At 37.0% G+C, this 247,990-nt stretch overlaps 1 protein-coding gene and 1 long non-coding RNA gene across 4 annotated transcripts; both read right to left on the reverse strand.

Moving 5' to 3' along the window:
• Positions 1-111,004: 111,004 nt before the first annotated feature.
• Positions 111,005-224,705, reverse strand: LOC149917506 (uncharacterized). The gene is made up of 3 exons (XR_016467503.1): positions 224,498-224,705; positions 114,525-114,583; positions 111,005-111,438 (listed from the first exon to the last, which is right to left on the reverse strand). It is a non-coding gene; the product is annotated as an uncharacterized LOC149917506 (long non-coding RNA).
• Positions 224,706-232,049: 7,344 nt separating this feature from the next.
• ARL4A (ARF like GTPase 4A) lies at positions 232,050-236,212 on the reverse strand. 3 transcript variants are annotated; one of them, XM_031590047.2, is made up of 2 exons: positions 236,083-236,212; positions 232,050-235,349 (listed from the first exon to the last, which is right to left on the reverse strand). In XM_031590047.2, the coding sequence occupies exon 2, from the start codon at positions 235,269-235,271 to the stop codon at positions 234,669-234,671; it is 603 nt and encodes a 200-aa protein (XP_031445907.1). In that variant the 5' UTR covers positions 235,272-235,349; positions 236,083-236,212; the 3' UTR covers positions 232,050-234,668. The 3 variants fall into 3 exon arrangements, with proteins under 3 accessions (XP_031445907.1, XP_089998864.1, XP_031445906.1); XM_090142738.1 differs by lacking the exon at positions 236,083-236,212 and adding an exon at positions 235,649-235,791; XM_031590046.2 differs by lacking the exon at positions 236,083-236,212 and adding an exon at positions 235,588-235,788 and having other exon boundaries at positions 232,052-235,349.
• Positions 236,213-247,990: the final 11,778 nt, after the last annotated feature.

Consider the following 247,990-nt stretch of genomic DNA (forward strand, 5'->3'; position numbering starts at 1 on the left):
TCACACACCATTCCATGCACCCAGTATGCTTCATAGCACAGAGAGCACACACCTTAGAAATGTATAACAGTCATTGCTGTTTACACACAGACAGCAGGAAAAGTTGTTATCCCCCCCTCTTTCTCCTCATTTCTCTTCTGAATGAGGATTTCTTTGTTTTCTAATGTCATGAAGAAAACACAGCTATGTGCAGTGTCCGAAAAGCACCATTCCGGCCCAAAAAGTATTGTACTGATAGCTGATCATGACAAAATGCTTTCCAGCACAATGGAACAAATATACTCACTTGAGAAATAGAGCATAGGCAGTAGCACTGCAGATATCTCCCTTACAATTTCTCCATTTGCCACTACTGTAGATTGAAGAAATTGTCTCCAGGGTCCAAAGAATTTCCAACTCTCAGCACATTAATTCTCTGATGGAATTATGGTAACTGCTACAGTTTATTATGCAGTTATCTAATTAAGCATGTACCTTTGGAGAAAAAAAAAAAGACCTTACATTTAGCTCAAATTAAAAAATAAAAATAAAAATAAAAAATCAAATGAATACAAGGCACCAAATGGTTTCCCAACATCTTTTCTTCAAATGAGGATAATACTATAGAAGACATATAAGTCATTCCAAAATGAGATCTGTAATTGAAACATGAATATAATGTTATCCACTGTCATTTTCATTTAATTATTTTTTCCTCTGTTTCAATAACAGTGACTTACTTGTTGAAACAACTGCGATTATCTGCATGAATTTACTCCATTTGCATTACTCTCCTTGACACAGAAAGGGTCAGTACCATGTACTGTCCTGCCAGCAACTGTTCAATATATAAGATGCTTTCTGATGTGAGAATATCAGTTTATCTGTTCCTAATATATTTTCCTTACAAAAAAAGCATGTACATTTGTACTTCTTTTTAGTAAGATATATTACTTTTTTCTCAGTATAAATACAACAATCTTGTTAAGGAAATTACATAGCCAAGAAACATCACTTTATTAAAATCTAAAAAAAAATGCAATGGAGGACAGATCACCTTATGATCTGTCTCTCTCACATTTTAAGCCTTCTTATCTCTGGTAACTTGAATTCTTGTATTTCAGCAAAATTTGCACATCCATCTTAATGTCTGTCTAACTCATGCTATGCTACAGAAATCAATATCAGTCTAGTAAGACTGAATATAAAGTTACTTAGGAACAAGCACAGAAATAATCTTTATATTTTAGGCAATAAAGCACACGCATAATATTTCTCCTTTCGTTTCAGCTCTGCAGATACATTCTGAGACACCTTTTGATTCTTAAAAGGTGAGAGATACATTTGGATTCATAGTCTCTCAGTCAACAGAAATATAAGATGACAATATGCTGAAGTAGTATTTCACTTTCCGATCTTAGACACAATCACAAGTAAAAAATGTAGTCACAGATGTCCCAATATGCTATTTTGTCAAGAAAAAATAAAAATCTTAGAACAATTCTTGTCAATTATGACATTCAAAAAAAAAAAAAATCTGTGGGTAGACCTAATCTGTTTTCTCAGTAGTTTCTACTCCCAAGAAGTATTTTTAAATACAGAAAAGTATCTCAGAGGATTGTGCAGGAGACCTCATCTTCCTTGTTTTTATATGCAAAATGCATAATGAAAAGCTGGAAAATTTTAAACTCATTTGCACAGCAGATGTTGTGTAAAATATGTAACTTATACATACATCCCCACCCAGAATTATTTATGTGTATTGATTCTTACAGTTGAAGAAATGAGAAATGTATCAACCTGAGTTTCTGAGGTTGAGGTGGCAAAAATCAATCCACTAATTTGTAAAGATAACACAAACCAGTACTATAGATGCATCTCTAAATACTCTGAATGGCAAGACAGAAGTTTGAATATTGAGAAATCATATAGAAAAGACAGTTTTCTATGGAGCCTGCTTAAGAATAAAATTCTAACCCACCTGCTTTATACTTACTTTCTTTGTATGCTATGAGAATGATCTGACTTTTTTCCCTGTTTCTTGGATGTGATGGATCAAGGCCACTGAAGTTGAAGTCCCTTCCCATAACTGCCAGTTAAAAAAATCTCAGCACAGTGCTCTGTTATCCTTGCATTCAGGTTACACATGTACCTTCAGTGGGGTTTGTTTTGTGAGATAGGGCCTTTGTTGCTACAGTAGCAGGATGCACTCAAGTAAGCACTGAGTGGAAGCTGCACATTTCTGAAAGGTAGAGAAAAGTGAGGGCCAGTTGTGGTGGAACAAATTCATCCAGGGTTCAAATTTCTACACTGGCAGACTGAAGAAAGTAGTATGTTATGCAGTTATAGAGCAACCTGTTATCCTGTTATTCGAGAATGAGGAGATGTACCAAGATCCATGTGAAAAAAAAAAAAATGCAAGGTTGTTCTGTACCCACAATTATACATATATAGCCATATAAATAATTACAATTGCTTTGTGATTTCATCCCAGCAAACAGATAAACACCAAACAGCTGCTCACTCATTTTCCTTACACTGGGATAAGGGAGAGAATTGGAAAGGCAAAATTACAAGAATTCATACATTGAGATGGCAACATTTTACCAGAAAACAGTAGCTATGTGAGTAAGCTGAGCAAAACATGGAATTCATACACCACACAAAATGTGTTCTTGGGAATACAAACTCCAATGCTCCCAAAGTTCCTCCTCTTCCTCTTTCTTCGCTCCAGCTTTTATCACTGAACATGATACCATGTGTTACACAGTCTGGGTCAGCTGTCCTGGTTGTGTCTCCTCCCAGTTTCCTGTACACCTCCAGTTTATCGCTGGTAGGGCAGTGTGAGAAGCAGAAATATCTGTGGCTCTGTCTAAACATTGCTTAGCAGCAACAGAGTAAGTTACCTTTATTTTCACCACAAACTCAAACCATACCATGATTTAAACCTCTACAAAGAATGTTACCTCTATACAAACCAAAAAACAGGACTGTTGTAATTCAAATATTGCTACTATTTAAAAGATTACTGGGATCATGAGTTGAGAGGAGGATTTTGATTTTCTAAAAAATCATCTTTTTCCTCTCCAACTTAAGAACAATTTCTATATGAAGTAGTCATATAGAATAGAATCTAAATAGAATAGACCTAAATAGAAAAGAATTACAAACCTTTTTTTTTTTTTTTTTTCCAGAACACTCTTTACACATAGTAACTGTGACTACACAGCATATATTAAATAGTAATAAATTCATGAATGGAGAAACAAATTTATCTTTCTCTTCACATTCAAAAAATAAAGTTAATCAGTTGAAGACATACTACTCCAGTCATATTAAAACAACTGTGAACATTTTTGCCCCATAATCCTTCCTAAGAGCTGTAGCTAATACATTGTAAAATGCTGTCTGCTGAGACTTTGTTCTGACAATGTTCATGACCTTCCAGAAGGAAATAAACAGTCAGATATTTTTAAACTCCATTAAAGCTATGCAGTATGTAGTTTGCAAAGAAACATGGCAACACATGATTAAAACTTAGCAAGTAAATCACAGGACAGAACAGTTAAGAGACACAATGGATGTTTAAAGTCATTACGAGTTTGCAGTGAATTACAACTCAGGGCTGTAAATAGGAGAATCAGTCCTACCACTCCACTCATATTGCTTACACTGATAACAACACTGAACAGCAAAAGCCAATGAATATTGATCAGAGAAATGATCCTGAAATTGAGGTATTTCTCCTCTTGTACAGACTCTGAGAAAATACGGCTCTTAAATGTAAGTGTGTTTCCTCAATAAACAATTAGGAATACTATATCTTAGGTCAATTAAATCATGCCATCATGCAAGATGAGAATGGCTGGACGACCAGAGGGTTACAATCAGTTCCATGCTAAGCAGTGATGCTTTGAATTAAATGCTTTCACCTCCACGTGGTGCTAAGCAACACTTCATGATCAAAAACAAATAAATAATTAATACAGACACAAAGAGGACATTTAGGTAATACAGCTTTTTTCTGAGTTGCCCTACAAAGTCACAGATTTGTAACATTTTGATCTCATTTAGAAACTAAGTCATGACTATGTTTAAGGGGAAACCATGTGAGTAGAAATATCCCAGTGAGATATTTATAGATCTCTACACATAAAATTAGCTGTGAATAGGTGGACAATGACAAATTTTATTCTCCACTAAATTATTTCTATAAGAAGTTCCTGAAAAGCCATGAGTTTGTCAGGGGTTATCATTTTTTGCTTGATTCCATAGGATGGTAAAAGCAGTGGTCTTTTTGTTACCAATTATGTGGTTTATAACAGAGTAAAAACATTTCCTGAGATGCTGAGACTTACTGACTGCATAGAAAGCAATGTAATTTCTTTATTTTTTGAATGTAAAATGTAATCCTATGAAGTATGAAAAAAGAAAAAAAAGGTCATATCTATCCATTCTTCCGGTTTAATGCTTTCCCAGTTGAAATCTTCATGAAGCATAATGTGCCTCACATGAAAAATGTTTCTTATTGAAAATAATGCAACAAAAAGAAGTGCAAGCTAAATTGAGACCAAAACAAAAAAACAATCATCCCCTTTACCTCCCTAGCCCCACCCCCACCCCCCCAGCCCCCCCAAAAAAACTCACTGCATTTGCAGTCTATTGATATTGATTTTCCAATTAAAAATATGTGACAGTGTTTAGCACGTAGTATTCTTGAGGCATGACTGCTGGGTAGAAAGGAGTTTTCTACAGCTGCCAAGGTTGTTGAATATACTCACTGATCTCACTGAAATCTGATTTACATTTTGCTGAAGAGTTGTTGTTCAACCCTACTATACACAATCATTTTAACAGGTTCAGGGAGAGCAGCAGCAGCATGCAGCTAAAATGGCCCTTTAAGAAAGGATCAAAATCTTAGCTCTGCTTTAACTTATTTTGAAACCACATAAAAACATCTTACACTCTCAGACAGTCTTTTCAAGTATTAGGAAATACAAACAAGTCCTTCTACAGCTGCTTGAAGCTAGTTATGCTTCATTACAATCATACAATTCTTCTATTTATTTTTTTGTTTGTACCTCTTTAGTGAGCTGTCTCCAAGTACTTTAGAAATCAAACCTGTAAATGTCTCTTATTCTAAAATAAACAGCACACAGTATGCCACAAATGACATTTTGCAAGCTCCAGGAGGGAGTAAAGTAGCACTGGCACACAGTTTCCTCTTCCTGTCTAAATGTCATTACACTGTTTGATGTAGTAACAGAAATCACTTAGCCAGTTGGACAGCACAGCAGGTCACTTTAGAAATGAATTTAAAATGTTTTAGAAAAAAAATGTTTCACACTCGCATAAAATAAAAATAAAAAATAAAAAGAGCAAAACAGTCCCTAATGGTTCCTAATAGTTTACTTACTCAGCATTTCATTTGCCAAGATTATTGTCTATGTACATAATAAACTTAATTGCATGCTGCAACAGCCTTGTTTATTGATTCAAATGCATGAACTCATTACATATTTATTTTGGTGTTCTCAGGCTTTTTGTCCACATCCTGTACAGACTCCAAACATATTAAGTAATATCATGTACATACTTCATGCAGTATATACAAAGGTCGTGCCAAAATTATTGCCCCTTTTTTCCACCTGAGGAGGAAAAACTCTGGGTGCTATTTTATTCTCAGGGCCACCCAGCTGGAAAACAGCTTTGCAGAAGAGGATCTGAGGATTCTGATGGACAGAGTTGAATTTGAGCATGCAGTGTGCATTCACTGCAAAGTATGCTAACAGTATTCATAACTGCATAAGGAGCAGTGTTGCCAGCAGGCTGAAGGAAGTGATCCTTCCCCACTATTTAGTACTGGTGAGGCCACACCTGGACTACTGGATCCAGTTCCAGAACCTCCAGTACAAGAGAAATATGGACATACTGGGGAGAGTCCAGTGAAGGGCCATGAAGATGATGACGAGATTGGAGCACCTTTTCTATATGAAAAGGCTGAGAGAGCTGGGACTATTGAGCCTAGGGAAGGGAAGGTCAGGGAAGATCTCAGAATATATAAATATCTGAAGTAGGAGTGCAAAGAGGACACAGCCACGCTCTTTTCAGTGGTGCCCAGTAGTGCCCACAACTGAAAAGAAGCAATTGACACAAACTGGCACACAGGACTGAACACAAAAGAACTGCTTGTGAGTTATCTCCAGAATGACAATCTATACAGACATACTAAGACAAGTATGTCCCTATTTGAATTTCCTGTGGTGAGAAGCAGAGCTCACTAGTTGTACTTGGAAAGCAACATTACAGTGCTAAAGTCATCATATTGCTTTTGTCACTAGGGCTAGTATTTCTGTGTGATTTAGAGAAAGATTTAGAAGGTTGGTTTTTTTTGTTGCTTTTTCTTTTAGGGGGAGTGCACAACACATTTTAAATTATAGTTTTCTGTTTCCAGTACTTCAGCTTAAAAATACTGTAACATCTATACATTGTAATATCTGGTAAGAAATGTTTTATGCACTATAGTTCCAAAGTGCTTAGGATCTTCAGATATTTTTATACAACTCACGTAAGTACCTTTGGCACATTCTGAATTAATAATCTTTTGAAGAATCTGAAATATCTGATATCTATTATATCTCATCTAATTTTGTAACAGCTCAATACATTTTTTCTATAACATCATGTAATCATATTGTCAAGTTGTTTCAGGGAAATAAGTTTGTATATTGGTTTTCCAACTAAATGTATGTTGTGCTTACCTAAAACATTTTTAAAATCAAAGAAATATCAATCACATTTCTTAGAATAAACATTTTGGTAAGAATTTGGACTCAGAATAGACTGCAGTAGGCCACTGGGGTATTGTGGATTTTGAAATATGTACAGTGACAGATGACAGCATAAAGTCATCTACAAGCTTTAGTTCGTTTTTATTAAATAGTTATGTTTTATTATCCGGAACCACACATGACTGAAGGCTTTTCCCTTTTCAGTCAGAAGCTGGAATTAAGATTTTAGCTTTAAAAAAATGTCATTGTTCAAACATATTTATCAATCGACTTGCTTATTGCCTACTTGAAAAACAGTGGAATTATTGAAGATAATGTTCTACCTATGAGGATTTCTCTTCTCTTTAATATCAGATTATATTATCATCACAATTGAAGAGTAGTTACGTTTTTCAACACTCTATTTAACATCAGTTAGTGATACAGAGGCAGCACACCCATAAAACTCATCAGAATTTCTGACTAAGGAAATGTTAATTCCTTTTTTTTTTTTTTTTTTTTTTAATGTCTTTGGTGTACAGTTTTCTAAAGCATTAGCCAATATTCATAAGCTTAGGAGAGGAGACTGATATGTGAATGAATCTGGAAGAAACTTGTATATATTGCAATAGATAATTCTACAACAGCACTAAAAAGCAAGTCTGCATGCATCTGGTCTGCATGTCAGGTACTACTGTAGAATTACACATGCTTTAGTTGTGGTTGTGGGTTTTTTGTTTTTTTTTTTGAAGACAGCAAAGATTCAAAAATTCCTGCCATCACATGAGTGAGCAAATGACGGATGAAGTATAAAGGGCTTTGATCAAGTGCTGATAATATGAGATTAGAAATGGTATGTGAAGTCAGCTGGTTCCTGACAGATTTTTTTTTTTGTTGCTAATACAGCAAAAAGAACAGGAGAAAGATAAGTTACTTATAAGAAAGTCACATATAGTTTTCTAAAAGTATCTTAGAACTACATTTGAAGATTTAATCTGTTATTCTATGTATTTATTATAAAGCATGAACTACATTTGCATGTCAGGAGCTGGCCTGCTTGCTCTATTCTCAGAATATAGTGCTCAGATCATCTTCCGGTGGTGCTGGTTACTTTTATTAAAAGTGCTCTTTCATGAGTAGAGCAACACAGAGCTCTTTCTTGTTGGCCATCTCCAACAGAGCCTATTTAGACATGAAAACCATGAAGCTAAGTCTAAGTGAAGACAGGAAATGAGAATAAATCATTATTACACACTTTAAATGCACTTTAGATCTACCACATTTAGATCTACAGATCTAAAATGAACCAAAAAAAAAAAAAAAAATTCCAACTATCACAACCACAGATAGAACTTCACACAACTGAGAATCATTCCAAGTTCATTCCAAATTTATACCATTAATAACACCAACTTTACTCTCCCAAATTTTCACTTTTATACTTGTATTGGATGCTGTTCGGCTTTTGTTTTGTATGAATGATGCTCATTTTTTATCCTTTGTATTTGTTTTTTTTGGTCTGATTATTACACAAGAATATTCCCAAGGGAATCTTTCATTTAAATGATTAGAGACATCTTGCTTTTTATGCTAAGGTTGGCATTTTTTAAGGCTATAAGTTACATATCATCTTAATACTAATTTTAAAGGCAACATTTGCCAAAATACTTTCAGCTTTGCTAATTTTACTGCAAAAGCAGAACAGTCTTCTCAAATTACTGAAGATCTGTCACCTGGGAAACAGACTAAAATGCTATTGTAACACTTTCTACTGTGTAACTAATGCAGCAAAAAATATGTTTATTTAATAATCAAAAAGGCCCAGACAAAATATAGCAAGCATCGGGACCACAGATTTTTGCCTGACTACTCTGTAGTAATTACAATCCATCCTTCCATTAACAAGTGAAAAATAGAATTCAGAAATAAACTGACCCACATTACGCATTTTAGAGGATTTTCACTTCTCTTACCATGTAGCATATATGAAGATGAAGTAGATAGAGAAAAGCAATGGGAAGAGTAGAACTGCTACAGTTACATCCACATGTTGAAAATTTTCCCTTGCTGAGAACAAGTATTTATCAACTACTTAAACAAAAAACTTGTGATTCTGCTTTTTACCATCCCTCTTTTTCATTGAGTCACATTCTAAATATGGAGTACCTTTTTGACAAGCATCTTACACAAAACATTGCTAGAAACCCCTGACATTACTGTCCTTTACCTAATGAAATTTCAGCAGTAAGCTTTCTGATAGCAGTTTCTTCCACTAAATTACAATTCTTGTTCTTATAACAAGGGAAACACTGAAATTTCCTTTGCCACCTCTTTATTCACTGATGCTCAGAATTTCAACTGAAGAGAAAAATAGAAAACTGAGATGAACTTTTCTTTTATATATAAATTTCTCCAAAAGTGATGCTTCCTATTTATTCCATGAAAACCACATGCAAAGAGCACAATTACACTATTTGATAGAGCAAATTCTCAGTTGCAAAACAATATTTTTCAACATAACCACCATCACTATGTATTTTCACCAGCAATGAATGAGAGCCTGCATGCCACACTTATAAAATCCACACAAGCGGAGGTGACCCACAGTTGCTGTCACCACTGCCAAATGCACTGTCTCACTGTGATCACATTCACTGTTTTGTCTCCATTAACATTCAGCAAGAATCAGTGAATGTCAGTAAATGCAAATTTTTTTTCATGGAGGAATTCAATTTCACAGCATTGCTTCATATATTTAATATTCATGTCAGACGTCATTCTGTCAGACCCCCTCTGCTGTCATTGTTACATAGCAACAAAATGTAACAGGATATTGGCTGGAAGTTTCAACTTCTACAGCCATACCACCAGTACCTGCCTCTGATGTCATGCAACAATAAAAAAAATAGGAGGTCTTACTTTTGAGAGCAGTCCTTATGCCAAGTGATGAAAAGAGTACTTGATCTAAAATTGTGCTTCTGGCTTCCTGCACTTCCTGTTCTTTCCTTTTACTTGCCCTGCAATTTGTAAATAAAATTTTCAATATGCAAAAATAGACATTCAAACAAAGTCAAGAATGAAAAAAAAAAAACAGTAAGCATTTTATAATTACATATATTATAGCCACAGGCTAACAGTTTGGAGATGGGCTTGAAGTTAAATAAATTTTTATATAAAATCCTCAGCAATGTGACACTAAACACAGAATTACTCCTGATTTCTCAGTTATTTGACAGTTTTCCAAATGATCCCAGCCTCAGAAACTCAGTTCAGAGCCAGGAAGTAGCTTGTCAATCTGCAAGAGTCAAAAGGACTATATAATAAACTAAACTCACTTCCTTGTTGTCAAGAAAGTTTGCTATGGAGATGATTGGTGAAAAAGTACAGATTGGTATCATTATGAGTTGGTAGCAAGAAATTTCATGTGTTTTTGAATACAGTTATATGACTTAGACTAACTTGCTAGATTTTGAATGTAAATAAATAACTAAATAAAACAGAAGTGAGAAAATAGATTATTGAGATTCCTCTTACAAGACCTTTAGACCTTTTTGGATGTTTTCATTGCCCTGGAAATCCAGAGGCAGTATCTGCAGCATAAACAAATATACTGAATAAATAGAGTACAGAATGTTGAAAACCTCACTTTTGGTTACAGCTCTACAACACCAATAGCTGCAATTATTAAGTGATTATTAAGTATAAACTCTGGCACAGCTTCATTTTTTTAATGTGCTTTAAACCCAGTAATTAGATTCCTCAATCTAAAATTCTCTAAATGTTGCAAATCTTCAGCAGAAAGCTGAACCCACTAAGATCAATGCTTTATAAGAAACCATATTAATTTATGCTAATTTCTATTTGAATTAAGTTAAAGCATTTAGTAGCCTTATTTTATAATGCCATTATATTTCCTTCCTGCTAAAACAATGTAATTCTAGCCAGACACTAGTAGCGGGACGTGATTCTTTTATCACCAATAATACTAAGATATCGCTTCCCCTGTACTTCATTAATTGCCAAGATGAAAACAATATCCTTTTAACTTGTACAAAATAATTGCCTTTGAGAATCCTAAACTGACTAGAATATGGTAGCCATGGCTTCACCACATTCTCTCCCACTAAGAGGGAATTGTTTTGTAATCTAGTACAGTTTGGGCCTCAAGTCCATATTTAATTATTAGTATGATATAGTCATTTTTCAGACATGGTAGATAAAACTGTTGATTATCTCACATTTAGGTTGTCAAAGAAGGGTCTCCATTGAATACATGATTGCCATGGAGATCCATTTCAACTGAAAAACAGAAAAATGTGCAATTGCGCTTTAATTACAAGAATTCAAAATAAAGGCACATTGTAATTCCATTAACTTCAGCCTGAAGGTGAATGATGAGTACCAACATACAGCTAAATTATCAATGTTGCATATAAGTATCTCAGTATCTGATGTTTAAATACGTTAATGATACAGAAATACTATTGCACAACAGATGCTATACTATGAATTCATGTAAAAATCAAAACAAATTAAAACTACACAAATTCACATCTGTTCGTTGAGGGAAAAAATGGGGATAATTGTTTTATTTGTAAATAAAAAAGAAATCCTATATTTAAGAGGCTGAAAGTGCTATGTGAATTATTTAAGGTTTTCACTATAGATTAGCTAAATCTGACATTGTAAATGCAAAGATAGCTTAATTTTTATGCAATTTATAACAACAAATTTATTTTTTCTGCTTCCATATCCCTTTTAAACATTGTGAAGACAATACTAGTTACTACATTTTGATTTTAAAACCAACACGTTTTACAGCTCAGAATAATAATATATGCTTTTATCAGCAAAATGGAATTACTGAAGTGGAATATGGCAGACTCTATGCCTCACAGGAAAGACTACACAACAGGAACTCTGCTTTTACAAAGCATTCAGGTGCACATTCTCAACTCCCCACTAACTTCTAGGACACGAACACACATTTAACTGCTTTGTTGCATAATGATAGTTTAGTCAAATGCTTGAAATAAAGCATGTGTTTATGGACCACACACAATATGAGTTGTGATTTATCTTAAGATGTTGGAATGTAAACTATGGGAATTAAGAAGAAATTCAGTGATTTGTGCATCTGATGACAAGGCAGAAAATAGCAACTTGGCCAACTGTTGCAGTGTAAATTGTTCCAACTCGTGAATCCAAGCAATTAAGGTACCTGCATGCTTCTTAGCTTGGACTGAAATTCCCCGGGTGGCTGAAACTGTTCCTGCACATGCTGTGCAAATTACTAATGTGTGAACAGGCTAACAGGCTGACAGCAGTCTTTTACTTAGTACTTACTGAATCCAGGAACTGAAGAATACTGAACTCTTCCCACTAGAAGTCCTCCAAAGATTTGCATTCATACTGAATACAACTGCAAAGGACTGTTCTATGAGACTGCTGTTTAAAAGGTTGTAAGCATTGATGTAAAAGGTTATTCTTCTATGTATTTAAAGGAACTGTATTACAATCTTGCAATTAGTTAGATTGCTCTGGAAATTTGTCCAAGCTTTCAGACTTTTTGAGGGTGAGGGTCCTCAGATACTCAGTCTTTGGGTACTGACAGGCCTTCAGCATATGAAGAGTAAGATTCAGTTGTGTCAGTACAGAGGAATGCCTAAGTACATGCTTAAATAGAAACAAACAGTTCTTCAGGAGCCTGAAAGCGTCCAAATCAGGAGCTAAGTGGCAGTGAACTGAGGTTTCAGAGCTCCTTTGAAGATAAGTGGAAATACAAGAATATATAACAGCAAATCCATTCCCCACAACTAAATGTAAGTATTTACCTTTAGCAGATATCAAAATTTCTGCTCTGACACTTTGCAAATAATAAGTGCTCTTGTTGATTCCCATTCACATCCAGTGGGTCTTGCAGTTGTTTGACTGCTATTCTCTGATGTCATTGGCCCATGATATCAGAGGCATATGTTGGTGCTACAGCAAAAGAGACTGAATTGAATTTAGAAAATACAGTCATGCTAAGACTTAGATCAACTTTCAAATTGGTGACCTGTTAATATATGGATATAAGGTCAGCTGGTTAAACCTAATCAAAATATTTTCAAGGCTTTTTGGAAGAAGAGTTACAATCTCACATAAGCCAATTTCCTGAAATAACAAATACCCTGCAGTTAGAGATATAGCAAGAACATTCAGCTGCTTAATCCAAGAAATTCCTACCAAGCTATCTTTTTCATACCATTAATATTCCCCACAAAATGCGTGCTTTCATTTTTTTTTTACTCCTCACTAGACATAATTACATTACCACAAGGAAACAGTGAGTATTCAAATTAAAAGCATGCATAGAATAAAAGCATAGCCTAAATGAAATATTCTACTGGAGTTCAGAACTCCTAAAAACTCTAACAAAACTCAATTGTTTATTGTTCCTGGTCACTCAAGGATAGCTCCTAAAATATACTCAATAAGCTGATTAGCACATTCATTATATCCTGTGTTCCAAAACTTTGTGTCCTAGTTCACAAAGTGATATTTACATTTTGGCACAGCTTCACAGAGGAATGTAGAAGCTGTGGTTAGATGCATCTATGTTTTATGATCCTGGAAGCACAGCATCATCCATAGTTTTCATCTGACACCCTGAATAATCTGCAGCAAGGGGCACCATGGAACAGGCTGCAAATTTGTCAACCTGCTCAAGGATTCAGCAGCAAGTTCTGCGGATGATCTGACACCTTTCTTTTTGAATTCTTAAGCTTTTAATGTTGTTACCCTGGCACACCCACCCATCCAGCCTGGTTGAGAATGACTACTTATGCTGTGTAAGAAGAAAAAATTAGCACACACATTTTCAGGTCTATTTCCTTATGTTCTTATTGGAAAAAAAAAAAAAAAAGTGATTATAACTGTCTGTGCACGCTTCAATAGGTGTACTATGAACATATTATCAAATCATCCCTTTTTCCATTTTTAGCTAAAATAAATGGATAAATACCTCATCTGTGAACTCTGCAGCCAAAAGGCTTTCTTAATCTTCCAACTTTCTAGGCAAGTTCTAGACTCACTCTATCTAATATTGGAAAAATAATAATTTTATTCACTCTCCTCTGGCAAGCATTCCTCTAGCACTGAAATCTGTAATTGTTCCAGATTTCTAAGACTGCAGTGTTGCAATGCTGAGAGCTGTAACAACTCCAGGACTTGTACAGAGACTTAAAGGAATCTGCTGGCAAAACAGGAGAGTGTAAGTACAATCACAAAATAGAAACTTATATCTCCCCTGTCTGTCATGATAGCTATAAGTGTGGAAATCTGCATGATGCAAGGAAATCTGAGGGAAAAAAAAAAATTGTGAAATCTAGAACATTCAGTCTATTTCAGTGGATAATTTTTGGGTTTCTATTGCAATCATAAGACCTTGAAAGTTTGTAGTAACGCCCCCACACTATTTTCTTCTTAAATAAACAGAAACAGTTGCACATTTAATATTTTGACTTGGACTTCAGTCTAATCTTGAGCCAAATACATCAATGGTGTAGTTTCACTCCATTTAATGAGGCCAAATCTCAGATGGCCTTTTGTAATTCTTTCCTGACAAGACCTTTTGTAGTCTAAACTGTGCTGCAATATTTATAGTTATTGCTGCAAGTGCAGAATCAAAATTATGGTATTCAGTTAAAAGCTAGGGGCTTTTGGTTGAATTATCAAATGTCGTTGTTTCAAACATAATTGTTTGAATATGACTCAGTGTTCTATTCAAGCAGTAACTAAAGACATGGAATACTGAGGAATCACTTCAGTGAGCTGATATTAAACTTGCCGTTAAGGAAACAGAAAATTATATTACAATTATTTTATTATTTGTAGTGCTAGAAAAGAATTTTGTTGAATGTTCTTTGTAGTTTCACATTTCCAATTCTTATGTTTTGTTTTCATAAAAATATGCCTTTGTATTATTGTCTAAGATCTGATCCATTCTCTGTACCTATACAGATGGAAGATTCAGCCACCGAAATTACTCCACACAAATCAAACCCAATTGCCGTAAGAAACCAAGTACAAGCAAAGAAAAATCTTAAAAGCTCCTATATATTGCTGGTGGCTAATACTGCCATCCAATTAGTCAAGCTTAAACTGTTGTAAAAAGGATAAAAGAAATAGGTCAAGCTAACCAAACAATAAGAAAACCATTAGGAAATGCACTTAGCCCACCTGCCTCCTTGGTCAGCCAACTCTATTAACAGCTAATCAAAGGATTAAAAATAGCGCAAGAATGGAGTTTTAAATAGAGTCCCTTCAGATCTCCTGTCTTCAAATCACAACTCACAGATGTGAACATTCATCCTTGTCTTTTGGGGTCTAGAGCAGAAAACAGACTATTTTCTGAAAAGCAATTAACATTGGGCAGGGCTTTTTCTTAAAAAGCTCCAGCCAATGACAGTGAACCAATTTCAACAATTATGAGCTATTAGTAGGGCATCAGCCATGGAATAAGCCAACTATACATTGCTATACCTAGAATAAATTCACTTTCCCTAACACAAAAGAAAAGGAAAAAGGAGTAAGCGATAACAGAACATAGGAACACTCACCTAGCGTAAGAAAATACTAGCTATCCAATGTAATCCACTGTCTCTAGTGATCCAGTGTAAAAGAACCATAATAAAACAGCTATTTTCTTGTGAATTTGAAGACTTTTGTATCAGAAGGAATACATAAAAATGTTTACATACAGTCATATATCCATGTGAAACTAACTGCTATTTATTTACTCTCATAAATGCTGCTATCTGCTCGCGAATGGTGGAGCACTAGAAATTATCCTGTTATTACAGAACAAATCTCTGTAAAAATACAGCAAAAAAAATCTTCTGATACTATAAAAGCCTAGCTAGAGCTCTATCACTTCCAAATCTGCTACTTATCTGTGTTAACAGGATAATTCAAATCCCTTTTTAAGAAATAGGTAGTGGTTAAAATCTGCATCTATTTGCAATGTGAAACATGTTCATGGATGAAAACTTTAAACAAGTGCTTAAAAAGAGTGTTTGGTGCTACAAAGACACAGTATTTTGTTGCAAAGCAGCTTCAAGAATACCAACATATTCTGCAAGATTTATGCATAATACACAAAAATATCCATGGAGAACATTTTTCATTTCATTTAATTCATTGAGAAGTCTGCAATCTGTTCTCATCCATTTCATGGTCTGCAGTTGATACTGTAGAGATTCTAAGCCTGTTAGTAATGTAAAATTATATGAACATAGAGATAAATCATTTTCACCTTTGAAATAAAAGACTTGCATTACAAGCTAGTTTTTGATCTAAGGAGAAACTGAAATGGTGAACTGTAACTATTCCACATATGGAAATTAGCAATGTAGTAGGCTAGTGGTTTTGTATCCAGACTGTCACAGCAACTAAGCTGCTTCCATCTTGTCTATACCATAGTTAGCTTTGAGTCTAGAAGACAAATCATTAAAAACCAACACAAAATCAAATGAAAAAATAAGAAGTTATTAGAAAAGATAACAAAGCAAAGCATCTTGCTACAATGCAAAATCTGTGTTGTATAAACATCTTGCAAAATGCAGCTCTGATCTCCATTTCAAAAAGTTGCACAGAAGGCAATATGGCAGCAGCAGCAGAATGAGGAATATCTAACCATATTAGAGATCTTCAGCATGGAAAAACAACAAACCTCTCGTTATCTATGTCCTTCTATGACTTGTCTTTAAAAACTTTGTTTGGTGTCTATTCATAACTATTGGCCAAACTGAATCTTTGTTTGGCATGCTCTGCTCATTCTTACAGTGCAGCTGACACTACTCTGATGACTACTCATGCTATCTTCCCAAATCTTCTTCTCAAGCAAGTTCTGCATCTTGCATTAGTTCTCTTTGCTGAGACATCTGCAGCCTAGTTTAGACAGCTCTTGTATACCCATCTTGCAGCAGGTTGATCCATACAGTGGAAGTGATTAGTCTCTAGTGCTGAAAATCCTAGCTTAGTTTGACAACTGTTCTTCCAGGGGATATGACACCATGAGTATCCTGGCATAGACCAGCCAAGACAAGTTATTGCATTGCTGCCAATTTCCATACTCAGTAATTTCTAAAATAAGGGTCTTTGTTGCAATTCTTAATATTTGGCCTTGTTTAATATTCTGAAAGTCAACAAGAAAGTATTAATAATGGTCTCCCCCGGGGTCAGAAACTGGTGAAAATTGCTCAGCTAGGTATAATTCCTTCCCTATATTTCATGAGCCAAATCTTTCCAATAGGCATCAAAGCCCAATGCCATCCATGGGGAATTAAATTAGTTGGCAACAGCTCAGGGTCCATAATTCTCAAGAAGTGTTCAGAATTCAGCATGGGTGAATATAGCAACTGTTATATTAAATATCAATTAAATTAATCTTCTCTTATTAAATCTTGGAGATTTGTCTTTGCAATAAACTGCAATCAAAGACTACAAAACAGGCAGAGCTGTAACAGCAAAATTCCCCAATCACTTTTCTTGCTTCCCGCCCACCCATCACACAGATTGCAACTATTTTTCAGAAAAGCTGTAGAAAGAACTAAATTGCTTAGGCAGGCTTTGCGTAGTAAATGTAAAAGGAAAAAAAATAAATCTGTGTTTCACTGCTTAGACACTCTAAAAGCTCTTTGAAATTGCAAACACTCATTAACTTTCAACATAACAAAAACTTGAAAAACACAGTAGTTGTTTTAACACTATCTCCAATATTCTTCTCTGATTCCAGAGGACAACACAGGAAGGAAAGAGCATTTGTTTTTTTCATTAGTGGGGGATGCAGCTGTGACCACTGGAGTGATACAAGGGCTAGCAGTGCTTCTCAGCTGTGTAATTGTATGCACTCTATGGAGTATTTACCTACTTTCCATCTGCTGTTCTTTTTTTTTTTTTTTTTTTCTTTTTTTCTTTTTTTTTTTTTTACAGAAGAAGAAAAAAGGACCTTTCTAATATCAATCCCTATTATACTTCATAAGTAAATGAGCCAAATTGCACATTTGGTGGTTCTACAAAAAGAGAGAATTGAGGTCAAGGAAATCAGTAAGGACAATATCAAAACGTGACACAAACCTCCAGGCTACCAGACAATTATCTAAGGTCTAATCCTGACAATGCTGAGTGCAGTGGCTCTTTCCTCTGGGTAGACACACTCAGCTAGAGCCCTTCTGTTCAGAGTCACTGAGGGTCAAACTGCTGCTTTCAGAAAATGCCGTGATTCTAGGAAGCCACTGATCTCAGCATTGTCAAAGATGTAGACTTCACTATTGGAAAAAAAAGAAGTCCAAACTAGAATCTTTCCTCCAATTTTACCTCACTTACGACAAAGCTTATGGTTGCTGGAGGGAACTACAAAGATGAAAAACAGAAAGATAGTGTCTAGACTGTCTTCACAGTGGCTCCTCTGTGGAGGTTACCAAAAATGCACATAGACAACATACAGGAAATATGACAATGGCAGCTATTTGTATATTTGTACTGCGTGAGTCCTGAATGTACAGTCCAGACACTGGTGTAAACCAACAAATAATATGAGGGTAACTGGATGGGGACAAGCTACTTTCTGTCTTTGAGTTAGCAAGGTCATCGTCCTTGAGTCTCAGATGATGGAGTTCACAGTACAAAATTTCAGCCCCTATCTGCAAATCAGCCCCTGAACTTCTGTCCCTTTCCATCCCAGTCCAAACTGTTCGGACAGGAGGGTGGCTGCCTGGCATGCTGTATGAAAGAGAATGAGGGAGAAGCTGGAATGTAGCACTGATGCTGTGGGACATCAGAGTCATTAGGGTAATTCCTCGATTCAGCCTTGTACTTTGGCCTCTCTCCTATGAGTATGACATACTCCCATATGCTACTGCCCTAGGCAGATACTTCAAAGATTTGTAAAATTTGTTAGCAGCATTCTCCCCCAGAGCCTATTCTATATCTGCTGCCATTATTGGCCTTGCACTCCCCATGCAGCTTGACACACTGCAGACAGCAGCCATGAGTATTAGATACTTCTACTTTACTCAGAGAATTGGTAAATTGTTTTTTTTTTTTTAACAATTTAATGCAGCATTTAATCTACTATGAAGACCTGACCAGTGGAGAGTGGTCACAAATGAGGACTGGTAAAACATTAACTTTCTCTGTAAATGATGTAAGTGGCAGAAAGCAGTCTGGAGTTAAAGAAAGTAAGCACATAGGTCTCTCTGGCTGGACAGCCTTTCCACTTGAATTTTCATATTTATATCTATGCGCAATTGCTTTTTTATTAATAAGGAGGCTGAAAAGTACTTGACTTTGCTACCTGGCACAAACAAATTTAGGCATTAAAGGTGATTGAACTATTTTGCAGTAAGACAGTGTACCCACACAATTGCAATAGGATATTTGAATATGTGGTTTTTTGCTTTATTTCATTCTTTCTCAAAATGAAAACAAAGACAACTATGTGAAAATGATCAGCTAAAATGATACACTGAAAATTAGAATTCCTGCTTGTTTATTTTGTATTATGCACAAACATTGCTTCATATTAAATATCCTAACAGACATTTTAATGTAAGTTGTGAGTATCTTTATCAACATGAGCATGTTATATTCACAAAAGTGAAATGGAAACCAGTTAGTTTTGTCCTCTCTATACTTCTTAGGTTTATCTTACTTGTGTGATTTTTGTTTTTAAAATTAAAGCTCAGACACTTATTTGCTCTCATTGGCTACCAGTGATCTGCAGTGGATTCATTAATTGCAACATTTCTTAAAATAATTAAACATCAGCAAAGGTAAAATTAACCCAAGCATTTTTCAAGGAAAATAAGCTCCTACTTTTGAAAAGATCCTATCAGGGCACATAAGTTCCAACATATAATACAAGTTTCGGAGAGTGAAGCCACAAAGTATGTCCTTATAATATTATGATTATTTGCCATGGAGATCATGGCATTTAAGAAAACTGCTTATGTCATTGAACAATAAAAAAAAAGTGAGAAAAACTGCACTTATCACCAATAAGTAGTACTTTTTTTATGCAAGCAGTACTAAAATCATAATGACAAGAGACTACATGGTATTATAAGATAATTATACCTATATTATTATCTATATCCTCTCTAGGTAATCTATATGCTATCAGCAATCCCTTAAATTCTACATTCACAACATAATGGATGCTCAAAAAGCTTTGTAAAATTGGAACTGAAAAATTGGGATAACTTTGGATTATTTTTTTAAGTGCTGATCTGCTGTATAAGGAGATGCACAGTCCTCAAAATTTCTGACAATGGAAAAGAAGAATTTCTTATCATGCTTGCAGTTGTTTTTTTGGAAATGTGCTAGTGAAGTACACAGTGATACATATCTGTGTCTGGAAAATATATTTGTCTGATACCAAATTATCACTGCAAGTATTAATGTTAAAAAAACTCACGTAAACACTGATGAATATGAAAGCTTTTTCACTTTGCTTCTATACATGTAGAAGAGTAGAAATTCAGTCAGAAACATTAGTTAGTTTCTAATCATAGAATTACTCAGGTTGGAAGGGACCTCAAGGATCATCAAGTCCAACCGCAGCCTAACCATAGTACCCTAACTCTAACAACCCTCTGCTAAATCATATCTCCGAGCACCACATCCAAACGGCTCTTAAACACATTCAGGGATGGTGACTCAACCACCTCCCTGGGGAGCCTATTCCAGTGTTTAACCACCCTTTCTGTAAAGAAGTGTTTCCTAATGTCCAACCTAAACTTATCTTGGCGCAACTTGAGGCCATTTCCCCTCGTCTTGTCACCTGTCACCAGTGAGAAGAGACCTACCCCATTCTCACTGTAAGCACCTTTCAGGTACTGGAAGAGAGTAATAAGGTCTCCCCTCAGCCGCCTCTTCCCCATACTAAACAGCCCAGCTCCCTCAGCCTCTCCTCATACGGCTGATTTTGCAAGCCCTTCACAAGCCTTGTTGCCCTTCTCTGGACCTGCTCCAGTACCTCCACGTCCTTTTTGTACTGAGGTGCCCAAAACTGAACACAATACTCAAGGTGAAGCCTCACCAATGGGGCAGGATGACTTCCCTAGTCCTGCTCACCACACCATTCCTGATACAAGCCAGGATGCCATTGGACTTCTTGGCCAACTGGGCACACTGCTGGTTCATGTTCAGCTGACTGTCCATCACTACACCAAGGTCCCTTTCCATCAGGCAGCTTTCCAGCCACTCCTCCCCAAGCCTGAAGGGTTGCTTGGGGTTGTTGTGACCAAAATGCAGGACCCGACACTTGGCCCTATTGAAACTCATGTCTTTAACTTTGGCCCATTGATCCAGTCTGTCCAGGTACCTTTGCAGTGCCCTTCTCCCCTCTGGCAGATCAACACTCCCTCCCAGCTTGGTGTCATTTGCAAACTTACTGAAGGTGCACTCAATCCCCTCATTAAGATCATCAATGAAGACGTTAAACAGAAGCAGCCCCAGTACTGAGCCTTGGGGTACACCGCTCACGAGCAGCCGCCAGCTAGATTCTACTCCATTGACCACAACTCTTTGGGCCTAGCCATCCAGCCAGCGCTTCATCCAGCAGAGTGTACAGCCATCCAGACCATGGGGAGCCAGCTTCTCCACGAGAATGCTGTCATTCTAATAATTAAATGATAGCACTGTCGCAGCTCTCTGATGCACCATCTTTTGTTCATAAGTGCACAACGTACTTCTGTTGAGAGAGATGATAGATCTAATAGCTCGTTTACATTTTTAAAGTATTTCCCAAGGGGCAAAGCTTCTGGTAGAGACAGAGCAAGGCAGCCAGCAGAACTCCATTTGCGAGATCTAATGCCTTCTGTTTCTCAGATACTTAGTCAAACATACTACTGCTATAATTATGAGGAATTATATTATAATTATGAGGAATTCTAATCTAATTCTAATCATAAAAACTATGCTTACTTGCTCAAGTCAGCTTGATGCCTTGAGAAGCAGACATAAAGGCTAGCATTAGGCTTGCCTCCTCACGTCCCCATCAACACTAAAAGGAGAGATTTCAAGGAGAGATTTCACCAGAGTTCAAACCTATGCTTCATTGCTCCCTGAAGGAATCTTCTTCTCTTCAATGACTATAGAGAGAAACAAAGAAAATAAAGTTGTCTAAAATATGAACAGTCTAGCTTCTATCTTTCCTTAACCAGACACGTTTCTTAAAGTAGAACACTACTTGTATTATTTGAAAATCCATTATCTATTATCAAATTCATGGTTAATAAAAGATGTAGCAATAGCCAGTAAAATTTAAGGAAGAGTACATTATTTTCATGATTAATTGCATGCATATCCCTAAATTAGTTCATCACCAGAAAGGCAGCTTATATTTAATAAGCAAGTCATCTGTTAATACCACAATTTATCTCTGAAAAATCCTTCTAAGTGCAACTGAAACTGACAAATACGAAAAGGCAAAGCGAAGTTCATATTATCATTATGTTTAATCCAACATCATATAAGGGGGTTAAGTGCTATTAGCATAAAATGTAAGGTATTGGCAGACCACGGTTTCTCATTTAGATGAGTCATTTTGAGGTCTGCAAGGATATTTTCCTCTCTCAAATATCCCAGTGAGATCTTACTAACTCAATTCTAAACTTAATTTTACATGCATAGTTTCAATTATAGTTAAATGCCAATATCTATTATATAGAAGCTCTTTTAGTGCCTGATCAGTGTCTGAGAACAAGGAAGTATCTTTATTAGAAGATTTGACTAACAAGAATAAATGAAAATTTGCTATAATTTTTTAATGAAAAAGTATCTCTTGAAAATATCTTTATTAATTATTTCTAGAAACATCAACAATCATAAATAGTGTCAAAAAATATAATTTTGAACATATTTATACTGCACAGCAGAAAAAGGGTGGAACAGAAATCCAAGAAACAGCGTAGCTAACAAAGATGAGTCACATAAACATATTGACTTAAGGTGAATAAAATGATCAACTCTAATCTGTTCTATGATTGATATGCCATCCTCTGAACAGTTCTGCTGCAGAAGAGGTATTATTAAACAGTCATAAGCAAGAGTGATATCGGTGATTCAGGGATCACATAGGAGAATATCACTTTTGCATCCTGCTGATACTCAAAAATAGAGACAGTTAAAAGGGAGAACCCATTTTTCAAGGTAAAACTAATAAAAAAACAACTCATAGAAATATCAAATCAAATGATATTTGAAGGAAAATGTATATAGAAAAATAATTGCTTTCAGATTTTTTTGTTGCTTTTTTTTCCCCCCCTCTATATTTTCCATTTTTCCCATGACATTTTAAGCTGAAAATGGGGAAAAACAACAACAACAAAAACCAGAATAAAATTTGGTTCTAAGTTTCAGTTAAAACTATATATATATATTTAATGAAAGGATCTGGATATTTTCAAACAGCTTCTAACTGTTTCTCTTCTATCATTGTGTATTCTGAGCATGTATTTTGCATTTAAAAGGAATAAGTGAGAAAAACTTGACAGTATGCTCCTGGGTTTAAATTCTGTGGTTTTCACACTAATAACAATTATCCTACTTTGAATGAAACCAAATTCAGGTCTACTGGTCTATCTGTTAAAAAGTAAACAAACAAATACAATAAATAGTCTTATCACAGTTCTCCATCTTGGCTGCATCCACACAGAAAACTGAGTGTACATTCTAAATATTCTACAGCCTGTGCTGTTTTTTTTACTGAGTCTTTACTGCCTGTGGAGTAATTGGAGAAAATGAACAGGGGACTTCATGAAGATTAATATCTTTTATGTCTTCTCATTGCTATTCTGGCCTCTGTTCACATGTAATACATTTCTTTGAGGATGCAAAGGAATCAAATATGACAATATGAAAGATTTCACTGAATGGCTGACTTATTTGAAAGATCATAGAATCATAGAATTACAAGGTTGGAAACGACCTATAAGATCATCTTCACATTACCACTGCTACCACAAGCTACTAGACCATATCTCGCAGCTCCTCGTCCAGACGCCTCTTGAACACTGCCAGGGATGGCGATTCCACCACCTCCCCGGGCAGCCATTCCAGTGCCTGACCACTCTCTGAGAACATGTCCACCATGCTATGTACATTTGTAATGAGAAGAGTTCTGTGTGAACTCTCATTCAGTGCCATGCAAGCTTTGTCTCCTTAGGTATATCAAAGCGGTAACAAGAAAGAAAATAAGCAGACTGTTTTATTATGGAAACATGTTAACACTACGAATCACAGGTTCTACCAGTGCTTTTGTAATATTTTGCATTTGCTTATTTTTAAAAACAAATTAAAATATGTTTAATGCAAAGTTTTAATTGAAGGTATTAGATTTTTTCCTCTAGACTGAGTGGAAAACTCTTAGGAGAGGGGCAGAGATTAGAAAGCATTTAGCAGAAGTCAATGCATTGTAATTCCTTATCCTGCTTGAGATCAGGACAAAACAGTCCGACATTCAGAAGGGGACAGAGAACAAATTTAAACAAAATAGAGGACATTACCTCTCAAGATTTCCTTTTACTGGAGCAAATCAGAATGAACCAAGTTGAAAAATGTAAGACAGAAACACCAGTAAAATCAGGACTGTCAAAACATTTAAAGATTCCTTCTGCTGTTGGAATTATTTGAGTTTTTGTACCTTTTGTAAAGTTGGCTTGTCTAAATTTGAAAAGAGCAAACTAGCAGCAGAAGAGTTAATGTAAAGCAATAAATAATAAATAGTAATAAAGATCATAGAAGGAGAATCACTCGTAAAAAGGAGCATGAAACTATCTCAAAAAGCTTATTTTTCCCTTTTTTTTTTTTTTTTAAAAAGCAGCTTACAGTAACATTCTTGGGACTTATTACTGAGAAATACCATAGTAATTTATTTTTAACAGTAACAGTCTGTAAAGGAATGAATAGGAAGAGATTCATTCCTTGAAAATGTAACTGACATGATTTTTCTTTTATTTGAGAGTCCTGAATATTTGATCTAGAGTCTAAGAAGTTATCTGTCCCAATATCCCGTCCACATCTATTTGTGTCCTCATCTAAGTATGCCTGAGAGGCATTTGATATATGCTCATCCATACAGCCTTAGCTGTGCCACTTACCCATAAACCATTTCAGTGCCTCTGAGAAGATCCTTTTACTGTCATTGTAGCTCCTATGGTTCGTCTGCATTATCCATCCTGGGACTGGAATCTAAAGTCAGTCCGTACTGGGGTGCTCTATACTGCCATTTCACCTAGGCTGTCTACAAATATGTCCTGAGACTCAAAGATTTGCCCAGCCCTGCAGCTTCATCCACACTGCAGCAATCAAGCCACTCTTAAAATGCTCCACACATGATTCACTGCTAAGGCATTACAGACAATTTCAGAAATTTACCAATGGTGTTTTACAGGGGTACAATTGCATTAGCATAAGTTTAATCACTGGGACATAAAAGACTGCTTACGAATCACATTACTACTTCTCTGTAGAATATTACTAGATATTCTGTACTTAATTTTCAGCAACAGTATATAACATACCTAATAGGTAAGGATAGTTATTGCCTCCCTAGTAGAAGGATCAAACTTTCAGATAGCACATACAAAGAAAGATATTACTTCCTTCAGCAGACGGACATGTCAGTCAAGGCTAAAATTTTCTTTGGGAAGGAAAATAAATAGAGGAAAGGTTACAAGTGCTGAATGAGTCACAGTCGAAGGTATTCTGCATAGGTAGAGCCTCCTAAAAGTTCTCATGTATTTTTTAAGAGTGTGTGGTGGAAAGAATGCACAGAATCACTCTCAAAGTTATAAATCCACACACAGAAATTCCTGATAAAAGTGTTTAAACACACTTGCTTGAGAAAGCTAGAACTGCTATCATGAATAATTTGATAAATAAGACTTCAAGAGTTCTTTGTTTTCCTCCGTGAGACAGCACACATTTTCTTTAGCACCTTGTGAAGAGTAACTATAAATACTAAAAAAAAAAAATATTGTTTTTATCAAATCCATTAAGCCTGAGCACACATTCCTAGGGAGTTATTGATTATCTCTTAGCCTATCTTTCAAAGCCGGTCATTACATTTTCTACTCTGGAAATCTAAACCACTTCACATGTTGGACTGATTCACATTTTTGAGAACCCTGCAGTCAATTAGAACCAGTTAACATGAATGGGCTTATAAGGAAAAAAGAAACCACCACCAACAAAAAAAAAGATCATGTGGTTCAAAGTCTAATCCTATTGCTGAAGCTTCCTCACAGGAAAGATCTATTCTTACCATCTTAGCAAAATACTATTGATAAAACATTTATTTTTAAATAAAAGGCATAAAAAGAAATTGCTTTGCTGGCCCACTGAGGCTTAAAGCCTGAGGAATCAATATTCCTATATTTTATGTTCATTATAGCTCAATAGTTGTTCTTCCTTTATCTGAAATCCATTTTGAAAGCTTTTTGAATTATCAACCCTGAGAAACAGGGTTCCAACTTCTGATACCAGGCAAGGAACCTGGTTTCCTCCAGATTTAATATAATATTGATTTACAAGACATTACAAAACAGACTCCAATTAAAAGAGTCAAAATTCTCTAATATACTACCTAGTACAACTTCAAAAAATCACAATTATAAAATATCTTAAATGGAGTTTATTTATGAACAGTCGGATGACTTTGTCTCAGACTAAAAATGCAGACGAAAGCATTTTGTTTCCATTTAGACTGCTTTGAAGCAGTTTGTGATGACTGTGGCATCTACATAGGTACCATGGCTCAGTTTAAAACTCATTTTAAGCATATGGATATGTCTCATTGTGCTTTCACATGATCCACACAATAATCTTGCTACCATAAACCTATAGTATGCTCAGTTTAGACCCTTAACCTCACTCCAAGAATATTTTGCTAACAGTCTGAGGCCATTGATTTCAATAACAGTATGGATACAGAAACACAATATTAAAAAAAAAAATCTACACATTGTGCTGGCTGTGTCCTAAAAAAAAAAAAAAAAAAAAAAAAGTAGCAATGGAGAACTGTTAGTCACACCTATTAGTTCATATTTGTCACCAACCTTCACTATCATATTAGATATAAAAAATGTTTTAAATCACAGGAAAAAAAAAAAAGCAAAACAAAACAACCAACACATATAATATTTAAAAACACGGTCCCTTGATTGAAAATCACTTTCTTTCATTATTCAATCAGAAAGATTCTCAGGGATCACACAATACGTTTCTTTATCCAACAAAGCTTACTCTCAAAGGAGAAAGAACTGGGCACTTCTCAGTTCCAGAATTTTCAGAGAGCCTATTATCCCAGCATGAAATCTGTAGAGCACATAGAAAATAAAAGAGCAAGAGCTTTTCAAAATTCTACATTTCTACTTTTGAAAAATAGCAACATTACAATTCCAGTTTTCAGTTCTTCTTATCCAAATTTATATAAAGCATCAATTCATGAAGGTTACAGTAGCTTCAGAACGAGGCTTCATTGTAACTTATCTATAGGACTTGACTGAATTTTTTTTTTTTTTTTTTTTTTTTTTTTACTTAAACAGTATGAGAAGTTTTCAGATTTGTTCAAGGGGTTTTTCTTCTTGGACACCACAGCAAGATTATAGAATTCACAGAATGCCTTGGGTTGGAAAGGACCTTAAAGATCATTTATTTCCAACACCCTTCCATGGGCAGGGTTACCACACACTAGATCAGGTTGCCTAAGGCCTTGTCTATTCTGGCTTTGAATATTTCCACTTCACATTTAAAAGTGAGTGTTTAATCTATCAGAGACCCCATAGCTATAATTGCAAGACCTAGCCTAACAAGATACTCAAAGAGTTACCTTGAGTTTTTATGTTGGCAGATTGTACCACCTGAGCACATATAGTCTCATGATCACTGTTAAAAATATCAGTTTTTATTTAGATATATTATTATACTTTCACTATGAGAGAGAACTGGTCTCATTACATATCTAGCTAGGTGGCAAGTTGGATCACCAGGGCTCTCTCAATTCCTGAGCCTCAGCTAGTATCTTGCTTTCACATCACACTGGCCTGTCTCAACAAGATTTCCTCCATAACAATGCTCAGGCACAGCTGGGATACCTTATGTTAAAGGCAACCCCCAGAAATCAATATATAAAAGGAAACACCAAATTTTGGCTTCTCTCTGCGTAATCCTCCAACAGTATTCCAGTAGGATTTAATACCTTAAATATTTCCATATGCCTGCATGCCACACCCCATGATATATTTCATGCATTCTGAGCTTCACACAGTTCTCATGTTACTTCATGATATTAACACTTTCAAATGACTCCCTCCACCCAAATGCACACATAATAATAATTTTGTCTTGGGCAGAAGCCAGGGAGAAATACAAGGAATATATAATGAAGAATTATCTCTGTTTTATTAGAAGTACAAAAACAGTGACAAAAACGGTGCAGGATTCAGATATTGGGTAATTATTTACTTCATTACAATATAGAAAGTATGGCTACAACAGAATGACAGATATAGATCAACCAGATTATTTCGTGTATATATGCACTTGGGAGGTTAACCACGGGTTAGAAAAGGGAATATAATAAATGGGTTTTGGAACAATTTTAAGAATTATTGAAAAGTCTTTCCATGACTATTTAAAGAGTAGTCTTCGTTGTTTTTTTTCTTTTTTTTTCTTTTTTTTTTCCTGGCATAGATTGAACTTTATTATTAGAGATAGAAAATGGTCTCTAAATATTTTTTTAAAATCATTTTGTTGTGAAGTACAGCATGCAGAACATGATATTCAGGAATGCTTTTGCCCTGATGGGATATCACAGATGTAGGACTATGTACAGCTGCATGCTCTTTATGCTAAGGAATTTAAAATAGCTCAGCAACCTTTCAGAATACACATTGTGGTATGCTGCAGAATAACCAAGGCCTCGCATACAGTTGTGGAAAAGAGATCAAATCCAAAGTATGGTGCTTATATTGGTAAGCATACCAGAATTCAGTTGTATTAAAACATATGGCTCTTACTTAACAGCATGAGAACAGTGACATGTCATGACACCCTCCTTGTAAAGCTTTAGCCAGTGATTATGAACATATTTGTATCAGCTAACATTGTCTAAAGGACTATAGCTCATTTAGCTCCTAAACAAAAATCTCTGCTGACACCATATTTGACACCACTTCCGATAGTAGTTACAGATTTAAACTATGAAAGGCACATAATGAGTGAAGGCCCCAGCTGTGTATGCAAGCTGACAGGCAGAATATCTCTTTTCATGAGATCTGTTTGGAATATCTACTGGTTTTCACAGTAGTGGTCATATCATTTTTGTCAAGTAGAAATTCTTGGGAAAAGCCAGAGAAAAAGTGAGACCTGATTCCACAATAACAGTTTTGTTTCTCTCTCTGACAGAGATGACAAATCTCAGCTTCGCAGATATTAGGTCAGTGCTTCATATTTTATGCTCTTTCACAATGATCTCTCATCGCGTTCTCAAACCTCCTGTGATGTTCTTTCTGTAAGTCCTTTTTTGCAGCTACTATGTAATTCACTATGTAAAATCAGGAGATATTGTCACAGCTTTGCCAACTGAAGACAACTGTACAGTTCCTGAAAAAAAATAAATTTAAAAAAATAAAAAAAATAAAGTTAAGAACAATATAGATCAAGAACATCTCTGAAAGCACACACGTTTATGGTGTAGCAGCACTGTCACCTATGAACTCCATTTTGCATTTTTTGGATCTCAGGGCAGACCTTGTCACTTCCAGCAGGTTTGACTCAAAACCTTTGTCCTACGCATGCTCAGGCCATGAGTTTACAAAGCTCATCCATCTGTGGCATGCCATGGGTTTATACTGGTTTCATTTGGAGTTCAGAATGTGGAGAAGCAAAACATTTGACACTTTGTAGTCCCAAGCATTTAGACAACATTATGGCATAGTAATATTTTGATAAAAACAAACTAACTGAAAGCATCAAATCATCCTTCTTGAAACATATGCTATGAGTATATATTTTGTATTATGTCCTTGGTCTGTAAGATCAAACACAAAGTGCTAAAGGAAGGGATAAGGGAAGTCTCAGATAAAATTAATACACTATTGGGGAAAGAAAAAAAACAGCTTAAAAAAATCTACATTGTTATTATTATATGTAATTCATAATTTTAAAGAAAATATCATTTTTGAGGCTGTACTGGATATTACAAGAGAATTTTTATGCTAAACTAGTAACATTCGATTAATTTAACACACATTTAAGAGAAAGGCATTCAAATAATTGAGTGGATAAAAAACTGAGCAATCTGCCACCCAAATTCCACTGCAGTTATTTATAAACTATACCACTGATACAAGTACTTCAAAACTTTACGATCAGTATCACCAAATTTCCAACAGACTAAAACCAAATCAAAATAAACATCTTTTTCAGAAAAACTGACTGCTGAATTCAAGCGTACCATATCAAACAAAAATAAATTTCATAAGCAAATTTTGCCTTTAAACTTGAGGTTTCTTAACTACAAAATAAGCCAATAGTTACCATTTGTGTGTTCATTTTTTTATATCAGAAATTTAGACCCTGAACTAGCTTTGCATGGCTCTCTACCTGTTAAAAATGTAATTAATTAATATACAGTGATATTACCTGACTCCGTCATGAGGATGTCTGAATAATCCATTTCACCAGCCAAGGTGACTTTGCTGGCAGCTTCTCTATGAAGACAGGCGGTACCTATTTGCTCCCAAGGCCTGCCTCTCTCCTCAAAGTTTTGTGTCTGCAAGCATTTTAGACTCCTCTCTAACTCAAGTTTTTGTGCTAAGGTTACGTTAAAAAATCTCTGCTATTTTCACACACACCACATTTTTTAACGACCTCTCCAGCACTTTGTCAGTGAGTGCTACTGGAATCTCTCAAAGCACTTATCCGGAGGCTGACTGGGGTGAACACGAATGCTTAACCTGTACAATCTATATATTATTGGATCATGTTAACTGGAGTACTGAGATACTCCTGTAGCAATATCATCACAAGATTAGCTACAACACTATGACTAAAAGCATACCAGAAGTAATTTTTCATGTTTTAACCTGTCATGAAACTACTTAGTAGGAAACTGAATAGCCCACAAAGCTTAGCACCCTTTCAGAATGTCAGCTGCTTGTGGCCACAGCAATATATCCTTTTGCAGGAGGTAATACCTTCCAGGCACTACTCTTTCTCACCCTTTAATACAGTTTCAAATCCACTTTGATATATTTTCTACGTATGCCATACTCCCCAAGCCTTGAAAGGACGTGAATGTTATTTTCTAAATTGAAAATGGAAAGAAGATTTGGAATTGCTTTAATTTACTTTGTTTAAGATCACACAGTTGGACATGCAAAACAAAACAAAAAAAGCATGCGGTGGATATATCATCACGTCTTCCTATCTACAAGCACTAAACATTCATCATTAAATAAAGACGGAAGTTTATCAACAATCAGTTTTTTGTTCTCACTCTCTGAGTAGATGAATATGATCCCAGCTACAATGAAAGAATTGTGTTGTTATGTGTTGTTTCTTTGTATTCTTAATTACAAGTAGTGCTTCTCTACAGCATCCAAGATCTTTGCAGACTGACAGTTCCCATTTAAATCTAGGAAAATTGCTTTTTTCTTTCCTCAGCTTTTCTGTTAGGGCTGTCATTGAAAAATCCAGTCTATCTTCTTATTACAATCACTTTGAGAAATCCAGTCACTTCACGTAGAATTTCCCTATGCTATCTTTAAAACATTACAACTAGAAAACAAGAAAAGATTAGTAGCTTCCTCTCATGTAAAACTTGTAAAACACTGATGCTATAGAATCTCAGGAAAAAAATGACAGGATTAAAGTTGATTGAACAGAAGTTAGATTGTATTGGTAAGTTAATACAACCACGACATGCTAAGATGCTGAAAGGTCATTGCTTACGTGATTAAATTTTAAGAAAAGCCTTTGCCATGTTTACAACTCATAGTTACGGTCTCCCAAACAATTCCCAGGTGGTGTCTTCAGATAATGTTTCCAAAAAGCCACAGAGATGAAACCATGCAATTTTGACGGACTTCCTCTGGCAAAATCCACGGGCATTGTGCCAACAGGGTCACACCTGCACACTCACGTCTACCCTCATGCAACATATGAGGCATGGGACTGTGATATATAAAAACATCTTTCTGAGATCACTTATTTTTCAACACAGCTGCGCTCAGAGAATGAGAACCAAGATGTCTTACACAGGAAAGAGGTATGTTTAGTACCACCAAAGAGATCTAGGCAAGATGAGAGAAAAATCTGACTCTGACTGAATCATCCCACTGGGAAATATGCAAATCCTGTCCGGTAGTGAATACCTCAGCCTTCTTCTTAGCTGTTGTAGCCAGTTCTCCTTTCTCATATTTAGGAGGAAGTACTGAGCTGAGCAGATATCCGATTGATCACTGGCCCATTCTTGCCAGGTACTTAGAGGGATAAGAGGATACACACTTGGCCTTATACTTAATTAAAAAATTATATGTATATTTATATGTATATTTTTTATATTTTTATATAACTTCTATATGTACAAAGCTTGCAAAAGTCATTACAACTGTTGACCAAAGAGAGATGTTTAAGGCAGAATGTGTCAGAATGGCAACTATAAGAGACGCAGACGAGAAAAGCTTTGGTTTTACACACTTGTGTGTCTAGGAAATTATTGTGTAAAATTGTATCTCACTAGAGTCTGGAGGGAGAAAATGGATGTCATTGTGAAGAATAGTAGAGTACATAAGAGAGACAGAAAAAGAACTGTGGCAAACTGGTAAAAGTCAGTGAGATTTTAAGTGCTGGAGGGAAGGGGCTGTGGATATCTGCTAGAAGGAGATTAGCAGTGTGCAATACAGACAATGAAATTAGAGACAGACAAAACCAATGAAGTTCTTAGACAAGCAGACTGATTTTCAAATGCTGTGAAGGTGACAATGGCTGAAGAGAATCAGGTTCTATTCTGAGGCATTTCCTAGCCCATGAGTCATCACTTCTGTTAATGAAGACGACTCATTACTGTACTGTCTATTGTCCTCAGAGATGTCCCAACAAAATTCTACCTGCTGTAAACTTGTCAGCTCCAAAGCTGTCACCTACTCAGCTGTAATAGTCCACGAAAGCAAGGTTACAGAGGTGGAAATCATCACCTCTGTGTTGATGGCCTTGTAGAATATGATATTTTGGTATTGGATGTCTGGTGCCTACTCACATGGACAGGGACATTGAACTCCAAGAAAGGGTTTAGAAATATCTGTATTTCACAGTGTAGCCACTCTCTCAAGCTTCAACATTAATTATCCGCGTCCTGTCAGTGACTTGAGCTGAAAAGTCTACTGGCCACCAAAACCTTCTCTGTATAGCTCACTGTGAGAACCAGGTACATGACCAACACGATGACCTGATCTATATACGAAGACTAACTGCTCTTCTAGCTTCAGTATGAAAGAAAATTGTCCACACCATGATACTGAGAAGATATTAAAATCATCTTATATGAGAAGCAGAATTTCAGGTGCTCAGGCATCCTGAAGATCACTGATAGCTGCTACAAACAATATGTATTGACATTTGTTATACAAAGACTGTTGATCTGAAAGCGCTGGGAACAGGTATTTTTCTTATACACTTAAAGGCACAGCAGTATTTTGTTCTTTAATCAGATAATTTCACCTCAAGAAGAGAAGGCTCCAGGGAGATGTGATAATGGCCTTTCATTATCTAAAGGGGGGCTAAAAAGAAGGGGACAGACTCTTTAACAGGGTTTGCTGTGACAGGGCAAGGGGAAATGGTTTCAAACAAAAAGAGTAGTTATATTGTCTGTAAGGAAGAACTCTTTTACAATAAGGAGGCACTGGAAAAGGTTGCCTAAAGAGAGGGTGGATGCTCCATCCTTGGAGACATTCAATGACAGACTGGAAGGGGCTCTGAACAACCTAATCTAGCAGTGAATGTCTTTGATCATTGCAGGGTAACGGTACTTAATGATCTTTAAGGATCCATTCCAATTCACATGATTCTACAATTCTGTAAAGGTAAATGGCACACATGACAGCCAGACAAATAGGTGATTAGGCACAAAAACATATTCTCTTCCATGAACTTTGCTAGCAACCTTCTGTTGGTACAAGCACACACTTGAAAATTTACTACTGTAGATGTGGTCTAATACATACCATCTGCCTTCTGCAACAGTGAGCACCCTGGCATGTTTGCTTTACTAGTACAATCATAGTCAGAGTGTTCGAGTGTCTACTCCATCTTTGCAGTATAAATTCAATGAAAAACAGAAAGAGGTGTAGTGGTATAGAAAGAATGATGGACTTGAGACGCCATCCCAATGGAAGATATTGACTGAATCAGGGCAGTCTTTTTAATCTATTAGTCTTTTTAGTCTCCTTTAGAGTACATGGTCTGTTAAAGCTGTGAGCAAAATTATGATCTCTGTACACTTTCAAGTACAGGAGCCCTTACTTTGAGGGACAACATGGCCAGTCTTCTGAAACACTTCACATTGTGTATGTCAGAAAAGAAAGCAGCCAAGACATCAAAAACCTAATGGAAGACTTAATTGGTGCAGACACAATGAAACAGAGCTGTCTATACCATTGAGGGAGTGTCTATCCACAATGCTTAGTTACACACAGTGGGTCTGAACCACCCCATAAACACATACAGTGAACGTTTTTACAAAATGCAACACACAGAGAACTGATTAACTAAATTAAAAGTTTAATATAAACATTTTCCAACTTCTGAGTTCTGCAGCAATCTTATCAGTCTTTTGATCATGTGTTCTCCCTTGTCTTTTCTGCAATGGTTAATAACTGCAAAGCAATCCAATTCCCTTACAATCATATTTCCAAATAGATCTCAAAGGGCTCAAATTCTTTTAATTGTGTGTATTGTTAAGTGCAGCAGCCATCTTTATTTTTTTTTATGCCACAGGGCATAAAAAGGGCAGATGGCCTTTTTCCAAATCACCCCATAGGTACTGAAAAAAGCACGGAGACGTTCCTCACATGCTGAGTAAAGTAAGGATTAGCATGCAGAGTACAACTTTGCATCTTATTTTTCACAGTGAAGGGATCTACTCTTTCTTTATAGGATCCCATCAGTTTTTTTTATGAGAAGTTTACGCTATTATCCACATCTGATTTTTGATCTAGGTTAAAAATTTTTACTGGAATGTTACATACATATCAGTAGTGTTATTTATACCATTAGGTCCACACTTGTCCAGGGCAAGAGAGGAACAGCAAGCAAGGATGGAAAGATCAGTCTAGAAAATATTCATCAACAGAAAGTTATCTATGGCCTTACACAGGACAAAGTTGGAATAAGAGGTCAATTAAGTGATAATTTATCCCAACAAAAGATAAATCCCCACTGAGACTGCAAAAATATTGTGTTTCTGCAAACCATATCTGAGACTTCCAAGTATATCAAATGCTTTTCTTTGTATAAAACAAAATAGTTTTATCACCTTCTCTATCAGTACATAGTCTAGTTATTTCCAGTAATAGGAATTGAGCTACCTATGCTAAACGTTGAATGAGACATCAATATCTTTCCGTGATTCCTAGCTTTCATGGGAGATGAATGGCAGATTTCCACATAGCACACCAGACTTTAGACTGTAATATTGTTATGTATTCTCCTGAGCTCAGAACTGACTTGAATGGAATTTTGAGATACATAAAAGCATGAAGTCATGTGGTATGTGACAATCCAGGTTAATGATCTTTATAACAATCCATCCACTGGTCTTTACTTTCTGGACTGAGATTCAGAGAAGCAAGAAGGGCACATTAACGAGGGTTAAATAGCTTATCCAAACAAAAAAGAGTGGAGCTGGAGGCCAGCAAAATATTGATAAAATCATCCTAGATTCACTGATTTGCTAACAAAGCAGTTTCTAAGTGAGTCTTTCTAAACTGTTTTTATTGAAATGTGTTTAAAAAAAAATGCACAAAATTACAATGCACTAAAACTTTTAAATGTATTTCTATTCTAAGTAGAGTACAAAATGTTTTCTGAAACTATTTTCTTCAGTTCATCTACTATTAGACACCAACTGATTAAAATTACATGATGTTTCCCCCTACTAACTAAACCAATAAAAAACAGAAAAGATACTAACAATTGTTATCATTTATTCTTTACAACTCAAATGATTAGAGAAATTTTTAACCTTTTTTCTGTTAAAGATCCAATATAAATCATTCCTTAGTAACCTTTTACAGACCTCTTCTTTGAAGGCATCTACCAACCAAAGGCAGAAAACCAGGGTATTAGAAAAGAGGAAAAAGCATGTAAAAGCAATACCATAACTGAAGACATCATCCAGTTCAAAAAGCAGAGCATGGAATGTGAAGAGCTCAAAGCACTGAGGTAAAATAGGAATAGGCTTTCAAGCTCTGATTAGACTGTCAAAGTGTTTTTATATATACATGAGAGACGTGAGTAGCTGAATTGAGGACTCAATGTGCCATTAAAGAAACAGTGTATCAGAATGTAGATTTGGCCAGTGGTATTAAGGAAACACAGGTCTAGGGAAAAATCAACCATTTTCAATAGACCAAGTATAAAAACTGATAATTGGTCCTACATCAAGTCCACTATACAATATAAAATATAAATAAAGTTAGTTTAAACAAGTAAATAATAAATACTCAAGTGATAGCCCTTAATTTGGCATTTGCCCTGCTCTTCTTCTTACTTGCAGTAAATATAGGGAGGATTTTTTTGGATAAATTTTCAAATGTTGAATGGGACTTATTTAATGCCCAAATAACCCTTGTGCACTGCAGCGCTCGTCACGGAACAGCAGAATCATAGAATTGCATTCCCTGATCTCATAGAGAAGGCAAGGGGATACTCCAAGTTCAAAGTCACACAGTTAACACCACTATGTCTGGCTGTATCTATTTACTTTCCAAAATATACTTCCAAAGAAGAAAATTTCTGCATTGCCAAAAAAATTGAAGTCTGATAAAGTCTGAGCATGTTACAAACAACCAGAATGTTATGAAGAACACCAATAATGACTTCCCCCTCAGAAGTCTTCTGCGAAGTCAGAGAATAATTTAAAAAATCTGATGGAAAATTCCTATACCAAACGTATACCTTGTTCCACTGCAGAGGATCCCTTCAGATCCTCTGCAGATTTTAAAGTTCACCTTCAGTCCAGAAAATTAAAGGCCTACAGTTAAAAAATTCTCTTCCTATTAAAATAATACATTAATTCATTGTTTCCCAGACAGGATAATCTAACATTTACCAAATGGTAAAGATAGTAATAAAGTACAGAGCATATATTATTACATTTCCTAACTTACAATGCTTAAGCATCATGTAACCCATGTGATAGAGCATCTGATCTAACTTGGACTCCAACAGCAAGAATCCACAGATGAGTTTAGAGTTCAAAGAGTTCATTTTATCAGGCGGCAATTCAAGGCATATAACCATATTAATGTATCACTGAACATATTCCAACATATACTCTTTCTTTGGCGCTATATTATCTCAGAAAAAGCTTCACAGGAACACAGCCTGCTGATCAAAGCTTGACTTTGTCCAGCCCAGTTTCAAGTTTGCTAAAAGAAAAACAAGACTATTCATACACACACGTGTACACATTTTCTCAAGCTGTTATTATATACATTTTAATAGTTAATAAAGTCACTGATTTCTAATCACTGGCATTTCTCATATATGTAAAGTGTTTCTCAGGGGAAATAACTCAGGTAGTATTTTTATACAAGCCTCTCCAAGGAAATGGTATTTCATAGTTTTTCAACAATTTTTTTTTATCCAGAAACATTGCTAGTTTTAATTAATAATAATGAAAAAGGATAAAATTCTTGCCCAAAGGAGAAAGTAATTTACAGTTAATGGTCTATAAAATAGTATTGGTGATTTTCTTACAAGTCCCTGAGGTAATATATTTCAACAATATTTGTGGTTATCTATTTTTTTTTTTTATTAGTGTATTTTTTTTATGATTCTTCAGAGCACTGAAATCATTTAACAATTGTTTATCTCACATGTGCTGTTCATATATATATATATATATATACACACACACACGTATGAAATTCTGCATGTTTGTGTGGTTAAATGTTTTAAAGCTTTACAAAACTGTTGTCAGGTTTGTTAGAGTTAATTTTTTAGATACAAACAGAGATCGTGGACAAGACAACTAACAACAGTTACTGGCTACTGAGGGATTTCTTCCTCAAATATAATTAAAATTACTGATGACACATTAATTTAACATGTTTCCATATCTTTCAGAGTTTCCTCTACTCCATATCCTCATTGGTGTGGCGCTGCTCATTTATCTTGATATTTCTCATGGATTATGATGCATTTCAGAGCTCCATAATGGAGTGGATGCATTCCATGCTGAAGTAGGCAATTGCCTGGGCTGGGTGAGGGGTAGCCCTGACAGGGAGAAACTGCATGATGCCATTGTGCTCCACATGGCAACAGCATTCTGATGTCACAAGGGCAGAGCCATGAAGCCCCCCATATGTATGAAACCTGCCATTACAGAGTGGAGAGACCCAGGAGCTGCTAGAACAGGATGGGCAAGCAGAAGAACATGGTATTTTCAGCCTTGTAGTTTTGGGTTAATGAAATGCATTTGCTGCCTGCTAGCAAATGAGAAATTTTTGTGTTTTCTTGACTAATTAAAAGAAGGTTAACCAGCCCTTTTCACCAGTATTCTCATCCCAACATTTTTCAGAAGATAACAGCCACAAAAAGTAGTTTGCATATGACTATGAGTAGCAGTGTGGGGAATGCTGAGAGTAGTTCAAAGCTCTGCTGAGTCCCAGGGTCTTGCTAAGTTGCTAAAGTTGGTGCGTAGCTCACTGGTTTAAAAATAGGGTAAAGTAGGCAGTAATTCACATTTGATTTAGCATTCCATATCATGACAATCACAAGGCAAAAAAATAATCTTGAAGAACTTCAATGCAACATTCAGTGAAAAACTGCTATAAAGACGCTGATTAATGGAAGACTTAAACTCACTTCAGAAAGTAACCAAGCCCTTCTGCATTTCCAGCCCTTGCCTCCCTTCCTGTGCTGTTTCCACAACACTTCATGACAATCATTTTACTTATTATTTTCCTGCTTTTAAAGAATTTGTAATCCTTATGAAATGTACACACACCTCTTTTTTTTTTTCCACTTTTTATCATAATGATGGCAGACAGACAATCCCACTTCAAATCTTAAATCAATAATTAATGAATAGGACCAATTCCACAGCCTGAGACTAGAAAGAAATGAGTGATTTGATACCTCCAGGAGGTGTATCAGCATGATTTGTTTGCTGGATCATAGTGGTATCTAAAAATTTAAAAAATGAAGTCAGCAGGGATCCTATATTAAAGTTGTTCTGTGTGCACATACGTATACACACACACACAAAAATTCACAAGACAGAAGTGGAAATCTTTACTTTTTAATTGTCAGAGCATTGATTATTCTAGTATGCTGAATAATTTGAGTTAATTGGCTTATTAGTTTTGCTTAGGGATTTGAAGGAAGGTGAGATATTAATACTTCATATAGCTAAAGTCCAACATTGATTAAATAGGACAATTCACCTCTTTCCAATACATCCTTTCCCCTCAACACTTGGAAATTACCAAGTTTCTGTTGCTGCTACATGGGTTGTAGACAAAACAAGTCATTAAAGGGACTCATTCATGTACAGAGACCATTACAGGTACAAAGACCATTCTCTTTTCCTTTTTTTGTATTAGGTTGTGTTAGTTTAGTTCACGTATTTTGATATTATGCAAATTTATAATTAGACATGATTACAGAGGAACGGGGTTTTTCTGACAAGATATTTTGTCTTCTCATTTTCTGATTTTCCTTAAAGTTTCTCTTATTTTTGTTAAAAGTTAGTTTGAGCTCCCTTACTGCTTGCTGCAAACTTAAAACAATGGTAAGATAAAATATGTAAGTAGGCCTAAAAGGAAGGTCTTTTCAGAATTAAAAATGATATAGCTAGGGATGTGAAGGGTTGCAGTATTTTATAACCATATACCTCCAAACTTTTCTTAAATGGTCATGAGACCATTGAACCATGTTTTGTATTGCAGTGATGGAAAAAAATGATACAACAATGATCTAACTTTTTAGTAGACTTACTTGACCCCCAGTGTCATAACTAGCAGAAGCTTGTTAACCTGCCTTCTAGTCTGTGCTCCCTTGGATGATGAACCTTGATGCTGCAAAGCAAACTGAATCCCTTATTTTTCAAAATAGTTCATCAACATCTATTTGTTGGCCAACGTGTAAAACTTTCCTCTTTAATCCTCATGATAGTATCTGGCTCCAAAAGTTTTATTTGCTTCATCAAAAAAAAAAAAAAAAAAGGGGTGATGTTTGGAAGACATTCAGCATTGTTGCAGTGCAGAAAGGATATAAAATTACTTCTAGTAAATGTGATTTAAGATATTCCCCCCAAAATATAAGGACATATCACTAAGGCTTGAAGAGAGAGAATAAAGATTGTTCAGGATGAAGGGTCAGGCAAAGGCTAAGTAATGGAAATGCTACTGCTTGTGCTTGATAACAAACAGTGGAGATTTCTGGCATATTCACAAACCCTTCCAAGGATTGCTAGAAATGTTTGCTTTGCAGGAACATTTTCTACAATCTTAACTGCTCAAAAGACAGTTTTTCTTTCCTAGAATGTTCTAAAAATGTTGTTGACATTACTAAAGGGCAGTATAGGCATATAAGGGTATAATAACGAGGAGAATTGCTATCTGCACCATCAGAATTTGGTGTCAGATTCACTTAGGATCATCACATCTTTTATGTTTTCCCCAGAAGCCTAATGCATGTATCAGAATGCAAATGAGTTTTCAGGTATCAGCAAGTCTCATCATGACTATCCTGTCACCTTGGACAACAAGAGTGGAGCAAGGAAATTTTCAGAACTTGCTTTTTATTTTTTAAACTACATATTTCAGTGTTGTATTGCAAAATAAAAGCTACATCATGATGACTGAACACATGAAAATATTAATAATTGACAGACTTAACTAAATTTGCAGATAGCCTAAGCAGGAAAATCAGACAGAGCCAGACAGTGACGAAGATTCTAGAACTGAAGCTTTCTGTTACTTAAAGTTATCAAAAGCTCGTTTTTTAGTGATTTCTTAATCTAATTATTATTGAATATATATGTCTACAAAGTATTTCTTTCAAGAAGAGCTAGAGAAGCTGGTAGGCTACTTCCTATCTTTCAAATAATAATAGCCTTCTCATGTTTCTTTGTCCTGTTTTTTTGTTTGTTTGTTTGTTTTTTGGTTTTTTTTTGTTGGAATTGTTGCTTAAGTCTACATTTTGTGCAAAAACAGTGAAGGAAGCATTTCCATGCTGCATTGCGCAAATCTGAGATTGCTATTTCCTGTCAGAAAGCAGGGAAGTCCCAGCCTTGAGTAGGTGATTATATCACTTGTCAAAGGACTTCATACAAAATAAAGTCGGATTTCATTTTTCACAATGCTGGATTCAAGCCAGGAGTTTAATAGTAGAGCTAACTCTCTTGACTTTCTCATTACTGCTGGGCTGTTCTCAGGCATATCTCTCTTGGATTTGACCAAAATTACATCTTTAATCTGAGACATTCCGGCAGACACAGAAACCAACACTTTTACATGGAAATATTCAAGTTACAACTGGAACTGTTTTTTGGGTTTTTTTTTTTGGCAAAACTATTCATAATACAACGCGATCAGCATAGGACCAGATGCAAGAACATAAAATATCTCATTTCATAGAAGTTATTTGTTCTTTCCTTTATCTGTTATCCCCAAAGCACAGCACATCTTCCATCTGCTCCAGCCACTAGCACAAAAACAGCACCAACACATTTTATTTAGTCTTTTCCAGCCTTTTGAAATAAGCTGTAGTAACCTATAAAACGTGAGAAGTCCAGACTTCACTCTGTCTTCTCTTACAGACATCTCATTACAGCATTGAGCAGCACACAGTCCAGCAGTGATCAGAAATGCATTTCTCCCTTGATCCGTCTTTCAAGCCTTACTTTCATGTTTGACATCAGACACTCCACCCTGAGTCTGATATCTACAGCTCATTGCAACACTCAGACAATCTTCCTCCTAGCACAGCTGATTTCCCTTTTTTCATTTCCTCCTTCACTTTTTCATCTACCCACAGCTCTGACTGGCATCTCTATGGCACTACATCACACCATTAGGCTTCTCCCACCTTTGCTATGACTTGTGCCAAGCAGACAGGAATCAGGATGCTTGTGCATGCTCTGACAACTCTTTGTCTTATGTCTGGCTTTTATGCAATAATATTTCTCTCCACCTTTTTCACAACTTTATTTATTTTATCTGATATATTTTAGTCACAGGAGTGACTGGACTGCACAAGAACAGCACACAGTTGATGCCTGGCTAACTCTGAACTACTAATACTCTAAAGCAATGCAACTTTATTCAGTAGTACAATTAATTTATGATTTTTGAGAATTCTACACTGTTTTTGCATGTTAGTTGAAGTTGCAAAGTAAAAAGATCTTGGAAATTCCTGGTAATTGTGTAATGCCATGTATACACTGAATACTCAGATAGCCTGTTTGAATTCAGCTTGTTAAAAATCTTAGTCAAGTAATGTTGTATAGAAAAAGCCAGTGAATCTTTTGACATTCATAAATGATCTAAGGACAGTCTATTCAGAAAGATCCCTACAAAAGAAAAACATTTATAATTTACTTTACAGGTAGAAGGTACATCACAATTTAAAAGCCAAATGCACAGGGAAGAAACAGGTATTATTTCCAGAGTATTCATGTTAAGAAAGAGTGGATTCTCTCCAAAGACTTAATCCTAAACCAATCTAAGAAAAGCCAGTACACTTCAAGTCAATGAACTATTTTACTATAAATTTTCTCATTAGATGAGAAAGAATACAATTTCAAAACTGTTTATAACTGAAAAGAATAGTTTTCCTGAAGAATAAAGAGAATAGGATTGAATAGGATTTTTGTTTTGTTGGGTTTTTTTGGTGTTTTTTATTTATTTATTTTTATTATTATTATTATTATTATTATTATTATTTTTAATAACTCAAGCCTATGAAGTCTTGAACACTGAAGACTTGGCTTTCCTCAAGTAAGCACATCTGTATAATGATTACAAGGCAAAAAAAGAATCTACTCTGTTGCTTTGAATACTAAAATAAACACTACAAATGATCTGTGATGTGATACTGAACAGTTAGAGTCTGAAACTGATACTGGCTTAGTATCACGCCTGTCATTCTGCACTATTTGTTGTGAAAAGAGAACCCTTATTTCATTTTATACCTGCAGCTCCATCTCTCATTGGTTCTCTTTAGATCAGCATGACAAAACTGATCACCCTTCAAATTTTCTTAGTTCTTTCCAAGATTACAAGTTTTTAAAATGCATAAAGAAGTAAACAGGTAAATAAGTAAACAGGAAAATCACATAATCTCAGATAATGCAAGAGCTGAAGGCACATTGTATTAGTACTGGTAAACATTATATCACAAGAACTCTTTTCTGTGTGCTGTTCTTCCTTTCTCTTCTCCCACATCCTCATATAACCAGACTCTCAATTAGAATCCAATGGCCCTGGTAAAGGGATGCTACCTAAAGATACGGCCACATACTCTGAAATACCACAAAATATTACACAAATTCAAGATATTCATGACTTATGCATTCTTGTTTGAATTCCTCTTATGACATCATTTCTCTTCAAATCTACAGCTCTTCAACACAATGTTTTGCCTCACACTTTAAACATGATAATTTAACATTTCAGCATGTATTCAGGGTGCAATGCAGGGGACTTTGTACTTCACTAGTTACCGTATCACATTAAAGCCTGGTTGGATAAGGAGAAAACAAGGCCCAGTGTGGTCAACTAAACCTTAGGTGCTAGGGAGTAAAATAATCTGATTATAAGAAAATGTTCCCATTTTAAAAAGAATTATTGCTGTAACGATTTTAGGGCTTCGGGGGAGGGGGGCTTGTTTCAGAAAATTGTAATGCAATTTGAAGAAATCAAATGAGTTAAAGTGCCAGATATGTTTTCGCCCTCAGCAGTTTCTTACTAATTTAAGTCTACTTCCTTCATGAAGAAAAGCCATAATATTTCAAAGACATGGGAACTGCCGCAATACTCATTCAAGGCACTTCAGTACAGAGCTTCTGAACATTATATAAACCAAGATGAAATTCCCTGCCTGAGGTTACAGCAAATTCCTCGCTCAACAGACATGTTTGAGGTACAACTTGTGTTTATATTAGAAAAAGAAAAAAATCATGCAGATTTGTCCTGAGCCAAGATATCATTCTGAAAATCCTCTTCTCTCTGGTATGTAGACTTACATTCTTATAAGATTCAGTTTGTTATAATGTTCTGATGAGAGATCCAGCTTAGAAAGCTAAAGAAATTAAATGCACTTGGTTTTCTGAATATTTAAATTTTCTCCAGCGAAAATGTTACTCTGGTATAGTTTGAGGTTTGGAGTTATTTAGCAAAGATTTTTAAGTTTCATCATAGCTACAAAAAGGACATCATACATCCAGAAATTCTTTACATGACTACTAGCAATGTGAAAATCAACTTCACAGGTCTTGCACTTAGCCCTGGAGGAGAGAGCTAAGTACACTTTGCAATAGGAAACAGTACTGTTTTGCAGTGAATCACTCTGGATTCTAGATCAAGATTTCAAACAGCACTTAATTCAGATGAAGGAGAAAAAGGATTTCTTTTTAGGAAGTAGAACAAAAATATCCAGAAAACCATCAGAAATAGATAGGCCTAAGCTAGCAGCTGTTTCAAAGTGATGGGTCTAGTGAGTTTGGGCTACCCTTGCCAAAACCCAGCAAAAAATCTCTGCAGTAAATTGTTAGCCAGCTCCACAAAGTAACAGCCATTCACTTACTGTGATCAAAGATCAGAGAAGAAAATGTTCTGAGGACACTGAACTTACTGAGAGCCCACAGTAGCTCCAGACTTCCCTGAATTCTACCACTGACTCACTGTTTAGTAGACCATCAGGTAACAGCTCTCCAGAAATCATGGCTAAGTGGTAAAGGTCTACACAGGCAAAGTTCTCCAGCACTTACAGGGGATACACCTTTTAGGTATTTCCTCTCTCTAGAAATATAATCTATAGCAATATTGTCTCCAGATAGGATTATAGAGCCCATAATGGCAGATCACAAAACTCTTAAGTTTCACCTCGACTACGAAAATCACTGCTTCTTATTTACTTCGTCATTTTGGAGAGCGTTCCCCCTACTGACCAAATAGCATCAATGGAACAGCAACAAGCAAACAAAATTAAGCAAAGTTTACATACTTGTGATTTAGCCTTGCGATGTACTGTTCAGCTATACCTCGCTGCCAAGACTGGATTCACTTTACCAGTTAACATTTTATTCTGTAAAGCACACTGCACAATTAACAAATTACAGTTAGAAGAGTGGCATGGTTAGGATGGTATTTTACAGGTTTATAGTTAGAAAGATTATCGTGGCAGAAAGAAACAATCAAAAATGAAATGCTCACCCAAGTCCTAGGCTCACAGTAGAAAACTCCAAAAAGAGGGATCTCCAGAAAGAAATCCTTCCCTACTGACGGCCAGTCCTTACATGGGATCTAGGAGAGGTGCAGCCAGGCTCCACCTCTTCCGATCACACAGCTGAATTGCCTTCACCTGTGCTCCCATGGCTGATTCAGTCCTTGCCTCAAGTGATCAATCAGTAGTTCAGGCCATTACTCAAGAGCTCCCAAACACAAACTTATCCTTTATAGGAAGAGAATTCATTTCTTTGACAGGAATGTAGTGTTGTGGACTCTTTCTAAGCAGCAAACGAATTCATAAAAATACTGGTATCATAAGCATGAAATTGTAATGAGCCAGATATATAGGAGGCAGATGGTGTTAGTCAAATAACTTTGGACGTAAATTATGACATAACCTTTACAGCAACATGTTAGTTCCTACTAGCTCTTTCCCAGAGTACTATTGCAACTTCTAATTTTTTGGAATTCTAACTGTTACGTGCCTCTCCTTTCCAACTGGATGCTGTTTGAGGGAGCACAAAAAACACAGCAGGGAACATGCTCCTCATTCAACAGTATAAGCAATTTGGTTACAAAACAGTAAGTACTTTGGCTTGTTCACTATAGTAGCAGGTGTAGTCTTTCAACACTAAATTAGGCATTGCATTGCATTAATGCATATTGTATTGCTTAATATTAATTATTTAGTCTATGTTCCTCCTATTAACTATTGTCCATATTTATCCTCTACTGGTCTGTCTGACTGTCTAATTAATGGAGATTAAATTAATTGTTTAGTATATACTATTTCCCCCTAAACCTACAATTGTGCAAAAAGCTAAATGTTTTGTTACTTTACAATGAAACAGATTTCCAGAGAAAATATCAAGAATAATGCAACTTATTTTTTAATTAAAGAGAAGAAAATACTATCCTTGATTAATAGTAGTATAGTATAGTATAAAATTAAATAAAAATAGTTAATAATAATCCTATTCATCAGTAGAATTTCATCAAATTGTCTTTTAAAGGAGAAAAAGATCATTACATGCCATGTTAAGAGATGTCAAGAAACTTGCCTAGTAAAGATGTCAAGAAGCTTCACCTAGTAGCTATTGCGCAATATAAGAACAGTGTTCATCTCCCTAACAAAGAAGTCAAAAGGCCTGACCATTAAGTAATGCTGCTTTTGTTCTACACTAACAAATTTGATTTTGTTACAGCTCCAGTCACAACAAATTTTCTTGTCCTATCACTATCTGCCCCTGAAAAAAGTTTCCCTCCTAATTATAAGCTCCCCTAAAGTACTGGAATGCCACACTGAGGTTTCCTCAGAGCCTCCTCTTCTCCAGACCAAACAAGACCAGCTCCCTTAACCTTTTTTCATAGGAGGGGTGCTCCAGCCCTCTGATTATCTTGTGTCCCTCCTCTTGACCCACTGTAATTGCTTGTGCCTTTCCTGGGGAAGCGGGGGGCTGAGGGGTAGAGGCCAGGTCTGGATGCAGTAACTCTAGATACTGCATAGATACAGACAAAGATACCATCACCTCCCTCTCCCTGCTGGTCACTCCTCTATGGATGCAGCCCAGGATACAGTTGGCTTTTGGGGCTGCAAGAGCACACTGCTGGATCGTGTCCAGCTTTCTATCCACCAGGACTTACAAGTAATTCTCTGCAGGGCTACTCGATGAGTTCTTACTAATGGAATTAAATAAGAGTTTGACTGAACATAAGCAGTTCTCCCATACAGAGGTAAATGCATTAAAGTTTCTAGATTTAAAATTTAAATGTTGAAAATTTAAATTCTGCTTATTTGGTCATGGCAATATACATCATGAACTATGTTTAATATTTCTTGAAAACTTCCAAAACTGAAACCTCCTGGGTGAGGGAAGGAAATGCCACTAGGCAAGGGTATAATTCTTGTAAGTGTTTAAAATGATAAGGTTGCTTTACAGACCTTAAGATTGAAAGTAAACAAAATATTCTAAAGAGGTTAAATAACCAAAAAAGCTTCTCAGACTGCGGATATAATGTGCACAGCACTGTTTTCATTACCTCCAAGTTGGCCAACAATAATATTGTTTTTTCTGTTAAGGCAGCATCATAAAGGAATCAAATTTGATGATTTGGGATGTTACTGTGCAGGCACAAAGGATACCCACAGAGGAAGATCAGGAAACATAACTAGGATACTAATGTAAAGAAGAACATGCCAGAGGTTTTATATAAATAAATATAGTAGAAGAAATAAAACATCTCTTGAAAGACAACATAAGAGTATCAGATTTAGTAAACAACTGCACCAGTCAGACAACAATTCCAGGAAAGCATGGCTCAAACTGTATTTCCTATTATGCAAGAACAGGTGCAATTATAAATAAACAGAGCTTTTCCCCACAGCGATTTAAAAGTTTGTTTTTCTATCACAAAACCAAAGAAAGAACACATGCAGTTTCTTTGAAAGTCATGAGTGTAAGACCTCACAGACACAAATTTCACTACGATTTCTCAAAAACATATTAGGCCACGAGCATTTTTCTGCAGCTTTTATCCGTAGCAATGTCCTGTGTACAGAGTTTTCTTAATAACGAACTATATTCATCATTCTTGTCCTTTTTTTGGAGATATTTTTTGCTTTTCTGTTTTTCACGAGTCCAAATTCTCCCCCTTTAATGAACCCTCAACTCAGACTGAAATAGATGAAGAAATGTGAATACTTTTGCAGATGGAATCTGAAGATATTTGTAGAGATTGATGATGAAAGAACCCAATGTATCTCAAAGTATATATCTAGGAGAGATGCAGTTAAATACCAAGGATGCTGAACAGGGGCTTAACAAAAAAAAGGGAATTTATGTCTAGAAGGAAACTGTGTAATGTTTGAATTGTCCTTTTCCATCCTGCAAGATAAAACAAGGCAGCCTACTACTGGAAAAAACAAACAAAACTGTCTTTAATTTACTCCTGGACCAAAAAGCTACTACAAAGCAAAAGATACATAGAATCATCATCATAGAATGGGCTGGGTTGAAAAGGACCACAATGATCATCTGGCTCCAACACCCCTGCTATGTGCCATAGTAAGTTTCTGTAGTAGCTTAACACCTGTGACTTTTTTGGCACTTAGCTTTTCATCCAGCCTAGAGGCAAGAAAATCTCATTGATTTCTCTGATCTCTCCATTGATAGCTGACTATCATAGAACCATTTGTACTGGAAGGGACCTTTAAAGGTCATCTAGTCTAACTCCCCAGCAGAACAGGGGCTTCTACAACTAGATCAGACGCTCAGAGCCTCGTCCAGCCTGGCCTTGAACATCGCCAGGGTTGGGGCATTCACTACCCTGTGAGCATCCAGTCCTCTGAGCATCCAGTGCTTCACTACTCTCATCATGAAAAGCTTTTTCATATATCCAATCTAGATCTCCTCTCTTTTAGTTTTAAACCAACTTCTCCCTGTCCTATTACCACAGACCCTGTTAAAAAGTCTGTCCCTGTCCTTCTTATTGCCCACTTTAGATATTGAAAGGCCCCTATCAGGACACTCTGTAGCACAGTTGAGGCTGTCTTTTCTGAGTTCTTATACATTCGTGGAGTATTTGTGAAGTACGTTCTACACCAAAACAGTTGTGTTGATTTTTATAAATAAGGTTATTTGATCAGATAAATAGGTAATCACTAAACATAAAGTAATGAATTGGACTGTTGAACACCTCCTCTTTTTTGCCCAGTGCTACAGGCTAATGTGGGATGTATAAAATGGTATTGCTGTTTACAAGTACATGGCATCAAGTCAGACAGTAACAAAAACAAATGCTGACCGTTTCTCTTGAACTGCTTGAGTTCTTTTCAGTGTACAACTCCATTAATTTTTCTTTTTTTTTTTCTTTTTTTTCTTTTTCCCAATAATAAAATGTAATGGAATAAATCAACAAAGAAACTGAAAAGAATAAATTAATATGCATAGACAAATAGAATGCTGACCAAATAACAGGAACTGATATTCCTTGATTTTGATGTGAACCTCTATTTCAGTATGTGATCCATCGTTTCATTATGAAAACAGAGAACAACAAACAAACTCAGACTCTTCTCCCTCCAATTGATCATTTGGCTTGCTGGTCAAATCTGTTTATAGAACAAGACTTTGCCCTATATCTTAGTTGCTTATTTTTATTGAAATTTTCAAAAGTATGAGGATATGAAAAAACATTTTTTAAAAGAACCAGGTCTAACATCTTTTTATTCAAGTAAATATTGAACATTCCTAAATAAATATTAAACATTCCTAAGAATAGCCCTCTAAATCTGGAATACATTCAAGAACAGTTACTTAACAGGCTGAAGAACAAATAACTCTAAATTTTGAAGAAAAAATAAGTGACAGATTTGATCTTAATCATATGGTAATTAATTCTTTTGGACTTTTTGGTTTAAAGGTTTTCTTGTGAAGAAAGAAATGAAGGTATTGAAGAAGCTAGTTATAAACGCTGCTACTGACTAAAAGATCTGAGCATACAACTGAATACATTCCAACCCTGTCCTTTACACAAATAAAGGAAATCAAATATAAAAACATGTCAGTGTACAACTGTATGTTCCTTCTAGAAAACAATGTATATTTTTTAAACAACAACAACAAAAAAGTTTAGCATGTTTTAGATTTTTCTGTTCCCCAAACAGCCATCTGTATCTTTTCCAGCCTACTCTTTGATGTTCAAAAATGTTGAGTCTAAATTGTGTCTACTGAATACAATGCATGTGTTAGCACAAATCAACATACAAGCCTGTACAAGTCTAATAACATCTCACCCAATAAACACGTGTTTAAGATGAAGAGTCCTTCCAACCAAAGAGCTGAAATAGATAGTATTAAGATCACTCATCCTCCATATGGGAGACCTGAATTCCAGACACAGGTAAGCTGAAATATCAGAATAAAAATACAAAAAATTTCCCCTCCTCTTTAGTCAGCATAATGACTACTCATCAGTTCATGCTACTCTTCCAGTGTTTATTAAATCAAGTGGAGGAGTTGGGAGAGCTTAAATCAGACTACATAAGCTGAGGGTTTTTTTCATCATGTTCCAAAACAGTATGTGGGTTTTTCCAATCTACTGAAGGAAAGAGGGGTCTACCCTGCAACCCTGCAACAGCACTTTTTTTTTCCTTTTTTTTTTTTTTTTTTTTTTACAAACTAACTCTTGGATTTACTTTACTAGGTTAATTACTATACTGATGCATATGTCAATAGATTTAAGTGATCTGAGAAACTACATTTTCCCTATAGAAACTGAGACATTTTAAACTCCAGCAGAATTCTTTTTCCAAAATTCCAATTCATAGAATCTAATGAAATATATTCGAAAGCAAATGTTTTATGCAAGAGTGGTGTATCATGTTCCATTCGTATATATTAAATTGTATAAAACTCTAGCAAAACTAGTACCACTTCTACATTTAAATTCACAAAATCCAAAGTAAATTTGTGATATTGCTCAGGTAAAATGTTAATTATTTTCATATGGCTCTGAGGTAGAAAGAACACACTGTATGCTCAAAACATTAATCACAGTAATCATAAACTATAAAATCATATTCATTATAAAAATCTCCATTATGTAAATATAAATCTGCATTATGAGGACATATATGTATGGGATCATAATATGTATACAGATCTGCATGTGTGTAGAGAGAGGGAGATTATATAAATCAGCCAAGTTTTATTACAAGAAATTAAGTTTAAAAAAACAGGCAAACTTTAGCAAATGGGGGAAACTGAGAAAACAGTCAATCCCTTTTCTTGTTTGTATTAGACTGAATAAGTTTTATTTAGGTGACCACAAGCTATTTCATGGGTCTGCCTCATTCATTGTGCAGGTGAGGTGAATTGTGTTTAGTTGTGTGCCTATCTCAAATTTTGTTTACATGTTGTGCAACCTTAATTTATAGCCAAGAATTCAAACATTCATTGAAGCTGAAGTTAGTTATTTTTGTATTAAGCTTTTGCTTTTAAGATACATCACAAGAAAGGTAAAGAGACATTATGCCCATAAACATAATAATAACAACAAAAAAGTTATTATTGGCAACTGAGTGCAAATCTAGTACTTAATATAATTCAAGAATCCCACTTTGACAATTCTGATTTTTCAAAGAATATGTTTTGTGATCTGTATATATATATACAACATAATTCTGAAAATTAACTAAGTTAAAATTTAAGTCTCTGCTTAAGCAAAGAAGCATAATTCCTCAACCAATTATTTATTTCAAAGACAATTGGCCAAAAGTCTGTTAGCAACTCGAAGTTAGTGAATAACAACTTTTTCCTCCCTGAATTTATAAAGCAAGAAAGCACATTTTAAGCCTCAAATGTGCCTATTCTTTAATTGAATAAAAGAGCTTTTTGCAGTGGAAAATGAAAAAAAAAAAAAAAAAAAAAAGATGCTTTGAATGTGGGAACCACACTACTCTAAATATGGGCATCAGTGCTGTTCATAATGATCCAAGTATTCTTTGGATTAAGAGTTAGAGCAGTTAAGACTACATTTACGATAATCCACTGAGAACATCTGGGTTTCCCACTGGCACAAGAAATAAATGCAGATTACAGATCTGCAAAATCTTCCCCAAGATCACAGGCTTGGGGAACAAAGCATCAATTCATATTATACATAGGTGAAAGGCATCCCTGGAAATGGTCACAGACACAAGAAGCAAGTGTGTAGAAAGAAATGGCTGTAGGCTTTTTAAACTGTTTTCTACCCTAGTCATAGGAAAGTGAAGTATAAAAAAAATAGTTTGGACTGCTATGATGTATAACAGGAAATGCTGGCAAGACACAGGTCTTTTTTGGGAGTAAATGCTATTTAAGGTTTGCATCAGAATACTGCTCTGAGCACTGCATTCCAGGTAGCTGTTTCACCTAAAAATTAATCTATTAATACTATTACTTTTTCTATTTCTTTTCAAAATTCATCCCCAGTCTTTCATGATTTCAGGGTCATAGATGCCTACATGAATAAACAAAGGTAACTTCACTTTTAAAGAAAATTACTTTCAAGTCAAGAAAAGATAAATTGGTAAGATGAATAAGGAAATACAAAATAATGTAGATGGATGTTTCCTTTGAAAACAAAGGGGCCAAGCCAAGGTGAATTGAGAATTTGAGATGAATACATCTTTTGAATGCTGTAAAAATCTCTATTAGCACAACTTATTTATATTTTTTTGCAAACATAATTCACATCAAAATTGCACTATTTTTTAAAATCCTAATCCTAACCTTCTCTTTTTTTACTTTTTTAAGATGGGATAGACTTCCTTTCCACCCCTGCAAAGACCCTTTCCTTCATGTTCTCTAAACTTTCTATGCAAACAGTACTTCAGCTATTTCATGATTTTGCAATGAAATTAAAAACTACTACAGTATTTTAGACTTTGCAATATTGCTTTTGAAAACTCATAATACTGCTTTTCCAATAGCTCCAGTGTTATTTTATCATTTCTACATTCTTGCAGTTCATTTTAACATTGCAAACATGACGTAGTATACAAGACCTCTACATACTCACTTTTTTAGTAAGAAATGTTTTTATCTTTAGCATCACATCATAGAAAATTTAATGAAACCATTCGTGTCTAGAATATAAATACTTTTCATAAGGTAGACTCTTCCTAAGTTAATTGCTTTGAAAGACTTTTTCATTTTTGGTTGTTTTGTTTGTTTGTTTGTTTGTTTGTTTGTTTTGCTTTGATCCTTTAAAACAAAGACAGATAGCTGAATAGAGTTGCTTATAAATTCATGCCATTCTGCAATCATGCTGTGCTGCATTTCAAGCATCTCACCTATCATTTGAGAAATAATGGATAGCACTACCTCTAAGATGCACATAATAAGTGTTATCAATTTCATGCATGTAAGAATAGCGAAATTAAGAAAACCGAACTTCTGGGAGAAGTTAATTCAAATATAATCAAAAAATTGGTATTGTCTGCAGACTTCTTAGTTTTAGCAGTCTAATGGTTTTCCAGTAGTTTAAGCCTAAATCAAGAAATTTTCAATATTTGGTTGGTAGATTTTTATTGATCACTTCAGCTTGACTAACTAACTGGATAACTTAGAGTGTTAGCAAGTAACAACATAAAAATAAAGTTCTTCATTAGACTGCACTATCTGTTTCTAGCAAACAACTAAGGCAGGATTATTTGTTCAATGCAGATTATGTTCATTCTTTTAGAGGCTCTCAAATCTTTTTATCTTCAAATATTTTTTCATACAGCAATCACTTATGTTGGAATCTATTCAGAGACTGTCTGACTCCAAATTCCTTGATTCAATACTCTATGACTATTACATGCACTATATGCAGGATCAACTCACTTTATTCATCAGAGTACAGCAAAGAAAGGAGATATATTATATTTGAATCCCAAGAGAATGAAGTGCTTGGTTGCTATTTGTCATTCTTGACTCAGCTGCAAAGAATATTATTTCTAGTATATGGAGGTAATAGATGCATATTTGACATTCTGTGACATAATAACACCGGACTTGCAAAGAATAACAAAACAAACAGCAAAACAAGACAGGAAGAAAGACAGACAGATAGAATGACAAAGACAGGCAGAAAGACAGTGGTTTGCAGGGCACACACATACAGAGAAATAAAAAAAGAGCTAAATTTCAAATCCATCTTTACATAGAGAAGAGTATAAAAAGATATGGAGACAGGAAAGAGAAATTTACATAAAAACAACAATTTTTCTTTTCCTTTCTCTTCAATATGTAATTCTACAGAAGAGTAGCAGAAATTAATGTGAAGTTATGAGCCACTTGTAAACACTGGAGGATAGTAAACTTCAGGAGCAGTCAACAAAATGAAATGATTATTTACATTGTATATTCTTTATCTCAGAATTAAATTCTAGGTAGGTGTATAGGTAGAAGAAGTGTGTTTTGTTCCTACAAGTACAGAAAGAAAACAGGGTCCGTACTGTTGTATTTGGGACTCTGAACAGTAAGTACAATTTAATCAGAACAGACTCGGCTCATTACACAGTCCACACCAAAAAAAAAAAAAAAAAAAAAAAAAGAAGGAAAGTCAACTGCAGGTCACAGTAACATTGGATAAGAAATGGCAATCTAAAATAATATCCAGTGAAACTGAATAGCTATTTTCTAGTGAATGTTACTAAAATTTATTTTACCTTATTGTGCAAAGGAAACTGTCTTAATGCCCCAAACATTTCACTTTTGAAATTGGATTAGGAAGATAGAGAATCAGAGGAAGAAAACCTTTCCTTAATATTTTCCCAAGAGGATGAAAAAAAAAGAAAAAAAGAGTAGTAGAGGTCACATTTCTCTTGCAAATGACACAGTCACTAATCAGCACATATAAAAACACATGAAGTAGCCACTTCCTTCACATAGTCATTTTCAGTCATATGTTTTCTTCAAAATAATTAAAAAAAAACAACTCATGGAGTTTCTGCCATCTCCAAATAAACCTCTAAGCTACTTTACTGAGGCTGCCATATGCGGCCTTTGAACTTTGAGAGTAAATGTTAGGCCACATCCACAGGAAAATATAAAACAACATATATCTAAAAAAAATCAAATCTGTCTTTGGTGTAGTATGCCTCAAGAACAGGAGATAGAGACGTTCAAGAAATTGCAACAGGTAGCATGTAAATAAAAAGGAAAATGTAGCATGAAAGGGATGCCAAATATGACAGGAAAAAAAAAAAATGGAGAGAAGCATGGAAAACAATAAGACAACTAAAATCATGGTAAACAGTGGTGAGAGAAATTTAATAAAAAAGATATATTCTCCTCCTTTGTTGGGGAAAATAACAATAGAATGGTCGTTCTTCAGAATCCTTTCATGAAATAAACAGAATTTTTCAATATAGCATATACAGAAATTTAAATCTAAATAATTATATTTAAACCTGGGACATAAAGCAAAAGGAACTGGCACAGAAATTAGACAAAGAAATTGAGTTGGAAAAGGTAATTATTTGTTATTACTACATTTCCCCTTTACATGCAATGGCTTTGGAGAATATTTCATAGCTGTTTTTTCTGAAGGAGGGAAATGGCCTGCTAAGTGAATGTTTACTTCGGAATATATTTAATCAACCCACCCACCAGTACAGAGATAACACCTAACACCTAAATATCTAAAAGATAAGTACAAAAAATCATAACAACTGTATTGCATAAACTGAAGAAACAAGGATCATAACCATCTGGATGAGGTGATTACAGAATGAATCAGACAGTTGAACCAGAGACCAAGCTTTCCAGTTGAAGGATACCAAAGGTGGGACTCACTATAATGAGATCTGAATCAACTTTGAATATATTGAGAATTGAAATCAGATCTTAGATCTTCAAGAGATCTTTTCTTATACTCATACATAATAAGGCAAAAAGAGTAAAACATACATCCTAGTTCCAAATTCTAATCATAACTCAAAGGAAAAGACATCATGAGATCACTATTTAGAATGATGTTAGCTTTACATAGGTTTAAAGGTTTTAAAAACTATCTATTCTAAACCAAAGTAGTATAGGCAACAGAGACTGGCCAAACATAATCAACACGACTGGATGCATCACTTTTCTGTGCCCTAATTCTTGATTAGGATAAGGTCTGTATTTCTGTTGTCACACCTTTTATGCTGTTTCCACAAGGTATATATACTCAAGAGTGGGCAATGAAAGAGAAAGATAACATACTCTGACAAAATCACCTATTTAGACAAACAGGAGATCAGGAGCCCAGGCCACTTCAGAGTGACATCTGTCTGTGTTTAGACTCTGCAACTGATTCCAGTTAGTAATTTAGACCATCTTAAGACAAAGCGCTCTCTGCAGGTTGCTCCAACTATGACAAAGTTAGTTTTTGTGAGTAACTTGACCAAATTTCTAATATTTTGCTACGTAAAATTTGATAGAGTTTATTTAGATTTAAGAAGAGACTGACTTCTTTCAAGAAGAGTTTAAATTAGTACCTGTAGTTCTATTAGTTGTTTGATCTCTAAATGCCTATAATACATAAATGGGCACCATCCTCCAAAAGTCTATAGATGGAAACAATTTCCTAACTCAACTATATCTATTTGGATCTATCAGCACAGGGAATTCATTTCTATTCTATCTTTATATGGAATGTAATACAAGGAACAGGGTACATCCATTATAGATAGAAACAATGTTTCTGTTACAGTGTTACAGACTAAGCATGCTCCATTCTTAACACAGGCAATGCAAGTTGTTAATTACTGTGCCTAATCTCACAGACTTTCTCAATGGAGACCAGGATTTATATCATCCTCACTCTCAAAAGATGGCACTTAATCCAGGTTATAAAGCACTTCAGATGCAGGATTAAGGACATTAAAATGAATGAGAAAAATAAAGCCTTATCACCCAATGATCCATGGTGCAACAAAATTGCTCATCCAGTGGTGACTGCCTCTGCCAAACAGAAGACAAGCATCCTCTGTTTAAATACATGAGTTCATTTCCCAGTCTCTCAAACCCTCTCTTACTTTAGGCTGTTCAGGAGGGAAAATCTTTTAGAGTAAATTCAAATCTTGTCCTCTCTCATGAGTTAAAAGGAATACAGTAACATAATCATAAATCATAGAATGATTTGGGATGGAAGGGTCCTTGAAATTACTGAGTTGCAACCTTCCTGCTATTGGTGGGGATGGCACCCCCACTAGGTGAAGCTGCCAAAAGCCCCATCCAACCTGGCCTTTAACACATCCAGGGTTGGAACACCATTATTATGGGTTACCTATTGAAGTTCCACCCATATGGTAAAGAATTTCTAATTCTAAGTTTAAATTTATCCTCATTTAGTTTTAAGCCATACCACTTGTCCTATCAGGACATTCTCTGATAAAGACTCCCTCTCCAATTTCTTGTATGATCCCTTAGGGACTGGATGATTTCTGTAAGATTGCCACAACTTGAAGAGGAATCCTCCCTCCTATTTTCACCCCTCCCCTCCTTGCAAGGAATACCAGCACACATCAGGCCACAACCATCAGAAAGGGAGAACGAAGAATAAATTCACAATGTTGCAGGACTGCATAAAGGTTGCTGAAGACAATCATGTATATCAAATATGTCCTCAGAAAAGCTGCAGAGGTACCAAAACTTTAGTGGAATGTGTAATTACTTACTATTCTACTTTCTACTGCAATTTCCTCTATATTTTTGCGGTATATACAATACATCTTTTCAGAGACACTATGGTACATGACTCCCAAAGACGTTACTGTTAGAATACAGCTGCTTGTACACCCTAGACCAGAATGCAACTAGCAGAAGTTGTTCAAAATCCTATGGCAGAGAGCCATTTTGTAAAAAACTAACAATCAGGTGGATAGCACTTTGGGAGCTAGGAAAAAAATTGTACAGTAAGAGAATTCTAGGCTTCTTAGAATACTTATAATTACTGAATGAGCTCTCATTTGCTGTTTGGGCTTTTCAATCTGGAGTTGATAATGGGCATATTCTTGCAACAAAGAACTATCGTTATCAGAAACAAATGCTGTTAAACACAGACACTTTTGTATTCCACCCTCTGTGGATGTTGGTAGCTTAAAACATGAGATCTTTGAAGATGACACAGTGAATTTTTGCCCCATTAAGGCTGCACTCTAGTGCAAAAGAAGAAAAAGAATTGTTGTTCTTATGTACAACCTTGCCATTACATTTGGTATCCATTCTATACAGGTTTTTAGGATTTCCAAGTTGCAATATAGTAATAAATCAGACACTGTGGAGTCTAATGTCTAAAGGAGATACTCAAACAGTACTTTAAGCTTCTGAAATTGACAAAAGTTCAAGGACTTTAATCGACTCCATCCCATAACACCAACATTCAGATTCCATATAACACAGGCTTCTTAATTTAACTGTTTAATGAGATCAATAAAAAGAAGATTTGATATAGCTGATATCAGAGAAACAACATATTTGATCAGAAAAAGTACTTAATAGAAAACATGACAGTGGGCAACAGAAATTGCTTTCAACTCTTAAGTATGTGGAGAACAAAATAAATGTGTGACAAATAACAAAAAGCAAAATAGAAAATTGCTTGCAATTTTCTTTAAGACAAAAAATAGACATGAGAACACAAGCCACTTCTGAGCTGCATTTAACAAAACACAAACTACTTTGTGTTTTTACAGCAAAATAAGGGAGAGAGAGGAGAGGAAGAAAGAAAGATAATAATGTAAACATATATTTTAGCCAAATATTTTTTCTGGAAAGGCAAAAGCTGACAACTTTGTTAGCAGCTCCCTCTCACTGTGAAAATTAAGAAAAAAAAAAAATAGAACCAAGTGTATTTACTCTCAGTCCCCTTTTCTCTATGTCTGTACTTTTATTAGGCAGAGCTAGTACTTAACCTTCAGAAGTTGCTGTGAACTTATTTGTTAAGCGAGAGAGCTGAATTGTAGATAATCTTTTTGATCTTACTGCCAAGGGTTCAGAATCACTCTGTTAAGCATGTATATGTGGAGGAAAAAAAGAAATAATTGTTTTCCAGAGATTACTCTAAGAAGAAGTACTGAGAATATCTTGGAAAAAAGGGAAGTCACATTAGAAAACATTGCTTGGGATGAGGGATGGAAAAGATCCTGAACATAAACCTTAAGAAAATATTTCTAATAGCTTAAGTTCTTGGGCTTTTCTTTTTCTTTTTTTTTTTTTTTTTTTTTTTTTTTTTTTTAAAGCAGCAGGACTTTGAACTTTCTCACATACATAAGCCACCAAAATATTTTCTTTGAGGAGGCCCAGGTATTTTTGAAAAATAAGAAAGGGGATGACTTTGGATTATTTTAGCTTTGGTTATTTTTCCCTTTACATAGCTACAAATTAGTCTTCTTTCAGAAGACAGCACTGACATTTTTTTTTTTCTTCTTTCTTTTTTGCTTTTCAACTGCAGAAAATGTTTTCATCAAAAAAAAAAAAAAAAAAGATAATAGATAAAGAAACAAGTATATATTTGCCACTGACAATACATTTCGAGAAGACATATACTTCACTTACTTTATATTTTTAAACACTAAAATATTCTAGCAGGATTTGAATAATGAAAGAGTCAATGTAGTGGAATTAAATGTACTTACTTAGAAATGTCCATTACTTTGTTTCCATATAAAGATGACTGGACCTCAGTATTTTTCAGCTTGGTGAGTCAATTCAAAGTATTACATATGTTTGTTCTATTGTTTAGCAACACACTCAAAAATAAGCCAACATTTCAGGTATTTTTATGCACATAAGGTCAAGGAAATTCCCACAGAGTAGTACTAATGTCACAGTGGTGATGTTCTAAAGGGAGCTTTGTTGATAAAAATCTGGCAGTAACCTTCAAAGAAAAGTCCAGGTTTTTTAAATAGAATTCAACCTTCTGGCTATAGCTGAAACAGATCTGATTTCATCAAGTAATCATTGGGTAGATGAGCAAATATAATTTTTAACATTTCTGAAGTGATGTTCTGCTTTCTGAAAAAGCACAAGCTCTCAAATCTGTGAAGTATCTTACCAAAAAGAGATTGTCAGAGATTCTGTATGTTTTCTCATGCAATACTCTTCTAAGCACTATTTTTCCCTGTGTTTTTCTCTAGACACTTTTCAGAAAGTGTATTTCTGGCAAATGTGAAATTTATTTTTGATTGACCTAAGGGAAAGTCATTCACTTAGATACAGTTATGAGTGAGTATTATATACACAGAAATCTATTCCTTCGGTTTCTCTATCTCAGGCTAGAATTACTTTATTAAAGTATAACATCAGCAAAATAAATATATATATTAATAAAAGGAATTGCAATAAAACAAAACCCAAATCTTCTACTACTTTTTTCCTCTCCTTCTTCTCCCAGTATATTAAAATAAGTGTTTAGCAGGTTTAAAAACTATTCTTTACTCTTTGACTTCTTTTGTCTACTTAGTGGAATACTAGAATGGTGATCAACTTCACTTGGAATGGTAATCCATACACACAAGTTCACCCACCCAAAATGCATGTGATATGCATGTAGTGCAAAACAATCAATAAATTTCTTCCCTCTATATATAACAGAAGGAAAAATATTATCTTCAGGGACTGTGCAAATATTTCTGTCTCCTTAAGTTGTTCTGTATAAAATCCCAGACTCAGAATGATAGTCCAACTATCATTGCTCTTCCACGCACAAATCAGATGCAACATGGATTTGCACATTGCCTTGTTTACCAGCTTTCCCATAAGATTCTTTCTGACATTTTTTTATTGTGAGTTTCTTGTTTCTTTGAAGCCCTTCTTCCTCCTTCACTAACAACTTCCTCTTGGGTGAGAAGACTCCCTGCCTGTACGTAATGCTATTGCTACAGATTCTGACGAATCTGAACTATAACATTCTTAGCAGATTGCATTCATTTAAAAGAATAGACTCTCATGACAAGGAACTTAATGACTCACTAAAGAAATATATATTCCCCATGTTTGCTCTCAACATTATTGTTATAAGCAGTACCAGGAAAATAACATAGGATCCACTCTAGAAAACAGAATTCCAATATTCTCTGTCAGGGTTCTGACAGATGACTCAAACAAAAACAAACAAACAAAAAACCGTAAGACACAAATTAATTTCATATAGAGATCAACATCCTATCATTGCTTTCACCCTTATTATGAGTTTGAACTACTGGAATGCAAAAGAATATATTCTCCACAACCAAAGAACAAAGTGTTTACTACTGAACTATGAAACAAGAGGCAATAGAAACATAAGACAATATTTGGCACTATTCTTTTTCAAAAAATACTTCCGTCAGTATTCTGACAACATCATAAGAAATATTTTTAAAATGGATCACAAAAAAAGTCTTGAGGAATTACAGATGCTAATTCCTGATATAAGAAAAGTGAAAACATAAGCAGAAAAATAGTAAAAATTAACTTTCATTTGGGGTGCAACATAATTCAACCTCACGTTCAGGAACATTGAAATGTGTTCAGGAACACTGAAGTTTCATTCTTTGGTGACAGTTCAGAAGCTATTATTTTCATTCAGGAGACAATATACTGAGAAAAGAATATAGCCTTTGAATAGCACGTTTGTAAATAAATGGATAGAAAATAACATATTTAATATAAACAATTTGCACTATTTTTCTGGTAAGTCATCTATACTGGCACATCCTACCACGTAAGAAAAAAAGCTGTTAATTATTCCACTATATTAATGCAAAGATATTCTATGTATGTGTTTATTTCTGCTTATAGTATATATTTGGTAGCAGTGAGAGAGCAATCAGGCTGGCCTAGATCCAGATTTTTGACAGATCACAGAATCACTGATCACAGAATCACAGAATATGTGATTTTCATGTTTTGTTGTAAGCTGTTCAAAAATTAGTTTCCTTAATCATAAGACTGGTAGCTACCTGCCCTCATGTCTTTTGTAGTTTAAGCCATGCCACATGATCTTCAACTTAAAAAAAAAAAAATAGTTGCATATGTAATATTAACCCTGGATATTTTCCTTATTGCTTTTTCCACTTTTTGACCCAGCATTTATTAATTTGATAATGGTAAAAGGCACTACTTTCATCATGATATCTCATGAATCACTCACTATTACCATAACAGTACACTACCATTCAGTCCAAGGCTTTTGTGTTCATTGTAAGTAAATAATGTTAATTACTGAAAATCTGCCAACTCCAAGCCAAGCATGCCATGTTATTGTATATTTTGTTATAAATTGTGATATTAGACAATGCTCAGCATGTTTATCTGTGCTTTGGATTTCTTGAGGAGGAAAAGGGAGGATTTCATTACTTTACCAAAATGAACCATAAGGGACCATCGTTACAGTTAAGCTCATAATAAAAGATTTTGCTGTACCAGTTTGAATTGGAATAATTTCTTAAGTTTCACTCCACTCAGTTTATAGCCTTAATATTGAAATGAGTTACTTTTCAGGTACTGGCAGGTTAGCTCCCAGGCTATTTTTTAATATATCTGGCAAAAATAATCATAGAATCACCAAGGTTGGAAAAGATGTTACCACCCTTGCTCTATGCAATCAGAACTGTTCCTTTTTTTTAGAGAAAAAAAGTATTGCACTCTTTGAATACCAGTGCAATACTTAGCATAGCAAATCAATGAGTTCATTTTCCTTAATGAGTTGTTTCAGGCTGGTTTCTCTAAACACTACTCATTGTTACAGAAATTATGACTGCCCGCTTAAATAAATAAAACCAACTGCCTAAATAAAACCAACTAAGTAGGTTTAGAAACAACTGTTGAAGATGAATGGCACATGGAATTTCAATCTCTGAACATGCTTTGCACCTAGAAAATCATGTTTGCTATTACATTCATACACTCACTTTCTGAACGATGATGCCTGCTCAGAGTTAAACTCATACGGAGTAAACGACAGAGACACACCAACAATGAAGATGTCTTTTAACACGAATTCCATGGTTACTAAACAAGATCTCCTCATATTACTGACCTTCTACTTTTGTGGTAGATTTCTTTCACATTTAGTCATACAAACGTGAACTTATCTTCCTGAGATTCATCTATAAACAATCAAGGGAAAAAGAAAAAAGAAAAAAAAAAGCAGATATATGGCCTGAGCAATCTAATCAGCTTTAGATGCCTATCCCAGGATATGATGAGCCACCAATTGAAAGTGTACACGTCTCTCTTAATTGAAAGAGGAGACCAGGTGGTGTACATTCTACATTCAGTCTGGTGACTAAATTCAGTCACTTGATCTGAATACAAGAACTGTTATTCATAGAGGTGCTCATGGAAATGAAGTGAGAAATGATCTTTCCTAATTCTTTTAAATGTCAATACTGTCAAGATTTCAATTTACTGAATATACTGATCATGTCAAAAATAGGTAGAAAAGAAAAAGGGAAAGTTAAATCATAAGATCAATTATAAAAGTAGGGTATAATGATTTGCACATAGAAGTTGATGATTCTTATCAAAAAAACCTGGTTTTTTGGCTGCTTGCTGATCATGTGGCAGGAGTTGAAGCTATTGATTCACACATGCTGCCAGTATTGTGTCAAGTCGTCCTACTGTAATAAGGCCACATCTGCATGCATGTGCATTCATGTGCATCTGTGTGTTGGCAAGAGCACGTGTATGTATGTTTATTATGTATGCTTTCTTTTATATTATTGGAAACTGTTCATATACAACAACATTCTCTTCTTCATTTGGGTTATACAACTGTTAGATTAATTTACTATTTAACATAGCAGGTTGTATTTCTGACACGGTGATATATGAACACTCAAAGTGAAAGACTACTTTCAGTCTTTTCTACTTTGCAAAACAAAGGAACTTAAAAAGAGTTTTATTATTTCTTTTTGATTAGTCTGTTTTGTTCCATGTAAAGTATCCTCACCATGTGGACAGGTGAGAAATAGAAACAGAAACAGAAATCACACTGTTCAATTTCTGCAACCCTTTTTGAGGCTTGATTTGGGATTTCTTTTTGTGGTAATTGGTATGGTGATTTGTCCAATTTCTCTGTCAGCTATACTTGTAACAACAATTAACACAGCAGGAAATATGGTAAGTCAATGGTAATGGTACAGTTCAGAATGAACTGTAAGGGACAATCATTACAGTTAAGCTCATAATAAAAGATTTTTTTTCTATCGCTCAAGCAATTATTTCAAGGCACCAACACTCTGTTGATTAGAGGGAATAATGACTCCCAGTAACTGTGCAAGTTTCTAAAATCTGGCACTGAAAAAGAAAGTGGGAGAAACATATTTCTAATATTTTCTCAAACAGTAAGTGGTTAATGAAAACAAAAATCCAAAACCAGTATTTGTCAGAATGTAAAAATGCTTGAGAGATGGAAAGTATATTACCTCCTGTTTAGTGCCTTTCTCACCCTGGGGAACTTTACAAGCAGCAGCTATGGAGAGATCAATGTTTGTCTCAATTGATGGTCTGTATTCATAGGAATGGCTTTTCTTACTGATATGTTATCTCATGTGGCAACATGAGATAAAAAACGTTTTTAGAAGAAAAAAGATCTTAATGAGAGATAAACTCTAAATGAGAGAAGACTGGGAGACTAACACCACAATGCTAAAGTGATCCCTAATAGCTCCTTTGATCTTTCTCTATTAAACAGTTTTTTGTGCACGAACAAAGACAATGGAAGGAGAATGGATTATTCCTTAAACACAAGTAAAGCAAAATAATCACATCAAAATACTTCATACATTGCAGAGTATGAGAGAGATGCTTTGACTGAAATAACACCACAGAGCCACTTGTTCATCTTCAATTTACAAACTAAATTTCCCTATTCTCATTTTTTCGTGCTTATAAAAATGTATGTCTACTTGCACTTATGCAAAACTATTGTATAGTCTTCTACATAGCAGTACTGGAACAACACAGGCATACACAGTATCTTCACCTAATACTATCTTCAGAATATGTTGCCCTAGAAAATAAATGTTTTTCACATATATTAAAGCACATATGGAATGTCCCTTTCTGTCTCTACAACAAATTTCATAAGCCTTATGCACTTACACACTTATACAGCACATAGCCTCAGATGCTTGTCTCAGCAGATGTTAAACAGAGAACCAACACTTGAAGGAAGCAGAAGGGGACCTGGAGCCTGCACAGAGGCATAGATGAATGGAGCTTGAAAGTGATATGAGGCATAAACTAAGCTGCTCAGTGCCACTCTCCATGTATAAAGTTAGATAAATGTTCATGATGAGTAATCTTCGGATGAATATTTTTTCTCCAATTGGCACTGTGCATCCCTTATCTGTATAATTGGTCTCTGCAGTATACTCTGATGATGCCTAAAACACAGAAATCCTACTGAGATTGATTAAATTTCTATTCATAGAAGGGGTAAGGAATGAGCAAAAGGAATTCTCAGGGTAATTAATAGTCTTAAAAATCAAGTTCAAGGAAGATGAATTTACCCTGTGCAACTGAGCAGAAGATGTCTTTTAGGCTTTATACAACTCACAGAAAGCCAAAGACTGCTCTGGGCTTTTATTCCTTGTTGTTGCCTTTTAAAGAAACACTGAATCAATTGAATTAAGAGCCAGACCACAGCTTGGTACACTGTCCAGCAAAGAGCAAGCATAGTCTGTGTTCATATACAGATGCACCGAAGTATGAAAATTGCAAATTGAGTGGGAGTCTCAAATCTAATGTATAGCTATGCACTTAGTCTGAAGTGCTCTTGGCAGAAAAGAATCAGGACACAACACTTATATAACACCAAAATACTTGCTCTTTGTTTTGTCTCTCGGTGGTGATGAAGAAGCACAATCAAATTTGCTGTAGTGCAAAGTATACTCATCCATTCAGAATTATTCCCATCTGTTTTCATTTGTATGCTTTCCAGGATCGAGTATATTTGCCCAACATATGACAGAAGTATTAGGGAATGGTTGTACAGGTTATCACCACCTCCCAGGGCAGACTGCTTCAGTGCCTGACCACTTTTTCGGAGAAGAAGATTTTCCTAACATCCAACTTGAATCTCCCCTAGCACAGCTTGAGGCCATTCCCTCTAGTTCTATCACTAGTTACATGGAAGAAGAGGCTGACTCCCACCTCACTACAACCTCCCTTCGGGTAGTTGTAGAGAGCAATAAGCTCACCCCTGAGCCTCCTCCTTTCCTGATTGAACAATCCCAACTCTCTCAGACACTCCATATAGAGCTTGTGTCCCAGACCCCTCACCAGCTTTGTTGCTTTTCTCTAAACACACTTGAGGGCCCCAATGTTTCATTGTCTCAGTGTGATATTCCAGCATATCACAATCTCTGCTGCTCATCCTCTAACTCCCTACCATAATCATAATTTTAAAATGAAGGACTCAGGAATCGTATAACAAAAAAATATCTCCATGAGGCTACATGGACTTAACAAAATACAGAGTAGATCACTTCCATCCTCCACAGTCTGGAATATTAAGAAATATTTGAGGAGATATTTCAAGTTTCAGGTCACAGAATCACAGAATTGTTGAGGTTGGTATCTCTGGAGATAATCTAAACCCAAACTCCCTGCTCAAACAAGGTAACCTAGAGAATAATGCCTAGAATTGCGTCCAGATGTCTTTTGAATATCTCCAGGGATGGAGATCCCACAACTCTCTGAGCAGCCTGTTCCAGTCACCCTCACAGCAAAGAATTGAGAGACAGTGTTTCTCACTCACTGTTGCATGCCTTGGCTGATGTATATCCAGCAGCATTAACTGGGGATACAAAAGGTGATTGTAACTTCCATTAGTATGAAATTCCCATCCTGCACGGAGAGTGCACTGTCATTAGTTTTAATGATTTATTCAACACATTTAAGAATATATTTGGTCATGGCAGCTAGTCAAACTCTGGGGGTTCAATCCTCAACTTCAGTAATGCAATTTATGTACTCCCAGATGATGAAAAATCAGTTTAAAAGCTTAATATAACAATAAATTATATAACCAGATTTAGCCATTTGCTATGCTCTAAGAAATGTCCCAACAACAATCAATACAATACATTATAACAGAAATGCTTCAAAAAGCACAAGACCCAACCCACTGGCATATGCCATATTTTAAAATCCAGCCAGTAGAGACTGGGAAGATTACAAACACAGCTTGATCTGGTGCCAAAATTAAAGCTCAGATTTAGAAATCAGGGGAAACCAGGGGGTTCTGGGTTCTTTTTCTTTCTGGACTATCACACTGGGTGAGCTTAACTGTTTTTGCAATTCATTAGGCAAAATACAGGTGTTTCAGCTCCCCATGCGATTCACAGACTGATCAGGAGTGTTTGGAAGGCAAAGTCAGCTCACTGAGACGAATGGTGAGAGCAAAAAGTATCAAGAACTCCTACCCATCCGCTCAATATATCTATGTTTCAGTCTCTTTACTGGGGAAACTGTGATTTTTTTTTTTTTTTAATCATGTAAAGAAACTGAATGAAGCTAAAATAATGTTCAGAAAACTCTGAATACTACTAATTACATTCAGACTTAACCTATGGAGAAGGTCTGACGGAGGAGAAAAAAACATGCCTGTCATGGTCCTAAATGTGAAAAGCTTTGTATCATTAGCTGTAGAGCAAGAAAGGGACAAATTGAGTCATTTTTTACCACTTCATGTCACTACCAACAACAGAACTGTTCCAAGCCATGTCCCCAGTAATGAAAACACCTAGGACTTTTCATACAATTTCCACCCTACATAATCACCTAGATAACAACTGGGTTTTTAAAAGTGCTCTGTCCCTACTAACATACATGTGTAACTCACAACCAAGGATGATTAAATAGGTAATGGAGCAAGGCATAGTGTGACATTGTACTGAAAGATGAGACAGCAAAGACAAGTATTCAAAGATTAGTTCTAGCTGGTGATAGATTAATCAAGTCCCACTATGCAGAACAGTGTTCGTGTTACTTTAAATATTCTGCATATCTCCCATAAATCTTTTGTGCAAAACCCTTCTATGCATATATAGAAATGAATCATATCACATTATTGGTGGCCATGCATTATTTGCTGAGCATACCATGTTTTAAATTGCAAAATCCATTTTTATTTTCTTTTTCATTTGTCACCTTCCCACTGGATGGATGGTTTCCTGGAGCTTATTCTGTTGCATGTCTGACTATATCAAGCCTACCTTTAATAAATTAGTATAAAAAAATGGGTATAAATTATTACATTTACATAAGGTCAGTGAACAAGAATAGGATACAGAAAGCCTAGTTGTCGTGGGTCTTTTGCTACAAACCTATCAAATGTTTCTTGTTAAGAATATGCATGCACAAAGTAAGAAAGGGGAAATAACTCAATTTTTAGTGCTCAGATAATTTTCAAATAATTTCATGAATATTTGGTTAAACAATCTTGATATGAATACGTCCTGAGTTCTCTGCCTTCTCATAACATGGCAACCATACTGCATAGCCATTCTGTCTCCTGCTGCAAGTCAGCCACTTAGAGATTAGGTATTAATGGGTTTTATCTCTGAGGAACTCTCTGCTTTAATTCTGAATTACCATGTCATTCTAATCAGTGTACACATCTGTTATTAAAGCATTAGAACTGATTGTTAGAAGCACAGCATAAGGCCTTATGTCACTTATGTGTTTGGTAGAAAGTAGAAAAGAAGGAATTACTCATAAAACCTGTATAAAGTAGAAAGGATGAGCATCATTTGCTGGACTAAAATGTTCAAGAAAATCTGTAAATATTTAAAATTGTTGCAAAGGAAAGGGATTAACAGAGTACCACTCTTCGGTTTTTACTTGCAACATCTAGTATTATTTCCAGTAAGCATGAAAGGCAAAATGTTATTTATTGATTAAGGTCTCTTATACATTATTGAAGCTTAACATGAGAGCACAAGAAATTCTTCCTTGATCGGGAATAAAGCATTGACCTGATTTCAGCCCGATCAATTGCTTCTTATACTCCAGAAGAACTTGATGGTTCTCAGCCTCATTTCTCTGGAAGATCTCCAAACCACAGACAAACCCAGCCTTTGACCTGAAGAGAGAAAATTATTAGAAAATTTAAGATGAAATCAAATATACTGCAACTGAACAAATCAAGTATAAACAGTGAGAATTTAGGAAGCAGAAAACACTTGGGTTCATAGAATAACTAGGTACTCATTTAATACATAGTCCTTAATAAGATGAATTTTTGTTTTATTTTTCTAGTTTATAAAAATAATAAGAAATAAATCTGGTAGTTTTCTTCAGTATTTCATTTTATGCCATGCCTTGGAAGCCCAAATGGAACGGCAAAGGGGAACACAGAGGCCAGCCAGAAGTTAGTGCTTGTTGCAAAAAACAAGAACCATCCTATCAGACTGATGTCCAGTCTGCCTCAGACAATGTTGTGTTAAATACACAAAAGTTTAAGAAAGCAAACTGTGGACACCTGTAAAATCAATAGTCTCCAAGAAAGCATCAGTAGCCTTGTCATCCCTTAAGACATATTGCAGGATAATCAGTTGTTAATTTTATTTTGAAATTATTTAGCACTAATTGGAAAAAATCAGCCTGCAAACCTAATTCTGCTATTTTAAATTTTACATTCTTCCAGTAGTAGTCTTGAAACATGCTTTGAACTGCTATGGTTGTCACCTTTCATGCAAGGACCTGTTGCACATTTTATGGCAGAGGGAAAACACAAACAAGAAATTTCACATATTTCTAAGACCTTTTGAAAGTAAATTGTTGCTTTCAATCATCCTCTAGGTCATCTCCTAGTCTCTGCCCTTTCTACTGTTGTAACGTGTAATATTTATTATATTTACATGACAGCTTTGTTTAGATAATATACAACATATAAAAACATAATACAAGAGCATTACTATAAAGACCAGCAACATGTATCTGCACATACACAATGCAAACAGATTTAGAGTCCAGGCAGATCTCTCTTTCTCCCAATGCTGACTATTATGCTCACTCAATAGGGAAGAGATAGGGGAGTGACTTCTAGTGCAAGCAATTCCAGAGACTTCCAGGCCCATGACTTCCCTGGGCTGGGCTCATTTCATGCAGTTCACAATCCATGTTTGACAGGACTGCATAGTGCTGAATTTAAACTTACGCTGCTTATTTGGAAGTAGGCAATCTGAATAAAATGTAATTACTCTTTATCGGAAGTGAACTCTCTCAATTCTCTCTTCACAGTTGCAATTTCTGCTGCTCTACACACCTCCACAGATGGTGACTCCATCATTTCCCTGGGCAACCTGTTCCAATATCTATTCACTCTTTCAGAGAATAAATTTTTCACTGTATCCAACATAAACATCTCCCAGCACAACTTTGAGTCCATTCCCTCTAATCCTATCATGGTTACCTGGGAGAAGAAGCCAACCCCCACCTCGCAACAATCTTTTTTCAGGTTGTTGGAGAGAGATGTGAGGTCTCCCCTGAGCCTCCTCTTCTCCAGACTAAACAGTCAAAGCTCCCTCAGCTGCTCCTCATAAAGCTTTTTCTCTAGATCCCTCATCAATTTTGTTCCTCTTCTCTGGACAAATACCAAATACCTTGATGTCTTGTAGTGATGGGCCCAAAGCTGAAAACTGTACTCAAGGTGCAGCTTCACCAAATCTGAAACAGCTGGATGAACATCTGTGAGAATCCTTCTTTGTTTTTTGGCTCAAAGCTTGCTTTTTGAGGTATTTTTTGTGATAAGACTCCAGAAGATGAGAGATGGGTGTTGCTGTGTGGTAATCAACATAACTGTGGGGACAATTTTACATTTGAAAACATTTCTTTGGAGTTGTTTACCTTCGGAAGAGAGTGCTCAGGAGTGTTTACTGGCAGAAGATCTGGCCTGTGACTAAATAGCTCCAACTTGGTATGGGAAAATTGGGGAATTATACCATCGTGTCCTGTGAAAAACAGGATGCAGATGGGCATCCCTGCTCCCTCTTATCTGCTGGCAAGGCCCGGAAGGTGGGAACAAAGGAGCTTCTGCTGAGATCCCAGAGCCAGAAGCTGCCACTCCAAGGAGATCTGACTCAACAAATTTGGATGTGAGCTGTCACTCCAAAGACAGCTGACTCGACCACCTTGAAAGCATTGAAAAGGGGGCATCATCACCATGGTCACCGTTGCTGTCGTTATCATCATCATCAACAGAACAACAGTGCCTGACGACCCACCACTACTAAAGATCAATGACTGAACTACAAACCAGCTGGATACATGGTGGTGACTATCTCCCTCATGCTTCCTAGAAAGACTCCTTGCTTCTTCTTTCCTATCTTTTCTATCGCCCTCCTTCCCTTCCCCATTACCCTGGTTCATAATAGCGTCTGTCCTCCCCTTCCCCATCTCCCTAATTGAGATCTGTAATAAACTGGTCGGACCAACATTTGAACTGTTGTTTCTTAATCTCACGCTGGGTATACAGATGTTAAAAGAACCTCCTCTCCCACCTATAAATTGGAGCAAGACAACATCTCCTTGCTGCCACTGGCTGCACTATTTCTGATGCAAGACAGGATGCCTTTGGCCTTCTTGGCCACATGAGCACGCTGATGGCTTATGTTCAGCCAAATGTCAACCAACACATCCAGATCCTTTTCCTCTCTGCTTTGCAGACACTTTGTCCCAGGCCTGAAGTAATGCAAGGGGTTATTGAGGCCAAAATGCAGCACCCAGATCTTGATCTTGCTGAACTTCAAGCCATTGTCCACAGCCTATTTATCCAACCTGTCCAGATCCCTCTGTAGGATTTTCCTACCCTTAAACAGATTGAGTCTTCCTGCCAACTTGGTGTCATCTGCAAACTTACTGAGGGTGCACTCAATATCCTCATCCAGGTCATCAATAATGATATTGAACAAGATGGGCTCCAATACTGACCCCTGGGGAAGACCACTTGTGACCGGTTACCAGCTGGATTTAACTCCATTCACCATCACTCTCTGGGCCCAGCCATCCAGCCAGATTTTTACCCAAAAGAGTGCATCTGTCCATGCCGTGGGCTGCCAGCTTCTCCAAGAGAATACTGTAGGAGACAGTGTGAAAGGCTTTGCTGAAGTCTAAGAAGAGACTATGTGAACAGCCTTTCCCTCACCCACCAGGATCACTCAATCATAGAAGGAGATCAGACTGGTAAAGCAGGACCTTTCATGCTTGCTGGGCCTGGATGTCCCACACCCGCCATGTGGTGGCACTCAGGATAGTCTGTTCTATAACCTTCTCTGGCACAGAGGTCAGGCTGACAGACTGGTTCCCCAGATTCTCCTTACGACCTTTCTTGTAGATGGGTGTCACGCTAGCTAGTCTCCAGTCATCTGGGACCTCTCCAATTGACCAGAATTGCTGATGGATGCTAACTTATTGAATGTATATTGGATTGTGACAAGCAAAAAGGAAATATTTTTTTAAAATTCAAATTATAACCTGGGTTAAATTCTGCACATCTGGAATCTCTCCGATACTCTCACTAAAGAAAGTAAACACTTAAAGACATTTTAAAAAGGTAATTCCAAATTCTAATGTGCATTAAGTTAAAATATGGGTCCCATTACTGATATTACTAGATGCTATTTGCTATTAACAGCAAACTAACAAATAGTATGCCTGATCAATTAATGTCTTATTGATGTCTGAGCTACACTAGATAATACCCAAACTTTACACAATAGCTATTAAAAGAATTTGTACCACAGTAATGAAGTTAGATTTATAATCTTATTAATGAATGAAAATGTTCTATTCTATATTTTATTTGATATGTTCTGAATAAGAGGCAGTTTTTATTTACTGTATCTAGAGTCAGGCCACAGCAATACCATCATATTATCTCTCTTGAGCAGACAGAACTTCAAGCATAAATTACTCCTAAAACTGTAGAAAACATGCTATATGCAAAACAAACATTTTATAAATAATTCACCACCTTTGGCCTCATGAGGTTTGATAACATTCAGGGACTCAGTGTGAAAGAATAAGAGAACCAGGATAGCTCAAGATCTCCAGCCTGAATGAATTAATCACAACCAGGCCCACCATGGTCCTAGTTCGCAGGATGATGTTCCAGTCTGGCTTCAGCTGTTCCCATCTCCAGGGAGGTACCCAATGTCTGGGGCTGATGCTGCTTTGCTGTCCTTAGCCTGCTGATGGGAAGCAGGCTCATTGTGAGGCCCTGCACTAGTAGCCCCAGGGAACACCCACACCCCTGGCTCACACTGCACTTTTGACACCAAGTCCCTGGAAATCTTCACTGAGCTAAGGTCTCTTCTTCCTCTCCGCCATGCCTCACTCTCTCAGGAGACATCTTCTAATCTTTCATCATGTACCTAAGCTTGTATGCACATATGGCCAAGTAAAGTTACTTAAGTCAATCTTACTTCATAGTGCTTACCAATATTGCACATTCAAAGATGCACTATGGTATATTATGGGAATATTTTGGTATGGTATATATGGGAATATAGTTTCAACCAAACACCCGTATGAAATTAAATGAAAGGAGAAGTTATAAGCTTGTAGAGGTAGAGCTCCATGGGATGATTGTAAGGGGAGTTCTAGGAGGAATAAAGAAGATACTGATGCATGTTTCATACCAGATACCAGCTGGCAGAGAGCAGCATAAAATTTGAGTCAAGGAGAAAAGAAGAGAAAAGCTGTATGGATTAAATTATAATTAAACTCTTTGTCCTTTTCTCCACTGGTGCAATTAACTTACCTCAAACATAAATCATTTCCAGCCAAGCAGAGGCTGGAAACTTCACGGAAAGCCCCGGGACAACTGAGCCACAGATGTGGAATGGCAGCTCACAGAAATAACTCTGTTTTCTGGGGTTATTTTTAGTCTTGCAATCCAAAAGAGAAAATGTTTATAGTTTGAAACAGCTGATATTCCAGCTGCATTTGCACTCAATATCACATCTATCTTCATCACTATTAAAGCAGGTAATATGTTTCCAGATATAGTCCAGGATGTAGAACTCTAGAAAACAAAAGCAGTTCTAAGACCTTTTAAAAAATGATCTCTTATAATCACATTCTTTCAAGTAAATGTACTACTTCAAATTCATTCAGGTTTGAAAATCTCTGAATAAAAATCGAAGTCCAAAAACTTGTTCCATAACAAGACTTATTCAAAGATCTTTCTTTAAATAAGTAATTATTCAAAACACCATATGATATTTACAGCATATTTTCATTTTTCTATTCATTCTTCTAAATATGACTCAGAGCAAAGGAAGTATCATAAAGATGTATTTAAGTTTTACCACATCTTAATAACAGTTTTAAGAACAATATAAACCTTCTTTTTACACCAGTAATATAACTTTATTCATCTGGGGAAAAAACTGCTCACTATATCTTACAACAACCATTCATATGAATAATATCTGAGCTGTACATATCTCTTCAGGAGAGAACCATTTAGAAATAAATTTGGACCTTTGGAACCCAGTCAGAAAGAGTTAAGAATGAATCACCTGAAAACCAGATCAGAATGGCAGACGCAAAAAATGGCAGCACTGACTTATTGACCTATTGGTAGTGCCATAGGGGATTAAGAAAATTTGCCATGTGGAAGCAAGAAAAGTGTTTCAAAGTATTAGAAAACTGACAATAGCTGTTTTCAGTAGTTCAACTGCACAGCTTTTATTTGTCTGTGAAGTGTGTGAAAAGTACCAAGGCTTAGCTAGACAACAATACTGAAAACTTGGTTATAGTTCATTGCAGCAGTAATTGAAGTCATTAAAAAAAATCAACTTTGTGTGGCAAGGGCTTTTGTAATAAGCATGCATTAAACCATTATATGGATCATTTGAGGTGTTTTCCTGGTCACAGTATTAAAACAACCGATAAGTCATGATTCAAGGCCCTAGCTTTTCTTTTTTTTCTTTTTTCCTTTTTTCCTTTTTTTTTTTTAAGGAAAACAAAACATTACAATATATATTTTTTACTTTATTTAGAACTGTCTGGCCTCATTGCTGGCAAAGGACTGTGACCCAACATCTCTACAGACCTTTCTGAAAATGTGTCTTAATAGCTTCAGAGATTACATTCATTTAATAGGGGAGAGTAGTAATATAAATTAGACTTCTCCACCAGTTGCATGGCAAGCAAAAATGTAAGCAAGCCCCACCTGAAGGAACACAAATACCAGCAGAGGCAGCATCAATGAAATATAACAAACAATCCAGCTGCTGAGAGTCCCAAGGATGTATTCATCAGTTTTCATATCTAAGAAAATGTAGGAATTCTACCTACTTTTCCACTGAAGTCATGAAGTCTTCTTGTCGTTATTTCATGTACTTTCGGACACTAAAGAGACATTGGCCCAAATTCTTCCCTACATATGTAACCTCCTCAGCAAGAATTGTGTAGCTGTCTGTGAGAGTAAAAATGAGTTTATTTTCATAAAATTTGAGAAATTATTACTAAACCAATTTTTCTGTGACTTTACAGTACTGACAAACAGATGCTTAACTGTTATACAAGTTATTAATTAGTTCTTGGAAAGACAGCATCTAGTATTTCACTGACTAATCAAGAACTACCTACAAGTATAGCACTGGGAATTGATTAACCAGGATCATCCTGAAGGTGATTTATTTCAGATTTGGAGAGGGAGGAAGAGGCAACAAAAGCAGGGTCTTGCTGAACCCTATGAAGAGGAAAAAAGCTGTATGTAGGAAAATGAATGAAGGGAACAGCCCTGTTCCATCCCTAAAATAGAGGCTGCAAGTTCAAACAGATCATGGTCAGAGTCTGGATCTCAGCAATAGAAAACATGTAAAGGAATTTGAAGCTGAATGCAGATTCTGTTATGAACTGGGAGAGCTTTGCTATCTGTTTTTACCGTACATTCAGCAATGATGTGTTAGGGGGGAATTTACTGCAATTTATTATTAGACTTAAATTAAATTCAAAGAATCATTGCTATCTATTCAATGCAAAGGGCAATCCAAAATATTTTGGGATGTTCGTACCACAGGAATTTCTTCAAAACATTTCTCCTTTCCTAGTTACTAAGGCTAATATTATCTTCATAGGAATATCAAAGCCCCAAATCCAATCTCTCCTATAAGTGTCTCTGTTAGAGGCAGTTGTTTCAAATACCAACATACCGATATATTTCTCCTTTACTGGGCTGGAAAAAGAAAGAGGCTATGAGAGGATAAGCTATAAGCTCAAAATATAAATTAGATATCCTCTTTTCATTCTCACATTACACATCATTCATCTAAATATCTTTCTTTTTAATTCAACCCTCTGTATCCTCTCCATGATTATTTTAAAAATTGGAAATAGAAATGTTTGGAATTGCATTTGCCCACTCAAATTCAGTGTATAAGAGCTTGATAAAGCAATAAATTAAAAAAGTTTAGTCCAATGAATTGTTTCTGAAATTTCACTTCGATTTTAACCTGTTCTTTAACATGTGACTGTTTTTAATAATGCTAAACTTTCTCCTAACAAGAAATCAGCTTTCTCTTCCTGGGCAAAACAATAACAAATAAAACATCAACTTAGAGAATTCTAACCAATAAATAAATTAATTAAGTGCATATTTTTTTCCAGTGTGAGTATATTTGTGTTAAGTTAGCATTAGTTAGATCACATTACATTAATCAGATTCTATTGAGCTTTTAAAATGCTCAGAAACTACAGAATGATGTAGTCTGGAAGCAAATGAAAATTGTCAGAGGTACAAATAGTGCCAGGTTTTGTGGCTATATCTCCTATGCCTCTCCACTGTTAGTCTGTTTGCCAAGTGTGTCAGAGGAGAATGGAGCATATCAGAGCTAGGAAACAATGCATGCACTGCAATTTACAGCAGCCCAGAAACAGCCTTAGAGTAGGGCATGGACCACTGCTGGAAAATAAATATCCAAAATGAAACCTATAGCAGGAGTTCAGACAGTCTTTTTTGTTTCTTTTAATTAATGTAACCCAGTGCAAAGCCCAATACACTTCTCAGACTACCTGTTAAATTTTGATCGCAGGGATAGTGCAAGACTGAAGAACTGTTAAAATATAGAATATAAAGCTAAGATAAATATAAAATTGTCTATGGAAAACTAAAATTAAGAAAATTCAGCTATTTTATTTTTGTTTTGTCTGAATTATCCTATATATTTTTTTGAGTAAGAACTAGTCCATTACAGATCCATGAATTTGAAAGGCACTAAAAATGCTTGATCTGAACTTCTTTTCAGTAATCCCTTGGCTTTCACATCTTTGCCTTACATCTGCAATTTCCAAATCATTATTCTATTGCCAAGCTATTGTATGCATTTCAGGATGCCAGCCAAATTCTAATAATGGCATCATTAAGAGAGAGCTCTTGCAATGGCAAATTCTGTATTACTTTCCTTATTTTGCCAATCAGTGATGTCAGTAATATCCTGTTCTTTAGGAACCCTAATTAAATTCTTTCATTGAAATAATCAACATTTGTGTTTCCAACCACTTTACAAGTACAGTAATTCTTTGTCTGCCAGCTGTGAGAATTTCCTATCCTACCCTCTCACATTAGCAAACTGAAAGGGGAAAAGTTCATTCCACACTTACATAATGAATTCATAATTGAAGTAGGTAACAGACACATTTTGCTTATAATTCTAAGGCCTAAACCACAAGCTAAGACAGCTTGGAATGAACTAAACTCAAATAAATAATTTAATAAATACATTCTTCATAACATGTTCAGAAGCCGCTGTACTTTAAGTAATAGATTAAACAGCTAATCCACTCACTGATGCAGGAAGAAAAATATTAGTCTTCAGTTGGATCTGAATCAGAAAAAACTAGAGAACAGTGTACTTTAATTAAAGTCATTTGCAGAAAGTTAGCATATGAGCAGGACTCTACTCCATGATTTTTAAAATATGTAATCATCCATAAACCATGCTAGCAAAGAAATTTGAAAAACTACCAGCAAGATAAACTTCAGAAGAAGTTTGCTGCACACTTCTGCTCCTCTTACTGCTAACATCATGCTACATACAATCCTGAACCTAGAACCAGTAAACATTTCTTCTGCAATGCAGAACATAATGTCTTAGCTTCAGGCTGAATCTACTGCCAAGGAGAGAGAGTGCCCCACAGTAGAAGCCTGAAGAAAAATTCTGCCTAAGAGGAAAGAAAGCTGCTGAAAAATACTGTATAGTATAGTATATATAGCTGCTAAAAAATACCCTCGTGAGTGGGGTCCACCTGAGACATGGGAGATTTAGGTGTGAACAGCTTCACAACGGGGTTCATGCCTGAATTCAGAACTGTCTAACTTTTCCACATGCTGTCTTGGAGTACAAAAGGACAATTTTTTCTGTTGTTGTACTTCAGAAATAAATGACCAGTGCTCTTCTTAAGGAGGATGATACAGTTTGTTTCTGTTTCCTCTGAAGATATTAGATGAGCTGAATGTCTCAGGTGGTAGAACACATAGTAGCTGGATTTCAGGGGTATAATAGAAAATAAATATTTCATTTTAGGAAGAGATAAGATAATACCTTACAGCAACTATACAAGCTGGATCAGGAAGATTTAAGATACAAGCTAAGAGTGACCAGAGCCAAACATTTTATCCAGGTTTTAGACCTAAGTGACAGATGGCTAATATTCTTCACAATAACAAGGGAAGGAAGGCACAGACTTCAGAAAATTGTTAAGCTTTCTCTAAGCTGATGTCTGGACATTCGCAAGTAGATGACAGATGTGTATAACAGGATTTTACGTTGAACAGGAGACACATAGAGTCAGAAGGAAAAAAAAAAAAGTACTTCTAGGTGTGTACAGTACTGAAATATAACAGTCTAAGCATCAATGCTATTGTATATCTGTGATGTTTTGCGCCCCTCCAAATCAGTCTGCTCATTCTCTGCTCAGAACTGGTTGGTAGAAGGGAACTATGGCCATAGGTGCTCTTGGGGAGGAGAAGATTTTGGATTTTTGTTGGATAAAAAGATTCTACGCCCCTTGTTGAAGTGACGAACTATAGGAGTCATTTAGTGCTTCTAGCACAAGCATGACTGTAAGACTCAGCCCATGGAGACAATACTGACTAAGGATCACAACGGGAAATATAACCCCAAATTGTGGTTTCCCCCACACTTGCTTTTTGCTCAAAATATGTTTTCAAATGGAGTTAGAATGCTTTTTTGATAACAGCAGGCAGAAAGATTCAGATGATGTTTTCTATCACTGGCACAAATAGAGCCATGAGTTTGGGGGAAAAAAAAAGAAAAAAAAAAAGATAAAATGACAGAAGATCCAGGCACACAGGCTCACTGGCACAAATAACCTCAGGAGAAAAGGACTAAAACTTTCATTAAAAGAATTCAACCAAGATAATTATTGAATTCCACCAACCTCAGTTGCTATTTAAAAAAAAAAAAAAAAAAAAAGACTACTCTCTTAGGAGCAGAAAAAGGCATTCAAGAAGTGATTGCATATTAAATATTTAAAAAGTAATATATGAAAAGCCAACAGAGATGTAAAAATAGCTTTTTTTGTTTTAATATGTTGAAGACACACTGTTTAACTTAATGTTCAGAGTTATCAGTAGCAATTTTTATCAAATAGAAGTACTGTTTTAGAGTGAGAAAAAAGGGAAAAAAGGGAATAAGAAAAGAAGATTTGGTGCTAAACCAAACTTAACTATTTGTTACTATCAGCGGTGATCTGAAAATAAAAAGAAATACAGATGAAGATATTCACTGGATGTTATCAGAGCAGAAGGCAAGAGACTAACAAGCCATCAAATATTATTTAGTTCAAGTGTAGAGTCTCTATCGATGGAGCGTTAATTAATTAACACTAAGCACAGACATTTATTGGATTACATTCAAACTTGGGATGAAAAAAACATTGTTCAGATTGAGCAAGTCAGCTGTGAAGGCCTGGGAAGGCTGTTTTACTAATAAAAGGAACAAAAGAGAATTTTTCCTTTTATAGTAGATTTTTTTTCCATTAAAATAATCATTTCACTTTATAGTCAACTAATAGAAAGCCTGAAGAATATTCATATATCTTATTAGTTACTATAGTAGAAAACACAGAGTTCAGATGTTATTTTCTTCCTTTCCATATCATTCTGTCTATATATGTATCCTTCATCTTTTATCTGACAGCTGTTTCTATCTAAACTTTCAACATACATTGCTTTCAACAGTGTTGTTAGAAATAAAAGGAGTTACTAAATGATAACAGCACTTATTTTTCAGTGAGCACTGGAAAAGACAGATCTCCTTGACAAGCTTAGAAACCACATGAGAAAGAGAGACATTTTTTATTTCATGATTAGATTGTTTTTCTTTACTTGGCATTTCTTGTCCTAATTGCGCAGAACCCATCTGTGAACAGAGATGATGAGTTTTGGATGCAGCCTGATAAATGTCTCCTCCAGTACAGTCCTTGTTGGTGTTCTATGCCAAAGAGACATAGTAATGAAGACAGCTATTGTTTCTGGGGGTAAAGGAAATAATTTATTTAAGATATGATAATTCTTTGTTATTAATTATATTACTAATATGCTCCGATTGAGTTTATTTAATTTAAACCAGTTGACTAACTCCTTCAATAATATATTGCTCTCTGTATACGCTTCACACAAACAAAAGCATAGGACATATTACAAAAATCAACTAAGAATCATTTATGAACTCTTAGAGAATTACCAATTTCTCACTCCAAACAGAAGAATCCAAACTGAACACAAGAATGCCATCACTCATTCAACAGAATTTGCAACACATGACACAGAAACCTAAGTCTCAACTGTGGAACCATGACAAGTGGAAGGGCCAATTCCTATCAGAGATGTAATTACTAATCCTATATTACAAAATAACTGAGCAAGTAGATGAGTGAAAACCATATGTGATGTGTGTCGTAGTTTAGCTTTCCTAACTACATACTTAGCACTTAGAAAAATCTCTCTGTGTCAGAAAGACAGAAAAATGTATCAAAAAATATAAGTATATTTGCCACACTTTGAAAATAATGGACAGATTGACCCAAGAGAGATCAAAATATTGCCACAAATACATCATAAAAATAATTTGATAAGTTTTGCTTTTTTACTTTAATTTACAAAGGAATAAGATTTTTGTTTGTTTGTTTGTTCTAGGACTATTACAAGCTGAAAGGCATTTTATAAGGAATTAATCAAATCTTTTCACATTTGTAATTGGAGCTGTCTATGTTGGACTCAGAGACAATGTGCAAAATTGATGTACCAAAGCTGAGAATCTAGGAATCTTATTGCTGGCATGCATAACAAGAAATATAAATTTAAATTTGTTCTCCATATTTTAAAGTAGCTAAAATTTGCTACTCCATAAGTTGCACTAGCACGTAAGAGTTCATCAAAAATGCAGAAACATTCAGAACTTTGTGTATTTGTGGAAAAACAATTTAGTGTTCCCCTGCTATTAGCTGTTCTAAATCCTCTAGGTTACAAGTATTAGAATAGACCAGAAAAAAGGAGGAAACAACTTCAACTATTTCTTCAGATTCTAGCTAACTTGGAAAATTAGAATCAGAGATTTAGAATGAGAATTTTTTTTTAATCAGGAAACTTTTTTTTTTTTTTTTCCTGGTTATCCTCTATCGTCTGGGAAATTACCTATGCAGAAATTTTATCTTAACATCTCCATGTCATGCTTTTATGAGCTGATAGTGAAAATTCCACAAACTCTTCTTTGAGCCATTAAATCAACACATTATTTTTCTGAGACAGATTTGATAATACTTCATACTACATCTGAGGGTTTCTCTCTAGTCAAACATGCTCTACTTTAATTAAAGGTGTGATTTCAACTCCAAGACAAGAGATGTGATAAGTTTTCTTTTATAATTCAATTCACACTTCACAGACATTTTTAAAGTCATATTCATCTGAGGTTAAATCAACACATGCCAAGATTGAACTGAGAGCAACCTCTAGATGGACTAATTCAAATCATTTTTGACCAATATGAAGTTACACTGGTAAAACTTCACTATAATTTTTTTACATTGACAGGGAGGGTAAGCAAAATATATATATATAAAACTAAATGAAAGGAGATAAATGCCTTTTAAATGACAGAGTCAACTGTGGAAATCTGTGTTTTTAAAAGGGATGATGTGAAAAAGGTAGCATAGAAAAGCATAACAGCATTGTCTAAACAGCATAACAAAGATTTTCAGCTTGTACCATCTGAACCTTATTTCACAATTCCATGAACAAGCTTTCACTGTTCTATCTTTTATTCTACCAACTGTATCAAGGATTAAACAGTTGAATCCACCTACTCTCCAGTATTGCAAAGTTTTCATAGATGAGATGCATAACTAGGCTTTGATTTGCAGTTTCTAATTAGCAGCAGAAGCAACATTCAACAGGTCATAGTAAGGAAGTACCAGATTTAAGGAGACAATCATTTAAATTACTCCTCCATATTTTCAAATCCTAAAATTATAACTACATAAGAAAATGATATTAACATATTGTAGGCAAATCATGCAAAAACATATGGTTGTATACTATCTATGATACAAATGAAGTTTTTTAAAAAAAAAAAAGTTTTAAAAAAATGAAGTTTAAAAATTCTTGTTTGAAAATGCAAACATGAAAATCACTCTGAAAACTCTACTAATGTATATGTAAGTTCTTCAAATATATTGATCTACAAAATATAGTGGATGCAGAAGGAGTTATAGGATGGGAGAAGAAATTATCATAATTTATACTGAAAGATCACAGTATTAAATAAATGGAAGGTCTTTTGAGACATTATAACTGTGTACACACTGTCAGCATGAGAATTTCTTAAAACTCCCCTACCAAATGAAGGAGTCATGGTTCCAGCCTGAGATAAGCTGCTGTGCTGAAGAATTGGGATGGAGGTAATTTCAACTCCTAAAGAGATTTGTTCTAATCTTCAGTTGCTGGAGATGGGTCAAATCCTTATTTACAAAGTTTTGTGAGGTTTTTTTTTAACCCATTTTTGCTTTTGTTCTCTACAATAAAATTCAGTTCCTCCTTGAACTTTGCTAAATCCATCAATTCAAGAACTCATCACTCACAGAGCAACAGTATCATGTATGAAACAGTGTTTCACTTTGTGTCATAAAAAGGGATAAAATAGGCAAACTACTCAACTACTCAGTTTACTCGGAGCTAGGTTTTAAAACTGCCTTCAGACTGACGTGTTTCTCCTTGTGCCATTTCTTCTCACCTGTCTCACCTCTCCATAGACTTTCAGTATCCTTTCTGAGACTGAGAAAGAATTAACAATATCATAGCTGAGACCAGATCATTGATTTATTGCTATAGAAGCGCTACAATGTTTTCCATACTAGTCCCCATGCTAATCTTCATTAGCATAACATCTTGTTTCCATTTTGTACAACTGTTGTTCATTAAGCCAGACTTCAACTAGCTATATTCCAAAACAGTTATGTCCATTTGTTGAGTTAATGCAGGTGATTTGAAACCCTGTATGAGGATTTATGTAATATCTCTGGAGGAGTTTAAAGAGATCTTTGCTCCCATCTACATCAGCAGAGTATAAATACTGCTTTCAGATCTCCTACAAGTCATTAGTAACAAGCCAAACATGTTATCTAGAAAATACTGCAAAACTGAAGAATGCTTAAGATAATGGATTTACTAGTTCTGAAATAATGCCTTGATCTACCTCCTGGGACACAAGTGTACGAGCCTTTTCTTAGTTCATCCTGAAATGAAGACTCATTAGGAACAAAAATAGGCACCTCTTGTCTTGATGAGGAGAAAAAATTTCAGCTATGCTAGAGAAGGTAGGCAGCTGGAACTTGACATACCACAGGCATCAAAGTCCCAGGTGTCATCTCACTTCAGTCTGTTAGCTCTGTAGGAAATGTTCTCTGGATCCTATTGTGTTCTTAATTCATTCAGGTAACAAACCTGTATTTACTCTTTTAGAAAAAGCTCTTATTTATAGAGCTCAGACTAAAGGCTGAAATTGTTATACTCTGATAGATGAGATATAAATCCTTCCCGTTGTCCCCTGCAATACTGCACAGTACCTATAGCACAGTTTTAACCCACACAAGTTAGCATTACCCTAGCTGGCCCAGATATCTGCAGTAGTGTTACTATTAGCAAGAGAAGAGCTCAGGCCCACTCTGCAGCCAGAAAAAACACTTCAGAAAGCTGTGAATATATTCTTAGGAGTACCTAATACAACTAGGCCTACAGTAAATTTGAAATAATTCCTTACAATATGTTTAAAATAAACACATTCATCTTGAAGTTAAAAAAATAAAAATAAAAAATCCATTCACCTTACAGAGCTGCCTTGGCAGTACCACTCAGGTTGAAAGCTCAGCTGATTCAGATTTGGCTGGAATTAGCTGCATTTAGATTCTGTTATAAGTGACTTAATTGTATTAATCAAAGTTTTCCATCCTTTACCTACTTTCATGCAGTTGACATCACATTGTGTTCACACTTCTTACAGTCAAGCTGACGTCTGAAATACTTGGAGGCAGAAAGGTTGGCCGGTTTGCCCCTGAGAGATAGACATCGTGTTCATTAGAAGAAGAAACACTATGCTCTTATGCATAGCTTACTTTTTGATTGCAATTTGGAGCCTGTGCTGCATTGAGAAACCTGTAGAAAAGCATGTTTTCCCACTGTTATAAGTCCCTTTGCAGGCATTCATTTTACTTTCATCTGCTCTTATCATCACCAGTACTGACATCCAAAGTAGGAAGCAGAAAATGTACAATATAAATAAATAAATAAATAAATAAAAATAAAAGTGATGTCCTGACCTGGCCAGGTGAGGCTATGCCTATAATGATGAGCTTCAACTGTTGTCTTTTCATGAGCTGTTTCATGAGCAACTGAATTGCTGAGAACTCTGTTCAGAATAATGACCCATTTCTTCATAACACCATGACATGAAAGTTCAGTTCTCCCTGTACTGTCTCAGGTAAGATGTAACAAAAAGAGAAATAAATAGAAGATGGTGTAACCAAATAACCTTGTAATGCAGTATTACCATTGTCAGCAATAGGTTGTAAGCTTTGTACAGAATTGCAAGGCCACAGGACTGACTCTCAGTAGGCCTCCTCTGAATCGTTCTTGACCAGCCTCGATCTTTGTTTTACTTTATTTAGCTGCTGCAATTTTCACAATTGAGCAATTTTCTGCTGCTAATTTGTTTGATAACTGTATATTACAACTTCATATACGTTTACACAAAAACAGCAATAAGCAGTTATGCTATGAGTGAGGTATCTGTGACTTTGACATGATGATGCAGCACAGAGAAATACAGGGCTGGTACAACAGCAGAGGCACTGAGTAGTGAAGACAGGGTGCAGGAACAGGCCACAAGAAGAAGATGATGGAGGAAAGGGACACAGGCTGGCACTGGGGATCCCACAGTTATAAGCCATTCACTTGTGAAACTTCAAAGTCAGCTGAAGCAATGGAGACCTTGAGCTGAGCAGAACCGGTTGTATGAGTAAGAAAGAGAACAAAGAATTAATAACTTATTTTAAAGTCACTATATACAGCAAATTCAAGCATATAATAGAAATGCACACCAGTGAAGATATCGCAAAGGTGTAAACATTTGTTAGAAAATGTATGAAAAGACCGCTGTTGATCAGAGATACCCAGCATATAATTTCCTGTATTCTTCATCATAGAAGAGCAATTCTTCCTCTTCCCAGTTTCAATGTACTGCATAATTTAGTGTTCTTCTCCTAATCGGTAACTGTCTCAGGAAAAATAATATAATAAATGACTGATAACACAGCAGAACAACTGATGACAGAAAAAAACATTTAAGGAAAGTGATGTAGAGAATCAAATTTATTAAATATTTATCTGAGACATAAAAAATAAAACCTGCATTTTAGTTTTTATGCTCAACAGACATAGAATTAATTTACAAATAAAATAAGTCCCTCCATGTAATTATTGCTACATAGTAACCCAGATACCTTTAATTCTTTTGGGATTCATTCAAACTATCTCTGATATCAAGTAGTGAAGGGGCACAGATTCAATAGAAGTTAGAAAGATTGAGAGTGTGTAAGTAAGGCATAGAGGACAAATAAAATGTTTACAAACTTGTTAAGATACAGAATTCAAGATTTTGGAGAAACTAAGAAAAATATTTTTATTCTGTAATTAAATTAAATGGTCTATACATGAAAATCATATGTTATATTTGTTCTCAGCTGTATATCAGGTTTGGTAAAATGTTGGATGTTAGCCTAACATAAGGTACTCTGTATCACAGACTGAGAAAATTGGTTGTTTTTCTTCCTGATCTTTTCTCTGGGCTGGCTACGTCTCACTTTGAAGGTTATTTGTTTTTCCAGATATAACATTTCTACAGCTGCCATTTGAGCATCAGACATTTGGGTGTTCAGACATTCCAGTGCTATTCCTTGGGTGGGGCACAAGAGAGTGGAAACAGTGATTGGGAACTGAAGTTTCTGAGGTCAGATTTGACAGTACAGAGAAGCAGGAAGCTTGCTTCCACTGATTGCTACTTGACTTCATTGTAAGAATAATTACAAGGCCACACACACAACATTTTCCTGGCATTTCATTCAGCATGCCATAATCTTTTTCTAATTACTGTTGAACATTTTTGCCTTTGAATGGCAGACTACTCGTTGCTGACAAGCAAACATCTGTAAAGCAAAACTTTCTGTAAACCAATGGTCTCATTTCATAACAACTCAAAGGCAAGCACTTAATTAAGCATTTAGGATCCTGTAGTGTTATGTGTGTACTTGAGATACCAGTTCAGGAAAGATTTCCTAACTTGTTTAGACAGTCAAGATACCTTAACTATCTAAAGTTTCAAACTTTTATAGTACATCAGTTGAGAAAATAATGGTCTTCCAACAGGGTAAGAGTAAGCTTGATTGCCTGTCATTTTACAGGTGTCTGGTTTTAGTCTCAGTGCTTGGCCAAACACTTTGGGGGATGACATTACTACCATTTTTCTGCAGTTTGTGTTGGTCTTCTTTCAGCTGCCACCTCCCTGCATTTTCTGTTTTGCTATTTATAATGGAGCAATAATGTAATTTGCATTGGGTATTAGAATAAAGCCAGTTTTGTACCCAAACGACATTAAAAAATTCCCAAATCTTGAGATAAAATTGCCATCTTCCCTTGGTTCACAACTTCAAATTTGCAGAGGTACTGAATCCATCCCCAGCTGTTTACAGAACTAGCAACAAGGTCAGTGAAGGTTCTGTAAATAAAAAAGAAGTCAGAATATGCTATTTAGTTCTCTGAGTTTCATTTCCAGAACCCTGCCTTCCCTCCATAAGGAGCAATTTGAATAAGTGCTTTCTCTGTAGGCTGTCTTCAATAGCCTTGTCAGGAAGCAAAAAAAACAAAACAAACAAATGGAACAAACAATACACTGAGAAATAATAGCTAATAAACAGGGAAGTGCAGCAATCTAATCTGATTGTATTTTCTATTTTAATACACTAGGGACCAAATCTAGGAGTTATGTGAATTGGTTAAGATTGAAATTCATCCTACTTCTTGTCAAATATCTCTCAGTGAATCAAAGAGGCAATTGAAAAAAAAAAAAAAAAAAAAAGAATGAGAGAAAGAAAAAATCCAGTGGAATATTCACCTACCAACAACAGACATAGCAAAGTTCCTGTCTTCAGCTAGAGGGATTTTCTATATGCAACATTCTAAAACACTAACAAACAAACACAAAAAGCCTATGTATACATACATATATATGTGTGTGACTCTGTTTATGCATACACACACACTTACATGATGATACATGTTATCATTTAAAGATTTTTCTTTACTGTCCCCAGGCACTGGAATACATTATACAGGCAACATGTGTGTGGTCCATAAAGAAATGAATGAAGCTGAACCAGCCGACTCTTTTATCAATACACATAAGTTTTATGGAGGAAAACAGGAGAACTAAGGTGTACTCCACATTCTTTCCAGCCTCCACTTAAACTATCCACACATAATGTCATCAGCTGGTGTATCATAATTGGATTTAGATACTGAAGCTTTACTCATCAGGCTGTCCAAATGGAAAATAACTTCAAATTCTCAGAACTTAGCCAAATCAATGGTATTAAGAATTTTCTTTCTTTACTTCTGCTTCCATATTTTGTAACAACAAATTTATTTCAACAGAGGGGCAGAAGAAGATAGCAGAGAGAAAGTGGTACATGCTGCCACTATGGACTCCTTTTGGTGTATGCATGTCATGATCATTTCTGTGTTCAGCTTCTTGTCAGTGCAGTTCTGTTGCATATCATATCTGCTTTGCTTTCCTTCTCTAATCTCTCTCTTGTCAATACTGTGTAATGATCATTTTTATCTCGTTCCTAACTCCCTAATAATAAAACAAGGCATTCAAGCAAAAACCACCTGGCCTCCTACCATCTTTAGTTCTAATGGCTGTTGGCAATTCCTTTCTTGGTGAAATCTTGGCAGACATTGAATAAGTTTAGTATCACTCGTGAATAAAATGTTTCAGTTTTTCTTCCTACATGTCTGTCCTGCTGTCCTGAGAAGAAAAATGAATACAGTTTCAGTTACAGATGAGATAATAGTAATTTATTTTGCCCCATTTGATTTCTGCTTTTTTTTTTTTTTTTTTTTTTTCCCTTTTCATGTTGATAGCATCAGGTGAGATCAGTCCTCCAAGCAGAAATCAGAATCCTCTCAATACTGGGCATGCTTCAACATTCTGCTACAATACATTGTTCTGTCATTGGATTACCTTTGACTTTGGAGGAAAACAGTCCATCATGAAATGACCTGTACTTCTGCAAATTCAGCTAGTTTTTACAGCAACAAGTTAGATAATAACATGAAAAACAAGATAATTTATTTATGTAGGAATAAAAAATACCTGTCAAAATTTATCTATATAAAAGCATCACATTTTTCCTTCTTTACTTCATGATAACACTTCCAATATTACATTAATGTTCTCAGACTACTCTAACAGTACTGGGAACATTTCCACTCATAAAAAAAAAAAATAAATAAATAATAAAAAAAAATAAAAAAAAAAAGTTTTTATATCTCTACAATAACTTCTGGAGCCAAGCATATTGCACATCAACAGAATACAGCCTGCTCTTAACAAAACTAGTTCTAATAGAGGGGGGAAACCTGGGCCCAGATTCAACATACTGTTGTTTTTGTTTTCGTAATTCTTCCATGGTAACCAGTCCAAAATCCATTCTTATTACATTACTAAATTTTATTAGTAGGCATTCTTGCTGAATCATTAGTGAAATATTGCACTAAATTGCCAGTCTTTACAACAAAAATTTCTAACAATAATGCATCATCTCTCTGACTGTTTTATGAATGTTCTTTTGCTCTCTCACAGACCCAGCTTGAGGCAGGAAATATTGATTGGTATTAATGAGAGGAGTGTGATAGGCATATAGGTCTTTCTCTGTAGTGCCCTTTTTAAATTTCAGAATACAAATTGCCAGCCAGACAATTGAATAGCATACATTCATTTGATGGCTTCTAATTATTTTTGCAAGTATCACTGGAAGTAGTCAAGCATAATAATTGCACTGAATGCTAAAGCGTAGTCACTTTTGACTTAAAATTGAATGAAGATCTGGAAGAGGAAGACAGAGAAGGGTCAAATTACTTTCCTGTAACTTTTTTTTTTTTTTTTTTTTTTTAAGTTTTATTTAAGATTTCAGACAGCAAAGATGCCTGAATCCAAAGAATATTTCTAACAACAGCTTTATTGAACTCACCGAACTAGTTATTGTAAAACAAAAACATTATTGACTTTTCTGTAAACGTGTAATCTGCTGTATAGTATTCTCTTGTTACCTTTATTTCAGTCTTCCTATATCTGGGTGTTTCTCAAAAACCTTTTTCATCCATAGTTACAAGTGAGAAAAATTTCTGAAATCTAAAGGGTAAAACATAGTATATTGGCCATTAAATCAGAATTTTCAGACCTAAGCAATATCACATATATCCATATTCAGGTATAAAATTGGCTTAAATTTTGACAATGTTGAACATCCATGACTCCTACTTACATAAGAAAGAATGTCAAAAAAAATCATGCTACTTTTACCAAGATGCTGTATGTCACTGGACTTATTCAAAGCATCTATACAACAGAGGTATGAAATTTGTTACACTTAAACCATCAGGTGTTAAAACTGCATTCTCAAACTGCTGAAGATGACAGAAAACTACAGCTGTAATCCCTTGTACAGAATGTCCCCCACAGGCTGGGTGTAAGGGAGACCACCCTGCTCTCGTTGATTACTCTTTATCATAATATTTATCAAAATTAGACATTGGAAAACAAGGGTAATCTCTGCCACCACTCTTATGTTCTTTTCCTACCTGAGTCTAAATAAAATCCTTGCTGGATGCCTATGACAAGTTTTCTTCCCAACCTTATTAACTCACTTCTGTTTTATTCAAGAAGTAGTAATTCCATTTTAAAAGACATTTCCAAAGCTTAACAGAGAAAATCATACTCTGTCCTACAGACTTCTTAGAAAGAAGTTGAGAAATATCTCCTCCTTTTGTGTACAGTCAGAAAGACACCCCATTCCAATAGCTGAAGAGAAGTTTTCAGTGCTATTGAAGCCTACAGAAGTCTTACAGAAGTTTAGTTGCATTCTTTCATATGACATATTGGTTTTGTTTTTCTTTGTAATTAGGGTACAATGGAAAATTTTCAGGACTGAATGGTCCAGAGTTTGCAAATCCACTTGAAATATTTTTGTTAAAAAATAGATATTGTTGATTATTAGTAGAGAAGTTCAAACTATGAAGACACATCATAGTTGCAGGGACACTAACTAAACAGCGTTTTGGAATCTTCATTATCTGAAGTATATAAAATTCTCTAGGATGGGAAAATAAAAACACAAAAAGTACCTTTCCTTTCAAATTCAACTTACAAACTTAAAAGATAATCCTTCTGTGTTCATATTAAGAAAACAAGTGAATTCCAATCTAATATATCCATTAGAACTTTCATTACTGAACTGTTCCATGAAAGGCGCTCTGACCCTCTATGCATTTATTAGAATCATAGAATAACCAAGGTTGGAGAAGACCTCTAACATCATCAAGTCCAACTGTCCACCCATCACCACTAGTTCTCGCTAAATCATATCCCTCAGCACAATGTCTAAATGTTCCTTGAACACCTCCAGAGTCAGTGACTCCACCACCTCCATAGGCAGCCCATTGCAGAGCCTGATCACTCTTTTGGAAAAGTAGTATTTCCTAATGTCCAACCAGAATCTCCCCTGGCACAATTTGAGGCCATTCCCTCTAGTTCTATCACTAGTTACAAAAGAGAAGAGACCAACTGCCAGTGCATTACAACCTCCCTTCAGGTAGTTACAGATAGCAATAAGGCCTCCTCTCCATTCATTTGGATAAGTAATCATCTCTGAGCACTGCATCACACTGCAGACAAACCTGTATGCAGGCTCTTGTTCATTGCTAATGAAAATACATGGCTAATGGTAGCTAATGGTGGTGACTGTTCTGAAAAAATAGTGTTTGGAAGCTGAGAATTTGTCTATTAAATAGTGTTATTGAGCTCTTTGTAACTGTTGTAGTTTCCATGGTAATAAATAGGAGGCATTATTTAGCAGTAACCTATGTATTTTCATAATGTTACACAGACATATCCCTATGAATTTGCTAACCATCCAGATAGAAAAAATCATCTACTGCCAAAAATAATAATAAACCTGTCTTCATGCTTCAAAATTTCCAAGGCAGAGAATGTAATGATAAACTTCTTAAAAGGATTTTGTCTTTAATTCTGTGGAAGAAGCAGCCTGCTGTTTTAATGAATAACCATTAAATGGCTGCTGTGCTAGTGGATATTGATTTCAGCGGGGGCTACTTGTCACTTAGGTTGACATTTAATATCTGTTAAAGGGATTCTCCTGCTGAGTGACTTAAGCACAAGCATTACATTAGGACTACAGCCAAGGGTGTTGGCTGTAATATGCCTATTATATATATTATATATATATATATATATATATATATATATTATATATATAATTGTCTAAATGCTTCTTGAACACCTCCAGGGACAGCAACTCCTCCATAGGCAGTCCGTTCCAGCTCCTGATCACTCTCTTGGAGAAGTATTTCCTAACATCCAACTTGAATCTCCCCTGGCGCAACTTGAGGCCATTCCCCTTAGACCTATCACTAGTTATTTGGAAGAAGAGGCCAACTCCCATCTCACCACAACCTCCCTTCAGGTAGCTATAGAAAGCGATAAGGTTTCCCCTTAGCCTGCTCTTCTCCTGACTGGATAATACCAATTCACTCATTCCAGCTGCTCATAGATCCTGTTCTCCAGACTCCTCACCAGCAGTTCCAATTATTGCAGCATATTGTACCACAAAATAAAAAAGATCAAAGACTTCTCTGAAATAAGCCATGTTTATAATCATTTTTCCTAGTTTTTATAAGAGGATGGATATAAGCCTCATAGATTGAAGTTAAATAACTGAACTATGACTTATGATTATTCAGAGTGAAAAATTCAACATTCTTTTTCATTTCTTTTCAGAAAAAGATCAGATGACTACCAGAGCTGTGAACCTTATATTTACTGAATACTGCAATAGGATTTGTCTTGGGGTTACTGTTTGCTTGCTCTTCATTTTGCTCCCTAATAATGCCTCTCTTCCCCCAGGGGAGTGCCTGGGCTAGGTGGAATGCTCTGATAAGGTGCTAGGAAATTCCACAGTTCTAGTCTGCTCAAGGCAGTGTAGACTGCAAGCTGGGTTGAGTAGGAGATTTGCAGCAAAGACTTGGGAACTGAATACTATACATGGCCTCAGAGAAGACTTAGAAAACAGATGTTGCTGCTACACAGAAAGCTGTTGAGTTGGCTGAACAGAAGGACATTCCTGAAATGTTCTGCTGTTCATAAGCTCTAGCAATGTTCCTTCCTCTTGAACTACTTTGAAATTTCAAATTTGGAAGGTTTTATTTCCTGATTTTTTGGGTTTTGTTTTTGTTTGTTTTTGTTTGGTTGGTTTTTTTTACTTAAGATGTCTTTTAGTCTTAAAAGTCTCCTAGGAGTATAACTGTGGTGTGAAGATCTAAGCAGATCTATCTTAAAGCTATGGTCACCTAGAAGGCCTGGTTAGAATTATATTTAGTAACTGTCTACTCACTTTAACCATATCTGATTCAATACCTTCTATTATCTGCATTTTCCAATGCATGTCTTAGATATGTCATGCTTGACAACTAATTTACAGCTGAGGCTTCAAACTAAGTGGCAGGCTGCTTACTAGTTAACTGTTGCTATTCTGAGACTAAGCTCCTGCAAGGATTTAGCGTAGGGCCTCAGAAAAAAATTGCAGTTAAGACCTTTTTTATTTTGTTTCCTTCTGTATAAGCATCAACATAACATTCCTAAAGCTATGTTTTTCATTATGGTGCACTTGTGCAAAATTTGTATTTAGATCATATTCATGTTAGCACAAGATGAGTATCATTTGACTGACTTTGCACTGACATGAACGATGACAAAATAGCAGGCAATGACAAATCAGTTCTATAAATAGATTTCCAAGGAATCTTTTGTATATAAAATTAATTAAAGAAAGAAAGAAGGAAAGGAAAGAAGAAAGGAAGGAAGGAAGGAAGGAAGGAAGAAAGAAAGTTTTGTAACTTTTTCCTTCTTTTATTACCACAGTTTTCTAACTAGACCTCTTCTGTAAACTCCCCCTTACCACTGAAGTCCTTGCCAGAAATCTGCACAAGTCCTGTGATCACCATATAATGTAATCTCCAGCTATTTGCATCTCAACAGATGAATGAGAACAGAAACAATCCCTTTTATATAGAAACATATAAATAAGATTTGTTTTCTGTCAATATATTAGAGGTGAACTTCTGGAAATTTTGTAATAAAATATAGCCAGAAAGTCTGTTTTTTGTTTAGAACAAGTAAAACATCTAAAAGCCCTGAGGAATACTGCAGATGAAAGGGTAAATTCCATCTCTGGGACATGCTGTTTCTGATATTAACTTCATTTCATTACAGCAGTTGAGGAAATTATTAAGTAGTTTGACATAAATATATATTACTGAGTTAAAACAGTAAATCAGAGCAAAATACTTTTTAAAATAGTATATTAAAAATATCATGTCCTAAGTTGAACTGAATTGATGATGACCGTGACATCTTTTAGTATAACTCCATTGAAACAAACACAGAGTGAGCTTGTTTTGTTTTGTTTTCCTATTATTCTATGTATTTCACAGCTTGAAATCATCACTACTACCCTGACAGTCTGATCTCTTACCAAAGATAAGCACATAGAGCCTCATGTCAGCATTAAATTTAGTTGAAGTTCATTGTATCCATTAGGAAAAAAAAAAAAAGAACAGCAACAACAACAACAAACCACTGATGCACACATAGATTGTGCAATAATGGAAAATCCATGTCAGCACTAAGTCATTCAGAAGATTTCTTACATAAACTTTTTAAAATTGAGCCATTATTACATTTGTCTAACTAGCTTCAGGGCAGATCTTGCTGCTCAGCTTTATTTATTTATCACTAGATTAAAATATGAAGAGCTATCTAAATCCAGGGATATTACTCTGGGATAACACTCCTCAAGTCACTATTTAAATACATTTTGGGGAAAAAAAATAACAATAATAATCGATCTCGTAAATATCTCAAAACAGATATGAATCATCAAATTATAACTTTGGATCATCTTTACTGTTCTTTCAAAACTACCCTCTGATTTGAAGGAAAGTGTATTTCTATACATGAATGTAAGACTTGGTAAACTTTAATGTGTGAGGCCAGACTCTGTCCTGAGCAAGGTCATCTTCAGTTATATTTCCATGGGTTAAAACAAACAAACAAGCAAACAAACAAACAAAACAAAACAAAACAAACAAAAAACAGATGGACATCATGCTATGAACTGGCCACAAATTTGGTGCAGCTTGCTCATGTTCATATTGTTTCTTTGTCCTTTTCTCCCATTCCCTTCCTTGTTTTCTTTTTGTTCTTTTATATAGAGGGAATTTTTAAATTACTTTTATTTAACAGCATGTATGGAAAAGGATATATTTTTCATTCATATATCATAAATACGAGGTAGGCAGAAACAAAAGATAATTTCTTAGGCACCTCAGCAGACCATTAAACAAGAAATGAAATGTTTATCAAAATCCTCGGTGAACAAGCCTGCTGAAACATGTAGTTAGTCTGTATCTTCTAGTGACTCTAAAGTAACAGTCACTGTATGTATTGTGTTATTGAATATCCCAGAATTTTTTTTCTGTTTTAAACTACAGTTACCAAAAGAATTGATAAAAACAGTATCTAAATAACAAATCTGCATGGGAGGAAGAAACTTACCATGAAAATGCATGACTACAGAGCAGCACTTCTGTATTTACCAAAACAAAACAAAAAAAGCTTAGTGTTGCATTAACACATTTTTGCACAGTGTACTTCTCTGCTGAACTACATCTCTCTTAAAAGGTTTCTTATGTGTTTTTATAGGTTCATTCCCCCTGGCACTAGGATTTTAATCCAAAACCCATTAAATCCAGTGGTACTCTCTTACTCACTTCACTGAGCCCTGGATCAAATTTGTACAGAAAACAGAGGAAAAGGCTGCTGAATTTCTTGCAACACTCACACTACAAAAGCATTTATGTCTGTAGTTCAAAGACACCCCAAAGGGCCTGATATGATTTGCAGTTTCTAATTATTTGTTCTGAGAGAGCTCTACATCTCATTTTTTATATTTGTGTAATCTTCTCCTGAGAGCAGTCCCAACATGAGCAACACTCTCCTTATTCATAACACTTCAGAAATGTGTGCTGGGCTATTGCCCCTTCCACCCCTGCATCCTCAGGGTGCTGCTTGTCTCAAATTATACTCCTGAGTGAATCTGGCCCTGAGCACTATGTTAACAATATATTAGCTACGATCCGCATGTTATAACTTGAACAATCCCACTGTGCCCCTGGGCTTGCAGCTAAGCACTTTGCCATCTGAAGCACTCCTTCCATTAGTGATGGAGCTTGGGGTGTTGGTTTTTTGATGGTTTGTTGTGTTGTTTTCTTTCTTTCTTTCTCTCTCTCTCTCTCTTTTTTTTTTTTTTTTTTTTTTTTTTTATGGTATGCAGCTCTGTCGTTTTTCTTTTCTTTTTGAGCATTTAGTATCCTTAAGCTATGAAAAGATACGCATTTGCTTTTTATGTAGTAAGGCTGCTGCTTTCAAATAATAGTTAGCAGTATATGGGGGGAAAAAATACAAGAGTCACAAAGCGCCCCTTGGTGAAGTGTTCTTTAGTCAGCTGCCACATAGATATTATATTTCCAGCATCTCTTTTTTCTGTTTGTCCTCAGAGTCCATGCACTTTGAAAACTGCTGTTACTTTATATTTGATCTTGCAGGATTAGGAAAGTGGAATCCAGGAAGAATGCACACAAATGCTAATGATGGCCTGCCTGCACATTCAGAGCATTTTATTATATTTTTGTAACCAGAAGCTTCCAGCATGTTTTGAAAACATTAATTAATCACCCATTCTGGGAGTCTCACACACATTATAGTCTAAATTATACAGCTGAGGAAACTGAGGTTTACCCAGCCTTTGCAGAGGCTGGGTACCTATCAGTCCCAGTGAATTGGAATTACAAGAATTCAGTACCTGCAAATACCTCCCCACAAGGTTACCCATAAAGAGCACTGCAGATCTGGAAATAACCAAAACCCTAATTCCCAGACCCCACACTCATCAGATCTTTGATTTTCCCACAATTAAAGAAAATTAAACGGTTAGATTTAAACAGCATAAGCAGTTTCTGACATCTTTAGTTACTGACAATGGCCAAAACAATTATTGTTAATGTGCTTTAATATGGAATAGATAAATTTTATCATCACAGACTGTAAAGCTTGTTGATCCAAAAATAATGCCTTCTATTTATTTCTACAACAGATACGAAGAGTGCAAAAACACTACTTGACAGAGCACATTCTCAGCTACAAAGCACTATTTCTCATAGTCACCACCATTAGCTATACATTTTTGCCAGCAAAGAACAAGAGCCTGCATGCTGTGCTCGTAAAAATCTGTACCAGTACAGGTGACCCACTGTCACAGCTGCAAACATGCACCACCCAGCACCTAACTGCACTCATATCCACTGTTTAGGCTCCATAAACATTCAGCAAATGTCACTGAATGTCAATGGGTACCATTTTTTCTGCATGGAGGAATTCAGTGTCACTCCTTTGCTTCATATGCACTCCCATGCCAGATGCCATTTTTTCAGACTGCCCCTCTGTTGCCATCTGTCACACAGCAACAGAAGGAAGGCAGGAAGGTTCAACTTCTACTGCCATACCACCAACATCCACCTCTGATGTAGTGGGCCAACATAATAAAATAGAGAACATTACTTTCAGAGCAGTCCTCATATTAGAAGAAATGTCAAGAGGCTGTCATTCATTCTAGAAGGAAGTATAAAGGAAAATATAAAACTGTATAGTCCAATTTCTATAAAATAATAAATGTTTTTTCTAACCTCTTTCTCAGAATAATACTCTATATTGGTGGCAAAATGCTTGAAGTTCTGCATACTCAGGAAGTTCCGTAGTGTTTCAGGATAGGGGAATTTCTGAGTTTCTCCTTTTTAAGGCTAGACAATGCTTCATTGGTCTTAGTTTCGTTAACGTTTTAAGAAACAAGTAAAACATGGAGCAAAACCCTTCCTCATCACCCTAGCAGCCACATCTGTGCATCTCAAGCCCAAGAAGCTCCAAGGCTGGGAAAATCACCGAGCGATTTTAGGCATCTTCTCAGAGTCCCCTCAGTAATGGTGGCCAACCCAGACTGATTCTATATGCATGACTCCATTTTCACTCACAACTGAAATCCCTCTCTCAGTACTGATAGAAACAGAGAACAAGGTAGTGTTGGTATATGAAGTGTGCTGATCATCCACCTATCAAGTGAAGGTCATAACTCATAGATAACAGCACAGACAACTCTCTGATACACGCTGGAGAGATCTCTCCATGTAATCTTACAGAACAGGAAGATGAATATGCCTGGGATAAAGCCTGGATTTATTTGCTGTTCAGATCTGTGAAAGAACCTTATCTGTGGAGCTCACAACATCCTTTTCTGCTCTTTTTCACTGTGTGGTCATTTCACACATTTTCAGACAGAGAACACTGAAGACTCCAAGTTAGACCAGGGAGAAAAAGAAAGATAATATAATTGGTCTCTGCGCATATATTTTAGATTAGCGCTGGAGGATTTTTTATATTTATTCATTCAATAGTTGGAAGTGATTCCAGTTTTTGAATTAAAAATTTCCTTCCTTTTTTACCCAGCAGTAGAACACAAGAAAAGGAAATAACCATCAAAGAGGTACCAGGACACATAATTTCTACTATTCCAGGTCTGTAGAAAGTACCTCTTGTAACTTTACTAGAACTGCAAAAGAATAGTAAATGTGATTTGAATACAGATGTTCATATGATAATACAGATGCAATTTGTTTGAAGTCTGAAGCCTCTGTAGTATGTAAGATTTCATTACAAATACAGTTTAAATACATTTTCACACTTTCAGTGTGCTCTTACTAGTCACCTAAAGTTGTCTCTTTAGACAGCTGGAGTTTTTATTTGGCACTCTTTTCCTTCCACACTATCCCTTCTACCCTGGCACTGTTTACTGCTTTTGTAATAAAGGCAATGTCAATAGAGAGGTTCTGTAGAACTTTTTTTCCTCCTCAATCAGAAAAGCGTGACTTCACCAGGGGATAAGGTGAATTTTCCTACTACTGTATGTGTGGTGAGGAGTGGGAGGGTTGTACAGAGTTGTACAGGCAACTTTTATTAAAAGCCAAATTGTGAATTTAAATGAATTCTTGTGACATGGAGAACATTAGTTCAATTTTGTTATTTTAAAGCCCAGAAATTCCTCAAGCTATTTATTCTCTTCTCTATGTTATGAACTTTTTAGGCTAGATAGCATGAGATCTACATCTTGCACAGCACTGAGCACACTGCCAGTTTTAAGCAAATAATAAATAACAATAACATGAAATATTATGCACAATGAAACATAGTTTCCTGTCTCTGAGTTGGAACTGGCAACATTTCAAAGGTCTGGAGGTTCTGTCTGGATAAATGTGTTGAGTAAAAACAAAACTCTAGAGATTTGCTTTTGAGCAAATCCATCTTCCCAGCATGTTTCAAGCCCAATTGTGAAATCCAGACTTCAGGATATAATATCTGGATATGAATTATTTTCAAATTTTCATTGCCTCAGAGTTTGGCCAGTTACAAAGAGAATACTCGAGCTGATGTCTGTGACATGGGAACATTTTCTATCACATTTTTTAAATGATAAAGTGTTGAGCCTTGGGAATAAATATTTTGGTGTTAATTGCTTTTACTGTGAAAGCTCATTGAATAATTGTAAAAATAAATAAACAGATAAGCAACAGAAAATTAAGCAGAAAATTAACTATTTTCTCTAGTTTCTGAATCAGAGACAAAACCTGTGGCTGTTCTCTGGAAAAAAAAAAAAAAAAAAAAAGGTAAATATGACTAGAGAACAAAACAAGCAAAAAAAGACCATATGTGATGCATTTAACTTCCTCCATACTTATCTTAGCATGTGCACATATAGAAAGATTCTTAAAATATATTCAGGTTTCATACATTTGCTTTCTCTTGTTGTGAGATTGTCTTGAAATATCCCAGACATCTACTGTTTTCCCAATAGACAGAGAATATTGATACTCGCATGAGAGAACAGTATTTCCGACCAAACTTTGCACCAAAACTCAAATATAACTCTGAATTTCAGTTTGCTATTTTTTTCAGAAACTTAAATCATGGCTGTCATGATCACTTCATACTCTTTTTTGAAGCCAACAAATATTTGCATACTATGCCTTCTTGCCAAGACTTGATAAAACCTTCTTTTTTTTCATTGTTAATCATCTTCTGACTAACATAGTTTTATAAAATTCCCTGCTTCATTCTGAACTAACTTTGTTTCTAACCAAACATTCCACCTGCTGTCCACAGTGAACAATTTAATCATCTCCTTATTCATTGCATTCTAATGGGTCCATAACATAATACAAAATCCCTCAAAAATATCCTAAATTCTACACACCTGTCAGTGGCAGACATTCTTGGAATCTCATTTCTTAAAAGGCATTAACCAAAGAGGTATCCTTTCTCCTATAATTGTTACTATGAATCTAATTACTTATTTGCATTATGTTATTGATGAAGAGTTATAACATACTTTTCCCCCTTTCAGATTCATTCTGTTGTCCAGGCTGAATGTTCTGGATGAGATAATTTTAATTTTAGAAATATAGCAGCAAAAATACATTTAACTTAAACTGACAAGTATCTTAATGAAAAACTACAGTGAGAAAGGAAAATCCAGAAAAACATTAGAGAGTGTTACTGTCCAAATTTGTTGTTCGAATAATTTTAAATAGTCAGAATGTGCTGTAAATAAAATAAAAATGCAAAATTGCACTTCACTTAGCAGTAAATTTAGGGAACTGCACAAAACATAGATGCTGTCCAGAATGAATTTTTATGAGATTTGGAAAACTTAATTCAACAAAGCTCCTTTGAAAATTGCAACCTAAGCTCCATTAATTTACACGTGAATAAATGAAAGGAATTTGTATGTTCATACAAAGCTTAATAATGAGGTGATTTTATGTCTCAGGTAAACGTTATTTATTCTGGCCTATATTGGATAGATAGAGGAATAGATGACACTTAGATTTTCTCCTGCACTGAGGTTCAAAGTAAAACCAAAACATAGCTCTAAGCATGCTCTCAGTTATCAGGGCTCCTTTCCACAATATAGCCCGTCCAAAGACATCACAAAATTCACTTTTTGGACTCTTTTCCCTTGCTTTTTAAATAACACATTTCCATTTTACTTTACTTTTAAAACAACACATTATTCTTAAGTATATATCCAATGCTCATGTCATCAGTTCTATTTCTACCACTCTGGTTGACAATGGGGCCTCAGCTATGTTCTTCTAAATTGAAATCTAACCAAAAGAAGTTTCTTGTTAATACAGCAACACTAGTATCTTCGGACATATGCAAATCCTTAAGGACAAATACAAAGCAAAACAGATGCTTCTTGTTTTTGCTACTTCCAGAAGCAACAATGAAAACCTCAGCTCCTTCAGCAAATGTCTAGCGGCTACTGATGACTCCTGGGAGCAATGCCTTTCCCCATAAAGCCTCTCTAATGACTCCAGGCAGATGAGACTGGAAGGGCTGCATCCTGTACAAAAGAAAAAATCTCTTTTCCCCCTTTTCCCTCTTTTGTGTAGCCATGCAGAACCAAAAGGCAAAGAGCATTTGAATGTGTTATTTTATTATGTCGGATACAAGAATAGGAAAGTTCTGAGTAAACACACACAAAGAAAATTCCAAAGCTTGGTGTCATTAACAGGCCTGGCTTCCCCACTTCATGTGTCTGTATATCATTTCCCTTTGCTACAAAGACTAAAGGCAGTACTGTGACTGTCAGTGTAGAAAACTGGAACAATCACATTACCGGGCAATTGTTAACTGGAGAAGAGCTTTGTTAGAGAGCAACAGACTTCATGGAAGAAAGCTCCCAGTGCTTTTAGGAGTTTTCCTGTTGTCTAACACCACCAGGTTCATAGAACTTGGTTTGTTGTTGCTTTTTTTTTTAATAGGAATAGTATTTATATGCAGAAAGAAGGAAAGATTTAGAGTGTAGGATAAAGGTGTGTTTATTTTGTGCCTGATTTCTACCTTACAAAGGACTTTGTGTTACTTGTGTAGTTATACAATAGTCTGGAAAGTAATAGAAAACCCCTGAATAGAAGGAAAAAGAATGACATTATAGCATGAAGACAAGTGACGATTCAAGTGAAATACAAAGGAAGTACTGTGAAGGCCTGGTCGGTAACCTTGACAGAATTTTACATCATCTATGCTTGATTCAGCTTCGTGATTTATTTATCCTCTGAAACAAAATGGATTCAGTAATGTTACTTTGAAAAAGGAAGTGTGTAAGAAAGAGGAAGAGGTAGAAGGGGGGAGGTCCAAACTCAGTGGTAAGATTTGCCTTTTCTTTTGTCTCTTTCATTCGTACATAAAGTGCACTCTACAAAAGCATTGAATATGCCTCTGGAATTGCCATTTTGAAGACAGAAAAGTGATCACATAAGACTTAATGCTCATATTGAGTCTATTAAATCCAGTTCAAAACCACCTAGATATTGGGACACAAGTGCACTTTTAAAAATCACAGCCTCCTCCCCAATCCCACCCCCAGAAAATCCTACAGAGTGCTTTAGCATAATTTAATACAGTTTTTTTTTTTTTTTTTTTTCATATGCATGTTGCACTGACAATGGAGGTATATATATACTGTGTCACCACTTCTTTTGTGCATGCACTGATTGAAAGCACAGGTGGTCAACTAGAACAGATGATAGAGAATTGTGTAACAAAACAAAATCAAGTTCAGTTAGAAATCTCTTTTATGATTTTTATGCCACACAGAGATTTCTTCAGTTCTCACTGTTGCACTTTCTAAAATACTTGATTCTGTTATTATTATTCTTTTGCTGGACTGTGCGGATCTGTGATAATAAACAGTACAAGAAGGAAGGACAAATGTACCCCAGAATGCCCGACAGAAAGAAAGCTGACACTGTGTGTGTAGGGAACCTGTGTTTTTCAGCCATGTTATAGTATGACCTTATTTCTGCTAGACTTGCAGTTTTCTGAATTGAATTCTGGCAGTCAGTTTCGCAATGAATGGGAGATGGAAAAGTTGGTACTAGGCCAAAATCAACTTCTAGATCAATTAAATATGTTATGTAACACAGTCAGGATTTCATTCAATCTATTGCAAATACGAATATCTCAAGAATTCCTCTCAGTACTGGGATTTCAAAAGCAATCCGCCAACCAAGTTAACTCCAGTTAAGGAGACAAGACAAAACGCCCCGTTTCCTTGGTTTCTCAGTTCAAGGAGAAATTCCTAGGTAATGTCACAAACACGTCTCACATAATGCTGCTTGTTGTGTGACTCCTGGCTTTCATTCTTTGCTGCCCTGCCCTGGCACATTTTCCAGAATGTGCAGAAACCCTTGTCCCATACTTCTTTCAGATTTCAAGTCTCTACAGGAGCGATGAGCAGATCTTTCATTGGTCTTGTTCATGGAAAAGTACTGTTTTCTTTGACTTATGCCTGTGGCTAACTGCAACTTTTGTTTTGTGCTTCAGTGACTATTCAGTCTAAATCTGTTTAGTACTTCAAGCTTAAAATAAACCCCTGGCAGGCCATGTGGCTTTGCCATTTGGTCTGCAGAATCAAATCTTTTTTTGTTAAGAAAAGACTTGCTCAAAAGTCAGAAATTATGATTCTTGTACTCTTCCACTATCAGAAGAAAACAGCATGCAGATGTTAGCATATTCCCAACTGGAAATATTGTACTTGGACAGTGCATCTAAAATATGTGAGGTATTGCACTTCAAAATATTTTGAAGAAAGAAAAAACTTGGAGATTGATACCTATGTCTTATTTTTTTTTTTAATCTCAAAATCTTACTCCTTGACTTTCTATTGCAAAACAGAAGACTCTCAGGAACACAACACAAATGCTTTTTGCCTATGTCTGAGTTTTCTTCATGAAAATCAGGGCACAGAAAGAGATGCTTCATTCTTGTTCCATCACAAAGCTGGACCTCATCCAGACATACTTATGTCTTATTTACATATAGAAATGTTACATCAAAGGGAAATATCACGAAAAATTCAGTGACAATATTCTATCTGAATCTAGTACTGGCTGTTTTCTGAAGGAACATTCAATCTTTATCCTAAAGGTTGCTTTTCAGCTCTTCCATGTTGCCTATCCCAACTTCTAAGATGTTTTGATTTGGAACTACCCAAGAAAGCTCATGAATTATCTCAAAAAGAAGCTTCATGAGAAGCTAACGAGGCAGAACATGATTTCCAAAAGAAGTGCAGAAGTTTCAACAGGTCGAATCAAAGTTCAAATCTGGCAGCTACTGAGGCTGACATGCTCTTGTATTCACCAAGACTCAAAAGACTTAGGCAGCAAAGAATGAAGGTCACTGGTCACATAACAGACAGCATTAATTTCTGCATTTAGACAGTGAAATAAATAATTTATTTAAAATATACATTAGTGTGGTTATTCCCCAGGTTTAATTCCAAGAGTCCTGAGACTTGTTCACTGAAGCACACTTCTGCAGTGGCTGAAGATATTACTGGACCCACTGCTTTCTTCTCTATCTCTTTGCTTGCGAAGGCTAAAGGCAAATTACATGACTATAGCTCAGCTACTCCATTTGGTATTTTTCAAATAAATTGATCTTTGCAAGTATCTTAAGGTTGTGTGTGAATGGCAGCCTCTGAGACCCCAGTATGATCATGCTCCTGCTTAAGGATATAATACTGAGCAGATGTGCAAGAAAATCAGCTGACAAAGCAGCAGCTGAAACCATTGCAGAAAGACAAAGAATGAAGGTAGAAGAGCACTGGGCAGAGAGCTATAGAGGCATAAGAAAACAACACCAGTTCCCAGATGTGCACTGCCATTCCTCTGCAAACCTACTGGAAGATTTGCCTGTATGAGCACTCTTAAATTTCTTCAGTTTCAGTGGACAACTTAATAGTTACACTGTTTATGTTTCAAAATATGTTGCCACTCAAATAACTTAAGGACAGCTTGTGCAGGAACCTTCAAAAACAGAACTGAGAGAAAAAACTTGCCATGAGAAGGGGGAAGTTCTGCACTATCCACACAGCACCTCATAGGGAAACCTCATAAGGAATAAACTTGGATAGAATCAAACATAAGCAGGCAGTAGCTTCTACAGACATGAAGCACTGCAGATTTCAAGTATTTCTAGTCATCAATCAACTTATTAAGCCAGGAACTACTCTAAAGAGAAGCCCTGTGACAAACAGAATATTGAAAATGCAAAATAACTGTTCCAAAAAGGAAGAAATGAATTTTCAATCACTTTTGTTGTTGTTGTTGTTATTCTTGATGAAGTAGTTGAATTAGCTTGATGGTTGATATATGCCAGCAATAATTTAGTCTGGGAGATTCCTCTGGAGTGGGCCCGCACTTAGAGCAGGGCCAAATTTGGTGTTGGATCTACCCTGCAAATTAGACCAAATTGCTCACCTGTTATAAATGATCAAACAATGTGAACAGAGGGGGGAAAAAAAAGAAAAAAAAAAAAGACATATTTCTAGCTTTCTTGTCCTCCAAATATAAATTTCTGCTCACTATGCATCTCTATTTCACAGGAATATACCAGCAGAGTGAAGTGTCCAAAGATCACTCTCCTGTTATTACTAAGGGCTTGACCTCAGAAGAGTCCTGGAAGAATGAGGCTGGTAGATCAATGTGCACCACCCATCCTAACTTTAAATCACAGCAAACACAAGACACCTTGTCTTCAGGTAATTGCAGCATGCTGCTTTGCCTGGGACAGACCTCGGGAAGTGTCTCTCACAGTACAGCTACAGCACCTCATCTTTGGATGACTCACTCCTGTTAGTTAAACTGAACTAAAAAGATGGCTTCTTTAGCATTTAATTAAGGGCCTTAAATTAAACATATGTATATATAAATGTTTTAAATAAAGAAAACAGTTGTGTACCAGAGAGTGAAGCAAGAAGGGACCTGCCTCAGCAACTTTGCTTAAGCTTCTCAGGCTGCTTTTGTGCTGCTTTCTCTGAGATCACTATGCAAATGGAAACTCTTGTTCTGTGTTGTCAGTGCTCATTTCCTCTTCATGCTTTTGGTTATGAGGTCAAAAAATCAACAGAAAAGGGCTATGTTTGCCTGTGAGCTTCACTGAGAATTCACTGGGCTGCTTAGGAGATAAAAGCTATTCAGTGTTACGCCATGGGCACACCTATCCACACCTGGGGACTAGCAGAGAAAATAAAAGCTTTAGAATTCATGCTGTCATGCCAATGGCATGACCAATGACAAACAACAGAGGGCACAGTGAGATATTTACAGCCCTGATGTAACAAAGAATACTTGGCACTGCTTGGGAAGTCTTATTTTTAGACTAACATTTCCACCTCAGAAATAAGAAGACTCTTACTTTCATTAGGCCGTTATTTGGGGAAGAAAAAAAAAAATCAAACATAAAAAAAAACATTTAAAGTCGTATCTGAGTAGAATAATTGCTTTGCTGGATTAAAAACTTTTTTCTTTATTTCTTGCCAATCTGAATTATTTAGTGACAAGCTCCAGTTCTTCTAATCTCTCTACCTCTCTTAGAGCTGTTGATAATGGGCAATATTTCTGGCTCTCCAGCTGCAATTAGGAGTGTTATTCTTTCCGAAAGAAAGGGAAACATCTGTGTTTGTATCACGTTATATTCACCACCTAGCAGATGGACCACAGCACTGGAAACATAGCCCAGCAGCTCCAAGAGACTTGAGAGAATTAGTGCTTAGAGAGCATAAAGAACTGACAAAAGTAGAGTACATAACTGCGTCAGGCTGTTTGGAAAATACCAATATTTAGGCGTGGCTCATCTGCTATAAACATTGTACAGGGATAACAGATAAATCAGATTTACAAGCAGATTTAAGAAATTACATGTACCTAAACTGTACTGAAACTACAATGCAAAAAAAAAAAAACAAAAACAAAAACTTTTTTTTTCCTACTCAAAATGCAGGCATATTTCAATTCCTTCCAAGAAGACTATTCAAGTCCTTTCTCCGGCACCTCTTAGGTTTATGAAAAATCTTCCTCAGAAGCTTTAAGTGCTATTAGCCCTCTGGTAGCAGTCCCACCCCTCTGAGGGAATAACTCCTTGGCAGTGGAAAGAAGTTCAGTCGCAGCACGTGTTACATCTTGCAAGGAGAATGGTGACATGCAACACAAGGGAGGCAGTCACTAAAGTTCAGCAGCCCTTTTCTCCCACACATATGACTTGGAAGATGAAAACCCAGTTCCAGCAAAGATAGCCTGGCAGCACATCTGGTGGTCCTGAATGAGTGTAGTTTGATGGCTCTTAAGCCAGAATGTGAGCACTGATGATTATTCTTATGCTTTTTCATAGGTCAGCAAAGTTTACCAAACCCTTGACAGCTTATAAAAGCAGCCTGTTTCAAATGTTTAGTTCCCTGTAACTGTGACCTTAACAGTGATTTTATTTAATTTGGCATTATTTTAAGAATTCTCGCTTGTGAGTTACCACTCTGTCATCCCAAACTTAACAGAATTCTTGAAAAGCTATTTCTGAAGGAATATTCACACTTTAAAGGCCTTAAATGAAACTGTTGTTCAGAATACTACATAGAAGATTTTATCTCCACAGTACACTGTATCTAACCAAATAAAAAAAATAAAATAAAAAAAAAATTAGGGGAGGTTATTTAGTAATTCTTTGAGCTATGAAAATATCCTCCATAATGTAGTTTTGCACCTATGTATCTTCCAGGTTAAAATAAAGAAACTCCTCTACCTCACCACCCCTTCACCCCAGAAGCACACTCTAAACAGAAATCTCCCCCTCCTCCACACAAGCTGCATTCTTTACAGTCCTTGTCCTAAAAGCAGTTTATCCCTTCCTGAGCAACTGCCTCTCCTGCAGTAGGATTTACACTCGCTGCAGTATAGATGACAGCAGCTCCATCAGATGCACAGCTGGAGAGACCTCACCTGCTGTGTTCGTCCCAGGCCACACCAGTTGCCCAGTCAGAATGAACAACTATGTGAATGCCTGGAAATACTTGCAAGGTCAGAGCAGTGACTCTGTGTGAAACCAAACCTTTGCTGTATATAAAGCAGCAAGGAGCAAAGAGCTTCACTTCTTGCAAACAAGGGAGGCACTTCAAGACTTTTTGGCTTTCCTTTTCACTCTTCTTAATGACTACAATGAGGCAAGGTGTCAGAATTCTGTTTCCTCAGCCTCCCTCCATTCGTACACAGAACTACATTTTTATTGGTGCACTGGGAATTTTACACACTACAGCAACACTGAATTGTGCAGGGGCTGGTAGGAAATTATAGCAATATTTCTACAAACTTACTTTGAGATATCACTAGAAAGGGCTATAGGGCATGATTTATCTTTAGTGCTCAGCATAAATTACCCCCAAAATAATTTCTGCTGCTGATAATTTTACTAATTATGACCAATTACTTATCCTGATTCCACTACATGCAAAATATATATATATATTCCAGCTTTGTATAATCTTTAAAAAATTACCTTACATATGCTATTACTTTCCCAGCACAACTAATACACATTCAGTGTGAGAGAGAGATCAGCTCAGGTATATCCATTTATTTCTCCTTTGGAATGTGCCAAGAGGTCGGGAAGTGCACAAAGGAAAGTAGTTTGTGGGTGTGATTTAACATTTGCAAACCAGACTCACTCATCTGTCTGCATTGCTCTCGTGTTCTGGATGTTCGACATCCATATTTCAGCAACACCCAACAGCCTCACACACACACCAGGACTAAGCGCTGTACAAAACAAAAAAGGAGCCATTGTTTCAAAGGCTAAGTCAAGCCTCATATACTAGGTTAATTTTGCCTTTTTTGGGTGGCTGGTTTCTGTTTCTACATTAAGGCACAGTTAAGGTAATAGTTCCAGGGAGGTCTATTTTTGAGATATTTCAGCAGCTTGGAAATAGGACTTCCAAGTTATTTTAGACCCATCTACTATTGGATCAAATCAACACACTTGTTACAATTGATCTAGTTTCACAAAACTAGGCAGTACTGCACAAAGCAGTTTGTTATTTCTAGCAGTAGTACCACACACTCATTGTATAACCATGAATACAGACTTTTTCAGCACAAAATACCCCCAAAATTCTAGGAGTTAATTACCATGATTGCAAAGAAAGTGAGTTAGCCAACATGTTCTCCAAGGAACAGTCTTTACAAAGCAGAGCAAAAAAAAAGACTAGCTTATTGGTGACAGGTTGCCTTCAAGTGCTTGAGAAAATCATAAGAACATAACCAGCACAAAGATAAAGCATGAGCATTTTTCCACACCTTACGCTGGCACCTCAGCCTGTTTTCCAAGTATGACATTTCTACAGGAATTATTATAATCGCCCTGCCATCCAAAATCCATCACACAAACAGACTGAGAATGATACTCTGTTGGATTTTTCATGAATAAAACAAAGCCTAGACACAATAAAGTAACTTTCCTTCCATGTCTATAAATTATTGCTAACCATGCCCTAGGCTGGATGGCATCATGCATTGCAAATGTCAAGGGTCACACAGACAATTACTTTCTAACATTAGAATTTACTTTTCTAGCCTTTCATATTTGTATTTTCTCCTGGATCTGTGTCTCTTTAGATGTTACGTAAGATTAGTTCATATAGTCGTAACAAACAAGGTACTTCAGCCCAATGCATTAAATGAATCTTTGACACTCCTGAACACATAATACAGAAAAAAAAGGACAGTGAATAAAACAAAGGCAAAGCTGGAACTCACTGGATATTGTTTGAGATAAAGGGTCAGTGAAAAGACTTGTCAGTGTTTAAACTCATGTGCAGAAATATCTTGGTCATCTTATCCAAAATTTATTGAACTTGTTTTCAAAGTAAAAGCTACTTGACAGGTACAAAATCTCCATTGTTTTCAGAAGTCAACCTCATCTGCTGCTTATGATTCCAAGACTGACTTCAAACTGTCCAGTTACCTGACACTATAGGTCTTCCATCCTTCCACATCCTACAAAACAGGACTTCTCATCCCTCGTTAAAAAAAAGGACTATAGATCCAGAAATTTTGCTTCAGCAAACTTGTTCATGGCACTTCCATTAAAAATACCTATTTTATAAATATGACCCTGGCTCTCCACTAACCACATTAAATAACTTTAAACTTTAGAAGGACAAAATACATTTTAATTGAAACATATATGTATGAACTTCATCATTTAAAAAGTAGAAACAAATAATGAGAAATAATGCACTAATATTGTGCAACTACTAAGAACATCATTAAGATGTTGACTTCCAGTATGGGCTCCCATTCCACAAAATATCCACTCTGCATACATCATCTGCATTAGAGAAATACATGAACTCTGTCACAAAAGCATGTGGGTGAAATAATAGTGAAACACTTTGATATAGCTCATCTCTTTCTATCTGTGATTTAGAATGAAAAGCAGATTGCATTTTCCATGTCATTGAAGAATTGGTTAGGATCTTCCTTGGATATGTGGCTTTCTAATATCTCTTCTAAACATTTCTGTCATTCTTCACTCATTCTTCACAGTGAATGTTATGTACATTCCTATACTATATATAAACCACAAAACTCATGCCTGGAACATATATTTATAGCTATTTCAAAAGATGGCATATTTTCCACTAAAGTTACAGAACATCTTCTAAGCACTTTCTGCAAAATGAAAAAGTTGACCAGCTTAATAGAGTGCCATTGTACTGTGAAATGGCAAGTATTTCTAATATGGCCCAGCAGAATACTCAGAAAATTATCTTTATAATCTGGTCTTTCTTCATTTTAAAAGAACAGGGGAATAAAATCATATACAGAACAGGAGATTCAGAAGTCTCTTGTGACTGTACAAACTTATATATAACTCCCTTATTAATAAATATATGGTTGCCAAAGCTCTACACAGCCTTATAATCAACTGCAGTCAAGAAATATTTCAAATTAATAGACAACAGAATATTTTTTGTTCACTAGCATTTAATTAAAACCTGTATTATTGTTGCAATGATACTTTCACACAAAACTGCTTAGAGCATGTGGTATAGATATGTGGCAACAGCCTGTAGTAACTGTTTTCTTAGTTCTCTTCAGGTCTCACTGTTTTAACCTCGATGCCAAAATAAAGGCTACTTTGAAAAAAAGATTGTGTACCAGCACAAGTATTATTTAATACAATAGATTCAGGTGAAGGAAAACTATAAAGAACTTGTGAGTCTAAGAATATTTTTTTTTCAGAAAACAGAATACAACTGTCAAGTGAGATGATAGCTATTAAATATAACGGAATTCATACAGTAATTTTAACATACGTAGGTCACTGCAAGTAATGTCTCCTAAGTATTTCCATGGAAACTACAACAGATACAAAAAGCATAATAAACTATTTGATAGAGCATATTTTCAGCTACAAAATGCTATTTTTCAACATTCACCACTGTTAGCTGATTTGCATGGATATGCTTTTTGTCAGACTTCTCCTCTGCTGCCATCTGTCACAAAACAACAAAATATAACGGAATATTAGTGGGAAAGTTCAACCTCTAGTACCATACCACCAATATTTGTTTCTGATGTTGCAGATCAACATAATAAAATAGAAGGCATTAATTTCTAAGCAGCCTTCATACGCTCTGTATTAATAAGGTCTAAGTACTTCTAAAGCAATCTGGAAAAAAATATATAATTTTCTGCTATTACTGAACTAGTTCAATGAATGTAAAAGTCAATAAGCCTAGAACTTGTTTTATGAGACAAGATTGCTGACAAACAAGAAAAAATAAAGGGTCCTAAACACAAGACAGACAGAGCAGGTGCATAAACCTTGTCCACAGAATGCTGGGTAATGGGACTGAAAGTCCCTGAGGAAAAATATGGAATCACAATGACAGCAGCAGTAACACTCATGGAACTGGATGGTTTAATAAGCAGTGCAGAAAGTTGTGTTGAAATGGGTGACAACTGTGAGAAAAAACAGCCTTTACCTTTTCATTCCTGATGTGTTCAATCAAATATGAGATTGAGCATCTTTTTCAAGCTAAGACTGCAAGAAAGAAATGTTGTCCACTCATAACCTAGTCGGAAGCCATGAATAAGGTCATGTGGTTAAACGAGAAGTTCTGGGAGCATCAGTCTGAAGTCTAGTTACAAGCATGACTAATTCCATGTGGATTTGCAGCTCATAGATGACTGATCTAGCTACTGAAGAAAGAAGCAAGACTCAATGAAGATTGTTTTGTGGTTCCATTATAGGGTTTATCTACTCTTTCCAGGAACATGCTTTTCCAAAATTTTGAAGGACCCAAACTATAGCAGAGAACTTGACAGTCCCTTTGCAGTCAGATGAAAATCAACAGGTTCAAAACCGACATGAGTGCACCCACACACACCATGAATTTTCAACACATCCTTTCCTGACCTTATAAACTTGTTAAGGTTTAAGATTTTAGTTGCAGAAAAGCACTCAGAAATATGTTAGATAAGGTAAATACCTACAAGAATCTTTGTTCTCATGATTTATCACAATTAATGAAGTCCAATTTTTGTACATTAGCAATGAATAGCATTGCAATCATATCACTTACTTCCATATGTCCTTCCTTTTCTACTCCACCCTACCCTCACCCCACAGTATATCTACTTTATCCAAGATATCCTTGTGAAGGATATTCATGTTTGCTAACGCAGCTTTATAAGTATTAACTACTTATATTTCTGATTGCTGAAAGCTGGCAAAAATTACACAGGGACATATCCGTATGGCAGATCTAAGGTACTTTCACACAACAGAAAAACATTTCTTCAAGCAGTTATGCTTCTCCTTCTGTTCATCTCCCTTCTCTACTGGACACACACCCTTGCACTGTCTTTGTTTTTCTGTCTCCCAAAATATCAATTTATAGAGTCTCTAAGCCTGCATCTGCCACTTGAGAAAATTTAAACAACAGGCAAATGTGACTATTGCCTACTACATCAAGCACAACTATGGCACTGCTACCTTGAGCTCTCTGCCTGCTTCCTTATGTTTGCTGTATACAGCTTTTCTCTCTTTAGATTTGAAAACATTTCAGACGGGCACTTTCTTTTCTTCTTTTTGCCTGAACAGTGTTTAGCTCAGTAGGAAAAAGTACATTTAATGAGTTTTCCAGTGCTACCACAATATAAAATTATAATAATTTTTCCATGCATTTGCAGATCTTGCCCACTGTGAACATAAGCAAGTATTAATCAGCCCTAAATATATTGACCAGCAGTAGTCCATTCCTTCTTGGATTGTATGTAATAATCCTTGGCTGTAAAAGTGTAATATCTAACCATTCACGTCTCTAATTTCTTACTTCTTAGCTCATGCCATAACAGTAAGTTGCTTTGGTACAGATATTAAATAGAAAGTAACATTTAACATTTAAGACTTGTGTCATCTTCATCATCTGAACTATTCTGTAGGCATGAAATCCAAAACACAAACAAACTTGCAGGCATTTTCAAGCTAGTTTAGGAAGCATTCAGGCTTTCTTAAAATGCAAGAACTAGAGTAACCTCTACTTTTCACACCAGGAGGAATGCTGCCCAGGCAGAAAGACTCCAACCATAACACATAGTTCAGCAGCAGCTGTTGTTGTGAGACTGTCACAGACAAAATCTCCCAAATATGTTCCGATTAGTTCACTTATACTCTTGCATATTTCTGCATCTGACAGAATTCACTGCTGCAGTCACATTCACTTAAATATTTCTGTCTCTCTTTACGTACATTTTTTTCAGTGACTAATAGATTTTTTTAAAAAAATCCACTTTTATTTTTCGCCCCCAAAAGATAAATCTTAGAAAACAGTCAAATAAATTAGTCTCAAGGTTCTGTGATGTGTACAGATCAGAAATTATCTAGACAAGGTAATTCAATAGCCAATACTGAACATGACGTTTGAGAGAGGAAAAGGTTATCATGTGTATGAAGCACCATAGAAAGAAAATGCTTATAGTTTTGTTGACTACATAAGGAGAATATGAACTTGTATGAAACCAGGCAGAGAGCATACTGCCACTGAAGTTGCCCTTCCCTTATTTGCACTGTCACATCTATATACTTTGGGACTAGTGGACAGTTTGAGATCCTTCACAGAATAAAAATAATCTGTTGTCAAATCTAAAAAAAAGCTGAGACAGATGTCCTCTTACAGAATCCATAGGAAAAATAGGAAGTAAGACCTAGAGACTGATCTATCTGGAAGGCAATTAGAAATCTGGATTTGTAAGTAGCCTTCTCTATTTTGAGATTTGTATTTTCACAAACTACTTTAATTCATATGAAAATAACTCACTCTACATGTTCTACTCAGTCATGAAGTGGCAGCTGCTTCACCTCTAGAGCAATTGTTGTGGGAGTTATTTTCTTTAGCATGATATCAATGGCTGGTGCACAGGCTCTGGTATAAGACTGATCTCAGGAGTTTTCATGTCAAGAAAAAGGTGGTGATTTTAGGCTTCAAAGACAAAGCACTAAAGACACATTGTTAAAATGGTATGTCAGACAATGATACATAGTTCCTGAGAAAAACCTAATGAAATAGGTACTTGCCAAAATCCATGTGCATTGTCTCTTTGCTCTTCTGGTGATGGCTAGGAAAAATCGCAGTCCTAACAAAGAAAAATACAGAATTTGCTCAAGAATGCAGTAATTACTGGTCTGTCTGGCAGTAGCAGTACAGCAAGACCAAACTAAACATTTCCCCCTGCACTAGCCAAAGGGAAAGAACATTTCTACTCTTGGCATTTCACCTATTACATGATGTTGCTTGTTCCTGCTGTGTCCTGGACACAGGCATTGAGCTTTCTGAGTCATTCTTGCTTCTCTATTATTTAGAAGGAAAAAAAAAAAAAAAAAAAAAAGTACAGCTGTTCTAATCAAGCAAGACCTGGTTAGCACTTCTACTTTACTCATGCTGCTATATAAAACACAGAACTGCTTGGCATATAAGCAAGTTAAGAGCACACCTGATAGTTGTTATGTAAGCAAAGCAGAGGGAAACAAGCATCTATTTTTTTTTATTAAAAAAGCCTCCAAACTCCCTTAATTCTTTTATACTACAGTTAACAGTATCCATTAACCATACTTCAAAACACATTTTCCAAAGAAATCTCTAATTCTTAATTAATTTGCATCTAAATTCATGGTTTTCAACATACAGGACATACGTCTTGGAGATGTGTAAGCACACTGACAAAAAACTGAGTTACCAAAAGTCAGCAGAAAGGCATCTGAGGACAGAAGCTATTATTCACAAAAACAGCCTGGAAATGGGACATCAAGTATATGGTCCCTGTCCTTTCTATTCTGCAGCATCAGTCTTATATGATCAGTTAACTTGCATGAAGCATAAGGAGTACTCTTAATCTGCTATGAACTAGTGGGTTCATTTGCTAGGATGAGCTCATATTAAGAGCCCTACCCCACAGAAGGCAGTGATTGACTTCAGTTAGAAGTGGCACATACATAGGATTAGAATTTAAATACCAACTTTTACAATGCCAAACCAAGATATAAGTTTATATTGGAATTAAATAGCAGATTTTGGTTGAAGTGGGTGACAACCTAAATCCATTCATTCCTAACAGATTCCTTGAATGACAAAAACAGGCTACATCACAAATATACAGATTTTTTCCTCCTCCCTTTAAACACATACAAGGTTAGGTACTTATGTATACACACATATGTGTGCTGTGACAAAAGACTATGTTTTTCAGGCCTCATACAAAGAGATGTTAAGAACAGTATAGCAGAGTGTCCTTCGGGACAAGAATACTTGGAGCAGCAAGTACTTTTGATCAGCACAAAGAACTACATTCTATGTTTTGTCATCTGTACTACTGTTTTCAATAGTAGAAGATCAATCCAGTTAAAAAATAAAAATGAGCAAAGAAATTACTTCAAGTATGAGAGGAAACACCAATAGATAGAAATTGTTTCTGAGCATTTCTACACTTTGTGATGGTATAAAGCAAGACTCACAAGCCTGATTTATATGTTGAGGATTGAAACCTAATCTACAGACCATCCTTCCTTGAAACATTTCTATACAGGGTTCTTGGTTTCCTTGGTTTTCTGCAGTATCAAACAGCAGGATTTTCCTAAGCTGTTCTCTTAATAAATTTGATTAATAAATCATGCAGAGCAAATGCAACATATGAAGTTCACTGCTCCTCAATTTCAAAGAAGGTATGGTTGTCTAAAAAAAAATAATAAACAGTTCTGGGACTGTTATTGTATTAACAAGAACATGAAAAGCTGAATGAAAGTTAATGTTCTGTAAGTACTGCACATTTTTAAAAATTGGCTTTGGCTAACAAAGATAGGCATGTCTGCAGTTTCTTCAAATACACGTGTCCTCAAAGCTTTCAACATGCAAGGAGGATTCAGCTCTACATAGACTCAATGGCTTCCCATGTATTCTTTCAAATACCATGTAAGACTGCAAAGAGCTGAGCCCACTGCAGAACCTACCCTGCATGAACAGTTCATTACTGGCATTATACTGTCCTGTGTTTAAACAAACCATCAAAACAAGAAAATAATTTACATGGGAAATCAGACTACCCAGCACTCAGAATCTACTACCTTGAATAAAGTCTAGAGTACTGCTGTAACATTAACATTGCCACCACTGCACCCTGCACAGCGGAAGGTAAGATGTTTATAGACACTCTGCTTTTTCCAGGATGAAGATACCAAAACAAGCATTGCTGTTTCTATATTTAGATCCTAGGTATATTTTTCTTTTGTATTTTAGCTCTAGGAACCAACTAGCAGCCTTTAATAAGAAGTCTGTTGAACAGCACACAAGCTTATTTCATAGCTGTGCTTCTGCATCACTTGTTCCCTTGATAGGCTTTATTCCGCAGCCGTGGATATCATCCTTCACACAGTACAGCTTGCTACTGAAGCACAGTTTGCTCTTTTGTGTTTGTAAGGCCGCATGACAGGCTAAGAGCAAGCCAGCAAAACAATACAGACTTTATTTCACTTCACTTCATTTGGGGTCATTATTAAATAGTGTAATTTTCTCAACAGGAGTGCAGTTGAAACCATAATAAAACAATGGATTTATTACATTTCACATACCAATCTCCTCATTGAACAGATAGCTCAGGGATAGATATTTATGCTGTTTATAAGAGGACATGGAATTAATGAGAAACGGTAATCCTAATGATATGCATACTGTTTAAATTGCTGAAACTCTATGCACATTGCATACCCAGCATCCTATAACCTGTAACATACTGGAAACTGTGTATAGAGATTTAAAAGGAGTGTTGAGTTTCCATTTCCCCTTTCCCCTACACCAGTGAAATTAATTGCATTGGAAGTTGAATAAATTGTTCTGTGTCCATAATTAAACTCTTTCATTAAAGGCTTGTTGTAGTTAAATCAGCCCATTAAACAATGTATACGAAGTAGTGTATATGGAGTTTCTTTGACATTATTTCTGACCATGATTACAACTATTTTACTGAAATTAAATAACAACAGCTACATGACTACACTTCCTTAAGTGTAAAAAAAAAAAAAAGCAAGATGCACTGTATAACCCTGGGGAACCCCCAGGGAGACACTGCTGCCATCACCTACCAAAAGAAAAACAGTAGCAGAAAAAAAATCACACATTCACTCCTTTGATAGGAAGAAATGATTATTTGACTTTTCAGAAACCAGTAAAAGTTCTGAAATTACTAATATTCATAAACAGGAAAAAAAAAGGGAATTAAAAAAAAAAAAAAGCTTAATTAGGACCAATGTCTAGCATTCAGTATGTTTATAAAATACTGGTGAAAAGAATCCTGATGAAGGTACCCAGCGATGCTGAAAGTGCTTAAGAATAGTTCATTTCTTTTTGTTGTTTGTTTCAGCTTTATATACTGGTCCTCAGGTATAGATGTGTCTTTTAAGAATGTATATTTGGCTTTATTTGCGAATAGTCATTGCCCTGTAGTGATCATAAACCAGAGTCCCAAGTATGCAAGCAGTGTGAATAATGAGGGGCTGATGGCTGTAGAGCCTTTATTTCTCTAGCAGAGCACACTCCTCTTCCACGGCAAGACTGCCCGAAATTTTCTGTGAAAAGAGGTGAGAGTAGGATTTTAGACTAAGACTTTGAACACCAGAGAACATGCTTTGTTTATGGGTAGGTCTTGGATTTGTTGTTTCAATCTTTTTTCTTTATTTTAATGATTTTATTTGGACAGACAATGTAACTATCAATGACAGTCACACATCTAAAAGAACTATAGGATTGCTATCCTCAAAAAACCTTCTTTCCAAAATACTATAGTAAGGATAATAATAATTTCCTAGAAAATCTTGAAATCAGAGTCACCGTGAAAGAGATTTTTGCAACAGTGTACTGCCTTTGCACACACTCTGACAGGCAGCTCTTCAGCTTGGGTGTGGTGATAGATCTGCTGAGCCCATGGAATAGCAGCTGGGCATCTGGCAAACACTCATCAGAGCTTTGAAAAATGGGTGTTAAGGATGTCAGCCTAGTGCTGGGCTGAACTCCAGCTAGACACTCAACATCCAGTCAACATTTTTCAGAGCTTGTAGGGAGGGGAGAGGGGTCCAGTAGTGGGAAAGTCCAAGCAGAAACACAATGTTTCACTGCCTGGAATGGAATGGTTTTAACATAAAGACAGAGTATGAAAAAAGTAAACACACTAAGATACTCTTTTTACATGTGGTAAAATCCTGCTAGCACATTATATACTTGTTTACTTTACTTGCACTGCTTCCTTGTGACTAAGTCTAAAGCAGCAAGCTAAGCTCTTCAAGAACTTCCCTGGTATAGGAGGGTTTGGCTGAACACTACAGCTTTTCATGCAGTCTCCAGCACCCCAATTTAATCTCTTAGAGAACAGAACCAAGCGACTTTCTGGAAGGGTGCGTATTACAGAAGTTGTCCTCACTGCCTGCCCTGGGCCCACACTGCCCAGAATACCCTCAGCTCTGCTAGGAGCTCAACCAACTCTTCCAGAGATATCTGGTGTCTGAGCAGTAACCACTGCAAGAGAGCTCACCAATCTGACTCACTGCTAAGCCTCAGAAATTACTGTATTGGCATAAAGAAGGAAAAAGAAATAAGCAAGAAGGAAGGGAAAAGAGTAGAATATTCCCCTTTCTGAAAATAATAATGTAAATCCTCAGGTATTCTTTCAAAGGTATGAACAAAAGTTGAGAAATAATTAGGTATGACGTGCCTCTAATGGAGTTTGTCAGTCAAAAAGTTGGCTGCTGCTGCCAACACTGGCCCTAGCACTGTCCAGGCTCCAGGAAGATTCACTTGTTCTTTAAGCCCATGGCTGTTCACAGATCATATACAAAGTCACTCAACAAGCAAAAGTCACTGCCCTTACTGCAATAGTTCTAGACTCTATTCTAACTGGAAACCAGCCTTATTCATATGACTATCTTGTTTAAATTGTTGCATGATTTGGCAGAACCCTCCCAACCAAAACAGTCACTATTGAATTAAATTCCACATCAGTCATTGTCCCCAAGCCCTTTCTTACTTTGCCCAAACATGTAAGGGGTAAAGTTATTTCTCAGGAAAATTTGAAATAAATAAATAAATAAAGAACCCCAAACCTACAGAAAAGAATCCACTGAGAGATCTGAAACAAAATGTAATAGATTCTAGTCTACCTGGGACTAATTTATCCTTTAGGTTCAAAAATATATTTAATAAAATTCTCCTAAGTAGTTGGATTCTTGTGAAATAGGCTACAAAATGAAGAAACAAGCTAAAGTGAATAACACTAGAATAACAACCCTTTCCTTTACAGATTTGGATAACCTAAAGTAATTTCTTTTAATATGTCTCTACTTGTATATTATATATATAGTTACAAACATTGAAGTTCAGCTGAACTTTACCTTGAATGTATATCAGAATTATAATTTTTAATTATCTTGTTTGTCCCCACAGGTTTAGTAGAAAAAAAGAAAGGGCAATATAACAGCATGATATTATATCTTCATATACCTTATCTGAAACATGTTTACACCTTAATATTAACAATGGTTAATATTTTAATATTAATTAATATTTGCAAGAGGCTATCAAATCCATGTCTAAATACAAAAAAGAAATTAATTGATTAGTCTGTGGTGATACACAGAAAGTACAACACCAACATTTGAGAGCTTCATAAAAAGATCATACTAATGTAATTCAGTTCCAAAAAAAGACAAAACAACACAGAAGAAACTGTGTAATCACAATAATTTTTTCTAAATTTTCACATAATTATAATAAGATTTTCACAAGAGTTGAGATTTGATCAGAGATATTTAAACAGTGTTTCTCTTTACTTGTACTCTGATCAGATGGATAAAATAGAGACACTTGTATGATTTGCAAACACCTACAACATTACTCATTGACAGCAGCAAACTTATTTGGTTGCCTAGGGAACGTTGATGAGTTGCCAAGATTTTGAGGGATTTTGGTTCTTTGCATTATATTTATTTGATGTCTAACCACCTTCTTGAAAGTTGTATGCAATTCAGGGATAACCAGGCGGCATTCTTTCAAAAGATGTTCTTGAGGTAGTCATGTATGTGAGCAAGAAAGGCAAAGAGAAAGCAGACCTTATGTAGTTACACAGTACTGAGCCTGTTTCCCTATGAACTTTACATTTCAAACAGCATGATGCATTCATTCACTGGAGAAATTGCCTTGAAATAACATCTTTTCAACTGTGAACTGTACATTGTGTAAACATCAGCACTACAACTCATGATGATTCTTACAGAAGTAAATGTTATTATGTGTTTTCTCAAATACTGCTTTTTGTTAATCATTCTTGGGAGAAATCACAATAGATTTTACTTTTTTGAAATGCCAAGGAAAAAAAAATTCTGCCCATAGTTTTCTTAGTGGTCCAAAACTGTAGGAAGCAATGATCACATTAAACTATTGCAATCTTTCTTTTTGTACCACCAGTGAAGGCCTAGTTTCATTCAACAAAAGCAAATGTTATTGTCAAGGTTTATGCTAGCATAGCAGAAAAACATAATTCATTCCTTCTTGTTCCTATGCTAATATTTTTTCTTTAGTAATGGCTGAGTGACAATTTCTTTTTTAATAGATACTTAAGCATCAGTGGTGAAATGTATTTCTAAAGTAAGTAGCAGCACAAGCTAGGTCTGGGGACTGACCACCAATGTGACAGACTTAATTACTTCTACTGAATCAAAAGGAAATGAGATTATGTAATTGAAATTTAAGAACAAAGGATACTAATGCTCCAATTCTCTATTATGTGTGTGCCTTTACAAATCTAGATTTCACAATGTGATTAAAGACAGCCTAAAATATGAGCATGTATAGCTTATTATACAAGTACATTTCGTCTGTACTTGAACTAAATGGCAGCCTTTGATTCTGTTTAATGACAAATCACTTTTAACTGAGAACAAAGAAGTCTAAATGTAATTACCACTTGGACACTGGTGATTTGCTTTAGGAGCTCCTGTCAAGTAATAAGAAAATAAATAAATGGCATAGCTACAGATTCTTTCAAGGTGTTTTTTTGTGTGCTAATTTACTGCTGCGTTTATAAGTCACCTCAGGTATGACAGAGAAGTTGTTTCTCTTCAGGCCCCCAAAAAATATCAAGGAAGTTTTAACAAAATCTATCTGCAAACCAGAAAATGTAATCAATGTCTTCACAAGCCAGTGAAGCCTGGCAAATCAAGATCCCTATTGGCATGAAAAATGTATTTTTCCAGGATTTTTTCCACTTGCAATTCATGCTTGGGGATATTTGATCCAAAATCAAATAATTCAGACATGGAAGTTTAGGGAGAATTGGACATTCTAGAATACTTTTGGATATTTGAACAGTGGCAAAGACTGATGTCAAGGTGACTCTAAACTTCCCCAGCTTTGTTGATAAGTTAGGTAGCAATTTCCGACTGCTAAAAATGATGGCTGATAACTGCCAAAAAAAATAAATTAAATTAAAAAAATAAACCCACCCTGCTGCTAAAAAGATTGCAGCATTAGCTCAGATGGTATACTGTACTGGAAAAGGGACATGAGGAGTTTTTCCAAAGTAACCATTGCTTGAGGACTGGCTGAGCATCAGTCTGCTAGTGGGATATGATAGGTTATTGCCCTTGCATCACTTGTATTTATTATTATTGTTTCCCATTCCCACTTTATCCTAACCTACAAATTTTTTGTATCTTTGCTCTTTCTGATTCAATCTCACATCCCATGGTGGAATGGGAGGAAAATGAAAACAATTGACTGGGCACTAAGCTGCCAGCCTACATCTACATACCACATCTGCTTACTTCAGCTCACTGTACAAGGATAAAATATTAAATGTAACCAAAGATGGGGTACATGATTTTTGGATGCTGGACAGTGGAGGGGCCAATGTTAAACATTAGGAAGGTGGCTGGAGAGTCATCTTTTTTTAAAAATTTTCTTCTCCAGTAGGACCATTAATCTTTTATGAAACTAGCCTCATTGTTTCGAAGAATTATAATTGGGTGTACTTTAAATTCTTTCCAAATGCGTACACTGAATTGTGAGAGGGAAAAATTTATACCTTGTGCCTGTTACAATAAATACTGCATAATATATGAAGACAACTACAGAAGTCTAGAAACATTTCTCAAAGATTTATAATCTTTATGTTGCGCAGCCTTCCTAAGATGTTATACAAAACACACTTATTATATCAACCTTTAATATCTTCCCTTTATGCCAGACTGCCAGTCAAGTGGATTTTTCCCTGCCTTGTGAGTCTTTGAAGCTGGACTGCTGAGTGAAGTAAATCCAAGCTCCTTTTTTCTTCCCCCTATTTTCCAATAACAACAAAAAAAAAATTGTCAGAAAACTACAAAAAGCTTTCTGATTTTATTCTGCTCAAGTCTCCTGCTTTCATTCTGGTCTTTCCCATGACTGATACATGGCAGAAAACCAGAGACAGTTCTAACAGAGTCTATTAAAACAAACAAACAAAAAAACCCAAAACAGAGAATACTTTCTGTGGGATACTTCAAAAAACCACTGCTATCTTGTGGAGAACACAAAGTTTATAGAATATCAAGATGACAACTTCCCTGAATACATTTGAGTAAATTCTTTAAAGCACGTTACTTCTGGTCAGCATTATGAGGAGCATCATTGAAGAAATGGAAAAGGGAACTACTGAGTAAGAAAGGCTGTGTACCTCTCATCTAAATTTTCTTGTGTAAAAGCTCAGCAGCTCAGCATCTAAAATAAGCTGGTCACATCATCTCCTTTTATTATCAGCAGAAAACAATATAGTTTTCTGCATACTATTTAAATACATTTATTTTAAACCACTGTAGAATGGAGTCTAGTACTATCTTTCTAATTGTGGAGAAAAATGCCACTTTATACTGACTAGGGAAGAAATTACAAAAAAAAAAAAAAAAAAGAAGAAGAAGAAGAAGAAGGAATGAGTTGTACTGAAAATTCCCACAGCTGAAGGTCCATATATGTCCCTGCATTGGCAGAGTTGGTATCACATTATAATCTGCCAGTCATTAAACATGACATTGCCAATTTGCTAAAGAAAACAAATCTATTGTAGTTTTACAAGCAGACCGTTTCAAAGTTTATACAATGTAAACTAGGTTGCTTTAATTTGCTTTGATTTATACATCAGTGCTTTGTTCTGTTTACAAATTGGCAAAGTCCATGCATGTTTAGTTAAAATGCTGTAGAAGACAGCAACATTTTTTAAGTTTGCAACAAATAGTAGCGTATGTCAACATACATATGTCATCATGGATATTAATCCATAGAGATTGGATTGGATGGGAAAATAAAACAGAAAAATATCAAGCAATGTCAAAGAAACAAACAAAAACAACCACAACCTTGAAATTCAGCAAAACTCAGGCTGTTAACTCGCATTTAAAATCACGTTTTTAAAGGGCCTCTGGGACCATATATTTCCTTTTTCTCAGTTTCCATTTCCCAGGCTTGTTCCCAGGCACAGAAACTTCCCTGGATAGTACTGCAGGTCTCCAGTTTTGTTTCCAAAAGAGGAACTCTGACTACTATCACTGCTTGTCCTCTGATTCCATGCAGAAGATCCATCAGTTTGAGAGCATTATGAGCTGCATGTTACAGAAAAGTAGGGCAATGTTTCCTAATGAGATAGCAGAATTAGCAGAAGGCTCTTCTGTATGCAAAAGACACAGTGTGAGCTGAGCTACTTTCAGCAGGCTGCCCCTCTTTCAGCTTAGCAGTTAAGTGTAGTGTCTGTTCCAGTCTGGGAAGCCTCTGTGCTGCCATGTGGAAGTTGACATTTAAGCAGAGGTTTCATTCAGACTACAGGTAATCATTTGTGTGCATTTTCTTTCACTCTCCCGCTGAACACCCATCACTCATTTTGTAATTAAATGACCATAATCTGTGTTCATATTTTACCTGTATTTCATGTACACTTAATCAAGCTAGTCATCACTTCACGCAGTCTGCTTCTGCTCCACCAGAAAAGAGTAAATCTCAAGGCCTGATCCTCACACCAGCCCTGCTTATTAGCAGGTGTCACCAGAGTGAAAGAGGCAGGGAATGGAGGTATCTGGTGTAGCACCTTGAACACCACCCTCTGAGGCTTAATGGATAATTCCAAGGCAGACACTCAGAAGCATAAAGGTACTATCACACAAGATCACAGCCCAAACCTTCCTGCCTCATGGAAATGTAAAGCAAAAATGCCACTCCCTAACCTTGCCCATCCATTGCAACAGCTCATTCTATGGAACTGAAACCAGAAAACTTGTCCTCAGAACAGTACAGATTACATGTTTCAAAGAGAGAGACAGTGTGCTCAAAATGTTAGCTTGGTTCTGGGACATGGACTGCTTCTGAAACTCTCAAACCACTGTCTAAAGTACAATTAACTTTTAAGTAGGTGGTAAACAAATATTCTGTTGGTTTCTTTTTCCTTTTTCTTTTTTTCCAATAACAATGTCTCCATTCAACTAATTGAGATTGCAAAAATTCTTATTCCCCTAATCTGACTGGGCTTTTAAGAACATGTGAGTTGATCCAAGAACAACCCTTCAAGAGTAAGAAGAGATGAAGTTGACAGCTATAGATTCATCGAAGTCAACATGTATTTGAAATGTTTATCACATCATTAATTTTGGAGGTGCTGATTGGAGGTGTTTTACCTATCCACAACTTTCTACAATGAACATATTTCTTAACAGCTTTGATTTTGCATTCAGACATTCTAATCCATGAGGAGAATCTGTGTGCCTGAAGGTATGAGACAAAGTAGGTAAGGGAGAGGCAATACTGTTGAAAACTTGCATAGTGCTGCTAATACACAGGGCAAATCCAACTCTCCTTTTACAATTGGCAGTGCTGTAGCTAGTCTAAAACTGCCACAGGCAATAAATTTGCTGCACACTGTGCCATTCACTACATGCTAGAAAACTCAGTTTGAGCTAAAATGAAAATAAATCAGTTTTATAAGCTTAGTATATTAAAATATTTCCTCAGAGAAAACACAGTTTAATGGTAGAGATTCAAAAACTATACAACACCAAGTTTTATATTTTAAAAAACCCACAACATTACAAAACACAGTTGGTCTACCAAAAATATCAGTCATAAATAAATACGGGCAACTCAGAAGCTTCTCATGTTCAAGATCACAGCTTCAGATTTAGCATAGCTTTGGTTTTAAAGCTAAAATAGTCATCCTAAAAGGTTTCTGAAATAATACATTTGAAAAGAGAAGTACATATGCAGGTGTCATGGCAACCCCAAAAAGACAAGGCAGATACTGGCACTGCTTCTACTGAATTTTTTCATTTTCTTTCAGATCTAAGAAATGTGTACTAAATGCTTTTTACATCACCAAACTAAGTGTAGTTTGCATCAATAATACACAGTATGAAGCCTCTGAAGCAGGCCATTTCAGATTCCTGTGTAGATCTTCCATGATAGTTTGTTTGCCTGACTAGATGACATAGCATCAGATTAAAAAGAATGACAATACCCTGCAGTTCAGTTCATAGTTATAAATGGTAACAGTGCATATCCATACTGAGTCCACTGTGCTCCACACAGCATAGGACTGGTCTTTATAGAAAGCCATTCTGTAAAGATCTGTTCTTCTGATGAATGACCAAAGTACAGGCACAGTCACCCAGCAGCTGCACTCAGAGCACTGAGTAGTCACGTAACACCCCCTGGCCAGTGTCCCCTAATGCTTCATACCTCCTTTCACAGAGCTCACATGGCAAGCACATGCATGCAATGATGCTGTTCTCAGAATTAATTCCTGATCCACTTCACACTAAAAAGCACTTTATTTTTAAAAGGGAGATAGTGCCTAAATTTGACAGATAAAACATAGTAACAGAACATAAATCAGCAGCGCAGATGAGGAACGCTGTCATGAAGCATTCATATTTTTATTGCCTTAAAAAATTTCACTCTTCCTTCAGACTTCCATAATCTTTAAAAAGCACCTGCTTATCAGCACATATTCTGTACCATAATACAAGAGCTCTGATAAAGCACAATTATGATCATTTTCTTATAAGAATTACTTGTTACAAATCTACACATCACATAAAATCTACAGGAACCATTTGCAAATGAAATGCTTACTAAATGCAGTTAATTTTTAATTAGTCTTCCCTAAAGTCTTACTATAACTAAATGCATCTTTGTAACTTACTGGAAAGAGATCAAAAGGTGAGAAGGAAAACCTTCTCTCCATTTTGCAGAGTGGCTCTCATATGCATAAACTACATTTCCCTCATTTGAGAAACATCTTGAGAGCATGTATATCTCATATGCATAATAGTTAATTTGGACAGCACCTAATTCGACAATTCAGAAGGGGAAATGCTCCTCTATATGATGGAAAGAATCATAACCCCACCCATAAATGTTGGATTGAAGCCACGAAGATTATGAGTGTTTGCTTCCCTTTAATCTGCCATTATCTAATAGCTTGCTTGTAAAATTTAAGAGAAACATGGGAAACCCCACAAGTGCGCATTTTGTGTTACTAAAGATTATCTAAAAGATAAACTAAAGATTACCTAAAGTTTAATATATATTTGAGTGAAGTGTAAATTTAGACATTCCTGTTGCCTTATTTTCAGCATCTTTTTATCATGGGCAGAAATGATTGCCACACTTTTCACACGTCTGTTTATGTTAGCTCTCATTCATCTGCAAGTTACAACATTTCTGTTACAATCCACGATCACTATTATGCAAAGTTGAAATAGGGTGTTTCTCACATGTATGTATAGACATTAGTACACACCCATACCAGTATATTTATACATGTGTGTTTCAATACAAAGAAGTCAGTCAGCTCAATAAGTTTGAGAATTGTACAGAAAGCAAAAATGGAAGGTTAGACCATTAAAATGCTGTTATTGCTCATTCATTGTTCATCTGGTTATACTTTTAGTAAATATCCCCTTCCTCCAAAACATAAGTCCAAGAGAAAAAAAGAAACAATTCCTGCCAGTAACTTCAAAGCATTTTTTTTCAATGAGGCCTAAATAGTTCCAAATCACTAAATTGAAGTTAATGAACAAAACCCACAACAAAGGCTTACAATTTAATTTTGCATGCAGTACAGTTCTCTGCCTAGGTTAGGGTACGAACCAACACGTTGCTTTCTAATTTCTGCATCCTTCTACATGTGAGAATAAGATTTTGAGTCACAAGAATGAGTAAAAATTGAACGGTTTTATCCCAAATCCAGATGCTGTGTGAATAGAAAAAAAAAAACTCATTACTGAAATGTCACAGCAGCTAGTTATTTATAAACACCATTCAGATTTCGCCACCAGTAAGAGAGCACATGCTACGATTTTTTTGAATAGCCCTTCAGAGTACTTGAGAAACATATTTTACAATTGTGGACCACCATCCAGAGCCGTGTAGATGCAGACAGAAGGAAAATACAGCTGACAAATACACACACTCTTGAAGGAAAAAAGGATGTGTAATCACTTTCCAAATAAAAGGAGTATTGAAATGTTTTTTGTGACACCCACATTACATTCACTGATAGCTGTTCTCATAGAAGACATATTACCTTCAGAGATGCAACATTTTTTTAAATGTCCTTCTGTTCTTTGTAAGAGTTGACTTGAGGGAAAGGAAAACACACAAACTTGCCTTCACAAGCCAGTAGCCAACAGCTACTAACCAAAGGACAATTTGGGATCCCAAACAAACTCACGTCTGTGTTTTAGCTTTGGATATGCTGTTTTTCTTTACTGTGAGGCTAAAAGAAAGTGCCTGTACTGTTCACTGCTTTGGTGATCACTGGCAGGATCTCAGCCTCCCCCAAAAATGCCTCTACCTGTCCATTTATTGATTGTTATTTGCCAGGTTGTACACAGCTTGCACATGCTCCTTGCTTTCAAAGTGGGAAGAGCTCCCAGCCCACCAAACAAAGCATAAGTCTTCTGCTTTGACAGGGCCCTGGGTTGGATCCTTTTTCCAGCAGAAGCAGAGAGATTTTCTGTCATTTGTCCCATAAGGCACAATTTCCTCACAAAATTTGAGTGAGGAATCAGCGGCAGAGAAATTTCAGGCACAGGCATAGAGCTGTGGTGGCACATCCTGAAATGATAACGTGGCCATGGGAATGATGCCCTCAACCATCAGCTGCTCTGCCATCAGTGTGCCACTGAGGCAGCATGGCCATCTGCAAGATCTAGAGGTATTTTGCCTCATATACACACTAGACTCGTGGGAAGCAGTATTTGACCCAATAGTTCTTTCCATATGTAAAAGGTGGAACTTGTGACTTCTCCTTGGTTCTTCGTGTCACTTCTATTGTCCACACTGAAATGGATGTACAAACATTTGAAGGCAGGAGAAAATGAGTACAGAGAATAACCAAAGGTATTTGTCTCCTCCTGTTTTTCTACTGTTTATCTGTTGGGATAGAGTTCCACATTTTATGCTCATACTCCCAAAAAAGCACACTGTATAAATAACAGCAGTGGTAGTCACGTGGAAAGAAGTACTGTGGGGACATTTAATAAGAGTGATGCTATGCTCGAAAGCCGCCTACCTCATGATCCAGACTTAGGGAAATTTACTAGGCTTCTCCTCTCCAACTGCACTCCCTTTCTCAATTACACTGAACTACACACTACACTTTAACATTTACTGTTATGTCTGGGATACATTTTAATGCAGTGTAAGGAAAAATATCAGTTAAGTGCGATCTTTTTTTTTTTTTTTTTTTTAAAGATTTGCCAATACTCTTTTAAATTTTTTATTTGATATTGGGTCAGACTTTGACCTAACTTTCACATCCTAGCTAAAATGCAGATTAGCATGGCTGTCTGATAGATAATATATATCAGATTGGCTGTTGTGTTTACCATCTTCAGGGCAGAAGTACTGATGAGACATTATTCACCCAATAATTTCCTTCACTTTTATTTGCCAAGTAGCCTCCCTGCAGTGTCCATTTGTGTTCCTGAATTCAAATATTTGCTTGAGAAGCAAGTTCAATTTCATATCTGTACTTCATGCATAGTGCTCACGTAATATCTTCATGTTCTGCTTAAATATGGGTCAGTGTAACTATCAGCCATAGATATAATTTGATTATTTAATACTTGCATAAGACTAATATTTGCATAAGAATAACATTTGCATGACGCCTAGAACAATGCTAGCAACACTGCCGTCAAAACAAAAGCTGAATGTAGTACCACCTCTGCACATTCTCCAGTTCCTCTGCCCTTCAACAGAGACAAATTTCTAAACTGGAGACACTGCAGAGAATTTAAAGGCTAAGTCTTTGTCTTTCCTGTCATTATTTACATTCCCGAAATGACTGTAAAATTAAAGGTTCTATTAACAAAAAAAAAAAAAACAAAAAACAAAAAAAAAAACAACCTATACAATTGTTCCAAGGAAAATGCATGGTGACAAATTAAATATTGGATGCAAAGCTTTGCTGTTAGACTACTGAGTCAGAAACAGAAATGCAGATAATTAATGAGAATGTCTGTCTTGCATATTTGCTTCCCTCTCCAGTAAGAAACCATTAATCTTTAAACGTGTATGAAAAGAATGCACAAGTCAGCACATACATACACACACACACAGAAGAAAAAAAACAAAAAAAAAAAGAAAAAAAAAAGAGGTATTAAGGACACTAAACGAATTAAGAGCACAAGCAACCTATCTTTCAGTTCTTATCCTTCCAGACCACTTCTAAACAGTACCCTTTCTGCTCCTCTTAGAGGCAGAACAACAAGCACTGAGGACTGAGTAGAATCCCAGCCTCAATTCCAAACCATTTCAAAGTTTCAGAAGGACATAATCAGATATTTTTGGCTTTGATGAACCTATTAAACATTTTATATTCTAGACAGACATGCTTAAATATTATGAACAGTGAGGGGGGAGAGAGTCACAGCTGTGAACAGAGTCTTGTTAAGGCAACTGTCTTGCTCCTGGTAGCATCTTCTTATGGTCTTTTCCTTCCCACAGTGTTTATAGAGAGGAGGAGCTATATCCATACTTGGAAATTTAACTAAGTATTTTACTAAAACTAATTCTGACTGTAAAAATAAATATTAGGATGAAGGAACATCAGTATTTAAGTGCTCTTTCTTATCTCTCCCAAAATCTTCAAACACTTCAAAAACATGACAGAATCTGCTGCACCCCAAAACATGCTTTGTGGGGCAGGCTTCCAAGCAGCTTATTGGAATATCCCATGAGTAACTAGGTTGTTGAAATATCTTAGTTCTTTCTCCATACCAAACATTAATAAGCTCACCAGGTAAAACACTTTCATATTAAGTAATATAACTCAAGCTAAAATTTTTTTCCTAAGATCTATGTAACACTTAAGTCTTTCTGTGTAAAAAAGCTCTCTTCACCAAAAGGCTAGGTTGCACTTCACATTCACACACTTGGGCAGAATATTTTTCTCAATTCTTTTAATTCCTTCCCAGATCTCTGCCTGGATTTTTAGGAATGCAAGCTGTATTTTCATTCCAGATTGTAGTCATAAAATTTTTCACAGTGAAACCAGTGAATTTTCTCAAGCACCCAAAGTTGAGTATGGTCACGTGCTCTCTTGTTCCTCCTCAATTGCCTTATGGACATAATTATTTGTATGCTCTGGTACTACAGTCCCTCTTAAAGAGAAAGTCTTGTATCTATTTCATTTTCTTACTGAACTTCTCTCTGAAAGAAGGAACTGCACTTTCTGCTTCTTACATGAGTCACAGAACTCCAGTGGCCACAACTCAGAGAAACATTTGAGTTAGCACTATCATGATTGATAGATTAGACATTTAAGGTGCATAAGAGTGCTCCTTAAAGAGTAGGGCTGGCTAAATATTAACAGTTTTTCAGTGAAGTTTTTCAGGGGAAAAAAGATTTTTTTTTCAAGAAGTGCCTGATATTTGCAATATGTTTTGTCTGAAATACTTAAAGTTTATAAGTTTTTTGTGCACTTGAAGGTTTGCATTAAGACACCAAGAAAACCGGAGTATGGTTGGAGCTTTATGGAATATTACCACAGGGAAAAAAAACAGCCTTATACACAAATTTTCTAGTAATAGAGGAAATATATGGCAGAAGTGGAAAGCAGTCCCCATATTTCCTGACTTCATCATAATCATAAGATCATACTAATGTAGCCCTAACAAATATATAAATTATTTGGGAATAATTTAGTGAATATTTGTAATCAAATATTTGTGCAAATATTTGTAATAATGAAAATAAGAAAAGCCTTTCACAGCTGAAGGAATTATTAAAGGAGCAGGGGTTATATGTACTCAAAACTACAAGGTTTCCTTAAATGCAAGTTAAACATAGCTTCAGAATATTCCTTCCTATATTTCACATTAATGTAAAATAAGAAAGACGATACTATACATATTTGAAAATTTTCTGAGACAAAAAAAAAAAAAAAAAAAAAAAACGGGGAAAAAAATCTTAAGGGTTTTTTTTTTTTTCCTGCTGGTGCATATCTTTTTATTTTAGACATTTAAGCACTAGGCAGGCTTACCTGTAAAGCTATTTAACCAAAAGCATATCAGGCATCTTCTGATACTCAAATAAAATTTAAGTTGTTTAGGGCTACTGTGTGAAGTATAAAGAAATGGCCTCAAGTTGCACCAGGGGAAGTTCAGATTGAATATTAGGAAAAATTTATTTTCTGAAAGACTGGTCAGGCATTGGAATGGGCTGCCCAGAGTAGTGGTGGAGCCACCATGTAATAAGGAACATGGTTTAGTGGGCAACATTGATGGCAGGTGAATGGTTGGGCTGGATGATCTTTGAGGTCTTTTCCAGCTTTGGTGATTCTGTGAAATGAAATGAAATCCTTTCATCTGAAGTAGACAGAATTAAAGGTAATGAGGAAAAAAAAAAGGGAGCAAAAAATGAGAAAACCTTGAGTACTTGGTTCCAATCTTCAGATGATAAGGTAATTCTATTTTGGACAACACTAGAAAGGGTTTAGCTTTATTTATATTTTTATTTTGTTGTTTTCCCTTTCACAGAAGACTTCAGAAGAGCACAGATTTCCTTTAGTTAAAATCAGGAAACAAAAAAAAAAATGTATCTCTAAAAATTCTGCGGGTATGAGAGCTAATGTTAAGAGCTGAGAGCTCTTTCAACAGGAACTGATATCAACAGAAAACACAGCTGCAAAGTTTACATATCACACGACTGTAGAGACCAGCTGTGTCTAAACCACCAGCCAGCAATTGCTCAGAAAGACAGCTCCAATAATTTGAGAGCTGCATTAAAATCTGATTGGTAAAAACACATTCCTTAGCCACCTTTCAGTTATCATCTTCTGCTACCTAAATTACATTCCAATAGTAATCACAACAAAACTCATAGTGTAGAAGAATTTGGTGGGCTCATGAAATAGTGATTTAGCAAACTCTTAGCTGGGAAGCACTAGCTAAGGGATGGGCTTTCCTTTTTATTTAATAGTTTGCAGTTTCTTTGCATTCATTCTGGATTTCTCAGATCCCTTTTGTGAGCTAAATTCACTTGCTAAACCGGACCCAGCAAAATCAATGGAATCACAAAGTGCCCTACAAGTGCCAGAGCACTGGGGTCAGCATGCAGGAAATAGCAAGATGTGGAACAACACATTTTCTTCACAACAGAAATGCAACACTGAAAGAGCTCTGTTGATCACAAAACAGCAACCTAAACCTAACTCTAACCATTTTTCCTCTGAAATAAATACAGGGCTACAATCATAAATCATATTTCATTGATCAAGGCAAACACTTCTTATACTCTGTCAGGTCTCTAAGTTCAGGAAATACAAGCTGTCTTTTAAGAGAGATCCTATTTAGCAGTTTCCAATTACTCAAAAGTTCACGAGCTTTAATTGTCTCATCCCTTTGAGAGACTTAGGTTACATTAGGTTCAAAGTCTGGAACTTTAATAATGTAATTACTTACACCTACAAACATAAAAATACTGCCAGTATATGATGGGAAACATCATTAAGCAACACTGAAAGTGTTGTTTTGATATGCATTGCTAACAGAGTCTTTTTTCTTTTGTTTTTCTTGATTCGCTTATTTGGGTTTGGCCAAGTGAAAGCCACCTGCACTAGTACACTTAGTAAATCAGCTTTGCATGCAGCACAGACACAGAATAACAAATTAGAATATCCTAGTTTTTATGTCAGGTTTACTTATTTCTGAAGAATGCAACAAAATTTTCACTTATAGGTACATTCACACGATCAGTAAATATAATATGGTTGTAAAACATTTAAAAGCAATGAGCTAGGAAATAAATGAAATAGGAACACTGTGGTACATTTGAGAACAGTCAATAATTAATGAAAAGCTCACAGCATTAGCAAAACAGCTACATTTTTTATCTTAGTGTATCTATCTCTGAAAGTCATGGTCACAAGACTGCTATAGAAATATTAGTAGAATTAGCATTCCAATGCACACTCTAAAAGCTAGACAGATTATTGTTTTTCTTCCATAAAAGCTTTATTAAATATAATATTTTAAGCAATCTTCAATATGCCTTCCTTTTACACTGCCAAAATCACAGGTGCAGATCAAATCATGCTGTTAAGAATATGATCTTTTTGTAAAGCAGATCATTCTTATTTTTTTTCCCTTTGACTATCTCACTGAATGGCACTTCTCTGTCTACTGTCCAAAAAAATACAATCTATATTTGCTTTTTGGCTTTGCTAGTCTGAGTGGCTTTCATTAACAAAATCTTCATCAACATCTCCAGGGTTTAAGACAGATGAACTAGAAAAACACACTTCAGAAGTCTCTAGCAATTTAGAAGAGAAAATACTGACTTGTATTTCAGACACATCTCAAAAAAGCCCCATCAAATTAGATGAATAATGCTTAACTGCCAGCAAAAGTTCCAGCTAGGGTAAAATTCTGCAAACAAGATTGGTCACAAAGGAAAGGATTGGAGTACTGGAAACAGTCCTACATTTATAGCACATACTTTCTGTTCATCATACTATGCCACAAGTTTTCATGATTGATAAGGAAGCTCCTGAAATCCAACTTTATCTTGCCTACATTATTTCTTACTATTCAGTAACACAGCCATGTCACAAAGAGCAGGAAGAAGTTGCAGAGCACTCTGCTTATGCCAGGGCTAAGCTGACAAAAAAAAACAGAGCTACCAAACACATTTATTTTCTCTCCCTTTCTGGTGGGCTAGGCTCTCCTGACACTTGCCTACGAGGGACTCTGATTATGCAAAGGAAACCATTTGTAAGAAAAAAAAAAACCCTCTGCTAGAGAAGAAGAAAAAAAGAAAAAAAAATCCGATTTCTTTGATTACCCAGTGAGCTGTTTCACCCTGCAGACAAGTCCTTGTGATATCTGTGGATTCACAGCTGTTGCAAAGAGATCACAGGGGAAACAGCCCTCAGATGAGGGTACCCACACCTCAGCACCCAGTGACTGCAAAAACTACACAGCTGGATGCTCTGCACTAGAGTCGCTCAGAAATTCAAGGTCTGATTCATTACTAGGATATTGCAGACTTCTGACAGGAAATTTTTTCAGGAAATCCTTGCACAAAAAGCACCAACACAGACCTGCCATCTTTCCTGAGTGATAATTACACAGCATCTAAGATGAGGATCCTTTGGATACTCTCAGTGTATTTGACCAAGCATGCAAATAGGTCAGCTGAGCCCTCGTGAGCCCACTCTTCATCATTCTCTTGGAAAAAAACATTTCTGTGTTCACAGCATGCTGGTATACACATTATCAATAAGAAAGTGTTGAGTAATTCAAAGTCTATGTAATGTATGAAGACTTTTACCAGCCAGTAACTGAGAAGGCTATTTGTTAGCTTATTTATGACTATGGTTATAACTTACGGGATCATCCATCCAAATAATCTATGTCTATTATTGCCAGTGATTATAAATACATATCATAAAACAACTCATCCATAATTAGCCATCCCTATCTACTAAGATAATCCAAGCCAACAGGTCAAAAAACCAAGAAAAGCTTATTTCCAGTATGATTTTGGAGCTGCATGAGTGACTGATCATCAATAAGTGACTGCTGTCAGACTGTAATGATATACAGTTCAGCAGTATGTTCCTATAGCATCCCAATTATGCTTTAAATTTAATATTTTTTTTCCAGGTTCACTATCTCTATTCTATGCTTTTAACAAACCCTGATCAGGTAAGTCAGTCTGGTTCTGTATATATATACTCAATATGAAAATATATTAAAGAAAAGTAGTGACTAGAATGAAGAATTTATAGAAGCCTAGAAATATCTCATCTCCCCTGCATTTACCAGAAAAACACTTCTAAAAGTGGAAAGAATACTATTTTAGACCTGCCCAGTCCTGAATTTGGGAAAAGTTAGTACTGGGTTAATGTCGGCCCTGGCTTCCCGCCCTTAGCTCCTAGGGTATTGGCAAGCATGAGTATTCTATATGGTTAGGGCAAATTTGTTGGGCTTGGTATAGTATGAATTATCCCTGCAAATTATTGGAGCAATATCTTAAAAGGGTTATAAAAATAGCTATATTTAGTCTGCAACTCTAAATGCTACATACTTCCCTCACCATAGTAACAGAAACGTTTCCTAAAAGAAAAAGAAGAGAGGAAAGTTCTTGAATTTTGCAGAGACTAAGAACAGTGGGGGGGATGGAAAGTGCTCATTTCACAAGCTGAAGAACTTCAGATAGCAATTAAGAAAAAAATACTATAGTTATATTTATTTTGGGTAATATTTTTGCCAATACAATACTACAAGCTTGTAGAAGCCCGTTATAAAAAGAGTGAATATTCAATGAAAAATAAAAACAAAACAATTTTTTTCAAACCTAGACTAGGTAACTGTGTAATGGAGATATATTTCATGGTATTCCAACAGGCAGCAACTTAGTTATGTTAAAAACAGAAGTGAGAAAGAAAATATACTCAATCTTCAGTATATCATGGCCTTGATGGCAGAATATTTGATACAAGAACAGGAGGATTTTGCTCAACAGAATGAAGGTATAATAATGAAAAATAGGTCTTCACAGCTGTCAGAAGTTGCTGGTAGAACAAAAGGGTGATGCTGTTTGTGGTCCTTTGATACCATGATAAGCTACCATGATTTATGTTGCTCTGGCTTTCATTTCGTGTATAGCCAGTCAAGCCCCAGGAAGGGGAATTTTGCAACTCAGATGCAAGATTTGCATTTATATTATATCTTTAGTAGCCAGACTAGAAACACTAATGTCTTACATTGTGGCTGTGCAGTGCCACAAGCTAAGATACAGGCAGTCTACGGATCAGAGCACAATGTCCTTGCTACACAAAGGCAACACCAGCCAACTCCTTTTGCCTGCCTATAAGTGGATGGCAAAACTGCTAGGCAAGGACAATACTGTCCTTTCTCCTCAGAAGGACAGATGGGGATGCTCAGGCTTCTGGTAAGCCCAAGATCACTGCCTGTGCCCTCTTGTACATCATTGCTTCTTCTGAACCTAAATCTAAGCAAGGGCTTATAGGTCTATCACAGGGACACTAAGAGGGACCAGCTGTTCAGTCCAACTGCAGATATCTCCTGTGTAGTCCAATAAAATCCAGAGAGACATACTGGGCAACGGCAACTTTGAACTTGGCTTTGAAATGCTGTACTGATCAAGAAAATATCTTTTATGTAATGAAATGAAAGACATTTTTGGAAAAAAAATTCTTTGTCTTATTCTTTTGCATGCATCACAGTGTCAATCATTAAGACCAGACTGGCAATATAAAGATTTAAAAAAAAAAAAAAAAAAAAAAAAGAAGTCTAAGATATACACATCAGCTATTGATTTGGAATAATGTGGTGGAGCTGGTCATCCATGTCTGACACTACATCCACACTCTGTATACAAAGCAGCATGACTCCATTTAGCCTAAGAGAGGATTAGATTGTCTTACAGTATTGTATGCTATTATTATAGGATATATGATGAGTATGTAAAGAATTGGATCATGACCACATTACACACCCACTTCCAATGATTCTCTGTTTACCTGTGGAATATCATTAATTATCATCCCAAATTCTTTCCAGTGTATCTGTAGAACATTCATGGTCTTATTGTCCATATAGTCCACATGCTTACCATGATTTATCATAATGGTAAATAGCAGAGGCAAGAGTGGTGAACTTCACATATCAGGTGCTTCAGTTGTATAGATTCCAAATATTTCAACATCTCTTCATTAACACTGCAGGCCTAATAATGCCTTGCAGGAGACAGAGGTTTTGCTTGGCTTAGTGCTATCCTCAATGCGCAAAAGAAAATCACTGTGAGGCAAAAGATGGTGAACACATTTCAAATTATGCAATAATGCAATGTGGTTCATTGTGAAAGACTTTTGCAGCTGACAGAGAAATGGGGCTAGGAAATATTTCTACAAGAAGAGAAAGAAATGAAATAATTCATTCTTCTTTATTAAATTTCCTGTTAATATTTTTATGGTAATGAGGACAAATATAATGTTTGTAAATGCAAGTTATTTGAAAATAGTCCTACAAACACTTTCGTTTTTCCTTTTACTTTCAGTTCATCATAATCAAATCCAAACATGAAAATACTAGGCAACAGGACAGTCTGTGTAGGTGTTTAGACTGCTGTAGAATTCACCTAATTAAAAATAAAAACACAAATGCAATAAACACCCTTCACAACAATGCCTCGGAATAGCACTTCTGTAAGGCACAAGTTCAAGTATCTTTCTTCATTCTCTCTCTTACATACAGGTACAGAGAGGTCAGAAACTCCCCAGACTTCCAAAGATGCGAAAATTTCCTTTCTACAGAAATGTGTCCTTAGTGAGAATCCGCCATGCTAACTCTATGATCCTCATTCTAAGTCTGCAGAAGGCATAAGGTAAGTAAACAAACAAACGTATGAATACATAAAACACTCCTTAGCCAAAGTATGGCTATGTGCAAGCTTATTGCCTAGGAGTACCTCTGTAGAAGGCTCAGGCTATTCCAACTTCTGCTACAAGTAGCACACTTCTTTGTGTATCTGAGAATAAATTCACACCCTTCTCTTAGTCACTTAGTTGGTCTAAGGTGCTGAAATTGATATAACATTGCTTTCTAGCCAGCTGGTGCATCCTTCCTTGTGTAGATCTGTCTCAATATCTGATTATACTTCTGTGGTGGTTGATACACTGGCAAGGCAAGTTTGAAAACTTGCTTAAGTTTTTTGTATTAGAGCACTACGTGCTACAGAGCTTCCAGAGAATAAAGCAATCACAGCTTAGATAGCTGTTTAACATACTGAATGTTGTAAGAAGCTTTTGTCTTTTGCAAATATGCTTAGCAGGAACTCAGTTCTTCATGTGCTATATACCATGTATGTTCATTTTCCTTTCTTACCAGGAAAAGTGAACCACAGAAAAACATACTGGCAGAAAACCTCATTTCAGAACTGCCTTACATCATTTAGATGGTGAAGACTGAAATTTTTTTTCAAAGAATAATCACTTGCAGTGACTGATTATAGTTTTCATGATAAAAATCCAAGATGCTATTTCCATTCCAACGAAGCACTACTTGAGAGACATATTTCCAGAAATTAGCTTTGATTCTTCTATTCTTCTGTAATAAACGAATTTCAACCTTTGATTTTAGTTTCTTTACATCACTCAGATCTTCAGATGTTTTATCATTCTTAATTTTGAGCAAGGCAGGACTGCTTGAGGATTAAATCTGATTTTCAAACACAGCAAAATTTAACATTTAGTAAATCTTTACTCTTGTTCACCAAGCCACTAAATCAGCTCTATTTTTCCAATTTTAATGAGAACAGCTGACTTGAGAGGCAATTCCTAAATTTAGACTAAAAGTAAATTGCTTGAGAAATAATTAGGTATTATTATATGTTGTATGTTGCTTGTCATCCTGCTTTTACTAGGGCTGTAGATAATTACATATTCATTTTTAAATAACTGATAATATATAGAATCCTAGAACAAAAAAGATGTGGCTTCATAGAAAAGTAATAGCAGAAATACAAAATCTCAGCATTCCAGGTAACTCTTCAGTCTTTGGAAGATTAAATTCAAGATATCTTTATCTTGTAAGCCAAATTTCCATTTCCCTCCATTCATGCAAACAACTCAGGTCAATATAGAATTCCTTTGTTTTGTTTTGTTTTTCCTGGGATTTTGCATAATTAAATACACAGGCAAGCTCTGCACAGCATTGCAAACCCAAGCTTTCCAAGGCACATACAAACTTACACACATACCAGACCTGACACAAAGCAAAACCAACAAATCCATTAAAAGAATATTATGAAACCATGTGTGCACGTACAGGGGGTGCATTTGGATTTTCAGCTGGCTGTAGATCAGTCAGGTATTTAGAAATTACAGCCAATGCACAGAATTCTTCAACTACACTTGAGAAAAAAAAAAGAAAAAAAAAAAAGTTTTGGAAGAGAACAGGCACAGATAACAAGAAGATACAGGTATCCACACATCGATAGGATTATGAACACATAGGTATTATTTTCACAGAATCTCAGATTTAGCATCATCAAAGAGTGAAAATCTTTTTGATTGTGATGTTTAAAAAAACTCGACTACTGCTTGTGACAATGTATTTCACAAATTGACATTACGCTATGTAGAACATGCCTGAAATCTAAAAGCTACTTTATCCTGTGAGATAACTTGGTACATTTCACAACGTTACAGTAAAATTGTCCCATTTTTGAGTTACTGCAGGATTAAGATGATGTGATCATCTCCTAGAGTAGTATAAAATAAAAATTTTCATTTATGTTGGTGAGAAACTAAGTAACCCATCCAGAAATGCTGTCACTTCTGTGAACACATCTACTAGGACAGTCTTGTCTTTCAGAGGTTACAGAATCTGTGTTGACGTGAAATGTGATAATATGAAAAACATAGGTGTGAAACCAAGGAAAGCTTTAGTGCAAGGTCACAGCAATGTGTCAAACACTGTTTTGATACAAAAGTTAGAATTTCTTTGACATTCACAGCTGTCATTTGAAATGACAAAAAAAGTTACAAGTAATATCATTCAAAGCGGAATAAATCCAGAAAATACTACAGTAGAGAGGATATTAACCCCTTTGCAAGTGCAGATAATCTGTGTTATCCTTCATGTAAGCATTTTCACATTCCAAGTCCTTGCTGTGACCCATAAATGATTTCCTACAACATAACCAATCAATAAAACAACACTATCAATAAAAGGTAACTTGATTATTCCTAATGGAGACAGTTCCAGGACTATTATTCAAATTGCATAACACATTCCTTTCAGATTAGGACCATCAGATGGTTCAGAAAAAAAAGGAGTCTTCCCAGAAGAGGAGTGAATCTAATTAGATACCCAAAATTCTGCATAGAGAACTTGTCCTACACAGCTCCTGAAGGTCAGGCAGAGCCTCAGTCTGCCTCCACTGTAGTAACCACACAGCCTTCGATGAACACCTCTGGCAAGTGGAGCTGAATGAATTTATCTGTGATTTGGGAAAGAAAGCTAATAAAGGTTTAAACATAAATTGATTTAAGCAAAAGAAAAATGGTTGGATCTTTATGGCTCTATGCAAACAGGAGGAATGGCAGAAGACAATCAGAAAATGAAAATAACAATGATAATGGCAGTAAAAATTCTTTTTAACCCAGAATTGATCAGGGTTAAACACAGTATATTTTATCACATTTTCTTCCAGCCTTTTGATTCTTTCATCTTTTTTACTTCCTGCCCTCATTGCAATTGAGGGATAGCATGCAGTTGGAAATATGAGGATGAAGGAGACAGTGAGCATACACAGGATTTTCTTAAGACTGACCATGATGCTTAAATAAATTCATAAGTCTACAGACACTGCTCCTGGCCTCTTTCCACAGCTCAGGGACAGGAGAGGAATTTCTCAGAATGAATCACCTGCTGTAAACCAAACAGGGTGGCCCCAGTCTCCTCCTTCCCCTGCCCAGCGATGCAGCCCCACTGCTTTCAGTAGCTTGGAGATGGTTTAACTCACTAATCTGGCAAAGACTGTATAGCAAAAAAAGTGACAGATTTGTGTCAGATCAGGACAGCCATCATATAAAAGATGACCCTTAGTGTCTATTTATGACACACTTGTAAAATCTATTAGTTTGTAGAGATAATATTCAAAAAAGCCAAAGAGAAGCAGATTTTCCCCCTCATAATCTCTGAGACAATTACCGGTCCCTCATTTTACATGCATCTGAGCTTTAAAAACATGCAATCAGTGAGGTGGGACACAGCCACCAAAGAAGCTCTGCCCTACACAGTGCCAATTCCTTGTCATCTGTGCTGCTTCACAGGTGTCCATAGCATCCTCTCCTCTCCTCCTAGTGCTGAAAGAATTCAAGTTTTCATTCATTCATGCAGGAAAAAAATGGTGTCAGCAGCCAAGGAAACTGGTCTGATGGGTTCACCAGTCATCCAAAAGGAGATTAAAAGACTGAAAAGATTAAAAGTGAGTGAGAAGGGCATTTTTATCTGTTCTAATCAGTTAAAGTTAGATCACAAAGTGTTGTACCAGCTTGGGTAGATGGGTCATTTAATTTACCCATGTGTAACGTGGCATGGTGATGCTACACTGAAGTTTGTATCCAGCACTCTGAGAACTCAGACAAAGGCATGTGAAGTGCCAGTATTCTGGTACGGGTCTGATTTAAAGCCCAGTAATGTGAAATGCTGACAGGTGATTATAAATGCCTCTGCTTCTAAAGCCTTTACAGCAGCTGTCAAAAAGCATAAAGGAAAAGCATACAGCTAAATTTTATCAGCTGAGGTGGGGGTAAGAGTTGTCAATAAAAGAACATGGTGTGAGAACAAGAATGCTAATAAGCACACCAGCTAGGAAAGGCCAAATGTAGAATAATTTTTTTCCAAACCTGGGATGTGATTTTTGCCAGTTTTTAAAACATTTTAACATGAGGGACTTGGGCACTTCCAGAAAATGAGAAGTTTGAAGTCTGAGAAAATATTTCCTTTTCTTCAAGGACAAACCTGCACTGAGTTGAAGGAAAATCATTTAATCGAGATGCAAGGAGCTGCTGTGTGATGATCTCAGCAGAGCCTAAGGCCGTTCCATTTTAGTAAGCAGGCATGTTGGGTCAGATGTCTTAGCTGCTTCTGAGATGTTACCTGCCCTTGTGTAACCTCTAATTATACGTTTCAGTAAGAGTCTTCATAAACTACATTGCAACTGGCACTGTTTAAGCATTGTAAAGTTGTAAATGGCTCAGGAGCTCTGAAGCACATGCCTTTCTTTTGCATTTATCAGCCTTTTGTCTTCTTCCAACTTTCTCCTCCTAGATGCCCCCTACCTCCATTTAAGCAGGATTAACCCTTAAAAAACTGTCTTTCCTTGGGGTACTACAGCCAAGAGAAAATAAGCTAGAATTTAAGAATCTAAGTTACAAAATAAATTAAAAATCTACGACTGATTAGAGCAAAGCAAAACCAATGACCTCCTGCAAGGCAGAAAGAGCAATTCACTTCCTAAAAACTGGACCTGCCAGATCCTGACCATTTCCCTGGAAGCTGGATACCATTCTGTTTGTACAGTACCTTCATTTCGCAACACTGTCATCTAGTTACTCAATAACACAATGCAACATCATCACGATTTGATGCAAGACTTCTGCAACTTAGTTCAAAAGTACAAAAGTGTGCTGGGCTTCTTCACCTACAACTTCTCACTCAGAGACAAAAGAAACCATAAGCAGATGTTCGTTAACACAGTGTGGAATTAGTATCTTGTGATTCCGGCTGTCAAATGCAAGTTGCTATAATAATAATGATGGAATAAATTTAGAGTTCACAATACTAAATTCAGACATGAATTTCTAGGTGAAACTAGAGTTTGAGCCCATGAGACTGAAAATTTTGCTGGGACAAAGGATTACCCCTTTCATAACTGCATAGTCAAGTCTACTCTAAAGCTATAAATAGCATGTGCATTTGGCCTGACACTTGATTCTTACACATTCCTCAGATGGAGGACTGCCAAAATATGTTTATTATTCCAATTACAAACAAATGATTCTGCTTAAGGAACAATGGGTCTAACACTGGGATACTTACATTCTCTCTGGTGTGTGTACCATACTCATACTTGGTACGTGCTCATCTCTTTCTGTGCTTTCCCTATTAATAGCATTAAAACAAAAGCAAATCAGGACACACCCATTCTGCTAGAAGGCAACAGCCCAAGGGTGGTGACACAATGGTAGTAATTAGAAGGGTTTGGGCAATGTTTTGAAGGGCAGCCAAATATGTATGTATCCCTTCTAGTAACTCCAGTGAAAACAAAACAAGTTCAAAGCATTCATTCATCAGAAAAACAAAGACTGTAGACTATTAACTGAGGATTACCAAAATATTTAAATTTATGAACGTATACGTATACATATTTGTGTGTGTGTATGATTATATTTATATAAGCATACTTGCTTATATGTATGCATACACAGAAAAATTGCCCTTTCAAACAACAAACAAAAGGTCGAGACAAAAAGTCTGTGACCAAAGACAGTGGTTGGCAAAAACACAAGTGGGATAATGAGGAGCATCGATTTTCACAGTCTCCTGTCCTGCAGGCATCTGTGGAAGATGGACAAATGAACTAAAATGTTTGTTAAACTCAAAATAAAAGCCTAGAGAATGGATGGTGGCAAGAAAAAAAAAAAAAAAAAAAAAAAAAGTCATTAAAAAAAAAGATAGGAGATGAAACAATAGCAAGAAACGGAGTTCAATATCTAAGAAGAAGTAAAAAGTACAATAGGAGTAATACACAAAATTACATATAAAACCAATATATCTTAGAAACACAATGTTAGCTTTAAAGGGGAAACAGAGACTCTCCTTTGTTTTGAACACTAAAGTACTAACCACCAACTCCAAGCATCTCAAGACTTCCATACGCACATAGGAACAAAGTCTTATTATGGCAAATCATATATACCAAAACTCCTAACTTGATTATGCTATATGTACTATGAATAAAAAATGAGACTCTAATTCATGCGTACACAAGAAAGCATACGAAGAAAAAAGGAAAAAAAAAGGTTTTCTATCTCAGTTTGGAGATGGCCCTTCTTAATAGTCTCTGTGAAAGTCAAACTAGAACAAGCAAACAAGCAAAAAGGCCACTCCCAAACAAAACCCACAACAGTAGCCAAGCACTTCAGAGACATGCTCAGATTGTGGTAGACAAGTTTGGATTCCCAGTCCACAGCACAGATCCTGACATGCCTTCAGACCAGACTCTAATTTTTCAACTACAGGCTTTCCACATGTTCTCTATTTCTTACTTCAAAATTGAAACAAAACTTTTTCAGATTTTATGTCTTTCAATAAAATAATTATCTTTGATAAATCAAGGTGTATTAAAACCAGTGCAATTCTAAACAGAGATTTCCTATCAAGTTCTTTTAATTCTGATATAACCACTGTGGAAAAGATGAGGGAGATGTTAAGAGACTCAAAAAAACAACAAACAGTCCAATTTTTCTTTTCTTTATTAAGTGTAGTTAATTACCATTTTCACTTTAAAAATCTCACCTTTGGGGCATGCTGTTTTTGCTTTTCTTTTACTTCCTTGCTCTTTTTCTCACTTGTCTAGACATTTCTGTGTCTCCAATTGTTTTGCATTACCCTTTTCAACTTTCATTAATATTCTCACTTCTTTTCTCACTATCCTTGCCAATTTTTCTTTTCACATTGCATGTTCTTTAGTTGTGTACTGTATTCTCATCCTTCTCCCAACTCAGTATTTCTTCCCTTCTTCAATAATTTCAGCTTGGGAACTGGGACAAATTACCATCAAATCCCAAAAGGATAGGGAAGCTTCACTGAGGAATAAGAAACTTTTTGTTTCTTAGGGTTTTGAGAAGAAAACATAGACATAAAGAAATGGAAATGTATAGTGTAACATCAGTTTAATATACACAGTCTTTTGTTGCCTTCGAATACAGAACTAAAATATTATTCATTGTTTCAGTTTTCTTTTTAGGTGATTGTCATTTATTTTCTAATTAAAAAATGCTGCCTTAGGTTGTTCTATTTTTAAAGGTCAATTCATAAACTGCAAGACTCTTGAAATGTTTCATTAAATTTTGTGGGGCTTTTTCTTCACATTGAGATGTCAAAGTGGAAATCAAACAGGGCTATTATATTAATGCAGTATAGCATAATCAGCACTGGTCTGAAAGTATCTTAAGGCCTTGTATCTTTGCTTAAAGTAGGAGCCCCAGATACAATGCATTTCAAGTCTGACTTGGGCAATAAAGCACATACCTGCAGTGCCTATGTAGAAACATGAGCTAAGAGTAAGCAGATGCATAAAGTAGCACACTCAGTGAATTTACCAGCTCCTTCAGGATCCTTAAAGACCTGAGTCTTTGGCACCTCCCCTCTTGCAACAATCCTGACACTTCAAAACAAGAACATTTCAGAATTAAGACTGCACATTTTATCAGCTTCATTTCTAGCTTGCAATATTTGCTCCAACAATCTGCACTAGAATTAATAATTATGCTACACAATGCAGTCTTTCTGTTTGTTTGTTTTATTACATGATACTACACTGCAGGATAACTGCAGGATCAGCAAAGCTTATTCATTGATTTCTACATGACAGATCACTAATAATGATAGATTTTCAGTGATGTGTCAGCAAGTACATGAGACAGTGTGGCTGTGAGGTAGCGACTGTCAAAAGAAGTTGCTGAGTGTCAAGCAGAAAAGATATACTGTCGCTTCACTTTTGTCACTGACAGACAGTTCCAATCATACATTTTACATAAGAAAATTATTCAGTTCTCTACACGAGTTCACATGTGAATTCGAACAACTGCTTTGTTTTTTCCTATCTGTAAGCAACATATTTTAAGAAAGGGATCAGAAATATCCATTTTTTTCCTAAAATTAGTGACAATAACAACAAAAATTTCTAATGTGGTACAGAATATGAAGAGTGCAAAGGATGGACTACAAGAAAAGCGTGGAAAGTAATTTTTGCAAGTGGCCTGATCTGTCTAAAGTGCTGAAATGTCAGATAGATATTTTATTTACAATCATACAAAGAACCAAGTAGCTAAAGACAAATTGCAATATCTTATTTTTTAGAATAAAAAAATAACATAATAAACAGTGAAGATTTCCCAACATGGGTCACAATTTTCCCTATCCTCTTTTGCATTCCTCTTCTTACTGTCAATCCACTGACACCCTGTAATATCACCTCACTTTTAGGATAAGGTAATGCTGAAGCTGAGCATGGATGTTACTATCTTCTTTAACTTACATTGCAAGAGTTCATTATAGCAAGGATTTCAATATAGAGGCAATTAATGCCTAATCTGCAGCCTTGATACTAACAGAAAATATTTCTACGAACTGTCTTGTACACTGAAGTAATTTATTTATCTCGCTTTAGCACAGAGAGTAGATATCCCTCAGAGTTTTGCAGATTACTGATATTTTACCTATTACTGGAGGTGTAGGGGGTAAATTCACATGCTCATAGCTTAAATGCAACAAATTCAAGCAGGGTCTTAGTCAAACTTTGAGTGCATTTTTTGAGTCAATTTGATGTTATGCCTTTCAGAAAATAATTGTCTTGATACAAGACAATAATCAACAGCATGATATGCCTGTGCATCTTCTCCATCAAATGTGCCATGATGAGGACACTGGAAGTCTCAAATATTGTTTGATCATTGCCACAGATGTTCAGAAGATTGAGACATAATAAGGCTTGAAAAAACTAAAGGGATCTATACTGCTTCAGAAAGCTCCATCAGTAGCAAATTGCTGTTGCTCTGTTAGGGTATATGTAATCTTTTCAAAGCTATGCCATGTCACAGGTAGTTCAACTTCACAGGCTCTCCTGTAAAAGGGCCTACATCTCACTACAGCTGCTAAGTGTTAAATTTAATGACTAAATAGAGTTTTCAGAGGTTTTAATTAAAAAGATTTCTGAAGTGCAAGGATGCACTTGAAACCTAACAAGTAAGATTTAATCTTCTCACCTACAGTAATCACTTCACAGCACGGGTGCTAATGAACAGCAAGGATGGGATGTGCAGTTTTGAACCAGTGCAAACCAAAGCAAGTATTTTCTCCTAAACAAGAAATGCCTAGGGACAATTATAAGAAACGAAAAGTTTCTGTAGTCATTTTGATACGCTCCAAAGATTTTCACTGAGTCAACATTCTACTTAATAATACTTCTCAGCCCTTCCCATTGCACTGCAATTGATTTCTCTTTCCTTTTCTCTTCTTTTCTTTTCTTTTCTCTTCTTTTCTTTTCTTTTCTCTTTCCTTTTCTCTTCTTTTCTTTTCTCTTTCCTTTTCTCTTCTTTCCTTTTCTCTTCTTTTCTTTTCTCTTCTTTTCTTTTCTTTTCCTTTTCCTTTCCTTTTCCCTCTCCTCTCCTCTCCTCTCCTCTCCTCTCCTCTCCTCTCCTTTCCTCTCCTCTCCTTTTTTTTCCCTTCAAATATCATGGCCAAAGGAAAAGCCTGAGGTATCAGTAGATTTGTCTGAGTACACATACATAATTAGCAAAGGAAATCACACAAGTCCTTTAAAGAATCAGATCTTTTCCCTTTCTATATTCCTATTGGAAACCCTCCCCACAGCAGGGGGGTTGAGATTAAATGATCTTCAAGACCCTTTTCAACCCAGCTCATTCTGTGATTCTATGATTCTGTGATTCTATTTAGTTGGCTGGATTCTTATTTCAAACAGTCTAAAACATTGCATTTTCTAGCATGTGTCTTATTAATTCATCACAAGCCAACACAACAAAAGTGCCTTAAAATAAAGCAGATGGCCAGAAGCTTTCAGTTCTATCCTGTACCAATACTTTATCCCCAGTATAATCCAGAGAAGAAACTTCTAAGAAAAACATACATAAATTAACATTCTAGTAACCTGTGCCTGCTGTAAAATTTTTGAACTGCACTTTCTTCTCAGTAAATACACAGACAGCCATTACCACATCTAGGAAAGAAAGTAGGAAAGGAACATCTAAGAAGGAGAAACACTCCTTCTCATCATCACTTGGACCACTGCTCCAAAAAGACTCTTGGTTCAAAAGGTATCTACCTCGGAGTAGTCTGGTTGATAACACGTGAAAACATGCCTCTTGCCTCTTACTCTAAACACGTAGCAATCATGTAGCCTCTGCCTATTATGAGAAGCAGGGGCCACAAATTGTGCCCCACTGGAGACCTCAGGAGGGCACAGACACAAAAATAACATGTACTGAAACACAGTGTGACAGAACACTTCAAAGCCAAAGTGTAGCTGCTTGTTGATTAAGGCTCTAGTCCATGCTATTTAAATAATGCAAGTATTCTTAAAAATACATACAAGAAAAAAAGAATATGAGCTTCATTTCTTTATACCTTTACAGTACAGATGCTTACAGAAATGAAGGGTTAAGAGAATTCCTTAACATCTGAAAGGAATGCAGCACTTTTTTTTCTTTTGTTTTGTTTATCTTCAGGATAAACATATAGTGGGAGATCAATCCAGAAAAGCTGCACTTATAGATTTAATAGTATGTGAGTTCAAATGTATGTGGAGTACTCACCTTCTATCTCCAATTTTATCTCCAATTCCTTTGAGATAATTTTAAATAGATGCCATCTCTGGTAAGTACAGACAAGAGAAACAATTTCCAGACTGAGCAGAGAGAAAATTCCTACCATAAAATCTTTATCAACTTTCCTGTACAAGGGAGTATTTAGGCCCATGTATTAATGCTTTTATTTCTAGAAGAGATCAGCAGCAGCCTAACTACTACTTGTTCTCAATTGTGGATATTATTAATGCAAGTAATTTAGCGGGGGATAAAAGCACTAACAAAGCAACTAAAAAAAAAACCCACAAACAACAAAATTTAATAGTTAAATAACTTCCTTGTTGCATATGTTTAGCTCTGCATTTACTGAGTCTTGTATATAAATGAAGAACTATCTGTCATTCCACAAATCAAACATAAAGCACTCTGCATGTACAAAGAAGAGGTCTGTACTAAGACAAGAAGAAATAGAATTATTTCAGAGATCATCCATGCAACATAGATGGTCTTATGGTTCTTTTTCCTTACATATCTTTTAGAAGAAACTTTACAGACAAATTTATTATTAAGATCATTCACTTCTTGATGAGTCTTCATATTTATCAAGATAGTTATATTAGATGTTTGTATTTCAGTGGTTATATACTAAATATTTAATCATTGTTATATATTAAATATTTAATCTATGGTTAACGAGTTTCATCAGTACTAATATTATTTCAGTGGCTAATAGATTTTACTAGCATACTTTATTTGCAAGCAAGTGAGAATTACATTAGTATTTCATATGCATCTTCTTTACTTTCCATTTTCTGTTGTGTGGGTCTCTAGCACCAGATGATGCCAGGCAGAGTGCAGTAGGCAGCTGGTTTGCATGTTTACATCTGTGAATCATAGAACCATGGAATGAAATGGTTTGCTTTGGAAAGGGCCTTTAAAAATCATCCAGTCCAATGCACCTGCTGCTGGCAAGCACATCTCCTACTTGAGCACTAGTGTACAATACTCAATGTTCCATCCAGTCTGGCTTTGAACACTTCCAGGGATGGAGCATTCACAGCTTCTAAACTTCCACTGTCTCACCACTCTCTGAGTAAAGAATTTATCCCTTATATCTAATCTAAACTTATTCTTTTAGTGTAGAACTATTACCTCTTGCCCAAGATACCATACATCCACACCCTTAAGTACAGAAAGCCTGCTATAAGGTCTCCTAGAAGCCTTCTTTTCTCCAGGCTGAGCAAGCTCAGGTCACTCAGCCTGTCTTCACTGGAAAGATGCTTCAGCTCTCTGACAACCTTCATGGCCCTCCTATGGATCTGGTCTAGCAAGTCCATGTCTTTCTTGTGCTGTCTTATTGAGGATATGTCACAACGCCACTGGTTTGCATTCTTTTGGAATTTGTTTATAAATTAACGCTTAAAATTCTAAAAAAAATCTCAAGACATTTGGTTCACAAGTTAATTTATCAACATCAGTCTTTTTTTTTTTAATTATCAAATTCTCTTACTGCACCTACAACTTTTCTGAGAACAACTTTTATCACAAAAACAGCCGATGCTAGCATTTTGCAGGATGTTACTGTCTCTTAACTTTGTTTCTCATGAAAACATTTTAAAAGTGTAAACCTTATGCTGAGTGGTGAAACAGAAAAACTGTAATCACAACATACTTTGTAGCATCGGAAAACATTTCCTGCCCAGTTTCTCTGATTTACTTTAAATACATAGTAATATATAACATTGAAAATAATTTAAATATTGGATCTTTTGATAAACACAGAATAAAGGTACCTTACTGTTCAACCTTAAGGTCCCTAGACTCATAATCTAAAGGGAGAAATTAGCAAATGAAAGAAGGTCTGAGCAAACTAATATAAACCTTAGTTTCCATGGCATATGCATACAGTGAAATGTAGTTCTTAGTCCTGGGGTGCCAAGGTAAATGTTTCATAGAATATTAGACAGATACAGAAAGATAATAGAGACTGTTGGGGGTATCTGGAAATTCATGAAAAACAGCACAGCTAGAAAACACAGTGCTAACCTGTTTTCTTTCTTCCAAGTCTCATCAAGATCTGTTATCACACGGATCTTATTTGTGACAGGGAGGCAGATAAATAGGAGTGCAGATACACCCACATTTATTGCTCAAATCAAGAGTGTGCTTATGAAGCACATCTCCCAGTCATACCCACTTCCTGTGCTTTCATTTGCATTGCAAAACTATCTCAGATTTTATGAAGATATTTCTTAGAAAATAAGCTAGAAGATGCTCTTCAGGTAGGCACATAACACACTCCTTCTCTTATGAACTTCAGCCTAAAGGACTAAACTAGAGATACCAAAAAGTAAACTATAAATAACGTGCATTCTATGGACATCTATTTCTCACAACCAATTTGCCGTACAGGTCCATATGTACTAAATTAGTGGCTGATAGAAGCATAGACTAGTCATAAACAGCATTTATGTAATTTTATAAATACATACTTATGTACATATTTATTTGAGATAATCTCATATATAAAATCTAGAAATCTTTCAGAAAACATAAAACTTAAATTGTGTGTGTTACAAAGATAATTGCAAGCAGTTATAGGTGTATTCTGATGCTCCACTGTGACCAGTGGTAGATTCTTCTCATCTGGGAACATGAGGGCACAGCACTCTATTGAAAGAAACATGATGACCACCTGTACACTATACAACAAACTTTTACTATTAGTGTGAACAGGTATGCAAATTTCTGACACTGGGGAGAGGCGCAACTATGCATGTCTTCCTTTTGTCCTGTGCTTTAAAAAAGGATCATGGGGTGCAGATCTTGGGACTGGAGATTTTGTTCAAAAGTTTCTTCAGATTACCTTGCTAAACTCTTACTACTCCAGAAATTCAGTTTCCAAGCTTCAGCCTCCAATATCAGAGCAGCGGGAATGTTATATATTAATTACTCTACCAGGTCACTTACCAAGGGTCCAGTGCTGTCCCCTTGAAGGTGACAGACATACACTGTATTTAAAAAGAAACATAAATAAACCTACACTGTATAGAACATCTACATTTATAGGAAAGCATAACTCCTCCTGGGGCTGTACCTTCAGAATGAGCATGCAACAAACTCCTGAGTATTTAATTTTATGGAAGATTTAAAAGACCATTTTCAGGTATTTAGGCCTAGATTGAGAATTCTGCGTTCACATTCTACTTTCTGTTGTTCACATATTTGTATAACAGAATTGTTACCAACAAATTCAAGGTCTTTTTATTGATATACATAGTAAAAATTTGTTCAGGCTGAGCCATTTTGCACTGGACTCTGTACTCCAAATGAAGCTGTACCATACAGTAAAATAGCTCCACATTATGTAATAGAGGCATTGCTGCTACATTAACTACCTGATTATTTTTATAAGGTCATGCAGCCTCACTAAGTAACCACCAAGTTAAGAAGTGTTTTTCACGATGTACAAAATGAACTGTCATGATTTTCCCCTACATTTGGCCATAATAGCCTTCATTTCTGAGAAAATAACCCAATTAATTTGGAGATGCTCTTCATCATCTCTGCAATAGAGAATTATTTTTAAAAATAACTTTTATATTTCTATCTAAAGCCTTTTTAAAGGTTAGCATAAAAGTAATGGACATGGTGTTCTGTGCTCAAAGGAAAAAAAAAGTAATTATGTTTAATTATTTTGATGAGTAATGGTTGCATAGATCAATGGTGCTGTCTAAAGTTCAGCTCACTCAATCTGTCCCAATTTGTGTGGCAATTACTTGTTCTGTGGACAGATAGCACCAGGTCTTGACCTTCATAAATTAGGGTAATGGTACAATGGCTGTCTATATTATCGCCTGCTGAATGGTGTCTTGACAGGTGAAGGTAATTGTTAAATATACACCACTTTGAGAGAACTATGGCATAAGTAGAAGACAGGCCTAATTCAACTATATCTGACATCTTGCTCTAGTGAAAATAAACAATTCAACATTTCAGAAGTCCCCTCTAATATGGCAAAAGTTCTCAGTGAAGTTGGAGCTGAAGGACAGTGGTGCTTCCAAGACCACACTAGATGCTTTAGATATGTGCCTCATAGATATAAGCTCTGGCCGTTCTATTCTGAAATGTTCAATCTCCAGTGAATTCTTACATAAGTATTTTGTCAGTACATATTTATTTATATAAATAAACTACCTCATCTATTTATTTTGGCTTTTGTTCTGAATTTATCCAAATAAAGTTTCTGGCATATCTATACAACAGCAACAACAAAACCCCTATTGCTGTCACAGATATTTCAAAATCTTTTTTGAGCATTCTCACCTACAAAGAAAGGAAAAGCAATTCTAATCCTCTAACTAATTAAAATGATCATTTGGTCATTTAAGCAAGAAAAAGATATACTAATGCTGCAAAATAACCTTTATTATAAATGTCTGTACTGAACCTTTCCTTTGTAGGTAAAACCCAGTGTGGTGAAAATACCAACAAAACAAATTCTGTTTCCAGTCATGGAAAGGGAACTGCTCTTTCTGTACGTCCTTAAACCAGCTTCCAGGATCAGTCTGTCTGTTTTCAAAGTGCTGCACTTCTTTGTGATCATCACTCAACTTCCTGCAATTTCCCTTTGTGTCTAGCATGACACAGCTCCAATCCTGTTATGATCCTGTCTCTGGTCTTCTCTGCAGCAGGCCCCTGATAATTCCATAAGCGTCTATTTAGCTTTATTTTCAAGTATCACAGCCTCCCCATGCTGCTAGTGACAGCATCTGCTTTTCCATCTACTTGATTCTATTTAAGAAAAAGGGACAATCAGTGCAACAACTATGTTGTAATGTGTTTTACCTAACATAGAAATGGCTCTTCTCTCATTTACTTAACTCCAGCTGTTCACTGAACAAATCAATGTGAGCAGTGTCCATTAGTTCACGTTTAAATGAAAAATCAAAACACACCTCGTAGTTTCCTTTTCTCTGACATTTTCTTTAGGATGCCAGCCTCTGAACATATGAGACAGTATGAAAAGCTTGGCTATTTTTTATTTCCCCAAGAGGTACATACTTTGTTACTTGACTGCAAATAAATGACTAAGAAGGTGTCTTATTAAAAGATCAGAAACTAAAATTGAAAGAATAACAATACACCAAAACAAAAAAGAAAAGGACAGCATCTTTTGACAACTATCTGAAGATTTTTAATATGTGGCATCAACAATAAGGAAGAAGATCAATATGACTTTCTTATTTAAAAAAAACCCTAAAGCCTACAAGTAAGGCTACAGGTATCTCTGCATAGTAAACTATGGACTATGCAAAATGCTAAAATACATTTCCAATACAAAGGGAGTGTTACAGCACTAGCAGCACACTGAAAAATTTAACTGAAATAACTGAAAGTTTTGTTAGCTATGGTTAGATAAACCTAGCTCTAACCCTAACCCTAATACCATATGAAATTAATTCAGATATGATAAAAGAAGTGAATATAAAATTCACAGCTAGAAGATAACAAGGTGGTCAGTGGAAAAGATAAACCCTTGTGACATGTACCACTCACTGAACACACAATGAGATGCACCTCAAATGTTCAGAGATCTACATAGGTCTATTCTAGCTGCAGTGTCAGTAGACAGTATGGGTGAAAAATTGTCTATCTGAAGATTAAACTGGAGAGATGTCACAGTGAAAGATGGCAGTAGAACACTCTGTGATTTACTACCTTCTGACAGAACAGTTTCTTTCATGTGCTATTTTGTGCCTTTGGAAATGTTCATTATCAGCTTTTGCCATTTTTATCAGCTGACATTTAAGATTCAGACAGTTATGCCATTTAAAGACTCCCTGAAATAACGTTCCTGCTGTGTTGATCAGCACAGAGGATGTTATATCCCTGACCTGATCAGTAGCTCTAGAAGGGCTACTGGTCTAATTCTCACAGGATAATATGGTAAACTGTATATATCTTCATATATTTTGCAGCACCGCAACTCCATTTATTCCAAACAGCTTCACGTACTGTATTGTCTTACTTTTTGGCTTAATCCAAAAAATCAATAAACAACAAAAAAAAGAACTAATAAATCAAATTCTTTGGAATTGTTTAATAATGCAGCATTGGTTGTCTGGACAGAATACTCTGTCATGTCTGTGTTATATTTCATATCATGTTCCCTGTTAGATTTTCTTCATTTCTAATACAGAAAGCCTGACTGTAGTCTCAGTTTCCCTGTTAAGGTTATATCCAAGGGAATAATGTTATAACAAATAGTTCTTTAGAAGCAGACAACAGTGATATTTTTTGCTCATAAAATACACTTAGTCCTACTCAATACATGCATCCTGGATTATAGCCAACTGGCAGATTTGTGGAGTTTACAAACCTCAGCTACCTAGTTAACTTGAGATTGGGCCACATGTTACAGCACTTTTTTTCTGCATATGTACTTTTCATCTACATCTCTCAATCACTTGCTGAGGACACTTTGTATTAAGATTTTACATGAACCCTGTGCAATTAATCTTCAAACTATAACTATTATAATGGTTGCCACCAAATACAGATGACAAGTGTTAGTACCATAGAATTATCGAATCACCAAGGTTGAGAAAGACCTCTAAGATCATCCAGTCCTGTCTACCTACCACCAATATTTCCCACTAAACCACGTTCTTCAGTACAACATCTAAATGTTTCTTGAACACCTCCAGAGATGGTAACTCTACCACCTCCCTGAGCAGCCCATTCCAGTACCTGATCACTCTCTCAGATAAGAAGCATTTCTAAACATCTAACCTGACTCTCTCCAGGACTTGAGGCCTTTCCCCCTAGTCCTATTGTTATTGCATGGGAGAAGAGGTGAAATCTCACCTCACCACCATCTCCCTTCAGGCAGTTGTAAACAGCAATAAGGTCTCCCTGAGCCTCCTCTTCTCTAGACTAAATAATCCCAGCTCCCTCAGCTGCTCCTCATTGCTCCAGACCCCTGTCCTGTCTCCTGCATCCAACATTTAAGTAAAGTGGGAAATAACGAAGAAAGAGTCCAAGATTAATTGGACTGAGTTGTTCAGATTCTGTAAATATTATACAAAAAGGCCAATTTGATAAAAATAGACCTTATTCTCCTTTTACACAGCTGACTATACTGGAGTAACTCTGCTTTACATAGTAGTTGCACAAATCTAAATCTCATGCCAGTTAGATCAGAATCTGGCCAAATGCCTACCAATGCAATAGCTTCAGCTTCTGGCTTAAACTGAAACAACAGATGTACTATCACATGGCAATCAGGAAATTTGTTCTGCTTTTTTTCCCAAATTGCTACTGACCCCAGCCATATCCTTATGTCAATAAGGAGGTGTGAAAACAGGAATCTGGGGAAAGAACAGACTATTAAGCCTTAGAAATGGTGTTTTTTTTGTGGGTTTTTTTTTTTTTTTAATTGGGTTTGTTCCAGAAAGACTTAAATATCTAATAGCCTTGCTTCAAAACTATTTTATACTGTTAAAAGCAGTTACCTAAAATCCTGGGTTCTTTCTCCAGGAAGCTTTTTTTCTTTTATTTTAAACTAATAATAATAATAAAATAGAAAGCTAAATGTACTGTAAATAATTAACCCATTTCATGCCATCTATTCCATTGTGGTTAATTCCATCTTCCCAGACAAATGGAGAAAAGATTGACTAATCTATTTAATTTGCAATGGGCTATTATAACAGTTACCATGCATCGGTCAGCTTCTGCAATAGAAGGATTCCAGACAGCCTTGAAAGCTCTCTGCTTGTTTCCCAGATGACCTGACTCACTAACTCCACTAGCAGAGGAACTACCACAAAGTAAGGTGTACTCTTTCAAAAAGTGAACCCTTTTTGATGAGAGAAAATGCATGAGTCAGTGAAAGAAAAGGTTTACAAATCTTGAGACCAGGACCATTGTAGAATCACTTTGCCATTGACATTTTTGTAAAACTTACTCCAGGTTCTGTTGCAAAAAACATCTTTGTCCAAGATTTTTGTCCTTAAATATTCATGGCTAAAGCTCTCAAAGCCAGAAATCTTTGTTTTCTATAGTAAAGACAGATCTTGAATGGTACAAGGTCACTACTTGGCTGCAAGCCATCTAGAGAAAGTGGAGATTAAGTATTGCTTGTACTACACAGACTAGCAATCTAAGGGGAGAAAACAAAAAATAACAACTGATTCTCATTACTAAAGGACAAGCAAATCCCAGCTGAAATATATAAATCTAATAAGTTAGGTTAGCTACCCCCTCTGCGTGCTCCATAATGAGCCACTGCCAATGGCTCCACAGTGAGTTTTTACAAATGCTTGAAGGGCAGTTACAGACAACAAAATAGTCAAAATTTGGGGATTGCAGTATGCAGCCTAAAGAGACAAGAACCACAAGCTGCAGACTGAACACTAGGAAAGCTGCTATTTACTAAGTGGATCATTCAGCACTGGCAGGTTATCCACTAAATCTCTATCCTTGGCAGTTTCTCAAATTCAGGCACAGTCGCAACTGACTGGACCTAGAAGTAGTAACAGTTCTTTAAGAGAAAAGTTGCACTTCAAGAGGTCTTTTACAACTTTGATGTGATTCTGGGAACACAGTGTTGGGAAGCCTGGTTTAGAGATGATAAAAAGATTTAACCTGTTGTCAGAACAAGGTAAAGCAAAGAGAATGACCATCCCAAAGCTGGGTAGACAATGGCAGTGCTTTTGCCAGGCCATGGAAAGGCAGGCTACAGTGAGGTACATGATAGGTCACAAGAGTGCAATAAGGCAATGTGAACCCCAAATTAGTGGGGACAAAGAAAGGACTAATGATGGGTAGAAAGGGCTTGGTCTCTTAAGTGATCAATATTTCCAGGTGAGGCCCACTTGAAAAAGGAATAGGATACAACAACCAAAGTTAATGAGATGCATCATATTGGCTGGTATAAAAGCTGCCTTATAAAACCCGTTTCTGATTGCAAGAGTTGTTCAACACTGCCTGCAGGAAGTCCAGGAAGTGTTGGCTAGAACACCTATATAGGATATTTTTCTTTCCAGAGATGTGGCTTATGTCCACAAATACTTCCCGAAAGAATCAAGATCTCTTTGACATTAGTACCACCGCTATGGTAGGTATGAGTCAAATCCGGAGGGATTGTTTTCTAATTGATAAACTAGGAATACTAAAGAATAAAATAGGATATCCTGTACCTGTTTAAATTGTTCCTGCATAAGAACCATTTCAATTAAATAAAATTGACACCCCCCAAAATTATTCTCCTTAGTGATCTGAGAGCTTCTCAGCACTAGTTCACTGTGCATGCCTGCCTGACTATCATGGAAAACATGTCATATTTATCCCATTGCTCAAACAGATAGCAATAGCAATACCTTATTGTTTTTTCAGTGTTAAATCCAGATCTCCTTCTTCATTTCATTCAAATTACACTCTATGACCCAAACCAAGTGACTGAAGTAATCTTTCTGTTACATGGGTAGATAGTGATAGGACAAAGGGAAATAGTTTTCAACAAAAGGGGGGAAGATTTGGATTAGATGTCAGTGAAGATTTTCATTGAGAGGATGGTGAGGTGCTGAGACAGATTTCCCCAGAGAATTCGTGGGTGCCCCATCCCTGGAGGTGTTCAAGTCCAGGTTGGATGGGACCCCAAACAATCTGATCTAGTACTGATCTAGCAGTTGGCAAACCTGCCTGCAGCAGAGGGGTTGGAATCTGGTGATCTTTGACCCAAAGCCATTCAATGATTCTAACAGTGGCATGACAGGACTTCTGAGATTCAGTCTAGCATTGAGTGCTCTTCTAATGACACAAAGCAGTCATATCAGCTGCTGTAGCACTGCTTTAGATGAGTGAACACTCTGTTAAATTGTCCCTGTTTCCTAATGACTTCTTCCAGATACACTGGCAACTGCTTTAAAGTGAGCAGGAACAATGGTACTGGAAAATAGGAGACATTTCACTCATCTTCAGTGATTGCAAATAAGAATTAGGAAGCTTCAGTCCATTGAAATTGGAGTGCTGTAAAAAACAGCAGTTGTACCCAATCCCAAACCAGTGTTTGGGATTTACAGTAACAGTGCAAGCTGATTTTTTTTTTTTTTTTTTTTTGGTATTACATCAGTGCTTTTGTTTCATATGACTGTTACTACCTCGTAACATACCAATTACTATCATTTACGAAAATGAAGAACAATAAGCAAAGTAGAGGTCCATCCTTAGAGAACTGGATGTTCTGTGCTGACCTTCCTGCACGCAGGGAAGGAAAGAAAAAAAAAAAAAAAAGATTATTTCCAGCTAATTGTTTGTGTCCTGGTCTTTGGCAGCTATGCCAGAACAAGCACTGTATAACAGTTCCTAAAAGACCAAAACAAGAGAAATTACATGTTCAGCAGATCTTTGTTATTTGAGATCCAATAGTGTGCTTCATTTTCTTTTCAGATTCAGATGGTTTTTCAAAGGGAAATAATCCTGTGAACAAAATATCTGGCTGAGTAACAAAGGGGCTGCCAAGTCTGATCCACAGGTGATGAACACTTGGCCAGCAACCAAACTAATGCTGAAGACAATTAAAAAGGACAAAACTGTCCATCTGCTTGTTCAATTAATATAGATGCAGTGTAAAAAGGTGCTAATAATCTCTAAAGAGAAAACCTCACATGACATGCTCAGGACCAAATGTCCTGCAAAAAAAAACTGCAATAAAAAACAAGTCAATGCAAAATGTCTCTGAAAAGAATTTTAGAACATCACTAGTGTGAAGAACTCCCTCAAGTTTTCATGTTTAGCAGCAATTAAAAAAATGGTCAAATTGCCCAGATCCATCATAAGCTATAAAATTTGATCCTCAGATCTAACATCTTTTCTATTTTAACTGTAGTCGCTTAAGGGATAGCTAGGAAACTCTTAAGAATACAAATCAACCAGAGACTAGAATGCATACTGAAATAATATGCATGAGCATCTTCTAAGTCACATGCAGCTCACATAAATGCAAGTCCTTAAAAAGAATTATGTGTCAAGGGGAGACATAAATAATAAAACACCATGACCTTTGAGTATGAAATTTTACGTAACAGAGATTTAAACTTAGTCAAAAGTATAGCAGAGTTATAACAGATCTTTTCCTTAGTTGTAATATGCAACTCATACTTCAAATTAGCTAATAATTTGATAGATACATTCTTGAACAGCAAGTAGGATACCCAAATTCCAATTCTTGCTTCAACTCAAACCACAGAGCTATCCCCTTTGTCTGCATTTTATCTACAGCTAAATCCCTCAGTCTCCTGCTGTCTAAAATTAAACCACGTGCCCCTGCTGCATTCTCATACTACCTGCTTCACCCTACATTTATAATGCACTGGTTTGGGAAACCAAAGCTAAAAGCTATTCATTTTTTTGTGGGTGTTATGTGTTTGCTGAGTGAGATGCCCAAACAGGTCTGTGGTGGGGCATCTGAGCACTGGGGCAATGAAAGCAGCTGAGCAATGTCATAGAACAAAGCAGCAGCTAGCAGGGCTGCCTCTTTCAGCAGCAGCCTGTGGTCATTTCTCCTTAGTGCAGTCCTAAAGCTATATCTTCAGTCTCATAACTATTTTAAATGAGTGCATTTTGGTCTTTCAGTGGGGCGATGTAAAAAAAATAATAAAAATTAAAAAACAATGCTGCTACCCTTGTTCATTTGGCTGCTGATGCCTTTGCTTACCCCTTTCCTTCCACCAGCAAGCACTAGCATTCAGGCAGACATGCAGTGAGACACATTAGGAAACTCAGTCACCTCAGTCTGTTTGTTTTCCTGTTAAAAACACCTCTAAAACAGAAATCATTTTCAGTTACTCCTGAGTTACTGCTTTCTCTTACAAAGGTGCAAACTTCTATCATACGCTCACCGCCTCCCTAGAGATTCTGCACAGTTCCAAGCACATTCTAATCACTTTTAGGTTGTTTTTTTTTTCTAGTGGTTCAAAAGATTTGTATCAGGAGGTCATAATCTTAGAACCCCTCAAACAATCAGTGAGTTTCTCCTACCAAGTGCCTACAGACATCTTAAAAAACTCTGCATCAATAAAAGTTCAAAGCACTCAACTTTAGGCAAGAACAAGGCTCCTATGACTCAAATCAAGCTGTAGCAAAGAGGTGTCATGAAAACCAGCCACTATTAAGATGATTGGTTTCATCTCATAAGAGGATTAAATGAAGGTGAACCGACCTCTCTAATCATGCAAGATTTGGACACATTTACTGTCTCCCACAGTCACTGAGCAGTTTGCACCAGCACATGTCAAATTCAATGCTGTTCTGGTCCAAACCACACTCTGTTGCACATCAGGATACAATTCCCTGTAATGCTGCCAGAACAGCTACATCAGGAGTTTGGGCTACCCAGATCAAAGCTGCTCAAAACATCTTTTAACCCTTTAATCTTTTAACAATTTTTTCAATTTCTTCATTTTTCTAAATTCCTTCTCTAAAACTCAAGGGATGTGGGCAAAGGAGAAAAGGGCAAAGGAAGGCTTACATTTGTTTCTCAAGAAACCAGCCCAAACATGGTAGCAAGTGTTTCCTCAAATAGGATTCACACCTTATAATGTGTTTGACAAAGGTCCTTTGATAAAGCAGCAAAGAACTTTCTGTATGAATGGCTATTCATTTATACTGCACAGGTATCAGTCAGTAGGACTCATTCAGATAGGCCTTTTCTGTGGTTACACCCACACAAGGTAGTTACTCATGCAAGAACAGGCAAAGTTAGTTAAAGGAAAGTAGTAGAGCAACATAATGGAGAAAGAAAGAGAACTTTAGGAAATTTTTGTTTCCATAAAATTTGTCATCTGAGTGCAAAGTTTAAATACGCCAACCTTAGTGAAGACAGATACATTTCCATTTAAACCATTTTTACTGAATCGCTGGAACAGATTTCTGGAACAGACAAACCTTTCTACTTTATCGAGCAGGCACAAAGCATAACTTACGATTCTAGTAATGAAGAGCATCACCTTAAAATGCAATTTTCTTGAAAAGAGGAATAAGGTCTAAGAACTCCAGTACTCAGATAGTCCAAGCACAAAAAGCAGCTTTTGTTTTCTGAAAAACAAATCATAATATTACACATCCCTCAGGCTGGCTGTTAACTCTCATTTTTGAGAAGAGCAAGGTTCTTATCTACGGATATGCTCTGGGGGAGGAGGCCAAGGCTGTTTGGGTTTTTCTAAATGTGAGTTATCTTCATGCACATGGCTACCTTACCAGAGGGCTTAACATATTCCCTTAACCTCAGAAGGCCAGGGCTCACACAACCATCTGCTCCTGAACTCCATCTTTCCAGTTCAAAGCTATTTGTACAACTGAAAATGCAGAGCAAACACAGCAATCATATCCTTATCAGTTCTAGCCCTCACAGCTGTGAACCTTTCATTTTTATTGCTGAACATTTTGGGTTTTTTTTTCTTTAAGCCACTCTAATTAACTGAATCCAATGAACTATTTCCAAAGATTTTCCATCAGAAACCCAAGGGCTACTATTTCAACTAGAGAGCAATCTTAAAAACAGAGTTATCATTGGTTGGGAGAGATTAGTGTGCCTCCAGCACCATCGGAATGCTGATAGCCAGGGGTATATGCACAGCAAGCAGACGACTGTGGCTTGAGAAACCAGCCAGGATTGCAAATAAGGTTACACTGCTAATGAGGAACCAGAGGAATCAGAGCAGGAGGAAAAGCCAATTTACTACACTTTTCTGTCTCAGCACCGCTCAATTTAACTGCCTCAAAGGGCCAAGTACCTTCAAGTATGCCCATTAACAGCATTAAACTTGCTTCAAGTCTCCCTGGAAACTTTCTTCCCTCAAACCTAAGTTCATAACATTTTTTTTTTCCTTCTGTATCTATAAAGCTGGTACTTGTATTTGATATAAAGATATTACATTAAAAAAAAAGATTCAGTGCTAGCAATATATTATTCATGTATAACAAACAAGGGCCTAGGCAAGATACACATTGTCTTCTAATTGTCCACAAATTTTAACACTAAATATTCAGAAAATAATAATAATTTTAAAAATCAATGCAGGAATTAACCCAATATTTGAAGTTTTTTCCTCTTTCTTCTCCACAGAGAAGGATATAATTACTTGAGGTAAAAATATGTTAACACTAAAACTCAAAACCAATAATACCTTAATTACATGGGTTATGATTTGCATCCTCACAGCCACAGTACCTGTAAGAATGCTGCCAGGAAAGAAGAACCAAAAGGCAAAAGAAAAAAATGGCAGTTTTACACAATAGGGTTCTCTGGTATGTCATTTCTTGGTGAGACGATATCTCAGGACATGTTTCATTTTTATTTTGTGGTTAATTTGGGACCCCCAGAGTTATTAAATGTTGCTTGCAGTCTCTTCTGTTAGGCCTTAAATTGATATTTGCAATCTGAGACAATAACTACAGGGGAAGAGGAACACGATGTAAAGTGGCATCAGATGTTCTCTGGAGTATATAGCTCACTCAGGAGAACAGACAGAACAGGATGCGTGCACAGATCTCTTTTCACAAGCTTTTACATTACTGCAATGCTGGCTTCATTTCTCTCCGTTATCTTCCCCGGGAGAAAGAAAAATATTTTTCACTATTATTGGTAAAATCCATCAGAGACCAATCCTCAAAGTCTCCTACTGAAATGATCGTGCCATGTTATGAAGCAGCTGATGGCAAGACAGAAACTACCAGAGATTAAGATAGGACTACACTGTATTTCTTGTTTCTCTGTAGGCTTCAGATGAAAACAAACTGATCAAGAAAACTCCCTCTCCATCCTCCACTACTTAATACCTTCTTCACATCGACCACATCAGCTGACAAAGCTCCATGCCAGTCTCGATGCTTTAATAACCCTGATCTAGGCAAAGCTTTAACCCGATTTTACTTTTGCAGTGGGAGCAAGGGACAGCCAGAAAGCCTGTGAGCAATCTCAGCCAATATTTTTGGGATGAGGCAAGAAAAGTCTTAATTAATTCACTGGGAACCCCACAGATTACTTTCAAATGGTTTGACTGGAATGTCAAATGACTCTAGACAGTTGAGCAAAAAGCAGACTACCAAACATTGCTGAGTAGGGCTTAAAATCCAAACTCTGTGTGAAGTGTTTTCTTTTTCCTCATGTATGTGAATTCTGCAAACACTATTTGAATTGTTCACATCAACTTTCTATTCATTAAATTGCTGAAAAGCCAATTAAGTGCATTATATTTTGGAAAATTTTAATGATGTATGATAATTAGAGCTACAGTTGGTCAAATATTAATTGCCAGTGAAATCAAGACATCAGTTGACATACACTGACTTGGCTCCCTTTGAACACACGAAGCAACACTGATTTATCCAAGCCAGGGATCTTTGTAGAGTTCAGACTTATTAAAAGCCTTCTGCTGTTCCTAAGCCTTTTTCCTTAAGCCTTTTAATAATTACAAACATCTTTCAGCTAGTAAATTATCACAAAGTATTCATCACAAACATTATGTTTTTGACCAGTTACTGAATGACTGCAAGAAGAAAGTAGTTCTGTTTCCTGATGGGATGATTGTCCAGTTCAAAAAGCTTTCAGGAATGTGACTGGAACAACTCGCATTCAAGCACTTGTGTATATATTAGCTTGCACAAATATTTGCATGCCGAGGTATATTGACAAGAATTCTCACAACCCACTTCCTATATTTGACTAGCAAGGTTTCATTTTTGAAAAAAAAAATCTACTAAAAGCTAATTTAATCACTATGATTACTGCTGGAATAAATTCAATTTACATGAAATATATTTACTAATGCTGCTTTCACTAGTAACTATCAGATGCTAATTATAGGGCAGAGGCTAAAGAGTAGACAGTAAAGAAATTAAAACCAAAAAGGAAGAGATAAATAGGTGACCTTTCTTTAATCTCCTTTTTTTTTCCTTCTTTTTTTTTTCTTTTTTTATTTTCCTGTCTAGAGTTGAAACTAGTCTAGAAGCTGGGAAAAAAAATAGCATTTCTTAATTTTGCTCCAGATTGTTATATGGCCATTAGACAGTACTGGGCTGAACAAACCTACTGTCTCGAGGCTGCAGTGAATGATCAAGATATACACCGTCTTCTAACTGTCCACAAATTCTAACTTAAATATTCAGAAAATAATAATAATTAAAAAAATCAAATTCTCTCCAGACGTTCTTCCCCTTACTTCCAGCTGCATGTTCTTATGTTCTCCCTGCAGCTGTTCTAGAACAAATACACCTAGCAAACAACAAACACAATGAACAACTTCAACTCGCTAATTCAGTAGGAAAAAAAAAAAAAAAAAAGCTCTTAAATAAACCTGAATAGTGAATTAATGTGCCAACCAGTCTGGTGAGTACTACTGCCAGAGCAAAGCAGGGTGAGAAGACAAATCCTTATGGCTGGGAGCAGGGGATAAGGAGAATCAAAAGGAATAAGAAAGGATGACCTTTCAGTAACAGCCACTAAATGATTTGATGTTCACATCATTTTTCTGCATGTACAGTAGGGCACCAGAAAGGACTGCAGTCTTTTTCCTTATGTATCTAACAACAGGAGCTGTGATGCACACATGTGCAATATAAACTCCCTTGAAAATATCTAATAGATGAAAAAAAACAAGATGTTTCTAAAAGAGTCCCTTCAAAAATATTTACAGTCACCCACGCTCATACAATGTTCAGTATGGAGCCTTCTTTGCATGTCAGGTAGGAAGGTAATCTGCTAGAGTAGAAATTACACTGGAAAAAAAGGCCAATTCTTTCTTTCTTTATTAGTTACACTTCAGCATTTCCAGTGCTGCTTTGATGTATGAAAGTGTGCTAGGCTCATATACACAACAGCACCTATAATACATGTGTCACTCAAACTACCCAAGTATTTTTCCAAAGCCAAGATAAACATTTCTCTAAGTATCATCACTGTTTTGCTTGTTTTCAAGCAGGGCAGAATTAGTTTTCCCTCACTGAGTCATGATAACTTAAAATGATTTCTTTGCACCTGAAAAGCCTTTTGAAATAAACATTCCCAATAATCAAATTGTCCAGAGTGTACAAAACTGAAGAGCAGACTCTTCACTCTGCACTGAAGAGTGCAGCACAGAAAGCTAAGAGACAAAGTAGGTAATGACATTTTTTATTTTTAAACTTGCTTTGTGAAGCAGCTAATTGCTTAGAACATATGTACCAGCCACCTCACTACGCTTAGTGCATCCTATTCCCAGTGGAAATAAACACGGGGAATCAGACAAGAAATCAATGAACCAAACCCTCAACGAACCCAAATCTACAATATCATGGTTACTTTCATCTTCATTATACAATTTATCCCAGCTGCATTTAGGGGAGGGGGGGGTTGTGCAGTTTTACATGTTTCACACACAACACCAGGGCCAGCATGAAGCCCCTGCTCCTCCCAACCCATGTCACAGCATTCTCCGATTTGTGAAAGGCTCTGAAGCCTTGTTACACACCAGGGGATGCTGATCAACCCAGGCTGCAGCCCAGATCCACCACTGACTGTACTGGCACAATTCACAGGGAATCGTTTGGGGGTTAGGAAACCAATAGGTAGCGTTGTCCAGAAACTTGATTAAACTACTTCTGTTATCTAAGCTGTTGCATGAAATTGCAGCCTGTGGAGAAGATGCAAGTCTCCATTGCCACGTACCTTTCTTAAAGACTTATATCTGTGCAAAGGATTTGCAATATGTTGCTGTTACAATCAACCCGGGAATGCCGCTTTTTTTGCAAAATCTTTCACATTTTACTTTGTTTTGTTTTTTCACATAAATTATTCCACAAAAAATTTCCAGATGATCTCATCAAATAAGAAAGAAAGGGAGATAGGGGGTGGGAAGGAGGTTTCGAGGATCTGTGTTTCAGATTTCTATGTTTCATGATCAGATTTCCGTTCCAATCTCTAAGGCACGTTTTTATTGAAAATTGAATTCAAATGAAAACTTTGCTGCTTTAATGAACAAAATCAAAATCCCTGTAATAATCTGGACATGGCTCCATTTACCATCTTCATTTAGCAGCTCTCTTAAATCTCTACAACATGTTAAACATTTTAGGGACATCTAGACTTTTTCTTCTCTTTGAAGTAGTCTTGCTGATATGGCACTGCTTCCTGTAGAGCTTCCACAGCTATAAAGTGCCAGCTAGTATTCCTTTCCCAAAAGACTTTGCTACTTTAGGAAAAGAAAGAAAGAAAAAAAAAAAAAATCTATTTCTCAGTCCCAGTGGTATTACTCTGAGAGATTTCTAAAGTATTGAAAGGGCCTGAGAGCATTCCTGAGGCATTGCACGTAGTCCCCTGGTGTGACACCGCTGCAGCTCGCTCCCAGTTTCACCAGGATGGCTCCACCCTGTTCCAGTGTAATAGAGGCAAATTCATCAGGAAGGTGCCACAAACAAATTCCTTAGCACTGATGGCGTCAGAGGAGATGTGTCCTTAAGCACTTCATTATAATTCAGCCTGAAGTACTTTCTTGCAACACAGTCCTTCGATCCTCTTCCTTGTAATGGGAAAAACAATTGTCTGTATTGTTTTAAGTTAAAAAGATAAGGCTTAGTTATGCTGCCATTAGAGTTCAGGTATCACTTCCTCCAACATCTTAACGGTGTAGGGAGAAGACTAACACTTGATAACCTGGTATCTGACATGATAAGTCAGGATCGTGGAAGAAGGTGAAAATAGGTTTCTTTAATGCTACTCAACACACAGATCCTTGAAGAGTGAGGACTGCCACTAAACTTGCATACTGTGGAAAGAGAGGATCTTTAAGGATAACTGTTCGACCTTTTTTCTTCATTGTGTTTATCAAAAAATGCCTCTATCTGGATTCCATTTGACAAACAAATTGCTGCTACTTATCTGGTTATTCCTGTCACTGATGTGACAAAATAATTCATAAGGGGATTTTAAACTGTATCTGATTTCCCTCCAGCTATTTGTAGTCAGTAGCATTGAGGAAACAGCAGTATGAAAGTACATAAGGTAGGAAATAAACGTAGTGAAATAACAATATTATGTTTAAAAAACTTAGAGTAACACTGTGGGGTTGTACTCAATGATCTCTGGAGGTCCCTTCCAACCCCTACAATTCTGTGATTTCTACAATAAGTCTGGAAAAAATACAACCCTAGTTGTATTATCAAGGGATTTTTTATTTTTTTATTTTTTAAGAGACAGTTAAAACTTTATCCTTATTCTGTTAGTATGATTAAAATACCACTCTAAATTCTGATCTGAAAAATGTGAGAAAGTCTTGTAGCATACCAAAGTTATATTTGTTTAAATTAAGCTAAATATATAGTTGTCTCCAGAATACTCCTGAAAAATCCAATAAAGAATGCAGGTGCAAAAGAAATACTCAAAAACCAAAGCTATAAATTTGACCATACCCAAACTGGTACCCCACAGCACTGTTTTTGCTGAGAGTCTGAGCTGAGCCCCAATACCAGGCCCCTATCCAGGCTGCGCAGAGGTTACTGCTCCTCCATTAATTCCCACCACACTTTGCCCACTAGGTCAGCCAACAGAATGTTTATCTTATTCTGGCAGATTCAGATTTCCCTGAGAGAAAATGAAGTTGCTGATATTTATTTAGGGAGCCTTGTGGCTCTTACACTTAACATAACAGATCAGTGATTTGCCCACCAATAAAGAGATAGGTAGGGGAGTCAACATCTGTGTGGCTGTTTTTCACAAGCGTGCTTTTCTACAAAGATCATTTTTCAGTAATTCTGGAGAAGCTATTCTTCTCATTCAGAGGAAAATACAATGTTCAAGGGAGCAAGAGGGCACTAACTGTTTAATTTCTTGTCAGACACTCACCTACAAGAAGGCAGGCTGCTGGCCAACCTTTATTCCTGGAGCAGCATGTGCATTTTACATTATTTTCACTGTCATAGGATGAAATGACTGAACCATCTATAAAAGATTTATTTCCTAATTTCCAGGTCAAAATTAGCCAGAATTCCCCTTGAACTTACAGGTAGAGAAGGTCAAGGGGGACTATAGACCACTTCAGATGCTGGACACCTAGTCACCATGCAACTCTTGTACAAGTATGTCTAACAGAAAACTAAAACAGTGCATAATGTATCTTTAAGGACTGCCAGATCTGGCAAGCAGACACACACTGATCCTTGCCATGATTTTCTGCAATCCTTGATTATAAACAATTCTAACAAAGTAAAATGAAACCTGCTCGGTTTAAAGCTCTCACACTTACATATTATATATAAAGATACCTGCAACACTTCTCAGACATGAAGACACAATTATCATTGTTTTAGTAGAGTGACTTGTATTATTTAAACTTTTTGCCATAAATGAGAAGCAAAAAAGAAAAAAAAAAAAAAGAGGTAGTATCTTTTATTTTCCTCCAACTCTAATATTTCATATTAGAAAACTTTGATGTTTATGTTTGCTGGGAGAAGTAGAAATTATTTTCTAACAAAACAGTCTTCCTGCAGAATACCTTGTTTTTTATAATTATACCTAGAACAAACTACACTGAATACTTCAATTGCTGTTATTATTTAAATTTACAAAACCTACTCTTGTGCATTATCGGGCATTATTTCCACTGGCAGATAAAAGACTACAGTTAGAAATTCAGCCTAGGCCATTCCCCTTACCAAGTCTAAGATTTTGATTGCTCCTTTTCTTTCATGAAATCAGTTTAGTCAAATTATGATCAAATATTGAAAAAAGAACTACTCAACTGATAGTGGAAACCCCTACTATCAATATAAGCTGAGATCAAAGCCCTGCCTAAAAGGACTTGGGATTACTCATGGACGGCAAGATGGACAGGAGCCAACAATGTGACCTCACAGCTCAGAAAGTCAACCGTATTCTGGTCTACATCAAAAGAAGCATGACCAGCAGGTCGCGAGAGGTGATCTAATCTGCACAGGTGAGACCTCACATGGAGTGCTGGGTCCAGACATGGAGGCTGCTCAGCTTGGAGAAGAGAAGGCTTCAGGGAGACCTGACAGTGGCCTTTCTGTATCTAAAGGGGAGCTGTAATAAAGAAGGAGACAGACGCTTTAGCAGTGTCTACTGTGATATAGCAAGTGGAAATGATTTCAAACTAAAAGAGGAGAGATTTAGATTGGACATAAGAAGTTTAGCTTTGTCTTTTACAGTAAGGTTGATAAGGCTGTGAAACAGGTTGTCTGGAAAGGTGATGGAAGCTCTGTCCCTGGAGACCTTCAAGGTCAAGCTGGACAGGGCTCTGAGCAACCTCATCTAGCTGTAGGTGTCCCTGTTCATTGCAGAGGAATTGGACTAGATGGCCTTTAAGTGTCCCTTTCAAATCAAGAGATTCTGTGAAATACTGTCACTGACTTTATTAATCTTGACCACAGAAAACGCTTTATTCTAATAAATGCAAGCTAATTTTTCTGTTGTTAGTGAGTAAGAATTTCTGTACCAGATATCCCAATAGTACAAACCAATATAAAACACTACTAGGACTTTTATCATCATAAAAATGATAATACAGAGAAAGATTGAGTCTCCCAGATGAATCTTGCCTGATAGCATTAGCTCATGCTGCTTTGGTGTGACTCTTAGTGCCCAACTGAGTTATCTGAGCAGCAGAGTGGATTACTCAAGCAAGTATTCTTTTCCTGAAGAAGAGCTCCAAAATGAAGGACTTCAGCAACATTTGAGCTGCAGATTCCCAGAATATCATCATGAAGCCTCTTATCCCAACTAGACTCTTGAATGGCCATTTTAAAATTTTCTCTTCCTTGACATTACGTACTGGGGGTGTGGCAGTTCAGCACTGACAACTTGAGACAGCTGCATACCCCACACACTGAGTACTTGGGAGTTTCAGAGTCAACCACAGGTGCTGCAAACAAACCTTTGCTGAACTTTTACATCTTACACAACATATTCCACATCCCTGCCAAAAATTGCCTGCCTTGGCATACAGGAATGTGTGCCTGCACCATAGCTTCTGCACTGCATGAGTTCCAGCTAGCTAAAAGATCTCTCATTTTCCCTCATCTACAGATAAAAGAAATATGTCATTCCTTTTTAACCTACACTGAATTGATTGTGGTAGTGAAACACTCAAAAACCCAGCATCATTAACACCACGCAAGTTGGATTTTTATTCTTGCATTGCCATTATAGCTCTAACACTTCAGGCCTGTAAACATAGAGACTGAAGTAGTAAAAATACCCTGTGTGGACCTGCCTGACTCAGCCTGAAACCAGCTCAGGGCATTGTTGCACTGATGCTTTGAAACCATGCTGCTGTGACTGAGCGAGCCCACACTCCCTGTTGCTAGACCAGGCTCATAACTTTTAGCTGGACCAGGATCAGTCATCTGTAAAATCACTACAGGACACAAAAAGAAAAGAAAAGGAAAAAAAAAAAAAAAAAAAAAAGGGAATGGCCTTCCATCCATGTTAGCCAAACACGAAGTCATACCACAAGCACCATCAATACTTACAAGCATACATCAGCTACAGTAGAGTTCATGTGGCAACCAGGGTAAAAAGCTTCCTGGAAGCTAAAAATGCTTAGTTCCCACATCTCTTATTTCTTAAGGTTTTTTCAGCTTCTTTCAATCTAGTTCAGGTACTCTTGAGCAACATGTAACCACTCTTCTGACTACAGTATGAATTGTGTAAGTGCAAGGAAGGGCACAGTAAAACAAATGGATTTCAAATGCCACAACCCAGGTTAGAGATATTGCATTACCTGCAAAGATAATCCAAAAAGAGAAGCAGAGGGGAGGGTGACACTTTCTACAGGGTTGAGGACAGGTACTACTTAAAAATCATTAAGTTTCATTCCCAAAGTTTGCTTGTGGGTTTTTTTTTAGTTGTTTTAATCTGAAGATAAAGTTACAGACTCTTCACAAATCTCTTCATTATTCTCTACCACTTCGTTTAAAGGAGACAGATATACCATGCAAATTTCTCATACAGGCTTTACCAAGAAGCAGATATTGAAAGAAGCTTAGGATTGAAATTCCTGTGTGGGGAAATGTGTTCTGCATACCTTTCAGTTAATTATGGTCTCTCCAAATTTTTCTTCATAAATAGCACAGAAATCAACTGTCAACCACCTCCTTTCTACAATTTGTTTTCCAGTCTCAAACAGTATACCTGGAGGTAGTAGATGCGACTGCAAATACTATGACATTTACTTTTTTTGTTTCCTTGCTTTTGTTTTTAATGGAAGCAGTAATAAAGTATGAAGAACCTGTGAACAATTCAGGATCTCTTCAGACTAGACCTACAACTCTAGTCAAATAAATATTGAACTCAACTTCAAAACTTTGTTTGCATTTGATAGCTTGAACTCTAAGATACTTAAGTTTGAGGGAGCCAGAGTCCCCAGAACTTGGAAAGGAGCCTATTTATAAGTAAATTTTCTTTCATGAATTTCTCCACAACAGAAATTGTGTTTTCAGCCTCCACATCAAGTTAATGTATGTAATATCTTTGTGAATACTGAAAAGGGAGAGAAGAGTCTAAGAGACATAAAAGGTTCACTACTTGGTTGTGTGTGTTAAATTTTATGTATTCTAAAAGGTCCATCTTCATGTACATCTTATTTTAGAGAGTTCACTCCTTGTGAATTTTAATGAAGTCTTTAAATTTTGCATTAGAATACGTCTAAAGGATGGCTATGGTGATGAGAAGAACAGGTCAAGATTCCTGCATAAACTGCAGGAAAGCTGCATTGATAGAGTTACATAGAATCCTTTCTGCATTAGTTCTCCTAATAACAAACCTAATAACAAATTTCAGGCATCAGATATTCTTTAGATGAACAATTAATTAATCCAGTTCAATCATCTATTTCTTTCCACCTTTAAGTATTCTCAGCTGAAAGTTCATTTCTGCAGTCTTTTTCATGTAGCAATTATTCTCAACTGCCAGAAAATACATATATTTAAAAATAATGCTTTTTTAACAAGGCATAGGTTAAAGGACTGTTGTACAAGTGCACTAGCCGGTGATCAACATGCATTTGCTGTGAGATGCCCGAGAGGCTCTTCTTCACCAAAAATCACTGATAAGTCCATTTTTGTTACAGACTTTACCAAGTGGGTAAGTAGCTTAGCAGATCTGAACACGTGAACTAAAAGTTTTGGTATAAATAAACCAAGTCTGGGATATGCCAGTGCCAACAATGTCTTTTATAATTGCATTTTTACCCGGACTAATTTGCCAGTAATTAACAGTTCTACCTCCTCTTTTTCTGACACTGACTTAATCCCTCAAGAAGACAGATTGCCACAAAAATTATTCTTGGCTCCAAGATGGCAGCTGAAGACCTGAGTGCTCTTAGAAAAAGGCAGAGAGAGGAACTCTTTCTGCAGCCTTGTAGCGGTTCAGTAATACACATACACTTGCCTCTCTGTAGAAATGAAGGCAGGGGAGTTCCCTGGTGGGTAGCTGTTACCAGCCATATACTATCATTTCCCTCCAGACACCTCATCTCAGATCTACACAGATAACATGCACTTCTCATTTAGTACATCCTCATTTACATAGAGAACAATGAATTACATTGACTCCAAGGTCTCAACTATTTAAGAGCAAAACTAGACAAAGCTATGTTCACATGGCATTTGGCTGCAAAGACTTGCTTTGATAGAATACTTGCTTTGGATACTTCCCATTATTTTCTATTTCCATAACCCTTACCAAACTGTGCTGATGCCAGGTTCAATTAATCCATAACAAAAAGGTACAAGTGGCAAAAAAAATGAATTTAATAGCTATGTCACAAGCAGCTTCATTTCTCTTCTTGCAGGCACAATAGAATTCATGTCCCAATTTCCATACAGCAAAAACAAGTTAATTCCCTCCTGCAGTGTGCTATTCTGGACCACAGTGCTGCCATGTGTGCTGAGGTAGAGCAGAAAGCAGCAAAAGAAGTCTGAATAAGTATATCCCTTGACCAAGTAGCTGTTACTTCACTGCTTTCTCTGTCTTACATCTACTCAGCATGCACAAATACACAAAAAGAAGAAAAAAAAAAAACCGGGGGGGGGGGTGGGGGGGAGGGGAGAGTTTCACTTTACTGTGTTTTACATCTGATGTTCACGATTAAGACCATGAAATGGTCTCACCTTGAAGCCTCAATGGAAGAGAGATCCTCCAAGCTTCCAAGGCCAGCTTGCAGTTTACATTCAACCCACAGTTCTCAAACACAACCATGCTTCTAGGAGCCTCTGAGTTTTCAGTCCTGTGTTGGACTACAGTCTGTAATGAGGGATGCTTGTTTAGGAAAAACTCTACCCATGAGAGCTGCAGAAAGCAGAAATCCTTCCCAGGTCTAACATGATGCAAGCCTGTGAATGTATGGAAGGTGATCAAAGAATGACCTTTTCCAGGTCTGTGTCAGCGCAGAAATGAAGTCTGAGCAGGATTGTATGTGAATAGCAAATCCCTAACTGGCAGGCTGGGGGTCATCCATTTCTATCTTGGACAGAAGATCAAGTTATATTTTTTGTCACCCCATAAAACAGCTTTCCTAATAAAACCCCTCCCATATGCCTATAGTTACCTTGTTTACAATTCTTACTTAGTTCTGTAAGGAACTTTTCAAGGAGAATAAAAACCAGTTTTGATAAAAGATCTCTAAGCTTATGTTGTTTGAGTAATGAGCACTAACTAGGCAACAACAGGACTGCTAAACTAACCAGATCAGACACAGTGGGAGTCAGTCCTCCCACTCCTCAGCAGGCTAAAGATAGGAGATACTCATTTAATGAGGTTGGCAGCCACTACTACAATAGGGTGGGGAAAATGCAATTGCTAACAGTATGCCAGCTTTAAAAAGCAAACACCCTGTGATGTACACACAGACAATGAGCCTCTTTCAGCTCTTCATAGCTCCTGGTTTTGGCCCTTGGATAACATGTTGTTCCCGCCATGACCACCTCATTGCTGTGACATGCCACTGGACACCTCCCATCTATGCCCAGCCACAACAATCATACTTCTCAGTGGCACAGTACTACACCAGCCACAATTTTATGAAGGATACCACCCATAACTCCGAATTGTAACACTTGAATGAGAAGAAAATTACTTTTTAAAAATATCATAAAATACATCTCCAGGCCCAGAGCATTCATAAGGATAAGAAGGGACAGCTTTGTGCTGGGACTAAGCTCTCAGATCATGGTGGATTTTTGTTGTGATGCCTTCCCCTTCACCACCCTGGAAAGAAAACCAACTCATTAACAGCCTGCCAGCTCTGAGCACTCATCCCACGCATGTTGTAGGGCAATCCAGGAAGAAGTTATCTTCAGCACTGCTCTGGTACTCCCACGTTCACCTAGGCTGGGTGCCTCCCAGTGCTGGCTGGCACCAGCATGATGATGCAGGGCAGGAAAAAGGGCCTAATGAGTCACTTGCTATCAGCTTGCGACAGGACAAGTCTCAGAGCTAGATGATCCCTGCAGAAACCTGCAGACTAAGAAGGATCCCCATCTACAGCTGACCTCTGTCTTAGGGGACTGAAAAGCTGTTTAGGATGAGGTAGAATCACCACACAACGTTGAAGAGCTTTTGCTACACTCTGTAGTAGAGAAGTGCCAGTCAAAAACAGACCTTTTCAAAAACTAATCAGGAGGCAGTCTAGTAAGTCTGTATTTACACATGTGCAAGGAGACTGTCAGAAATCTGATCTGGCCACTGTCGGATTGGGAGATTCAGCTCAAAACCTCCAGAGAAAAGCAGATCCTGGGCTGCTCAGAGGAACTGAAGCCAGCCCTAGCCACAAGCTGCAGTAATTTCTGGAGGTGCTCTTGTCAAGATGATAGATACTGCCTGTGCAAGGCAGCCACCATTGTCCATAAGCTCAATTATACATAGCCAAAACACTGCAGCCTCTCCTCATCCCATCTCCATGACAAGGCGTTGGGAAGAATTCTGAGGGGCAATATGCTGGAATTTCCTTAAAGCAAAAAGTTTCCTAACACCAATATGTCCAGAAAGCAGAAGCCAGAACAGATGCCTCCAGGGATGAATCCACAAAGGAAGGAAGTTTAAGAGAACCCTTACAAATTGGCCTTCATGCTTTCTATGAGCACCATGTTCTGCTATTCCATTGAGTCCTGTTGTTTTCAAGATAAAAGCAGAGATTTCACACTGCTACCAGCATTTTCATTTCACAACCCTTTCATGACATCCACTGGTTGGCTTCTCTCTGAAAATTTGTACTTCATGGCTTCAGGGGTGCTGTTTTCTATTTGAGTTGTGTTGTAAAAATACTTGGAATGTGAAAATAAAACCCACACAAATAGGCATCCAAAATTTCACAGCCACTCCAAAACCCCCCCAAAAAATAATAATAATAAAAATAAAAATAATAAAAAAATAATAGCATTGCTTCTTTTACATATTTCTCCAGTTTTTAAAATGAAAATTGTTTGTATTTCCCCCCCCCCCCCCCTACAATAAAATAAAAATATTTCTCATTGAAATTAGGTCCGGTTTAACTCAACTCCATACTCTGTGAATACAGACCTGTTTTCAGAATTCCTCCATTCATATTACTAAATAGTGATGTGGTCAGAAATCCTCTGTGAAGTCCCAATTGCAGCAGTTTAAGTACTACGTAAAGGCTCTGGATTTAGAATAGGTAAATTTCCGGGTTTGTACTATCTTAATGAAGGGCTTGGGAACTGAGGCCCACATTCTCACACTGCTGAGCCTCCCACAGTGACTGAAAGGCATAGCCCAGGTTAAAAGCCACAGATGAGATTAAAAGCTACATCTGACAGCAGATGACCTTGCACAGGCAGACAATCTGTTATAAACTCCATGACCTCTTTGGGAGTTTTAGATAGGAGCAACAGGATCATCACCTGTCACCTAGTATTGACATTAAAAACCTGCTTAACATTTTTTTTACATGTAAAGTGTGACAAGTCGGGAGATAGCAGAAGTAGAATTCTGCTGAATTGTTTTTCTTCTCCACTCAGTGCTGGCTTCTTTGCTTTGCTGTCAGAACAGCATGTTCTTTCCTTCTTTCACTTTTTTCATATGTGTGTGTCTGAGTGGAAGGCACATAGGAACTTCATAAAAACAGCACATGCTCACACAGAAGAATTAGGGAGGACTGGCAGATATTTGTGCTTTCTGAGCATCAGCAGGGTTTTCTAGCTACAAATTCTTCAGATGTTGTGGGCTTGACAAAATCTATTCCAAGCTTCTTGTTTCCCCGCTCTTTTTCACAGATTTACAGTCGATGTTGAATGCTATGTGTACCAGCCCAGCTGCTCTGTTCGAGCTATAAAACAGTTTTAGTCAGCTAACTGGATAAGAGAGCTTAAAATAGTGCAGCCCTTTACTCTTTATCAGCTTAACGTTTTCCAGTACACAACATTAGATGCTGAGAATTAGAAAACAGCCTGTTCAAAATTTACATACGTATTCTGGAGCATTGTTTGATGTTGTTTTAAAGTGGACTGAAAGAAAATAGGATTTAACACCATGCATTGCCATTTCAAATAGTGACCAAAGATTCTTGCTGAGCTCTTTTCTCTAACAGCAATTACTCAGTAATTAACAGACTGTTTGCCTTTCTTTCAGTTTTAGAAAAGACCCCGTTGGGGAATTTGTGCCTTGTATTCTAAGCCAAGTTGTATTTTCTGGACTCTCTAGACACTGGGAAGAACCTCACTGTTCACTCTTTGTCTGGTTTTAGATGAGAAGAGTGATATTCCTTTATTCCACAGCTGTGTAGTTTGACATAAAAGCACCAAGACCATTTATCTGAACCTCCAAGGTTAGGAACAAAGCTTAAAACCTTCTCCAGTTCTAATGACTGCAGAGTATAGTATCAAATGACGGTTATTTTTAAGACCAAAATCATTTTGACATGTTGAATCTCTCAAATCCCCTGTGGCACCATGCCTCTTGGCAAAGCCTGCAGTACGAGTCATGCCAATAAAACTGTTTGAATTGGACTGCCTTTTTGCCCAATCCCCCTAAAACCATAGTAATTGGTTCAGTTATAGTTGCTTAGTTGCTTCATTGAGTGCTAAAGCTGCCAGCCAATACCAACAGCATGTTTCAGGACTGGCAAAATTAAATGTAATGTAAATCTTCCTGTTCATGTCACTGGCCTGGAAAGTTTATGCATGACCATTCTGTCTGGTTTTCCATGTGTGTCCCAGGACTCAGTGGCCAGTGCCAACGAAACAAACCAGAATGGGAGAAAGGTGTTTAGTTCCTACATGTTTAAGAAAACAAAAGGAAAAGAAAAAAGCTGATTAGATCCTAAATGAAGCAGGTTGCATGAATACAAGCCAGAGATCCATACAGGAAGGAGACAAACATCTGGAAAGACAGAAAAATATTCCCTCAAAACCCAAACATCAGAAAAACCAAGAGACATAAACCTTAGAAAGCCACAGATCAATACAGATCTTGTGCCTCGTGGAACTGTTGGGCTTACGAGTAGCTGTTTTTTTTCCCTCCTTTATTCCATCTCTGAGAGAGCATAAACATAAATATCAGCATGTTCCTTAACCTATGTAAAGTAGAAACACAGTTTGTGTTTTCTTCAGATAGTTGGATAGCTTTCACTGACAGAAGTCTTATATCAGAAACTGTTGTCTTCCGACCAAGTTCTAAGTATCTGTCTAAACGTGGCTACATATATACTTTTTTTTCTTTAATCCAAACCAAATATTAACACAAGCAGTAATAATTGCTCTCTACACCAGTTTCAGGTGCTATGTAAAAACGTGTTGCCATCCTCATGTTTGTTATTATTATTTTTTAATCACAGCACAATTAACATCACATCAGAACCTCCAGTGCCAGGAATAAGACATCAGCAGTTCTGTAAATATTGAAACAATGACAATATTTTGGCTGATGATCCCTGTGAGAAGGGAATGCAGTTTATTTTCACAAGTCCACATTTAGAAGAAAAAATAAAATATAGTATACTAGTTAAATTAATCATCTTAACTTACATACTAGAAATTAAAAGAGAGCTACAAATTCACAAGTAGTGGTAAGAAATATTCTTCCCTTTTATGGTCTTTGACTCCATTCTAAACAAAGGAAACAACATCCTTCCAGTTCTCCCTTATTTGGAGCTGCTCCATAATTTATTTCTTACGGAAGCCTGAGAAGGGCTGAAAACCCAAATGATTCTGCAGGTATAGTAAACTGCAGTGTTAAGTTTTTCTAACCATCAGAAGAATATGCAGTTATACCACAGAAATTTTGTTCTCCCTGTGTCTGTGTCAAAGAGGCTCAACACCATTTTAGTTACTGAAGAGTTTCTAACATAACTCTGATCTCTTAAGTGTTGGACATACGGATTTCCCCTGGCAAAGATCCTAATGATGTACTAGTCTTACTGTAACAGCAGAATAATTTCCCTTACATGCTTTTAGTATTCAGTATGCATAACAGTCAGGATTCTCATCTCATTTACAACTCAACTATTCACTGATTACAGTATAGTTGGTATAACTAGCGCAATGCTTTTCCAAAAGCATACCTCCATACCCCTGAAATAATAGCACAGCATAATTTTGAATAAGAAAAGACTACCCATCTTTTAAAGATGATTACAAATATGGAAACCACAAATAGCTATATACTTATTTTCAGGCCTCAGATGTATGTTATTCCAGTGGAATCACTATAAAAACTGGTTACAATCAGTCTAATACAAACACTTAGCATGCTCTGTTAGCTTCTTGTTTACCAGCATAATATCTCCTGAACAACCCCCAGCAAAACGCAAAAAAATACGCACCCCCAAACCAAATATTGGATTCCAGATCTTCAACTTCAGAAAGTTCGTCTAACTTCTGCGACAGACTCTAGAGTCTAACCACTGTCCTAGCAGAGGCTCTTGAATTACAATAACATGCAGAGCATGCTCTATGAGAAGTGTGTGCTGACAGGATTTAGTAAGGTTAAACAGCAAGTCTTTTTGTGCTTTTAAGCTTTTGTTCATAGATTATTCAAAAGAATACGATGCAGTTGTATGCCATTTCTCACTTCCCATTTTACAGAAATAACATAACCTCAGATAAATTGCAATTAAAATATATAGAGCATGGCAAGTAGAATTAGTGATGAACCTCATCTGTGCATCAATTGATAAAGAAAAATGAGACTGAAATGAAATAAATTGGTTATTAGTAAACAATTGGAAAGATATGCCTAAGAAACAATGGATACGAAGGGTACAATGACCCTTGGAAAGGCAGAAGAGACCTCTGCTTCTTCCCAGCAAGGTCTTAACATCTTTCAGTTAGGGGAGCAGTATACACAACCAGCGTCTGAGATGCAAACATCCTATATGTCTGCAAACATCTATTTGCATGTGTTTAAAAATAAAATAAAAAGCCTGAAGGTCAGTTTTTAAAAGGAAACGTGAAGCAGTTTGAAAATGCCGATAGGGCAGACAGTGCAGAGCACTGAGTGGCAGAGAGTAAGAAAAAAGATTTATTCTATTGCAGTGCGCTCCTTCTCCTGCAGCCACATCCTTGTCAGTAACAGATAGAATATCAAGCATGCCTTCGGTGAGCTAGGCTAACATTTAACATTTTGGAAAATGGTTTCCTTTAATCTAGTCCACGGAGGTATGTGTAACAGTTGTAGTCTTAGGGGATTTTATCCAAGTTGTCTACAATCTTATGCAGAGGGAAGCAGGAGAGGAGTTCAGATGGAGCTCAGTAATACATGAAACTAATTGAAACTAAGGAGGGGAGGAACTGAGATTAAGCTGATATAAATTTGGACTGGTTTAAACCAGCTAATAAGAACCTAGCTCTTTCTTCTCACTAGAACAAGAAGGGAAATACCTGTTGATGCTGTGCATCAGAAAGAAGCTTCAATTTCATAGCTTCTTTAATCAAATATCATTATTTCATTATATTTTTATGTGCCTATTATTTAAATGTAAGGCATAAAATGCAAAAGGTCTTGCATTAAGTCACAGTTTATTCATTCCAGTGAAGATGTTGCATTATGTAAATGCAAACTTTTGAAGTTGGAGCTGAATTTGCCATAAGACCCTTCTGAGATCCATCCTAATTTCCTCAGCATCAGCTCTATTTCTATATATTACTGATGGAACTGAACCAAAATAAGAGTTTCTTTCTTGCTGTTGATGCTGAAGGGAGAAAAATAGCAAGCAAAAGTGCAATGTAACAAAATGCCCTAAAATCAGGCACTACAAAGAATATAGGCAGGATTCAGATGACTTATTTCAGCACTGTAAAGGTACACAGATCAACAGAGCAACTCAAAGCACTTAAGCTAGGAATTTATGTTTCCCCTACAGTGAGTAGAAAGAAATGGATGCCTCTGAGGTACAACTGAAAATGTTTCAGGCTTTAGACTGTGGCAGCTTTAGCTCCAAACATGATTGAAAATGAAATGGAATGAAAATGATATGGAATCAATAGAGTAGGCTCTAACTTTCAGTAAGTAATTAAAAAAAAAAAAGAACATCACACATCAAGACACAGCCAGTGGGCACAAGTTACCACCTGTATTCACCGATACAAGTCCCCCAGTGGAACTTTCCCCCAGCGTCACTGCCATGAGAACAAGCTGATGTAGCTCAAGACTCAGGACTTGTCATACTGCAGAAGTAAACACCTATAGCAGTGCCACCAAGTCAAACCCAAGAGTGTTCCCTACAAACACTCAGCACAGCACAGAGAGGCATGTGTCTCAGTTGCAGTCATACAACTGATACAGCTGATACAACAGCACTCTGCATGGAAGAGTATATGATCAGTGACCACATATGGTTTCTCAGCAACTTCCAGATGTGATTTGAAAGAATAAGTCAGAATCAGAACTAGGAAGTTAATTCAGCAGATTGAAGAAAGCATGTGTCAAAGCTGTGGAAGTATTTTTTCCCAACAGCATTAAGACATTCCACCAGAGGAGCATCTATCACTGTTTCCCTATTCCAAGAAGGACTGACTAACTGAATAGCAATAGCTGCTCTGCTGGGCATATTGTCCCTTGACATGACTAAGAAAATGCTCAGTCGTCCACTGGAGATGAAACTGATGTATGGTACTGACTGTTCAAAGCTCTTCTGACCTTCCATTAAGAAAACAAATACAAGTTCCAGAAAAATACATTTGAACACTCTCTGGGGACTGCTGATTAGGTTTGTACCAGTCCTACAGTGCAACAGTCATAAGGAGAACTTGGAAGCAAATTAAAAATGTTTTTGCGCTATTGCTTTGCTTCCCTCCTCTTGGGAACAAGCACAAGTCTGACGTGGAAAGGGAAAAACAACATCCTGCCAGGGAGAGGGTATAAGGGAGTGGCAAGTCCTGGTTCACGTACCAGTATTTTTGACTGATTACATGTCAAACACAAAAGAGAATCCGTGCATCGCATACAATAACCCTAAGAAAATTGGCAGGTTCCTTCGATATGTCTGGGAAGCAGCCTGCTGCCAAAGTGATTTCCTCCTGCAAACTGATGCTGCTGGGAAGGAGGAACATTTGGAAATAGAAACAGAAAATCAGCAACCTATCGCAAAGAGTTTTAACCAAAATCTTCTCTTGTGTGTGTGTGTGTGTGTGTGTGTGTTGGGGGGGAAGGAGATGGAAAAATTTACTAGCTCTTTTTAAAACAGCATTCAGAGCACTAATCAGAATGTCTATTCACTTCTGAATTTCTAAGTGTGGTTTCAGCATGACCAGCATTTTCATTCTCCTAAAATGATCCCCTGCTGCTACCACAGGAGCAGCTTGAAGAATGAAGGAAGTGCAATAATATCAGTTGGCTGCTTGATTTTAACCCCAAACCTCATGTAAACATTTTTGGTCCGTCAGCAAAAATAGGAAAGTGCTCAGAGTGGGCAAATTCAGCCGTAGTAGAGATGCATCTGTACTCCTATTGAAGAAAAGAGGACATCCAACAGCAGAAAAGCAAAGGTGATGTGTATGGTAGGGAAATCAGAAGAGAGCTGCTCACAGTCAGATCCAGAAATCTGTACATTTTGGTTTTCATGTCAGACTTCATTCATAACCTTTATCGATAACCAGTTAAAATTAATCTGTGGATCAAGATACAGTTTAGCAGGTTTGAAAAATACTTTTTATGGCTTTATCTATAAGAAGAATTACCATTGGGTATTTCTACAAATGTATTATTTTGATTACACATTTAGAAAACCTCTTAACTGGAGACAATTATTTAAATGTTTGATTTTCCATAGTACCTCCTCATAATTATTCCACTGTCAACACTTTAAGGGGGATAAAGGGGAAGGTCAAAAGTCAGAAGCCAGTCACATGTTATCTAGAATGTCCTCTAGAGACTTAGTCTGCTAAGAGCCTTACCCTAATCCTTCCAAGGTATTCCTTAATGCTCATAAGTCTGCACTGAACCCTCTGCAGGAAACTCTCATGCAGAGTGTAATGCCTACTCAAGCAGCTATTTATTGCAGAAAAGACAAACTTAAAATAATAATAATTACACTTTCTTCATACAATGAGATTTTATCCTCTCTATGTAGAATCACTATAAGCATTACTCAAGTTTGGATATCAGATTTTTCTTCTAGTCAGTCTCTAAATCATACTTTCCCAACATAGAACGATAAAAAATAATTAGTCTGTGATTTTCAGCCACAAAGATTCCCAGAATAAGCAGAATATTGAGTCACACAGCAAGTTTGGAACACAACGTCTACATCACATGTGGCTCCCAAAGAAGCTTCTGCACACAAAATGGAGCCAGAACAAAGCAAGAAGCTATTATTCACCTCAGACATTTTTTTTTATCCTGGGACACACATGAAAAATCACATAAGAACATTATCAGACAATATTTTCATTTACTCTCAGCTTCAAGATCAAAAAAATTTGAAAGGTCTAAAGGCCAGCAAGAATTGACCAAATATAGCCGTGTTTACTCATTTTAGTAAACACAGAAATTATAAAACTACAAAAATGATGTACCTGAGGGGGAAAAAAAAGAAGGTGCACTGAAAGAAGGAGATTTTCATTGCAAATTATTTGGTAAGAAAAAAAATACCAATGTAAAAGGCAGGCATAAAATGAATTCACCAGCAGAGTCAAAAGAGGAAGCTGCTTTTAGTCTAATTAAAACAAAGCTGTGTTGCAGTCAGACTTGTATTCTTGCTGTCATTGTAGGCACTCAGCATACTGCTGAGGAACAGACAGCAAAGTCAACATGGACCATCTATCCATTACCACTACTGACAGGTATGTGTCCCTGGACGCAGCAGAATTACAACAGACTGGCCTGTTTACTTCCTGTTCTTGGTGAGCTATTGAAGTATCACACTGTGTCCCAAATACTGAAGAATAACAGCACTTTTCTCCTGGTATTCTGGGTTTTTTTTGGTTGGTTGTTTGGATTTTGTATTTGGTTGGTTTCTAATTTAACAAAGAGAGCTAATCATATTAAACTCAAATTATATTAAATTATGACTACTACACTGTGTCTCTTGGGGGTTTTCAACATGGTTAGCAGCAATTTAAGCAAATTTCTTCAGCATTAATGAGTTTTACTCTTCTTTCCTCTGCATTACAGTTTCAGCAGTCCTGACCCAGCAAAGTCCCACAGCTTCCAGCCTTCCATTCTGCAAGTTTAAATGGGGCCAGTTATACTCTGTCTCATTTACAACTGCAGACACATGCAGAGGCTCAGGGAGATTCCAGGAAAGTGTTTTATTGTTGGAGCAAGGAAGCAGGAGGTGTGTAAGAGCTGTTATTGAAGAGAATCTTGGGCATTCCCAGACTGCTGCTGGACAAGAACTCCCTGCTGCTCTTTTCCCCCCCTCACATGCATGACTGCATTGAGCTGGCACTGGAAGGTTACTGCAACACCCACATTTCTTGTTGCAAAAGGGTTTTCTGCTGGGACTGGGAGGTGGCACTGAGTTGGTCTTTTTGGACTTCTCACAATTTATTTTTGAAGAAAATCTACTGCCAGAACAGCGTTTTTATTTATCCTGGCTACACAAACAATTAGGCTCTCCGTGGGCAGTTTTGCTAGATATTGCTTTTGACTTACATTTCCTTCCTTTGGATTTTGAAAGAACTAGAAAATAGAGAAAAGGAAAGTCGGTCTATTTAGTTCTTGAGCAAAGAAAAGGACTACAAAAATAATCTTCTAGATATCATATACAAATAATAGTGTTTATGAAAATACATGTTTCTTAAATACTCGCAAGAAAATTTCCTACTATTCCTACTACATACATCCTAAAGTTATTCTTTTAGAATTTAGTAAGATGAATATGAAGAGTATCAGAAAAAATGGTTGGTACGTATGAAATTGAAAATCACTTAGAGCAAAAATATCTTATATTGTTGCAGAATTGCCTAATTAGATTATTTACTGCTAATTTTTGCATCTGTCAAAAAGGATATTGACAAAATAAGATTTTCATATATATATCATTTCCCTGTGAGAAAATAGGCTTTTTTTTTTTTTTTTTTTTTTTTGGTGGAGAGTGGGTTAAGCTTTTATTTTTCATACATAAAATACAGTTCAGAAACATATACCTATGAGTAAGCATGAAGAATGGAAGCAATAGCTTGGTGTAACTTAGCTCCCATTCTGGAAACAGAAAGTAAACAACTGTACATAAAGCAAAGTGGCTTTTAGTAGTACCTCATAATAAATACTTTCCTTCCAAGCCCAGCAAGAAGCAGAAACGAACTGGCAAGAAGATGAAATCCCTTTACACACAGCATTTACGCTGAAAGCACAGGCAATAAAGAGAATGTCAACCGCAGCAGCTCCAACCTTGTTTGCCACTGGATTAACTAGAGAGCCAACAAGGACAATGACTCAACCATTCATGCTTATTAGGCTTGCTGTGAAAGGCTCTATTCACTCACCAGCTGGCATGACAGAAAGCTATCTAAAGATGTGAACAAGTGCAAGGGGTAGAGGCAGCCTGGCCCCACAGCAATCTGAAACCAAAGCTGCAATTAATTATATATGGAATGTGGCCAGGCACTCCTGGCATTGTAGTCAAATGAGACCACACAGAGAAAAGAAAATCCTTCATCACCTAACACACATTACAAAAAGACAGTTAAGGTTCTTGCCATAAATTTATTTTAATTCTTTATGGCACTATTCCTGTTGACAGGCTGTATAGCTTTATACCTCGAAGCTACAAGTTTGCTGCTTCTGTTATACTTCTGTGTGCCTAACCATTCTTCTATTCTTCTTCCTCCAAAGTCTTTATCCCCTGTTGCTCAATCTTTATTTTCTTGATTAATATTGCAATACTATTTCCAATATAATTATGTAACTACCTAATTCCTATTCAGAATGTAGTGCTCTAAAAATCAATGGGAACCTGAGGGGTTAAACAGAAGCAAAATGGGTCCACAGTCTTTGAAGAATGGGTTACAAGTTATCTGAGGAATGGATATTACTTCAAATGTATTTCTACAGTGCCAGTATAGATGAGATTTCAAGGTACTAAAATATTGAAAAATAATTAAAGAAACGTTATTTTTAATGCAAAACTGACAGCAAAGTAAACTGTGCTAACAGTACAGGTGGCAAAGATGCACAGCTGCCCAGTTTATCATAAATTATGCACAACTAAGCTGGGAACCCTCAAAAAATCATACTACTGCCATTACTTGTTATGAAAACATCTTAAACATTCACGATGCAAAGAAATTTATGATTAAAAGCCATACTGGAGAGCATAAAAGGCTGAACCAGACCCAATTTAGTGCTTGCAGTTTGGCTCTTCTTTTACTACCCAGCATACGTCTTGTTGGCAGATGTTATTTTTGTGGACTGTCACTGTATATTTTCACTCAAGGAAAAAGCAGGATGATTCAGTGTGCATTCATGGATACATACACCACTAAAATACACAGAGAACTTCATCCCTACATAGTGCAGCATATAGCATCAGTTAGCATCTTTGAACAGGAAGCTGAGTTCCTAGGAGCACTGGGCTTTATCTGAGGTGTTTGGATTTTTTTGAGGTTGGGGGGTGGGGAAAGAATTTGTCATTGTGCATGACTGACACTTCAGGTCTCTAAAGTCATAACATGCTGAAAGAAATAATCTTGAAATGGAAGAGATGTTTTATTTACCAACATCAATCCTAATGTGAAAAGAGAGAACATAGGATTCTGCCAAGTGAAAAGGTACAAAATAGATGCAAACAGGTCTCTCCAAGTTTCTCTTCCCTGGCAGTAGCCCTGTGCAGGTACTGGGAAGTAGCACAGGCAGCAGTGCCAGTGCATAAAAGCACCCCTAGGGAATGGAGAGCCCCAAGCTGCAGAAGGAACACATCTAACTCAATGCTCAGACAGAAACCTGAATGAAGGGGAAGGAGAGACACAAATGAGCTTTCTGGCAGGAGCCTGAAGTTACATCATCTTTCCTGTTTTGTAAAATTGTAGATTTTCCTCAGAGTCAGAGAAATAGAAGCACCCCCAGTGTGCGTAAAGCCATGTGTCCCCATCACATGGGGAAAGGACTCATGCCCTGGGCACAGCTGAGTGCTCTGCAAGGGACCCCAGTAAATATACCTGTTGGTTGCTTTTAACCTGATACTGAGTATTTCTGGGGCAACCCAGGATTGCCCAACTGTGCAATGAGAGGTAAAGAAGTATTACCATCTTTCACCGACGTAAAAAAGGCTAACAGCTGTATTTTCAACAAGATTTCAGGAAAATAAACAAACACCAAGTGGGATTTTCAATTGCCTGTAGGTACAGGCATGTAATGATCATGAAAGAGAGGGGAATCAACAAGAGAAGATATCATCACAAATCCCAGGTGACTAATAATTTGAATCAGTTGTGGTGGATTTGGAGCATATGGAAGAAGCAGATCACTGTAATCCTCTCCTCAGGAGAACAGAAGCAACATTTTGACTATAGAAGTACCTATCTATTTATAGACAACACAGAGGGTACTTTCCTTGTTAAATAGGACACACTCCAATAACATGAAAAAACTCAGATACCTGTTGTCCAGGGATTTTGGTAGAGAAGAATAAACAAACACAACCACACACGACACAAATATTTCACTTCTAAAAATTAACAGATTGCCGTATTTAGCTGGAGGAACTGAACTCCCACATTCTGCTTCAGGATTAAAACCCTTAAGGTCAAACTTCAAATATCAATATGCCACGTAAGCATAGACAAATCCATTCTCTAGGTGGAGGTCTGACTTTATAACGACTTACTGAAAACAAAGTGCAACTGCTCATGTCAAGTCTGGTAGGGATGAAGGGGTAAAAAGAAAGCAGTAACACTAACTACAGCATGGACTGGAACCAAACACCAGCCAACTTTCAGCCACCTGAGGACATCATCTGCAAAAGTCCTGTCTATATTGGATTCCAGCTTCTACAATACAGTGTTAGCTACTGTTGCCCATAAGACCAGCAATCATACTGGACATGAAGCTGAATTCAAAGTACTGCAGCTTAGACTCACTTACAATGCTGAGAGACCAATTTTATGGCAGAAGGATTCCTCAGGCAATTCTGTAAATCTTATTGTTATTTCAACATCTAATTTACAGCTATTTAAGCATTTCCTTATTTTCTATAGAAAAGAACACAATTTGTGAAGATGGAGAAAAAAATACACTGTTCCATATCAATAAAACAATTTGTCAGCATTACTGTTGACAGTAATCCCTCCCTTAGCTTTCATAGAAATGTTTGGTTTTTTTTTTTTTGGGGGGGGGGGTTGGTGGTTTTTTTGTTGTTATTGTTGTTGTTGCTGTTGTTGTTTTGTTATCAGTGCAAGACAAGTCTTTGTTTTCCTGGTGACCCAGCAAAGGCACTCCAGGTACACAAAGTTTGAGTGCAAACAGGCAGTTCTCCTGTGGATGGACCATTCTCTCACCCTGAGCACACCCCATCCGCACACTGCCTTGACCATGACTTACTGGTATTCAGGAGGCCGGTACATCCAACCCTGAATACTGTGTTTATAATATCTAAGGAAAAAGAAAAGAAGTGTAAATGAGAAATCAGCTCATTGTCATCTCATTTTTTCCACATATTCAGTTATTTGTCTTTTGCCTATGTCCTCTGACTGACAACATCCACGCCAGCTGCTAGCTGAATGGGAGCTTTCCTGCGACATTAAATAGACTGTTTGTCTTCATTCAGTGAGGGTTTGCAGACTGACAGTAGGCAGACCCAGTCTTTCAAGTTCTCCTGTCACAAAAATGCACACTTTACAAGACTTTCCCCTGCCTTTGTTAGCTTGTCATAGGAGAATCTGTTTCTGTTACCTTGAGGTTTTTTGTAGTTCATTCTGTTACTAAAGGGAAAATGCACACACGTATGTCTTGGAGTAATAGCTTTAATAGGACTGTATTTATTAACTTTCCACTTTCCTTAAAAAAAATAATAATAATAATAATAATTAATCTGTATCAACTAGGTGACCGAACACCAAGAAAGAGAAAGTTCTTATCTCACCCTTTGATTTTTCTACATTAAGACACTAATGAGATGATAATATTGTACGATATCTGTCCACTTGACATAACATCACTGGTTGATGTTGAATTGTTTTTTAAAGTGGATGCAAGACTTACAACCGTACAACTGTATTTCAAACTCAAATATCCTCCTTCAACCAATCTCGGGAAAAGCACATGCAACACTAGAGTCAATCTTTAGATACAAAACATTGATATTTAAGAGCAGAAGCAGCTGCTTTCAGTACACTTCCAAGAGAAAACCAATCCTTCAGAACATGGCCATAGTTTGCTGTTGTGCCATTTATCAACGCAAAGCAGAGCATTCCTTCACAAACACACGGTAACAAGTACTGAAAAAGAATTCCCAGTAACTTAAAAAAAAAAAAAAAAGCAAACATCAACAACAAAACAGCAAAAACACCTTGTTACCTTGAATTTAAAAAATATAGGTCTAGATAGATTATCACATCCTGTCACATATTATCCTACACAAACATATTAAATGGATATACCAACCATTTAATATCCATTATTATTGATTTCAGGAACCTATTTGAATATTGCTGTAGAACATGCTTCTACTTTGGATCTCTACTTTGGATCTTCTACTCACAGCCAGTCCTTAAAAGTCATCCTTAAACATCCTGCTAACAGTTTATTGACTTTATTGTTAATCTTCTGGTACCTGGAGTTTGGTGGAATGTAAAATTTTATTTTCAGAGTCTTCATAAGAATGTTCAGCTTTATTACTTCTTAGTTCTGAAGAGACATTTGAAAGTGTTGTTGTCAGTAAGAACTAACCTTTGTGCAAACATTTTTATGTGTATCCTTAGCTATAGCAAATATGTACTTTTATCTAAGGCAGGATGTCCATCCTTAAAACTGCTAAAGTGATCAAGTAAAGGAACTCTTAATCACAGAGCAACAATTAAGCTTGTCTTTGAAAATAGAAGCACCTTGAAAAAACATGTAGTTAATTAGCATATCTAGCTATTAGGTAATATTTAACTGTCCAATTGTAGGCTAGAGGCTGTATTGGAGTAGTAGTCAAGTCATAAAAAATATATATAGAAAGCATAGCAAAAATCTGGGGTGTGTTATCCTTGTGGAATACTACTTAGCACCCAGTCTTGTATAGCTTTGTGATAAATCGATCTCTTGCCTCCATGTGTCAGGTCGGCTTACTGCACACTAGGAAACAAGTCCACTTTTTGCATAATGGTGTCAAAGCGCAGTTAAAATTAGAGTCATACAGAACGCACATATAATTTTAGGAGACACATTTTCAAGAAGACTCTATATAAGTGACATTTTGTTGATAAAGGGGATAATACTCTAAATGTTTCTGCAACCTATTATACATTTTATTGTCATTTGAGGTGCAAGTAACAGAAGAGGACTCGAGAGAGTTTTCTAAAAGATGACAAACATCAATCTGTTCTTCAAATCCGTATTTTGAGATATATACAATGAGTTTTTAATGTAAATTTCAAATTTCTGCACACACCAATCAAAAATTCATTCCTCATACACAGTATTTTATTTAAAAAAAAAATCATCGTAAATAAGGGTTTTTTTTTAAAGAAAAGAAATTTTAGAAGATTTTTTATTGGACTTTTAGAAAGAGCAGCCTTGCATTTCAGCATTCTCATTCTTACTTCAAAGTTAAAGTAAACCAGATTAATACATATATCAACAATCCAGTTTTTCACAAGGAAAAGACTGGGAACAAATTTTAACAGAACTGTTTGTGTATGTGAGTCTCCATTCAGGTAGGATAACATCTGCATCCAAAAGCTGTGGCTAAATGCTTAGTTAAAGATGTATAAACGCCTCATTAGCATTTCCTTTTAAATCACTTTGCCTAATTTAATAATTTTTCAACAGTGTCTTGTCAATGTGAAGGAGATAAATGATGTTTGCAGTAAATGAATCAAAGTACCTCAAGAAAAACAGCAAAAGCAACAGATTGTATATTTCTGAATATTAAAACTACATTTGTATTTTTATTTTTACAATTCCTTCCACTTTTTGTTCTAGCAAAAGGCTTGAAGTTATGAGCCATGTAAAACTGTGTTTTATTCAACAAAAGGGCAATTTCAACATGAATAGTAGAAACACAAACTTCAGAACATTTCCCAAGCTACACTTTGTCCCTTGAAGACAACACTCTGGAAGCCATTTTTTTTTTAATATTTCTTATTTAGTGCATAAGCTAATTTTAGAAATAGCATTTACACCATTTTGGAGTCACATTACAGTCTCATATTCCTTTATTTCAGCATCAAAAAAGATACAAGCATTGAAACATGAGCTTCCTGCTGGTACTCAGCAACACCAGAACAACCATGTTTAACTCCCAGTGATTGAGCCTCATGCTAGGTGAGGTTGATTCATTCTGGTTTCTTTAAAGACCCCCTCATCTATAATTCATACTAGAGATGAATTATATATACATAACTCAAGATTTTAGAAAAGATTAGAAAAAAAAAGAAAACATACAACCTTAACATTCTAATGTTATTTATGATTATTCAGCTCTGCAAATTTATTGCACTAAATCAAATCACAAAAGTAACATGAACAACTTCCTTCAATCACAAAGGAACAACAATCACATTTTCTCCCAGAGGGGTTCCCGTGTTGCACTGACTCTTAAGTGTCTCTCAGCTGTCAGACTCATCTCTTCTGACAGAAGAGATGGAGTCCCCATTTCTAAGAGGATCTTACCACATGTCCTCTCTGTCCAATTAAACATAATAGGATATTGGACAAAGAAAAGCAAAGTCTGAAGAGTTCTGACTGAAATTAATTCTATTTAGTAATTTAAGATTAGTTTTCTTGTATTAAATTTTATTTGTAAAACATCTATTCTCCCATTATTTTCCTCCATAGATTTAAGTCCTTGAGACAAAATACTTCAAGATTTAAATCTTGATTGTTGGAATACAGAATTACTTCATTTTTATTATTTGGTTTTAGAAAATTTTACTAATTATATAATTATCTGTTTTGATGGTTTTAAAAAAAATAGTTTAGCATAGAAACAAAACCCTTAACCTGACTTTGAGATATCAAATTCACTGTTCTGATCAACAGTGTGAAGGACACAAATAGAGTAAGGCTATTGCTATTACCTTCCCATCCCAAGCAGGATAAAGGACATAAGGTCTGGCAGATGTCTAATTCTTTACTCTATAAAAGACTGTGAGATTGAGCAGCGGGAAAAAGAAGTGGGAATGGAGAACTGGAAAAATTGTAATGGCCCTAATATTTGTTGCCACAATGTACTGTTAATTCTGATGTGAATTAAAAAAAAAAAGGTAGGGACTAACAGTTTGACATCTAACTGCAAGCGTTGTAGGCCCTTAGAATAGTTTGCCTAGAAAAGATGTGGTATTCACATCCTTCGTGGTTTCAAAGAATACATCCAATAATTGCTTCCGTAAAGCTTTTAAGAGAGTTGTAACTTTCACATGTTTCTACTTTCTTTGAACTCACTGAAAATATTTGCATATGAAAATTGGAGCGTCCTTTAGTCATCTGAGTAATCTTAAGTCAATAGTCATGCCCCACAAGTCATGCCTACAGCTGGAATAAAAGACAGTATTTCAAGTTATTTTATATATCTCTCTATATATGTATATTTAGTGATTATTTGCTTACACAACTGTAATTTGTTTCAGTAGAAGAGAAAAGGTGCAAAGCCAGCAATCCTATTACTAATTTATTTCCAATATTTTTATCATCATTTTTTCAAATACACAAATTTCAGAAGAGCAAAACAGCTGGCCTCATTCCTCAGCCACAATAGAGATGAAAAACAAACAAACAAAACCCTGAAACACTCAACATCAAACTCCACAGGGAAGAAGTCAAGAAAATAAAACCACCATTCAAAAATACTGAAGTAACAGTTTCAAAAAGAGAATACTCATTCAGAAGATACATATAGGATTTTTAGCATTGAAGCCAAAGATATAAGTTGAAGTATTACGAACAACACTTCCCCACCCTAAGTTGACATGAATAAGCAATTCATCAGATACCTCCCAAGTCACAGAAGCAAAACACTCTACAACCAACCTAATGACTCTCAAGGAATATCAATTCCTGTGAATATTAAAATCCTCTACAAAGTATTTTAAGATGGATAGGTGAACCAGAAGAACAAGAGGAAAAAAAATTAGTAGTGGAGAGCTAGTTGCATTATTTCAGTAAATAACACTGGCCAGAATTGTGTCACAAAAGATCCTTGAAAGCCCCAGCAGCAAAGAGTGTCAGAAGGAAAGGCTCAACGTTCAAGACTTGGCAAAAATTTAACTTAAAATGTATAGTGACAAGAGGTTTAATAACCCAGATATTTAGGCACTCACCCTTCCTCCCCTCCACCAGAATTCTGTAATTTTATAGCCTCCTCCAGGAAATGATAGCATACATGTCTAGTAAAAGTATTTTTTCCCTACTCTTTATCATGTATCACACAGTTATTTGCACTCAGACAACACTCTGGAGTACACCAGTGTGACATTTCAAACAGCAGTAAGAATGTTTATCTGAGAACTCCGAGATATAAGCTTCATCAACTGCCACCACTCAACTGGAAGATGACCAGGAGTATACTACACTGACTAAGAGTTCTAAGAACTCGTTAGCACTATAATTAAAAGTGGGGAAAAAAAGTTATATTGCTCCTAACTTCATATACTATTAACTGGGCTGCATTACATGACGCCTAGAAAGTTTGATAAGGGCAGTATATAAAACTATCTGCTCATTCTTAGCTACTTTGCTCTATTTATGAGTCAACATCCTCCTGAAATAATGCTACACGCTGTCAAGCAACCCTCTATTTATTACACAAGCACAATTAATTACTTCAGCACAAGGAGAGTATTAATTCTGTTGTATGTGAAGGAATGTCAATACTCATTTCCCAAAGCAGTAGTTCCTACTACTGCTTCTCATGTCTTTTTTTCCCTACTTCTCAAGTGAATGTCATTTTGCCAAATTCGCCTAGTTGCCAGCAATGGCTGCACTCTCAGTGCCATATTCTAAGTGAAAACAGCCTTACAAATGCCATGGTGTGGCTTTCTTATTGCTACCTGTGGTAGAACTGTTATTTCAGACTGTGTCTTGAATTACATTTACTGCAGAAGTAAGAACTCCAAACCCTCAACACTGTTGAGCATGATACTGTCTGATTCTTGCTACTCACCTGAAAGTTGTGCCAGCCGCACTACAGCATAATGTGCTGCCAGTGGAGCCCTCAGTATGGTCAGTACCTGGAGTGCTTCACTGGGTCATATCCACAGGTCAGGAAGCTGGGAGAAGTTTCACAGCCCATCATATAACAGCATGATGGTTGGAGCTACTACCCAATACAAGAACCTTCATCTGCCCTTTCCTTCAAAACGCAGGACGTTTTCTTGCAGGCAGGCAAGATTATTTAGCTATTATGTGTGGCAAGATGATTGAAAGCCTTGGAGACCTACTTTTAGCAGGTCGGCCCTTGTGTTGCAAGGGGTGCCCTTAGGGATTCACATGCAAATAGCTTGAGAAATGACTGACTTGGAAGAAGGGGGAGAAGGGGGAAATTGCTGTTGACACGGCAAGGTCCCACATATCCATGAGAATACAGGCAGCATAAGAACTATACACATTTAGACTTGAGCATTATTCATACCCATCACATCTCACTATTGTATGAAAGCAAACCACAATCAGTGATTCAGTAACGTTGATTCCACTCACAGGCTCTCCTGCTGAATACAAATGCAACAAACAATGAGTAATTTCAGCTCAGCTTTGTCCTTATTCTCCTTAGGAGGAAGAACCGGCAGTTCCACTCACACAGCATAAATGAAATATTTTCTGAAGTTCAACGCCAAGAACTGCAAGAAAAATTCTTAAATTATTCTGTCCTCACTACAGCTGTTGTTCACAACACAGTGACACAGGGATGAATAGGCAAGATATGCTGTCGAGAAAAGACAGTCACTTAAATAACATATTTTAGTCAGGTTTCTCTATTTACATCAGACAGCCTTTGAAATCTTTGACTTTGCTGCTAACAAATGCTAAAGCTTTATGATAAACCTTGACCTCATATATCCTAGGGGATTTCCTGACCTTGTAGATGATTTAATAGATATCAGCAGTGGGAAAAATTTAAGTGCTGTAAATGCTCCCAAGTGACAATAACGAACATAAAAACTGGAACAGAAGAGAAAGCAAAGTAGCTGCAGAAAAGGAAAGGACTGGAAACCTAAACTAAATGCACCGCTAACACTTTTTCCACAGTGGTGTCTGATTAAATAATCTACCTGCATAACAATCACTGGTAATCTAAAGAAAGTCAAGTAAACCATTTCTGACTTACTGCAGTCAGGAGATCCAAGACAGTTGTGAGAAATACAGGGAGCATGAAACAGCAGAAATTGGAGGTGAGGGGGAGTGGAAATGTGATTAGAAACGAATAATGCCAAAGGGCAGATATATCAGTTTTCTAATCAAAAGTAGTCAGCAAGTAATTATTTGTCACAGAACAGAAGGAAAATAAAAATCTTAAGCTTAATTTGCAGTAAATAGCTTAAATACAGAAGGAAATTCAGAAGGCACTGAAAAAGAGATTAAACACAAAGTTAGACTTGCTAGGGAGACTGAAAAAATTGAGCCTGAAGGTTTTCAAGTGTAGATACTGGCAAAGCATGTGTCAGGGAGGGCTGAATCCACTTGACCTCATATCAGCACACAGGCATGGACAAATTGGCCCTTGGGATTTCCCTCAATCCACAGCTTAAGACTTTGTATAAAGACAGAATGGAAACTGTTTGTGGAGAGCTAAGCAATATTCTATTCCTCCTTTTTGATTAAGAGCCTGTGTCTGCAATTACAATATCTTTTAAAACAGCCAAGAAATTATCACAATTCCCAGCACTGTAGCAGGAAGAGAATGATCATTACTGCTGATTTGAAGTCATATTCTTTACTAGATGTTCCTAATAGTCCAAGAGATACAGTACATGTTTATACTGTAAACTACAACTCTCTTACACAAAGCTTGCAGTGAAATCTCATGAAGGTATTAAGAAGACTGTCTTGAGGTTTTAAGCAAACCAGAGAAGCATCCAGACCTGTCAGATTAAACTTCCAAACAGGACTTAAGATCAAACACATCTGAAGCCTTCCAACAAAACTTTCAAAATTCTTGTTGTTTACACTGGGATCACCAAGAACACTTGCTTTCTTTCTCCATCTGTTGCAGCAGCAGCTCCTAGCACACTGAGGAACACCAGTCAACCTTTGATGGTTGGTTTCATGCCTTTTGCTGCTCTTTTCTGTCTGGCTTGGCCTCCTGCCCAACCACTCACAGAAGATGTGTATTCCTCTTGGAATTCCAGCTCCAGACAATCTCATTCACCTACGTCAAAAGTCTGCCCTTCTTACAAGGTCTGTCACCTTCCATTGTCCTACATGAGCCTCAGTCCATTCCCACAAATTCCCATCAGCACAAGCCCTGCTTTCTCCTGGCTCCTGTGAGCTTCCACTGCTCAGCCCTTCTCTGCTCCCCGACTGGCAGAGCATTTTTTCCACCAGGTCTGAAGTCACACACCATAAGAACATCCAAGAAGAAAAATTACACACTCCAATAACCCAGCCCACACATCAGTGCCTGAAACACCACCAACTCCAATGGAGTCCAGGTCCAGGCTACATTTCTGAACAAACTCCTGCATGACTACAAGAATTGGAGTCAGACAAGATTTTGTATGAACAGTGACAGCACTGAGGATGATTGCTATCAAACACTTGTACATAAAGGACTTCTCTATGGGCAGACCTTGTCTTACTATGTGTTTTCAGGTCAGCAGTGTTGTCTCCCTTAGTGTTACAGAACTGCTTGAGGTCAAAAGTTGAAGTAATCTCTTTTTGCCTACATTTTGCTGTGTGTGAAATATACAGACATTTATAATTTAACTTGTTTTTCTTGTTTTCCAGCCATATAAGAAATTCTTGAGTAATATTTTTCAGGATTCTCTTCCCAGTCATCAGGTTTTGTTTTAATTGTATTATAAGAGAAAAACTAAACAACAACAACAAAAAAACCTCCACAGATTCTTAGCATCCAACCTTCTGTTTTAAGAAATTTATAAACATTGGAGATTTTTTCATAGCCAAATTACATCACTTAAACTTACTGCAGTATTCTAATATTTGTTTTATATGTTTATATGTTTTTTTTTTAAAAAAAAAAAAAAAAACAAACCTTCAGTGCTTTTATAATACCTGCTATACCAACACAAACACAGCTCTGCTAAGCAAAAAATACTGATGCGTTTGTAGTTTGGTGAGCACCACGGAAGTCACTACTGTGAAAGCAATGGCTATTCCAGATACTCAGATACAAATGTTGTCAGCTGTTCCAGCCTTAAAGCAGAGAGGTCAGTGGTCTGCTAAGAACAGTGCATGAATAATTAATTGATCAATTAATTTACAGTACAGAAATAAAGAACAAAGTATATACACCTGAAGCATCCAGAGTGTCTGTGAGAAGGAAGATGCACATATTTTTAATCAAGGCCCTCTTCAACAAAAGCAAGTTTTTGGATGAAACATTTATGCTTTACACATATTCTCAAAAGCCTCATGGCTTACAGAGGGGAAAACCATATTTAAATGGTCCCTATAAAAATAGAGAAAGAATTACTTTATTTCTTCACACCTGCCTAACTTATCCTTCTTGTCTATGCTTGGGACATGTGGGGAGAAGGTGGGGAGGAGCGTGGGGGAGTGAAGAGTTGTTTTTTTTTTTTCTTTTAAATCTCAAAACATACGGTGGTGAAGGATGTTTTCTGAGCAATGGGCGAACAGCATTCCACCTCTAAGGGAGCGGCATCCCTCCTAACAGAGCTCTGGGCCACTCAGCACCTGGCCCTGTAATTAGCAAGGGTGCAGAGAGGTGAAAGCCCATACCTTTGCCTGAGCCAGCCTAGGAACTGGTAACTCAGTGCACAAGAGTTTCTATTGACAGCTCTCAGCCAGGAGCTCCTTGGCATGCAGGCAAGGCTGCAGGGAGCATGCCTGAACTCGATTGCTCATGTGTGCATGAAAAACAAAAACACACAGTAAACTGGCCATTCAGAATGCATTTATTGACTTTACACCTTTCTGGAAAGTTTGGTGAACTGCTTCATTTGAAATCTAGGTCCTCATCACAAGAAGAAACTGTCAAGGCTACACAGCAAAAAGAAAAAAAAAATCCAGGTCTCTTTACTCTTTCAGCAATGATTACAGATGAAAACAAGATAAAAGCTTTTCTGAGTCTGATCTGCTGCCAATTACTGCATTTTTAATTAATCACCAGTTTCACCTCATCACGACGCAACCTACTCTCAACATCAGATGTAAATCTTACATGAGATGTTGGCCTTGCAACCCCTCACGTGTGACACTTTAGCAGCAGTCATGGCCAAGTATTGCTGTTGATCATTTAAAGAAAATACTTTCTGAGAAGAGGTTCCATGGTGAAGGCTCAAACCTGCTTCTGAAATATATCTGTTGCGTTTCCGGCCTAGAGTACAAACACAAGCTCAGATCTCCTGCTTGAGTCCGAGTCATAATGCTGCACTAGGCTGGGGATGGCAGGGTCTGGAACACACCATGTTTTCCTTATAACTATTACAGATGAGAAATTCCTCCTCAGACTTAAGAAAAATAAAAACCATTTTGCAACCATACCTTAGGTTTACTGCCTGCTGTTGGAGTTAGAGAGATGCAATGAAACAACACACTCTCAGCTTCCCAACAGGACAGTGGAAGACAAAAGCCAAACCTTACGCTAATTATATGTTTGCCTGACTCAGGAAGAGGGATCTTTAAGGCAAAACCAAACAGCCATGACTCAGTGGTAGCAGCAGCAGCATGCAGCACTACAGCCTTCACTAGCATGCTGAGTAGTGTTTCCAGCCACACACATTTAAATGCTGAAATATTCTGTTCATGTACTACTGAGGAAAAGCATAACCCAATAGTGACATAGCAAGAAGGCACACCGCTTTGTATTTGTTTGTCAGGTTGTTCGTTTCTGTGGTCTTGGCAGCATCTCATTCTTAAACTTGAAAAGTGTTATTTCTGTTAGCAGCGAACAGTATGTAACAAGAATTATAACACCTCATGCAGGAGACAAGTAGCAACTTGACAGGCCACTAACACAAAAACAAGTCATAAATTAGCTGCAAAATGAAGTCCCCCTGGATGCAGTGCCCAAGTGCATTTGTTTTGTAATTTATTTTGTTAATCCATACAGAATTATTTAGCCTTCTAGACTTAGCAAGGTTTGTTTTGTTTTGTTTGTTTGTTTGTTTTTCCCCAAATGATTTCTCATTGTCCCTGTGCTAATTTTTTCTTTTTCATAAATGAAGACCCTGAAGTCTTAGTGTGTTATTTCTTAATTAAGCATCTAATGACAGCATACTAGAAATCATTATCTGTTATAGTCAGAGACTCCGTATCACATCTCAGTGCTTATAATGGGATAAACTACTGGGCAGCTCAGGCTGCATACTGTCATGAAACCCGTAACTCACTTTATTTGAACACAAGAAAAAGGAAATTGATTTCAGTGACCACAGTTCCTCTATATTCCCCATATTCTTGAGCTGTAGAGCACAAAGGAGAAAAATTCTTTGAGCTACATCCCCCAGAAACTTCAAACAAGAGGAATAAACCAATACAAGGCAAATGAAAAGTAAACACAATTCGTTGATGTCTGTAAAAACTTCTCAGTTTGAAGTGAAGGGGTTTGTTTGTTTGCATTCATATTTTATAAATAGTTGGCAGAATAAGTTTGCCAGTGTTGACATTCAGAGTAAATTGAAAGCAAACACAAGCAAGAATTTTAGATGCTAAAATGTGGGGGACTTTTACAGTATGTAAGAAAAGATTTTTACTGCATGTAAATCTAAAGTTCCAGACTCAGTTAACAGCTGAGCTGCAAAGGACAGACAAAGATAATATTGCTGAGAAATGGTTCATTTTTAACACTTAGATACTTCTGATCAGCTACCCATGTGATTTATGCAACTGATCACAGCAGCCAAGCTTTCATATATCAAAGGTTTTAGCCCCACAGCAAGCAGCAGCAGACCAAGGCCTTTTCTCAAAAGTCATAGAATACCTTTGAGAATTGACCATCTCTTTGTGGAAAGTGGCTCAGGTTGCAACTTCGAAGAAAAAGCTTCACATGGTCTGAAGCAGATCAGAACCTGAGACTTCAACAGGGCCTGACCACCCACAGTAGCACTCTTGAGGACCAAGCACAAGAGATGGGAGACAAAGGAAAAGGCTGCAGCACAGCCCTGCTCAGGACCTGCAGCCAGGGTTCTCATTTATATACTCCCTCCCACCTTCCTCTTTCCAAGCACAAGAAAGTGAAAGGAGGGTTTGCCAAGAGAGTTCTCTCCTCGCTGCAGGCGCCGCTACCAGAGGTACACCCCAATAGGCAGCTTCACCACAAAGCAGACAGGAAATATTGGAGCTGTGTCAGGAAGCCTGTGTAACCACACTTCTCTAACTGCCATCCACAGAGTGCTCCAGCCACCCTGCTTAGCTTCAGGAGTGGGATGCTTGCTTGAACCACAGCCAACCCTGCCCTAAGAGCAGAAGCAATGTGAAGAGGGCACAGTACTCCAGACAGAGTTTTCAGCACTGTCACATAATTCTTTGGCCCTGATCAGGCAAGTCAAATACATGAAGACTGTGGCTTGCAATTGAAAAAATATATATATATTTGTAATACTTAAATACACATGTATGTTACATAAGTGTATGCTATTTATGTGTGTATATATATATACATATATATATATGTATGTATGACTGTAACAAAAAAAAAAAAAAAAAGCTTAGTGAGTTTGGAAATGAGTAAAAGGAATAAGTCTGCAACAATACAATTTTATCCATTCACTGAATTGGTGTGTCTTCTCAATTTGGTCATGGAAACATCACCCAAGTTTTGTGTTTTAGAAGCCACAACCATTGTTATTCATATTCACACACAAAGAAAAAAAACAGCATAAAAATCAATTTTTAGGAAATCCTGTAGTGTTGAATAAAAGGTCTTTAGTCTAAAAGAATGCCAGCCCACCAGGTGCAGCTATCTTAAATTACCTAAGAAAATTGGGGTTCATGAACACTCTCATCACTCCACAGATTCATTCTTCATTTTTCATTTTAATGCCTTTCTACATACATGTACACAAATATGAAAACACACTCAAAGGAGGTCAGTGTTAGAATTAATTCAGTTGCCAAGAATTCAGATTTCTGTACTTCCCTTAATTCTTCTGTAGTTGCTGTACCAAGGAGGTAGCCAGCTGACCAAAAAAAAACACCCTTTGACCTTGAAGTCATCCTTTGTTTTTGACATTGAAGAACAGACTCATTCTGCAAGCAGGTGGGGACTTTGGCTGACACATGCTTACACCAAATAGACCATCTTCAGTCAAAAGGAACACCTGCATCAAGTGGGAGGCAATACCCTTAGGAAAAGCAGCTGTGCAACAGGGAAAAGTGGAAAAAGGACCAAAGAACTGAGATTTACTATAAGAGCAAGTGTTCTGCAGGAAAAGCTGGCCTAAAACTAAGAGTCTTTATATTCTTCCAAAATTATCTACCATTGGCTACCATCCAACTTGAAAACACCAAGGAGAAAGACATGCAGACATGCCTTTAATAATAAGTCCTCACTCAGAACAGAGAGACACATCAAGATCCTGAAAACAAACATCAAAAACAACAACTTGTCAGATGGAAAGGCTGAGGATCACAACTTTTGGAAGAGGCAAAATTAGGAAGAAAGGGAATAGCAAGAAAAGTGAATAGTGATTATTATTAAACAGCACTAAACAGAAGCTCTCTTAAAGTCAGGGAATAGTCCCCCACTCACATCAATTGTTTTAGAAGTAACCCCTACCATGAAGACCGGGAGAAGACTAACTGAAGGTACAATTAAGGTTTAAATGTATTAACTAAGTTCAACTGACTTTCAACACGGATTTAAATGAGCTTTCTTGTCATGCATACTACACACCAAACCACTTGTTAAAAGAACATCTGCCCAGATTTCCAGTTTAACACCACCAAGTCCTGCTCCAATCTGTACAACAACACTAAAGAAAGCCCAGTGCCATGTTCTCTACAATGCACTCTCAGATGGACTTGCCAAAGCACAGCTTGCTGAGGGCAGCCAACATTGCAGTCTGAACTTCTTAACATGCATCACAAATGAGAAATTAAATGAAAATAACTGTTTTTCTTACTGATTAGAACTCAAAACAAATAAAGAGCTTAGACTAAGTTACTCGGTCATTTATTTATTTTTTAAATATCAAACCTCAAAAGGTTATAAATTTATGATTAACACTCATAATTAATGAGGATAAGTCTTATTTCTGGTATTGTACAAATAAAGTTTTCCCCAATTTTGGAAACATTATAGTTCCAGTGAAACTAACTTTCTACCTACTCAGGCAGATGAAAATATGGAAGAAATTATATTTTATCAAAATGAAAATGTAGTTTTTATTGTAGAACCTTCCACAGGATTATATTAATGCAGGAAGTAAGTTTCCAGAAGCTTTAGATTTTTGTTGGAAATACTTGGACTAATTTCATCGGGTTATCCAAGACATGTGCCTGAGGCTGCAAATTTCATCAGGTTTACACCATCCTGGGACAGCAGCTAGAGGCAAGGCAGGGATAGCTTATGTGCTTGGTGCTGTTTGAATTATATTATGCTAGGCAAATGATCTGGGGACTTTCTGGATAGATTATTAAAAATAAAAAATAAAAAGAAAGAAAGAAAATGATCTTTTTCAGAAATACAGCCTTGCAATTTCCTTTCCTAACAGTTTCACTACTGGCTAGAGTATTTTCCTGCAAAAAAAAAAAAAAAAAACCCATGATATTTCTTTTTATGCAGATTTTATTATTTCACATCTGTTTTCAAGAATATAATCAGCATTTCTAATGTTATCAGCTTTTAGCTCCAAAAACTGATGTGTACCAAATGCAAAGGCTGTGGTATAATTGCACGTGGACTACTCATGGTGAGTTTTCATCACAAGTCAGTGAAGAAAAATATCCGTGTATCTTCAGCCATTCTTTTAACACATCCAGTGTTGTTAGAGCTAACCTGACGCTTGGCAATTGTGAGGAATCTATACAAACATGCACCCTATGCCAAATATGTGACAAATTAGTTACTATCATGACTATTTATACAATCTTGTGTGTGTACTGGTATACATGCTAGCATTTGGTCTATAAATATTCTAATCTACTTCAGATTCAATTCTTGGTGACTCTGCAAATTGCTGCAAAGCTTATCAGGCATTACTTTCTTACTCTTGCTTTAACATCTGCGTCACAGCTTATAAAATAGCAAGCCAAGCCAGTGGAAGCGGGAGTCACTTAGGGCTGCAAAAGCCCTGCAGGACTACTTGCTATGACTTCCAACTCCATCCCAAAGCCTGGCTTGTTCAGCTTTAAGAGCTCCCTCTAACCTCTGAAATACCACAGGGGCTTTTCTAATTAACCCTTGGTTATATGCTTATACATAATAAGCACCTGAAGGCTGCATTTCTCTTAATTTAGACACCTTCAGGGAGACCCAAATTCCATTTCTTTCTTCCTGGAGCTGCTGGCAGATTCTAGATAATGACTCTTCTGAACAAGCTCTTCTGGGACCTGCCAAGAGAGGAGTGCTGCTTTGCAATCCTAGCAGTTATCTCACAATATCACAATGCAGCCACAGGGCCAGGGCAGAAAAGAAAAGAGAAGGACTGGAAACAACCGCTTATGAAAATTAACATGGTAAATGGTAACATTTCTCACACCTTACCTGCCCCAATACCTCTGACTTTATCATCAATACCTTTATGAATAAGAAACACATAGGAAATAAAAGGTTCTGGAGCTATCCGTGCCACAGATTAAAATCAGCTAATTGGACCTGATAGGTACTTAGAGCTACTGTACATACCCTCTAAGCATACCATCTGATGGGATTTTATTTAATGTTTTTGCTGCCCATGATATCCTACAGGAGACAATTTTCTGGCTGAAAGCTTACCTGGCTCAAAAAAAAAAAAAAAAATAGAAGCAGCTTTGTTCACAGCTGAAGACAAGGACAGACTATTGACATCACCCAGAAAAGATGCCTTCCTCAACCTCAAGGAGCAGCGTTGCAAAAAGGCAAAGCTATCAGCTAGATAAACTAGACAATGTTTCAGAGAGGAGCAGCTGTACTTCTTGGTAGGAAATTCACCTAAATGGGGCGAAGTTTAAGCTTTACTGTGCATTAATCATATATGTTTAATGTTGCTAGACGTTAGCAAGAGCTACTTTGGTTGTCAGGATTAGGGAAAGCATTAGAACAATTGAGCTTGCTGCTGGTTTACCACCCTTGTGATCAAAGCCATGAATTCAGGGCTATCACTTCACAAAGACCAGCCAAAACTCATTCTCTCTCCCTGATGTAGTGCCTAAGAGGGAAAAGAATGTACAGCATATTAGCAGCATGAACAGCTGGAAGAGATGAGGTACATTCCTAACAGTAACCCTTTACTCCAGTTAAACACCTTTCACCCAAACCATCTTTATAGAGGAAAGAATTACCCTACTTTCACTGAAAGATAGACTAAGGAATGCACACTTGGTATAACTTGTTCAGATGTCACACAGTGATATGTTTACACTGAATACCATGGGCATGTGCCAAGCAGATGAAAGTTTTTGTCAGTTCGTGTGCCACGCTGGACAAAAAGTAAGCTGTGTGAGCATGTTAGGGCAGCATCAAGTCTGACTGAGGAGAAAAAACCTTTCACCATGACTTTGTAGCCTTAGGCTTGGTACTACCTCAGCTTACATAGTCACTTGCTTTAAAGTTAAAAATGTACAGGCAGATGTGCTCATCTGCCCCTGCGTTGGAAAACAGATTAAAAAAGCAAGATTTTCAAACCTGGCTGCTGAAAATAAGAGTTTGGCTACCAGCTCAACTTAAGCCAGATTTTTACCATCAAGTTCTGACATGTGTTGGCACTATCCAAAGAGAATTTGATGGCATAACACACAGTGAACAGAAATAGTTTTCAAGGTGAACAGACCAGACCACACTGAGGTCCAAGAGTAACTTCAGTGTGAATCCTGTAACATAAATATGAGAAGTAGCAATGGTCTTAACCTCATCCAAGAACCAACAGATTTACATCTGTACTATCATACTAGAGAGGTTATTTTAATTTAGACAGACAACAGGTGTCAATATGGGAAAATCCACTCAGAACACCACGCACAGAGCAAATTAATTGAGTAATAATGTAATCTAAGAGAAGAGATTTTTGAGAGAAACTCCTAGGTAAAAATCAAGCGAGTTAATGTCCTGGTAGTCAGGAAGCTTGGCTCATTGTTAAAAATCCATAACGAGCAATAAAAGCTTATTGTTAAAAGACTCCATAAAAGCCAAGCAAATACATCAGGTCATGGGAGTGGGAGTAGCAACTACACCACCTGGTCTCTACTGGAATACTATTCCCTAAGCATTTGCAGCTACCTGCTCCCATGGAAGATTGAAGTCAGAAGAATCACTCTATCTTGATGACATTCTGATATAATCTAATTGAAGAATTTCAGTTCACTTTTTCCTACCTCTCCCACCACATCTTCTATGACTTTTGTTGTTGAATCGCACAGTATCACTAAAATATCCAATGTAAAACAAAACAAAAACACTGATCAAAGAACAGCTATGCATAAGGTTTTCGCTTCAGTGCTACACTTTGATGTGCACTGACCCCAGGGAAGAGTTCAGAGCTGCTTTAACATGATTTACAAACAAGAAAATGGCAGCGGTTAGCCTGATATGTGAAAAGAGGCCATGCTCACAAATAGAATAATGTTACTTGAAAGAAGTAGGGTGACACATCAGAAAACTAATATACACAAAACAAATGCATCTTGTTAAATGCAAGAACTTTTAGCTAAACTACAGGTATGTAACAGATCTCCCTACTAGAACCATAGTATTTTTCATCCATACTTAGCTTCCCTTATTATAAACATAGGAAAAAAATATTTGTGTCCCAATTAAAGGATGTCCCCCTCTACTCTGCCCTTGTGAGGACCCATCCGGAGTGTCCAGGTCTGGAGCCCCCAGTACAAGAAAGAGAGCTGTTGGAGAGGGTCCAGAGGAGAACCACAAAGATGATCAGGGGGTGGAGCACCTCCCCTACAAAGACAGGCTGAGGGAGCTGGGCTTGTTCAGCCTGGAGAAAAGAAGGCTGTGGGGTGACCTAATTGCAGCCTTTCAGTACCTAAAAGGAGCCTATAAATAGGAGGGGAGTCAACTCTTTGAAAGGGTAGATAATGGCAGGACAAAGGGAAATGGTTTTAAGTTGAAGGAGGGAAGATTTAGGTTGGATGTCAGGGGGAAGTTCTTTATATGAGAGTGGTGAGGTGTTGGAACAGGCTGCCCAGAGAGGTTGGGGATGCCCCATCCCTAGGGGTGTTCAGAGCCAGCTTAGATGGGGCCCTGGGCAGCCTGGTCTAGTATTAAATGGGGAGGTTGGTGGCACTGCATGTGGCAGGGGGGTTAGAGATTCATGATCCTTGAGGTCCCTTCCAACCTGGGCCATTGTGTGCGATTCTGTGTGTGTGAAGGGAGGAATTATATTATTTACCCTGAATTAGCTACGAACTGTAAATACAAACACAAATGTTCAGGAGGTAAAGAAAATAGGCACTGCTGCTTCTCTGTATCCTTGCCAAGGAGAGTTTATGATTCAGAGGGCACCAAAGCCTTCGTGTGTGAGCACCATGTGTGTTTCAGGACGCGTGCTATTCTGAACACCAAATGTCTCAGAAGAGTCCTGAGATGCCATAGTCCATCACGTCACCCTGAGTCACCTTGACATTTCTGAGATTATGCATCATTGAGATGATAGCCTCAAGGCAATAAACCTTCTTTTTAATACATTATTAATGATAATGTCTGTTACAGACTGACTGCATAGTCCTAACAACTCCCTTCCTCTCAGAAATCCAAAACTATTGCATGCACTTCACACAGTGATATCCTGCAGGACAGTATTACTTTTTTCCAGGATCACAGAAGACTTGACAGACTCCAGTGTCTCAGAATTATCTTCTGTCTATACTGGATATTGGAGGTTGGGGCCCCAGTTCAGCCCCTTGACTTACGTACCAAAGGACATGAGAACCACAAAAGCTCCAGTAGCTTTATGAAACACCAATGCAGATCCTCCGATACTAAGCACAAAGTTGTTGTTTGTGATAACCTCACTATTCATTTAAATCACCAGTGACACCTGTAGTGAAAGCAACAAACCTATTCTACTTATAAACACTTGCTCTGCTCTCAGATTGTACGTAGAACTGAAGAGTAAATAAATAGATGATAAAGCAGACAACGGCAATGTAGGGTCTCTGCAGCATGATGTATTCAGCTAGGCAAAAAATAATTTAAAAAAATTGGAAGAGTCTCTTCCAAAGTGCAGGTGGTTTCCAAGAGCAGAGATGGCATCCTTCTGCAAAGCTCCACATTCTTGGTACTAAGAGTAAACTCTGAATTGTCATCCAGTTTTTCCACCTACCCTTCTGCTGGCTTAAAGGATTTTTTGAAGAGCTGAATCCACCCAGGGAGCATGAGGTCATGTATTTTATCCTAGAGATTTAGAGATCTGGTTCTATTCTTGCTTAGGGTGGTGCCCACACATCCCGCCTCAATCCTTTTGAAGAATAAAGACAATCATAAAAATATTCCCTCTCTCCATCTGTAATTAAAAAAACAGCATTGCCATATACACCTTCCAGGGCTTTCTCAGCCAGTTTTCTCAGCTTCTCTGTTTGTGAGGAATAAACCTCCTCAGAACAACACCAGCCAAATTCCTCCTGCTTATACGTGCTTTGCTTACGTGTGGGCAGTGATACAAGGCTCTCTGATGTGGAGCCTCCCTTTTGTCTGCCTTTTTTTTTTTTTTTTTTTTTTCCCTCCAGCTATCCTAAATAAAGATCAGAAATTTCACAGATACCCCTTTTTCTAAGTGGGTTAGCCCAGCCTACGTGTTACCAGCAGCAGTGCCTGCCTGAAAGTCTTTCATTATCGCCTGAAAGTCAGCATTATCTGAATATTAACAGCATTACACGGATATTCATCTAATGCTCTGATAGCATTATCTCCCAAGCTCTCCTCTGTAGAAGCACATGGCTCACGCTCTGTTTTGCACATCAAAGAAAGACGCCAATAGCACAGCTTTGAAAAATGCTTCAAACCGGCCAAAGTACAGAATTCATAAGCAGACAAAGTGTTCTGTTTATCTGGCCGCTGGGTGCGGTCCAGGCGTGCTGAACAAGCACAGATACGAAGGCAGTGCACGCCTGGCAGGAACACCCCTCTGCTGCACTGACTCAGCGGAAAGCAATGGGAGAGGAAACGTGCTCTTGGGTTTCCAGACCCCAAAGCCCCGCACCCCCTCTCTGCTGCTGTCAGAGGAAAGGGGCTCCACCAGAATACACATACACATGCGCAAAAAAAAAAAAAAAAAAAAAAAAGCAAAAAAAGCAGCACTAATAATAATTAGAAAAGATCAGAGAGGAGGGGGAAAAAAAAAGTTACTTTAGAGGAAGAAAAAAAAAAAAGAAACCAACCCAGACTGAACAGCATCAGAGCACTTGACTTTCTTTGACCTCAAGCTGAGCCTGCCTTGCATAACCATAACTCAAGGAGGGGGGGGATGGATGAAGTCACGCACCCTCCACCTCCCAGCAGGGACAAGAAACCGTTCCTCCCCGTGCTTTCAGCAGCTCTGTGACATGGGTTCCAAGGAGGGGAGTACTAAGCTGCTCCAGCACCAGGCTAGTTCCTGTAGCACGCTGCTGTCAGAGATCAGAAATATAGGGTCAAAATATTTCTACCTTTCCCAGTGTTACTCCATAAAGCCTCATTTTGGGTATAGACAGCTTCCCAGTGGCTGCCAGGCAGTCTGTGTTCTGCTGTATTTCCTCTGAAGTACACTATTTGTTTAATACACTATGTGAGTAGACACAGATGCAGAATTCTTCAAGGAAAGAAAAACCCACGTCAGAAAATAAGAGAGCAGCATAACCACACATTTCTTTCTGCCTGTATCTATTTTGCTCAGCAGAACACCATTTTCAGGTCCTGCTAATCAGCATTCATCAGTATAACATGATAGCAGAGAGCAGCGAGAGCCCTAGAGGTATTTATCTTCCTCTCCTCCAAATCATGCAGCTTTTCAGTGGGTGTTTTCACAAGACAAGAGGGTTGTTCACGAAAATCTTGTCGATCAGCAGCATGACTTTGGAGTGACTGTTGAAAAGAAGAAAGGACAATAGAAACACTGCATCTCTCAGGAGCCTCTCTCCCTGTCTGTCTCATTCTAGATATGTGATCTTTTTGTCTCATGTCAAAAGGAAAGGTCTGCTAATAAGAAGATAATGAGAGATTTTTGAAATGCTGTGAGCAGCCATAGAGGCTCTATGGCCAGAAAAGCAGCCGTTGTGTTTATACCCTGGGAGTTCAGGCAGAGGAAGGCAGTAGTTTGTTTTGTTTAAGGTGGAATGACTTTGGCACAGAACAGTTTTATTGTAACTAATTTTTATACAATTAAAATCTTCCATATTAAAAAAAAAAAAAAAAAGACAGCTGCAATACAAATTTAGACATCCAAACAGGTTTTGTATAAGCAAATTTCAGCATAAATATATCAGATGTGGTCACTAGCTGTAACAGAAAAGGCCTTTTTTCTTCTTTTGCCAAAATGTCACAGTGCAGCATTATTCTGAACCTTAGAGTTGTACAGGAATCTTGCAGAGCCAGATTCAAGCTGTACATTGCACATTACTGCAGTAATGTTATCTGCTTCTGAAGTCTGCTTCTGCATAATGCTCTGCTTCCTCTTCTTTAAACTGCTCTCTTGTTTTCATCCATTCACCCATCCACAATTTCTTGGCACATTTTCAGTTCTCCTCCCCCTTTCACCTCGTTTATTTTTTATATACAGAATAGGGTGCTTCAAGTTCTCACCTAAAGCTTCCCGTTCATTTTGTTTCAGGTTCACATTTGAGGTGATCTAATTAAAATACAAAGACTTACATCACAGTTGTTTTCAGATAAGAGTTGCTTTGTGAAGTCAACAAGATTACAGCTCCATTAACAGTGTGCACCTTCAAGAGAATGACACCATTCTCCTAAAAGAAAGGGAGGACACGGTACCCTCACAGTACTTCTTACCACAGTCTGTTTTTAGATTAAACCCAGCTTCATAGCATATTTACACATTTAAGGGTGTACAAAGAATGGTTTCCATAATATCCCAATACAAGAGTCTACAGAGGCATTAAAAAGCACTACAGTCTTTTACCAGAAAGATCCCATAGTGCATTTCTTCCTCCTAAAGAGATCTCAACAGAGCTAAGAAGATGTGAACACTATTTCTAAGATGATATCCCTGTTATAAACAAGCACATAAGCTATACCTTGCCTTGATACACATGTATTCACTGGTATGCATAGTTCAATATGTATTTGGTAATATATATCCTGATCAACTAGAGCACGTCTAGGGAGAGAGCTGTCAAGCAACTTACATGTTACTAGCATAGACATTAGTTGAGGAATAGCATCAATTTAACGTGGCTGTGCTGTACGTCAGCAGAGCTGACATGGCTTGTACTGTCTCATGTGGCCATATCAGCCACCTCAAAGCCAAACAAGGACTCTGAACTTTACTCCCAAGTGGGGATACACCCAGGTGCTTGCACAGAATTCTCGTTTGCTGATGGAGGAGGGCAAAGTACACTGGGGAAGTTAAATCCTCTACAGAGAGGCTTCTGAATTCACCAAGATTTCCAGTGAGGTTAAAAACCCCAGAGGGTACTTAAACTAAATAAAATAAAAGTCACTTGGCCAAGACGATAAAACAACAACAACACCACAAAAACATCTTTTACCTCAGATGGATCAACATACAGTAAATCTTAATTTGCAGTGGTTTAAGGCAGGGTCACTGTTTGTACACATGCATATATATATTCCTATCTACTTTCCGTTGGTCAGAAGTTGATAGATAAGAGCATATTTTGGTTTTAACTAGCTCAGGTGCCACTACAAAAAAAAAAAAAAAAAAAAAAAAGAAAAGAAAAGTTTTTGGCATGTGAAGTTGAAGGCTGCTCTACATTAGCATAAAATAGGCATTTTTCCCAAAATAAAAAATTTATTTCCCAAACCTGTTTGAAGAATGCTTAAGCAGTCATTACTGCTTGCACTTGCTGAGGCTACAGGTTTGAGTTTTGAAGTATTCCTATTTGTTACATACACTTCGTTCTATGTCATTTCTAGTAGGATACTGGAAGAAGCACAGAGGATGCTAGATGTAGCATAGCTTTGTCTGGAGCTACCATAAATTGAAGTAACATAAAAAATACAGCTGGGTACAAGCCAACATTTAACAAAGGTGTTTCAGCAGTGTTTAAGTACAAAGCTGAACTAACAGGACTTCCTAATGGCAAGCAAACCAGGCAGCCTTTTTGTGCTGTATACAGCACTCACATGATATGGGTAAACTTAACACAGTCTCATCCATTCCAAGTTGGATTAACATTGCTTTGAAAGCAGGATGTGACAAGATCAAAAATGACAACTGCGTAAGTACAGAGCAATTTACTCCCTAAAACAGCCACATAGACATTGCACAGACCTGCGTGAAAAAGAACTCCTAGAGCTAGACCTCAGAGAGAAGTCAAGGAAAAATAGTCTATTAAGAACAAATCCAACTCCAAGCGTAAATTTTAGGTTAGTGGCAGCAACTAAATTGTGTGACCTGCTAGTTGCTGCAGGTCATTTATAGCTTACTACTTCTCAGAATTAATGTGAAATGGGAAGACTCTCCTACAGACCTAGTAGCCATCTGGTGCTACTGCTGTACTTCATGAAAAATTCATCGCCACTTCATCACAGTGGCTTATTTCAGAGATTGTAGTGATTTGTTTCATAAGCAGAATATTCTCCTCGCTTTTGGTATTTGCAAATTTATTTCAGCCTCACATTTGAATGGATTATGTTATTTCTGGCTTCATCCTGTGCATCCTTGAAGGCAGCAGCAGCTGAAGACTCATAGCTGCAGTAAAAGCTTTAGAAAATGGAAGAAGTATTCTGTTCTTCTCACCCCCCAGTAAATAAATAAGCATAAAATAAATTAAAAAATAAAAATCAGTTCCAGTGAAATGTGTCTATACATTAAGCACTGCATTACAACTCCAGACACCACTTCAGCTGTTCAGTTCAAAACACAGCTAACTGTGAAGTAACACGTGTCCTAGTTTGATACTCATTCTAGCTCTGAGTAATTTTACTTTTCTATCATGTTCTCTCAGGAAACTGTGCACCCATGAACTTTTCAGGAGGTTCTGCAAAGACTGAAATAGGGTGGTTAAGGAGTACAAGGGCTAAATCCCACCTCGTGAGGGCTGGGGAAAATCATTGGTAGTGCAGTGAGTGAGTGAATTCCCAGCTAGTCACCAGAAGCCTGGTGCAGTCCCGTACCGTAGTGATACAGCTGCATCTGCTATGGATTTTGTGAGTTTTTGGAGTTTAAGATCTACATATATGCTTCTCCCTACCCCCCTCAGGCTAGTATGAAGAAGTCCAAAAGAATTTAGGAAACATAGCCAAGTAACTCCTTTAATTCAAATGAGACTTTTCATGAGAGTTGGCAATGCTTGAAAAGTGGGAATAAAATATGTCCCCAACAATTCAAAATGCAACAGGAAGAAGTTACTAAAATTGAGAAGGAAGTGAGGTGAGGTGAGTGAATATTCATAAGTTCTCATCAAAACTAAGATAATATTTTTAGGTCCTTTTTTTTAAAAAAAAAAAAAAAATCTATATCTATATCTATATCTGTGATTACATTATCAGCCTGCACAAGACTTCCATCTTCAGCTCCACCTGTTACATTGGTCATGAATATTCATATATGACAGTATTTTTTACCTTAAGAAAATTGTTACTTTAACAAATTCTCAAGGCAGTTTATCCTGGGACTTAAAAAGATTATATGACAAACCTGAATGTGCTACTTGATGAGATCTTCTGGAAACATGTAAACAGTGAAAGGGAAATGGGAATCGAGCCTGAATACATAGGAATGACTCTAGGGAAGGTGAAGTTTCCCTGAGCTAAAAATCAGCATGAACTCCCAGAGGCAACAAACTTCTGTTGGTATGAAGACAGCAATGACAGTTTTTAAGAAAACGTGAATTTATTGCTGAGTGGACAGGGGGATGTGGTAGCAACAGAAGCAAGAGAGACCTTTATTCACAAAGTTTGTTCTCCAGTCTTTGAGACTCCTGTCTAAAAGTAGAGTCTGAAAGCAAACAACATCTGTCTGGTCACATGAACTTGTGTGATAAATGAGATTGCCAAATCTGCAAACCAATGCCATTGAGAGGCCACTCTAAGAAATCCTTAGAAGTTCACTATGATTGCAGGAGGGCTGTAATAGCTATAGAAGGGGGGGGTGTGGAAGTCAGTACTCCTCAAGAAGGGTAAGAAAGATGCTCTTGGTTAACACCACTGACTTAATCACAGTGTCTGGAAAGACCAGGGAGTAAGACTTCAAAACCATTTTCAAGCACTCTAAGTACAAGGAGGTCCTGAGAAACAGGCAGCAGAGTTACCAGAAGAAAACAGTACTTGATTGATCTGATCTCTTTCACTGAAGAAAATTGTAATTCTGAGCAAAGGAAGAGCAATGGATGTAATATGCCTTGATTTTAACAAAGCTTCCAATGGTCTCAGAGTACTCAGATTAGCAAAATCGTAGGGGCATGGACTAGGTGAGTGGCATATGAAGGAAGTAGCTGGATCATTAGGCTAAAAAAGGTCAGTAATCCAAAGCCGTTGGCAGCCACTTACAAGCAGCATTCCTCAGGGTTGATCCTGGGGCCTAGCACATGTTACAATGAGAGGCCAAGAACTGTGCTGTTTGTTTAGCCTGAGGATTAGGCTGAATGGGAGATGGAACTGTTGCCCCCTATTTTAATGGCTGGTTATAAAAAAAAAAAAAGTATCAGAGGTACAGAAAGGGAGGATGAGAGTTGACAGGCAGAAGATTCAGCAACAGAAATTCAGATCAAATTAGGAAGGAGGAGGGCAAAATAAACATGGCCAAACACTATACTAGGCTGTCTGTGAAGGTGGTAGAAGTTAAGCCTTTGTAAATAATAAGTTTGACTCTGAGCAAGTCTCTGAACAACCAGGGAACCTGAAAAAATGTGATTTTATGATCTTGAGTGTCAAGATCCAGGCTGCTCTTATGCAGAAAGCAAGATGATATTCAAATACAACCACATATAAGCTATCTTTTATCTGAAAGGAGGAGAGAAGTAACATGCAGTAAGATTTTTAGAGGCACTCACTTTCCCCTACTTTCCATTTATTTTTTAAAACAAAATTCCAATCTCTTGAAGATTCTGAGCAGAACCTACAGATACATCATAAAGTGCTGAGTTTACTTCTTAAAATATGCATAGTGCGGAACAGCTTGAACTTTCTGATTTTCTGCTTTACAGATCTCCGCATGAACTTTCTGAAGATGAGCTCAGAACCATTTAAGTGCAAGACAGTCAGTCAAACAAATCCTTAACTACGAAGTTTAGAGGGAAGAGGTGTTCTGCTTTCAATCAGTTCCGTTCTACTGAGGTCAGAAAGAGACTGTAGAGTTCTGTTCACCTATAACAACCTTCCCACTGCAGCACTACTAACGGTTGCTATGGTATAAGGCAGGTGCTTTCGTTTGTCATTGCTTTAAGCCACTGATATATATTTCCCAAGGGACAGAGTAGAACCATTGCAACTGCACAAATTTTCAGTGTCTACAAACAACTCTCTCCAAAGTTATCTACACGCTAAAGTTGCTGACAGCGAGAATTGTCCTCTATTTTTTTTTTTTTTTCCCTTCAGTACTTCCTGTGAAATTTATTCACCCATTCTAATCATCAAGGGACAAAGAATAAAGAAATCCCAACATGGTTTTCTAGGACACTTAAAGCTTGTGGCATGAAATAAATAAAAATTCAGAGCAATAATAAAAAAAAGGAACACAACACAGTATGCCCATTGGAGTTTTTCAGATTTAGATGACATCAGTAAGAAATTTCAGCAGTCAGAGGTGACCCTTCATTTTGCTTTATTATCAATAAGCTATGGTTGTTTCACTGTTCTGAAGGAAGCTGGCCTTGCACGGGGCTACATAACACAGCATCTGATCACAACTCTTAGTTTTCTTCTACTTTCCTTCATCCCGTATTCCTCTTTCCTATCCATCTCATTTACATTACAAGGCTGAGTATGGACATTTGGTCTGTGTTTGCACAGCCCTTTGTATGAACACCCACCGTGCATAAAACCCAGCATATCAATGTGCGAATTCAACCAGTTAGGCAGCAGATTTCACATCCACACCACACTGTTTCCACTTCAAATTCTAACGTTGTCTTCTTTCTTATATATATATTTATATTTATATATATATATATATATATATATATATATATAATAGATTGATAGTCACTTATAAGAGTAATTCAACTACTGCCCAAATTCTGACTATCAATCTGCATCAGTGTAACACAAAGCTGCAAGAATATTCTCACATTCTAAAAATAGAACTCTTCTCTCTTTAAAAAAAATAATAATAATAACAGAAGGAAAGATAACTAACTTAGGAAAATTAAGCAGTTTAGTCAGCAGAAAACAGGGATAAGATTTTAGAGTCAAAAATCCCTTCCAAGGAAAGCTAGTTGTTGCCTTCACTAACCCTAGTCCTTTGGCTTAACTATCTGTATTTTTGTCAAACGTGGCTGCTTATTGATATACCCAGTACTAACAAGCTTGGTTAATAGCCTGGAGAACCATATCAATAAGCAGCATTTACTTAACAAGGTGATAGCCAGCAGGCTTCAGTGAGATTACTTAGTTCTTCTCATGCTGTAGCAAGCCTCAGATACTTTGCACAGATGCAAAGGAAGATGATAGGATCTGGTCCTCCTTAGCAGAAAGACTCTCTCACATCAGTTAAGAAGGAACAAGAAACTGAGTTGGCACCCACTGAAGTCAGTGGAAAGTCTCCTATTTTTTTGTATCCATTTCCCTGCTCTCCTTTTAAACTCGAGGCTTGATCCAGGCATATGCAAAGAATTAAGAGACCAGTTTTATTTTGGGCTGAACATATTGAATGAGACACAGAATTTAAGTTTTGGCTTCTTCAGTATATTTCATTTTGTTTTCCTTAGCAGAAGCAAGAATGCAAATAGGTTATAGTTTTTTTTTTATTATTATTATTATTGTTTGACTGCATATGAAGGTATTTCAGACACTTAACTGGCTTTTAAAAACCATTCTTTAAAAACCTCCATGCAAGCAAAATTTGTTCATAATAAGATCAAGTTAGTTTCAAGAATGTATCTTCCAATGCAATAAATTTCAGCATTTACTTTTAAATGGTCTTAGCTAAATTGAAACTGTTCATGAATACATAAATATCATTTTCAAGATTAATAACTTCTTTGTAGAACTTTGTTAGCATAATACATAATTGTTCTTCATCACAGTTAAGGGAAAAAGAAAACATATAATCAGGCAAGTGCTGGAGCAAAGTGCTCGGATTGCATCCAAAAAGAAGCGGTCACATTAGCTGAGGTGGCATCAGGCAGCATGACTGATATTTCAGTAACTCACTTTGGTTTTCATTAAGCAAGAAATGCTGATGCATGTAGTCTTGCTGTCAGGTTTAGCCAGCTAAACAGCTGTAGAATCATTTCCTTAACTTAAAATTGACTGTGCAAACAGTGCTGGACACTATTAGTAGTCATTTGCATGAGGCAGAGCAGGTAGGAGTCCAAGGCATCAGTCCAGAGTCTACTGGAGATGTACAAAAAAGGATAGCCTCAAAATTCAAGCAAACAGACAATTGCATATACTGTTTGTCTAAAGGAAACATTAACCCAAATTAACTAATATAAGTGCACTGCAGAACAGTGTTAAGTTCACAGCTTTCCTAAAGACCAGCTGCATCACCTTTCTCCAATTCAGACTTGGATCTGTCTCCACGTGCCTTCCTGCAGTAGCTGGTCTTCCATTTGGGACATCATACCTGCCTGAGCCCATCCTTTGGTGTTGCAGAAACAGCTTTACCTGCACTATGCCCTGGCATGCACGTAGAAGAGGTGGCCAGGTGTGCCAGGTCTTTTATCCAGGTGTGCCACAGCCATCCAAAGAACATTCCAGTGAGTAATAAAAGATCTGGTCAGTAAATAAGGGTTGCATACAAGGCTGGAGTCCATTGTACCCATCCCAGGAAGCAAGTAGACACAGTGGAGCAGTAACACCAAGACAGCAACAACTGACAGTACTACATCTCTGCAGGCATTACAACACATGACAAGTTGAGGATGTTGGAAAAGAAAGAGCCAGCTTCTTACGCAGTGACGAGAGGACTCATCAGTACACACAAGAGGCTGTAACCATGCTTACAGATGCACCATTGGTCCTATACACCTACACAAACTTTAGAAGGAAAGAGATTTGTAGATCAGATTTGTTTCAAGGAGAAGTGACAATCTTTCCTTTGAAATTAATTTTTTAAAACTGTTTATCACCATTAGTTTATGTGATCTGATTCAGAACAGGCATGATGAGAAAGACCAACTAAAAATCATAGACACTCAGGATAGACTAGTTAAACTGGAAGGCTCTTCCTTATCTGCAGCTTCAAGTTATGAACAGAAGCATTTGTTGTGGTATAGTGCTCTAACTTCACTTACCTCACCAGCATAATTACACTAGCAGAAAGCCTTACTCTTTGTGATCAAGTCTACAACAATGGTACACGTAACAATAATGCTAAGACGTCATTTTGCACCAGTGTTTAGCTAGATAGAATTTCAAAGACAGAAACACCAAGCATGTGAGGAACAACAGAAACAGAAAAAACTGCATTCTTGTTGGATCTGGCTGTTTAATATTCCCCATCACAGAATGGTTGCTATAGAAGAGACTACAAGAAGGACAGGGATATAAGATATTAAGACATTGAATGTGATGGAGTAACGGCTGGGTACAGAAAGCAAGAAAGTCTCCCACGAGAAGGAATATGGGAAATATCCCCAAAGGCAATACTGATCCTTTATATTTGATCTTATGCCCACGTCATAATTTACACATTGTTTTTCTGGCAAGATGACAGGGAGGAGAACAAGCAGAGTGGCTTGGCATGGTACAAGATACAGATATCCTCACAACTACAGTCAGAAGGCTTAGCAGAACCACCTTGTTTACTTAATGAAGTGACATAAACTACACAGACATGGCCTTTGTTCCTTTCTTCAGCTATCCTTGCTTTTCCTCCAGGCCCTCCCACTAATTTCAAGGCTAGAAAAGCAGTATGTGAACCCTAAAGCAAGTACTGCACCTTTTTAGTGTGGGCTGGGTAGCGACTAAAAGAGCATATAATCCTGATAAACCTGAATATAATTGTTGGCAACAGGAATGTTCCTAGAAATTCCATTTGCAGCAGTCTGTATGCATTTTGCTACTGTTAATAGATTTTGCTTTCAGAAGTTTAGTGCTCTGGAGAAAGTGGTCCTGCTTCAAAAAGTGCACGTGAACACCTCTTTATACCAAGTAGTTACTAAAGAATTGATACTTGTAATTTCTGGTCCTTGTGGTGATGTACAAAGATATGGCAAAGTCTTCTGCTGATTTGCTTAAGATGTGTTACAAGTGTGAGCAGCAAGATCATGGCATCTATTAATAAATTCCACTGAAAATAAAGTCTTGATTTTATTGAAAGGGTGACAGAAAAAACAATTACCTAATTTGATAGCAGACAAAGAAGAACATATCTTACAGTTCAGTTAAGCTATTTGTCTGCATATCATAAGACAGGCAATTAGGATAATAAAGAGAATCACAAAAGCTTTTATCATTATATTTTAAGTCACGGCAGGGTTACTTTCAGTCACATCAGGATCTTTTTTGGATAGTGAAATAAAGTGAAAGAAATCATGATACAATTGGTCAGATTTAAAATCAGGTCTCATGCCTCAACTAAGACTGTCCTCGCTTTAGATAATGCAACAGAATGTCACAGTCTATCTACTTTTGTCTAGGTAAATGCACAACAAACCAGACAAGACAAAAGGCTACGAGGGGGTAGGAAGTACAAATTGCAATTGTTTTCATTATGAATGAAAACAATTTTGTTTTCCACATCTAAAAATCAAGGTTTCAGAGCAAGTTGAGCAAACGAAAGGATGAGGTACCTCCCAGAACCATGGGATGCAAGAGTACACGCCCCAGGTCTTGCTGAGGGGATAAGAAAGGATGGTGTGTGCCACAGGCAGTTCCCTTGGCTAGGAGAACCACCAGGGAGGTCAGGGAACTTGCAGCACCCCACAAGGACAGTGCAAACTGCCAGCGCTGTGGTAACAGCGTTAATTTATAAGGGAATGAAAGAGGGTGAAGCTTCCTTAAATACACACACCCACACCCCTTTTGAACCCTAATAAGTCCACACACAGGAAGTGAAACAATAGTTTACCATGAAAAAGGGAGCTCCTCTGCCTAAGTTCCAGTTTATGTAGTCACCAGAGCAGTAAAGGCCAGACAGATGACTCATGGTTCCCATGGGTTAGAGGTGACCCAGCAGACAGCTCTCTTGGCCAGAACATCTCCTCCTGCTGTAGGGAAGGCACTTGAACTACTTAAGATGCCTTGCAGAAAATGGTGCCCTTATGGCCAGGAGTTTGTACACAGCCCAGCAAGTGTCTCCTGCTGCCCTTCCCCCAGCCAGAAAAATGGAGGAAACAGCAAGGCTGCCAGGGAAAAACCAATTGCATCCTGCTCCTTAAAGTTATTAGGTAATTTAATTGCCAAGAGTAAGAGAGACTGACAGCCATTACCAAGACTTTAAAGAATTTATTTTTATCTCATTAGAAGCTACAGCTCACCTCCTCCTGAAAGGAGAATAAGCATAATTTGAACCAAGCAACTAATGGCTCATTTTAAATATTTGATTCAAAAACATGATAAAGCTGGATGTAAGAGTGACATATGCCTTATTGTCATCATGAGCTCTCATACCCATCTAAGATTCTCTAGGTGAAGATTGTGTTGACCAAAGAGTAGTCAGTGGACAGTGACACTCAAGGAGCAATTAATTTTTGTCCTCAGCCAATACAAGGTCTTCAGGTTTTATTTGCCAGCCTTCAGAGAGAATCAACTTTTCTCATCCTTTTGTGCTTACAAGATGAAGGGGGTAAGGGAGAGAGGTGAATACGTCATATTTCCAACTCAGAGTCATCACTTCTAATTGATTTCACAGTCCTGGTACCCCAGAAATTATCAAATCACACTCCACTGTCCCTCTTTTTACTGTCCAGATAATTGTTCTAAAACTTACTGTGAGCTTTTAACATTAGAGCACACGAAACTCCCCAATAGTTCTGGGGAAACAAGATTGTGGATAGATTGATGAATCAGATTGAATCACTATATGAAGAATTATAGCAGCTACACACTTAGAAAACCAAGAATTTCCAAAAAATGTAAACACCTTGCTTTGAGGTTGAAATAATATGCTATCAGTACACCGATGTAACAGTAGCAAGTATATGTTACAAGACATCAAAACTATGGGAAACTTTTAAAGATTAAGGCAGATATTCCTAAGAGGTGAACCTCAGCTCCTGCTTCTCCTTCAAGTAATTTCAGCTCTATATTTCAGAACTGACGACACCTGTCTAGAAATCCTTCCAGAGTTTCTATTTTTTCTTTGTCAGTATTTCAAAATAAATCAAAACTATCCTTCTATTGAGTTGTATGCTTTATGCATTTGATTTATTTTTTGGCAAGTATCATATCTCCAACTTCAGATATTAGAGTTCTTTCATAGCAGCAGTATTAGTTTAAGATATTGCCACCATTCAGCACCACTTTTGAATCTGTGCATGGCATCCTGAAGTTGAGCTGGCACACAAAGAGATAGCTGCGGTCTGAACTGACACAGTGGGGAAAAAAAAACAAACAAAAAGATAATCTGGAAATTATACTGAAACCAGATCAATTCACTAAAAGGTTTTTCATACAGCCATACAAGCAATTGTACCAACACAACTACAGGATGTAAGGCAACATTTTTTACCAAATACCTTATGCCATGAAGCTATAACAAAGAAAAGTTAAACATTATCATCTAACATAAGAATATACCTTCTACTTCATCTTATGAATCTAAGTCTGAAATTGCACTTTCAAAGAAATTCCAGCCTTAATACTGGAGAACAGCTTGATACATCATAATCCAAAGACCCAAATAAGAACTTAAGAAACAAGTTATTCTTAAAGATTAAAAAAAAAAAAAAAAAAAAAAAAAAAAGAGTAAATTCTAATATATTCTTAAATAAAACCGTAAAATTTGGCTACAGGATTGCCTTAATGTGTTCTCTTGGGATATAGAGTAACCCATTGGCTTCCTTTCATCATAGTGAAAGAATTAAGATGGAAAGAATAGTTTTTAAACAACTGTAAGCCAAAAGCAAGCATCTAATAGACAATGAAGGATCTTACTGTAACAAGAACAGGTATTTGGTCTTGTTGAAGTTCACGTAATTGGCTTCAGCCCAATGATTCAGCCTGTACAGATCCATCTGTGGGGGTCTTTCCACCCTTAGGCAAATCAATACTTCCCCCCAACATGATGTCATGTTAAACTTACTGAGATACAATCCCCTCATCCAGGTTATCAGTAAAGGTATTAAACAGGGCTGGCCCCAATATCAACAGCTGGGGAACACTACTCATGACTGTTCACCAGCTGGATTTAACTCCATTAGCTCAATTTTTCCACACGCAGTCCATCAGGAGATGGATTGTATCATAGAACTGACACCAAGCACCAGGGCACACACAAAAAGCTAAGTATCAGCACCTGTGACTGGTCATATTCACCTCCAAAACCACCAACCCTTGAAGGACAGAAACATCACTGTGCTTTTTTCTTCCCTTTACAAAAAGGCCCACATCAAAATCACTAGAATCTCTTTCCCCAGGAGAGGTTTTATCAGAGAAGTAAAACATTTTCAAGTCCTCAAAGGTCAGACACAGCCCCTGGATGCTCAGACAGAAGAGTGATGGGGATGACATTTCTCCTCAGGTACCCAAACAGCAGTTCTAACACAGTCCTGGCAGGGAGATTATCTCAAAGCAGTGCTGCTGACCAACCACAGAAATGCAACAAATGACTCCAAATCTACCACCTGGTATAGAAACTGTGCTACTGGAAACCAAGTGGCACAGTCCAACGGAAGACATACCTCAGTAATTCACCTTGCACAAGAAACAAGTAATCCACTTGCACCCTCCTACGTAGTACCACAAGCTGCAAACAAAACCTGGAGTCACGTTTACTGAAGTTAGCTTATTGGTGAGCTGCCAGCACAGACTAGCAAGCAGATGAAAAGTTTCTGTAAATAAATGTAGCCCAGCACCTACCAACTGACATTTACAACCTTTTTCAGTTGCATTTTTAAAATTAATTTTTAAAATATTGTAGTATTTTCCAGTAAGCTACATTTTTTTTTCTTCTTTTGTTCACATATCCCCACACTTCAGCTTGTAACAGTCACAGCAAACTCAAAAAAAGTATCAAAACAAGTGAACAAGACCACTTTGCACACTAAAAGCAAGATGAGCGTTCCCAAGATTTCCATCACAGAAACAAGAAATTCAAAGTATTTCTCCCCAAGATAGATCCAGGTTGGTGTTATAGTCCTCTGTAGGAACAAGCTCCTATACCATTCTCCTCTTCCTTCAGAGGACTGAAAACTCATTGAATCGTAACAAAATTAGCATTGCTAAGTGGTTGCACCATGTCATATATTATTAATTCACTGCCACAGGCTTGTGAAACAATAGATAAACACCTTCTACAGATATCCATAGCAGAAGAGAGAAAGCAAGCAACTAGGAAGTACACAGCTTTTCAGCAAACGTTTCAGTTCCAGCCTGGATGTCTTTAAATCAAGGATTAATTCACACAAGACAGAGAATCAACAGGATGTTTAGGGAAGCAGATAACATCTCCTTTAGGGTACACGTACAGTTATTTTCTCACCACAGATAACTGATAGGAAATCATAACAGCTGGTCTCATATCACTGAGAGAAAAACTTCAAAAGTTACACCTTTGCTTTGCTTTCACAGGAGGATATGGTGATTTCAGGAATGCAGATCTCTCAGTTATTCAGCATACCAACTTCCTTCTTAATACGAGGCAAAGTGAAGTCTAGCACTTTTCCCAGATTACAAACATACACAATATGCCCAATTTACTCATTCACAAAAATTCCAAAGCTCTTAGAGCCATATCCCAGATCTCTGCTTTCTAGGCCTCTTCCTTCCTCACCTACTCCTCCCACCATTTTAGCTTCATTTCCTAAGGAAATCACTAATACGCAATTTCAGGGCATTGCCTATGATGGCTTTTAATTTCTTCAGCCAACAAAGAGTTTGACCGTGTTAGATGTTCAAGGAGACATTAAAACCTTACCATTTTCACAACATAAGCACAAACAAAACCCCTTTTCATGTTGCATTCTCATAAGGTAGAAGTATCTTGGAGAAAACACGTGTCACATAATCATACCTTGTTAGTTAGAAGGGAAACTGAAGGCCATCAGTCAGTTCACAATCTCTGCTCACATTACTCCTTGTTCACATCTTGCTTTTCTTCCCAGGCCACCTCCACAATACCACACAGGGAACTTTCTTTTGGCAAGCCTCTTCCACTCTCTAATAACCAGACTATGATTGTTCACAGACTTTTGATGGTCACATGGACTGATTGCAACCCCCAGCACCTACAGAAACAGACACAGATGTTGCCAGACCAAATTATAGCATCAGGTGGTAGGTCAGGATTTACTTGCATTTAAAAAACAAACAAACAAACAAACAAAACCCCACTTTATTATCTATATGTTTTTATAGTTAGCAGGTTTGTTGCACAATTCTACAGCCTTATCTCACTCCCACTGAATGCAATGAAAAGTTACCTTTGCATACATGAGTAGCTTGATTGGAGCCATAAAACACCTTAAGAGGAAGTAATTTGGTTTACTGATTACTCTAGTGAGAATATCTGGACTTTGAAATGTGGTATGCACATTGTATTCAGTAACAGCTCTCACTTCCATTTTTCTCAATGTATGGATATTACTTAACACATCAATCTTTACATTTTCTTCATCTGAAAAGGGGGATGATTTCATAGCATGCAGAAGGGCTATGGTTAATTTGTTAAGAAGGATTGCAGTAGGCTCTCAGCTGCTGCAGATTGACACAGATTTCAATGGCAGACACCTGCATTTTGCATCAAGGTAGCTCCCACAGATTAGGGGCTATCATTTGGGATATAAGTATAAACAGTTGGTGTAAAGGCAGGTGTCTATATTCGAGTTAATCAGCTTATGCCTCTGTATTGCAGATAGACTCGTATGGTGGTTTTTCTGACCTAGCTTAGATCCTGCTTCTGAACTAGGATAAAGCATGCCTTAAACAAACACCTTTCTTTCTATAGACAAGAAAAATACCTAGAGGTGCACGGATCAGATGTGAATACATAATTTTTAGAAGCTGGATAAAATGAATCCTGATTGTTGTGCCTATGTTACACTGAAAAAAAGCATAGTGCTGCTAATAGAAAAGCATTAGGCATGTGGAAAGCTTTCCTTTGGGAAGTAAATGAAATGCCATGTGGAGTGGAAAGGTACACTAAGCTCAACACAAAGCTCTCAAAGTGAGTATGGATTTTCTGACCCGCAATAGATTGCTATAGCTATTCATACTTTTAGTCAGAAGGTCATTTGAAAGGGAAGAAAGAAAAAAACATATTGTTTCTGCTCTGTTCAGAATTAGCTGGGTGAAGTAAGAGTGGAGAGCACATCCAGAGTCGAGTGCACTGGTACTCCTGATGTGCCAGATCTGCTTTATGCAGGCACGTATGCTTGGCTCCACAGAGTGCAAAAGGAGGATAAAGCATTGTGGCTTCAAACTGGCAGATTTTACGTGCTCTGTGCAGAGAATAAGTGAATGCACAAGGAAAAAGAAGTGATTTAGGTCAGAGCAGAGCAACCATTAATACAGGATCTTTGTGTTACTGCTACCTTTCTGAAAACAAACAAACAAAAAAAAAAACACACATGCATTTATATGCAAAAAGATATTGTGCACAGACAAGTCATACCCTTAGTGACTCTCAGGATAATCTCAGAGTTATACAGAAAGGGTAAGCAAAAATTAAAAGGCTCACATCAGAGCCTTCTCCAAAGATTTCTGTTTATTTGTTCATTTAAAACAAACAAACAGAAAAAATCCAGCAGCTTGGAAATTTTACAGATACAGGCTTTTCAACAGGACAGAAGAAACCCTGCATTTGATTTACATTATATATCATCTGCCTAGAAAATGTACTTGGATAACCACAGGATTTGAAATTACATATGAAAGCAGCTAAGGATAGTCATATCCATGCTTCTATTCTCTGCGTATGTCCTCTCCTACAACTGCTACTTCCTATGCATTGCTGTGCTGACACTGATAGAGAACTCAACTTGCTGTGTGCAAGATCTACAAGCTCATGAGAGCTGATTTGCAAATGCTAATGACTGCAGTTTTTAACTTAAAAAGAATTTTCAAAGGTTTCCACTTGGAACAGTGAGTTCACGCCATTTCATTTCAATAAACAAAATTAACACTGAAAGGGAAAAGGCAGTGAAATACAATGAGCCTATTTTTCATTTATTTACATTCACTTCTAATATGTATTTTTATTTAATGTGGTAAAAGACAAAGTTAATACTCAGTGCCAAGTTTCAGACAAGTGTAAAATTTCAAGGCTTATTAGATTATTAAGCTCTTGAAACAAGGATTTATGATTGTAGAAGAAATGCTGACACAACCTGAACTCCGAGCAGTGGTAACGCTGCCACAATAGCAAGTCGTGTGAACAGCCCAGATTGCCTTGTCCTAGAAAACTGAAGGCTTTAAAACAGAGCAGAAAGTTCCAAACCATTGTATTTCTATCTGTAGTGCTGTCATGTTTGCAGTCAGGTTTGGGTTCAAATGATGTGAAAACATGTATCTGTTTATATATTCCAGAGTTACACCCACAGAACAGAATCCTAGAGAAATTCTTGCAAATGGGGCCTGCAAGGGTACAAGTAGAAGTGCGTGTAGGTGTGTGTGCCTACAGAGATTATGTATGTAATCAACACATTAAGCTCCACAATGCTGAAAATAATAAATTGTTGTGAAAGTGTAAGGTGGGAAGTGCATTTTACATGGATTATCTGCCCTAGTTCCTGTTCTTATTTTTGGAAAGCAATCAGCTCTTCGTGAGAACTCAGCACCATGCTGAGCTACCCTGGGGCTTTTCATGGCCCAGCCCTTCACTTTGCATTATCATCTGCTAGCAGCCACATCCTGTGCAGACTGATTCATTACAGCCAAGAGAGGCAGACAGGGCAGGAGACCCACTGAATCCTGAGGTCTGAAGTCACTGTGAGATGACTTTTGCACTTTCCTCACTGTACCGTGCAAAATCGGGCTACCTTTTCCAAGGAACTACCAGACCTTTTTGTTAGTGACTACTCCAAATGAAAGGTGATACATTATTTAAACTCAAGCTCTCTGTTAGAAAACTTTCCTATGCTTGCTCTGGAAGGCCAGTCACTGCAATTGAATTCAAACGTAAAACCAAATATTTTTTAGTTTTGCTTAACAGCTATAGTCAAATGCAAACAACAATCAGGTAGAGACAATTGGATTTATGAATATTTATTTACTGATGAATATGAAATCAATTATTATTTGCAGCTATGGAAGTATTTTTTGTTTTCTCTGAAGCTGCAGCTCATGGAGTCAGACAATACAGTACACTGAACTTTCATTTTTAAACTCTCAAATGTATTATCATTGAAACAATATGATTTCCTAACGTCCTGCTTCTGAACACACATTACAAGAAATTTGGAATTGAAATTACTGCTACACTCTTTCTTTTCTGTTTTACCATGGTTCTTTAACAGGAATAAAATGCCTCAGTGGGTAGGGGCACCAAACTGCAGCCCTGGCCTCCAGCATTCACTCCAAGGCTTTACAAGTGAGTGACCCAGGTTGAAGGATTTGTTTTCAAGCTGCAGCACGCAGCTGAGTCTTCGTACAGACTCTTTTCCAGCAGCTCCTGTCATGATTACAGCAAGAGCAGGACATAAGGAAATGCTGTACATAAATGAGTTACACGAGACAGTGGCAAAAATGCAGCTGCTGCAGCATACTGCTGTCCCTGCCAGTCCTATCGCAGCACCAGGCAAGGGAGGCGTACTGACACGGCAATAGGAGATCTATCAGAAAGCATCAGTGTGCCACAGTCTGAGAGTCTCCCTTATCTCTAGCCTAACATGAGTGATTACAGCTGAATTACTTTAAATGTACAAGTCAATTTTCTGAGCTAATTAAAATAAGGGAGGCCAGTAGTCCCAAGGTTAGCACAATTCAGCTCCTACACAAAACAAATTTTGATTAAAAAAAAAAAGCATACGTATCCCCAATTCAAATAGAAACTCATTACGTGTAGTTCAATGGAAATAGTAATAGTCCATAGGTTGTCATTTAACTTATGCCAGTTATAACAAGAACAAAACAAGGATCGACTGTTTGCAGGGACATTGTTACATGAATCTATGTTTCCCAAAGAATCAAAATTATCTTTGAGAAAACATGTTGACCCACAGAAGCACCTCAGACAGCCAGATAAAATATACATATATAAATATATAAATTTAGTATTACAATTTAAAAACTGTGGAGACCTTATGCTGGCTGTCTGAGGACTGCATCTTGGAGATCACCATGAAACCAGTGCCCAGAAACACCAGTGGCCCACACATACGGCAATATCCAATAATTAGAAGGCCAGCGGAGTTCAGCTAATGTTAGAAACAAGGATATATTTAGAATTTTTCCTTCTGTTATCTTCATCCACATTAGACCAGCTTTACTAAAAGACTGTTTTTAGCTAAACAAGTCAGAGGTGAACACTCTTTCCTGACCCTCTTGACCCACAAACTCATGCCAATGACACCCAACACAGAGACGCTCCAACATCAAAGCCTGCCAAAGCTTTCAGGGCAAATGACATTGGCACAGAAAGAGATGGAAATGCTACAATCTGAAAGAAATTATTTTTGTTTACCATTCATAAAATGGTAACAGAATATAAGTGCCAGGGCTGCAGGGCTAGTGGCTGTTCTGGACCACCTCATAGCACCAGGCTTCATGCCTTCACCTCGCCTGAACCAGACTCCTGCTGTTCTTGGAAGTGACCCCAGACACAGCAGCTGGTATGCCAGCCAGTGTCCCTACACCCACAGGCCTACCCTCTGTCAACTTGACCAGAGATGAATGAGTGATTAGGTGGCTTTCTTAAATAGGGTATTGTTTCATTCAGTAATAGGAAAACTTCAGTGCATGAAATAAAGATTTACAACCAATTAAGCAGCCTAGAAGTATATGTTTCCCTTAGCTTTCAATATCTTGAACAACAAGTGAGGTCCAACGGTTTCAAATACTCCCTTCCTGCATGCCCCCCAGCTAAGAACTGCACCGAGCCTCCCCTGGGATAGGATCCTGGATCGGCTGATCTTGAGTGGCAACCCTGCCATGGCAGAGGTGTTGGAACTAAATGGCTTTTAAAGGTCCCCTCCAACTTAAACCATTCTATGCTATGATTCCCATTTCTTTTCTAACATTCAGTATTTTGTCTTCAGCTCTTCAGTCTGAAGGAGCAGCTGTGTAAATATAGCTGGAACTAAGAAGGGGTAACCTCGATGGCTCAAGGATTAGCATCTTACCTTCCTGAGCTGTTTACAAGCAGGCATTTAGACTGAAAGCACAGTCTGGCCTCCTTGCCTAGATTCTCAGATGTTGGGCTTGTCTTTCAATAAATTCTACATGTGAAAAGTTTATGTGCAGTCAGTTTGGCCAGGCAGTGAACATGCCATACCTCACATCAGTCACAATGAAACAGGAGCTGACAAGGTAGGATGCTCCTGTATCTAGCTTGCTCCAGATATTTTGGTCTTCCTCCCTCCCCCCCCTTTTTCCCATTTAGGTCTTGGGAACTGCATTTTTACTTCATTACGACTGATTTAAGAGGACTACCTAACACTTCCAAGAAGGGCACCCTAGCAGCTGTGCACTACATCTTGATTTTGTTCTCAAATAGGAGGGAACAATGTAGCCCATATGGCAACCCCAGAAATCACCCTGCTGTGAAGTTCAGCTGCATATTTCCCTTCTGTTTCAAAACACACATGGTTTATCCACACAGTTCTACAGCATTATATTGCTTCTAAAAATAGCCACAGCCTGCAAAATCCTGTGAGAGGGACAGGGCTTTACATCCATAGGTCAGTCAGAAATCTAACAAAATGCTTTCCTCATCGCCCAGACTAAATGCACACAAGACTATGCCCACAGCTCCCCAGACATTCCTTCCTGCAGCAACAGCAGTGGCTTTGGCTCAGGAACATGAGGCTGCTGGTTCCCAGAGCATGGTCGTGAGTTGTGACCCTCTCAGATGAGTCACATCACAGTGACAACAATGATCCAAAAAGCACTCTGCCATTCCTAGATTTCCCTCTCAAAACAAGCCAAAGGAACATAGTATTATGAGCAGGCACTTATTAACCTCCCTGAACTAAGCCTGCATTCTACCTATTCATGGTATACTCAGACTGCCTACATTTTTCACACTCTCCTTCTTTATAGTATCAGTGCAGCATCAGATCCTCCTTAGGAGCCATGAATTGCACTTTCTTCAGAGAAGTTTCAGCCAGCTGCTAATTAACACCCTGCTCTTTTGTAAACAACTGACCCAAGACACAGGTAGATGCTGTCACACAGCATCTTGTTGGGACCCAGAAGGGTTCAACAGCCACTAACAGCTGCTTGCCATTCTGTGAGCACCCCAGCACAGGCAGCAGCCCCTGCAGGACTAGAGGCTGCACCAGGGAGCATCTCACCAAGGCAGCTCAAGGAGCAGGGGGTGAACACCGCTTGCTACATGGAAAGGATCAACAAAAGGTGAAAATTCAGAGAGAAACTTTTCATCCATTACCTTGCTGGAGAAAACAGTATCCGTATTTTTTAAATGAAACACACATTCAGTCCTACAACTAACTTCAGTTGAAAGGGTTGGAAGTCAAAATACAGGTATGCAGCTAGAAAACAGAAACCAGACCCTGAAGACAAGCCAATTTTAAATGATTTTATATCCATACACAGCTGAGGCAATAGCATAACAACCTTTGTTCCCACAACGGCAGCATTAAGACAACAAGAGCTTATGGCTTGTTTCTAACAGTGCTGCACCAACCTAAATGCAATCCTATGTCTTCTTGAGGTAGAAGCAGTTTCAGGTGTTTACCATGGCCAGTACCTTGAAGAAAAGAGTATCATTTGAAGCATATTTTAGCAACATTTAGCATTTGGCATAACTCCAGCACTGTAACAAAATTGCATCTACTTGCTCTCTCAAAGATGTTCTACACACACTAGTAATGTGTTAAATGCTCTACTGCAATCACTACTTTGTTCATGACTGGTAACTCTGTCATAGTAATGCAGAACACAATTTTGGAGGTACCACTACAATCACATTTAACTACTTTCCTCAGGAGTTACTGTAATATTACAGCCAAATAGTTCTAGCACAAATACAAGTAGATCTTTAATGTAACTCACCCTCCCTTTGCTGTTTCCCCCTCCAAAGCCAGGGTCAAACACTATGCAATAACAAGCAAGTCACTCAAAGAACACAGTTCTCCACTTTCTCTGACCATTTCCTCCAAAGAGGAGCACTAAGTAAAGATCAGTCATGTCTTTTTAGTTAAAATCATGCACTGAAGCTATTATACATAAAGGAGTTCAAGGACACTGTCACTGGTTAAAGACTAGCATGTTCAATATGCAGAACAAAATAGGATTGGCTTTTTTTGGGCAGGGTGCCTTTTCAATTATTCCCAGTAAAAATTTAATGAACATTTGAAATAATAATTACTTTGTATTTTATAGCTTGTATCCTGGGTACAAAAAGAAATAATAAAAAACAATAATTAAAAAAAAAAAAAAAAAAAAATCAAACCAACCTGTCACATCAGCTTCCTTAACCTAACAGTGCTATGCACATGATAGGAAGAAAAGCGTTAGCTAGGTGAGACCAATTGCATCTTAGATTTACAGGGCTAAAGAACAAACACTTCTTTCTCAAAATCCACTGTGAGCAACCTACATTTTGATGAACCATCAGTGATGTGAAAGAACTGTGACACACGTTTGGACAGTCTTATTCAAACTTAAATTTTGATTTGTAGGTTTCTAAATGAGATGCATCCTGACTTCATTAGAGGCCTAAAACTAATCTGAAACTTCAATTTTTCCACATTCTGCTCCCTGCCATAGAATCTGAGAGAAAATTCACCCAAGATTTAAGTATATGTGAATCCTTCGGACAGCTGCAGATATTTGAGCTTGTATATACAAAAATCAGTACAACCTGTGCATACACAATAAATGCCCAACAATATCTGTCCAATACCATACATAACATAAGTTCACATATATAAAAGCTTTTTCAAACTATGCAAGACCCATCACTACAGAAAGGAGTTAGCACAGTTAATATTTCTTCTATGAGCATACAGATACACCACTGATTTAAAGGCGTTAATGAGGTACCTACAGTTTATAAGACTGGAATATTTTTGACCCTCAGCACATTTATAAGATATTGGTTTTCAACAGAAATGGTCCTATTGCTAATAGGATCAATATGTCCACAGAAGTTGAGGAAAATATATCACTGCAGCACAATTCAGACACCTTTTCTGTCGACTTGTTTTGAATTGTTTATTGAGGTTTAAGAAGTCATCCACATTTCTATAAATATAGACATTACTTGAGTAAGTGACTTACAATGTCACCAGTGCAGGTACATATATAACCAACATACAAAAGCTCCACTGGAAGCTACTTCAATTTATTCAAAAAGGACCAGGATGTATTAAAACAAACAAACAAAAAAACAGCTGTCACTTTCATTTATTGAAGACACTAAAGTGCATTTTTGGTTACCTCCTGGACAAACAGCTGCTGGTTAAAAAATTTGATTTTTTTTCCCTAACACATATTTAAGTTATATTGATTGACATTCAGGTTGTAGATGTCATCCTCCTGATACATGGCAGCATGTAAGAAAGTGTTTTTATTACATTGCTGGTTGAGTAAGAGGAGGAAATAGATTTTTTAAATTTAATTTAATGTTTCCAACAAAAGTTTAAAGAGAATCTAACATTCTGATGAATTTTTACAGCACCACTAAAGTTAGTCCTAAAAATCCAGGCTCTGTTTTAGCCCTTTTAGTTGCTAACCAAGTATCTAAAGAGTCACTTGAAGCTCTGTACCAGTAAGAAAAACTACCCTCCCTTTTCTGTCAAGCACTATCCTGCCCAGTTAACACTGTTTGCACACTCTGTAAACAAGAACAGCTTAAAGCATAATTAAAGCAGAACACAGGCCCATCTTGAAAATCTTCTTCCCCCACTCCCTCCCTCCCAGTAGTGTCAAATGTTTTGAGTGTATAAAGCATTATTACATTCCTAACCACAGAATACTTTAATAAGAATCACGATTAAAAAAAAAAAAAAGCATACGTTGAAGTGACATAGCAATACCACTTTAATAAAATGGGGTATTTTGGGGAGATACAAGAAGTGCTCTGCTAAGTTTAAGTTAATCTTTAATTCATTATGATTTATTTTTATTGCCAAAAATGTCACTAACAGAGCAAAAATGTTGTGATTGCTAGAACCACAACAGCCTAAGTTGTTCTTTACAGCTCCTTTACTGCAATTAATTTACTTTTAATTGGATAGATCGAGGACATAATACTCATCATTCAAAAATAAATTACTAACTTTGAGTATTAGCTTAAGTCTGATTTAATGTATAAGGATGAATAGCTACCTCTAAAAAATAAAAAACCTTACATATGAAAAACATGCTGTATATTGGGAATCACTTTTCCATGCTCCAACGTGCTGTTTACATTTTTTAACTTGTCAAAAAAGTCTCTTCTATCAGTTGAAAAACCCACAGCACTTAAGCTTCAAGTATTTGAACTGAACGTGAATCAATTTCAAAAAGTGCCAAATTAAAGAAAACCACCCTACACATGTAGCCAAGCTTCCATAGAAATCCCCAAACAAGATAAAAAACAGCCTCTTGAAATAATGGGTTACTAGCTTCATACATGTTTTTAAAGCTGTATAATGTTCACCTAAACACTCCACTTATGAGCATTAGAAGTTTAAAAACACAGAACACCTTCAATGCAAATCGCTTGCAGAGGCACCCTCAAACGTAGGAGTACAACACTAAGAAGAAAACCTTCGTCTTATTTGGCTATTTAGACATCCATGTCACATATACCCACCCATCCATCCATTTCCTGATAGTATTACATCATCTATTAGGGCTTCTGAAATAATGCAGAGCCATAAACTCAGAAGAGACTATTAAAAAAAAAAGAAAAAGTTCCATGAGCACACTGCCTTCCACAAGGCAAGGTTGTGCAACTGATTGTTTAACGTAACTAAGCTTAACGGCATCCAAACAAGCAGGCCTAGGTTTGGAAGCTGTCTTATGTCAAATTTTGACCACGTAACTACTCTAAAATAGAAAGGTCAAAACAGAACTCATCTTTTCTTTTTCTGCTGCCTCAACATTTTCCTTCGCTTAATTATCATATCGTATAGCTTTTCCAGTCCCTCTTTGAGTCCATCTCCGATGATTGCACAGGTTGGCTGCAAATGCCAGGGAGTCGAAGAACTCAGCTCGCTCATCGCTAACATCTTCTCGATTTCAGAAAGAGAGAGCGAGTTTCTCAAGTCCTGCTTGTTAGCGACTATAAGGACAGGCACTCCTTGATTTTCAGATATCCGCGTGATTTTGTGAAGTTCCGTTTTGGCCTCCTCCATTCTCTCGACGTCGACAGAGTCCACCACAAACACAATACCATCGGTGCACCTCGTGTACGACTTCCACAGCGGCCGCAGCTTCTCCTGGCCGCCCACATCCCAGAAGTGGAACGTGACCGTTTTCGAGTTGCCCAGCGTCACTTTGATTTTCTCCGTATTAAATCCTTTCGTGGGGACGGTGTTGACGAACTCATTGAACTGAAGCCTATACAGTACGGTCGTCTTCCCAGCGGAATCCAGCCCCAAGATCACGATATGGAAGCACTGGAAAGAAGGCAGGCTGGACAGGATCGGCGTCTGATCCGAGAGTCCATTCCCCATCGCCAGGCGGCGAGGTGACAGCGCGCTGCCGCTGCCACTACCACGGGCGGGGTCCAACGGCCGCGCTCGGCTCCGATCCTGCGGCGACAAACGCAGCGTTACCCCCGCCTGACCCGGCCCGGGGCTGCCGCCGCCACCGCCCCAACCGCGGGCAGCGAGACCGTAAACCGCTCCCCGCCCAGCCCGGCCCTGCGGGCTCTGCAGCCCCGCAACGCTGCGGTGGCCGCTACCGACACTGCAGCGCGGCGGGCACCCGCATTCCCTACCGCATGCCGCCGCTACCGCCGCCGCCCCCGACCCTGCCCCTCCGGCCTACCGCTATGCCCCGTCCCTCAGCGCAGCAAGGCTAAAGCCGCCAGCGCCTCCATGCCGCGCACCTCCGTGCCGCCAAAGCCGCTGCCGCCGCCACTACGACTCCCAAACCTCTGGCGGCGGAGCAGCGCCCAGCCCGCGCCTAGCCCCGCTCGCCCCGCCCCGCGCCCCTCATTGGTCTCTCAGCGCGGAGGGGGCGGGGATAAAAGCGTGCTCCGCCTCGCCTATTGGCTGGCGGCTCCGGCCACTCATCGCGGACCCCGTTTCAGCACCCTCATCTCACGAACAGGGAGGTGAAGCGCTGAGGGTCTTCGCGGTCGCTCCGTACCCTCCACCCACGGTGCGCGGGCGGTGGCAGCGATCTCGCCGCTTCTCTTGAGCTGCATAAGCCCATGGGTTGCGGCTGCTGTCACTCAAGCCGGCGCCCCGCCCTAAGCGGTTGAGAAGCGGCTCAGTGGCGTCTCACAGTGCGCGGCCCGCTCCTCGCACCGGAGCTCACCCTGCGTCGCCCGGGGTGAAATCCGGTAACAGCCCTCGGCCCGGCAGCCGTAAGGCGTCCTCGCGGTAGATGGGCGGGGGCGCAGCTCCGTTCCGCTCGCCTGGCCTTTGCATCACCCCGCCCTGCCGCCGGCCACTCCCGAGGCGCCGCGCGCCTCCCGTCGCCTAGCAACGTGCTGCACGCGCAGTCCGCCACCCCTCTTCCCCCCCGCGGGAAGCCTCGTGGGGCTTCCCACGTGACCTGTCGTCCCGCCCCCCCCCAAGGGCGGCCGCCATGTTGAGGCCGGGCTTTCCTTCACGGCGCGGTGCCGTGGCGCAATGGGGCTGGGAGCTCCGTCAGAGCTTACGGAGAATGTGCCCAGCGCTTCCGGGTTCGTTGATGTAGCTGCTGAAAAGGACTGTTTAAGGATGTTCTGGCAGTTCCGTATTTCTCCTCTGAAAGCATTGCGGTTTATATTTTAAATCACAACTGTGATGTGTAAAAGAGCAAAGTTGTACAGCGGGGCGCTGTATAGCATCAGAAATGCCACAGCGTGCTGCAGGCACACGTGGTTCGATGGTATTAGTGTGCTAAAACACCCGTTAGAATCCTGTTTAAAATAGCAACATTCTCACGTACTGTTTAAAGTAGGACATGGAGCTCAGGCAGAAAAGCATCAGTAGAACCCAGCCTTGGTTATTTCATGTACAGTGCTCAGTAATTTGAAGGTGCTGGAAGCCAGATAAAAACACCTTGTTAAGGAATGTTACCTCAAATAATAGATTTATTCGTAAAACCTGACTATCTGAAATAAATCAACTTGACCTTTATTTACACTGATAAAATTGTTTGCTTATTTTTATTTAATCAACTTGTAAGATACTATAGCCTTTGTAACCTCAGACCACTTTCACATAGCATTATAGTAACCATTTGTAATGAATTCCACAAGGAAAACATGAGCTAGCTACTAGCTTTATTAGAGATATTTCAATTTTTAACATGAAATCAGTAATGCTGCCTTCATCTATTGTCTTGTTGAAAAAGTCAATACATAATAACATACTTCAGTACCCTGGAAAAAGGAATGATGCAGAACCAATGGTTTTCTACAGCATGGCACATCTGATATCTTAAAAGATTATATGGGTTTTTTTTTTGGAAGAAGAATCTTATGACATCAGGGTGATAATTAAATGATTAAGATTAGAGGGGAATGACCATTAATAGCAAATAGCAAATTGAGCGTATCTGTGTTTATAAATATGTACATGAAAATGATCCACCATCTAAAAATTGATTGGAGAAGTCAATTGTTCTGTTTCTCTTTTCCTACATTTATTTTATTCACCTGTTATAACTTGCTGTAAACTGAATTATGAACTCTCTGGGGCAGGTACTATTCTTCATTGTGAGTCTTCTTAGTGTTTAGTGCCTTGATCTTAATTAATGCCTGCAGGCATTACTGCAAAGCAGCTATTAAATAGCAATCCAAGTCGATCAGCTCCTCCTATATTCTTCATGCTTCTTTAGAAGTCAAACGTGCAGACTGGGCAGGTGTTCCAGGTGTTATGGAGTAATGGTATCTAAATTAATGGGAGGGTAAGAAAGCTGACACATTCTGCCTTTGATAATTGAAGGTGATGGTGAAGCAAGGCTTTGATTATCCTGTAGAAACTTAGACTGAGGAAAGTGTATGGCAAGAAGTACACTTACTACCTTTTTCTAGTATGTAATCTCTTATTTAAACAAGTGACAATAATTGCAAAGTACATTTATGAGGAAACTGAACAGGAAAAGTATTAAACTATGTGAAGCCTGTCATACAAAATAACAAATAACCTAATTTTAATGTTGGGATATTTAACATACTGATCCTTAACTTTTCACTTCATATCAACCAAGTGTACTGTGAGTTTTGTTCTGACTCATTAAGAGAATGAATGATGTTACTGCCAGGTACAGCTGGCTACTTAACAGCTGGCATATGGTAATGGGATCCCAACACCTCTGTCTTGTGACACATCAGTAGTCACAAAGAATGAATTCTTACTGTGTGAAATCCCAGCAATGTGTATAAAATAAAATCAACTGTGTTTCAGTATACTGATATGACACACCTAGGCGAGAGTGCAAAATAATATTTTAAAAGTGTAGCTTAGTTGTATGTGTTCAAAAATTTAACCTATTTCTCTTCTATTATGCCCTAAATCTAAGATTATCAATTAAAATGTACTGTTTTGAGGTGACGTTCTTTGTTTCTAGAAGATCTGGTTCCTGCTTAAAATATTGTAGCAGTTTTATCATAGGTTTTGAAAATAAACAGTAGCAATGAAATTGCTGACAAATTGAAAACATGAAGTTCTGCTCTTCAGAGTCTCTCAAAGTGACATACAAAATGTTTTGCACAAAGAAGTCTTTTACTATCTTTCCTACATCTGCTGAATTATTTTATAACTTGCAAGCTGCATGAATTATTTTGCTTGGATTATTAAAAAGTTGTTGGTGGTAGAAAATCTAATTTATTTCTTCACAATAAATAATGAAGCTTAGAGCAGCAGGAGATAGAATTGCTGTGTGTTGCAGTTTAAGTTACTACTCTGATTAGACCAGTTAATTAAACCTATTCTCATTTCATACATACCTTCACATGAAGTCTAACATTTATGCTGTACAGCTTTCATATTCACAGATAAATATTATGCCATATAGCTGGCTAACAAAGAGAAAGCCTTGTTCTTTGATTCTCATTCTGAGTTGCATCTTGAACGCTGCTTAGGTGTGTTAGTTAAAAAAAAAATACACACAAAAACACAACAGTACTAACAACTTTTCTTACTCTTAGCAAGAAAGTGATATGTCTCGATGTGACTGATACTATAATCTCCAAATTCTGAGTTATGTGCATTTCAGTCATTTCACTCTCACCGTACTGATTTTTCACTTACTGGGAGCAAATAACTGAAGGTTAAACATCGATCCTGTGTTTACAGATACAAAGGTTATAATCACAGTATTTAAACCCAGGCATACAGCTAGTTAGGGGGCAGTTGAAGGAATAGAAGAAAGTACTGTTTCTGCAGGTACCCCCAGTTTTCAGTCTCCATATCCCTACCTCACGAAAAGGCAGCTGCCTTTTAAAAAGAAATACAAAAAGTAGTTCCTTCCTTAACCCTTCAGTTTGGGAGGTAAGACCACGAGAGACTCAAAATGTCTTGGCTTGCACATTTTCTTCAGTGGCTTCATATTGATAGGACTGTGCATATATTTACCATAATAACAAACATTTCACCTGCTACTCCCCCACATCCACTATGTTTGTGCCACCATTTCATGTTTCGTAGAATTACTGACTTGAGGCAGACAAGCTCTTGCCAGCAGCCAGGGCTACTGAATGCTGCCATTCAAAAATGTCATCAGTTATGGCACTGCTTCCAAGAGATTTATCTTTTCCCCAGCATTCTCCTCCCCACAAAAACTTTATTTTTGTATGCTAGTTACTCTATTCAAAATCCTATCAAGTTGAGATATCACTATATGCTACCATTTCCTCACAATGCTTTATTTGAAGAAGGTTGCACAGTTTTTAAGCATATCATTTTCCCTTAATATAATACAAGCAGTTTGCAAGCAGATTAAAAGTACTACAATTTCAAATACAAGGGTAGTATCTGCTTTACTGTGTTCCTGCCTAACTAAACTGAATTCACTAAGATATTTTTCCAGCTCCATAGTAAAGGAGATGCCTGGTGTAAATTAGATACTGCTGTTTGCTATGTTACTGCTAGCACAGAGCAACAATGAAAAAAACTAAACAGAAAACTGCAGTTACTTTTTTCTTCTCTAGATAACTTTCTAAATATTTAGTATTTAACTTTTAAATGGTGGTTAAGTTTGCTGGATTTATAAAAGATGGGTTAAACAGATTCTTAATAGCAGAATGAAAGATTCATTTTTCTATGAATTTGTGTTTCAGTTGGTTAATTGTAGTGGAGAAAGGATGGAAGTTGTGACTGAGGCTTTTCAAGACAGATACTGGTAAAGGGTTTTGCCCCTCTGGATTCACTAGTTTAATATATGGTGCGAGCACAGGGCACATGTAGTTGCTAACCATGAATTTTCACAAGATTTGCAGAAATAGTATTGTTTTTATGGCATCAGTGTCTCTGTTAAGACATAGTTTAATACTTATAATAAAATATGAGGAGCTAGACATACAAATATGCACTTGTACTGTTATGAAAGGTTGTTTCCACTAGGAGTCAAGCAAAAAAGGAATATAGCATCTCATCATTTGAGCATGTATAACTAAGTGGTAGCTCGTAGAATGAAACAATAATTTAAGCCACTTATTCCATAATAATCCATCCACTTGCAATGGCTACTTTTTAAAAATACATGCTTTGTGTTCCTGTACTGCATATATCCAAAAGGAAACTCAAAGATTGGAATCCTGTATACAGGCTCCATTGTAAAAACAAGCAAGCTGTTGATCTCTTGCAACTTTGTACCAGTGTACTTATAGCATCAATAGAAAAAAAAAAAATAACATAGAGATTGTAGTTAATGGAAATATTTTATGGAAGATATGTCTAAAGTCCCAGGAGGGTTTTGAAAAATCTGCTCTATCTGCCTCAGTGTGTAATGATATATGTAATGTAGTGATAACGTTGCAGCTTCTTGAGCTTGATATTCAGAGGCAACAACTAATATAAATTGCTATTAAGACAATGAATAAGTGCATCAATAATTTATTTCATGATCTCCAACTGTTCATAGAATCATAGAATGGCTTGGGTTGGAAGGGTCCTCAAGAATCATCAAGTTCCAGCCCCCCGCAGCAGGCAGGGCCTGATAAGTACTGGTTATCTACAGAAAAACATATAGGGAATCTAGCTACTCTCTGGCATTCTAAAAGCATCTCTTCCTTAGGTGAGTCAAAAAAAAGACCTACTGCCTCTGTAGATACAGTGTTGTTTTAATTTGTCAAAGGAGGCAACAATATATTATGAATTTCAGTCATAACTGTTTACAGGTGTAGTTGTAATTTATTTTGACAGAATTAATAGATTAAAAATGTTCCTGAAGATAAACAGCACAAGATATGCTTTAACAGATAGTGGTGTAAGCCATAGGTGCACAATGGTCTGTTATCAGTTTTCTATGAGCAGTCTGCTAGGCTCATCTTCACTGCACTTGCTTCATTTCCCTCCAGCACTATATCTTTGTGCAGCATTTGTACAAGAATTTTCAGAAAATACATCACTAGGCAGACCTGTGTCTCTCTTAGTCAGTAGATAACAGAAGTGCAAGTGCACAGGGGGAAATACTTAACTGGGGCCAGTGAAACATTTCTGTACATTGGCACACACAGTGGTATGTATCACACTTTGCTGCTTTCAGGGACTAGCGTTTCATCTGCAGATTTACTGGGGACTAGGAGTTCTAAGCCAAGACCTCCTTTCCTTGTCCTTCTTCCAACCCAACTGCACTCCAAGGTATAATTAACACACACTGACCATGATGTCGTAGCAGGAAGTCTACAGCTTTTATAGGTGTATGGCAGTCACATCCAGTCTCTGAACAATTTTGGATTTTAACCAATATTTTGGATTGTATTTTAGATCAGAACAGTGTTAAAAATCAGCTTTACAAGAGGGAAGGCAGTGCAAATGCTCCCTTTGCTTTGATTGCTAGCATTAAAATCATACTTCAGTTAGCAGAACGTGAACCACAGCTAAGCATTCTAGACTGGATTTTTTTTTCAAGCTGAAGAAAGTATTTTAGCTGCAGGTGGTAAGAACTACTGAGCCTCACAACAACCAGAGGAGTTCTTTCCCCAGGGTCATTGCCAGTTTCACCAACTAGCTGAAACTGTTGCACAAAGGTTTCAATCTCTTACACTGGGACACAGTGGGTGTCCGATACTTCAGGAAGTACTGGATATTTGTTGCAGTTTCTAAGATTTCAGCAAAAAGTGCAGTTACTGTTCTCAATAGCAATACTGAGAGTTCTAATGAGAAATCAGAGCCTATTATTGTGTGCTACAGAAACATAGTCCTTGTGATCACTTAGGCGAAAAAAAAAAAAAGTTAAAAAAAAAAAAAAGGAAGAAGAAAGAAACAAAGAAAAAGGAGGATTAAAGAGCAGGGAAGACAAACATTGTGTGGGCGGGGAGCTGTAAGTTCAGCTCATTGCTCATCTGTACCTTAGAATTTTAAGTCTTATCAGATTAACATTTCTTTTTTTACATTAACAGTAAATCTGTCAATCAAGTGCAGGATTGAGCCTACTGTTTGCTGAAGTTTACAACCTAAATTAATTGAAAATTGATTTGAAAACCAATCATAGGTGTGCTGGGCAGAAAACTTTCCTTCATGCTCAAAGGTTTCAGTTTTTGGATGGAAGCAACAGTAAACTCACTTTGAAGACCTTATAAAAGCTGTCTACAAAATCATTTTTGCTTTCATCTTAGATAGAATATGATTCAAACAAACCACATTATATATTACAGCTTCATAATATTGAGAAAGACCAGGCATCTTTCAGAGAATTTGGCACCTTACAGTTGTTGCCAGAGTTATAAAATCTACTTATGTAGAAAACTGCCAAAATATTTTTATGCCTTATGTTGACATCATAGCTTTTTAACCAGAATATAGGCTTCACCTATTCTGATTCTCATGGCCACATCACACTACTTAACAGGGTTTAAACAAAGTAAGGGAGGCAGATATATCAACTCAGGGAAGAACAGATTGTTTAGCTGAAATTTTAATCCTGCCACACTACGTGGAGACAGTGGATGAAGCGAATAGTACAAGAGCCAGTAATTCAGATTTCTGAAAGGGTAAACCCCATGATTGCCGTTGTGTCGATGGAGGTTTTCCTTTGCACCTTCTGCCAAGATGGGCCACAGAAGGAAGATTAGAAAGAGGTCAGATAGAAATTATGGAAATGGAAGAAGCATCAGGATGCTGTAAAGATGTATATAGATACGTTTTTCAATTAGTTATTTCATTTGAGACCTCTCTACTTTTAAACTATAAAAGGAACATAAACAAAACCTCTCTACATAAGGAAAAAAAAAGCACAAACATACTGTAAGGAGAAAAGAAGGAAGAGAATTTACGGAGTTCTTCATGCTTGGAATTCTTTGGCTTTCTGATAAAGAGATACGTGATGCATGCAGCATGTGAATTTGTACAAGCCCAATCTGAATCTTCAACAAAAGTATGAGAGAGCATTAAAGAGTAGAGTGCCAATGTTGCATCCCTTCTCCCATTTTAACAGTGGAATGCCTTTGAAACTGTAGAACTGACTTTTAAAACTATGTTATTCTTAGAACTCCCACCTACTGAGTCTCATTTCAGAACCCAGCTCTTTTGCTTAGGCTTGCTGACACCTGCTTGGCATTTCATTTCAGTACAAATCCACATAAACAATTTTTAATTTTTGTTGTTGTTGTTTGTTTTTGTGAGCAGCACTGCAGTTCAAATCATTGTTTGTGGCTGGGGACTGATTGAAAAGCCAACACAGTTACACTTCCTACATCTTTCAGACCTGTGCAAATTCATAGTTGAGATAAAACTGAGAACCATTTGTAATTATTGTATACTCCCTAGTTCCAAGCTTTTGTTGTTACAGAATCATGAAATTCTCCCTTTTATGTGAAATAAAGCAGCTAGCAGATACTTCAATGGTGGAGATACCATTGAAATGCAAAAACAAAGCCTGAAAATGAACAAGATACTCAGCAGTCATCTTAATGCTTTCATCTATAGTCAGTGGACACTTTTTGGTGCTCTCAGTTTTCACATATGTAGCAGCAAACAGAAGTCCTTGACGCTCAGTCTCTAAGTTAGAGCCATGTCAACAGATGTCTGTTCCCCAGTATAATTCAGTGTTAAAAGAGGAAAGATCCAGTAAATTATTAACAGCCAGTTTTTGAGCAACCCAGAAGATACCACTTGTGTGAAACAACATTAGCTGCACTACAGAGAGGCCTTTTGGCTTTATCAGCAGCATCAGAAAAGTTTAAGGACATGGCAGAACAGAAAAATTGACAGACTAAAAACAAATGTTCTTACTTCCTATGTCAAAGTAAAGAGGAGCCTGAGGATTTTGCTGTTCCTTTGTAAACACAGCTGAGCCTCATCCCCTCACACTTACCTTTCCCAAAACAGCTACTTCTGTTCTGGTGAGGAATTCATGTGGGCCTAAACAAATGCACCTGCAGTTATGACTTACAGGGTGCTCTGACAAGGCAACCACGAACTGTGCTGTTAGGTTTTTTATTTTTGTTTGTGTTGGTTTATATCAAAAAGTCTTTATCCCTCAACTGAACTTGTTCCAGCCCTCTCTCTGCTGCCCCAGAATTCTCTTAGTAAACCTGCTTAGCAGCATAGAGAATTCCCCAGTAAGGGACTGGCATCTTGCATTGTCTGTTTTTGCTCTGAGCAGGTCTGTGCTGCTTGACTGCAATAACCCAGCAGCTGTCTGGATTATGATCAGTTCATACAGGGTGACAGCACTGAGAAGTGACTCTGTTAGGTCAGGCATTGTACAAACACATGATAAAAGACAGCGCAGTTTAAATAAACAGTGGAAGGATGGAAGAAATCCCCCTATAATAGGTAGAGAGGGAAAGCACAGAAATGGAGTGATTTACTTCAGGTTACACAGGGATTTACAGGGAACACAGATTATAAGAGTCTTTGTCTGCTGTTTTACATGTGCAAAAGTTTTCTACCACCTTTCTTCATACAGTCTTGGTAAAGGTCACTTGAAGTTTTGAGTACATTAAAAGCTCATGATCATGCCCTTCTACTAAGTTGAACAACTGATTTAAGAAAAAGTGTTAAGAGAGTTGGTTACATGCCACGCAGCCTATGCTAAGATCTCATTATCCCTGAGCCAGTAGTAGAATGGCACACTGGGCAGGGCAGCACTTGGAAGAAGGAGAGTACTCACAGGATGGGTATTTATGTAATGGATGCTAGAGTACCCCAGCACCTCCTCAGGGATGCTCCCACCTCATCCTAGACTGGGGCAATTCCATGGCTTCTCTATCAGCAAACATCAGCGAGGTTGGATGTTAGGAAAAATTTCCTGTCAGAAAGAGTGGTTAAGCATCAGAATAGGCTGCCTGGGAAGGTGATGAATCCACTTTCCCTGAAGATGTTCAAGAAGAGTGTAGATGCGGCATTGAGGACCATAGTCTAGAGTTGTCACAGGCATGGGTTTATAGTTGGGCTAAATGATCCCAATTTTATCTGTTCTTATTCAGTGCATCCAGAAGCACAGTGAGATCCACAGAGGCTTAGACGTGGCAATGTTAGTACACGTTGACTCATCTCTACAACATGTAGACATCTCTACAACATTTCTAGTTGCTCTACAACTACCTGGAGGTGCTTAAGGAAAGGACAGATGTAGTACTTAAGGACATGATTCAGTGGGCATGGTGGTGATGGGTTAACTGTTGGAAGAAATTATCTCAGAGGTTTTTTCCAACCTCAATGATTTTATGATCATAAGGCAAGCTATCTATTGTTGACTGGAAACACTGGATTTTCAGTGCCAATCTATTGTCTTTGCTGACAAGGCAGTCACTGCCACTCTTCTCTTCCCCTATCACAATGACTAATCTCCGATGAAGACCAGTAGGATAGCAGCTGGCTGGTGTGGGAAGGACAGCCATCTCTGACATCTGTTTTGTCTAGAACCGGTCAAGAGATTTTGTTAGAATGTATCGAAGGCATATTTGCTTTGGCTACAGTAGTGCTGTCTCTTGGCATTGCTATGGAATACCTTTCACAGTGTCCCAGTGCCTGGCACGTTCCCAGAGAAACACGGCACACATTTTCCCCTAGCCTTGCATGCCTCTACCCAGGTAATGTTCTGAAGCATTTACTTGTTTACTGAACAGATGATCTATAGCCAAACAAAACAATAAAAACCAGTGTTTTCACTTGATGCTTTTGTTTCATTTACAGGCAGGTCCACATGAATTATGGTGGCAAAATGTTTAAGTTCATATATCTCAGTATCTTCACAGCAGCCTGTCTTAAGAAGAGCACATACAGGGTAGAAATGTGGATGTATTTAGGGAGAAGATTGGTTCCCCTTAAAACAGCTCTCCTTCTGGAATGGACGAGTTTGTTAGTACTGGGGAGAAAAAAATAAAAGCTTATGTTTTCTATTTGGTAGGAGCAGATTTTTTTTTTCCCCTACAGGCTTGAATATCAACAGGATGAGGGCCAGAGTAGTCATCAGCTAATTTTGTGTCATAGCAGGCCTCCTAATTCCCTTTGGCCTGCTCTTCTTCCTCTTGAACATTGGTTGCTTTAATTGTTGTGAGTGTGGTTTATTGATCTTGAACAGAAGTTAGTGTTAATAGTCAGAGGAGGTCAGAGTATCCTTAGGCCAGTCTAGAGAGAATTTAATGAGATGTGAAGGACTTGTAATGGATTAAAGATCTGACTGCGCTTCAATTAAAATCAAAGTTCCTTTGATTTTAGCAGTAAAATTCTTAGCCAGAATAAGGGAAAGGTACATTATTTTTTTATCTAAAAAGAAAGTTACGCTCCATAAAAAAGAAAAAGCTATTATTTGTAAACTCAGCATGTTAAGAGTGTGATCTACCTCTGGTTTTTATTTGTTTTATATATTTACATTTGACTCAATTTAAAAATCTGACAACAGCAACGTGCTCAGGAAATAGTTGTATTCCATAGCGCACAGTCAACAAATGCACAGTTGGAATAGTAGCACAGCTAGGATGGTACTTTACAGGTGTTATAGTTAAAAAGATTATTGTGGTGGAAAAGAAACAATCAAGGAAGAAATGCTCACCCATATCTGAAGATCTAGGCTTGCAGCAGAAAACTCCAAAAATGAAGAATCTCCAGAAAGAGATCCTTCCTAACTGGTAGTCAGACCTTAAATGGGGTCTGGTCACACAGCTGAATTGCCTTCACCTGTGCTCCCAGGGCTGACTCAGTCCTTGCCTCAGGTGATCAATCAGTGGTTCAGGCCGTGACTCAACAGTTCCCATGCATAGGATTTTTTTTCTTTTTTTCTTTCCCTGTAGAGAAGTAGACTCTCAAGAGCAACTTCAGTCCATGTAAAATAAAATACTTGTTTTTTTTAGCCTCATTAGAACCTGTAAAAGTGAAGACTAGAAGATCACAGGGTAATCGGTTAGTAACAAGAAATGTCCCTATAGCCTATAGAGGTGTCTGAAAACACTTCATACTGTAATTCAGTGAGCAGTGTCCTTTCTGTAGTTCCTTAGTTCTCCTGTGAGGGATGGTACCACTGCCTACTATCATTGTCATTTTCTTATTATTGCAGATGAAGCCTATGTGAGACTGAACCGGTACGATCAAACTGTTCAATTGAATTTAGCTACAGTTAGCATCACAGCAAATCTGTTGCAATAGATTACTGTGTACTGTTGGTCAAAACAGGCAATTAGAGCAGTTATTCCAGAGGCTGTCTTCTCTCCAGTGTACAATCTCTTGTTATAATCTAAAATTATGTATTTTATGTAAATTATCAATACTGTGCATAATATTGCAGTGTCCTATTTACTCTAAGGACTCCTAATATGTTTTCTTTGCAATTAAATTGTATTAACATCAAAATGATGCTGTATTTTTGACCAACAGAATACATGACTACTTGCTGTTCGAAAACATAATGAAACTACTAACGCACGGTCTAAATTTGCCATGTGAAATAGGCTGAAAATACTGTTACCCTCTGATAATAATTTAAAACTCAGCTTATTCTTGAATTAACTTCACTACATACATCTGTGCATTTTTTTTCTATTTATTCTGAAATAAATATATGTATTTGATATGTGTATTCCTAAAGTTAATGTGCTTAAATACTTTCTTGAAAATAGTTTAATCTTCAG

The sequence above is a fragment of the Phasianus colchicus genome, chromosome 6, assembly GCF_987193195.1.
Source record: "Phasianus colchicus chromosome 6, bPhaCol1.hap1.1, whole genome shotgun sequence".
Taxonomy (NCBI): domain Eukaryota; kingdom Metazoa; phylum Chordata; class Aves; order Galliformes; family Phasianidae; genus Phasianus; species Phasianus colchicus.

What these genes read in the sequence shown, in the direction of transcription:
- ARL4A (XM_031590047.2), bottom strand. Translation starts at nt 235,271, where the DNA reads ATGGGGAATGGACTCTCGGATCAGACGCCGATCCTGTCCAGCCTGCCT.